This window comes from Lichenostomus cassidix, chromosome 7, assembly GCF_008360975.1.
Source record: "Lichenostomus cassidix isolate B80296 chromosome 7, HeHo_3.0, whole genome shotgun sequence".
In the NCBI taxonomy this organism is placed as follows: domain Eukaryota; kingdom Metazoa; phylum Chordata; class Aves; order Passeriformes; family Meliphagidae; genus Lichenostomus; species Lichenostomus cassidix.
The window spans coordinates 32380937-32599760 of NC_139488.1; the positions used below are offsets into that span (position 1 = coordinate 32380937).

Below are 218824 nucleotides of genomic sequence, written 5' to 3' on the forward strand. Positions count from 1 at the left end.
GTGACAACTTATTGCTTTTAGATTTGTAAATTAAAATGTCTGAAATGAAAGATTATATTAGCTAATTTAATGGGAAAGGTTACTTACGCCATACTCAAAGCTGTGAAAAGAAGATGCATGAAGTGCAAAGTTCCTGCTGCCTTTGTGCTTGGGGTGAGGCAAGTTCAGAGGTTTAGTAAATGCTGAAAACTGGGAATGCTAAAGAGCATAAAAGTTTGGTTGCTCTCTGGGTTGAGCATGCATATGGTCAGCAGTAATTTTTTTTTTTTTTTTTTTTTTTAATGTTATCAGTTACCAAAGAAACAGCCAGGGATGTTAAATAGCTTGAGATGGGAAACAACCATCACCTGAGCTGCCAGCTCATTTACTGAGTGTTTGAGTGAATGTGCTGCAGCACAGAGACAGAATTGTCTGGGGTGCATCCAAAAGGCAGTGCCACCCAAATTTGTGACAGCTAACCATAGAGGGAAAGGAAGATAAACATTTCTGCCTTCCCATTATGGAATTTGCCATCCATCCCTCTTTATAGGTCTTGGATAGGGCCCCAGCACCAGCTGATGGCTTTGGGTCCAGCTGTCCAAGATGCCTGGCTCTGCTCTGGCATGCTGAGCAGGCAGAGGTGACACCATCTGGCTCTGTCACCTTGCTGGGCACTGCTGCAGAACTCTCCAGAACTCCTGGACTGCTCCATGCTGTGTTTGGGGCCATGCTGCCATCCAGGGGCACCTCCTCCCCAGGGAATTTTGTCCACTGAAAACTGCTTTTGGGGTGACTAAAAATAACATTAGGGAATATAAAATTGCCCCCCAGAACCTGTAATGTGTGTGAGAGTCTTGTGGTAATGGATCTGAACAAAAGTGTGTGTTATAGAAATAGGAGTCACATATGGGAAAGATCAGTATTTTTCCTTGACTTTCCACCATGCAGGATGGTCAAGGAGACCTTTACAAGGGGACTAAAGATAATGTTCCAAAAACAAAGAGGTTATTTTGCTCTAGGTAAATGTACTGATATGCATGGGTGGCTTTTCCAGTTCTGGCACATTGCTTCAATCTTTTCTTTCCCACCATATGAACAAATGTTTGTTTGCTTCAAGTTCAAAACAGGCTTTCCAAGGCAAAATCCATCCAGATGGTCACCAGTCTAAGGGGGGGGAGCCTCAGATTCCTCTAAACAAGTTTTTAAACCAAAGAAATTGTTTTCTACAGCATCCTCCACTGATGATGCCTTTTCTGCTGTTGCTCACGACACTGATAGAATAAGCTGCTTTTGTTGATTAAAACTCCAGAATCCCATAGGCAGCCTAAATCCTATCAAAAAGGTTCATCTTCTCAGATGTTCTTTTTAAGTTCTTTAACTATGGTTTCCGAATTCTCCCTCCTATTTCAATCCTCATGGCTAAGCCCCTCATGCCATCTTTATGTAGTTCCTGGGAATGACATGAGCACTGCATGCAGTGCATATTTAGTTCCAATTCCCATCTGTGTTATTGTTGTGAATGTTTCACACACAAAATTCACTCCTCACGTACTGCATGGTGGTGGTAAAGTCAAACTGAGCTGTGATTAGCCAAACACACTGTACAGAGCTGGAGGGTCTTCATCACATCCCAGCCCTCCACATCCTAAGCTGTTGTGCAAAATTCCCTTTATTAGGCAGGGAACTTTATAACCAGAGTGCTGCAGAGCAGCACTGTCCCCCAGAGCACTGGGGGATGCTGAGGAGCTTTGGGACTGCTGGATGCTGCAAGGATGCTGTGGTGCAGCAGAGGAGGGATCTGGTCACCATAAGGCTACTAAAGAGCTTGAAATATCCATCTTCAGTCCTGCTCCATCAGGGTGTGTGACCTTGGGAAGCACAAAAAGTCTTTCTCTGCCTCAGTGAAATGGGGAGAAATGGTTTTCCTCACCTCCTGTAGTCCTCAGGCTAAATTCCTGAAGGCTGCTCAGAGTCTGTGGTAATGGACACAGTGTAAGCACAGTAAATTGATAGTCTTTCCATTAACTTTGGATGAGACCTTATAGGCATTGTGCATTTCTCTCAATGTTCAAAGTAAGCAATTATCCTTATTTCCATCTGTTCCTTCTCTGCCTGTGTCCTTTAAAAGCTATGGCAAGGGCTGAGGAGGTTGAAAGACTGTGTGCCTCAGAAATGAGCAAAGTGAAGCAAAACCTCTCATCAAAATATCTGGAAAAAAAAAAGCAAACCCGAAAACACAAACCTAACCAACCAAACAAAAAACCCCCCCAAAAAAACCCCCAAACCCCACATAGGATCAAGTCTGAAATTTTTGCTAATTATTTTGTGAACAATCACAAAGATTGTTGTTGAGGCTGGGGTGAGTGACACCTTCTCATCAGCCTGTTCCGGGCAATGGCACAGTTGGGTTTTAAATAAGTAATTTTGGAGTATTGGCATGTTTTAGTTACAAAAGACTTTCATTTTACAACTTTTGTTGTAAAATTGGCTCAGAAGTGGGCAGTGTCATTGACCTATTTGAAACCAAAAACACAAAAAAACTTGTTACAGCTAGAGAAATCCAGTTCAATAAAAGGATAATTTCTGCCCAACAAAGCCATGCTCACCCACAGCAATTGCATTTTTTTGTCAGATGTTAGAAGACCTATAAAATCACATGAAACTGGACAGCTGAGTATTGGCTTTGTATAAACCCAACTGCAGGAAAAATTGGAGCAGCCACTCTGAGAAGGGGAAGGCAGAGTGATGATGTGGTACCATACAACCTCTGAAAAAGATAAAAGAGCTGTGGTCTCTTTAAAATTGCTGTCTTAAACCTCACATATACTTTGGCTCTCTCTTAAACTCTGTTTAGCTAGTGCCAAATAGCCTCCTAAAACTTCCCCATAAATCTAAATTCCCAGCTCCTGGGAAAAGTGAAGGTTCTTGCCTGTGTTGGAGATTCTCTGTTAGTCTGCCTGCATGAAGGTTTATGAAATGATGTTGCAGCCTCCTTTAAAAACTGCTCTGTTGGTAAGACCATAGTCAGAGACCTAGAAATAGGATAATTGTTAGGGAAAAATTCAGTTTTATTGCATTTGAACCTACATAACATGTTAGATTTTTTTAAATAATGCATTTTAAGCAAGCTTGAACATCTTTCAGGTATCAGGGAAAAACATGACCTCCAGCAAGAGCCATGGGAAAGCCTTTCAGAGCAGCACTTGGCTCACCTCAGCTGCAGCAGGTTCAAAGTGGTGAAAGAATGGCCAGGGAGTGACTTGCTCTTTCTCACAGGTGTCACAGCTCCTCTGGGGAAGCACAAATCTGCTTTTCCTGCTCTACAGAGCTGGAAATCAGTGTTGGTGTAAAGCCAGACAAGAGCAAAGGGACTCAGGAAAGCTTTGAAAACCTTCTTGCTGGAAACTTTAAAAACGGAACAAAGTAGGTGGGAGTATGGGAAATGGTTCATTTTAATTCCAGGTGAATTTTCAGGTGAATTCAGTGGGATTGTGAGATAGTCCTTCCTCCTCCTAAGTGGGACAGTGTGAGGGATAAAGGTCAGATGCTGAACATTTCCAAAGGACCCTGTTCTGGCATGCTTTGGCTTTCAAACCATTTTTACAGATGTTCAGACCCTGCTCAGAAAAAGACAGCATCACTGACTTCCTTGATAAGCATCAAATGAGGAATAAAGAGAAAGTGGCACCTGGCACTGGGAGGTTGCTCTTAAATTCATACTGCTCCCTTTATTCCATCAGTGTACACAGGACACCTCAGTGCCTGTGGAAGCCTGGATTTCTGACAAAGGCTCTTGGGGGCAACTTCTGCTTCTGTTTAAAAGGCTCAGCTTTTCTTTCCCAAACAAATCAGTTGGCAACAAAGGTGTTAAAATTCTGTTTTCACTACTAGAAAACATGGGTAGAAGCGAAACGTCCATTTGAAAATGTATTTCCCACTATGTGTGGATGGGCCTTTGTGTCTGGAAGTGTTATCAAGGTTAATTAGAAAAATTATCTCATCAGAACAGAAAAAAAAATCAGGTGAGTGGAATCTCTGTGCCTGAGACACACTAATCTTTCCCAGCTCGGTTTCAAGTGCAACTGTGATCCATCAAAGTCACTTCCCTGCACAGTCCCTCGAGGACATCAAAAGTTTAGCACAGTGTGGCAATACTTGAACTGCACCCTCAGTATTAATGAACAGGGTGTTGCCATTGCTTCCTGCAATAAAATGCAATTGAAAAAAAATTTAAAAAGGAAGGCTGACATATCCATGCCATTAAATACTGTTGTCCTTTGAGAAGATGCTCACATGTGGTTTCTCTCTGTGGTTTGGGAATGCTTCCCCTGAGTTAAAAAGAAATCATGGCCATTCTCTGTCTCCTTTGTCATTTGATTGTTCTTGCTTAATATTTACTTCCATGCTCTTTAAATTATTTTGTTTTCTTCTAATAAAATATCATGCCTGGCCAGGCAGAACAGTGAATAGAGTGGCTTTCAAAAGAAGAGTTAATGATATCACTGAGGCTGTACTTGCTCAAGTTCCACCCCACTACATTTCTTCCTTTCTTGAAGTGGACAGTCTTCAGTGGACAGACTGATACCTTGCTGGCTGTTCAGGCCATTGATTTTGAAACATTCATTGTTTCCTTCAGTAAGGTTTTTATGGATCAAAAAGTCTCACCCAGCATTATTCAGTGCTCACCTGTCATGCAAATTGGGTACGAGTTGGGAAAGATTGTAAGAGAAGCCAGGAATTTCTGTTGTCAGCTATAATGATATTTCTCATACTTTCCTTCAGGAGGATTTTGCTGTCTCTAGATCCCAGACTTCTCTCTCATCATTCACAGGACTCACTCCTTTGACTTCAGCTTCAGGAGAGCAAGAATTTAGCCGAGATGTCTCCTCCAAGAAAAAAATAAACTGTTCACTGTTTAGTTTTCACCTTTGCTTTCTTGAGAATCACTCACCCATAGGATGCAGGCCTTGCCCTGATCCCTCTGGCTCAGGCACTCTCCTCACACAGAGTGGAGGACAGAGCTTCAAAGTGCCAGCCTGGGATCAAGAAGGGACAAAATTGCCAGCACTGAGATCTATTTTTACATTTTGCTACACAGCATCACCATAAATAAAATGGAAAATCACTGCCGCAGCTTTCTCCCTTTATCAGTCCTTGTCCTTTCTGCCGTGGCAATACAAAACAAGCAGGAGAGAAAACAAATTAAATTATTCTCTGGTGCATGAAAAAAAATAAAAAGCCATTTAGTCCAGAATTCCCACTGGAACTGCCAGGCTGCAACAGGGAGAAAAATCTTGTAATACCACTGCTGCGATGTGCAGGAGCATTAAGTGCTTGTTGATCTCCTGGCCAAGCACCGTGCATGGGAAGGCACCAATCCCTCTGCAAGGGGTGCAGGGAGCCACAGCACTGTGCTGCAAACTCTCCTGGGTATTAGAAAGTTCCCACAGCCATCAATTCATTAATCACAGCCTTCCTCACAACACCACCCCTGCGGTTTCAAAGTCAGAGCAGCATTTCAAGCACAGCTTGGGCTGCCCTGTACACTCTACAGCAGCAGATCAGAAAGTTTCCAATCTCCAATTTGCCTTGCATATAACACTGACTGACTCTTTAAATGCATTTTTAAAGCTCAGTTTTGATTCCAGAATAATTCACTATTAGAGATCCCCTTCTCTGTTGCAAAGTGTTTGTTTTGCTCTGTGCTGATTTGCAGTGTCCCTGATGAGCAGTTAACAAGATGTCAATTAATCATGCAAATGGGAAGAAATAGGTATACAGATGATTGCTCTACCTGGAGCTAAGATTGGGACTTCATATAGTTAGTTTTCTCTTATTTGGTTCTTTTATTTGTTTTTGTTAATATTTCTGTGACTTTCTGCTTTTGCTGCTACAGATAAATTGATGCTCAATCCTTCCACTGTGTCATTGTCTTACTGGTCCTGAAAAGACACATTTCTGGCAGGTCTTATTTCACATTGAATACAAAAACATGTGTAATGGGTCCCATGCCTTCAGAAAGTGGGTGCCTGCTGCATGGACACTGGCATGGACCTGCTAATCCACCTTTTCTCCAAAACATGGTGTTTCCAGGAAATACACAAAGCAACTTTGCAGTTCAAAAGGGACAAACATGGTTTTGTCACCATGCTGGATATTACACCAACAGGTATCTGGAGTCCCTAAAACCCAACCAGAGCTCTCCTTAGTCACAGAATTAGTTTGGGAATATATTTAAGATTTCAGGAGGAAAGTCACAAATTCACAAGATACACGAGGATGATGTTGCTTGGCAGAAAATGTGGCTGGGCTCAGGAAAGTTCACACACACAGCAGTGTTAGGGCTTCAGCTCAGGTCAGCATCAGAAAAACCACAAACCACATCAAACCTGTTCACCCCAGTGTTTTCTTCATCATGAGACAATGAGATTCAGGGCTTCCATTCTAAACTGTCCTGGAGGATTCATCAAGGACAAATGGCTTCCCTTGCACGACTGCTTAGAAGGATAGACTGAGTAATTGCACAGATGTAGAGGGCTTGGGAGCAGACAGTGCTGCTTGTGGTGCCCAGAAAGTGAACTCACCAGCAGAGAGTCAGTCAAGGGGATTCAGCACTGCTAAATTTCTGCTCAGGACAATTCCTTGGCTGCCAGGCTGCCCAGATCAGCCACTTTGGACTGTGCAGGTGTGGGAATTTCAGGATGCTCTGGCTGCCCAGCTGTGTTCTCACTCAAGGAAACCAGATCAACCTGGGATACATAAGCCTGGGAACAGCTGCAGGGACCAGGAGAACAGCAGGATCCTGGTGGAGCTTCCCAGAGGAGATCCCTCCTGGCCCCAAACCACCCACTGCAGGTGAAGCTCCTCCACCAGCTACAGAAATCCCATGGCGAAGGTGAGGAGGTCCCTAGAGGGACTGAGCAGGGCTTGGGGACAGGACTGAAGGCCACACAGCTCCTCCATAGCTGCTCCCTGCAAAGCCATGTCCTGTGCCACTGTGCTGGGGGACTGTGCAGTCCTCACATGTCTTTTCCTCTTCCATCCATTGGGAATTTGACCTTGTTAATTTGATTTTGCAGTTCTGCGTTTTACTGAGCAGTTTTACTGGTTTTTTCAATTTTTTCCTTTTTCTCTATATGCTTTTTTTTTTCCCTGGCAAAACTTATCCAGTGATTATTTGAAAGGCTGCAAAGGCATCTGGGGAGTTTGTCTTGCGCTGTTATGATTTAGGCTTGAAATTGCTTAATTGCTGTTTCCTATACTTCTCATTTTCAGTTCCCTAATGACTGTATCAATTTGTTGCCTATTATTCCCAATGACAGGGCAGTGTTTTTTGTGAGTGTTTCCACAAGCCATTTTAAAAACTCTTTCCTATGAGCTGCAGAAGGATGTGGCTTTTTGTTCTGGTTTGCTCCTTGCTCCTGGGGCCAGGAGGAATTCCCACATCAAGCACCAAGGGTTGCAGGCAAGATTACATTTGGTTACAATTTCTGAATGCCACAAAGCATGCTCAAAGATGTCCTATCACATATTGCTTTTAATTTAAATTATCTAATGCTGATGGGATTCTATTGAATTTTTGTGAGGAATTACAGTAGCTATAAAATTATAAACATGTGCAGTTTAAAAATGCATAGCAAACAACAAGGACAAGAGATACAGAAAGGTAGGAAAGCAAAATCACAGTGGTGTGAACAAATGAGAACAGTGGAAAATAAAATAGGCATAAATTAAGTCACACTTATACTGGGTTCAATTAGAAATTAGTCCGTGAAACTCACTGCCACAATGTTTGTGAGACAAACAGCCAAACCCAGGAGGTTTTTTTTGCTGTTGAGAACTGTTGCAGCAGTTCTCAACCCTGGGACAAACACCCTGCATTTGCTGCAGCCCCCAGGGTCAAGCAGGAACCCTTTTCAGGTCAAATTTGTGCAAGAGAGAAGATAACTCATAAATCATCTTATATATCACCAATTTTTTTTCTTTTGGATATAAACTTGCTTGTTTTCTCTCTTCATATTCTGTTGCCTTTGCTTTCAAATGTTTGATTCTGTATTTTAGCATTGAAAGGTAGGAATAAAGATATGTTTCAGATCCCTCTTTGCCATCTTGTGTTTCCAAATGTTAATCTTATACATGCAATCTGGTTTTAGGAGGGACTCAGAGTTGTATCTGCTGTGTGTACAACCTCAGGTGTTGGATAAAAAATCCTCATTCTTATTTGCTCTTTTATGTTGATGGGCACTTGAATGTAACATGAGTGGAGCATAAGTTAAACTTTTCCAATTACATCTGTTACAAATGTATTTGCAAACAGGAATAGTGCTAATAATCTATATTTAAATGATTTATCGTACTGATCATTGGGAGTAGTAACATTTAAAAATGGGCTGTGATTAGAAGAAAGCAAGCTTATGAATGGAGCCCCATGTAGTATCAGCCCTCTGAAACCATATGGCTCCGTGCTGGGAGGATGACAGGTGGCAGCCAGTGCTGGGAAGGAAACTCCACTCAGTTCCAAGTGCTAAGGGAGGACACTCAGCATATGTCCCTCCAAGAAATCTGCATGAAGTTGGAAAAGGAAATGCTAATGATGCCTTCAGAAAGCCTCTTCTTTCCTGGCTCTAATGGAGTAATTTCAAGCTTCTGACACCTCAGATTATTAGCTGATCACAGAATCTCACAGAAGCTGCTGGCACTAATGGTCACTGATATTTTTTAACTGCACAATCCAGGATTTATTATCTGCAATGTGTGACAAGCATGGCTTCAGCCAGGAGGTGACACTTTCTCAAGACTGTGACCTCTTGTGGATTTTCAATCAGGCTGACAGAGCTGGGGCTGTTCAACCTGGAAGTGTCCAAAGCCAGGTTGGACAGGGCTTGGAGCAACCTGGGATAGTGGGAGGTGTCCCTGCCATGGCAGGGGTGGAACAAGATGAGCTTTCAGGTCCTTTCCAGCCCAAACCTTTCTGTGATTCTAATTTTTTCTGTTCTGTTTTTAATAAGCATATCATTTGCTAAATTTATGATTTGGCTTAATTTAATTCAACCTTGCTTTCAACAATCATCTGCATGATTCTAGTTTTCAGGATTTAATGTCTGGATCCACAGGGCAAAGTCCCAGTGAGTTGGACCCACAGGGCTCTGAGTTCCTCTCCATCAGGTGCATAATTTCAAAGGTGTCATCCCATATTGGCAATTTCGTTAGCCTGCAAGTTATCTGGAAAGGTCAGATCTCAGTTCCATGACTCAGACCTGAGCACATTGCTCATGGTATATTTTATCTCTCAGCACAGCTCTCACTGGAGCACCTGAATAACTTACAGGTTGCACTGTCATTTCATATATATTCACATACAGAGAAAGTTTAAAACTCAAACAACTGCCAGTCAGTAACATGGCTGGACAAAAGCCAATTTTTGTCCAATTTTATTCAAAGCATTAACAGCTTACTTGGTTACTTTGATGTAGTGCATTGGGTCAAAATACCCACCAAGCACTTTTTTGTGTGTTTGAGGCATGTATTTAGAATTAGCTTAGACAAGGTGCATTACCCTTGAATTATCTGTGTGAACTAAAGCAAAGCAGATGCAGGAAGAATGTGATTATCTTGGTAATGTTTGTGAAACAGATGCAAGGGCTAGCAGTGGAATAAAGCACCCTTCTCTGTTACTAATGTTGCCACCAGGTTAATAATCCACTGCACATGCACCACCTCCTTACTCGGTCTGCTGGCTAGACATGTGGAAAAAATATCACTAGGAAAAGGTCATATCAGAAATATCTATTTAAAATTAGGTTTACCCATTGAAACATTGAACAGAGAGTCTTCTGGCTCCTACAACATCAAATCCCACAGGTCAGTAAAAAACAAGAATCATCCTTCTGTTCCCTTCACTTTCCTTTTCAATTTATTTCCCCTCAAAATGGCATATTATAAAAGCACAAGCACACAATGAGATCAGACATGGTCCAGGCTCCCCTCTGCAATAATTTTTTTTCCTCAGGTGATTGCTGAGCCCAGAGGAGACAAGAAAAGGTGTGTGGCTACACACTCTCCCAGGGAGAACGCTGTGCCCAGCTTGGCCCAGTTTTGTGGATGCAGGGAGGGGTGGTGGCAGCCAAATCACCTGGGCTGGCAGCCAAGGCTGACCTCAGGAGTCCTTGTGGAGCAGTTTGTTCTGCCTGAGGGTGATGGGGTGACAGGCAGGTGCTTTTCAAAGCTGACTGCATTACATACTTTTTTTTTTCGTAAAGGACCTGGAAGAGGCTGGCAGATGCTCAAGTCTGGTGTTATCACATTCACCATCCTTTTGTCCTGAACTGTGCAGCCCATGGGAGAAACTCTTCCAACACCCAGTCTTACTTCCTTCAGCGACTGGTTTGGCTCCTGGGCAAACAGTTTGGGGCTGTGGCCTCCCTCCCTAAGCAGCCACTCCTGCCATCCTGCCTGAAGGTGCACCTTGCTTGATCCACACACAGGTAAAGCAAAAGATAAAAGTCCTTCATCCCTCTCTGTCACTGGAAATAAACAGAAAAGGTGGGGAATCTAGTGCTGTGCAAGGCACTAAGTCATACCTGACACAAAGTTATAATGTGAGATGAACCAGAAATGTAAGGACTTTAACACTCAGCCCACAGCAGGCTGGAATATGTGGAAATTTTTTTAGGCATGAGTCCTTCACAGCTTTCAATCCCTGGTTAGAAAAAAAAGAATCCATAAAGACGTCATGCGTTTGCCTACTAAAGGAAATTGACAAAGGAAAGATAAAAAACTTATATATTTCTATCACCAGCCTCCTAGGGAATAAGTGCAGAGCTCTATCTTACTCTTCAGCACTGCATAAGAAACAGAATGCAAAATTTCCTCCTTGAAATACTTTGGCACAAACAAGTATTCTGCGCTATTTGTTTAGAAATCCAGTGGGGCTTCACTGAATAAAAGCTAGCATCTTCATACTGGTAGTTGAAATAAGAATTAATTTCATGCACAATTGGCAGCGCAGAAGGAACTTCCTTGATATCCAAAGAGCAAAAGATTTTATGAGGCTGTATACGTATTTATGATTATTTAAGGTTCTTGTTATAATGAGGATCCTTTAAGGTTCCTGCCCCCAAGATTCATATCCAAGGAGCTCCAGCCCTCCGACACGCCAGATAAATAACCACTTCTTTGTTTCTCATTACGGCCGTGGTTCAGCGTCCTCACCCGGGAGCTGATGTATCAATATCTCCGCGAGAGATTAAATATTGCCTGCTTAAGTGCTACACGCAGAGATACAAACTCGAGGGGCTGAATGCAGCAGCGGCCAAGTCTGGGGCTGATAAGCCCTTTCTGAAGTTAGCTTACACTTTAAATCAGGAGTTCATGAAAGGCATTAAGAAAAACTATTATATTACTAGAATGGATGGCAGTACAGTTTATATGTTACACCTTGAAGTAAGCAGCAGGATTTTCAATCACTTGATAACCTTGAAACTGCTAAGGTATCAAATTGCTATCATGAATATTGTGCAGGAGCAGAAATAACTCAGAAAGCTGCCTTTGTGAATAATAATGGGGGAAAGAGCAATGTTCTTCTGGGCTAGGCTCACAATAGCACCGACAAGCAAATATACACGAAGGCAAGGCATGTACTTAAACAAGCATATTTGCATTTGACTATATATCAATCAGTTATCAGTGCAGCTACATCTTACCTGGCCCACAGAGAAAATAAAAAGCCAGCTAGATAACTTTGCCATGCAAGAAAAAGAGACTGCAGGGGACTCATTTCTATATATGCACCTGAACCTATTAGGATAAAATACCCTCTGTGTTGAAGGACATTACGTATTGAGTAAGTATTTTAAAAAACCCCACACAGTACAGATCCATCCATGCAGGAATTTAATTTAACCCTCCAAACAACATATCCTCCTGGTTTGCTTGCAAGAGATGTTAACACATCCTGAGCCCTGATTCTAGTTCCATTCACTCTGGATGAAAATGCTGAGATTTCCTGCATAAGAGAAAGCTGAGCCAGCTCTCCAGACTCCCATGTTTATGCCCTGAATCAGTGGAGTTTATACCAAACTCCGTTTTTGTTCTGAAGTACGGCACTGGCTTAGTCTTGTGGCATTTTCAGGTGACACAGCCTACTGAGATCATCTGACAGCCATGTGAAAACTCAATGTCTGGAGTGATTCATCATTGTGTCAGATTGTCCTGCACTTTGTCACAATGACTGACAATAGGGGAAACTTGGAAATAATACAAAGATTCAATGCTGGCTGATAATGCCTGCATTGTGATTAGAGCAGGCGGTGAGCATGTGAGGAGAATGCTAATTTTGTCCCCCACCCCCAATTTCATACTGCCTGTTCTTTCAACAGCTGGGTGTCTGCACTTGCTTGCTTAATCTTCACTCCTGTGGCATTTTTAAGTGCAGAGCCTTTTTTTCTAGCATGTTAAAGAGCCATATTATTACAAATGCAAAAAGAGGTAATTTAGTGCAGAAGGGCAAATCTGCCAGCACTGCTTGGGCAGGACCATCTCTGGTGGATGTGCCTTTCCCTCCCAAATCCTGACTTATTGTGATGCCTCACCAGCATCTTAAATAATGGTAAAAACATGATGGGCAACACTTCCAGGAATGCTATAAACCCCAGCAAGCATGAGTGAATTTACACGTGGTGAGGGATCTTGCAGGAGGGTCTTACAAAAAATAACTATGGAGAAATATTCCCTTTATTTTGCATTGACTCACAATAAAGGTTTAAGGTAATTGCTGATTCAATAGGGTATTGACACTTGAACAGCCAGAAAGAGTGGTTACAGCAAGTTACATGTTCTAAAGCTCTTCAAGTTTTATCAGTGCTCACAGCAACAACATCAGAGACCATGGAATTGCTGTGTAATTAATTTGGAGGAAAAGAGAGGCCTTTCCTGTGGGCTCCAGCTGCCCAGGTTATTTTGTTGGGTAAAGAACAGGGGAAAAAATCCCCAAACAGCAGCAAGGACCAGCAAAACAACCACTGTTGTGTTTACCACAGTAATGAAGGCAGCAGAATTTCTCACATTTCTGAAATGATTCGAGGAGAAAGCGGCACTGGCTTGTGTCCCATGCCCAGGGAGGGGACAGTGGCTTGGCTCCAGGGTGTGCAGGACTGGACAATCTGCCCCAGAGGACTTTCCCTGCAGAGACTGGTGTGGCACATGCTGCATCACCACACAGGTGATTTTTACAAATGGAGGAGTGCAAATTTCTCTGAAGAATCTTCCTTGCTTACAAACTCAGACAATGTTTATAATTTCAGAGCTCATTCTCACAAGCAACCCACTTAATTAGATGTGTGCTATTGTGCTTTTGGAGCTGGGCCCTTGGAAGTAAAAGAAATTTCTGATAGAAGAAGAAGAACAATCCAGTTATCTAATTGGCACTAGCAGTGTATTTTTCTTCAAGCAAATATCAAATTTAAAAGAAGTCAGAAGAAAAAAATGGGCAAACCTCCCGCCACTGGTTCTTGGTGAAAAGAGCTGCATGATGCCAAAAATGGTCCAACACATCAGAGAGAATCCAGGGTCTGACTCTGGTCTTGCTTTTGCTGATATAAAGCTGAAAAAACCACAGCCAAAGTGGAGTCACTCTGGACTGGCAGTGGTGCACCTGAAAGAAAACGAGATCAAATTAAAACCAGCAGTGGAAAGTTAGCTAATTTCCAGTGACCACAGCTTGGCGTGGCTTAGGTTGGAGGGAGCTGGAAGCTGAGGTGACTTAGGTTGGTTATATTGGAGCCCAAAAGGTGTTTTACTGCAATCATTGAGCATTTTTGTCTCTAACAAATATGGGCACACAGCTTGAAAGTGTTTAATGAATTGGTACATTAATTTAGGCTCAATGACACACTTCCATCCCTGACTGTGACACTGCTCAGTGAACACAACTCTCAGGTTTATCTAATTTCAGGGTGCTGAGTGAGGATGCAAGAACAGGGTAGATGCTAAAATACATCTACACAATAAATGATCCATAGATTAGAAAGATGTCAGAAGTTATCTGTTAAATAGAGGTCCAGAAACATTGCAAGCTGAAGGAAAGAGTGATTTTATTGATGTTGAAAAATCTCATCATTCACTTTATTTTCTTTAAAATGAGCAGTAAAAAGCCAGATATATTTTTTCACTCTGTTGCTTTGGCAAGATGAGTTTGAACCATCAGCTTAAGGTCTCTGGACCTTTAACTTGTGACAATGGTGATGGAAGATGCAAGTTTCCTAAAATGTTTTCACAACCAGAACAGTATCTGTCCATGTAGATATTAAAGATATAGTCAGTGAAAGCAATACAAATCCACCAAGAGATTACAATCTAAACATCTGGGAAACAATTGGTATGTTCAATCATTCAGGTGAAATCATGGTTGCCCTTTGGACTATGCATCACTTTTTTCCCCTCAGTTGTTTCCTTCTTATAATTAACATCTAGTATCGAGTACTTGATTTTTTAATTTTTATTTTACAAAAAAAACTCTTCCATGTGGATGGCAATTATCTTTGCAATATTTTAAAATTAAGAAAACAGCAAAAAATAAAGAACAGCTTCATTTTTAATGCTCCAATTTAATTAAAAATTTGTTCAAGTAATTTAAAAATGTAGGCATTAAAATACCAATTAAGCTTAAGGCCATTTTTCCTATTAATTTTGATGACATCAATACAGGGGTGTCACATAAAGGTGACTCGTTAGAGACAGGTTATTTTGAATTTAACATTTGACTGCACTAGAGCCAAGAGAAAATTAATTAATTTATGGAGGAACTACACCGATTTGGCTAATCCCAACAGGCTGAACTTTAAAAACCATGTCACATTCCCCACAACCAGTAACTTAGCAAATGTAGCTTCCTTTCAAGATTTTAATTACCAAATTTTTATTTCTCAGATGTCCAATTTGCGTGGCCACCTTGTTGAAAAGTTAAATTATTTTAGTGTAGTTTTAACTGTGTAGTATGAACAGAACTGGAATTCAGCATTTGAGATAAAAGCTATTCTGAAGCACATCTATTATTTTTAAAACCATTTATTGTTCCAATTCTGTGTTGGTGGTTAAATAGCAATATGGTAAAATTCATTTATTACCTGAACTCTAATACAGGAATACAGCAAGTTTTCATGGGGGCAGTAACACTAAAGAAAGCAGAAATTTCTACATCTAATTTAAGTATTTATAATTAAAATTTTGTGTGTAACTGAACGCCCTAAAAAGCTCAGAATAGATGACCTTGCAGAAACAGTTACTGGGAGTATCCTTATGGACCCAGAGAAACTAATTCTTTAAGCCAGCCTCGTTATGATGGATTTAACTTAAATTGATCTCATTTCATTTGAGATCTTAAATTGGTTAATGAGGCTGAAATATGCTTTATTTCAGGGAAGTCGTCCTGATCTGGACGAGGAACAGAATTTATGCTGACGTTGGAGTCGAGTGCAAATACCACCATCACTTCTTCATTACCACGTTAACTGGTGTGATCTGTTCTGCTCAGCACAACTTGAACAAAATGTCAGGTTCCTAAATGAAGAAGCTCCTGGCTCTCCGTGAGAAACCGGCTGATTGGTTAAAAGTACTTCAACCTTTATTTAATTCATGCCTTATAAGTGCTCTTTGGCAGGAGCTCTTGGGATCTGATCTTATGTCACGCTTACTGAAACTCATTTAATTATTGCAGCTGAGGAGGGCAGGGAGATGGTTATCTCACCAGGAAAATCTAATCCTCTTCTTTATCAGCTTAAACCCCAGCCTGGGGAAGTTGGTTTGGATTCCTGTGCTTCTCTCAGCCCCAGCCCCTGGTAACTGTTTGTCAGTACATGGCCCTTCTTTTTGGTGGTTTTTTTCACAGGGGTGATTTTTTCCAGAGATTTAGAAGGGTTTTACGAGCAGATGTCCACAGTGTCACCTAACACAGACTGTCCTGGAAATCTCTGAGCTGCTGCTCCTTGCCATGCTTAAACCGGCAACAAAGTCATTAAGGGTGGGATTGCAAACATCCCCAGTGGTTGTTTGGGTTGCCAGGTGAAATGAATGGAGCAATTTGGATACTCTGCAACCCCAGGCAGCCACTGCCAAACCAGGGACTGACTGTGCCCCCAAATGCCACTGTGCTGCAAAGGGGTTGCAGCCCCAGAGCCTCTGGAGCACAGGTTAATATCAAATTCTAATAAAGACCAAAGTCCTGCTGTGGGTTTCTAAGTGCTTTTCATGGGTCCTTGGTGACAAACTTTTATGCTTTGTTCTAAAGGGTGGGAAAAAGGTAAAACCACACGTATTCTGCCCTTATGAGCAAAACATGAAATGGTTTTGATGGAAAGCACGTGCAGAATAACGGATTCAGCCTGAGGCTAAGGACTGAGAATAGTGACTTTTATAGCTTTGAAAATTGGCATTATGACCAACATTAAATTAAAGTATCTCTCCTCGTGGGGGATTTTTATTTCATCAGGGGTTGAACACCTCTTAGCACAATTAGTCACCCCCAAAGTGCTGCCATCATAAAACTTAGCCTTTTGGATTGTAACTTAAGAAAATTGGAAAAGACCAACCCATTTTGAACGAGAATGTTCAGCAGCGGCGACTCTTAGGCCAGGATGGGTAGATTTATGACAAATTCTTATCTCTGTGATTCTCTTTTTACACATTCTGACCTGAGCAACATACAAAATAAATGGTATAAATGTTTCCTTTGAAAACTTTTGTATACTTCATGATTACACAGCTTATGAAGTTTAGGAGCCTTGGGCAAGCCAGCGAACGTGTAAGAGGAACGCTTAAGAATTGTTTGTATGCTTGATTTGTTTTACAGTGCATTTGGTCTTTAGTTTTGATTGGATTGTCTTACTGAGACATGAAGGGCATTTAGAAAGTAAGGAAGTGAATAGGATACATTTGCAACTATATGCCCAAAAGCAAGATCTTAATGTCAGGAGTAAATTATAACAACTTAGGTTACTGATGACATACATTATAATTCAAAGCTTGGCAAACCACATCAAGGTTGTTCTTACCATGATCTGACAAAAATATCTTTAAAGCCTTGTGTTTTTCAGAATTTATTTATGCTAGGAACTTCATAAATAAAAAGCAAGTATTACCAAAGGTAAAGCTGTTCTTTCTAAATGCTTCTGAATCTTTCTAAAAATTAAAACATTGAGCCAATCATTGTCAGAGTAAGATGGTCTCAATGGGTAAGACAGGTTTCAGCCATCATCTTTTATTCTGGCATTTTTGGGTGACCTTGAAGTGTTCTCTAGGGAGGATCTGTAAAGGACTTCGATGGTTGAAATGCTCAATGGTTGCAGAAGACCTTCAACATCCCCAGCTTCTTCTGGCAAGGAGCTCCAAAGGCAAATCACAGGTTTGGTGGGGGAAAACATAATTCTCCATTTTTTTGTTTTAAATCTGCTCTTGTTTTGGAAGGGGGACTAGAAAGTCCCTGCTCACCCTCTCACTGCCAGTGGTGATTTTACAGATTTTTGTTGTATCCTCATCACACATTTTCCAAGCTGAATATTTCCAGCTTGCCTGCTTTGTAGAGGAAAGCCTTCCCAGCAGCCTAACTCACCCATTTCACAGGTATCTGGTTCAACGCCTGATCTCTCCAGTGGGATTAAACCACAAATCTCCCATTTTACAGTGACTTGACACCAAGTTTGTCTCCTGGGTGAAGCAAAACTCTTGCCCTGTTTCAGGTTTTGTATAAACAGGAGAAAAGAGAGCAAGCAAGAAGTGGCAGCAGCCACTTTCTGCAGCTCCTTTTGGGGCACTTAGGGGAATGATGGACTTGTGTTTCAGCCCCTGCTCTGCTCAACACTTCACCACGTTGTGCTGATTGCTCAGAGCTCAGACACCTTTTGCTGCAGGGAATGATAGTCTGGTTTAACTGCAGGGTGAATGACGACGAGGAGCAAGGTGATTGCTCCCAATTTACCCTGGTGGAAATGGCTACCACTTTAGAATCAGGCCCACTGGAAACCCAAAAATAAAAATATTCACAGCCCTTAAATATAATAAGCCTGATTTGTCTTCATTTCAGCTGCAATCAGCGAGAGACATCCATGCTGCAGTAAGCCTGAATGAAACATGAAATGGCATATTTAGGTTAACAATGGCTGAATTACTCTGGGCTTAGATCCTAGTGCAGGGATTTAGTAGAAAAGGATCCATGTCATCACTGTGTCCACACACTGGAACTGCAATCTCCTGGCACGAGAGCCACAACATTGTCACACCAGCCCCCAGCAGACAGGGGTTGTGCTGGGGCTGGACAGAGATACAGGGCTGTAGCTGGTTTGAATCTGCCTGGTTCTGGGCATTCCATGACTCCTCAAGTTTCCACCAAGCCCAGATTTCTACCTAGTCTATTAGCAAAACTCCATGGGGTTTTTATTTATTCTGGAAGTGTGCACATACTGAACTAGCTCTATTCTCTCAGCAGAGCACAAGAGATTTTTGGTTTAGGATGCACACAATATTACCATTTGTTTTCTGGAAATCCTAAATATCCCTGAGGAAAGTCCACCAAAATGAAATGAAACACAGTAAATTAAAAATCCCTTAAATCCACACTATTTAGCTTTAAAAATGTTATTATTTTTGTTTGGTATTGTGTGCTAATTATGTTGTCTGTAGCGTTCTGCTTCCACCCTGGTTTGTAAAGACAGAATTCTGTGTGTGTGTGTTTGTAGCTTGTTCACAGCATATGCACAATAACTGCACCGTGCTCTGCTGGCCTGAATGAGAAATTAAAAGGGAGTTGTCATATGGAAAATTAAAAAGTGGAAAAAGCTACAAAAAAAATTCTATTTAATTCATGCTTCTTACAACCCCCTGAAAAGAAACTAATGACAAAGCCTGAGAAATCTTATAAGAGCTCTTGAGTACTCATCAGTGCCAGCATGATTTGCTGTGCTATTTACATGTGCCTCAAATTCCAGAAGAAAAGCCTGGGCACACTATTTCAAGGCACCAAGCTCTTAGTGACTAATGCAAAATGTCATTATCAGCCACGAAATGCTTCTTCTTCTGTTTGTTTTTATTTCTATTTTTATACAGCTTCCCTTGTTAAGACAGGAGCAATGCATTAGTTCTGTGCTCCTTGGACCAGGATCTATAATCTTAAATCTGAGGCCTCAGGGTGCAATTTTGACTCTGAGGACACCAAGATGAAGCACATCCAGCATTTTCCTCAGAATCCTAGACATCACTGACATCATCACATGAGGAAGAAACATTCAGCTGCCAAACTGCTTTACAAGAACATTTAATTCTTAGGATGGGAATGTCTAAGCAATGCCTATTTAAAACAGAGAAACCACAGAAGCCAATGAGGTTGAAAGTAAATGAAATTGCTGTGAGATCAGTTTGGCCAAATGGGATATGTCACCATCTATGCAAGAACACCTGACTGTTCAAGAGAGAATTCCAGTTCAGGCTGGATTGGAGTCTGAGAACCCCCTGGAGCCTTGTCACTTTTATTTCTGCAAGAGTTTTCTATCAATAAATCAGTAGTACAGATATCACAGAATCCCAGGATGGATTCTGTTTGTGCTGGAAGGAATCTTAAAGATAACTCATTCCAACCCCCCTGTCATGGGCAGGGAACCTTCCACCAGACCAGGCTGCTCCAAGCCCCATCCAACCTGGTCTTGAAGACTTCCAGGGATATGTTTAATAAATGTGTTAAAAATCAAGTCATAGCAAAGCTACACACTCTGCCTGCTCTCCCAAAGGCACCCTGATCCCAGGAAAATGGGAAGCCAGGAATTTTAGCTGGATTTGAACAGAGAGAACCAAAACCACACTCACAATTCTGCTGCAGAGGATCAAACCCCACAGGTTAAACTCCTCAAGAGCCCAAACATGTGAGAAGCACTGAGCTCACTAAACCAGACCTGCCAGTCACTTGCTATGTTCTATATTGATTAGATGATGAGCCTCAGGGTTCATTGATCCAGTGCTCCACAGACAGAGTCACTTCCCCTTGCATGTTCACTCAGTCCAGCAGGGTTCTGGCAGGAAAGGAGGATGGAAATGTCTCAACCAGCTCTGCCTCCACTGGCACAGCTTGGGACACACCAAACTGTGCCCCAGAGAGATCAGGCTGGATCTGCCTCACCTGTCTCAGGTGTGATGGTTCCACACCTTGACTTGGAACTCCAAGCAGCCAACACACATTGAAATATCCAACCTGTCTGCCAGACAGCAAAGGTTCTGGAGAAAGAAGTCATTTTCCTGCTCAACATCTGTTGATATTTGAGGAAATTATGAGTTATTTGCCTCTTCCAAATACTCAGAAATACTGCAGTGTTTCAGAATGCTCAGGGGTGGGATCAAGGGCAACTCCAGCTATGTAAACACTACCACTGTGTCCATTGCACAGCTGACAGCATTTATGATCATTGGCTAATTGGGAAAAAGCAAAAAAAAAGTTTTGTGGCTGCTCTAAAGCACCAACGTTTTAATTTCTTTTCTTTTTTCCTCTTTTTTTAATAAGAAATGAAACATATTTCCACATTATGTTAATTCTAAAGTAAATTTCTACTTGCTCTGTGAAAACTGGAAGTCAAATGAAAGGGAACTAATCTGGGTATCTTACTGTGGGAGAGCCTGCAGCATGAACTCAACCAAGCTATTAGACACCAGAGAAACCACATGGGAGGGAGCTGCAGGAAACAAAGCTTCATAAGTTCCACTGGCCAGAGAATGATTCTTTTCTTTCTTAGTTGGGATTAGCCCTTATAGGAGCAAATGGAAAAGCTGTGAGAAACTCCAGCAGGTAACTAATTACACAATGCAAAATCAAACACAGCCCATCAGATATGCTCTTTGCCCCTCTTAGAGTACAAAAGGGTACTCCAGTGCCAGCAAGCAAGACAAAAAAAATTTGAAGAGATCTCCATGTTCCCATAAATTTTCTTAAATTATTCCTTTTAAAAAAATGCAGTGAGACCTGATGTTTTTGTGAAAATATTAATTCTTTCCCTGAACTGCAAATGCCACTTGCACAGGGAGGAAAGGAAGCATGAGCCAGATGCAGAAAATTGCTCCGTTTGCTGGCAGTGTAGCTATTTATATGTTGACAAACAGTTGTGCCAAGAGCAGATGGATATTTTCTAGGACTGAAGAACTGCTAATTGTTTGCTGCTGTTCCTCTCAAGTTCATGGGGGAAAGCCATTGGTGCTCTGCAGAGCAAGGCATGAAGAAAGCAGTTCGAGGCAGGCATTTGGCAAAGTGGCCCAGCAGCTCCTCTGACGGCGTGCAGGATGCCCTGCAGCAAGAAGATGCTCTGCCAGATGTCAGCTCAACATCTCCCAGCAAAGCACAGCCACGAGGAGCAGAACTGCCCAGATCTTGTGCCAGTCCTTCACCAAGCTGTGAAGAGTGCTGAGGTTTTCAGCTCAGCCTGCTGAACATCCTGGGCCTGTGAAGGTTTTACAGAGCCTGTGTCTCACATGGACTTGACTCTTGTGGAAATATAAATGTATTTACACAAGATTTTACTCCCCAAATCTTGTGCCAGTCCTCCACCAAGCTGTGCAGAGTGCTGAGGTTTTCAGCTCAGCCTGTTGAAGATCCTGGGCCTGTAAAGGTTTTACAGAGCCTGTGTCTCACACGGACTTGACTCTCATGGAAATACAAATGTATTTACACTGGAATGCTGCAGTGATATCTGTTTAATCTGACAGGGAAAAGGCATCTTTCCATAAATCTGTGTATGAGTTACCTCACCTCTGCTTGCTCCTATCTGAGGCTGAGGCCTGCACTGCCCCCTGACTGACATATCGGATCACAGTAGAGTGAAGCATGAAACAACTGAAGGCAGATAAAGAGCAGGAAATGTTTTATTTTAGTTTGTTTGGGTTTTTTTTTTTTTTTTTTTAAATGAACTGCTTGCATCCCACTTTGGTAAAAAAAGTCGCTAACATGTGTCTTGATATTCTTATATATATCCGCACCAAAGTACAATTTAGTTAGCTTAAAAAAGTCTCAAATCTGATTTATCTATGAGACACACTTCACAACACAAACCAATTTTGCTGTAGTAATACCATGTCAATATTTCTTGACAGAAGACAAATGTTGTTATTATTTTGCCATTTCTTACCTTTGTAAAAGTTTAGAATTTTATAAAATGACTCTTCTTTACATGTCAAAATGGTAAGTTGTTGGAAAGAAAAAAAAATTGAAGCCATTCTTGTATCTATCAACAGTGATGGATTCTACAGCTAGGTTAAAAATGATTCTGGCACAATATTGATGCGCAAAAAAATAAAAAGTAGACAATATTTTTAATGGATATGTACATTTTTCCTATCCAAACTGAGTAAAATAAAGCAGGAAGAAAACACCAGAGTGATTTTTCTACTGTGTTTTGTGGTACTAAAAAGTATTTATTTGTATGCTGTCTGCTGGACCTAATTGTGCAATATGTGCAGAGATAATTTCCTCTCTGTAGTGGTGATCTCCAGAAGAAGTAGCCTCTCTTACCTTTGTATTCATCCTCTCCTTGCCCCTTCACCACATGAAGAGTGACAAATATAAAATATCATTTCTGATTTACATTGAGTTCAAGAGATTACTTTTAAAAATTTCTAAAACTCCTGAAAGCAAAACATTTAAAGATTTTTCTCTTACATTAAAAAAAATCTCTATAATACTTAATAAATATCATTTTGGGGAACCATGCCTTGCACTTCCATATGGATCTCCCTCATGTGCTGATGTGTTCTTGTTTCTACAATTACATCTTGTGCTAACACAAAAGCTTTAAACTGAGAGAGAAACTTCCAGCATTTAGCTCTTTTTTCAGGAATTACCTGGGTGTTGTTGGCATGGAGGGGAGCAGAGTTGTCCAGCTGATTCCAGATGTGCAGCACTTAGTCCAGCAAAGAACAGGGATCTTGTGCACCTGGGGAAATGTCTGTTTTGATCCAAACTGCTGGGAGAATCCTAAAATTACCCAGAGCATTGGGCTGAGGGTCTCAGATTTTGTTCTGCAGCACCTCTGCATGCTGCTGCTCACCAGAAAATGTCGTAGGGATCACAATTTATATTTTTATCCCCAGGCAAGCCAGGCTTTAAGGACAGGGTAAAGAAACTGTGTGAGCATTAGAGCACTAGGAAAGAGAAACCCAAATGACTATTTGTCCACCAAGTTATCCACCAGTGACTCAGTGCATTAGTCTGTAATAAAACATGGCCAATTCTGACCTTTGCAGAACATGTATGAATCAATTCTATCACTTGTTAGCCCAGCCAGGTTTCAAAGATGTTCTCCCGAAATCCAGGCTGAGCAAGTGGCAGTTCCCAGATTCCTCACGAGAAGCCTGACACTGAGGGTTGATATTTAAGCTGCAGGGGTGCTCAGCCAAGTTACCAGCGAGCTGAATGCTGAGATATGGCTTCAAATATGGGTGTTGAATAGCAAATATAAATATGCAGCTATATGATATCTGTGCTCAAATGAATTATGCAGACCAGCATCAAGAAGCTCTGAGTTTGTAGAACAGAAAGACCTCAAAGGCTATTCTGATCAAATTTAACCAAAGTTACAGTATTTATATAAATATTCACACACTTTTTTCCCCCCTTAGCACTGTCCTGTTTAATTTTTAATTGTAAAAAATCAAAGCTGAGAAAAGCACTGTACATTTCATTTCAAACTAAGGATCCCAGAATGAAAGCCTAAACATTTTCACTTATCTAAGGACTAGCTGCACTGAAATCACTGAAATTACTGCTGTGTTTTTATTTATATTGCAACAGCTATATTGGCCTAAAACTGACACAAAGGGAGAATTAGGCCATATATTTACGTTCAGCACATTCTATGGTTCACTTTCATGCTGATTATTTTGATATGTTTCCCAGCTCCATGCTGTGTAAGTAGTTGTGGATGATTATTTTACATTGCAGCGGCTATATGAATGGTTTATCAATTCTTGTGCAAAAGTAAACATAACCTGTATTCTGAACTTTAAGAACAGCCTCCATTTTGCCTTAATCCTAAGCATTTTATAAGCAGAGCATTGAAAAAATTACCTTAAAAATAAATTACCTGGGCTTTAATCTGAAAATTGTACAATGATCCAATTACCGTATTCCAAAGAATTTAGAATTGTTTTTGTTTGTTTGTTTCCCATCTTTATTTCCTTCCTAGCACTGTCACAATGTCCCACAGAGCACACTGCATACATTCTCAGGTATAAGCTGGGGATACAGCAGGGTCAGTGAACAGCAGAGCGTATTTCAGTGCATATTCCTGTAAAATTACCATGCTTCTCTCCTTCTTTATCTTCCACCAGAGACGCTAAGGAGATGATTTTGCAAAGACTTATGGATTCATTAAGTTTGAACCATGCCACATGTTCCTCCAACTTCAACAGAATTGCTCACATACTGAATTTAAGCACATTCTTAACTGTTTTCTCTGTTAACTCTCTGAATTCTGTATGGAACTCATGGGCAGTTTTCCCTGTATTCTTGTAGGTTTTAAAAACAAGCAGAGAACCAAACCACTCAATTTATTTAAAATAAAATAAAATAAAATAAAATCTGTCAAGGTAGATCTTTTGCTGCTTTAATAAACAAAATATTTAACTTGATTGGATTTTTGGGGAAAGGCAGTGGCAGCCTGTATAGAAGCCCTAAGTATTTTCTTTATCTTTACAACTATTTTCCCATTCTATTCTGAAGCACATAAAGCCATGCTAGAAGGGATTTTTTTTTTCCTCAGTATCTCAGGACTTTTAAAGGGTGTCTAATATCTATTTCCCAAAAACTCTTTATGTACCTACATGTGAAAGTGCTACTTTTTCTGTGAACATAACATGTTATTTGGAATCAATGCTATGTGTTTTATTCCTTTGTTAGACCTGTAAAAATCATACAGAGAAATGAATTTGTACTGCAGCCTCTTTGACTGAAAGTAAAGCTTTGTGCACAGCAAACTATATAGAAATTAAGCACATACATTTACCTGATACCTAATGATTTTAAGTCATTTTTGAGATAAGTATATGCCCCATATGATCATTTTCCTATTGTTACGATTCCTATCAATTTCTCCTCATAAAACAAAACCGTAATTTTCTATTTCACTGTTCTATCTATTTGCAAAATGCTTTTTGAAAAGCTAAGGAAAAAAGGTAATTAAATTTGCATCCTCAGAACAGAAATGTGGTTGTGCCCCCGATTTGTTTCACCAGCAATCATGAACTGCATATACAAAATATAATTTCATTCCTCACCATAAAAATTACACACAATACAGACCTTCCCATATACTTCTAATTTTAGTAAATGAATGCATTTCTAAATCCCTCAAGTTCATGTTCTTTGCTCCCCGCCAGTCTCAGCCTATTGCTACATAGGAACCTGACACAGGGAGCAATTAATCCACACTGCCAAACACAAGAGGAAGGTAATGCTTTTTCAAATATCAAATCAGTCCAATTTCATTTAGACTTAAATGATTTTTCTGGTCCCTCTTCATGTAGATACCTCTGCAGTCAATTAGCATTGTCACTTTTAATCTGTAATACTCAGATATTGGTCATTTCCCATTAGAGTCTTATTAAATAGATTCTTATGGTCAGATAGAACCCTCTGCAGTGTAATATCTGAGGAGAGAAAACTGACAGCCATTATGCAGCTGGCATTTACTAAAAGGTTAGATACTGCAGATAACCTTAATCACAAATTACACTGCATGCCAGTGACCTACCTCACCACTTTACAACTTCTCCTAAACAGCCACATTTCCCACCCAAACATTCTTAGGTTACTACTCAGTTAAACTTAACCATCTACAAGTTTGCTAATTAAAATGTTATTATGCTTTAGAGCATCGGACGTCACGCCAGACATTCATGTTAGACAGATAAACAGTTCAAGGGCTTTGCAGCTCCAGGGATTTTTGCTGCCTGTAAAACCACATTCCCTGGAGCTGTGGACACGTGTTTTCTGCTGGACCCCACTGTGCCCCTCTGGCTTGATCAGAACCTGTCACTGCTCAGGCTGCCCACGCTAAATGATTCATTTGGAGGGACCCCATGAGCAGCTAGGACAGGAGGCTGAAGGGGGACAACTCCTGGCACCAAGAGTTTCACAGGCAGCAGGGCAGTGACTTCAGATACTGTTCTGTCATGGCATGAAGCTCAAACAGAATCAGGATTTCTCAGAGTGATCTTTTCTGTGCACAAAGGTGACAGAACAGGAGTCCAGCTCACCAGGGTTTTGCCAGAAAGGAACCCTCTCTGTCTTGTTAAAAGACACTCCATACAATCTAAACCAAGCAGAAGACAAGGATTGGGGTTTTTTTAATGAAGTTTTGATATTGAATGAATTTTTTTTGGTGACAGATAATTTCTTAAAAAAACAAAACAATTGTAAAGTGGCCAAGAAGTCCTTTGAACATAAAAACCCCAAAGGAAATGATGGGTTGGCTGGGATGTTGGTAGATGCAGAAATCAATACATCAATCACGTGGCCTTAAATAGCAACAGTTAAACCAGGATGAAGTGAAACAGGTGATAAACTGTCTGATTTGTTTATTTGCTGCTCTTCAAACTCAATAGAAACCCACACACTTAATAAACAACAGAGCAGATCAGCGTGACCAAAGTGATCATGGTATGAGATCATGGCAAAGATTTCTACACAGCAATCCAGGCATCATCAGCAATGACTGAGCCATTTCCTGGGGGAACCAGCAAACATTTGCTCCTGTTTTGTTGTGGTGCTCAGGGTTGTGATGGCAAATACAGGCAGGATGGATCAGCTGCAGGGACAGGGAGGCTGCAGTTGGGTTTGGTTTGAGGAGGGATTTGAAGCCTGTTTGGTTAATAAACACCAGGTCTAAACCTGTGGCAAAATAAGGAACTGACTATGGGTCTTCATGTTGTGGTTCTCAGACCTTCCACCCACTGCAACTCTAGAAAATACATCATTTATGCAAAAGCTAACTCACTATTAATTAGTTACTGCCAGTCACTGTATTCACGCATCAGATATTTTCAATATGCAACTTTATCAAAAATCTGTTTCATCCTGAGCAGTGCATGTGCATTTTTTTCCCCTGCTCAGATTTGTTTAAGTGATTGCCTGCCTGATCAATCCTACTGATTGTTTATCTCTGGTGGCACAACAGCACGCACAGAGCTGTGCTGCAAACTGACAGGCATCTCACTGCACAGAATAATTCAATGCCTCATTAAAAACGAGAATTAGACGTGGCTTTGGAGATTAGTGCCAAGAGAGTTTTGCCATTTTACATTCCTGTTGGTGCAAACTGTAGGGATGTGTAGCGTGGATCAGCAGGGTTGGAATCAGAAGGCTCCACAGAGGTCAATGTGAGCAAGCCTGTGTGGGCTTTCTCCTGAAAGAATATTCACAGGGATATGTGTGGGTTTGTTTATTGCTGAAATCCCTTCCAAAGCACCCCTGTTTACACAGCATTAAGGCGACTCAGGAGAGAAAAAAATGGAATAAAAGCCGAAAGCTCAGCATTAATGCTGCTCCTCCTGCTTACACATCAGAAAAATTTCTGTCAAACCCTGAGACATAATAACACCTATAACACAATGCTGTTTGCTGTAGTCTAACTTCTGTATGCTTTACAGATAAGTGTATTACACTTGACTTCTGCTTTGCTTTTATGTTCCTGTGGGATCTACAAAATAAATCAAGGTGAAAAAAATTAAGCAACCTCCAGTTTTCTTCCTCTCTGTCATGTGTTTTTCCTATAATTTCTTATTGGGGATGAATAATAGTCGTTCATTGGCACAATTAAAAGGATTTACATGTTCACATTTTGAGGCTGTCAGGAAAATTTTGTAAGAAAATATTTTCCCTGCATGCTTTTAAAGTCTCTGCTTGGACTTTGAATTGAAAGCTAAAAAAAGCTTAATATCCCAGCAGCTTTCCTGGCTGGACAGACATGGGGTTATACAAGGGTGGGGCTACAGCAAGGATTATCCTAAAGCAGCCTGGGGACTCCCACAAGTTTCTGAGAGGGACCTCCTTCTACTAATCTGTCTGCAGACACAGGACTTGAGGGCAGAGAAGGACTGAGAAGCCCCACTCTGTCCTTGCAGAGCCTGTGGGCAGCAGCCAGTCCCAAACTGTTCAGCACTGCTCAATACTAGAGCTCCTTGGGGCAGGGAAAGGCCACTCGTGCAGCCCTGAACAGCAAACCAGGATTTCTGCTCTGCTGCTGCAGAGGAAAAGGAACATCCCTCCCTGCTCCCTGCAGCCCACATGCTCATGGTAACCAGAAAGCATCTCTTTGTGCACGAGTAATACCAATATTACACAGCTCACCACAGGGAATGAGAGTGAGGGACTAAGTTCTAATACTCATTAACAAATAACCACTGTTTCATTAAGCTGAGCGGTGAGGACTGTGCAGAACGGAAAACCACAGTGATTTAATATAGATTTCTAGCTGGAACATTATGATACCTGTAGAATACTTTACTAAATTACTGATGTCAGTTGTATTTCTCTTTGAGACTAGGGAAATAGGTTATTGGCACAATAAAACATCTAGAGGCATTTAAAATGTCAGTCTAATAGCAAGAACCAGTAAGGCTTTTAATTACCTTCTGTGCCATTTTTTTAATTGCTTCAGTGGCTGCAGTGCTTAGTGAATTCCTGACAGAGCTGCTGCAACTGACTTCATTTAAAACGTTTTTGAAGCTCTTGGAGGAAGTATTAAGAAATACAACAGAAATCCAGGCAACTACAGGGGATATTTTATGTGGTGCATGTGAGGAAATCTTTGGCTGTTTGCAGAATGGGCAAGGATGTTTTGAAGAGCTGGAATGGATGTTCACATCAGCACTCCCCTGGTCTGGGTGGAAAATGGTGTTTTGGCAATTCAAGCCATAGAAAGCAAAACCTATCCCTGGTGGTCCTGGCAGTTGCAGAGGAAAATCAGAGGCTTAAGAGAAAGGCTGAATGCCAGAAAATGTCCTAGGACCCTGGTAGTTCAAATGGAACTTATCTTTATCTGGCAGATGCATTTGCAACTCTTGAGCTCAAACTCTGATTTTTAATTCAAGAGAGAAAGATATTGTATTAGCAGGGGGGAAAATTGTGTGAAAATTTTCCCCTAAAAGAGCTCAATTTGCCAATAACTGGTCCACTGCACCCAAGGATCATCCACAGTGATCACAGAGGTGGACCTGAAAAACACCAAATACCCAAGCCAGCTCACTTTTTTTTCCAGCAGAGAGAGGAAACATCCACCTGCAAAGACTCAAGCTCCCCCAAAGCCATGTGGCTCCTCCAGTGAAGCTCTCCTGACCTCATTCCTCCCAGCCCTGGCTCTCCAGTTTTGGCTCCACTGTCCCACACACTTCCCTGCCAGCAGCCTCAGAGCAACAGCAGAGTTGGGATGTTGGTCCAGTGCTGCTGAAGTTTTTTGGCAGAGGGAGGCTGGGACTAGGAAAATCACAGAGCTCCAACCTATGGCTCTCCGGCAGAGCAAACCCGTATGCTTTCAGGTTTATTTCATACTACACTGCACTCTGTTAATAAATGGACTTTTAATCCATTTGAAAAACCACACGGGGCACAGATCCATCTTGCAAACCTCTCTTTCCCTCCTGGGGTTTATCTCGATTAGGCTGTAAAAAGACATCATTGAAGGGGATTAGCTAACACCTCCTAGCATTGTTTCAAAGGGTGTTTCTACCCTACAAAAGCACAGCAGTATCACATTCTGGCTGGAACACAGTTAAAGGAAACTTTTTTCCTAATAACACTTCAGAGAAGATATTCTACTCCAGCACATGCAAGAAGGTGAGGACCTCAGCCACACAACTGGCACACAAACTAACAGTACCTTCAATAAATGTAGGCAGGACAAATTCTCACAGACTTGATGGTTATGAGAACACATCATGGAAACAGGAGAGAATTAAATATTACCTAATCAAACACATCCTGATTCTGGTAGACATTTAGAGGCATAAAGGAAGACTGTTCATCAAAAATTATTGTATTTCTTGTTGCCAATTCCAAAAGGAAAAGGCTTGCCTTTTCTAGCTATTTATTTTGTCTTACATTGAACCTGGGAGGAAAACATAAGACACTAGGTAGAAATGTACTGGCAACCTTTCTAAACTGACGTTTTAGTTAAATATACAGAGTAGTCCTTGGAGTGAATATTAAATAGCAATTTTGAAGGTCAGCTATAGTCAGTAAACAGTTTATAAATGATGCTGAAAAATTCTTTTGATAAGTCCTTGCAATAAATCCTTTTTGTGTAAACTACAACTTATTCTACTGGGCCCTTTCTAATTTCATTCGTACTCCCATAAATCAACAGAAAATCCATGGAAGTCAATGGAGTTACACTGAATACAATAAAAATTTTTCCTTTGATCTTTCTAGGAAGTGTAAATTCATTGCATCAGCTTTTCAAGATTAGTATAGTTTTAGGAGAACATGTGTTGGTGACAAAATCCACCAGAAGATCTTATGCTCCAGTAGTCTAAAAATTCATGCTTACCAAATACTTGTCATAATTTAAAATAAGGGGGGTGTGTGTTAGATTTTACAGGAGATGGAGGAACTGGATCAGCATCTTTAATTTAAAGTGAGATGGTTCAATTTAAAGAGATTTTTATTGTTATTTTAACTCAACATGTAAAACAGGTTTCGGTTTATGATTCTGTCTTACAGGGCAGACTTTATTCTGCCTGCACACCACGATGCCTTGTTTGCTTGAACATAAAGAGAATGCATATTTTTAGATGTGCATAGATGCAAAGGAAAAGCCAACATAAATCTCTATATGCACAAAATGCATCATTGTCATCAGAAATAAGAAAACCTGGCTGTGTGTGCATTTTTATTTCAGATTTACTCCAAAAATCTTCTTGTATCTGGGACAGATGTATGACCCAGTGCAAGCACTTCAATGTCTTTTCAGAGTGAGTGGGTCTCCCTTCTTTCCTTACCCACCTCTTTTCACAAAGGAACAATCACCGATTTCTTTGTCAGCTTTGGTTGGACAACTCATTCAAAACTCATCAGGTGTGAACTGAAACAGTGGGACTGCACCAGGCTTTGTTTATCCAGAGGATGAAACTAGAAAAAATATGACTTTTGTAACAGGAGACAGGTGGACACTTGAAAAACCACCTAGATGGAGGGAAACACACACTTCCAGCACAGTAACATCCAAGCCTGTCACACAGCTTGACACCCTGGAGTTCACATCAAGGCTGCCCTCAAACATTAAAGAAAATCAGGTGCTGGTTTTACTTGTTTTAAACCACAAACATTCTGGTTTCTTGGTTGCAGTTCTGTTTTCATGAAAACTTGATGCAGTTTAGGCAAGCAAAAGAGTTTGGCAAATCATCCCCCAGAATTAAACACTCCTGTTAACACCTCTTCATTTTATGTGGAATTAAAATATCCTAGGAGGATAGACAGCAAAATCAAATCAGCAAGGTACATGAGAAGAAGTAGAAGAGGACAGTAACACCTTTACAATGATAAATAATATTTAATATGATAATTCCAGTTATGTTGTGTTGCAAAAGTATCCCTGGCATCTTTAATTAAGGTGAGGAAAAATTCACACACTTTGCCCAGATGTATGGTGTGCTGTTTTACTCAGGGGTTTTTCCTCATGACAGGAAAAAAAATGTATAAAACAATTTAATATTTAAGTACTGTGCTCTGAATTTATATGGTAAGAGTTCCAGAGGACCCTTAAAAATAGGATAGGTTAGAATAATTTTTCATACATAAATTCTGAAACTCATTCAAACACCATAAGCAGTGTACTGGAAGGCTACATTTTCTATCAGTTATCACTATCTTCATTCATCTATCAACTTTTATTCATTACTAGGTTCATATTATAGAATTTTATTGGATCATTGACTAATGTTTTCTATTTTACTGCTTCTGATTAATGTGTTTATTGATGCAAAACCAAACAGATATTACTTTCGGGAATAAACAGCAATACGCTGAATTGAGCTTTAATGTTGGTTTCTTTACCAAAATGTCTAAAAATAAAGAATTAAAATATCTGCTTCCATTCATCATTTCACCTACACAAGTTCTAGTATCCTATTACATGAAAGAGGTTTTGCACTTGAGACAAAAGTTTAATTATCAGGCTGCTGCTAGAATTGTGATGTATTCTCAGGTAGCTATATTACCTGTGATCTCCTAGCAGCATTTCAGAGTTTTAATTTGAACCAATGAGACACTTCATTTTACATCTCCAGAACCTTGTTAAATACACTGAACCACAACAAATTTTTTATTGATCTTAATGGAGGTGTTCAATGTTAACTTCCTTTCACCCTGACATCCATTTTAATTCCTTTTATTCCTTGCAGTCTTTGGTTTGGCATAGGACAATACACTTCATCGAGGCTCTAATATGTTTAATTATGCTCAGTGGAAACATGTTTAAAATTCATTCCAGTTCCAACAGACGTATATAAGCCAAATGCTTCCATAAAAAGAAAACTGGAGGCTCTACAAATTTCAGATCATTCCATGCAGCAGGAAGGGAGGGTAATCTCTTTCCCATCTGCATATTTTGATGAGCTTTTTTAGCCTGTGAGTTCCTAAATCTGAGGTTGTAACTTCAAAAAGGCAAACTCAGCAGTCCTGAGGCAAGTTGCAATCAGCAAACTCCACCAGCTCTGCCTCCCTCAGGCACAGAGCTGAACCAGAAAGAAACCCAAACAGAGGATGCCTGGAGACTCTTTTGAGGGAGAGGCCACCTGCCAGTTTAAAGGTAGAAAGGTGAGTGGGTCAGGACGTGCTCAGCACTGCTCCTCACGCAGAGCAGGGGAGAGAGGATCCCTGGAATTATAAACGAGGGGAGCTGCAGCAGGGAGCAGATCCAGCTCAACCACCAATCCAACCAGCTCCAGTTCCCAGGGCTGTGTGAGCACAGGGTGTAAAGTTTGGTACTGCTATGAAGGAACCCAAGAGGCAGAAGTAGAATTTTATATTAGACATAATGAGCATTAACTTCACAAATTACCCTGTTCTAGTTGCATTTATTCATATCTCTTGCAGTGTCACTGCTGGTGACTGAGAGCTGATAACCTCTCTAACAGCACTGGTGTTGGAGTCAACACAATATCTCTCCCTTGCTGGGTACCATCCAGCTCCCTGGCTCATCCAATGAACATCCTCCCCTTTGACATGGTTTGGGCATGCATGAGAACTCCAGGTAATGCTGCTTCCATTAGCTTACCTCTGACTGGAATAACACATATAACTCAATGTGCATTTTTTTGGATGTGGAATTTTGCCTGAACATCCTCTCAGTTTTCCATTCTCCTTCATTTCCAGTCACAAATTTCCTTCACTGACCAGATCCTAGAATTAATTTTATCCTTTTTATATTTTCTTTTGCCTTTGGCTGTTGTGAGCTTGAATGTCATTCCATTTTTCTCAGTTAATGATAAGGTTAACAGTTTTCTTCTTCTGGGTTCTTTTGGATCCACCTTCTCCAGCAATTTTAACTTTCCTGCTTTGATCTGAGCAGTGTTATAAACAGTCCTATAGATATTGTCCAACTCTACCATATGGAGCAATAAAAGTGCTTGGATTTCCTTATGATTTATAGCCCACAGGATGGGTAATTCAATTCACTCCACCACTTGATTTGTTTTTCATTGCCAGTGCACATTGGGATGGATACTTTAGGGATTATTGTAATGCAGAAACACCCAGATTGCTTTATTTGTCTAGATATCAGCACATTTTCCAGTTTATGAATGGCTTTTGTTTTCATTGTTTATTCATTTACCTGGGCTGAATTTCATTTGTCATTGGTAGGTCTCATCACATAGTTGTTTTCCCAAACGAGCTGTGCTGTGCATGTGGGACATTTTCATTTGCATGCTCAGTTAATGTCTGTTGGTGTTACTGCTTGGAAATTCTGTACAGATTAAGGGGATATTCTGCCCCTGCCAGCTCAGCTTTCCCCTGCACAGGACTATCATCTCAATCTGTCACAGTCTGACACTAATGCAACATTTGTGTTTCAGCTCAAGCCTCACCACAACATTCCTCCTGAAGTCTGAGTTTGTGACACACAAGCACTAGAATTACTCCAGCTACATTTAGTTTTCACTTTTGACTTTAAAATCCCTTCTGGACTATTATGAAAAGTCTTCCAAGAACCTAAATGTGATTACCTCTAAGTCTTCCTTTAGGACCAGGAGAGCAACATCTTATTTTTCTTATTGAACAGTTAGACCTTCAGCTGGCCAGGAATATTTCCCTGAGGGAGACATGACTATTTCATGGACATAGGTGTGCTTAAAATTGCATCTAGCTGTCAGCAAGCCTATAAAAGTCATCCAAATGCTGCAAAACATTTTAAATGGAATGTTTTTTAAAATCTATTTTCCAACCAGAACTCTGTCTATATAATACAGTAAGCCCAAACAACAAACCAATTTATTTAGCATCATCTAAAAATGCTTATCATTCCTTCTGGAAATCCTGGTTTCTCAGATAAAGAAGACAGTCTTTAAAGACCATACTTTAATTTTAGTGCTTCCCTGAATCACTGAAAATGAGAATTTTCCTTGATTCAGGTGCACCGTATTTTAAATCCCTCTTATCTTCCAGAAGTGTTTAAGAGAAGAGTCCTGCCATCAAAGCCAAGCCAAACAAATCTATAAGATAAGCAATTCTGTAGCCTTCTAAAGTAATACTTAAATAAATTACTAAAAAAGTAAAAAAGCTAGAGTATAAAAAGGGGGGACAGAAGTAATGTCACACATGAACATTCAAATCTAGTACCACATTATTCAAAGTTGGAAATTCCCTCCAGCAAGTGCAATTGGATACTTCTTTTCCCCTATTAATATTTCTATTTCCCTCCAGACACTACAGAAGATAAATATATGTTAAAGTATTTTTCTTTCTCCCCAGACTTCTGAACAAAAATTTTAAAAATAATTTTGTTTGACAGAGGTTTGATACTACTTCCCTAATTTTATGCTGTATGTCTAAACATATTAGGAAATTTTAAGGATTTAGAGGAGCAAATAACCTCCAAGTTCCAGGGGTGATCCTCTACTATTCATGGATTTCTCTACTGTTGGAAGGCAACAACAGCTTTCACTGCCCATGTTGTGTCCTTTAATGCCTTTGTCTGTGGATTGCTGTTATGTGAATCGTTTCACACAAGAGATGGTTATTTTCACTTAGTAATGCATCTGCCAGTGTTCTGAGCAGCAATGCTTGCTAAGGGAGCTGTGTCTGCATGAGCAAAAAAAGCAGTTTCCACATCCCTTGAAATGCTAGAGTGAGTAAAAGATACTTTTCTAATGGAATTCTATGATATAGGGTGGGATTCTTGAAGGAGGCTATATGGCTGTGTTAAATGAAAATATTAAATAATAAATGCAAGCCAATTCATGCAGATAATTCCATAGACCTGAAGCAAGACGTGTCTACCTAAAACTTTCAGTTTCATGAGCTTCATAACACAAGAAGAATCAAAGCACAAGATAAACCAACAAATTTATTTTGCCACCAATTTACGAACAGAATATTCAGCATGAAAACAGCCAGGATGAAATATGCAAAACATTCAATGAAACACAAATCAAATACATTAAACGGATCACAATGAGCTATGTTGCCTAATTTTTTCACTTTAATTTTCATAGAATCATCCAAGCCTAGGATGGTTTGTGTTGGAAGGAGCCTCACAGATCATCTTGCCCAACCCCCTGCCATGGGCAGGGTCACCTTCCCCTAGGCAAGGTTCCTCAAAGCCCCATCCAAACTGGCCTTGAATTTTAAGAAGTCACTCTCCCTTACATATTTGCTACCTCCTGTGCATTTTTATGCTTATTATTATCATTCCCAGCATGACTTGCAACTTCCAGGAGCTGAGCTTGGAATAGCCACTGAGGCTCTTTCCTGCAGCCAAACAAACTGCACAAAAATCAGCACTGCATTATCTCCACAAACATGTACTCTTCCTTACTCATTTTGCAGTTCTCAATCTAATGGATGTCAGGGTATTTAATATGGCCCATTCTTCATGGAGAGTAGTCATCCCATTTGCTGCTGTGAGATTGATAGTGCTGTGTGCTATCAATCCCAAAAGCTCTGATGCAGGCCATGGACCTCAACCAAGAGATTCCTTTCTGTGCTATCAATCTCGCAGCTCTGTGCTCTCTCCAAGCCTTAAATCAGTCTGGTTGATGTCTTTCCAGTTGCTGTATTCCTGCATCAGCAGTCTGGCTAAACATGGCCATCATTCACTCCCTCTGGTTCAGCAGTGGTTACAAACACAATATCACTTTCTACGTTGCGCTATTATTATTGTCATTGCTATTTATTCTTATTACAAGAACAACACCGAGGTTTTTGTCAAACCTCGGAAAAACCACAGACCCCATCCCCCAAATGTGGCAGAGCCATACAGGGAGATTTTTTACCATAGTAGGACTTTCAAACCTAGACAGCACAGATAAATACAAGCTTCGACTGCTTTGTGTTGAATAACAGGAAAGTACAACATTTGTTCCATTATGGATGTTTCCATCTTTAACTCACTGAGCTCTGAGGCACCACAAAAAGCTGCTTCTGTTGGAGTGGAAAGGCACAAATGGCCCTGCTCTGAGCACTTCTGGTTACTTTGCCTAATGGCCATTAAGTGGCCTCCTGAAATACTTCAAAAGGCCTTACATGCTCTGTGGTCTTGAAAAATATTTTGTGTATATGTGAACGTTAAAATAAATATTAAATCAGGTTTCACTTTTTTTTTTTTTTAATGGTTTTTCAGGCTAAGTTTATCCATAAGGTGTAGTATTTACCAATGGACACCCCATTAAAATACCTTCAAAATCTGCTTCTTGGAAGGTAAGAGAAATCTTCAATTGAAAGCTTATGGCTCAAACAGAGAACAGTGAAATGTCTCTCATATTCAAGTCTTAATATAAGCTGATAATTAAACCCTTTACCATTATTGTTGAATGTGGATTTTAAATCCTTAAAATATGGGAATGTCAAGTCACCTTTCCCACTGAGACAATTTAACAATTGAAATTTATGAACCATATCCTTCATTACGACTTCCATTATGTAAGGGGATCTTAATTTTAAGCCCATTCAAATTTTCAGTGGAAGGATGATGAAATAGTATGAACCACAGCTTTTACAGAGCTGCTTCTGTACAAAAATGATTAGATAATATCCTGCACGAGTAGCTGGGTCTACACAGTAATCTTTTATTCTGCATTTTTGTTCATCCTTCCCTAATTAATATGCACAATAAATATTTCTGCACAGCACCCTGCTTGGCGTGCCAAGATAAGAATCTCTATTGAAAATCAATAATTTAGTGGAGGATCTATTTAATGTTTATTTTTGCTGCCCACAAAGGCTGTCACAGAGACTGGGGCTCCACCATGCTACACACTGGGCAAAACTCCATCTGAAATGTCAGTATCTGTAAGTACAGCTGGCCATGGACAGACAAGGAAAGGGAAAATAAGGCACAGAATCAGCTCAGAAAAAGGGGAAGTGATGCAAGATAAAACAAAGGGTGGGGAGATAAGAAAACAAGAAATGCCAGCTGATGGAGATGGGGAAAAGTAGTGGTGGGCTCATCTGGAGTTCCTGGGACATGGAAAGGGACTCCAGTGTGAAACTGGCTTGCCTTTGCTGGTAGAAGAGCCATAGGTTCGACCATAGGTTCAGCCATAAAAACAGATGAAATTAAATACACAAACCCTCTGCAACATGCAAGGTTCAAATGGGAAGTTTGGCTAAACAAAGTACTCCACCAGAAAATAAAAGTGATCAGTGAAAACCAAGAAAAATGTTCTTTTTATGTGAATTGGTTTTGAAAAGATTTAATAAAAATTTGATCATTTTGTATAAAAACACATGGAGGTGAAATTAAAATGCAGTATTTCAATTGGCCCAAGGAGCTGGATTAAGGAGATGGAGACAGAGATGTTTTTAATTACTAAGGAAAGGTCCTTTATTAGTCTGCAACTTATATATTGATTTTCTCTCATTAATTTACAAATGTGGTCTATGGAGTACTTACACTGCAAGCTTTTATAAGCACTGTCTGCTGTAAATATTCCATTTCTCTCTCATCTTTCAAGGACAGATTTCTTTATTTTAAACTAAATCTCTCTTTAGTCTACAAAACCCCTCATCTAGTCACAACTTCAGTCTGCAGTGAATGCATCTAGTGAACTAATTTATGCCTTTTTTTGAATTATAATTACTCATTTTTTATAGAAACTATGATTCCTGCAAGAAGAGCTGATTGAACTTTCACTGCTTACAGCGCGAGACTATAAAGACGCTTGTATGAATCTTACAGTAATATCTTTACAGAAGACAGAAATGAGGATATAAAAACCTGAAATACAGTTCACTTAGACTGCAGTTTAGTGGAAGTACATGACACTTTATCAGTTGTATAAGTCCTCCTAACTAAATTATGTTACAATGATGATGCCATTAATCACGCCTGCAGTATTCTCCCCATCACAAGAGATATCTCCAATACACTCAGGCTCTCCTAAAGAAAAATACCACAAGCTCATTTATCCTCTATTAAAGAAAAATAATGGAAGCAAGGTAATTACTAGTAACAGTGATGTAAAAACCAAAACATGAGCATATGCCAAAAACAATTGGGAAAAAATGAACAGTAAATTCTATCAGTAAAACTGTCCTGTTGTTCAGCAATACAGCAAACTATAAAGTGACTCCATAAAGCTGTTAATGTAATGTAAATCAAGGCCTCCAGAACCAAGGTCATGCAAAAAATTGAACTTTTGAAAGCCAGGAATGCAAAGTGAAGCGAAAAAAATCATATTCTATGATATATACTATCCCATCTGTTAAATAATGGTAGTCAAGATGAAGTGAGAAAGGACAGAGCAGCATATTGGGTAGGAATGGGACAGAGCACTCATCAGTATGCAAAAAACATCTGTTTAAAGGAAGAATAATTTAAAGGTTATTTCAACAAAAGCAAATTAACTGCAGAGTTCAATATCTGCTTTGTCATTACAATCCACCCTAAACATTAATGCAAAGTGCAAATAGCTAGTAATTCTTCCACATCTACAGCATGTGATGCTGGATCACAGAGAGTTTTTAAGAACCACTTAAAATGAGTTACTAAGCCCCCTATGAAAGAAAAATATTTATCATTGCTTATTGGCTTTCTTTTGGAGGAAGGGTAGCTCTGCTGCATTGCAAAGAACAAACTTTGACGTGGTGTTTTACATCTGAGTCTCCATAGCTATCAAAAAACCCCCTCATTTATCATAAAACTCTGACTATAACTGCAGTGATTCAAACACCTCTACACAAAAAATGGAAATTGCCATGGCAGTGGTCCCAGCAGCTGTGTGTGCACAGCACTGAGTGGGGCAGGGAGCAGCAGCAGCTCCTGCACAGCCCAGGTTCACATATTTATTACATGTGAACATATCACACACCAACACACTCAGTGAAGGTGGCACTGCTGTCACAGGCAGCTCAGCAGAACCAAATTAAAGTTATGCCACCCCAGTTTACAACCAGTTTACATTCCTTCAGTGTTTCCTTAAAATCACCTCTGAACTGAACTCTTTTTTCATTGATTTAAATTGTTTAAGTGTTTTTCAGGTGCCTGTGATTTGTCAATGCAAATCAGTGTTTTTACACATTGTTGCAGAGAACAGCCAGAAATACTTCAGCAAAGAAAATTATTTCAGTTTCCTATATATCATCATTACATTAGGCTGAAAGCTCAACGTGTTTTGCAAAGGAATGGAAATGCCAAGAATGACACACAGAGGCTTCATCTTCCAAACCTGCAGTTATCAAAGGAAACACAATTTTCTGGCTTTTACACAATTAATCCTGCTGCATACACTTAGACTTCAATGCCTGCAAAGTGTTTCTGTGCAAGTGCTGAAATATGGGCATGCAAAAGCTAAATATGTGCAGCAGAAATGCGTCATTAGCTTCTGCATGCATAGTACAGGAAATTCAAACAAAAATGCCCTAAGGAAAAGATCCCATGAATTTACAGTTGAAATGGTCAAAACCCAATGGCTAAAAAAGCAGCATTTAACCATCCAGCAATGCATTGTGCTTGTTGTTTGTTTTAGGCTTTTTATATATGGACTCCAACATATGTGTGGGTGTGTAGGCATCTTGTGGGCAGAATGTGAATGAGATCAGATAAAATACATATCAGCTCAACAGGGTGCCCCAAAACACTCACCAACCAACACATCCATTGCTGCATTTGCCATCTTAAGCAAATTCAATTTCTTTCTTTGTGATAAAATAAGCCAGTTCAAAGCAGATAACATCTCACAATAATGAGTCCCAAAGCTGCAATTTAACACAAACCTAGCAATTCTATTATACAACACATCCAGTTCATTAAAAACAACAAGCCAGCTTGTATATGATCTGTATCACCACAAATCAAACATCAGCAAACGAAGCTGCTGGGAAATGCATGGTCCAGCTGAAAGAAAAAAAAATTAGGCCATGTAATCACCTCAAATAACAGCTAATTTAGATTTAGTGTTCTGATGAATTTATGTGTAAGAGCCATTAATTGTGAGGTAAAAGCTGTTCTCATCCAGTAAACCTTAAATGATCGTAACTCTCCCCTACACGAACATTCACAGTAAATATAGTCTCATTTAATGTATTATTCCAAATACTTGAGTTTATTCAAATGTATGGCTCACAGTATCAGAGGTCTGGTTAGCCAGTGTTAGTTTATTTACTGGAAATCTGTGTGAAGGACAACAGAAACCCATTTACAAGATATCACTGAAATAATTTGGACTCAGTCCTTCATTTCATGAGCTGCTGGACACCTGGCAACTCTCATTATCTTTAATGAGAAGCTTCCAAATCTTTTCAAAATATGAACTGGGCACAATGGGCCCCCAGCTGAAGCATCTTGTATATTTTAGCATTCACACCACTATAATGCTACCAGCAATGTTGCATTATACTTGCTTCACCTTTCTTAATGGAAAGAATCTATCAGGTTTAATGCTAATGAAATATTTTTAAATTCCTCTAGGCTCAATAAAAGGCAAGAGATGTGGCCCACACATAGTGTTCAAGTGGTCAATTCTAGTTTTAAAGCAACAATATACAGCTCTTTCTTACAGGTTTACCATTTTAATTGCTCTCCCTAATCCAATTTTACACCTAATAGACATTCAGGATGCTTTGAAAGTAGTGTACATGTTACTGCAGCAATTTGCTTACTGCCTCACCATCCATCTCCTGAATTACTCAGTGTATTTGCTGCCACAGTGCCTGAATATTCCCAGGACAAGACCTAGGAAGTGCAAAATGAGAGAATGGGAATGGCCCTTCACCCCCAGCCAGGCTCTCTGACTCCACACTGGCAAAAGGGAGATTCCTGGGAGTTAAGATGTGCAGTTCCTATGGCCATTCTCCCATCTCCCACAGAGAAAAAGCAAGAGCTGGGTTATTTTGGTTTCTCACATACAGGAAATACAGGTTCCAATTTATTTCTCTAAATGCTACAGGCTGTGCCTTTCCATCGCAGAGAGTGGAATCTATGACAAGTACAAATCACAAGCACTGACAGAAAAGGCCAAATCTACCCAGCAATGAATCTTGGTCTTAATTGCACCAGAAGGCAAAAGGACATTTCTTGCAATAACCAAGACTACGTTACACCAGCTTAACAGGGAAGTGAAGGGCACAACATTAAAATCACCACAACAAACTGCTGACATGCCAAAGAGAACAAAGCTGTTCTTATTACAAACTTAGCTCATCCCTAGAAGAAAACCTACTTTAAATTGCCTCATTCTGTAGTGCCAGAACAGGGACCAGTGCTTCCACAGGGCAGGCATGGAGACCAGGATGCCTGTGAGAATCTGGCTATCTGGTGGGACTTTTGCTGTTGTGTGCCTCAATGTTTTGGGAGCAAACAGGCCAGAGATGTGTGCCTTGTTCACAGCAGTGGTGACTGAGAAGCTGAACGTTGCTTTTAGGGCTTCTTGGGGTCACTAATCTGGGGTTTATATCTTACATAACAGATTTAGGAGAGCTCTCACAGGGTCTGGTGTGGGCAAATGTGGACTATGGATGCTCAAACACAACATTAATTTCTGCACAAATAATGGCAGCACAGGCAGAAAGGCAGTACATCAATTAAAATCCAAGTGATTTGGGGAAAACATGGTGCTGCAACTTTGGCAAAGCCTGAGGAATGTCTCTGCCCTGACACTGCCTCCAGAGACTCCCTGGGCTCAGGGGGAAGAAGCAGCAACTCACTTAGTGTGAGGAAGAGGACTGAGAGGCGCCACTATACAAGAAATTAAAATTCAGAAATTTCATCTTGCAACCATCAAAACCTCATGTTGTTTCAATGTTTCCAAATGTTTTCAAGAGCACTTAAATTCTCTGAAACCACAGCAGAACCAAACACCGGAAACCAGAACCTCTGAACCAGAAATGTGGGGCTGCCCAAAATACCCCAGGGTTAGGAAATATGTCACTCTTGGGTCAGTCCCCAGTGCCCCAGTCAGAAATTTGCCTGACAGGCTCCAAGGATGCCAAGAAGCCATGAAGCCTGCTTCCTGGAAGTGAAGGGAGGATGGATAGGGAAAAATCTCTGATACATTTTCAGCTAGGATGTTCTAATTTTATGGCAAGTGAATTTTCTCCTGAACAAAATGACTGTGATGGCAATTCCCCAGACTTCAGTCCTGCTCTTATCTGCAATGCTTCCCTGAACAGGATGGACAGTGAGCAAAATCCTGAAGGCTTGGATCACTTAGGCAGATAAGGACACATCCTGCAGCGAGAGATGTGCTCCCATGGACTGGAAAACATCACAAAATACGCTGAAATGTGTCAGCTAAAAGGCACCAAAAATTCATGGACACCTTCCCCTCTAGGAGTGTGCCAGGATTCGAAGATGTGAACAGTGTTTAACAGCCACCAGCTGCTGCCTCCTGTGCTGGGTGCACAAGGCTGCACATCACATCTTGCCTCGCAGGCTGGATCCTGAGATGTTCAGCTTGCAGCAGGGGAGTTTGGGGATTAATGCCTTATTATCACAAAGACACATATAATTCAGCAGTTTGCTCAGTTTTGAGCAGGGTCCCAAGCCTGGCGCTTTGCACAAAATCTCTCTTAAGCCAAAACAATTACAGATTTGCAAGCAAGCTTCCAGTTGCTGGAGGGGGGAAGAGAAGGGCAATGAAAACCTGTTCTAAATAAAATGGGCTTCTAGTGCCAGTGAACAGTACTATCTAGTCTTTGTATCTCAGCCAGTTTCTCAGTTTTCAGGGATGGGATCTAAAAATTGCATTCAATAACAGGATTTTAATCTTTAGATGTACAAACATATATACAGATATTGTTTAGTCAGAAAAGTTTTGCAGTGTTGTTTCCAATTCACAAAGGGCTTTTAGTTAGCAGATCTCCAGGTCAGGCAAGGTTTCAGCACCACTGCATATTCCAGCTGTTCTAAGAAACAGAGCAGTCTTGAAACTTGGTTGATGTTTTTAACCACTTATTTCACAAGTTTAACTGTAAGTTTTACTTCTTAATTATAAAGAAATAAATTCCTACTATGAAGCTTTCCAACCTAACACAGTCCATAACTTGAGCAACACCATTTTATGGCACAGACATGTGCTGCCAATACCATGTGACATATCAGCTACTATTACCAATAACAAATGATAGTTTTAAGTTTGCTGTCAGAAAGCCAAAGGAGTATTTTTGCAGACATTAATTTTAGTGTTCTGTTTCAGTGACTTTAAACCCCCCAAAACTATGGGTTTGCATTGATACCATCTACACTGCTCTGTGCTTACATTTTTATTTTTTGTTCTGGAAAACACTAAGTCATTGCTACTTTGGCAAAGCTACAAAATGAAGAGACCAAGAACTACAGAGTTGGCTCAGAAATGTAAAATGCATTTGCCTTACTTGAGAGAGGACCCAGAAGCAAGGCAAGCCTTTAGATACAAAACATACCACATGCCATTCTCAGCAGAAGCTGTCAGCACACTTCCTCCAGCACCATAAATTATGCTGGAAATTAAATGAGAAATTACTAGTTTTCCAGATTCTATACATTGAGAAGTGATATACAATATGAAATATTGCTTCTCAGATAAAACAGCAGCCCTCGCCTCCAGCTCTATACCACAGCAGTCACCAATGAAATATAATTGCTGGCAAGAGAGAGGTAAAAAATGAATCAGTGGCTTAAGCATGAAACTGCCAGTAGGCAGGCAGACAGGGAACCAAAGGAAGCAATCTTCTCCCATGGATTAGCTTGTTTCTCTCTGCTAACTCACCACAATTAATACTGCATACATCAACAGCTTGAAATGTAAAATGAAGAGAAGATAAATCATTTTGGTAGGCTACTGCTATTGACTTTAACTGGAGCAAGGCATGTAGTATCAATATCAGGTTCATTGAAGTAAACAGTAAGTCCCTCATACTTGTTATGCTTTTAATATCTTTTTTTAATAACTTCACTTTTGAATAAAGTTGAAGCAGTAGAATGCAAGACAGTTATTTTACATCATCATAGTTAACTCCTGACATATGCTTTGTTCTGTTTCCTGAGTAACCTCTTTGTGTTTTCTCATTTTCCAAGACACAAAGAACTCAGAGATTCTGTTAGGTACCTGTGGCTGAAGGCAGATGCTGCTGCTGTGACCTGGGGCATTTTACTAGAAAGTAAAACTAAAATTCTGGCTCTGCCTACATTTGCAGGTGGCTTTAGCCCTACATCCTAGCCTCTGTCATTTCTGCAGCCCCAGGCAGGAGCTGACATTACTCCTATACTCCCAACAAACCTATACAGTCTGAACTCACAGACATAAAAAATCCTTTTCTTGAAAACAATTTTTAGATCCTGTCTCCGAAAGCTAAATGCCAGCTGAAAACCTGGCCAAGATACATAGACTAGACAGCACTGTCCATCTCAAGTCACTTCTCTGAGCATCTCAAAGTGCCCTGTACAATTAGCAAGTCAGTTAATTGCACCTTGTAGGTGGTCTGTGTACGGTTTGGAACAGGTCTGATTGGAAGACAGCAGTTTGCAATTACTTTTTTTTTTGATTCAGAAATATTTTTAGCTCATCTTTTACCTGCAAGCTTACATATTAAACCAAATTAAAAATGCACTTTGTTCTTTAAAAATGAAACTCACTATCAGTCACTTTCCTTTTATCTCTTCAGTGCAGTGGTACTGCTGGAGAGAGAAGTAATTAATGAAGAGAATCAAAAAGTTTCCAAAGTGTTTCCTCTTCACAATATAATCATGATTATATTAATGTAGTGTTTTTATTAAATGAAAATCAAGCCAACCTAGGCCTGTGATCATTGCTTCACAGGCTAAGAGACCTTTATTAGCATTCCCTAGCTGCTGCTGCAATTCTTTCATGGAAGTTTTATTGCTGCAATATATATTCTCAGGCCTGCTACTAGATTTTTGTCTTGTTTATGGAATTTAAATGGTGTATTAGACTAAATTCTTCACTCTGCCTCTTTCCAGAAATGGAGATCCTAGACAGATGAGTTGATGGGAAGAAAACCAAATAGAAATAAATCCCCTAACACTTTCGTATTAGAATTCAGTAAACAGCCACATTTGTATCAGATATCAAATTCTCTGCTGACCTCTGCCGAAGCTGTTGTGGGAGCAAGGGAAACGTGGTCAGGCAGCTGCAAGAGCCATGTGTTACTGTGATCCCAAACTCAGAGCCTGCAGGCTGGGAGGCTGAAGCACCAGACCTGCAGCTCTGAAAACCTCAGAGTGGAATCAGAAGTGTTAATGTTGGAAAAGACCTTTGAGATCACCAAGCCCAGCTGTCAAACCCAGCTCCACCAGCGTGTTCACCATTAAACCATGACCTCAAGAGCCATACCTACACATTTGTTAAACACTTCCAGGGATGGTGACCCCACCATTTCCCAGGGCAGCCTGTTCCAATGCTTTACAACCCATTCCATGGAAAAACTTTTCCTAATATATAAAATCCATGGAGTGACTGCCAGGGTGCCACAGGAAGAAATTCGGTGGACACTTTTATCAAATGGATCCTTCTCCCATGTCCTACATTTCAGAGGGATGGGGCAGGGAGTGCCTGCCTTTCCCCAGGGTTTCTCTCCATCTGGTAGGCAGTTTATGTAAATGTAGTCATGCTGTGGCCCTCCTCTTGTTCAAATGGGAGCAGACAGCCTCTTTCCCTGCAGCATTTTGGGCCCCAGGGCTCAGGTTTAAAGCCAGAATAGTTCTACTGAGTTCAGTGGAGTTACACTAAGATTAAAATGGAGGAGTCTGAATCTTTGCATCCTTAGTACTCCAGTCTTGCTGGTGTTATTTTATTTATTCAGCTCGTCTTTCCAGAAAACATCCAATTTAGATAATAGCTAGTGGGAGAAGCAATCCCCTTTAGGGATCAGCAGTGGTTGTTATATGATTTCTTAACAACAATTTTCTCAGTGGCAAACAAGTCTGCTACTGAAATAGTACTTCTGTAGCATGTGAGAGTAAAACCTCCAGAACTACTTAGGTCTATTAGAGCTCAGAAAAGAAACAATAGATTCAATATGCATAAATCATTCACAAGAAATTCAGAGTTTACTTGACCTCCTTTTCTCCTGGTTAGGCTGTGCCTTTTGGCCTCAAAAGGCCAAGAGACATAGTGCACAGATGTACCCTTAATCCAAAAGTGGGGCTGAGGAAAGTTTTATTTTGATAATTTATTGCTGGCTATGTTGGACTGCTTGGCATGTTGAGGCTGCAGTATTGTTGGTGTGTAACATGTGGAAGGCATTCTAGGTCCTCATATGAAATCAAGAATATGTCGATAAACATACTCAAACCTCAAGCAAATAATGCTTTGCAATTCAAACGCTGTGGAAAAAATTTCCAAACATTTGAGGGCCACTGGAAATGGTTAATAACACCAACCAATGCAACTAATTCTGACTGGATTCTTTAGCCTGCTATTACTTGTAGATCCATGGATGACAAAGACAAAAAGTTGGAGTGGGATCTTTTGGCTTTCCATTTCTCAGTGGTGACAAACTGCCCTGCCTAAAGCACTGCTGAGGTGAGTTGTGTGGGGTGATTGAGGGTTATATCTCCACATACAGAGTTCATGATTCAGTAGGTGGTTCTCTGCTAACAATTCCACCCATGATACACAAAAAGTAGAGCGAATTTAACCAGTCTTCTTTGATTATATGAATTTTCCAATAAAAATCAGAAAAATAAATCAAACTAAACCTCTCTGTTAACATTTATTAGAAACTGTGGCATTTCTCATTAGCTACTTTGTCATTAATTCACTTCTCTTTATTTTGGTGGGCCTAAATTGAAGCTTACTTTTTGACAGCAATCAGGAACGCTGAGAAATGTGCAAAAATCATATTTGTATTCAGCCTCACAAGGTCAGTTTTGAGGGTCTGCCTGAGTCTGCTCTCATATAGACCCAACACTTCTCCAGACCTTTATCAGATGCCCACATTTCAGGCCACAACCTGTAATTTTGGGATGAAATGAAAAATTCTGACAATAATGAATTGATTTCATCTGTAGAATTAGGAAAGTGAAAAGGAAATAGATAAATTAAAAGATGCTGATAGTAACCACAGGGAAAATTCAGAGCATACACAGCAGCACCACCATTCAGGACTAAGTTAAGTCAGAGGAATATGCCAAGAAGAACTTTAGGAGAAGTTTCATCAGGTGACTTCTGCCTGCCCAGAATGAGAATAATGATGATTTTACAAAGACCTTTGGACTCACAGAGATACCATTAACAGTCTTATTAGAATCCTTGGCACTAACACAGCCCAACCTTACTAAAGTTAACTTTCCTACTAGAAGCAAACCCTCCTAAGGCAGACTTGCATTAGTCCTTGTGCCCTCTTTGAAAATCTTTAAAAAGAACTACAGGAATTGCATGCAGATTTTGAAGTTTTCGAATTACTGGAATTGTTGCAGCAGAGAACTGGTTTTGAGCAATGGCAAACACAGGGGGTCCTGGCCAATCTGCCCAGGGGGAGGTTTCGAACTGACCAATCTGGGTGACCTTTGAAAAGTCTATATAAGTTGGAATTAAATAATAAAATACACTCTTTTATGCCAAACGGAGAACCGGGTCTTCTTTCTCTGCTAGCGGCTCAACAGCAACAGGGAGTCAGCCTTATTCTCAGGGACTTTGGGATAAAACAGTCTTTAGGAAACAATTGCTAATTCCCACTGACTTGCATTTTGGGGGCATGAACAGCCTCCAGGGAAACTTACACAATGAGCAAGATTCTCTGTTCCACCTCTCTGTTTGTGGAGGAAATCATTGCTATTTTAGATATTATCCCATTTTTCTGAGTGGGAAGGGTTGAGCTAATTCAAAAAGAGGGCAGGTTTGCTGTTATTCAACAGGCAGAGTCTTTTTTCCCTTGTATCTGTGAAATACTTGTGGCAATCACATTTTCATTTTCAATAAGAAATTCCTGTACCATCACAGAAGCCATCATTAAGCACTGAGCAACTACTCCTTGTTCAGTTTCTGCGTCAGATACACACAAATATCAAATACTATTTGCATGATATCCTTCATTAGCAAAGGTTAGTTACACCTCTTGCACTTGTAAGGCTCTTGGCTCTTATCTCTAATTACGCTCTGGCTTGCCCAGCTGCACAGGGAAATTGCATTGATACAATCTTTAGAACTCACTTAGACCTGCGAGAGCAGGTTTGATTTAAATTACACAGATATCACTGACTCTACCTCAGGAACCCTGAGATCAGAGTTTGCTGTCTATTATTAATAATAAAAGGATTCAGAATGGATTTGTCATGGAATGTGAAGCAGGGCAAGCTGTGCCTCCTGGGACGTGACCTCTGAGAAACAAATTTACTCCAGCATATTCTCTGAATAAAGGCCTCATATGAAACCCACAGATGTCAGTGGGAAGGTGCTCAGGGGACCAGCCTGGCAGATCCAGAAGCAGAGCACTACACACTGCATTAGCTCCCTGACAGCCTCACCAAGCCAGGGGTGTGCAGGGGTGAGGAAATGCTGTGTTGAGTGACATGCTGAGGCTTTGGGGCTGGATTGGGGATGTGAAAGAAGCCTGAGGGCTGGAGAGATGGATATCTCACTCATCAGACTGAGGGATCCTAAAAATAAGTAGTTATGAGGCTCATAAGTTATAGCCAGTTACCCATAGAGCAGCTACTAGTAGTTAGTAGACATACAACGAGTCACAGCTGGTTGTAGTAGGAAGCTGATAGGTTGAAAGAGTTGCATGTGGGACTTTGAGCAGGCAGGAGATAGGTGGGTCAGGATGACAAGGACATCAGCTGCTCCCCGGGAGGGAGAATTCCCCTGGAGCTGGGATAGTGTGGAGGGCAAGGATCAAGCTCTCCTCCACCTTTACTGGACATGGCTCTGATGAAGGAACTGGGGCACCTAGGAAGAAAATCAAAATGCTTCTCCAAATTCTGTGCCCAGCACCTGCCATGCCATCTGCTGCTGCTGCCAGTGCCACCTGGGCAAATCACTGCTCGGATGGAGCACGAGGGACAGCAGCCATGGGAAGGGCAGAGATGACATCCCACAAGCCTGGAGCCACTGTGGTCTCTAGAATCCCCAGGCAGAGCTGTTCCCACTCCAGCCAGGTGTCCCACAGCCATCACACACACTGCAGCCACCAGAAATGACTGCGTGACATTTGACAGCTCTGACCTATGCTGCATCTCTGTGCATAATTGTATTTTTCATAAACCAGCTGAGATTAAATTAGTTCAGATATTGACTTTGATTCTCTGGCTATTAAAAACATCCACATTTGCATGTATTTCATATAACTTGAGAATACTTTTAATTCATCAAGAAATAGTGCAGATGAAAGTTCTCTGAGTTGGTTTGCTTATCTACACTCCATGTTCACTTACATCAAAGACTTCACAAATTTCAGTGCTAACTCTGATATATTTGAACCACAAACAACTGTTAAATACCTGTGTTTTCAAATAAGCTTAGATTACATTTCAAAATTGCTATAATGAATACACTGTTCAATATTGTCTGATGTGTCCAGAACCAACTTAAGTCTCCTCAAAGGGAAATTGATCTATTTGTGGCTTTGATCTGGACATGATTTGTTTGAGTTTGCAGAAGCACAAAATAGAATTATAGTGCTTTCTAACTTCCTAGCACAATTTATGAGGCTAGAAAACAGCTGTTTGCTTTGCAGAAGAAAAGCCAGACCTTAGATTTAGTAGATACAGGTATGGCTAAATGCTTATGCTGTTTGTATGGGTAGAGCAGGTGAGATAGATAGGAAGTTTGACCACAAAATTGCCTTTAACTACCTTTGAGACACCACTCCAAGATCTTGTTTTGATTCACAGAACACACAGCTTGAACAAATAGCAGCTGTGTAGCCTGGTTACTGTGTGTATTTTCAGGTTGCAGTGAAATACCTCACACTTGTGCAGGAGGGAAAAGCCTCTGTCATGGCTCTTTAAAGCTCAAGGAACTCAAGCTCAGAGCAGAAATCTCCTCAAGTGTGTCTTGTTTCCAGGTGATTCACCCAAAGGGATGAGCTCCCTGCTGTATTACATTTTATGGGCTACTAGAGGAAGAAAGGATATTTTGGTTCCAATGTGACAAGGGATCTGATTTATAAACAGGAACCATGAAGAGTAAGCTGCTGCAAAAGATAAAATAGAAGTGGTCTAAATGTCATCAGCAGGGCCGGTGAAGGGTCAAATTTTTGGATTAAGAAACATTTCAGACACTAACCTCAGAAAGAGCCAGACTCCTCTTGACAATATCAAAATCCTCTTGATAGAAAGGAGCAATGTGCTGCTACACAAGAGTTACTGTGCCTTTTTTAACCCAGACTGTGTAATAATCCCTCCTTGACAAACAGCCAAAGCCTCTTGGTGTCCTACAGGCCCAACACTTGTAGACTTGCCAGGTTACCACATGGGAAACCAGTTCATGAAACCCTAAACTGCAAAGGAACCAAGCCAAACGCCATATGGAAGAACTGCCAGTTCGAATGCTTCTGCAAGTCTTGGTGCTCCTTTGGAAGTCTGGGTTGAGTGAATTCTTCCTCCTGCTCAAATACTGTGTCAGACATCCACAAGGTCAAGCTTTGGGAGCACTTCTTGAGTTAATGCATTTATTTTTCAGCACAGAATGTTCACTGATTAGCAGAATTACATCAGACATACTCAGCTATTAAATGTTCCTAACACAGCTGCCTCAGGGGAAGCAAGAAAAAGGTGAATAAGGTAGAGATGTGATGAAATGAAACACAGTCATCCACAGGAGCAGAAGCATGGCGACTTCCACAGCTTGATACCAGGAGGTGCTGCTGGGCATCCTTCCAAGAGAGAGTATTAATTAGCAAGGATATCTAGGCCCTGATTTCACAGTCCTCCAGTAATATTCAGCCTTGCAAGAGACTGCAGCAACCTTGGCAGCTATTATGTAATTCACATTTCACAAAAGAAGCTGTCCACTGTGCTTCCCAGCTGAAAGCTGCAAGAACTTTCTTTTCCTGTCTCATTTCATTAGTTTTGACTCGCAGTGATCACCCCCACAAGACTCCAGCCAGCACTGCACAACAGCTGCATGGAGTCTCCAACCAGTTCTGAGTGACACATCCCTGGCACAGAGTCCAGATCAGAAGGCGTCACATGTATCAAAACTGCTGCATTAACAGTAATTTAATAATAAACTAATAGTAATCTAATTTAACTGGCAATTCTTGCCCTTTTTTATCTTATTAAACAGATCAAGTTGTGTATATATTGAAAGGGCTCTGTTCCATTGTGGTTGCTTTATAAATATGTTCCTATTTCACCGAGGTTACAGAGCACATAAAATTTTCATATAACTGAAATGAGCTGTGTAGGGTAAAAGTAAATGCCAGCAGGCATCTAAATATTGTAGCATCTGTTATATTTTACACTCTGTGATCACAAATCTTATAAAGCTTCACTGCATTTTAGCAGCATTCTTCACAAACTATTGAAGATTGATGGCTAGTGTAATTGCCATATCTGATATGCTATCATTTTTAATATACTGAGCTACTGCAACTGCCCCTTTCTTTGTACTATCAACCTATGTCTATTTTATGTTTCCACAAAGAGCATATTGTGCCAGCAGCCAGTTGTATCACTACCAACTAATATTTTTACACATTGCAGTGTTATCTTAATTTGCACTGCAATACACTGTTATATGTAAGTAAGGACAATAGAGAATCATATGCAGCAAGATAAAAACATGAGCCTTCCTTTCATAAACAGCTACATATTTCAAAGGTATTATATTTTTATTCCTTTTCTTGTTGGTTATTATCTGTACTTTCAAGATAAGACTGGTTCAAAATGGATTAGGCTGATGGACATGGACTTCTAAATATCATACAATTTTGCAGATTATATTATCCAGAAAGAACAGTGGTACCTATGCATATGCAAATTTCTAACCAAATTGAAAGTTGCTTAAGTAAAAAACACAACCTGGAGTTAGAAGGAGACCAAGAATCCTATTAAAATAGAGTTACATGCATAATGAATATCTATTTAGAAGCACAAACAACTACCTCACCATCTTTCCATCCATCCTGCTGACTAATGATGTGCACGATTTGAAGAAGGAATTAGTCTTAAGGAGCAGCACTAGCACCTTCTTGATCAATTCAACAGAAAGCCCGTGAAAAAGAAGCAGATAAAGTACATTTCCTTGGCTAATCAAATAGAGCTCTCATTTGTCATCCCCTGCCAGGCCCAGTACTCCAAACCACATTTGAAGTACATGCAACTGCTTTTGCTTTAAAATCTAAATAAATACAGCATTTCTGCTGGTGATGAGAGCACAGTGTCAGCCAGAATCAGCTGCTGATTTCCCCACTAAGAGAACTCTTTTTATTTACCAACAGCATCCAGTTGCCATTCTGTTAGCTCTGACTACTCCAGGATATCAGAGGTTGAAGCCAAGAAACAAAACCTGCCCTTTCATCAGTTGTTTGCAGACACAGGACATGCTAGCTTTGGTGAACACCTATACTAATTCAAGCTGAAATCTGGTAGTGGGAACTCATGTATGAACCCTTCTTCACACAAAAAGCACAGCTGGCTACAGCTGAATTCCCCATGGGACTCATAATTTCTTGGTTTGTAAGAAGATGCTCTCAGGGCTCTCCCAAGAGCAAAAATTTCTACAGATTGTTTAACTCACTCATCTTACTCTTAGAGGGCTTGTAAATGTGCATTAACACCTATGGGTATAATAAATTCAGAGGAAAGGTGTCAGTCTTTGATTAACAAACCCAACTCTTTTGAGCCTTGGCTCTGTTAACAATATACAAAGTCAAACATTTCTCATTAGCTGAAAAAAATGAGAATGCTTCAGAACAGCAAAAGTAATAAAAAACACTGAACATCTGCAGAGATATGGTTTAATGAACAAAGACTATTGAAGGCACTCACTGTCCTAATTTCCACTAAGTTGACAGACAATGCCCCAAAACTGCCTTTCATATCCAACATTAACTAATAAGCTAATCAGAGCAGAACAAGCCATTTGTGTATGACTTTAAAATAAAGAATGGCAAGTATAGTTCTGTAACATATGTAGCATTTTGTTTTTGTTTTTAAACAAGAGAATGATTTGTTTTGCTAAAAGATGCACACACTTATGCTGAATAGTCTGTTCAGTATAAAAATGCCCAGATTTATCTAAAATTGCTGCACATTTTGTCTGAGCTGCAATAAACACTTCAATTGTGAACTCTGGCCAAAATTCCCTGCAAAGCCTGTAAGATGTAGCTTGCCATAGTTCTGCCATTTGGCACTGAGCTGATTTTCTGTGGTGACCCTCCATGCACCCATCAGTTTAGCATCAATAGGTGCTTGGCAAAAATGTCCTTTTTGAATGCTCCATAGTACCATTTGCTGCAGAGACTAAGCTTTACTCAACAGAAAAACTCTGGTTAAAATGCCTATTGAATGAGTAGAAAGATTTTATTAAAATTAGAAGCCATAATAGAGATGTCAAAGAAAGGAGGTTTACTCCAAACTTATTTTTATCCAGAACTGAGTTTGCAGTCACGACATTTCATGTCCCTTGTGGTTTCAGGATTGGAAACTGATCTGAAAATATGTTTGTGGAGATATTTTGAAGTCTGTCTTCTGTGGTCATTTGCTTGAATCCTGTATGCTTTCCATTTTTCTAAAATGCCAGCTCTTTGGAGCAAAGGCTCCCATCTTCTGACTGCTGTATGGATCCTAAGAGTAGTGCTGGGACTAGTCAGTGTGATTTGGGACTTCAGTGATAGTGTGATTTAGTACAAAGCACACACTGTGTAAGCATAGCCTATTCTAAATTATAATAATTACTGTAGTCATTAATTTTTACTAGGATGAATCCATGAATATACAAGCAGGAATTTAACATTTAGCACATTCAACACAATTTTATCTAGGCTGTGAAACTATAGAGGACTAAAGATAATGAACTCAAAATAAGATTGATGGCAACTGAAACATATCCAAATACATAAAACTAGAGACTGCTCAGATAAAAAAGTTACAGTACTGCTTTTTAAGCACAGAGCTCAGTAATTTAGCTCATTTAATTTCTGAACTGTTCCCAGGTAAGGAGGCTTTAGGCCTTTAAACTGAAGACACCACATTGCCCTTCTCCTCAGTGACCTGGACTGCCCAGATAACACTGGGAACTTGAAAGGTGATCATTTACCTCACACAAAAACTTTTTATTGTAAGAAACAATTCAGAGAGCTCTGCTCATAGAGCATAAACCCACCATTAGGCACTGAATTAAATTACAGTGGATATCTGAATGAGATGTGCAGAAATCTTGGCAGGGCTTTTGTTTGTGGGGGTTTAGAGTTTTGTTTTGTTTTTCTATAACAATTCCCCAGTCCAGTACACTGTGGAGCTGCAAAAACAACCATGCTGAACCAGGGGAAGGGCTGTATTTTTTAGTATCAGTACTGGTCTATGGCAGCTTAAGGTCCCTGTGAAACTACTGCTCCAGACTAAAAAGCCAAATTTGCAGCAGAGAAAAAAAGACACTGAAGTGAAGACTTTACCTCTGAGATTAATTTAAACAAAGGTGTCCAGGTGCAAACTGGTAGTTGAGAAGCCCAGAGGCACAAACACTGTGTTTTATCTTATCAAGCTGTGGCATTTATGGGAGAAATGGAAAGTTCGTATTTGCATTGCTGACTCAGTTACAAGGTATACAAAAACGCTGACCTTTGTGATGTTTGTTTTATGCAGAGGGTATAGAAACACGCCAATGTTCCAGTTACAAATGAATCAATTGTGCAGATAAAAAGTTTGTATTGTACAGCTTATGACCTGTCATTTGTTGTTGTTTGAAAAGACAAAACTGAGTCTCCTGATCTCTGAGGATGGAGAGGAAAAATGTCCCTCTGGCTACTGAAGGATAACTTCTCACCCTGGAGGAAAGGAGCACGAGGAGCTGAACATGAATCTTGTATTCCCGGGTCAGTGTGGGTGCAAATACCTTTAAAACATGAAGGTCACATCTCAGTGTGCCAGAGGACTGAAGCCAAGACTTGTGCCTGGGAAAACTAAGGTCTCAAGTCAAAGATTTAAATTCCCTCTGGTCTCTATCCGCACTTCCTCTCCTGTATCATGGCATGAATAATTTTATTAAGCTTCTTCAGAGTCGAATGATGAGAAATGAATGGAATTAGTGTTTGCAATGTGTTTAAACAAGAAGTGACGTGTGAGTGATAACTGCTCTTGCAGTTATTGATAAGACTGAAAATCTGCACAGGCAGAGGAGTTGGTGCCTCAAGAGCTGGGACTGCTTTTAAAACCACCAAGAACCTGTTAGAATATATTGGGTAAACAAGGCAGAGTGAATAAAGGTCTTATGAGCAGTGCCAAGTCAACAAGGCTTTATTTACACGATCCCATCATTCTGCTGACAGATGCAGCAGCTGCAATGTCTAATGCAAGACTAATATGATTCCCCATGTGTCTGTCAGCAGTGATACTCCATGACCTTGGTGGAAACCGGAGAAGGAAGAGCACTGAGAAATCCTGTTAACAAGAAAAAAACATGGGGGGAAAAAAAAGTGGAGAGGGAGGTTCTTACAAGACACCAGGAGCAGCACTGTGTTAATAGTCCCATTGGGAATGGAGTGTGTCTGACCACTTGATGTCAGACTTGACCCACATTTCACTCAGCCTCCAGGGCAACAGAAGCTTCAGATTAATTTGATACAAACATTACTACACTTGAAAGATGTATTTGGAAAGACATTTCTTTAGAACACGAGCTGTGGAAGGTCAAATATATGAAATAACATGAAAAGCAGTATTTGAATCTTGACCTACTCAAAGGAGCTAATAAAGCTCCTCACGGCAAGAAACTCACATGGTGCTCAGATCTTAATTACACTCAAATCCTTAGATCCAAACATGTCTTCAGAGTGCACAGAAGCTTCCTAAGGCTTCATTTCAGGCGCAGCTTTCCAGAAACCAGACAGAAATCTGGCATCCAGCACTCCATCAGTGCCTTGGAAATACAAAATTCAGATCCACTTTCAGTCCCCAAAGCACTGACAGTATTGATCAGCCAGTATCAAAGCATTTACTGCTCTTTGCAGGGCAGAGCACTCTGAAGTTTTGATCTTACATCTCCTTCCAGGCACAGCTGTGCAGGCTCTGCTGATCCCAGCCTGCACCATCACCTCCCTGTCCCAGGTCATCACCTTCTGAGCTTCTTGCCTGGACATGCCTGAGGTGTTCAAGCAATAACCATTCTTTCTGTTGTTGAAACATGCTTTAGCAAAATGGAAGAAAACTAATCATCAGCTTCTGATCTGGGCAAAATAAGCCAATTCCTCACTGCAAATAGGTACATTTAAACGCCTCAAAAAGCTTTTCTGCCTTTGTTTCCATCAAAGCAAGTGAATTGCCCAGCATTTAAACTGCTTACCAAAGTCAGGTGCCTTGGGCTCAAACTAGGCAGAGAAATGCACCCAACTGCTCCTCTGGCAGATGGATGGTGGTAAACAGAACAGAATGTGCCACCAGAATGTGCCACCAGAAATGGTAAGTGACAGAAGCTACTCCCAGGACACCTTTATCCACCAAATAAATCCCCAGCGCAGGAAAGCATTCACCAACACTGCTTAACTTAACCGTGTGCTTGAAGTTGCACTGTGTTCAATGAGTTGGAAGCATTTAATAAAAATTACACTGGAGCTTAAATGACTTATGAAGGAATGAACTTAAAAGTGTCCTGAAATACCTCCCGGAATGATGTCTAGGTCTTCACAGAGGCTTGGATATCAAGAAAATTAGAGTGGATCATATGAAGAACCTAAATAATAGCACAGAAAGTGCAAAGCAGTGAGAAGGAAATGGACAATTGAGTGTAAATTTAAGCATCTCAAATTTATTCACAAAGTCACCAATCCAAGACATTAGTACAGTGAAGCTAGGCATGAGCTTAGATTTCAGTGGATTTAGTGGGGTTTAAACACTTAATTTTGCTGCTGTCAAGGTTTTAGGGATCTAAACCAATATGGCCCTTAAGATCAGGATTCTCTGTACTTTTCTCAAGCCAATAAAAGAGGAATAAAAAAAGAGAAAAACAACAGCTTCCTTCGTGCCACTGCATGGGAATACATGATGATCTGTGCATCCTGCAGCAGTGATGTTATCTTTATCAGAGCACTCAAACACCAACATTCATTACCACAGCCTCAGCGACTGAAATCACTGGTTTGAAACATGCAGTGCCATTTTCTGCTCTGTACACAGATTTTCAGCAATCATAAAAGACAGACCTTTCTAGTACCCAGTGAAGCAATACAATAATCTATATTCCCTGTGCAGAAGTAGAAAAAACCCCACAATTGAAACAATATAGTATTAGCAGAGCGTAACACAACAAACATTAAAAATAAAGCAGGATGTGAATGATTGTTAGGTAACTAATAATAATCACAGGAGTAATACTGTCTAAGCAATTAGATATCAAATAAAGTGTATTAAAAAAAAATTGGAAGAGGTGACCGAGCATTTAAAATTGATTTGATTTATTTAGTTATTAACTGCTACCTGCAATTTTTATTTCTTCTCTTTTTTCAAAGAAATGTTTTATTTTACTAGAAGTAACAGAAGAAGGTAAATATATAATTTACCAGCTTCTTCACAAAATTTAGCAAGGCAGAAAGCACAATGATTTTGTATCTCCTAAAAGGGGCCATCACATCTCTCTGAATTTAGATGTCCACAGCAGAGAAATGTCCCATACTATTGAAACAGAGTATTTATTCTTGTATCTCTTGGTCCTGCTTCTGGCTAGAATTCTTTTACATTTTAAAGGAAGATGTAAAACTATCGTGCATCTCTTAGTGTTTCATTAAATGATGAGTGAAAGAAAAAGAAGGGTGGGTTTTTGTTTTTTTCCTATCTCTAATAATCCAGGTTTTACTCTGAAGCCTGAAGATGTGAAGGACCCACACCAGGACTGCAGTCCTCTGGAGGTGTTTGGCTGGCAAGTAACAGCCTTAGGAAAATGTTGATAGAAACCATCTAGTGGTAATGGAGGTACACGAGACATGCAAATTCTTTTGATTCCCTCACAAGCTCTTTCCTTGTGCATCCAGCATTAAAGTTCAGCACAATTACAGATCCTGACAGAGGTTTCTTAATAATCAGCACCAACACCACAATAACTGGTGGATCTGCAGGTGTAATTACAACTCCACAGCCATCTGCAGCCCCTCTTCCAGGCACCGGGAAAAAGAGATTTTTCCTGAGTGGTGTTCCAGGCAAACCCTGCACAGAAGGATGTGGAAAGGTGTGGATACCTCCTGTCAGGATTTTCATGCTGGATACTATAAGCTACTCTCTTGAATGCCCAATGTGTAGATGTCAGATGGTACATTTGGCTATGAAAAGAAAAATTATACTTGATCTGAGCTGCTGCCAGAGAGGCTTGGGAGAGTTTTCTGTAGTAGAGAGTGGGAAATCTCACAGTGTCTAAGGACAGTGAGCCAAAGTGCATGTAGCATCTGCATCAGTGCATTTATTTCCTTACCAAGGCTCTAATGTTTTTGGCCTTTGGTCAGTTTATGACTTTTTAGTGCATGAGGCACTACTGCTACATTTCATAATTCCTCTCGTTTTCCAATTTGTCCCTGTGCCTGAGTGGAAAAGTTATGCAGCAGGGAGAGATCAGGTCATAACTTGTTTTGCTTAGATTTGTTCCTCAGAATTTCTGACAATAAATGAAGTGCAGGCTTGCATGAAGGTGGCCTGGGGTCAGTGGGATGGGGAGGGAGGAGATTCTTTCAAGAATACTAACAAATGTTGCTGCCTGGGACAATGAATCATTTGTAGGTCGCATGGGCTCTATGAGGATGAATTTGTAGGTCTTTTATCCAGGTGGCTGAACAGATTGGAAGCAAACTAGCACATGCTTTGGAAAGGTCAGAATGGCCACAAAACTCAATCCCTTCACAGCAAAACAAACCCTCTTTTTCAGCCCAGCCTTCCCATAATAAAAGTAGGGAAAGTAGTTATATAGATAAGATTAATTCAGTCTTGAGAGTTTTCAAATTTGGGGTGGTTCCCAACATTTTTAGAGTTCTGCATGTGCTTAAATTAATTTCTGTATTGAACCCCAGCTAAATCACCTTTGCAGTCAGTATGAATAGGTAGCTTGACACCAAAATCACTTTAGCATCGATGTTGATATGACTTCTTTTCTTGGGAAAATAAGTGGCAAAGTACAAGCACAAAGAAGACTTCAAATACATAATTTTGGAAGGACAAGGCTCTGTGTTGAATATCAGAGATCTTGACGACAGTGTAACAATTTTTGGATCTAGAAATAAATTGGTCCAACATTTTTCTGCAGTATGTGCTCATGCACCAATGAAGAGCAGATGTAAAAGGCATAAAAACTGGTTGTTCATTCCAAACAAAATAAGTTAAAACAACTATATTTTAGCCAAAAAAAATCTTTTATGTAAAAGATCCTTTAGATCTACAACACAAATGGAATATTAGCTATTTTTAGTGGCATGAAATTTTTTCTAACCTTTGACTCAGAACATCCTACTAAAAGCCTCCTTTCAAAAGCATGAAATATCTGTCTAAATGTCTATAGTATTTAAACCAGCAATTAGAACCAGATGTTACTGCATTTTATATTTAGACACCAAATTTCAATATCTTAAACAGAAAGAACACTCTTGAAGGACAGAAGGAGTAATTTTCAAATGTAATTACAGCATATTGTTTTGATTCTCTCTCATTAATTTACCTGATTGCAAAGTAAAATTAAACGGAGTTATATTTAAATTTAAAATTGGACCTGTGAGTAATGTAACATCTTATTATCTTACTGCATGGGAAAAAGTAGTTTTAGTGTATATTTCACATTTCATTAAGCTGTCCATATCCTTCATAAAGCTGTTAAAAACCTGGAGAATATAAAAATATTTATGACTACACAGCATATCCCAGCTCTTTTCTAGCAATTTCCCCCAAACTGTCATAGATTCTTTTTCTAATATAAATCTGTAAATGTACTTAAGAAAAATCAGATGATATAAGTAGTTGTCACTAAGCATTTGATTAATAAACTCACTGAAAAGTTCACTCGACCTGCCCAGTGTCACAAAGACTTTGTATCAGGGCTGAGAACTGAGCATCCATGGCAAGATCCCAATCCCAAGGGAACAGTGAACTCAGTAGCTTTGTCCATGTAAGCCTCAATGGCTTAACTGGCAATCCTTTGGGATCACAAACACACAGGATGTGTGCCCTGCTCTTCAGAGATAGGTCCAGGCAACATTCCTGCCAAGGAGGTGAGGGAGCTTTCCTCAGCAGCAGCAGCTGAACTTGGCTGCTCCTGGAAGCACTTGGCTGGGAAATGCAGCCACTCCAAGCAAACAAAAGATCAGTGTGAATGCTCCCGTTTCTGGCAGTGTCAACAAAGAGGAGACGATTGTGAGGCACTTATTCAGGGCTGAGGTGCAGCCAAATGCTGAAAAGTTGTATTTCACTTGCAAGGAGGCATCTGCAAAAGACTTGAGTCTCTGCAGCTACCAACAGTAGCAAAGGGGGCTTGTGGTTTTCAAAAAAATTAAACATTTTGGGTAGTGCTTCCATGCACTAGAATATGCTACAAAAATATTCAGAGACCTGTAGTTTCATTTAAAGTCCCAACTTTGTGGATGTTTTTGGAAAATCTCCTCACAGCAGTTGCTCTGCTGCTGTTCTGTGGACATTAGAGTCCACATGCCAACAACCAGACAAAAATCCAGACATAAAGCTACTAACACCTACCCAACATTTCTCTTCCATAAGTAGAGATTATCAGTTTGCTTTTTTTAATAATTCATTTAAATGTAATTTTGAATCTTCAGCAACCAACCCTGCTGCCAGAAAAACTGTCTGCCCCTTTAGCAATAAAATAAATCGCAAGAGGTTCCAAGCCTGTGAGACTGCAGTGAAGATTTGTACACAGGCATTCCAAGTATTCCCAAGCAAGTTCACTGTCACCACATCTGTGGAAAACACGGAGAGTGCATGCAGCACAGCCCAATCTTATAATGTCTTATGATATTTGGGGTTGATGGGCAAACACACATTTCACCATAATTCCAATGCATGCACTAAATTCTATTTCCTCTGCTGTATTTAAACCCATGCAGTCAGTGACTCAAACAAAACTTTCACCATCTTGAGAGGAAAAGCTTGAGAGCATTTGAGGAACTGTGTTGGGATGATTCCTGCAGACCTTTCTTCATGAGGCTTCTCTCTCCCATCAAAGTAAATCATCAGCAGGAGTTCACAGAATTAATGTGGGCTCCTCTTGGGTGTATTCACTACAGAGCAACACTTTTGATTTTCTTACATTCACCTGAAATTCACTTAAGCAGATGCAAACCATCCATGTCTAGCCCTTTGATACCAGCTCCTTAAATTAAAATCTAGAATATATTCTTTATATATTCTTCTCTAACTGTCTTTTAAAATCTACTCAATCTCTGTAACACATTTTACTCAAAATGGTCCCGTGTCACTTCTCCTAACATTTTTTCTGGCTTTTCTGTCCTCGCTCATGGTAGGATCAGTAAGTCACTGCTTTGTTACTCTACTCTCCTGGCAGTACCTTTGGCCAGAAGGAAGGAGAGCCAACCATCCCATTGCTGAAGGAATACAGGGAAGTGTGATTGGTTCTATTGGAAACTCTGAGGGGCTACATACCACCTCCAGCACTATCCTGCACCTTTGCAGAACACCTTCCTCTGTCCTCCACTGAATTTACTTAGAAACAAAGTTCAGAGCTGGGCCAGGGGCAGGGTAGAGCAGTGGTATGGATGGCAGTGCACCATTCCTCAGCATGGGAAAGGTGTCCATACATCCAATCTGCTGCCCTTTTGTGTTGCCAGAGGATGTTCAGGTGCACTGTAAATCAATAAAGAAGGTAATCTGAGCAAAGTGCAGTTCTGGGAACAAATAAAATCTAATTCATCTGGTCAGGTGAAGGTATTTGTACAAGCCTACCAGTGAGTATTATCTGAGGGAATAAACTAAAGAAATGACATTTTGATGATCAGAAGTGCCACGTATATTTAAATTTATTCAGGTCCTCAGGTTCTGTATTCTGGACAATTTTCCCTATTACATTTCAAAAGAAGAGCTCCAACCTGATCAATTTTCAAAAGAGCAATCCATACAAAAAAAAAATCCAGGTGCTTATACTGGAACGCATATAGCTATAACAAATTTGGAACCTGATATTTTGTTGTAGATTTTTATGTTACTGTCTCCTTTGAGACATAGGCCAACTATTTTTTTTAGGTAGCTGAGAGCAAAACTGTCTCTATGAAATTGCTGTCTTAAATGCTCAGCTGACAGAGATCTCTTTGTCTCTCTCTATTGCATGGGGGTTTCTTCATCAGTATGTAACAAATATAAGAACTGATACTTGGCTCAGGATTTATTCTTTTAAAAAACAAGAGGAAGAATTTTAATAATCCCTTCTCCACATTTATAGTCAGCTCCTCAAATATTTTTCATGTGACCTGAGATGAAGTTATTTTCTTTTTCCCCATTTACATAAAGCTCTGTCCTCTGTTTGAAAATCTGCTTGTATTTTCTTCCTTAACATTAATCAAAGATCTCTTATTTACCATTTGTGTATCACTCCTGTACTTTAGCACTGATCCTCTCCCATTTGTTCAGGATCTTGCATACTTGCATATGAATTCTCCCTTCCCTTAGGTACAGAGGAGAAATAAGTCAAAACTTTCTTCATAAATCATGCCTTAGTTACTAAATCATCTCAGATTGCCCCTGCAGCACCTTCTCAATATCTCCCTGTAACCAAGTGGCTGAAGCTGAGCTCTGTTTTCTAATGAGACCAGCAGCAGGCCAGAATAATTCCTGCAGCTTTACACACCACACTGCCAGAGTATATTTAAAAAACTCGCTTGCTCTTCTTCATTTCTGTTATTGTTACTAGGAAAGAGTGCTAATGGTTTACTCTATTATCTGCAGTCCATTCTGGGTTCTTTTCTTACAACGAATTCCTTGTTGTGTCCCTATTTAGACTGCAATCTTCATGCTTATTCTGTTAGTAATTGGCTACATTACTTTGCATCATGCTGCACTGAATTTTATGAACCACTTATCCACCCAAAGACCAATATGCTTGTGTTATAAATATTACATTTCTGCTCATTCCAAGCAATGCTGCTATCACCTGTGTTTAAATCCCTAATCTATTCTACTCTCAAAACACCTCAGAGAAGGGTGAGCAGCTGCAGTTAAATGGGCTAACTGCTATGCAGTCACTCATAAAAAAGGAAAATGCCATAGAGGATTGATAAAACAACAAAAACCATCCCATATCATCTGTGAAAGGCCAGAAACTCCCAGGAGAGTCATTTAAGCCTCAAGGGAGTTTCCTGACTTCTTAGCTAATTACAAAGAAAGTTACCCCATTTAATGAAATCTTGCTCCACACCAACATCTCCCATTGTCTTCTGTTCACTCAGGGTGTTCTTTCAAGGGTCCTGCTTCTTGGGACCCCAAAATTTTCAAAGGGCTGCCCAACACCCAGCCTAGGTCCCTTTTCCCTTCTCTTTGGGTACTTAGATGTGTGAGCAAGATTCAAATGATGTCTTCACAGGGACTGCCATCCATGTAGCACAGATATTCACCTCTCCAGCTTGTGCTTGTCTCTAACAGCCCAAAACAGCATCTTGGCCTTTCTCCCTGGCATCTCCTTGCAAATATTTAGCTGTTATGTCACAATAAGGATGACTAAAATGTTGCTGCTAGACCCCTTACTCCACTACATGTGACCCTGCTACTCCTTTCCCTGCCTCTTGTGATATATTTTGCCTGTCACTCAAACACTGAAAAGGGAGCCTAAGATGTGTCAAAGCCTTGATCCTTTCTACACAAGAACTGTGAAAACTGCCTTTTCTTCCTAAAAAGATGCTAAAAAACATACGGACTTACAGCTTTTTTTTTTTAAATTTTGTATTGCTAGTGTAATTTTTGCCTCATTTGTATCCACGCAAAGTCTTCCTGTTGTGACCCTGGTACTCCTCTCTTTTTTGCCCCTTCACAGGTCTCACTTCTCAATAAACTGCTTGTTCTCACTCTCATGCCCTTCACAGCCTACCCCTCCCTGGAAACAGCAACTCTTGCCTCCCCTGGCTGTTAGCAGGGATTCCAGGCAAACTATCCCCTGCTGCCATCTCCACTTGGGATGGTTTTTTCCCTCCAACCATCCACAGAGCTATCCCATTATCCTTCAGAACCATTCTTACCCCGTTCCTTGGCTTGACATCTCTAATGGACAAATGCTAGGCAGCTGGTGTGCTGATACTGTTTGCCTTCATGCTTATCAACTGTTTAGGAGTTGCTTTGCACTTCACCATCTGTCCATCTCCATCTGGTGTCTCCTGTCTTACGGTTTGGATTTAAGCTCTGGTGGTGGTGACTGTCTTCTAATATTTTTTTTCACTTCTGCTAACAGAGCAGTGAGCACAGGGGGTTCTGGTCCACAACCACCATTTGCTAGGTACTGTGTAAAGCTAATTATTCACTCAGCATGCCAGTGGACTATTTGCTCTGCATGGAGCAAGTATGGAGCAGAGGGTGCTCATGGACTTCATATTCCTTCTCTCTCAAGGAGAGAGAAGGTAAACAGAGTCAATATTTGTAAGTAGCCTTATTGCTTTCTTTCCTTGCTTTTTCGGGAATCTCTGGGAAAACAAGCTCAAAAATTATTTCTCCAGGTCTTCTGGAAATAAATGGAGGAGATTAATTGAAACAGAGAGACAGCAATGACCTTGAAGCTCATGGCTGGTATTGATGGAAGATGAGGGAGTTCTGGAAGAAGCTGGGTGGTTGGTGACAGCACAATGGCCAGAGCACCAAGCCAAGAGACATCCAGAGATGAAAGGGCAGGGAGAAAAGCAGGGAAGAAGCATGGTGTTCAGGATGAGTGAGGCTGTGATCTGCAGAGAACAGAACATTGTGTTCCCTCAGGGGCACAGGTGAGAAAAAAGTCAAAAGACCACACCTGAAGAATAAATAGGTCAGGAATATGAAGGGAGGACTCTGAGTTACGAGAGCATGGAAAGAAACATTTTCCTTCCTAGACTGCTGAAATTCCTCCAGAACATCACTACTGTATTTATAGTAAAATTGTCTGTATTTTCTTAACCTCTAACTCAGGTCACAAATAAAAAAAAAACTCTGTTTACAAGGGTGAACACAGCTATTGTTCTGCTCATACAGTGCAGAGACCCTGAGAAATACCAAGCACATACCCTGGGATACTCTGGGAAATCTTTAATGCCTCTGAAACGGGTCAGAGATTTACAGCAGGCCTGAAAAAGTGCTCAGTTCACTGTAGGATGGACCCTTCATCTCTTTTAAACTGAGACGTAGGAAAAAATCCTAAATACAACACCAGATGTGATTCTAGCAGCTCTGTTTTTACCCTCAAATAACTTCTGCCACTTCAGATGAGCATTTTTGGTTGTTTGTTTGTGATTATCATAATAATTACTATTATTAATATTATGTCCAGATACAGATATTATATGAGCAATTGAATGGCAAATGGTAACACAATACCTTTTTAACAAAGTGTTTATCTATGTTTGTCTTTTCCAAGACTTTTTTTACAACTGAGGAACTTGTATGAAAAGCTAAAGAAGATTCAGGATGACTATTTTAAGTCAATGAAGAAATGGAGCTGAGTGGTGTTTAGGAGATATTTATAACATATCTCATCTATTAACCAGCACTGATAATTTAGATGCAATCTAGCTGTTGGTTTAGTATTTCAAAAGACAGATCAAACACAACTATTTGAAACAGCAGTTGCTGGAAATCTTGGAAATAGCCCTGAACCTGTAAAAATCAGCACAGTTCTGGCAATTTCAAGGGATCTACACTGATTCACACAGCAGCAAATCTAGTTCCCCTTTTGCAAAAGCCATTCAAATGCAGGCAGTAGATTGACCGTGGCTTAATGCTGCTAATCCAGCTGCCCTTGGTCTCTCTGTTTTCTCTCCTTAGACTTCAGAGACATTTACTGTGTAGGTAAGCAGCATTAAACTGAGGGTTCTTCAAAGAACTGGACAGTATTGATTGGCAGAGGGTTTAAAGGCATTCCTGTAAGGACTGTGCTCTGCTAGCAGTGGTTTCAGCCTAATGCACACAAGCCCCAGCTCCTGGAGCTCTCGTGACACTGGTGACACTTAGGCTGCACAGCAGCAGAAGGGTGACTTCTGTAAGGCAGGAAGCACTTTTCAGGATTCAGAGCTCAGCCTTTTGTTCAGTTTCTCACGAGATGCTTCACCAGAGGAAGTGTGACATTAAAAAAAGCGTCAAGAATGGCTTTGCTTTGTGGGATTCATTTTGAAAGTAGATGGCACATCTTGTTCATAACTTGGTACCAAGATTCTTCTCTGCATACAATAAAGGGCTGATAGGTCCAGGCTATATTAAAAGCAGAACCTGACGTTCTTTATCTCCCTTTCTTGCTCCAATATTTCCCTTTTTTGCTACCTTTTCATATGAAAAGAAAACATACAGTAGGCTTGCTGGGGTAGGGATTGCTACTTTCTTTACTATCACAGCGCACAATGGGATTTTCTCCAAGCAATAGTTCCTATGGCTTTTAATATATTTATTTTAATATATTTTCAGTCAGAAACCTTGGTGGAGAGAATTCAGAAGTATCTCCCCTATATGACAACTTGTGGCCTTTATATCTGAGACCACATCTCCTGAGACACTTTTTCTGCTTTTTTGCAGGGGCCCCTCCTTGTCCCAGCTCATATCTGCTGAGCAGTCTATGAAAAGAGACCTGAGGGGTGAGAGAAAGATTTTAATGTAACATTTTCTTAAGAATGTGCCAAGAATATCTCTTTTCACCATGTTATAGAGAGAATTTACTGAGGAACAACATATACACTTAAAAAAAAACGTGCACTGGGAGACGTGGGGGATTGATCCCAGCATCCCACTGCTGATTTATCTCCAAGTCTTGGAAAAGTTCCTGTTTTCTTCTAGAGAAAAACAAACTATTGCATTAAAAATATTAGAGCTTGATATTTGTCTCAGCTCTTGATTAGGAAATTAGTGCTGCCCCCTCCCTTCTTCTTCCCAAATTACAGCAATTGTACCTGGGAACAGGTGCTGTCAGAAACCAGCATGCATTAGTGTATTTTCTGGTTTCATGATTAGCTGATACAAAACTGAAGTGTAATCAAGTAAGGATTCATTCGTTTGATTAGCCATTGAAATTATTCTGTGCCTAATCAGATGCCTGGCTAGTTTGTCAGCCTCCTTTATGGAGTCTTCATCTCTAACGGATGGTCCAAATGCACTCACAACAGCAGATCTGATGTAAGTACAGTCAGTGTTCTCTGACTCATCTTGGGGAGTCAAAACAGAAAGATGAGAGAACACATTCGAGGTGAACTTATTTCATTCCTCACCTACAATAATGAAAAAGAGAAGTTTTAAATGGTGAAGTTTTATGTACAACAGAACAGGACTAAAGGTGTTAGCAGAGAGAATAATCTGCTGCAACAAGTTCTCTGGGGGTGCTTAGCTATAAAAACAGATCTGCAACAAAACACAGCCAGGCTTAAAATCTCTGCCCTGAGTCATGGTGAACAGGCTTCTCACTTGTGCATACCAAAGGTTTTGTACTCTCAAATCTTATCTTTGGTGAGTTTCCTGTATAGCATCAAGGAAGGGTTTCCTCAAGACTGAACAATTGTAAAGAATGGGCATTTCTTTGAGCTCCTCAGAACTTGTAACCTGACTGTGAAAACAGTTGAGTCAAGAGGCAGCATGTGCAGTTTGTTTTGGAAAATGGTTGTTCTTGCTCCTCTCTTTCTGGCTGCAGTTGCACAGTGTTTTTCCCCTTTCCTGAATACATCATCCCAGGGCATTGCTGCTGCTGATGGGCTCAGCCTGGGCCAGCAGAGCTCCATCCTGGAGCTGGCAGCATCAGCTCCTCTTCTCACAGAAGCTACCCCTGTAGCCCCCAATTCCAAACCCCTGCCAGGCAAACCCAATGCAAGGAGCTGTCCTTCTACAACTGTTGAGCCAACCCAAGTCAGGCCTACAGCAAAATTCATTTCTGCAGATCAAAGCTGTGATTTTCTTTCTCAGGCAGCTGCCTATGTATGTCCAAAGCCAGACTTGCTCAAATCAATAGTAATTTTTCTAGCTAGCTAATTATTAGGGTTATTTTATGACCATTCCAAGAAATTAATTTCTTGCTTATCTTGCTCCCTCCTCACTTACTCTTGGGTTGTTACACTACAACACGTTTGAAAGAAAACTGTTTCAGAGGCAAGCTTACAGAAGAGTTTTTGCATCTACTTAATACAAAGAGGTCAAAAACTTGCCAAACAGGAACAAGAAACTGCTTGTATTTTTAACATTCCTACAAGACTAAAAAGTCTTTTAAATGCTAAATATCGCAAAGAAGTTTTACCTCATTTCCACAGAAGTTATTAAAGCACAGAGATAATCCTGTTTGCTTCAATATCTTTTTTCCAAATATTAAAAAAAATTCAGTGGGCAATATGACCATATCTCTTAGTTTCTGTTATTTCTATTAAAACAGGTCACAATCACAAGTGATAGCACTCAAATATCACCTTAAATTGAAACGATGCTGATACGTGACAAAATCATTTTTGCTCTTCTGATTTTGGATGTTTTTTCATCAACTGTTCCTATTTAAAACTAAGAAAAAAGACAAAATGCTATTGCAGCATCTCAAATAATATCTGAACTTAGAAGAAATAGAACGATTTGAGATTTCAAGTTCAAAAATGGATAAATACTATAAATACAGCAAATATGATGTATAGATATTAGAAAACACTTTACTGGAGAAGCCTGAGTGCAAAAATTCAATTGTGATTTTCCACCTTTTAAGCACAAACTCAATTTAAAAATTAAACGCTGTTTACACTACAGGCTAAAGGAGTGAACTCCAGTCTTAGTCTGCTGCCACTGAATGCTGTTGGAATTCAAGTTCAGGTGCTAAAGGGAGCGTAACAACTATTTCAGCAGTCCCTCTGTTTATAAAAGAAGTAGTTTCCCAGCCTCTGGGAATTAACAACTGAGTTCTGTACCAGGTGTCAAACTGTTACTGTGATTTCAGGGTGGAACAAAAGAATACAAGAGTGCTCTGGGGGTAAGTAAGTGGTACAGGAAATTGATAACTAGACTTGCTTCTAAAGTGAGATCTACTCAGCTCTACTTGCTTCACTCAAACAGCAGCTTGTACTTCGAATGTATCTCCAGATACACAATTCTTTTTCCTCACCCACCAACAAAATCCAGCTGTCTTGAGTGGTATTTTAGAAAGGTTTAATACAGCTTGCAGTTTAAATTAAGCAGGATTCAAAGTTAAGATATTTCTCAGAAAGGATCCATTATCCAGGATGGAAAGGATAAAAGTCAGGGTTTGTGTATTGACTCTTTTACTATTTTCAGTACAAGGATTAGCTTAGCTTTGTATTAGCATTGCAAGAACTTCTCACTCTCAGAAGCCTTTCCTTCCTTTACCCCTTCACCCACTGGTGAAGGATTCTGCTCTTCATGGTTAGAACAGCCCCATGCAAAGAGCAAGGGACAGGACTTTCTAAAATGGGTCTGAAAAACCAGAAACCTGTCAGAAGCAGATCAGCTGTTGGAGTTTCCCACCTTTATCACTTAAGTTTTGCCTTCCTCTCCCAGTTGTGTCAGATCACACAGCCATCTCGAGTCGAGCAGAATTTGGATTAGAGTCAAGAGTGCTGTTAATTTTTCCCTATTATCAATTACCAATAAAAGTTAAGACAAAGGATCCTAGTTAGAATTCCAATTGACACTTTGTAGTGATGTATTTTACAGCTGATTTAGCATTTTTCCCTCTGCAGGCTTAATACCAGAAAAATTTATTTAGTACTCCTGAAATGAATGAATGATCTAATACTGACATCAGTAATCTCATTCACACTTTAGAAACTGATTAAATGTTAGTGGTGACTTATTTAGTAGTAACCACCATCAAATACCATTTCAAGTCTTCTGGTATTGTGCCTGAGACCAGGTGTAGGTGACACACTGCTGAAGAAGGAGGAGGAGGAGGCCTTCTGGTCTTTTCTAAAAGGGGATGGAACTCCCTCGGCTGCTCTCTGACTTGTAGGTTGCCTCTAATCTATTCCTGCTGCAGTGAAACACAGGATAAAGAATTTGGTGTAACTATGAACCAAGCTGCACTATCATGATATGTAATCTGCAGAGAAAAGTGAGACATCTCAATGCAATACCTGCTTTGGGAACTATTTGGTGTGACTCATCTAAACAGGGCTGCAGAAATGCCAGAGACTTTCTGCTGATGGCCACTTTAGGGACCCCTCTGTCCTCCTTTAAGGTGTCTCAGTTATCCTGGAGAGAAAGGCTTGCATGCAATCAAGGTCTTCCAGCAGTCACTTGGGTTCAGAGGACTGTGAGGACAACCCAACTGCCCACTTCCTGCTGGATGGTTCCAGTGCTGGTCCTGCCACATCCTGAAGGAGTGCAGAGATCATCCTGCTGCTTTGTGCAGACTCTGACCCACCTCCATCCAGCCAGGGGGAGTTGAAGCAATGATCAGATTTTCAGTCACTCATAAGCCACTGATCACATCCAAAGTCATCCAGCCCCTTCAGTCATTTATTTAACAGCCTAGCTCCGAGTACCCTGAATCATAGCACAGGAATTCTCTATCTGGAAGGAGTGAGAGGAGTACAGCCCTTCAATTTTTATGTGGAAAACTGTAAGTTATACTGAAATAGTCAAAGAATGAAGAGACACTTACAAAGAGAAAGCTAGCTGTCAAGATAGTAGGAAAAAAAACCTCTACAAACCTGAAATGAAGTCAGTGACATTTAAAAAGAAAACTAAGAATCTACTCAGCTTGGCTCTGCAGTCCAGCAGCTTGGAAATGATGGCTCGTGAGATGTTCTGTAACAAAAAAATGTTCCCTCTGGGCACAATACATATTATCGATCCTCAGGCAAAAAGAGAGGAGATTGAAAAACACAAATTAGAAAAAAGCTGTACGAAAACCTCAATTTCAACTTCTCTTTCAAGTTTTAAAATAAACGCAATTGCTGATGTATACTTGGGGAAAGTGCTTCATATCTTCTGACACAGCACCTCCATAACTGCTGCAGTTCGACACGACATTGTAATTCACGGGGAATTCTCACAGGCTTCAGCTGATGTGGACAGTAATTGGAAAATTCAGTGAACAATGGGAACTATAAAGAAGTTACATTTCAACACACAAAATCGTGTCCTTAGAAAAAAATAAAAAATACTCCTACGGTGTGATGTAAGCTCCTCAAAACCCTTATTGTCCTGTAAGGAAACTCAGGGGATTCATGTTCAACAGACATGAATGGCTCAAATTCTGAAACAAAATGATTTAAACAGCAGAGCCACCAACCCTCCTGGTGGCTTCTCAGTTAAGAATTTATGGAAACAAATTCTGAAATTATTATCACTAGATTTGGCCCAGATTTCATAATCCTTTATCTAACTAAATTTAATTACAACTCCTCCCAGGATAGTGTGAGAATGAGTTTATACAAACCTTGTCTTTTGTTTAAGTAACAAAAGCAATTCTCCCCACAAACTAACCCACAGTTTTGGATAATTCATTTCTAGCTAAGTACTGCCCTCAGAAGGATGCTTCTTAAATGCTGGGTCAGAAAAGACAGAAAACTTTAGAGGAGGCATGTAAATGTCTGTAATAATCAATAGTTCATGGTTTAAATCTTCCTATGTAACTGAGAAAATTTATATACTAAAAAGCAAAATCTACACATTGCAATTAACTATTAAAGGTTTTAATTAAATTGTTGTCTTAACTGGATATGGCCTGTCCCTTTAAATTTATCTCTGCCCATAGAAACCTGCAGCACAGATCTAGGACTCATTCTCAAAACCAAATTTTTTTAAGAACAAGTCTTCTGTGATCATGGGGAACAGAGGCTAAAAATAGTCTCCTACTCACAATTAACAGCATTCATGACTTTTCCTTGACTTTCCATTAATGATTTCAGAGGTATTCCAACTGGAGTTACATTTAAATTAAAAATTAAATGCACTTAACATATACGATGTAAATTCGTTAAGATCGCTTAGTTACAGAAATGTTTATTTGAGAACATTTTTCACAGTACTGTAAAAACAGGCTACCAAGTTGCAAATGCTAAAGTTATAAATAATTATTGTCAAACAGCACTATGAATTACAAGTTACTACACATCTTACACCATAAAGTTATTGTGCAGTTTATTTGGCTCTGGAAACACTGCCAGAGCTGACACTAACTATAAAATTGATGAGATTTCAGACAAGAGAGTAATAAACAAGATAACAAACCAGACATTTTAAGTAATTGTATGGATAAAGTCCTACTTTTCGAACACAAATGCACGTAAAATTAGACTTTATGTTCATATTTCAGCTAACTGGGAAGCAGCTGATGCAAAAAGGTATCAAAAATGTACTGGTCTAGTGGGAGCTGATATTTTGCAGTATCATCCAGCCCTGGCCTGCTCTGTTTAGGAGCTTATCATTAGCATTTCACATTGCAAAGTCTGAAAACCTGCCGACAGGTTCTTGTGCAGCATCTCTTGCTAGCTTCACTGCCTTTTCACAGAACACGATAATGCTCCCTTTCTTGTTTTTCAAAGCTTCTTTCCTTTATAGTTCTTAGACTGAAGGCATTTCCTGCTTCAAGAAATTTCCTTTTTGTGTTTTCTACACTGACAGCACCCTGTTAAGTCTCCAGAAGTCAGCTGTGTTATTAAATGATTATTTATGTATGAGGTCACGGCAATTACCATTCCTAATGCCTTGCATACCCTAATACCTTCAGGCTGGTAATCTTTAGCATGTCTTCTTCCAGCAAGTGTTAAGAGGCTTATGCCTGAGAATTTCAAACAACTTGGAGAACAAGACAGGGTCCTGTTGCATTCCCAGCCTCACTTTTAACTGACATGCCTTTTCAGCTTCAGTTCTCACATGTGTTATCATTCTTTCAACATCCAGTCTTTATAGCAAGTCCACAGGGCTCCATCAGTTCTCAGACAGTCTTCCCATACTGAGTAATACACCTGTTTAAATTCAAAAACGACCATTTCCCAGCCCTATTTGTTTATTCGTCTCAGCAAGATTGCCTGAAAAGCACAAACATCCCCTTCTGAAGCTGGATACACTTTCCTGCAGCTTGTAAGAGCTGTAAGAGTACCCAGGAGACATATTGATACAGATTTCTGCTCCCCTTTTTGAGCAACAAGAAAATTGCTACTACTTCATTCATCTTTCCTCATTAGATGTACGTTTGATTTGTCTACACTAACTTACTGGCATTGTGCTAAGTAGTGCTATTTCATATATTTTCCATACATGTGATTCCAACTCACATTTCTCACATTTATCACCTCTTCTCTTCTTTAATTCCACATCTTTTCACTAGTCTCTTATTTTCCTACAACAGCTCTTTTTAGCTTATTATAAATACCTACTAGTTCCAGTATCTGCTTCAGCACAGAACCAAACCTGGAGGCTTTGCAGTTTTCCAAATTATCCCAGTAACTTGCTATTCTAAACCACGTGGTGAGAAACAGTCAGTTTGGGCCCAAAAATAGTCAAAAGCCCCATGGATTGTCTCATCTGACTGCTGTTGTCTCAGAGGTATCAGCAGTGTTTTGAGGAAATGTTTGCTCATCACATGCTTGCATGCTAATAAGGGAGCATCTCCATCACACCTTAAGCTCTTTTTTTTTTTTGGCCACAGGAAATTTTAGATGAATCAGCTTCCTGTGCATCACTGATGATGAAAGAAGTAAGGAATATATGGGTGGTAGGGCATGGCCAAGAGCTGATGAGTGCAAGCTGATGTGGATGTTCACCCTTACCCTTTCTTAATGGCAAAACCAGTTTAAAAAGTTCCTGCTGCCCCCAACCCATGCACTCTTTCACCTCTGTTATGTTCTTCCAACTGATTTCTGTGCTCAGAGAAGGATATTAGAGAAGACAGGCATTCTATGAAGATTTCTGTGATATTTTGGAGGAGATATCGCCTCATGAACAAATAAAGAATGCCTGTTTCTTAATACCACATTGGTGTCAAGGAGTTTTTTCAATTTTCACCAAATTTTTGTTAACAGTCCAATCCCTTCTTCCGAAGGTATCAAGGATGTATTAGCTACATAGTTAATAGTTTATCTTCTCCAAAGTGCTGATGCAAACCAATCATTCAATAGGTACAACAATCTGCTGTCAGAAAAGCTAAAGATGACCCTGAGGGCTTTAGACACCTCCACCCTCTGGATTTGGGTTACCATCTTCTTGCTGGAGGTGACAGTGGGGCTGTGTTGTGGAACTGGTAGTCCAAATAGGCTAATTGGATATCCTGACCACAGCAGGGCTGGTACCCTCCCTCTTCCTCCTTCTGCTTCTCACTGTGCCCTCAAGCCACTGAACCCACACTGCTTTGGCCAAAACAATGTTAATTTCCCTTCTGGCTAATGTTTCATCTGTTCACAAAGCCTGGTGGAAGGAAAAGGATGAAACCAAGTAGGACTTCCTCTTGGAGAGCAGCAGGCTCTCAGAAATGCAGTGTCATTCCACAGTCCATGTTCATGCTCTTGAGCTGCTTTAGTGCCAAGTCTCAAAGTTAAAACTGTGAGCAAAAACCAACTCAGAACAAACTCATGACCCTCTGGGCACTGAGACTGGATTTTCTATTGCCAGCAAGAAATGCAGCATCCAGCAGACGGGCAGAATAAACAGCTGGAGGAAAAATGTGGCAACATATTTTGAAATATCATGAGAAGATGAGTTAGAGCTCATGTCATCATGCTGTCATGACACTTGCAGGATTTTTCTGCTCTTACTTCATTAAAAGCTGAACAAATTTCACAACTGAACCTATCAGCTGAAACCAACCACGTCAATCAAATCTGCATAAAACCACCCAAGGAATCAAAACAACACATCACTCTGGGCCAGCACCAAGAGCTTTGGTTGGATTTCACTGTGTCAGCACTGCAGTGTGCTGACTGTGCTGTGAGAACAGGGGCTCTGGGCCAGAGGCAGAGAGGGCTGAGATGAACCCAGCAGCCCATGGAGCTCCTTTCTCAAGGGTTTCTGTCCCCACTGCAGAAGTGTGTGCAGTTTGCAGCCTCCCTGCCTTATGGGGACACAGAATGGGTGCCAAGACTCTTAAAGCACTGGGCTAAACACCACTTAAGCTGCACCCTCTGACTGAGGAATCCCTGCCAAGGTGCCCCTGCACAGAGCAGGAACTCGGCTGTCCCAGTGTGATGCTGTAATTGCACATATTATTCAGGGCAGTATAGGCTGGTGCTGTGTCCATATCCTCCACATTTTTAGCTTTCCTTTTCTGGTTTTACATCTTTTTTGTACGGCATGAGCACTTGTGTGGTCACAAAGCAAAGCAGGTGAGGGACTGAAACAAGCCTTTTAAGTTTCACTCCACCAAATCTGTTTTTTTCAGATACACATTTGCACAAACACTTGTGCTGACACTAGGTGTTTTCTGGAAACCCTTCCTGTTATGCCTCAGTGAGTACCCCATGTCATGTTATCTGCAGCCTGGAGTTTAGTTCCTGTGTTACAAGGTTCATATATAAGAAGTTTTACCTACCAGAAGATTCATTTAGCAACTTGTCTACAAATTTTCAAACAAGAAGCCTAGTTTAAGTTTGAAAGAAATGAAGCAAATTTTATCTGGCTTGGCAATCCTTTTTGAAGGTGTCCCCCTGCCTCTCCATCTCTGAAGAGCAGCTCAAACCAGAAAATAAGGAAAGATGCAAAGACCTCCAGTTCAGAGTCACATTCAAAGCTATTTTTAGACTAAATAGTCCCCCACTTTTAAATAGTCAGATGACAAGCTGTCTTTCAACGTTCAAAATGGCTAAATATTAATTCCTTTTAAATAAGAGGGCATTATAGGTATTTATAATCCCTATTGGTATTTATAATCCTTGACATTAACACGTAACCCTACACAATATGTAATTTTGCAATTCTGTGACTATACTTTCATATTTATGCAAATGAGCTCTTCAGTGTAGTGCAGCTGTTTCCTCAGCCACATGAAGTGTTTGCTTGTTGCAGGAAAACACACGTAATTACGTTAGGTTGGCTGCCAAGAAATAATAGTCCTAGAAGTAAAACCTATGGATCAGACAACTGGTACATCAGTCTGTGTGTCACAGCACAGCTGCTGCCGCTAGGAGCTGTGGGATCAACCCTTTGTAAACTTTCCAGCTTTTCACAGGTTCAAGCCATGCTGCTTTCCCTCCATTCAGCAGGACCTCTTAATGCTGTAAAATCAGCATCCTTTGTTTCTCCTGATAATTCTTTTCAAAGGGCAGATCTTGCAACTCTCTTCTTTATGGACACATTTCTTTCAGGTATATAGCACATGGGCACATGCACTTTCCAGCATCAACTGGATTTTCAGTGGAGACAGCTATGAAGCAGAGAGCCTGAGTATTCAATTTGAGATTCTGGAAACAACTGTAGAAATTTAATGGTGGGGACAGAGAGGTTTTGGACATCAAAAGTTTGGCTGCTCCTCTGGGCACAGGAGCTGTTCCAACTTCTCTGATTCCATCTGCACAGCCTCCAAAAATTTCAGGGAGCAGCTGCCCAGCAGGATATGTAATAGAATAGCAGCCACACTAACAGTTCTACCTACTTGTTGCTGGAAACCATAGAGAATGGTGGTAGCCTGTGAATCATGCAAATGTGATTCCTTAAACTATGAGGGACGTGCTGGAAGCTTTACTGGGTTGTTTGGATCTCCTCTAAGGTCAGCTGGTCAGAACAATGCAGACACAGATAACAACTTGCACTGACCACTTTGCTCCACTGCAGCCACACTGGGCTGGAGTAAAAAGCAAACTGAGACTGTGAGGTTGGTGTTTTCTCTGGGAACAGGCAGAAGCTGCAAGTCAAAGACAAGGGAGAGGAGAAGATAATAGCCCATTATCCACCACAACTCGAGGTGATCTGGGAAGCTCTGAGACATGATTCTAGAGGTTTTACATAAACAGAGCTCTTTTCTCTCCCACAAAATGTCTAGGAAAGTTTGTAAGGATCACCAGAGTCAGAGAAGAAGAAATTATTACTGCCACATCCAACCATGCCTTTTTTTGTACATATGTTTCAGACTGACCCACACTGCAGCGTCCAATTTAATATTTTATACACATCAAATATTTAATCTGCTGTACCATTTTATGGTCTCTGAATTAAGGAAAATAAAATGATCACAGCAACAACCCAGCTGTAAACTACTTGCCTTCACTTGCAACACTCTTTAACCTCCTGCTGGTTCCTGCTTTGGTGTGGCCATGAAGGCTGAGGGTGTAAACACCTTTACTCAGTATCCCAAAACGACTGTCAGACTGTAATAAAACACTTTAAAGAGTCAATGCATAAAGATGTATGTGTTTCTCTAGCTAATTAGGGAATGCCTAACTGCCTCTGTGACATTTAGAATTTAACAATTATTTTAGAAAAATGCTTGCTATCTTTATTATCCTGTTGATTTTCAAGATGAAAGAAAACCACAAAATATGCTTTTTTAAAAGCACTAGCTCTTGACTCTGTGGATATACATGGCAAAGTTGTAGCAGCTGCAGTGATCTGATCTCATGCTGAATATGGCTTGTTACAGATTGAAACTTGTTTATATTTTCAGACGAAATAAGAAAGCTTGGTCAACAATAGCACGTATTTAGTAAAACCACAACCTATATATAAGCCACTTTGCAAATCCCATCTCTCAATTTCTTCTCAAATAAAAGCTCACAAATGGAGAGCAGTGAAGATACATTGTCACAACAATATTTTTTCCTTCTATTTTCTAACACTTCTTACCACATCTCAAAACCCATCCTCCCTGTCCCTTTCCAAAAATGAAGATTCATCCTTTTCTTCTGACAGCCTTGCACTTCCCCTTTCCACATAACCCACAGAATTCTCATAATGAATCAGCAGTGCAGTCACAAGAATCTGGATGTGCCTCACTCTGGAGAGCAGCTGAGATGCAGTGAAATGAGGCACATTTGCCCCAGCTGAGGATGTCACCTTATCAGCCCCCTCAGCCCCTGCCAGGGGCTGAACTTGGTGATTCATTTCTGTACAGCTGAGTTACCAGCTCTGTTCCCACATTGTATTGTTATGCTCTCTCTGCTCTCTGCTGACAAAGGGGCTGCTGGTGCTGGGAGTCCAGAGGTGTGAAACTCACGGAAAATCTGCAGAGCAACCGGTGCTGCCTGAGTGCAGGGAGAGCTGCTCACTCTGACAAGTCCCCACCTGCAAACTCTGCTGAGGCACTCACAGGCACCAGGAGGTGAAATGCAACAAGCTGAGGCGTGTGGATGTTGGTGAAAAAGGCTGCCCTGTCCTGCTGCCCTTCCCCTTTCAGAGCTGGGGATGTTGTGCTGTCAGTGGTGCTGGGCAGAGCCTGTCTGTCACATCACCAGATCACACTCACCTCGAATTAAATTCAATTCGCTGCTTCTAGAGCTAAGGAGAAACATAGCCTACCAGGAATTGCCATTTCTGCTTAAAAGCAAGTCAAAAATCACAAGAAAATGTAGTTTAGCGTATGAAACAAAAAGACAACTGCACAGACACTGCTTTTTTCTTTTAAAGAGAAGCCAATACACAAGTTTAAAGCAATCACCAAGTTAGTGAAACAAAGTTTGATGGGGTGCAGAGGACCAAGTGCGTTGATGTTAAGGATTTCACAATCCCAGGGAGGCATCCCGCAGTGCATTGTAAATGAACTCCCACTCAACCATTGTAGAGGAGACAACAAAACACTCATTTACAACACTGCACAACATCTGCAGGTAAAACCAGTCTCTGTGAGGACTCTGAACCAGGAACAGATGAGTTACAGAAGCTCTTGCGAAAGAGCAAGAGTGTTCTCGTTGAAGCCACCCAGTGCAGGTGAGGCCCAAGGCAATGGCAGTAACACAAGAAAAAGTGGTGACCCAAACCAGTCCATCAGAAATTGGTCATGATCAGTGGTTAGTGCCCATTTCAGAGGAAATAGATTGAGAAGCTGATAATTAATATTCACAAACGAATCATGACAAATCATGACTATAGTAATTGCTGCCATCTGAGTAAAGCTATGGATCTACTAATTTGCCACTTACACAACAATACATTCCTTTGTTAGAGCCTGGACTGGATGAGTCCTGTCAGGCTTAGAAGAAGACTGCATCACTACTCCAAGCAGGAGATCCAATTGCTTTAGAATAATCACAGTAACTGTGTGCTGAGAACTGATTTCTCACACATCTGCAATGGGAAACAATGAGCTTTCAGCTGCTTCTAGAATCAGAAGGCTAAAATACAGGCAAGCCTAGTATCTGTACCTGGAACAAAAGTTCAAGCAGGGCAAAAGAATTAGAGCAAAGGGAAGTGTGTCATATTCATCAGCTTTACCCTAAAGATCCTCTTGTTTTCTCTTAAGGCCTATTCCAGTTTCTAATGTGAGAATTCCAGTGACTTCACTTGGGCTGTGTGTCAGTTTTTTTTCACTTTTAGTGCATGACCCAGATTTTAGATACCATGCTCATTAATCTATTCCAAATACAAGTTAAGCATATGACAAATTATTTCCTCATGTGTATTCTGTTCTAAAATCAGCCCCAAAACAGCTAAGCAATTTGCATTGTTAGCATGCTTGAAAGTTTCTCACTTTTTGTCTTCAGACACTTTCTGCTACTAATAGAATTGTCTCTTCAGTAAATACCCTTATTTAACTAGAAGAGAGAAAATCACTAATAGAGAAAGAAGATTTAATCCTACACATATCCACATAACCAAGAAAAATGAAGTAAGAGCCCAAATATATCAATTTTACTTTGAAGGACTTACAAAAAATCATAGACTAAAGAAGCTTATTTTCTTGGAGATGATTTTTTCGGTACAGCAGTATCTGACATCAATGTAAGGCCAGAGAAATTCCTTAGTATGCAGTGAAGTGCCTGCAGTACTGCAGTAATTACACATTTGGCAGGACGTAAACTCCTCTGCATTTGTGAGCAGCCTGTTAGTCAGTGTGCAGAATGGAAGGGGCACAGATAAAAAAACAGGCTCAGACACCACATGGGAAAAAAAAAAGGAGGGAAGGAATGTATATGACTATAGCATCAATGGTCGACTGATCTGATCCCTCTGCATGTGGCAGAATAAAATCTGCTGAAGCCAAATCCCTTCCCTAAACTCTCATCATTCTTGAAGCCATGAATACTCACCAGTGCTAATGGAAATGTTGTCAGGCACCCAACCATTATTTCAAAAAGTAACATTTCTCTCAGAAGTACATTCCCCAGGTCTCCCAGCACGGTTTGCACTGTCTGTCTGTCGTTACACTGCGCACTCCTTGGGCCACCAAGTGTCATTTGTGCTGCCTCTTACAGCACTAAGCACATTATTGAAGCTTAGCATCCATAACTATGAAAAGCAAAGCAAAATCCCACAAGTTAACTTTGATGTGGTTGCAGATCCCAGTCCTGCTCTGACATCAGGAAATTGGACTCATGAAGGATTTGGGAAGGCTGTTAGAAAACACGGTGAAGATGCTTAGAGCTCACCTACTGAGGGACAAACGGGAAACTTGACACAGTTTACTGCAGTTTATTTAACTTCATGAAATCTCCCTGTGGGAACTTATAATCAGTGACTTTAACTTGCTTAGGGAGGATCTCTCCACATAAAGAACACAGACCTGGGCTACAAATATCTGAATCTCTGATGGCTCTACATTCACTTCCAGGTAATGATGATAGCAGAATCCACTTTTACATGTGGAGAGATATATATATATATATATATATATATATATATATATATATACACACAAGGCATGCCCACCCAGGGAGTTAGCATAAGGAGAAGTAAACAGCATGTCATCAATTCACACTCTGCTGAGCAGCACTCTGAAGTGTCAGATGGCAATGATAACAGTCAGATCTTTGGGGTATGTGTACCTCTCTCATCAAACTGTAATCCAGACATTCTCTGCCGCCCCTGAGCCCTCAGTTATTTCAGATAGCTTTTCTTCCATGTAGCATGGGGAATGTGCAGACTGGCAAAGACTTTTTCATTTCTAGTTTCTGTGGGGTGACAGCACTGTACCATCTAAGAAGAGAATTAAAATGCCATCATGCTGGGTGCATGCATAATGCCACAGTGAGAAATTCTGTCTCATCTCCTACCATTGAATATTTATACAGAAGAAGTGACTGGATTCCCCAATGAAGTTTGGGGTTCTGTTGTCTTTGTGATTTTTTGCATGTCTGTAACAAGTCAATCACAGGCCTAAAATATTTATCTCATTTGGAGATGACAAAACCCCAGGGAACATCTGCCTCGCATGATCCAAAACACACACAGCAGCACATTTTAGCAACACTGGATACGTCTCTTATAAATAGGTTTTAAGGGAAGCCATGATTTTTGTTTCAAATTTAACTCTTCTTAGAGTATCCAAGTCACACTCCTTTCTGCCTGTATCCATTTCCAGTGCAGTGGGGAATGTTTTTACTACAGTAAAAGCTAGGACTTGAAGGACAGCAAACCGTCCTCTGGAATATATTGATAGCTGTGTGCAACCAGTAATAAGGACTCTGGAACTGATCATTGGATCAGGACTTCATCTTGCCTTTCTGAATAGGACATGATGAGCTAAGTCCACACAGCTTTTGTCACCACTGTTTTAAAACAGAAAGCAGAAAACCACACAGTATCAAATGCATTCTTAGATACTTCATTCCTTTGGTGGAAGGAAACACCACTGATTTGTTCCTCAGGAGTTATGTTCACAGTCCTCCTGTTAAAAAGCAGAGAGACTGAGCACTTGTACCAAATTATATTACATATTCAATCATTCTATTGGAAGGAGAATTCTCTGCCAATTCAATCCAATTCTCAAGCAATACTCTCCTTCCTTAGTATTAAGCATCTCAGGCTCCCAGTTTATAATAAATGGAATTGGAATCCTCTGTCTTTTACCACAGCATTTCCCACTGATTTAATCAGTCTATTCATATTTCTTGCTGACCTGATTTTTCTTCCCTTTCACTTCTAAATCCTCTATTGACTTAAATTAATCTTGCAGAAGGCTCATACGACTGGGAACTCATTGAGTTTTGAAAGCAAGCTCTGGTAGCTCACAGAAGGCCTTCTCAGACATCTGTTTTCAAGAGAAAAAGGTTTAATACCTAGTGAGAGAGGTAGCCAGGTGCCATTGAAAAAAAACCACAGCCCAACACACACAAGTAGAGAATGAAAGTGATGGTTAAAGCAAATCTGTTCCCGAGAAACAGTTCAATGCAAGTTAAAACTCATTTGGCTGAAAGAGTACAACTTTGCATAGGAAAAGTAATGACAGCATTGCTACTAAAATTAAGGACCAGACAAGTTTCATGTGTACCACACTTAGGTCCTGCAATAAGCTCTCTCACTTCATAGTGTGCCACAGGCAAAATACAGATAATACACTGCAAACCCCAAGATCTGTGACCAGTTATAGTCCTCGTGCCTTAAATAACAACATGAAGCCATTTAACAGGATTTGATCACAGGTTATACTCATCTCCATTTTGAAACTGAAGAATATTTACACAACAGCTAACTGTACAAACAAGGACACTTCAGTATGATATAGGCTCATGCCGTGCACCTAATACAATCTTCCTAAACTAAAACTTATTAGCTGTGAACAGAGGGCATTTTAAGCTGCTGCAGTTTCATATGAAACACGTTTATTTTCTCAGTCGAATTGCCCCTTCTTAGCTGCACTAAACTGAGGAGACAAAGAGGCTGCAATTTCATGACATAGACTGAACCTTTGCCATATAATAAATAAGCACACTAGGAACATAAATTCAAAAAATATTTTGTAATAGTCAGATACAAGCCCATGTATACTAGGAAAGAACCATTTTTCTGTAGTGGAAAGTGTGGAAACAAATACCAATGGTGCCTAGAGAAATATGAAATGGCTCTTCACCTTTTTTTTTCCTCAGTGTAACAGTCACACTGTGGAGTAAAACAGCTCTTCCAAGTGCAGTGGCTGTACTTGACATTTCTACTACTGTTTTACAGATACGAAAATTCTCTCAAACTGGGATCAAGAAACAGCATGATACTACAGTACTGAACAACATAACACAGCTGTCATAGAAATTCCTACTTCTGTTTGCCTTTCATATCGTTCTTTGGTTTTGGGTAGTGGTTCCTGAAGTGTGGTCTGTGGATCTGTTAGCCAGCTAGGTCATGTCAGGGATCTGCAGAGCTGCATACTCAGTATTTCCAGCAAAGAATTTGACAGAAATGAATGTTTCCCTGAGAAATTTAGAGGCCTAATATTGACCTGTAATTACACATTCAACACTCAACCCCTCCTCTCAGTTATGGGGCAATATTATCAGAAAGCAGCATTCTCCAAATGAAGAACAAGGATTCAGGTTTCATCTGGAAATAGAAAGGTTATAAATGGCCACAAGCTAAACTTCCAACCAGGGGAAGATACTCTTATCCAATTACAAGAAAACTTCTTGTCCCTTCCTGTGATTAAACCATTTGCCTGCACTATTAATACCACCACAGTAGTATTTTTTTATCTACAGAAGCAAAAGCCAGCACATGCAAAAAGAGCAGCCACTTGGCAAGGGAAACAGTGCAAGTTTAAAGGCACAGAAGGCGTCACTTCATAGCAGAAATGCTATTAAAAGGCTTTTATCCCATGTTTTTTGCTATTTTTTTCTCTCCTATGTGTTGTATTCCCGGTTTGTTGTGGTTTTGGGGTTTTTAAAAATAGATTACTAAGGGCTTTATGAGTTTCTGTCATGAAAAATATTGTGCAACTATTGTGCTAAGTCAGAAACAGATGAAAACACATTTTTCCTTAGGTGCTTAGACATAAGGGAAAAGGTAAAGGAGAAAACCATTTCAGCTGGATTGACTATTGCATTTAGCAAGTGTGCATGTAAAGATGCTTATGAAGATGAATTTCATATTACAATAAAAGGTACAGAACCTTTTTTCCTATGTTGACAATTCTCCTCATTACTATACTATTATAATAGCCGTTGATAGCAGTCTTACCAAAGTAGGAATCACAGAAACTGGTACATTACATCTCATTTTCCTCCTTTATGCTATGCTTTGACCTTTGAACGTTAGTGCAGATTCTTGGAGTGATTATATACCTGTAAGTTTATGTGCAGTATCTACTGTAAGTATTTGCAAATTTAAAAGAAATAATTTTCGCCTTTAATTGCAATAGCAAAACAATTACCTTATTACTATTCTTACTCACCTTGAAAGTGCCAAAGCTGCTGTGGGCAAATTGTCCCTCCATAAAAAAACTGCACATGAAGTTGCTGAAATAATAGTGCAGTATGGGCATTTAAAAACGAAGTAAAAATATTATTCACACATTCAGAGGATGGGCAATGAAAAAACTGAACTCTATACCAGCCAAAACCAGGACAAGCAATAATGAGCACTTACTGCTTCTAAAGGTATTCGGTGAATTAAGTCACACCATTTTTTTCTACAAAACTATCTCATTGTTTTAAATGTCCTTGAGAGTTCCATGCCATTAGTTATTTGAGAAAATGAAATGCTGGTTTCCATCAATATGTGCATGACATCCATATCAGATTTTCCTTTGAGAAGCTTATGTCAGTCAATATTGCTCCTGTATACCTCTGTTTTCCGTACTGTACCAAACTAAAATTAAATATCTGGTGAAGAGGAAAAAATATGTGCACATGTTTTCCTGACAAAGAACTGTTTGCTGTGTATCATCACCGTGTTTTCAGCAGTCTCAGGTCATGGGAGCAAGGGGAACAAGGAGGAGAGGACAGCAGAGGTAAGAAGAGGAGAAGGAATACATGTTAAAAAAGGATCCCAACAGGCCTAAGAGCTCTTTAACACCAGTAACAAGACTTCCACCTCACTGGCAAACTGTCTCTTACAGTCCAAATAAGCATTCTCCATGTCCAAGGGTTGGATCCTGAAGAAGCCAAGTCCTTTCCATGAGCCTGAGCAAACCACAAGTCCTCAGAAAATTCTCCCCTCCAGGAGCATCTCTGCATGACCACAGCTTTGCTCAGTTTTATATCAGTGCAACCCTGCTGACTGTCCAACGTGCCAGGTCCAGCTCCTGGCTGCCATGGTCTGCTTTGCCCTTGAGACAAACACCAGTCAGGACCATTAGTCACTCTGTTGATCAGAGGGAAAGCCTGGCTGAATTAATGCAGTGTTAGCATCTAATCCTGTCAGAAGAGTGAAGAGAAATTTCTGGTCAAGCAGATTTGCCACACTGCATGTCTGTGATTAGTTTCAATTTAGCCTGATGTAGTCTAAACAGAAGAGACAGCTAGAAAAAGCTGGAAACTGAACCTAAACGTGAGGGGATGAACCACCTCTTAAATAGTGATTGTCCCACTTTATTAAAGCAATTAATTTAATATTTGCATTGAATGACAGCAATTACAGTTAACTGAAGGGGAGGAGTCCTGTTTTCTGAAGATCCAAGATATAAAGGATATCCTTCATTCTCCTATATAGTTATTACCTGAATTGTCAAGAACTCTTGGATCTGTAAAAGAGATATCATTCCTCCAATTTCTGGTTTTGTTTGAAATGTCTAACTTCTTTGATCCATACTCCATGTCATGCTCAGTGAAAACAGCTTGAAAAGAATTAGAGATAATAAATTTATGCTAAGATTTCAGGTGTTAATTCTCGTTAATCAGTTTCGACTCTATGAAAAAGCACCATGAAGATCTCAGGTCTCTCAGAGTTTCAACCATGATCACAATTTAATGCAGGCTACATACACAGCACAGGTAAAAACCAGATAGTTTATTCTCCTTTAAAGTAGTACAGAAATATAGACTCAAGGACGCAGGTTCAGTATTCCATTTGACTTAGCACAGCTAAACTCTAACTTATTTGCAATTCCAAATCATTAAAATCACTTAGGGGCACTTTGGCACAACATTCTGAGTCTGTACAAGAGTCCTGATCACTGCAGAGATGATACAAGGAAGGAACACTCGCTGTTGTAATGATCATCTCTGGAGGCCATGCCTTTCAGAACCTTACAGCTCCCATCCAGAGCATTTTCTTGCCACTTGTGTTTCAAAGTGAAAACTGAGCTGCTGGAACATTGAAAAGAAGTCAGAAAAGAACCTTGGCTATTTCTCAGTTTTAGATCCCCATAAGCATTCAGATATAATTCACTTTCATATGTTAAATTGGAAAGGGGGAGATTTGAAGTTTCAAAAGCCTATTTATCTTCCTCTTAATCTGCCCTGCTTGTTCCCCTTGCAGTGAAACTCTTCCTGTTATCTGCTCCTGTCTATTATCACATTTTCCAACTCCTCTCTGGTGTTTCTGACCTTCACCTGCATGTGCTGCTTCTCTCATTCCAAGCTCCTCCAGGGGTTGCCAGCTCTGCACTGAAACATGTAGCTGTTATTTTGCAAACTCTTTTTTTTTTGTTTGAAAATCCACATCCACTGTGACACATGGAAACTATGAGGTGACTAATGACAGGTCTGCCAAAGTGAATCTGGGAAATATGTTATAGTACAAAGAGCAATAGCAAAAATTTATTCTTCATTGATGAGCTTTTCAGGGCATTTCTGCACTGTAAAATAGTACAGGACACAAGATGCCTGAGCTACTACTGGATGGACCAGCTCTGAGGGACTAGCTAATTAGCCTGAGCACAGTGCCATGCCAGCAGGGTTAGAGAAGGAGCTTAGTGTGTCTTCATCAGAGTATCCATCAGAGTGTAGAATGTCATTAGCAACTGAGCGAATGCAGTTCCATTAAAGTTAGCAAAACTCACATGATGACTTATTTGTAAAGAGTTTTTTTCTTCAGGTCTCAGGTGCCAGGCAGGCAAATGTTTTTCTAGTAAAAACCCAGCAGTTTTGAACTTCTGTTGGAAAACAGGGGAATGAATTCCTTGACATTTCTTGAAACAACTACAATGCAGCAATTATTCTCTTTTTATGGCCTTCTGACAATACTGAAATTTGAACAACCATAAATTTAATTTTGAGAGGTCTCCCATCAGCAGAACAGAAAACCTCCCAAGCTGAGCTGCTCTGCTCACAGCTATCCCAGGAGCTCTGAAATGCCACTTCCCACCTCGGGAGGCAGAGCAGAGACCTCCCTGTGCACCTCAAGGCACCAACTCACTCCACGGGAAGTGGCCAGGCACAGCACAAACCAGCTTTGGGGATAATGATCCGGGTGTGACTGACTGCCAGCTCTGTCGCAGGGGTCACTCCCACAGGCTCCTGGGCATGGGCAGCTCTGCAGCATCACAGCTATTTTTGAAAATGTAAAACTCCCACACTAATGGGATTACTTGTAATGCTATGTAGTGAAATCAAAACATGAATTTTGATTAAGTCCATGTCCTGATTTTTTTTTAGCTAGCCAGTGCCATAAACTGGATTTTTATGACATCCTCATCCTTGACATTTTGACTTCTATTTTTTCCAGGTGGGTTGCTTAATGACCAATTTCCAACATGCTCCCAGTGACTCAGGCATCATTTCTGCACTAGTCTGATCACCCTGTCACAAGTTCTCGCTCACACAGATCTCTACACCCACCTTCCATCTCAGTTTGGGGGCCATATCTTATTGGCTGAACAGCAGGAAAGCATTAGCAGTAATTACAGAAATGTTTTTCCTCTGCTCTAATTACAGTGACATCAGCATTCTATTAACCTTTAAATTACTGGTATTTTTCCAGAGAGAACTGCAATGAAAAGCAGTTAAGAAAAAAAAGTTCCATGATTTCAGAGCAGAGGAAATAAAGCAGAGGTGCTTTATACTGATGCCAGTGCTCTGGTACTGATAGACACCACTGCCTCTCACAGGCCACAGCCTCAACTTGTGTGTGTTGGAAAAGCCTCACATAATTTTCACTCCTTTGTGATAGTCCAATTTCATCTGTTATAAAGCTGATACTTCTTTTTAGATTCCTTAATTTTTTTGCAAGTGGTCTCGGAATGGAAATATCTTTTTCAGAGAAGCTAAGGAAAGAAGAGGTTGGCAGAAAACCAGGTTTTTTTTGGAGCAAGACAAATGAAGTAACGGATATTTTTGTGTATTCTGAAAATTATGTTTAACATTTTAGGGATGTTTAGTCAGAAGAAATGATCTTTTTCGTCCCTTCAGGCTTTCCAAACACTTCATTCCTTTAAAGGAAGTCTTTGGAAATACTTCCCATGAGAACATGAATATTCAGGAAAAATAGACCATTTATACTGATACATATATTTCACTCAGTTGCCTGTTCCCAGCATCCAGATACACAATGGCAATCACTTCTACAGTGATGTAACAGATTTGTGTTCACAGGAGCATGAACAGAGGAAAACCAGTAATGGAATAAAATAACCTTATTATCTCATGCACAGCTAGAAGGAGCCCAATGCTGATGATTCTTTATGGAAACAAAATTGTTCTCTTCTATCAAAGACAAGGATTGCTTTTGTAGATGCAGTTCTTACTTTAGTGTAGAACTCTGCTGTGTGTCCTTTGTAAATGTGCTTAGAGTTATCCTTTCTGAGTTAAAGCTTGTCTGGTTTTCACCTTGATTTGTGGCTAACATATTTATGCACATATATTGTGAACTTCACACAATCCACTCCTGCAGAATGAGACCTGGATAAAAGAGCTCCAACTCAGATTTTTTATTTTTTTTTAATTAGAAGCCAATCCTTATCTCCTTCTTTTCAGTGTCCTTCCAAAGAACTGTTTTAGTGCATGTAAATATTTTTAAAAGATTGGACGAGGTGGAGGGAGTGTATGACAAAAGATCTTAATTGACACTCAATCCCTTGACCTGAATCAGGCAGGGAAGGGACTTTAGCCAGCTTTCTCCTCTTGCTGTGTGACAGAGCCACCATGCCATGGATCATGCTGGAGTGATTCTCTCCCTTTGTGTTTGAAATTCCAGGCAGAATTTCAGGGGAACCTTCACTGACCAAGAATAACTGGAACTGCCCTTCTCGAAGGAGAAGTTTCAGCCTTTCCACAAAACAGTTTTGTCAACTGAACAAAAAATCATGACCAGTGGACTTGTACCATTTGCTGAAACAGCCAAGAGGCTTCATGACCATGATATTAATTTTCAGAACTTCATACTCTTAGAAACCTTAATCTTACTTCATTTCCTTGAGGGTGAGAACAGTCAGCATGAATTTAGCACAGGTCAGATGAAGATTATAGAAAGTCAAAGGCAGAGGGGATCATGTAAGCACAGTATAACCCTGATGGCATCAGGAATGTGGTGCTTCCTGAGCCTTGGCAGAGGTGACTGACTCCAACACAGGAGCTCTTAAATCAGCACACACATTTATTGAAAATGCATCTGCAACGAATTTCCTCCTAATGAAGCAAGTGAAAAGAAGTGAAATTGCTTAGTATATACCTTTAGAAAATCTTACTCATCTTAATATATTGGCACTGCTACAATTAATAGCCTGTTTGAATTTCCCTTACAGTTTCTATTACAGGAGGCTCATAATTCAGGCATAAAAATGTTACTCTAGGCTGAAACTTGTTATTTAGTGTCTGAGCTCATTTTGTGCACCTTTTCTGCACAACCCAGCTCCCCTCCCACCCCAAACAGTAACAGAAGGTGCTCTGTGGGGTTCCTCAACATAACCTGCTGGTAAGGGGTCAGCAAGCTCAGGTGGAAATATATCAATTTCTTTGAATATTTTTTATAATTTTTTGAATTATGTATGTGTCTATTTCTTGAACTCTCTTCTAATTTCTGAAAATTATAAGAGTCAGAATTAAGACCTGCTTTTTTTTTTTTAATTTTATCCAAAACGCTGCCAGAATATCATCTTTTACTATTCTGCAATAATATTGCATGAAATTGATAAAGGTGACTTAATACATCACTTACCATATTATCTGCAAACCCACAAGGATAATGACTTTAAAAAAGCAAATTATTGAAAAATAGGGAATAGTAGGGAATGGTCTTCATCCACTAGAGTGGATCTGGCAGTAAAGATCTCAAGTTTCTATTCCCAGCCTTGCCACTTACAGTATCACCAAAAAAGTCACTTTCCTTCTCTGTTCCTCAGCTTCCCCTTTTGTAAAACATGAATATCGTGACTGACTTCACAGAAAGTCTTAGTGATTCACTTAATCAAAATGCTTAACTGAAAAACATATGTGAATCTTCCCTGAGGAAAAGAAAATAAAACCTGCAGTTGACATAGTTCCCAACAAGAAGAATCGCAAGAAGAAAATGAGTTGCAAATGATAATTTTTAAGAACTTTACCAAACTGTAAAGGTTCTGACCCATGACATCATGCTAGGATAAAGTTCTATATGAAAGTACAATCCCACAGATGATCGTAGATGAGCACTGAATAAGCAGCCACCAAGGAAGTTGTGTTTATAGGAATCTGTTCCTATAAAATCTGTTCCTATAAAACACAATGTTCTTTTTCAATTTTATGTGCATCATGTCGGAGCATGATGAGATTCTACTGTTTCTAGTGCACTGATGCAGATTTCTCATAAAAAGGAAAATCCCTCAGGTTAAATCCACATATTTTAAGTCAGAGTTTGCTAGGGCTTTCCATTAGCCTACTTGTTGTGTGGGGTCTTACATAAAATCTCTTTCCTCGCATGTGGGACAATAACTTCTCACTTGTACTGTTTTGTTTTTCAGTGAGATCACTGAGCCTGAATTCCAGCTTTAGCCTGGAGTTCCCATTAAAACACTTACTCACTTTGCTCTACATTGACATTTAAATTTTGAAGAAAGAACTACCATTAAAAATACACCAAAAAATCAAAACTCCAACACTTGGTTTGGATTGACACAGATGTTTTGGTAGTTTGTATCTGGATAAGAGTTGGATGGTGTATTTCTGATATACAGAGAAAAAACCCAACTGAACTAGAAAGGTTTATAGATTCTCAGATGAAATGATATATTTTTAATTTGAAGGCATCTCTCTACAGCTCAGAAGCTTTCCTCTACTGTGACAGATTGGAAAACTCCAGTACAATTTGTCTTTTCAAGCTGTCCCTGAAAGAAGATTCTGGGGGAAGCTTTTCAAGTGAAGAAACATGTGCTGTCTGCTTCGCTTTTAGCTTATATCCAAGCCACTGAACTGAGAACATTTTATGTTCTGTCAGTTTTAATGTTTGTTAGTCTACTTCTGTAATTGTGTCACTTGTGAGGCTCTGTTAGAACAAATACTGGGGTTTGTAAAAATGTGAGGTGTGAATATAACACAGTAATTCACAGAGGGCTTTGTATTCACAACATTCCCAAACAGAGGACATGCAAGCTCTCTGGTTCTGGACAGCTTTGTCAACCCAGGCTTTGTCCTGCCACTCATGTGGAAAGTGGAACCAGTTCCTTATTCCAGAGCAGTGAATTCTGCCTGCTACTCAATATCAAGGCACATTTTTTCATTATTGTGGCACATGTTCCTTGATTCCCTTGGCCAAATACTTTCTTATTTGCCAAAATACTGAAGAGAACCCAAGTTATTTGTGATTTGGAGTTATATTTTGTCTCAGTATGTGTAAAAAATGGCAGATAATGAGGGAAAACACATTTTTTTAAGAAATATTCTGTGTCTAGGTTATATAATCATTTCATTTTCGTTTTTCATTAGGCAACATTTTGGAAGTCACTTTAAAGTAAAAGAAAAAAGTAGAAAAAAATTAACTCAATTTGATTTTAGAGTGAAACATTCTAAGGTAGATCAAGTTAATGGATCATCTGAGATTTATTCAGCAATTTTGGGAGGCAGTTTTCTTGGAAGAGAAGGTATATTTTTTTGCCAGTTGTTCCAAGATTCAGACAACAACTTATCATCTTGTGATGAATTTTTTGATAGCCAATCCACTGGTCCTGCAAGGCTGAAGTTCTCTTCTCATGGTCACGTATCAGTTGCTTATCAGTGTTGCTGGATTAAGGTTGCAGCTCTGCTGCTCAGCCAGAACCCAGGGTGTTACTGGCCTTACAGCTAAGTGGCAAAATAACATCCAGGATGTTATTTTCTGGATAAGGAGTGTTTATTTGGAGAATCTTGTCACACAACTTGTGTTTCTTCATAGCCTCTGTGGCTACTTGCACGTGCTTCACTTTGCATTTTCTTTAGGGAACAAACCTGGAGTATTTCCTCTGCCCACATAACACTCAGCAATATTGTAGGCTGAGTGTTTTAGTTCCTGCTTTTTTGTTTTTTCTCTGCCTTAAGACAAATGCCTGCTCTTTCAGACAGTGTCTGCCTACTCTGCTTCCCTGTTCCTTTACCTTGAACTTTTGTAATTGTTCTGCATTAATGGCTATTAAGGTTCTGATCCTTTTCACTCTAAAGCCTCTTTCTGTCTCAGGTCACAGTTCTCATGAGGCACTAATTACTTATTCCAGTATTTCAGGCATTATTCCTAGTAACAGAGTCAGTCATTTTATGTCCTTGCTTCACAATGGCAAAATACAGAAATAAAAGAAAAATGAAGAAGAAAAACAATTTTATCTTCATTTTTTTTCATCACCACTTTCTGTAGGTGTTGCATTTTTGCCTTATTAATTGCACTTCCTGCCATGTTGTGGATGCCATAAATCTGCCCAGTGACATCAAATTTCATCTTGGGAATGCTGAACAGTAACAGCTCGAGCCTTACAATCGAATTGTTCTTTATCTGCTACTTACAGAAATCCCAGAACTGTGGCAAACGTCACAGCCGCGCATTTAGATTTGTACTGTCTGCTCTCCGCTCTTCTGTCTTTCAACTTGCACTCCTCATCTAAGTGCCATCCAATTTATTACTTGCATGAAAGGCTCCTTACAGCACAGGAATTGAAAAACCTTCAAAAGCTGCAGGTTTTCAGCCATAATTGCTGCTCAACTTCAGCCTTATCTTCACGGGTAGCACTAACACCACTCGTAATTTCTTTCTTTCAGGTGAGGCACCACGGTCAGCCATAGTTACACACAGGATCTGCACCTCTCAGGCTGTTTGAGACTCAAAAGAGCCAATTAAGGCTTTTTTAACCAGCAGGCCATACTGTATAACTGCAACTTGGCTATGAATAAAATTTTGTAGTGTTAGGGGCACAAGTTTTTTTCTTTTTCAGCATTGTCCCTATGTGGTCCCAGGACCCATTCTGGCAGTTCCAGACTATGAAGCCCTGGGCCCAAGTCCTCAGAGGCTTCCCTTATCTGCAAAATGAGTTTGCACAAACCCCCTCTCTTCTCCCATTGTTCTGAAAGCCCTGTTTTGTATCTGTACTCTATTATCCAGTGCACGGAGAGAAGAATGAGCAATATTGACCATTCAATAACTAATTCTCTGATAAAGAGGCCAGCTGAATGGAAAAGTTTTTCATTTATTTCAAAGAAAAATATTGACAGGCTTATCTTTTTAAGTAAGAATAGAAACACAAGACTACCATCCACATTTCTCAAAATACTTCTTCAAAAGTAAATATGTTTGCCACTGATGAGGAACTCTCATGAACCAGTTTTTTAAGCTCCTCTTGTGATTGTTCATTTAGGTAGAAAAGAGCCAAATTCTCAAGCTTTGGTATAAACATTTGAGACAAGGTGCACACAGTTTAGAGATAAGAGCTATCCACCTCCTTGCACATGAGCAGCCAAGGAACATGAAGCAAGTGTGAGGTGATATTAACTGAGATCAACAGCTGGAAATTTCCCTCTCTGTTCTGGGCTCTGAGTTAGCCTGTAACTCCAAGGAATTAACATTTGTGAAAGGTCTTCCTCGCATAAAATTTTTGAAATAAAAACTAGAAAAAAATCAATCTCAGTAATGGTTGATGAAGCTTTGTCAATGAAGACTGATCAAAGTACCATAATTAAATCATCCAGATGTTCTGGAATTCAGACTCCTTCTAAAGAAAAATTAGAATCAATTTCTAGAACAACAGAATACCAAAGCTGCAAATAAAAAGTATTTCAAAGGCACTTTGATTAACTGGACTACAGTCATATATTGTGCTAATTGATCTCTCATTTCTTTCTTGCCAAGTATTGTTTCTTGTCTCCAGAATAAACTGAGCATATTCAGGAGTGACCTTAAAATTGCCATTAGGGAGAGATGACTCAGAGAGAAGCCTCAAGCTATCCCATGCTTATGAGATCATGGCTTCCTGTGAATCTCTTCATTTGGAGGAGATGCTGCTGGCACCTTCTCTTCTCTTAAAATTTGCAGGGCCAAACAGGTGTTTGAGATGATAAATCTGACCCTTGTGTTCTTAGAAGACATTTTTTAGAGTTGGGCTTTTAATATATGTTTGGGAAAACTATGGAAACTTCCTTTCTAATGAAGATATACAGAATGAACCCACATGTAAATATGCTGTATTATGATGTAACAATTACTGAAAATACCACACCTTTCCAAATCAAGGTGTCAATAGACTGTTAAAAAAAAAAATTAAATCAGTTACTTTCACCTTTTGATAAAAGTGGGATTTGGACCTAAACATAATGTGCATGAGAGTTTGCTGTATAATGTTCTCCAGTAATTCCCATTTGTCTTATGTACATTTGGTAAAGCAGTTGAAAGCTAAAATCTCAAATGAAGTTTGAATCCAATTACAGCACTGCAAAATGCTTCTAACACTGTTTTACCACTGTATAATCTGACTCAGAAGACCACTAGCTGACTTACTCTACCTTCTCCTGACCAGCAGTTTTAAGCTGCTGATGAGACTCCAGAAGGTCTCCATCACTGAGTAATACATTTGTCATACTACATTATTCATCAGATTTTGCTCTAGGAATAGGATACTGCCATGCTGGTCTCTTGAATCCCAGAGCAAGGGGAAGTTATTCATCTTATGAATCATAGTATGTCTAGAGACATTAAATGCTTGCCAATGAGGAGAAATGCACTGGATGAAAATATCAACAGTGCAAAATCTGTGCTAAGGAGAACTACAGTACTTACAGAACATATTGATATGTAAAAAGGTGTTGAATCTAAATTGATGCTGAAAGAAATGAAAAATAAGTAAGAAACACTTGTATTGCCTTAAAATGAAGAGGTTTGCTTCATCAAAATTTCAAATATCTGGCATAACTCTGTTAGAAATCACCACGGGGCTGCTCTGTGTTCCCAGCTTGGTATTTAGCATTTGCATTGGGATTCTTCCAATCATCCTTAAAGTTGTTTGGTTTTTTTCCTGGTATTTAGAATATGCCATTTGTCCTTACATCTATTCACAAGGAATGGGGAATATCTTATGCAAATCTCCAGTATTTCTTAGAGATGAAATTCAGTGAACCTGTATCCTTACAGCAAAATTCAGGAATCATTCTGCTTAGGAGACTTCCCAATAGAAACTCACATTTATTGCACATGTGTTGTTTTGACTACTAAAGATACTGCTACATACATATACATCTAATATTGCTTATTATCTGGAGTACATGGCCCAGCACACTTTAACAATTCTTTTTTTTGGAGGATAGTAACGGTCTTACACTTTGACTACTTAAATTTTATTAAAACCATCTGACCAGATTAATTATAGGTAGTAGTGGTGAATAAAGCTGTATAAATTATGACTTTTGTGGGGATGGTGAAATTGAAAAATGAAAAAAAAAGAGCCAGTAGAATAATTTGTCAGAAAAAAAAACCCAAACAATTTATGGTCAAACAAAAATGCTGTTTGCTACACAGTAAAAGCATGTTTCATTAGGGATTAATTAACTTTCTCAATTAACAGAGGTCAAGTCACGTGAAAAACATGAAGGCATGAGCTTTCCATTTAATATTTCTCTACCAATCCATTTTTTCCCATATGTATGATTTCCTAACAAAATATTGTGCAATAAGGAAAAAAAAGATTAAGAAAAATATGGGAATTTTAGTGCATTATGCAGAACTGAGCAAAATAGGCAATTTCAAGTGTAACTCATAAATCCATGGGTAAATTATAGTGCAAAAATCAGTAAATATCCAGTTACCTATTTATGCATATTTGGCTGGTGTAAAAAATAGGTAAAATGACAATGCTGTTTTATTTTAGTCATTATTAAAAGTTGTGTACTTAGTGCACTATAAGTGCACAAATACATAACTTTATTAAGTTTCCATGCTAAAAATTTTTGGTTTGCAAAGTATGGCAGAAGAGCTCAGTCCTATAAAATGTCATGTTAGAAGGAATATGTGTTTTTTTACCATGTATACAGACAATTAAGCCAAGTCCTGTCATGAAACTCAGGAGAATTTGGGGAATATTAATAATGAAATATACTCTTGCAAGCAGCGTAATTAAGGATTTTGTTTATCAGCTGGGAAGCAGGAGGTTGTTTCAAGAGGCACCACCACAGAATCTCACAACCAAAAAAGGGTACTGAAGTTCAAAACAACTTGTCTTCCTGTCAGAACTGAACTGAGGTGTGGCTTTTCCTCTGAATGTGCCTTAGCAGTTTGATCTTCATTCAGTGAAGAATCTGTTGATTCTTCTGAGAGTCTGTTCATGGGCTCTCTGAGCCAGCTGAATCATGTTCAGATGTTGGGCATATCTCCATTTATAAATGATGATGTTGGGGGCTTTCAGAAAATTAAGAACTTCATGCTTTCTTCCCTCTATGAAAGTTATGTTTAAAGCCATTTTAAAAGCTACTTGGTATTGAAATGAGGAAAAGACTGTGCTCTTGGCATCATTATCAAATTTATGAGCACAAGCCACAAAGCAAAATTTGCTCTTTATTGTTGCTTTCTGGTATAAAAAGAAGTTTCCACATTCTCTGAAGTCTGAAGAAGGGAAGCCCCTTTGTGTTTCAGTGCTGTTTGGAGAGCAGAAGGAAGCAGAGGAGGAGAAATCTGGCATAACATTTAAAAACACAGGGTTGGATTTTACTTTTTTGGGGGAAAAGGAGAGGAATGCTTATTTGTAAAGAACTTTAAAAGGTTTTCTCATCCTTTAGCAAGATCTGAAAAGAGTCTATTAATTTTACAAAGAAACAAAAAGAAAATCATCTTTCCCTGAGGAAACTATTACAAAAAATGTTAGCACATCCAGTAGTGGCTGTCAGGTTTGTGACTTATTGAGCACATCAAATAATACTCCTGGTTTGCCACCTCACTTGTGACCCTCAGTGATCCCACAATGGCAGTGAAGGGAGAGTAAAGGAGAAAAAACGTGGGACTCAGCACACAGTTACACAGCCATCAAGGTTGTACAGTTCTGGCAAATATGAATAAAGAAAAACTAATTACAGAACCAGAAGGTTTGTTGGGGTGCATGACTGAAAGAAATATGGGGTTTTTTTTGATGAGAAACTGGTGATACCACATTAGAAAATACTGAGGAGGAATTAAACAAAGGTGGTCAGTGATTTGCAGCTCCTCATTCTGCAGAAAAATTACTGTCATGCAGTGCTGCCACCAGTTTTCAGTGGATACATTCTTTGAAGTCTTTACTCTCTATTTTAAGGCATAACAGTGAATCGAGAAAACACAGAAAGGGAAACTGAGGGAAACAACCATGACAACACAAAGCAAATTCTATTTAATAATTCTTTTTTAAAGCTAATAACATATAAGCATCTCTTGAATTAAAATGTGTTGAAAAACTGACTAAAACTATTTGGGAAACATTTGTCTTGTGAAAGTTAGAAAACTCAAATGTTTTCATATTTTGCATGAAAATCTTCTCAGTGTCTATTTATTTGTTTTTAATGGAGGAAGCAAGGGAAGCTCACACCCAGCAGCTGCTGAGCTCAGGCAAAGTTTGGAAGTCCCAAGTTCAAGTCTCTGCTAAAACCAGTGTTTGTTTACACAAAGTATAAACAGAGAAGACTTGGTGGTTACAGTAGCTTGGTGGTTAAGTTTTTATCTGTGGTGAAAGACAGATTAAAACTCACACTGAATCAGGAAAAATAGACTTGACTGTGACTCACTCCCCACTGACAGGCTGTGTGCTGCAGCCACTGGAAGGAACACTTCACTCCTCCAATGTCACCCTCCTCTCTCAGGAAAAACTGCATCTTTGCTAAAACCTTTCTGCTAAACTAGCATATATTTCAGTGAAGAGTGCTGGCTTCAAAACACTGACCTTTTCAAGAGAAAACCCATTCTGTTGAAACATTACTGAATCATTTCAGAGCTGTATCACTATCTTGTAGGAAATTAGATGTTTGTTGTGACTTAACAGTTCTCTTTTTTTTTTTTTTTTTCAGAAAGGAAGTCTAGGAAAACATAAAAAGAATTTAAGGAGGAAAAGTCACTCTAAATTGAGTAATATCTGAATGCCCTGGAACTTTAAATTACAAAAAGCAATTCAAATTCTGAAGCCACTATATTATAAAAAGACTAAAAACTTTCCTGCTGAAATTTTTCACTCTTTTAAAATTGCCCATAAAATTGTGATTCATATCAGCTAGATCTGCCTTTGCATTTACTTAATGCAAAGTCACCCATACATCTTGGCAGTACATTTGCAGTGTTGTCTGCTGGCTCTGTAAAAGTAAATAGGGTTGAATGAAATAAGATGTTACGGATTTATCATGATTCCTCCAGAAAGTGCTCACATTTGGACAGCAGACAGGAAAAGAAAGCAGAAAGCATGTGATATTAGCCCTCTATTTGGTTGTTTTCCATTGATTTTTCTAGAATATGTTAATAAAATAATTACACTGATTAATAAAATAGATTAAATTAATATTCCTGTCTTTAATTTCTTCCAAAAATGTTATTTTACTGAAATAATCCTGTTGTGGGTCTTGAAAACTTATTGCAGCAATCTGCTTACATGCATGTGTATAAATGGCTCCTTTCACCAGAAATATCTCAAAGACTTTCATGATGAATCTCTAATTAGGATATATAATTTCACCATTGAAATGTGACTGCTTATTGGGTGGAGAATGACTTCCACTCATGACTGCACTTTACAAATCATTTCAATTCATGTTTACATATGCAAGTACTTCCCTTAAATCTGTGAGAGTAATACTAAAAACTATCTATTTACAGGCCCTGAGAGTCAACATGGTCATGTGCAGCAGCTGAATTCAGCTCACCTCGTATCACAAAACAAGGCTGAAGAAATCTCATCAATAACCTAGAATAAATTATTTCATATAGAAGCACAGGAAATATGATGTTTAATATTACAGCAGACAGAATTTGTATTTTGAGGGGTTTATCTATGGTGAAAGTCCCAACAGCCTGAAACTTGATCACACTGTATTGCCTGCCCAGACTGGAGCACTTAAAATCTCCAAATATTAATCCTTTTGTAACTGTTTGTTAGTATGTTTCCCTTTCCAGGAATATTCTTAAAAATAATTATTCTGTAAAGAAACCTCTAAGAACTGTTAGGTAAGGTGCTTGAAGAAGTCTCTCAAGAACGGATCCAGACTGACTGTAGTCCAGAAATACCATCAGCAGGAGTAGGTGATCACTGTATGTCCCTGTCAACTGAAATGTCTGTTCTATTCTATTGTGTTCTATTCTATTCTATTCTATTCTACTATATTTCTATTCTATTCCATTCCATTCCATTCCATATATGAGGACTTCATACTGAAGGACTCATAACGCAGTGCAGTGGAAGCTTTGCTGTATCCCAGTGGAACCTGGGAAGAAAGAACTTCTACAACAGTGGATTTCTTCTCTTGATTTTAATTTCTGACAGCTGCTACTACTTCCAGGCTCATGGTCCCTGCTGCAATCATGACATGTTCATAGGTTTTCCACATGAAACAACCCTTCCCACACATGTGTGCAATGAGAGCTTTTTCATAATTAGAAGTGATGGGCAGTCTAAATAGAGGAGTCAGTATTGCTGGCTGTATGTACAATTAAAAACAACTACAACAGCCATTGTGCTTTCTTCAAGTTTCTTTAGAAATAGTTTCCAAGGCTGTTATTTGGAAACTAAATACATTTAGTATTAGGTTTTATTTAGGACAATAAACTAACATGGCATCTTTCTGTGAAAAACCTTGAAAAGTATAAATACCACCAATGTCCTGCCAGAAAATGGTGTATATTGTAAGAGTATATTCCTGTGAGTCCTCCTGCCTGGTCTGAGGAAGCATGACCAGGGTATTCCCTCTGGACCCAGGAAAGTTTTGTCCTCCCTCTGGTCTCTGCCAAAATCTTTTTTCTGGAAGTGTGCTTAACCATTTCACCCTGACTTGTTTTTCTCTACCATTTTCTGTCCTAAATAGATTATAAACTCTGTGTTTTGTAAAACATCTGGCATGAAGGATCACTTGTCTCAATTAACCCACTAAATGCTGCCAAAATGCAAACCACACCAAGGCGCCCTGATGTGACAGTTTCACCTTAATGGTACACAAGAGGCCAACACCACCTGGGGCACTTTAATTTAGCACTGAGAGGGTGCAAAAATGGGAATCTGAGGGGGAATAGCAGGGAATTTGCCTGACCAGTGGGTGAAAAGCACAGGAAAATAAGTTAAACTTCTGCTAAAACCAACTGGAGACTCCAGATCTGGAAGGTGGTAGCTGCTTTGCTTGGTCACCACTTACACACCCTGCTGTGGCATGTGCCCACACCCCCCACAATACTGTATATCTGGGGGTGAGCAAAAGAACTTTTCAGCCCAAGGGATGCATGAGCTGTAATCTCACCTCTTGACTGCTGGCAAATATGCATGTTTTCCACAACTTCTGATAATGATCCATCTCTGCAGACTTTCTCTAGAGTGGGATTTAAGAGAGATGATGGTTACTAGATACAAGGATTCACTCGACACACTGTTTTTCTAAGTTACTCTATTTAAATCCTAAGATTCCCATTGCAGACTCTCCCCTTACAACTAGGAATGCACCCCTGATTTCCAGTAAGAGTGACTGAATTGTGCCCTGTGGAAGAATGGACATCTTTCACTTCCCAGTTGCACCAGTGTCTCCAATCATGGAACTATTCAGCTCACGACACCAAACGTCCTGATACTCTGTGTTCTATTTGTGTTTCACACAAATGACAAATGTTTACTGTGTTTTCTTCTAAGCAATTTGCCACATAAAAGCAGCCTGGTCCACCTGCAAGATCTTGCTCAGTGTATGGAGTACACACTGGCTGTGGATGTAAAGCTATCTCCTGCAAGGGCTGGTATGAAAAAGACTCCAAATAAACAAAAAACGCTGAGACATCTGAAAATACAGTGCAATGCTGAACTGGTTCCTGAAATAGTTCTGAGAGAACTAGTACTACCACAGGCAGCATGGCCCTGTCAGTGCAGTTTTTCTCTGCAGGATGAATTATCCAGGGCTCTGAGCCTCACTAATGCAGTTGTATCGATTTTGAGACCTTGCTAGGCTGGGTATCCTTACACAGCACAATGCTGTGTGTGTGTATTCTTAGTGCTCATTCTCAAGAGAAGCAATTAAGGTGTCACTGGGTCTTAATTGTCTCCACAGAGGATGTTTTCTTTAATGCCGTTTGTTTGAAAAACAAAGCAAAACATATTGCTTAAGTTTTATTTTCAGCCCTCCACAGGGAATTTTGAAGTACTGTGTATGTAACTTCCAAATTATCACACCGTTTATTTTTAGAAGCAACTACTTCAATGATGTAAAGAAATTCACCTGGGTCTAAGGGAAACAGATCTGACCCACAGCTCCCAGAACTGCTGGGTGGTGAACATGTGGAGGGAGCAGAAAAGCCCTGGTCAGGGGCTGTGGACTGAAGGGCTCAAAGCCCGTGTCTGTGTCAGCAAGGAGATTTGTGGGCACGGTGAGAAGCTGAGAGCCCAACACCTGAGAGAAGGGTGAGAAGCCTGAGAGAAGGTTCTCTCAGCAAGGTGAGAAGCTGAGAGCCCAACACCAGCCCTGTACATGGGGAAGCAGCCACTGAGGACTGGGTTCTGCTCCAGACCCAATAGTGGGAAGCAGATGGAGCTCATGAGCGTCAACTCCAGGTCAACTTCATCTGAAAACCTAAATATTAATTAAAAAAAAATAAAATAGGAAGTCCTTAGGGAAGCCCTGCCAATCCATCAGAGCAGAGATCCAGAGAAGGGCAGTGAGGATGACTGGGGGATTGGAACCTTGAGCAGCCTGTTAAGCCTTGAGAAGAGATGGCTGAGAGGGGACCTTGTCAATGTGGATGAATTCTAAAGGGAGGGCGCCAAGATGAAGCCAAGGTCTTCTTGGTGGTGCCAAGCAATAGAACCATAGAATGGTTTGGGTAGGAAAGGACACTAAAGATCATCTCATTCCATTCCCTGCCATGGCAAGGACACCTTCCACTATCCCAGGGTGCTCCAAGCCCTGCCCAGCCTGGCCTTGGACACCTCAGGGATGGCACACCCACAGTTTCTCTGGGCACCCTGGGCCAACCTCACCACCCTCACAGTATTTTTTTTTCCTAATATCTGATCTAAACCTACTCTTTCCATCCGAACCCATTCCCCTTGCCCTGTGACTACGCTCTCTTGTAAACAGTCTTGCCTCATCTTTCCAGTAAGTTCCCTTCTGGGGCTGCAAGGCCGCAATTGGGTCACCCCAGAGCTTCTCTTCCCCAGGCTGCACAATCCCTTTTTCTCAGCCCCTCAGGAGAGCTGCTCCATCCTTCCGCACGGGCAAGAGGACACGGCAAGGCACAGCAAGTTCCACCTGAGCACGAGCAAGAACTTCTTTCTGGAACAGACTACCCGGAGCGGCTGCGGAGTCTCCCTCAGCGGAGACACTCCAGAGCCATCCGGCCGCCATCCTGAGCCTCGTGCCCTGGGGTGGCCCTGCGTGCGCTGAGGGACCGCTGAGGTGCCTCGGTCCCTCAGAGCCAGCAGCTCTCGCCCGGCATCTCTCGCTCACCCCGTGCCCGGGCAGCCCGCCCGCCCCGCCCCGCGCGTTCCCGGATGGAAGCGGCGCGTCCCGCGGCCGCGTGACCGCCGGCTCCCGGAAGTGCGGCGGGAGCGGGAGCGGCGCGGGGCCGTGCGGAGCCGGGAGGTGCCGAGCGCGGGGCGGGCACGGCCGGCAGCAGCGGGACTCGGCGCGGGCAGCGATGCGGCTCCGCCGCCGCCCGGGCTCGCCGCCTTCGCCTCCCGCCGGGCGCCGGTGACCGTCACAGCGTCCCCGCCCCGGCGGAATGAGCCCCGCCGCGCCGCCCCGCCAGCGCCGCGATCCGGTACGTGCCGGGCTGGGGGAGCGGGGTCCGGGGAAAAGCCTTTGTTGCTCCCCGGGCCCGGGGCAGCGCCGGGAGGTGCCGCGGGAGGGCCGGGCCGGGGCGGGCGGTGCGGGCTGTGCGCCGTGCGAGGCTCCGGCGAGCCGGGAAAGCGGCGATCCCCGCCGGGCTGCTGCAGGCCCCGGCGGAGCGCTGCCCGCCGCTCGGCCCCGGAGCCCCGCCAGCAGCGCGGCGTTCCCCGCCGTGCCCTCCGCACCCCCCGGGCGGTGTGTTTGGGGAAGTTCACGGCTTGTGAGAAAGCAAAATAGGGGGGCGTGTGTGGAGTGGGTGGGTTGGCCGGGAGGCTGTTTGCCGTGCTCGGGCTGCGGCAAAGTTTGGGGATGGTGTGGCGGAGAGCTGCCCTGGATCCGCCGGCTGCGCGCTCCATCTTAGCCGCGCTCAGGAAGTGGAGTTGACTCAGGCTGGGTTTCACCTGATGATGTCGTCTGCTGAAATTCCCGGGAGTCCGGGGGAATTTGCATCACACTGAGGCTGTTCGGGGGCAGAAGTAGGTGAGAAAGACCGTAAAGAATGGAAAACAGCAAAACAAAGGGAGCGGCGTGAGCGGTGTCGATGAGCTCTCGGTGTTTTTTGAACTGCAGGATACTGAAATCAGCAATCTGTTTTAAAACGGGGCTTTGCTTTGTGAATGTATTCTTAAGTTCTTTTCTTAAACGGTGTTTTGGGTTATTAAAATAGGATTTGAACAAAAAGGATTGTTTCGAGCCTCCTGCCAGGAAGAACAATCTGTGACAGAGTCAAGCTGGGTCCTTCCTTATTCTTATCAGCTCTGCAGAAAGCATTATTTTGATAGCTATCCCATATGGTTACAGGAATTTTTACCACATTGGTTCTGAGCTAAATCATTTGTATGACTGCCAAAGCATTTTGTTTTAACCATAAGAAAAAAAAGGTTAAAAAAAACCCCAACAAACTTGCCTTTTTCTGTTTTTACTAAAAGCTTTATTATTTCTGGAAATAAATATCCCTTTTTAGAGGGGCACTTAGCAGTTACTGTCACTTCTGAAAGTATTTTACCTGGTTTCTCTCTCTGGGCCTTCTGGGACGTGTGGCCAGGACAACCATAAATGTTTGTGAAGGATTTCCAGTGTGTCTCTATTGCATGGTATTTCCCCCTCACTCTGTAAGGGGATATTTACACAGGAAAGGGAAAATAATTTTTAAACAATATGCCTTTTGTATATAAAGCTGCAAACTTGTCAGCCTTTGGTACATCAGCAGAAGTTGCTTTTAACTCTCTCCTGCAAATCTGAGATTTTAGATATCCAGAAATATCCTTGGTGTTATATTCCCTTGAAACAGCTTTCTGCCAAACTTTTAACTTCGGTACTTTGCAGTCTGCTTTTAAACTGTCAGCGAAAATAAAGAATTACATTCTGTACTTGCATAGGCGGCGCAAGCTACTTGTTGCTATTAAAAACTAGTATATGCTATAGACAAATATAAAATGAATTTGAAAAGCCACCAAGTAGTTTTTTCTGGCCCTAGTCACTGATTTCAACTGTCAGTGCATGCTGTTTACAGTTTTGCATGTTCAATTGAAATCATATATTTTAAAATTATTCTTTTTTCCTCTTTTTTTTTTTCTGTAGGTTGTGTTTCTCTGTTAATTTATGTGCCTTTGAAAGCACCTAAACATAAATATACTGGAGAGAGAATGAAACCAGTTGTCATTATCAACATAAGTTAGAGTGGAGAAGAAATAGCTGAGGACAGCAATAGGTAAACAGTTGACTTGCACATAGATCTGATTAACTTGTCCATTCATTCATTCATTCATTCTTCCCAGGTTTTCTGTCTGCATTTGGTTTTTTTCCCCAGCCTTTCATATACAATCTCTTCACATCTGTTCACTTTTTTCCTCTTTGCATCTCATGCCCTTCTAGAAGTGGTGGTAATTAGAAATTTGTCCTGGTGAATGTTTCCAGGCTCTGTGGTATGCCCAGGCTTGGGCTTCTGTGTGTCTTTCCTTATAAAAAAACTACCTCAGCCTGCTTTTTTCTTTTTTGTTATATTTGCCTGTTGATGACAAGTGGATATTTTTGGTGGTTTTTTTCTCACAGTTTTTGTGACAGGTTCATATGCTCCTTATGGGCATTTCTGTCTCCTTGTCAAAAGCAGTCTGCTTCCTGTGTGATTAGCAAAACCTGGTGGAGACTAAGGAAGTCTAAGTGAGATTGTTACTCTTCCCAGAAGCAGCAGCCTGATGCTTGTAGTCATAAAATCCTGGAATCTTCAAAATACTGTGCTTCTGATCAAAGCATGAAGACTGCATTTTGTTGTGCTTGACCTGGGCCCTGCATTTTTAGGATGACACAGAAGGCACTTGCCTCAGTGCTTGTCTGATGCCAGTGCTCTCCGAGAGGCTCTTGTGCTTTACCTCTTGGCACTGGCACAGGTTGCCCAGAGAAGCTGCCCCATCCCTGGAAGTGTCCAGGGCCAGGCTGGATGGTGCTTGGAGCAGCCTGGGGTAGAGGAATGTATCCATGCCCATGGCGGGGGAGTTGGAGTGAGATGGTTTTCAAGTTTCCTTCCAACCCAAACAGTTCCATTATTCCAGGATTCCCTGTCCCCTCTACAAAATAAGTGCATGTTCACAAGAGACCTTCCTTTCTTTAATTTCCTGAGAAACTTTTCAGTTTATGTTCTTAAAACGTTCTGTTGTTTCTTGTCCCACTCATATCAAAAGGCTTCCTAGTGGAATTGTCCCTTCAAATGGGAGTAGGAAATCTCTCATTCAGGTTGTGCTCGGTACTTAAAGGAGATATGTTGGAACTCTGTGTGAGGTGGAGGCATTTTAGTGGTGGTAATTTAGATGTAACAGTTCTTAACTGAGAGAAGATGGTCGCTTGCTTCAGTTCAGTGAGTTTCCCAAGTAGTGTGTATAACTGTGTTACAGGCTGTGTGTTTTGCATAAATGTGGGATTTTGGTAATGTTTTAGCTATTCAACCTGTGTGGTGGAATTTTGGCAGGAGTGTGTGTTCAGTATTGGAAAGAGCTTAACCTGAACAACCTCAACTATAACTCTGTTGGTTCCATTTTATCCAAGTTTAATAGTTTTCCAATGCGTTTTTTGGTGGCCTGGTTTAAAATTATTCTTTATCAGCTACAAGGTTTTTTATGTTTTGTACAAGAAATCACTTTGCAACCATGCATGTATCTGTCAACGTTGTTGTGATGAGTGTTTGCATATAGCATTTGGGAAATGTAGTGGAAAGTGAGATACTCTTTCAGCTGATTCAGAAAGTCATTGGCATGGAATAATCCAGAGAGCTCACATGTCCAAATTCCCTGAATTAGATTACTTATCCTTTATACTGCCTTGCATCTCCCAGAAGCCATTTATCACTTGATTTTTTGGTGAAAAATATTACACATGCTACTTTTAATTGTAGCAGTCTGCATCAGCTCATCCACCGTGACATTCGTGTGACATTTGCTCCTTGCGCTCTATTGTGACTTGAATTCTTAAATAGTTCAAAGGTGAAGTATCATTTGATGTGTAATTTACCTGGCTGCTTTATAGAAAGAAAAAGCAATTGTGTGCCAGGGAGAAGGCAGCAGAGTAGCTCTTGGCGTAGGCAGTGCTGCTGCTGGTGGAGTAAATGTCTCCGGCAGTTGGGAAACTTCCAAAGTTCATGGGGTGGGAACCTCTTATTGTTGTGCAGTAGAAAGGATCACTGGGTGAAACTCGGGAGCCAAGCTTTCTCTTGGCCTCCTTCCTGGTTGTTCCTTTAATGTCTGTCCCCTCCCAAGAGCTCACTTACCAGTTGGTCAAGTCTTTTGCAAAATCGATTCATGAGTAGGGCCACGAATGGAGATGAAGGAAATGGGGGGAGGCGATGACTTGCACTAGATTTCTTTCAAATGATTTGTTTTCTTGTGTACTGAATGTTCAGCAAATTAATTAGACTTGGGTGTCTCTAAAAGGGTTTGCATCAGCAGTTGTTTCCTGAAAACTGAAATTAGGTGTAGGTGCAGAACTCCTCTGGCCTGAGGAATAGCTGGTATAACTTTCTCCTCCGGTGTCCTACTTTCTAGCTCTCTGTTCCATGTTGACTTTTTCTTTGGAAAACTTCACAAAAGTTTTCATTTTCCTGGCTTTCTTTATTCCTATTCGGTTTCTAATTGATGAATCTGTTTTCTCCATTAGCATGGCCTGTAGCCTGTGAAGGACAGATGATTTCCATACACAGAGTTTAAGTTAAAAATCACTGAGTTGAGTTAAAATAAAATCTAAACACTAGTAATTTGTTGTTTCAAGTGTTTAATATATTAATCTAATTATTCAGATTAGCTATTAATTTCTTTAAATTCTTTAGGGGAGACACATGTTTACTGTCTTCAGCACTGAACACAACAGGGCTCTGAATTACTTAGTCTGTAGACATTATCTCAGCAACAAAACCAGCACTCTTTGGTGGCAGTTTTTCTTAAATTTTAAAACATATATGGATTCCTTGTTAACTGAGATTAATTTCAGAGTTAGTTGTTTGCAATCGAAACTCTAGAAGATAAAACCAGAACTGTTTTGTAATGAGTTTAGATAACAAGTGCTTAAAACCGTTTGCTTCAGCTTCAGGGATGGAGAAATATATATTGAAAATATTAAATTTTAGCTCCTTTTTGTAAGCCTCAGATACACCAATGGGCACACTAATATTTACATGTCAAGTTGAACAAGTGTTCTTGTAACGGGACAAAATATAGTCATTTTAACTAATGCATCTGTGCTGTGTGCAAAGTTAATTGCAGCAATTCTTTGTGTAAATCTGGATTCATACCTATTTTTAGGGGTTTTTTTCGTGCATTTGGAAAGTTATGCATAGAGTCTGTATGAACTTTTATTTAAAGTCCTATTATTTCAGTTCTGAAAATGTTATTCTGGAGATGAAGTTGTCCAAAGTCTGGCTGATGTGTGTGATTGCAGGCTAATGTAATGCATTGCTGTACTGGCTGTCCAAGTGGGTGTGATCTCACTCCTGGGTCTGGCACTGCACTTGGCATATGGTGGTTTCAGAGGAATAAAATGTATGAAAATTATTTTCAGTGGGTTTTTCTGATCTCTGCAGAATATGTCAAGGTAGATTTTTTTTGTTTATTTATGTGCATATAGTGAGCAAATTTAAACTGAAAATGGCAGCAGAATAATATTTCTGTTGCAGTGGGTCATATTGCTTATAAGAAACTGAAACTTCTTATACTGAAGAAGTTTGCATAAATACATTTTTTGCGAATTTTGCAAAATCCTCTAGGCAGGTGGTTGATCTAGGGGAAAAAACATGGTAAATAAATCCGAAAGTTTTGAATTAATGCTGTTGCATCTCATGAGAGGCTTGTGACTAGGGGAGTTCCTGTCTTGCTTATGGTAAAAAAAGCCCCTTTTTTAGTAACATTCCCCTGAAATGTGGGTTTTGCCTTTAAAAAATAAAAAAAGAGGGAGGGAAGAGCGAAGGAAAGCATGATACAAGTAGAAGTGAAAGAAAGCTTCCATAGGGAGTAACCTGTTCAAAAGTTGTGTGTGGTAAACTTTTTATCCAGAGTTAGTTGCTATGATTAGTTATATTAATAAGATTATCAAGCAAAATCTACATTTATTCTGTAGTCTGTGGTTTTGAATATTGTTTTACAGGGCAGGCATCATTTTTAATGATTTAAATAGCAGTTGTGTTTGGAAATGTGCCATCCCCTCCAACAAGTGTGAGATTCTGCTCACTGAGTGCTGAGGGGAAAGATATATGGCAGTAACATCATCAAGTGTTAGTCTGGGTTAGTAATAAATTACAGTGTCTGAGCCTTCAGAGGTTTCCAGAGTCACTTGTAAAGCGAGGCTCGTCACTTAGTGTTAGCTGACTTCTTGATTTCCAGATAGTAAATTGCATTTTTTCCTTCTGTTTGTTTTTCTGCTTTGGGAGAGCACTTTTGTGTGGTGACACTGCAGGCACTGCTGCTCGGTGTGTGACGAGGTGGCCTCGGGATGATTCACAGCAGGGTTGTGGATGGATGAATGGATGGATGGAGGCAGAAAGCAGCAGGTTCACATCTGCTTCTGGTCTGCCTTGTTTGGCAGCACCCGAGATGAAACCAAATCTATTTACCCCACAGCCAGGCCACCCCGACAGGCCTGTGCCAGCCTTTTTGCCTTACTACTTACTTGGGAAATTTTCTTGTCTTGAGCAACTGGGACTGTGCTGTAAGTGGGGAAACTTAGAGGAAACTGCCCAAGTTAGAATTGCTTTGGTGGTGGAAAAAGGGATCTTAACAGATTATATGGGGTTATTAAATCCAAAGGTATAAGCAAAACAGTACCTGGGTGGTTTTTAAACCATAAAATGGTAGAAGTTTTTTACTTGCCTTTGAAATTCAGAAGCCAGTTTCTGTTGGATTAGTTTGGGAGCTGGACTCAATCATCCTTCCAACTCCAAATATTCTGTGAACTTGAAGGATTTTCTGTCTTTATCTCTGTGGGTCTAAGCCAGGTGAGCTGCAGTCCAGTACTGAGATGTCAAGTTTTGCTCGCATTGATGGCTTTTGGAGATTCCTGCTTCACATTCACCAAAGCAAGTGTGTGTGCAGCTCTACCTCTTGACCTGCTTGTCTTTCCTGGGATGTGTCTAATCAGCTGTTGTGGATTAGTTCAATTTCAAGACTGTTGGGGCAAATTAGCATCAAATGCACTTTGGTCCTCTGGCAGAATTGAGTTTTGGGCTTTTTTTCCCTCTGTTTCCTTCCTTAAAAGTATCACCTATTTTTTGCTCAAAGTCTGATACTCAGGCATAGAACAGGCCTGAAATGAACTGTGACTCTCACAATTTCCAAGATGCAGCTGTGTGCACAAATGTGACCCCTGGTTTGGCATGAGAGGGCAACAAATGAATGATCAACCCCCCTCCTGACAACATCTGTGAGTATGAGCTTTTGCCTGCTGAAAGCACTTGTAGCAATTCCATGTGAGCTTTGCAGGTGATGCCAGTCTGCAGAGGTTAATGAGGAGAACATTCTGCTGCTCTGTACAGCTTTTTGCAGCAAATGAAAGCACCTGTCCCCAGAGAGTGTAGGCCAGTGCTTTTCACAAATCTTACACATTTTAAAAGAAAACCAAAACAACCCAAACCACCCCAGACTAGCTGTCGATCTGCTAGAGAAAGATATTTTTTTGTTGCAATTGAAATCAGTTTTCTGTTAGCTAATACAAACTTCTGCTTCAAGTGGAAAGAAGAAAGTTAAGATTAGCATTTTCACTTTAGTGAATTCTTGATTGCGTGTAACTGAAGTATTTAGGGAGAAAATATCTTCATTTACTATACTTTCACATGCCAGTGATTTGTTGGAGTAAGAGTAATGGAGTGAAACTGAGAAGGGGAAAAGATCACTTTGGCTGTATGCCAGGAAATAAACCCCAACAGCAATAGATTATTTGAACAGAATAGTTTCCCAAGAGGAATCGTGGTGGAAATACCCATCTTTGGGGTCCCATAAAACTAGACTGGGCAATGAAAATGAAAAAATGCTGTAAGAAATAATCTTGCATTTCTTCTCCAGGGAGCTGCATAGATGACTGCTGTAGGGAATGGTCTGGGATATCTAATACAGAGCACAGTGGGTTTCCAATATTACAGAATAAAAATGCAAGGCTAATGCTGGGGGATTTTTATCAGTAAGCTTGGCTGATGTAAACTAGACAGTTATAGTTCCAGCTCTGGTGAGCACTTGGGTTTTCTCTCAGCTGAGGTAATATTCAACTTTATTTTTCAAAGGCTTGGGATAGGAAAGAAAATTTAGAGAAAAGCCTGAAAATCGTATGTACTCAACTTTACAATTTTTACAACTAATAGTGTTATCTTACTAATTTTGAGCTGCTGACCTCAGTGTTGTCAGTTAAAGGTACACCACCATCCTCCTGAAAAGTTGGGCATTTCCAGTGTGCTGGGTTTTGCCTTGCTGGGGCTTTTCTGCTGGAATCACCATGAAGATGTGTTTTTAAATTCTGGAGTCTCAGTTGCAACTATTTTGGGATGTCGGTGACCCCAGCTGCCTGCCTTCTCCCTGCTGGAGTTTACTGTCCCCGGGCAGGGCTGACAGGGTGTATGTGTAGTTTCTCAGCTGTCACAGTCCAGTCCATGGTAGTATTTTTTTCTCACTGGAAAAGTGTGGAGAGAGTGATGAATTGGCTCGTGGTGTGGCTGCTGGTTGTGTCTCCTGGCAGGGCAAAGGCTCCCAGCAGAGCTGTGGGATGGCAAGGGTGAGATGTTAACCATGAGGCACACAGGAGCAGCCAGAGCTGATTTAAGCTCCAAAGCCTGGGTTTGTGTAAACTTGGTTGCTATTGTGTGGTTCCAGAGCAAACATATATTTAAATAAGCATTTTTAAATACCATGTTCTGAAAAAGCCTCAAACCCTTTTAAATGTTACAGGCTTCCTCTTCACTAAGTGTCTCAGGGTTTTTTCCTGTGTGTAGTCCAACTGCTGTTTCTCTTTTCTTGCTCTGAAAAGGAGAAATTTTTCATATTAGAAGTACTACAGATAATGTAAAGTGTAGTACATCCTTAAGCTATAGGTTTTCTGACTTAGGGGATATATATAGATATAATTGCAATTGTTTGAGTATGAGTAATTCTGTTCACTGAAATGATGCAGTGATAGATGGGGATTAAAAGCAATAAATGCTAAATGCTGTATTTAAATTTTCTTAGGTATATCTTGAGTCTGTTTTCAGAGAAGATAATAACTGAACAAATTGGAAAACTGCCTGAACTTAATAGACCTTTCAGACGTCTGTTACTGTGTTGTGGATCATCCAGCAGGAAACTTAGTTTAATAGTTAGCTGTTTCGGAAATACAACAGCAATTCTTTCAAAAAGATCAATTGTGAAGAGATGCAAATCCTCCTAATTAAAAATACTATTTTTTGCAAAGTTTATCTTTTTTCTACTTCCTAGTGGAAATCTAGGAATATATGTAAGCATAGTTGGCTTATAAGACAGACTCTTAAAGAGAAAAAAAAAGTTGGAAGCCACAGGCATTTCCTATCACGAGGTAAGGGTGACCCAGGTGGAAGGTGGCTGTTACACAAATCCTTCTGTTATCAATGAGAAAGAGACTTGGCTCTCTTATCTCTTAAATAGTTTGGCCTTTTTAAGCTGGTGCTGCCTAGAACTGTGTGATCCAGCTGGAATGTTGCCTCAGGTGGGTCTGCAGAAATAACTTTGTCTTGGGACTTAAAATGTTGCCCACTTGAGACATAACTTTTGATTGGGTTTGTTTGCTTCCTTCATTTTTATCTTCATGAATGTGTTCTCACTTGCCCAAGAAGTGATAAGATGGTGAACCTTAAAGCAATTCAGTGTTTTTCCCAAGATTTTGCCTTCTTGGTAATTTGAAAAAACTGATTCTGTGATACTGATAGTTTTATATATAACACTTACATATTAATTATATAATACGATGTAGTACTTTATTCGCTGGTGGTCATTTAATGAGCGGAAATTAAAAAAGTTTCTCTGTAACTAGACCATGTTTATTTGGAATGGGTTTTTGGGAGCTGATTTTACTGAATGAGAGATTTACTTCGGGTTTGGTTTTTTTGTGTTTTTTACCCAAAACCTAAAAATTTCACAAACTATAATTGGCTTCTATATTATATATTTACTAGGAATAAAAAGTTGGAGGAATAGATAGTTATTTGCCAATTCAACTTCAGAAGGTGATCTTTATTTCATCCAGTGATGAAATACCAATATTTCCAGAAAGGGGACAAAAAGTTAATTCATAACAGCTTTGCATTTTGTGCAATGTTCAGCCCTGCTCAGAAAAAGACTGTTTCTATCCAAATGGAATATGCAGTACATGCACATGGAATTTGTTGGTGTGACCCAGGAGGGAAACACTTTGATCCTGGCAAGAAGAGGCTCAGCAGGAGCTGATCACCCAGTTCACAGTGTGCTTCTCAGTCTTGAGGAAGGAGGTCACTGAATTGCTTGGAGAGCTATCTGTGGGTTGGGTTGTGGCAGGCTGGCTTTGCCTTTCAGGGTGTGTTGGGTACCCTGCAGAAGACAGTTTGTTCAGCCATTCCTACCAGCAGTTTGCTGGCTGCAATCCCTCACGAAATAGCAAGATAAACCATTGCTGTGGTCAGTGGTTAATGTGCAACACCTCGTGTGCACCTGCTGCAGTGGGACTGCTCTGAGAGCTCCTGGGGTTGCTGGGACACTGACCTGCTCTTCATCAGAGAGCTGCACCAACATCCTCCTAACAGGGCAGCTCTGCAGAAAGGTTTATAAAGTGCTTTGTGGGTTTAGTATTGGGGGTTTAGAAAATTCTTCTTTGTGTGCTCCTATGTATGTGATGCTTTCTTAATGAGCTAATCATTTTTGCAGTGAAAAAGTTGAGATAATTCCAGCACAAGATGTAAGAGACTGGGAATGTGTTCTTGTCTAGCTCTGAGAGGTTGAAAAGTAACTCTGTTTAGAATAATGTTGATAAATACTGAATTTCAGGGGAAACAAGATGATATTATTGAAAGTCATGTTACTGATGTAAGAAGTTGCTTTGAATCTTAAAATCTCTTCTTAAAAGTTAGGAAAATTGAGAGCTGATACAGCTTTCGTTGAAATTCATGGTAAATACGTTTTTTGGAAGGAAGCCCATACTTCCATTACAGTGTGTGTGCAGGTAATTAATTAGCAATAATCAATTTCAGATAGCTTGAAGTTTAGCACAGGTGTTTCACTAGGAAAGCACTTCAGTTAATTCCTAAATAAAATATGCTTTGAGAAATCTTTTTTTCATGTTATTTCTGCCTACTTGCTCACTGTAGGAGGATCAGCTCCTCAAATACCCTGATTTAACAGAATCTGGTCTATTTGCAGAGTGATTATCAGGTGAAGCCAATGCCTTCCTTAACAGACCAGTAGCAGAAGTGATAAACCCATCATGTTTGGGGTCTTGAAGTACAATCAAACAACCTTTGAGCTTTTCTTTTTTTTTTTTTTTTCTTTTTCTTCTTTTTTAAAGTAAAACAATGAGCACAAACTCTGAGTTAAATCAGCACTGACTGCTGTACAACACTGACTGTATCACTTCATTAGAAAAAAACCCCATACAGAGGAACTTGACGCCCTTTAAAAATACATCTCATTTTCCTTTTGCAAACCAGAAACTTCTTTTACCCCCATGCATTAAAGCTTGTTTTGCTGTTCCCAGTGCATGTTTGCCCTGATGGTCAGACATTTCTGCCTGGCCACACGGACTGGTTTGTTGAGCCGTGTCCAGACAGGTACAGCATTGCCTGAACACTCTTGGAGCTATTGTCTGATAATGTTCCATCATTTCTGCTGCTTTGTTCATGATAGCCTGCAGAGTAATAAATGCAGGTTCTAGCATGAAAATTGTACCTCTAAGTTGTTTCATCCTGCAGATAGCAGACCTGTCTTCCTGCCCTTCACTGATTTAATTCCACCCAGTCGTTCTCCAACTGGTTTTGGGAGCTGCAGCTCTCTCTGTTTGCAGCCATTTGGTCTAATAGGCTGTGATGAGGGGTTGGTACTTGGAAAACCATTTTGTCAGAGCTGATGACAGTGGCTAATCAATGATTCATAAACAATTACTCCAGAGTAGCATTTAGTGTCCTCCCCACGCAGAGCACGGTGGAACAAAGGATGAGTGTTTGGCTGCCTGTGCAGGGTCCACTTTGCCCTGGTGACCATTGGTGGCCACTCAGCAAGGTCTGGCTGTCAGCCTGAGGACTGCAAAAGTCCTTCTCCAAACACATCTACCCTTCAGGACAGCATCTTTAAAGCTTATGTTCTCTCTCAGGTTGTAGTTCTGGTAAATATCCCCATGTCCCCACCCAAATGCCAGTTAACTAAGTAGAGTGAGGGGCAGATCTGCAGTACTGCTAAACCATTTCCATCCTTCTCCCTGTCTTTTGGTACATGCTAACTGAGCATCAGATACTCTATTTATTCATCCTCCATTATTCAGTTTATTTTGGTTAGTCCCTTGTTTTTTTAAGTTGTGTGTCCAGGCGTACTAAAAAATACAGACACTCAGCATCAAGTATTTAAAGGTATTGCTTTCTGCCAGTTTTCTCAGTCTAAAAATGGGATTGGAATAGTAAATCCATGCAAAAAAGGTGAGGTGTAAACCTGCTCCTTAGAGATGTATCAGGAGGTCATCAAAATCAGTTTTCTGTTCATGGGAAACTTTACAAAAAGCTGAGGCTATTCACAAGGACCTGGGAAGTGTACTTGGGTAAAACCAGGCCTTCCTTCAGAACCTGAAATAAATAAAGTCTATGCAGCAGGTGGAAGCAGCCTGTGAAGTACAGATGCCCTGGGTAAAGCAGGTACAGAGACAAGGCAACAGATGGACCTGAAAATAATTGCAAATAACTACCTTTGCTTAGAGTTAAATTCTCAGTGAATCAAGCTGATTTAGCTGTGAGACAAGAGTGGGCAGATAACTACTGGTAGCTGGCCCAAGGTCACTGAACACTTTCTTTAAGAGATTGTGTACAGCAGTTATTTTCAGGCTATTCCAATTTAGAAGCCCCTTCAGAACAAATTTGGCTCAGATCTGCTGCTCCTTCATGGTTACTAGGAGCTGACTGGTCTAATGGAGTGAAGAATTGAGGTACAGATGAGAGACGAGACAGTGCTGTGCATCTCATGCAAATGACAGAATAAGGAATGGGCTCTATTTCTTCTTGCAGCAAAAGTGCTAATATTTGCTTTATGAAAGGGGGGTGTTCATATGTATTCTTCCAAGGAATTTTAGTCTGGGTGGTTCTGTACAGACAATCGAAACCAATTGTAAACATGTAAGCAAAAACTATGTAAACACAGCATGCACAATATATGTGTTTCCTGCTTAAAAAAATATGAGGCAAACAAGTTCAGTTACCCTAAATTTAGGGGTGCTGTTTCTTTTTCATTTATGGAAAGCACTAATGAAGTACTGAATGTTGCCATAAATACAAGTTTCATTTTGGGAAAACTCATTTATTAAAGAAAGCTGAATTGTATTTATGATTAGTTTTCAATGTCTCAGTGATCCATATCTTGCAGGAGACCTATTCAATGTTTTGTTTTCATCCTGTCATAGCAGATGTGTTGGTAGAGATTCGTTAAGGGATATGATTAAGGGATATGATTATAATATGATTATTCCTCATCTGGTAAAAACTGAGAATTAGCTTTCTTTTCAAGGTTTTAAACTTCTGTGATTCAGAACAATCCCCTGTCAGCAGGCTTTGATGTGGAAGGGCTACTTCATAGCACGAGTGAGTGAGAAGCAATACCAGAAAAGCAGGTGGGAAAACATCCAATGAGGATCATAGCAATTCATACAACAGAATTCTTCCTGTAGGAAAAATGAGCTCCTTCACATCATGACTGAATTGTACGTGGTCTTGCAGTGTCTTTTTAGCAGTGTTTGCATAAAACCTCCTTGCTCCATCCCTAGAGAGTTCCGTCGTGATTAGTGATGTGCAATCCCATCTTTGGAGGAAGACAATTAATGCTGTTCTATCACGGCTAGAAAGAGCTATACAGCAGAGCAGTCAAATGCTGCAGAAAGATGGTTGCTTTTAAGTGATAGCAGAGTATGTTTAAAAAAACTTTCTGTGCTAAGAGAAAATGTTTCATGGCAGAAATAATTGACTTTCTTCTGGTTTGATTAGGGTTCATTCCACTTCTTAGCAACTCCATGTAGCAACTAAAGTGAGAGGCTGTGCTTGTGACAGGAACCTGTGTACAGCTGACAGCAAAGTCTCCCTTAAAGGAGAGCCAGCTAGGAACCCAAACTCCCGTAAAGGAGAGCCAGCCAGGAGCCCAGAGCTGCCCTCTGATGGGCCCACCTTTCATTAGCCAGCCCCAATTACTGCTCTGTAGCCAGTGTGAGGGATCTGGGCAAGTGACTCAGTTCCTGATGGGCACAAGGAGCTGGATGCTCTCTCAGGTGGTGGTAGTTCATAACAAAATCCCTTTATTTGTTGTTGGAAAGTTCTGCAGGGTTGGGAGGTTGGCTGAAACTGTTTTCCAGCTTTGCCCTTTGGTAGGGAATGAGCATGTGGTTGTGGTGATTTTAGTTCTTCAGCTGTGTCTGTTGGTGTTAAAAGGCAGCTGAAAGAAAGGAAATACTACTTGAAATGCAGGTTTAATTTCTTCCCCTCCATTCAGAAATCTCAGGGTTGTGTGAACCTATTCTACTCCCAGGTGGCTGAGTGTTCTTCTCCATGATGTCTGGGTGGAAAATTAAGGCACTGTACTAATAACTGAGTGCTCACAAGGCTCTGGGTACTCTGCAGATCAAAGCAGAAGAGCCTGAAGAAAGTTATAACACTTCTGGAGTGACCAGAGTGGTAATTTGCAGAGGGGGTGTTGAAATATTGTCATTAGTGGTGGTGTGTGATGCAGAGGTGCTTACTTTTATAAATTACTGTGAGAGGGCTCAGCCTGCAGGTTTTGAGCCCCAGTGGTTGTTAATGTGTGACACCCAGCAGAGCCATTGTCCTCTTTTCAGGTTGAATTTTCAGATGCATCGTTTAGTAAACACAATAATATGAATCTTTGCATTTCCCACACTTTAAAAAGGGTGAGCAAAATGTATGAATTGCTTTTTTTTAGGAGAATTACTGAAGTTTGGATTGCTCTCTTGATACTCTAAGCCTGCAATAAGTGGCAATGTCAAGGGTTCCCACCCCACCTCCTCCTGGGGAGATGTCCAGTGGACCTGTGGCTGAAAGCTGGTGTTACACACAGGTAATTTATATAAATTCCAATGGCTTTATTTTCCATTATTGTCATAATAATTGTTAAAAAAAAAAAAAACAAAACAAAGTTATTTGCATTGAAAAATTATAGCTTATAGTCTAAGTAGTTCTCATAGTTAATGCTTGATATGTAAGTTAAATTTTCTTAACATTTTTTGTTCTTTTGTTCAGGTTAAAGTAGTAAAATTTTCGTACATGTGGACCATTAATAACTTCAGTTTTTGCCGAGAAGAAATGGGTGAAGTTTTAAAGAGTTCTACATTTTCATCAGGGCCAAATGACAAAATGAAGTGGTAAGGTTTTTATCTGAGCAAGTGCTTTGGTTTTGTTCTGGGGTTTTTTACTCACAAAAATTGTCAAGTTAAATTACAAATAAATATTAAAACTTGAACACTTCTTGGAATTTTAGTGTAGGTATGGATTGGTTCTAATCTCAAAGTGTCAGCAATCACAAGGAAACATTTATTTCAGTAGCGTTTATCATTGTGTCTTGTAAAAACATTTCTGAATTTATTCTGGGTACCATTTAAAAATTGCAATTTCTCCATTTTTTTTCAGGTGCCTGAGAGTGAATCCAAAGGGATTAGATGATGAAAGCAAGGACTACTTGTCATTGTATTTGCTTTTAGTCAGTTGTCCAAAAAGTGAAGTCAGAGCAAAATTCAAATTTTCCCTGCTGAATGCTAAAAGAGAAGAAACAAAAGCAATGGGTAAGGGAATATTAATGTGGTTTTGTAAGAACATCAGCAATGTAATTTTTTTCAGTTGAGAGCAGAATTTAATATTGAGATAAACTTTAAAAATACCTTTCTTTAATTTCCTTTTGGGAACTTAATTATAAAATCCTGTTCATGTTTCACACATTTCTGATCACTGAGCTATGTTAATTCTATCCTGAGCAGTATAAATTACAGCACATTGCCAACTGCTGTCACTCCAGGTCCTTGTCACTTAGTTTTTCCAGCAGATTATTCTTGTTTCCTGTTAGTAGAGGTGTATCTGCTTGTTTGTAGCTACAGTGGAAGTGTTTGATTTCCATGGTTAATTAGGATAAGCATGCATGGCTTTTTTTAGACATCCTTCACAATGTTTTGGTCTATTTCAGCTGATTTACACTGTAATCAGTTTAAAAACATGAGCCATGTACCCAAGGAATTAGAAGACTTTGAAATAGCTGGTGATTTGATTTAATTGTAGAGTTGATATAAAAAATGTATGGAAAGCTCTTAGTTTCAAACTTGTGAGCACAGCCTTCATTGGAAATGCTTTTTAGGAAAGCTGTGATTCTTTTGAAAATGAATAATTTAATGCTGATCTGCACTGAATTTGTGCTGCTCCAAGTCCTGTATGTGAAGAGTATCTCTTTATTTTTCTTCCCTTCTTCTACCCCAGGACTTTAGAGATGTTTCAGGTCCTGTTTTGTTGCAAGTTCTTAATTTCTTGCAAAAGGTGAATAATTCTGCAGTGTTTATACCAAAGTTCATGCTATTTCTCCTGAAGTATCTAGGCCCACTTGTAATCTCTAAATTAAATCCACAGAACTGAGTTGGGATTTAAAAATTAAATTATCGGAAAGAAGGTAAACGTATATGTTTCACATATATGTTTCACTCTACTGTCCCTGCAAGATTCCTCAGTCCCTGCAAGATTCCTCCTTCTGGAGCTTATATGAACAAAGCTATACCTGTATACATCTGGTGAATCTTTGTACACATTAGCTGAATACTTTGGCTCACCAGAGGCTTCCAGTCCAGGAGAGGATTGGTGTTTGTAATAAAATGTAAAACTGCAGTGTGTACATCAAAAACTATCTGGGGATAATCATAGAATCAGAGGATTGCAGAGGATGCCCAGGACCTCTGGAGGCTGGCTGGCCCCAAACCCCTAAGGTTTGGAAGCTGAAAGCCTTATGGGTTCACTGTGTGTCCTTGTTCACTTGTTGTCCCTCAGGACCCCAATCTGCAGTGTCCTGTTGGTTCCTGACCAGCAGGTCTGTAGCAAACACCCAAATCCTGACCCATCAGCCCTCTGCTGGTTCATCATCCTCTGCAGTGCTAAAAATCCTCTGAGTAGGAGTGTCTTCAGCTTCTGCAATAGTAGCTGTACCGTGTTTGGCAGCTCAGGAGTTATATTTTCACTTCGGGAAATTACCACCAGAAGTCTTATTTCTTGGACTCTCCAGCCATTTGCCATCTGCTTCTGTAGATGCTGTGTATTTACTGAGACAGGAAAATGATGCCCCACTTCCAATGTCCCTTGTAAATTGATAATTCATGTATAGGCTGCTGCTTCAAGGGGTGAAGCTGTGTATGAAACAGAACAAACTAACATTTTAACTTTATTAGAAGAAAAATACATTCGCACTTCTACACTGCTCTGTTTTTCTTCTCTTGTGTACTTAATTTTGGGGGTTAACACTGCTTGTTGCTGCTAAGAGTAAAATCTAAGCCTGCAAGATGAAGAATTGGGCTGAATTTAGAGGAGACATTTTTGAATCCTTTTGGGAACGTGATTTTCTGAATTTTTTTTTTAAATTCAATTTAATGAGGTTAAAAGTTTTTTAAAGTGTGGAAACATAAATCCAGATGCCAAAAAATCTAGACGATATTTCTTTAAAATGTGCTTTTCCTCTTTTGTGTACAGATTTTAAAATGAGAGCAGTTTTGTCTATTCTGTTGCCCTTCAAGCCCCTCCAGTGCACTTCAGTAAGTGCATTTCCCTCTGCTCTGTGCTCTGCATGGGCAAAGGGAGTTGTTGATCCAGGAGTGTGACTGGGACAGAAACCTCACACCTCCTGCAGTGTCAGCTCCTGGGTGGTTCTTCCTTGTATTCTGAAAATACAATGCAAATCTCTACAGGATATTTGGCTTGATATAATCCTAGTGAAAAACTGTTGTGAAGATCATTTTTCCAGCTCCTGGTGGTGAGGACAGTGTGTGACACGTGTGTGTTTTCTGTGGTACGTGGTTGAGGGTGTTCCAGTGATGCTGCCAAGTTCAATAGTCTAGGGAAGTCTGGCTTTGCTGATGGCTTTATTTTGGAGGTTGTAGAAGGAATGGTATTTTAACAGATTCTGTCATTAAACACACTGTGTTTTTATTGCAAACTTCTGACTCTAAACTTCTGAATTGCTTTCTGGAAGGCTAAAGCATCCCTGCATGCAGCAGATGAGATGGTGATGTGTTTCTTGCCCAGCTTTTTTGGAATGAAAGAAAAGTTCTTTCTTAAAGAGCTCTTAATGAGATCCTCCCCACCCCCCCTCAGGTCTTACTTCAGTATTCTTGCTGTCTTAATTTTGAACAATCATCCTAAATATAATCCTGGATATGCTTTATTCAATTTATCCTCTCAAAGCCATTCCCAAATAACCTCTTCTCCATATTTTAGCGCCCTGTAAAAGTATATGATGAATTTACATGTGTTTGCACTGTGGGAATTCTTTTTTGGCTGTGAACATTAGAACTGGGAAAAAAAAGAGTTGTGTGGTCACAGCAAATCTGATATATTAAAAAAAATCTCATAACTAGGGCTAAAATGTACATATAAATAATAGTTTTTTATGATGAAAACAGTTTACTACTTGAAAGCTTTTATTCCTGTTTTGCTATTTTAATGCTTTTTCTGTATTTCAAACTAATTTCAACCTGTGAAACAAGATTTTCCATTTCAGGAAGAAGTCAAACCAGATTGTTATGACAACTGCAGAGCATTGTCAGGATGGGTTTGTGGTGACAAATTCATTGTAACGGTGCTTCCCTGTGAACAATTCCTGTTTTGACACATTGGCATTCTTAAACACTCACTGAAAACCTCCTTGTGCTGGATGGTGCCTAAGAGATCTAAGGAGATGATGTGGTTTGAATTGCAAATTGTGCTCCACTAAGTTCTATCAAATGTGTTATAACACTATTACAATATTAAACAGGTTTTAATCAGGTCTGTGTTTTCTAGAAACGTGACATGTGATCCAACTGTGTGAAATGGATTCATTTTTTTATGAAAACTTAGCCTTGATGTGGAATTAGGTGTTCTTTGTTAATGTTTTCCTTTAACTTGCTGTTATTTGTACATAATTTTTTATCAGAAAGCCAAAGAGCATATCGATTTGTGCAAGGCAAGGACTGGGGGTTTAAGAAATTTATCCGAAGAGATTTTTTACTAGATGAAGCTAATGGTCTTCTACCAGATGACAAGCTTACATTATTTTGTGAGGTGGGTATAGATTTTTTTAAAGTGGTAAACTTTTAAATAATATTTTCTGCTCTAATAAATTGAAATTTGTGTTGATTTAAACAGTAACATACTCTAAAATTGTCTTCTGTAATCTGTAAGCTTAGTAAAATATACGTTGCTTTGCATTTCATTTTGTTCTCTTTTTTGATGCTTGTACACTGAGGTGTAGAATGTTGAATTGATCACTTGTAAACTGCTGGGCTTCCCCATGAATCTGCCATGGCTCCATCAGAATCAACTGTGGAATTATTTATGTGAAAGGTGGCTGGTGTGTGCTGTGTACAGAAATGCTGTTTTACTGAGGTCACTTTTATTTAAAGGAGCTGTATTTGGAATTAGAGGATTGTTTTTCACTGGATAAGCAGAAGGAAATGTTCACATACTGGTTCATGTTAGAAAAGAAAACCCAACTAATTGTCAGAACCTATATGCCTGTAATATCCTAATTTATGGCTTTAATCAATGTATAGGTCCCATAAATTTTTGTACTAATTGTTAGGTTTTGTTTTCTGATTAAATGCAAGTATTTTGTAGAAGGTGTGCTTGATACTGAAAATTAATACTGAGAGCTGTGGTATAAATTTAACTTCACGGTGTATTGTGGGTCATTTCTTCTATAATATCATTTATGTTCATAACCTAAATTTTCATATTAAATTTCAGTAAAAAGCTTACTCAGTGTTAAAAATGGAAACTGGAGAAAGCAGCAGTGTAAGTGGAATGTATGTTGAATATACATTGGCTGGTTATCTGGGCTGCCATAAAGTGATTAGTGACTTAGGAGGATGATAGATGCTCTAACTGCTAATAAGTTTGCTTTGATCTGTGTATTTACAGGAAATGTGTAAAATTGTCTTGGCAAGATTACAATTTAATTATATGTCATTATGCTGGGTAGGAAGAATAATTGAAATGTGGCCCTTGAGACTAGATATTGCAAATATAGTGCATCTTATTTTCACTTAGACAAGTTAAATTAGCTGCATGATAAATTTGTTATGAATACAATTATTTGGGTGATAAAAGCAGATATAACAAGTGTTTTATGGTTCTGTAAAGATACTATTGAGTATTTTCTCTTCTTTAGTTGTCCTCTTAATGAACACTTTGATGTAAATGAACAGCTCTTAAAAGTGGCATTTGGTTTTGGAATAGATCACTCTCTAATTTCAGAGATCAAGTTTGTTAAAAAAAAAGTAGAAGAAATACTGAGTTTTCCACAGAGAAATACAGTTACTTAAATGCTCATGCTAATCAGTGAATTTAGCTGTGTTTCTCTACAGAACTTGATGTTCTGTTGTGAGTAGGTTTTATGAAGTGTTGGACCTACTCTGATTATAAAATGTGGAAGGAAGTAAAACATTTAGTTGTTCACAGTGAGCATGTTAAAATAACTTCTGGCTTGTTTCAGGGTGAAGGGAAAAATTGGAAATCCAAATATTTTTAAGAATTTCTTTTTGAATGTGTGATACCAACTTTTCAGCTGTCCTTAGAAATGACAGCGTTGTTTGAAGGACCTGGTGCTATAGACAAGCCTGAAGTTTTTGTCCTTTTGAAACTTTACTGTTAAGTTCTAATACCTGTGTGACTTACCACTTCTTAAGACTATATTGCACTTGACATGATAAAACTTGCCAGATGTAGCATGTATTTAGTGAAGGTCAGTGATTACTGACTGTGTTGGTTTGCCCTTCTTCCCTTTGGGTTGCAGGAAGATTATTTGGTCATCTTTGGCAGCAAAGATGCTCATTCTGTGTTGCCAAAGATTCTTAAAATCAGCTTGGATGTGCCCTTTGGATTGGAACCTGAAGGGTTAAGTTTAATACTTTGTAAAGTCTGGTGCTGCCACCACCAAGTGACCTAGTGATTAAATACAGCCTCAGTTTTGGATTTTTTAGGCAAACTATCTCTGTTTTACTCGATTCTCCCTTTCTCCATAATCTGAAAATACTGAAGCCTTGCAAGTGTTCCATTTGCTGACGGGACAGTATATTCTCTGCTTTCACAGATCTCTTACCTGGTTTAGTAGTCCAAGGAATCATTTATATCACCCTTACTATTAGATCATCACAGATTCAAAACCAAGAAAATTACAGACGTTATCTTTGTTAAGTGGCATCACACAGAACTTGTTTAAGTTGACAAATTTTCAGTAGTTATATGGGATTAACTTGTTTGGATTTCATCTTAATTTAAATGAATTATAATAAGAGGATGCACTTGATTTTAGGCATACCATCTGGACAAGTGAGATACAAAATGTCAGCCATCTAAGCCTTTGTATTTAGAATCTTTAAAAGACAATACATGCCAGGCCACTCGGATGGGGGAGACTTGAATTCAAACTTTGTTTGGGTTATATCTTAAAACGATGACCTGTAGCAAATTGTTGTGTTGCACAGCTATCAATACATTTTTAGACACCATTCTGAAATAGAGGTTTGGAAGGTCAGAGATCAGTTTGAGTGCACATAGAGTGTGTAGATGACTTCCCTGAGGCACTGTGTAGCTAACAAGAAGATGCTGTGTGGACAGCTGGGATCATGAACTTTTAAAGCAAGGCTCTGGAAAAGCAGGACTCTCCTCTGGCAACAGAAGATGAGCTTGGCTAAGCTGAAACTTCTTTGTGTGTGTGTATATCTCCTGAAATCACTGTGTATGTGAAAACTGAAATAGCTCTATGGATTTTTTTCTGTGTTGTAAATGTACAGTCTTATTGTGAGAGGGAAATTTTGCTGTGCTTTGGGTTTTTTTTTAAGGTGGAAGAATATAAAGGAATTTCTTGTATTCACAAGGGGGTATGAGATGATACAGGGAATTAGGCAATGATTCAAGTCCCAAAGCTGCTGTCATAATTGGATCATCTTTCTCCTCTTTTGGTCTGGAGTTTGGTTTGCAGTGCTCCAACTTTCTGTGAAGTTTAGCTGTGCTGTTTTTGCTTTATGCCAGATTTATTCCAGATGCTGTGCCTTTGGAAATCAACCAAAGCCCTGATGCTAACAGTATCAGCATTTTCTGTTAACATATAATCCTAATTTTCTGTATTTGGGAGATGGAGTGATCAAGATCTTATAGTGTGGCTCTTTACGGTGGTTTTATTCTCAGGTCTGTGCTCTGAGACAAGAGAAGCAAAACTTGCTTAGCTCTTCTGTTTTCCCAGCACACTGATTAAAAGGACTTAATTTGTGAAGATAAGCAAAAAAGTAAGGAGTGCTGCTGTCCTGTTCACTTCCTATATGAAAGACTTAAACATGGGGAATAATGGCAGAATATTCACTTCAAATGCACATATTTCAGTTTTCTGGACTAGTTCTGTGCAGAAGTTACATCCTGTGAGCATGCATTTCACTGTTGAAGTTACCTACTATATCTTGTACTTTGAAAGTAATGGCTTTTGATCTTGTTTGGAAAAAATTACTTGTGATTTCTGCCTCATCTGGACTAAGTAAAATTAAATAATGCACTGAATTTGCATTATCATACTGCAGGTTGTGTACAGACTTACTGTCAGTACAATAAGAGATATCTTGCTATAAAAAAATTCTGTGGATTATTATGTATGAAACTTTTCTGTGACCATGTGATCCTGATGATATGTATAGAATTTTATATTGTGTATATTTTACTCAGATGTGTGAAGTATTGGATTGTTAATTTAACTCTGAAATAGCACTATTTTTTTTTTTTGTTCCCACTGGTTTTCCAAGAACTGTATTTTTTGTCCTTGACTTATGTACTTTGGCATTTCTCTCAGGTGGCATGTGGCATTGTGCTCTCTTTCTTTTTGTTTTGGTTGGATAAATACACAATATTAGAGTTTCTTGAGTTAAGCCCTATTTGTTTAATGTTATTTAAAAGTAAACTGTAAAACACTAGTTTATGGTTCTGGCCTAATACCAGAAAAATCACTGTTTTTTGCTTTGCTTTGGAATTGTTGGAATTCTAGCAATAGGTACTGTGCTTTAATTATTGTTGGCATTCAGTTATGAAGGAGTTGTCTTGCTGTGATTTTCTGTTAGGTAAGCGTGGTCCAAGACTCAGTAAATATATCAGGACAGTCTAATACAAACACTTTGAAGGTACCTGAATGTCGACTAGCAGAAGATTTAGGGAATCTCTGGGAAACAACAAGATTTACAGATTGCAGTTTTTATGTAGGAGGACAAGAATTCAAAGCTCATAAATCTGTCCTTGCAGGTACTTTCTACTTTTGTATTGCTATTATTTTGTAATTTAAATTGCTCTAAGTTTAAAATTTGATTATATTTAATATTCACTTTTCTTGCTACAGCACGATCTCCAGTTTTTAATGCAATGTTTGAACACGAAATGGAGGAAAGCAAAAAGGTAAGCTGTACTGAAAATGTTACGTGTAAATATTTGTACCTTGTGAAAAAGGAAAACGTTGCAAAAAACTTGAGGTAGTGGAGATTGAGGAGGATGAGGACTCTGGAGGAGCAGGAGGGACAGCTGAACCTCTCCTTGTGAGATCTGAGGGCATTTGTGTAGAAAGAGTGGAGAGGTGCTGGAGGATTTGGCTTATTTCAGGTACTTGTGTCTGTCCTAGATTAAGTTTTTAAACATTAGCTACTGGTGTAATTGACCTGGTAATCTCTGCCCCCTTTGTGCCTCAGTTTATATCTTCACATCAGCTGATTGACTTGACTAAGGCTTTGCTGTAGAGTGTTAAAGTGTTTTTTATGGTATCCAAGAAACAAGAGGTGAATTATGAGAGGAATTAAGCCCTGAGGCAGTGGAACACTTCTTTTCATTCACAGCTTCTGCAGGCACTTGACCTGTGTAAGTGTTTTGGATGGGTGGTTCCTTAATCAGCAGAGTGCTGCTTCTGCTTTTATGCACTTGATGTCTCCCACAGCGAGGAGCTGTTTGTGTCTTTCATGAAGAAGAATTATCAAAAATGGGTTGGTTACAGGCAGAATCCGTGAAGAGGTGAGGAACTGATCACCTCACTAAAGGGTTGTGATAGATGATCCCCATTTGGTCTTGAAAGCTGCAAGATGCCACTTTGTGAGCACAAATCCATCAGGTGAATGTGGTGCTGGGGAGCAGCTGAGGGTCACAAATGGGGCACTTCCCTTCCCAGCACCTCTCCAGTTTGGAAACTTTCACAGCTGGAATTGGAATATTGGGAGCATTTTATTGAGGTTCCTGGACAGCAAGAAATCCAGACATGCCCCAGCTTGAGTTATGTGCCTTGATGTTAGCAGTGAATCTCCAGCATAGCCCTGCTCCTAAATACTGATTGCAAACCAGAGCATCTCCTGTGCCTGGGATTTTTATACTCCATTTAAAAGCCTGGTGCTTGCTTCTACATCTTTGACATCATTTGCTACTTCATTAGTTGCTTGTAGGGGATACTGTTCTAGGATTGGTCAAGCATGCAGTGCCACTGTTGTATTAGGGCAATCTTCAGCTGTGTGATGTCAGCTCAGTGTGCTGCTTTGTTTGCTTTTTGGATTCTCAGAGCAAAAGCTGTGCTGTGTTGACTCAGTTTAAATCGAGCCAAGAATGGCTCAATTTGTTCTGTCTGCTGCTCTGACTTCTGATATTCCAAACACATTGTTGTTGGGTTGGAAACTCAGAAGCATTTTTAAATATTCCTGAAACTGTGACTTGATTTTTATGTACAGTCCATGTGATAGACTCTAGAGTCAGGCATTTCTAGGAAAAAAATTGCAATTACTTTTTATTGCTGAAGCTTTTCCAGCTGATTTCTGCCTAACTTTTAAGAGCTTTTTTTGGTTGCTTTCTGCTTAACATTGTTACCTGAAATTTGTAAGGATTTTGAATGATGGATGATGAACGAAAACTTGTCGTGTGCATGCAGATGATACTTGATATTCACATTAAAATTGTAGCTAAATTCCAAAGACTTTTATTGATTCTTCTTCTTTACCAGAATCGTGTAGAAATAAACGATGTAGACCCTGAAGTTTTCAAAGAAATGATGAGATTCATTTACACAGGAAAAGCACCAAACCTTGAAAAAATGGCTGACAATTTGTTGGCAGCTGCAGACAAAGTAAGTAATTGATTCTGAAGTTCCTAAACCTGGTGTTTGCTTGTAAAAAGTTGGTCTAAATTAAAAAAAAAAATCTTATTTACAGATTGTTAGATATATATTTTGCTTTTTTAAACATGAGAACCATATCTCATTAGAAATTAAGGAAGATGGGAAAGAATAGACTTTTTTTAGCAGTAGAAAACTGATAAATCTTCTTTTAAACAGAAATGTTTCAGATACTTATTTAGTATCAATTTTTTTTACAAATTGGAAACCATTAATATGATTTGGAAAATTTGGTTTTGAATAAAATATGTACTAGAACTTTGTATTCTTCAAGAGGATTTATTCAAGTTCTTGAATTTACTTCCCAAAGGAACTGCTACTTTAAAACTTTCATATTTTTGTATTACCTACAAACGTAATAGTTCTAATCTTTCATCTCTTCTGTTTTGGGATCTTGTCTACTCTTAAAATTGTTGCTCTGTGAAACACTTTGTACTGTGATTTTTGAGATAAAGGGATTTACAGCAGCTCAGCAATTGAGGGTTTTTTTTGAATGCTGGCATTGATTAAGGGCATAATTGGTAAGTGTAGAGACTATTACAAGGTACAGTTATATGATTGTCTGCAATACCAGAAAATAAAATTGAAACTGTTCCGACTGTTACAGCCTTCAAAAAAGAAGCACAGTTTATTCATGCAAAATATTATACAGGAATGGTGTCACTTTACGTCAAATTTCTTGTAGGCTGTATCAAAGACATGAGGGAAATTAAGGGAAATTAGTAAATTTAGAGATGGATTGGGGCTAAATTTAGATCTTGTTTTAAACAATGTAGTTTGATGAAACTCCCTTGTATCACTTCTTGCCCCTCACTTAGAGATGTGAACCTGTTTAATGCTGATTTGTTTCCTTGCTCCTCCTTCCTTACCAAGCAGGAGGGAAATGAAAACTTCTGAATGAGTTATTTTAATAAAAATTCTGTCATCAGAGTCTTTCATTAGTTTATGTCAAGCCTGTGTTAAATTTGAGAACTCTGCAGAGCTGCACATTGTGCTTTGCAGTACCTGCTGGGATTCAGTTTGATATTTAGCACCAAGCCTGACTGGAACTGTCTTAAGAGCTGTAGAGATGAGGATTGAAGGAATGAGTTTGAGGAATGATTAGTGCAGTTTTTCTCTCTCTCCAGTATGCACTGGAACGGCTGAAGGTGATGTGTGAGGAAGCACTCTGTAGTAACCTCTCGGTAGAAAATGTTGCTGACATTCTTATCCTCGCAGATTTGCACAGCGCTGAACAGCTCAAAGCACAAGCAATAGACTTTATTAACAGGCAAGTAATGCTTTTGAGACTCTAAATAGATTTATGTTTATGCTTGGGTACCTTTTCAATAGGAGCACAATTCTCTCTTGCAGGTGCAGTGTTCTTAGACAACTTGGGTGTAAAGATGGGAAAAACTGGAATAGCAAGTAAGTTTCCCTGCCCCATGATGTTCTGTACAAACACTGCTAAGTAGACTGCAGATCTTAAGAACTGTTGCTTCATTTCCACACTACTGAGGCCTGTCACTGACTGTAAGTAAAGTAGGATTCAGCAGATGCTACCCTAGTTATGATTGTGACTCCCCTTTTAAATGATAGGGAATGTTAACTGCCCTCCAGTGTGAGATCCTGCAAATAGCTGGGTTTTATTCCCTCTCCTAGGGGCATGATGCTGTGAGATGGTGGAAGCAGCCTTTATAGGGAAAACCATTGTCTTAAGTACCCAGGTTTGTGCCTGGAGGAGTGATAACCCCAGTGTGGTTCCCAGACTAGCTTGGGTCAGTGTGAGCCTGCAGTGTTTCCACAGAAAGGAGGGCAGTTGCTCCCTTTGCCTTCGGGGACATGTTTGTGCACCTTGCCACATGCCGGCACAAGTGCTCTGGAGGCCACACAACTCGTCAGGCAGGTCCCTCTGACTCCAAGGGCTCCTTCCTGCCTGCAGATAGGTTGAGGCTGTGTGGCTCAGGCTCGGGCACTGATTGCAGCAGCAGCAGCTCGAGTGAATCACAGAGTGGAAGGCAGCCAGTTTCAGAGTAGCTGGTGGCAGGCTCAAACAGTGTAAGGGCAGTGGAGCATTTATTTCTTAGCATCAGAATCTCCAGAGAACTTAAAGGCAGTGTTGTATCACTTGGTTTAAATTATTATTATTTCTCCTTTAAATAAAAGACACTTCACAGGCATAATGATTGAGCATGATGTGGAAAAGAAGTGGGTGATGAAAGGTAAATAGTAAAATACCAGTGATAAAGATAAGTCAGAATCATAACTATGGAACTGCTTGATGTATGTCTTCTCAAGTGATTTGGAAGTTCCTGAGCTGATTTCTGTCTTGAATGTTTGCTGGTTGACATGCTGGCCATCTTTGCTTCAGCTGAAAAACCTGCAGTAATTCAGGGAAATAATCTGAGAGGGCCTGGCTTAATTTACTGACTCTGGGCACCAGGGAGTCTGAACTTTGGTATTGTTTCTCAAGGCCCTTACCTTTACTGACTTGCAGCAGCAGATTAAAGGCTTGCATTAGAAATCTGCCAAAGGTGTTTTGGAGATCATGTGGTGTAGAGGTCAGCTGGTAACTTCATGCTTGAAATATTCCTGAAACAGCGTGAGGGTGCTCAGGAAAGGCTTTTAAAAATGCAGACCAATGGAAATTTGGGATTGATGCATAGGATACTAGTTCCAAATTCCAGATTTATCCTGTGTCAGTGTGGCATGCATCCCAACCAATGTAATACTCCTCATGTGCAAAGTGAATTTTTTGCTGTTTTTTCTTTATTATTTCACCAAAAAGCAAATACATACATTGAGTAAATACATGAGTTTTAATCTCCTGGGTGTCAGTGTGATACTTGCTGAGCTCTGATACTGCTTTTGTATTAGTTAGAAAACAACAGTGGCCATTGAAAGCCATGTTGAATGTGGCCCATCATCTGCACTGAACCAAGAGTGAATATTCTCAGTGTGCTGCACTGGTACTGAGGGTGCAGGCTCCCAGTGAAGGAGTCTGGAGCCAGCCAGCTAATCTGCCTTCATGGCTCTTTCTAGGAGATGAACTGCATCGTTTCTGCTGCACTTTCAGCTGATCCATCTTGTCATCCTTCCCTCTCCCCAAATTGAGCATGCCCTTTTATGTAATGAGATTATCATGTCTCCCCTTGCTTTTCCTCTCTGCTCTAGACCTCATTTTCTTCCAGTTTTCCTCTTTGTTTTATTGTTTTTCCTGAACAATTTCAGGGTGGTTATTCTGACACATTTCCCTAGCTGAGGTCTTGCTGGTACAGAGCAGAGCAGAACAAGTACCTTTTGTCCCACAGCTGATTATATTTCTCTACCCAAATTGCAAACTGCAGCTTCTCTCAGTTGGCATCCTCACTGACATCCACAGTCTGTCGCTCTACACTGTTTGACTGCCCTTCTGCAGCACTCCTGCCTTGCCTGCTCTTCTCCACTGTGCATTTGGTTTGTAAAATTGTGTGACTGTTCTTCATGCTTCTGTTTTCAGCCAAGCAACAGACATAATGGAAACAGCAGGCTGGAAGTCCATGATCCACTCCCACCCTCACTTAGTAGCCGAGGCCTTTCGCGCTCTGGCGTCTGCACAGTGTCCACAGTTTGGCATTCCACGCAAACGGCTAAAACAGTCCTGAAATCTTCCATGGACTCTAGAGAAATTGGACTGACTCCACTCCTCCTTGTCCAGAGGTGTCCTCACAAACCATAACAAGAGTTTTTGTTATCCTTGTCCACAGAACAGAAGCTGAAAAAGCCTATTGTTTGCTTTTCAGATGGATAATTTATGGTTTAATCCTCAGCTTTAAATTAGACTGATTACTCTAATTCACTGAAAGGCCTTAAATTATCTTCAATGACTCTCTAGTCCATATAGTCTAATGTATCTTGATTTTTTTATTATTATTTTTTAATGTGCCTTGTCTTTTTGACTAGGCTCTGCAGGATTGCACTAGCTCCATAATGCAGTAAAGTTGATAACTGAAGATTAATTTTTGAAAGGGATCTTCCATTATTTTCAGAAGAAAAAAAAAAAAGATTATAGTTTGGTCCTGTGCTAACTGGAAGGTTTTGACTGGCCTCTCATTAAAAGCACTTGAACCAGAGGCACATCATGTACCCTGGGCAAGTGCTAAATATAGGGAGAGCCTGTTTACCTTCAGCGAATGCCTACAGGCTATTTATGGCAATATACTGCTTTGAACATAATTTATTTTTCATTGTGGGGGCAAATATGCAATGGTTTGGCCCAAAAACGTATTTTCATTACAGTTTGTAATGCTTATTGTGTGTGTGTCAAAGCTGTCCAAGCGGTGAAAGGAAACACAGAATAAACCTCTTGCTTGTGTTTCTTTACGGTCCATCACTAGTTTACATTTAATGCAGAACTGAACGAGAGGTGAAAGAGTTCAATGTGAAAAGGAACAGTGTTGCATATGGAATAAATACATCCCAGTGTATGGTTGCATAGAAAAGTCAAGGATGCATAGAATGACCAAATGTAAATTGAGGAAATGGGCCAAATGGATTCTGAATATGCACTTTTAATGTGTAACTTTTGTATGTTGTGTGGTACATATATATTTTGCTTTTGATGACTTAATGAGGTACAGGTAATTGTGGCTTAACTTTTTAGATACATTTTAAGATGCCCACAGCCACATGGGATTTAGTTTTGTTAGAAAAGAAAGGCATGTCTTTTTAAGACTCAATTGAAGGTGGCTACTGCGAGCTTTCATATTTAAGTAACAGAATATTTTCGCTTATTTGAAAAAGGCATGTGAATGGTAAAAACTTTGAGGGGATTTTTCCCATCTTGACGTACATGCACAGCTTCCACAAACACCTGGGGAGGCTGTGCACACATGGAGGAGTATTTCCCTGAAATGTCAGATGGTATTTGCAAGCAGAGACTTGCTCAGTCTTGCATTTCAGTTATTGTACTAGCATTGTGGATGGTATTGAAATTCTGCATAATGTGAAAAGGATGAAACGTTTGTAAACTGCTTGTCACGGGCCAGTTCTTTATTATATGAACCTTAGCTTTAATATCAACATCCTCAGTGTTTGATAGCTTTGTTTACAATTGGGAGGAAAAGTCTGCAGTAGTGCACACTCTAAATGTTCCCTGAGTTATTGCATTGAGTTTACTGTAATAGTGATAATATGCTGTATTTCTTTTTTTGGGGAAGACTTGGGTTTTGCAGTGGGGAATGGGAGGAGATCTCACCTAATTTATGAACCTCTTTGCATAAGGGTTTGAGTTTGCCTATTAAAAAAAGTCGTGCAGGGAGGAGAGAGGATGAATTTCAAATTGTTTTTCTATCCTCATTTTGTTGAGATTCATCTGACTTGCTCTGAGTGAATTTTTTAGAGGAAAAAATATATAATTTTATACTTTGGCATCTAGTTAAACCACTTACAAAGGTAAATTGGAAAAAAATGCCCAGTCTAATTTTGAAGAGCAAAACCTCTAAAACATACATTTTCTTCTTACCCTCTAACTAAATCTTTATGATGGCTAGAGTGTAAAATCAGAAATGTTAATTACACACAAGGCATCAAATGATACATTTACAGAGATTTATCAATCTTTAAATCTTTATCTAAGATAGGATCTCAAAAGCATTCTCCACAATAGGAAGTGAAGGTGTTTATTCCAAATTCATGATGTTTTTGCTGCACTGTGTAATGTGTTGAGACTACAGCTCCTCATCCTCATCACTGTAAAATTCGCAGCTCTCACGTGCAAAGTGACTTGAATACTTCATGCTGTAATGGTTGCCCAGGTCAGCCTGTTCTAAAGTAACAACATACAGTAACCACATGGAAAGCTTAAGGATTTATAGAATTTTTTTTTAAAGGCTAATAGCACACTTTGTACCAAAAAAAGTCAGACACTGTGCTGTGATATCATCTGCATCATAGAGTGTCCCCTCCTCAAGGCAGGCAGTGTGAACCATATGTTACACTAACAGGAAAGAGCCCTCTGCTGATGGATCTGTTTAGATTTGACTTTATTTATTTATGTTTTCAAGTTCTGTCAGATCTTGAGAAAAAGGTAAAAGCAGTTGCTGTATTCTTAAGTGAGTGCACTAATTATTCACCTCTTTAATGACCTCCATGCAGTGTTCTCACTGGAGCAGGACAGCTGGTAATGACAACCTTCCCCCTCGGATTCAGTAGCTGGGTTTCCTTCCCCACACCTCAACAACTTGCCCTTCAAAGCCTCACTTGGAAGTGCAGCAGATGGAGAACGATCCCATAATCAATGGTCAGGTTTTTCCAGGCTGAAATCTTGGGGGTTTTTTCCTAGTTTTGCCCCCGGGTTAGGAATTTGCCGTATGAAGGTGCCATGTTTTGGCTTGCCAACACTACTCTCTCAGATAGATGTGAACCACCACTTCCATGCTTTTCTGGGGAGAACCCTGCATGTGTCCTGTGTGTGTGTGACTGTGTGTGTGACTGTGTGGTGTTTTTTTGTCAAGGGTGACTTTCTAAAAATAAGGACTCAATTTGCTGTTAAAATGCTGTTATGTATTATATATATATTTTTTTTTTCTCCATTCAGACCTCTCCTAAGGAGATGCTTTGGGTGGAAGTTGCTTCAATAAATAATCCTTATTTCCTAGTCCATTTACTGCATGCAGAAGTATGAACACATTGTGCCTTTTTAGGAAACTGTTGCAATGAAGGGAAGATTTAACAGGGTGCAAGGTCTTTGTAAAACCTATTTTTAAAGGTGAAGAAGAATGCTCCTCGGTACACAATTGGGATGGAAAGTTACAAGTTGCATTTGACCTCTGTTGCATGTTGATTCTTGCTTCCTAAATTCAATTTCACTGAGGTACAAACTACACAAACAAGCGGAGTAAGTATTACAGATACAAGTTGAGTAATGGTATATTTTTGTGAAATTGTGATAATATTTGCTGTTACAAGATAAGTGTATGTCAAAATGTGATCATCATGGACACAAAGTTACCCTAGTTCTGATGTTTTTCTTAACACTGAGTATTTAGTATAAAATTCACCTTTGCACAGGAGATCAGTAGAAGACCTACATGGAGATTATGTTCCTTTGAAATCCTCACAGCAAGGCTCTCCCTTGGGAGAATAAAAGCCATGTGCAGTATTTGAAACTGTGTTTCATAGGAGGCAGTGAATTGCAGATGTGAAGTACTGCTACCTGAAATGTTGAATTTTGTTAAATTTTAAAGTTGGTTAAATTTTTTTTTTTTTGTAATTGACGAATGGAATGTTACTGTCCTCTTTGTCTGGTGTTGATAGTGTATTTAGTGCAGAGCTTAGCTCCTTAGCCAGCCAAGACACTTAGTCTCATAACTTGGCTTCTGCTTACAGTAAATGGACTATGTTTGTAAAGGGAATTCACTATTTCAAGTGTTTTGCAAGGAACTTCACTGTATTTGTAACCTGGTTTTTGAAGGCTTAAGATCAATGAGTCCTATTTTAGAAGTTAAACCAGTGAAATGACTCGGACCTGTTTTGGGATGGAAATGATAAAGAGAATTCAGATATGTAAACAGTTGTATCAAACCATCCAGCCTTTTTTTATCAGCTGATGTTAATGGTGAAATACTTTTTGTACCTTGTTGCTGAAAATATTTTTGCGTTTCAGCACAGCAAGTTACAATAAAGTTGTTACTTATACAGAATGTGTCTGCTTTATTTGTTGTCTGTATTTGTTCCCAATGGCTACCTTTGCTTTGAGAAAGGTATTTTCAGTCAGCACTGTCAGTCTCGTGTAAAATAGGCTGCTGTGCTTTTTTTGGAGCTCTTTTGGACCTCTTTTGGAGAGGATCATCTTGCAGCCTTGCTCTGATCTCCATTAACATGGTTATTTTTCTACTTTGACACTTAAAAGCTCTGAACAGTTTAACTTAAGAAGTGTCTCCCTTTACTCTGTCAGGACTGGTGGGAAGAAGAGTTGCTGCTGTGGTGATGAAGGTGGGTTTGGTGCGTCTGAGATCTGCTTTCTCCTTCCACCCACCGTCAAAAACTGTCATCCTTTATCCTGCCAAAGAGTTCAGGCTGATAATGAGCACACCCAGCAGGAATGCTGTGGCATTTGTTACAGGAGAAGTGGTATGGAAGAGTGAAATGTATGGGGAGCTCAGGGGGTTTTGTGGTTATAAATACTCAGCAGTAATGTGTGGGACTATTGATAGGCTGCTCTCTGTGGGACTTTGGACATGCTGAACTCTGGGAAATGATGTTGCCAAGGTAAGTTATCTTATCAAAAGTGTGTGTCTGTGTAGGGACATGCAAAGTTCTCCAGGTGAGCTTAAAACATGCATCCTTTAATTGACTCCACAGTGATCCAGTCTGAAGTTCCTTGTGGGGTTTATATCAACAGTGAAATAATTCACACCCTCACAGGCAGTGCAGTAACCTCTGAGGTGAGCAGGACTGGTTACCTCTGTGAGTGGTGTCAGAATTAGTTATGCAGTCCAAATGTTTGATCTGAGCTTCAAATTCCAGGTAAAAAAAGGATTATTCAACTTCATTGTTTCATTTTTTAGAAATACATTTTTATCCTTTCTGGGGATGGTTTTCTTCCAAGTTGTTTATCTTGTTGTCATACAAAAGTTTTCTTTGTTATTCAGCAAAATGGATTCAATGAGCATTGATTTAAAAAAAAAAACAACTATGTTTTGTGTGGAAACCAAGCACATAGAGAAAGCTTTTTCTCTTTTTAGCTGAATATTGTTGAAAGTATTTTATGGTGTCAGTCCAGTCCTGTGTATGTCCTCTTTCTTTAAAAATAGAGACTGATAGGATAAAAACCATCTCCTCTTGTACAGAATTGCCTGTCCTGCCACGTGCTGAAGGGATGGTTTGATGTTGAAGTATTTCAGAGTGCAGCCTGAGCAGTCAGGTGAGAAATTGAAGTTGATTAAAGTGAGTCTTTGTGCCACTACTCCAAACTTCATGGTATTAATGGTTTTCTATGTTTTGGATTACTTCAGTTACAATTACTATTCAAGTTAGAATATTACCCATTCCAATACAAATTTTACTTGCCATGTTTATTAAGCAAATTAGATTAAAAAACCAACTGCTTCCATTACACACAAATAACTGCACTTAACATTGTGATGGTGTGGTAACAGAGGAAATGCTATTAATTGCCACTTTAAATTAGAGTTGTTTTGAACAGTTTATTTTTCTGCAAACTTCTTGGCAATTTTCCCCTAGAAGAACATGTTTTTTGTTGTCAATTTTGAAGATTCCTTCTCTGTACTCTCAGAGAAAGCTGGAAAAAAATACTAGGAGTTGAGTGAAGCATTTCAGGTGTGTGATGCAAAGGACTTTCCTTTTCCATCACAAGCACTGCATCGAGGAAAAAACCCAACCCAGGCTCAGCTGTGAGAATTATTGAGTGCTTTGGAACAGCATTCCAGGGGATGTCAGTTATATTTTAAACAATATGTGAAGTTGGTGCTCTAAGTGTAAAATTGGGCTTCTCATGAGTCAAGTACAAAGAACAGAATTGAGCTTGTGATTTGGAGACTCAGAAGGGAAAAACAACTTTGCAGAGTTTGCTTGGCCTTGGCTTGCAGAGAAAGTACCAAGAGTGTTCTGAGCTCCTGGTTGAAGTGCTCTGAAGGAGCCTCAGAGCTGCAGCAATGCCTGGGGATCACCATCCTGTCAGGCAGGGAGCAGGCTGGGCTGCTTTGGAAATGTTACCTGACACCAGCATTTCTGTCGTGCATTCTTAGCAGTGTGGAGCACAACAATGTTTCTGTGCAGGTGCTGTGCTTCAATCAGGGCTGGGTGGATAATGAGTGGAAATCTCTGCTTTGCCCAACTTTATGCATGTTTCATGCCTTGGCAGTGATAGTCATGCAGAAAATAAATTACACCATGTCAGACTTGGTGCTGCTGATCAGGATGGAGGCAACTGCTGCTGCATTTTAAGCAGTTACAGTTTTTGACTTCCCATGTTTCTCCCTGCACAGCTGACTGAGCCATTTCAGTTAAAAAAGGTGAATTTTGAAGCGTATGCAAAAACATTCTAATTGGGTGAAATCTTTAGGCATAGAAGCTCCAACTGCAGGGTGACCTGTTTTAACCTTAATTGCCACATAAACTATTTATATTTTCCATTTTTAAGTTGGTGACTTTTCCGTAAGCTTTGAAATTAATTTTATGCACTATGTACACAATTTTCTAACCCAGCTGTGTTTATTGAGTCTTGAAATCTTAAAACAAACCACCTACTTGCTACTGAAGTGTACAACTAAAATGTTTACCTTCTGTGGCCAGCAAAGACTTAGTCTTGGTCTGGGTCAAAAGGGTTTGTACCAAACTCAAATGGGGAGGGTTATTCCAGGGCCACAAATAGAGCAACATAAAATATTTGCATATTTATTGGCTTTTCTGGTCAAGATGAATTTGAAGCACAGCTATGGAGCAGGGTGGGTATTTTTTGAATGCAGCTTTTTCTTCAAGTGCCTTGCTGTTATCTGTTATGGATCCTTTGAATGTGTGCTGGCACCTCTCAAATAATATAAATAAATACAAAATGCCTAGTAAATATGGAAATGCTTTATAGTAAAATTTCAGCAAGTTCAGTTTTCCTGATTTAAAGAAATGGAGATGCAGATTTCCTTGTGGCAGTGTCTTTTAGCAAAAAATGTGTGGTGTCAGATGTAGTTAAACTCAGAACAAACTCTTAAAGGGGTTAAATTGTGTATTAGATCAGGAAAATACTCAGTATTTTACCAGTAGTGCTGGAATGCCAGGCATCTACTTCTGACAAGCTGACAGACCAGAGAATTGAAATTTAATGAATCTTAATGCTTTCTGTCATGTACTTCAATTTTCTCAGATTATTTCTCCAATTAGTTCTAGTCTTTGTGAAGGAATGATTAATGATAATTAATACATTCTTATAATTTGCATATTCAATCTCCAGTGTTTCTAAAAAAGTACAGATTTGTGTATGTGGGTGAGGCAGATTTGTCTGTTATTTCTTTGGGGTGCTGAGGTTTTGCAGATTTTCAGTTTTGTATTTCCAGTTGAATAGGGAGAATAAGATGGATGTGTTAGGGAGTTTAATATGCTCTTTCCACATAAATAATTTGGGCACAACCCAAGTCTTCAATCTTTCCTGTAAAAATGTTTTCAGTGGATAGGTAGGGAATGTAGGGATACAAAGTTTTTGTCAGAAGCTCAACTCATCCTTAAGTCTGCATCAGCTTTGGAAAACATTTACATCTGCAATTTGGCAAAACTGGGTAAATCCTGGAGGGCATCTGCTCTGCAGAGGTTGGTTTGGGTTTGTTTAGTTTATTTTATTTTTAGAGTCTTTATATGCCTCCTTTATGTTTTCATTAAGTTTTGTTCTATCCCTGACATGCAAACATGGAGGGATTTATCCAAATATATCATCATATGAATTTTGTGTTTAAAATCAGTAGTGTGAGATTTTGAAAGTCACCTTTTTTTGTCTGCATAGGAGCTCAAGCTTTCCATGCTGCTCTGCAGCTATTCAGCATTTGACTTATTAAAAAAAACCCAAAACCTACCCAGCTCTGGAGCCTGCAGGAGTGGCAGACTGTGTGTCTGAAATTAGCATCTCTTTGTGTAGCTCTAGAAATCCTTCTTTAGATCTGCTTTATCAAAGAAATGAAGTGTTTACAGTTTCAACTACTTTTTAAATCAATAAATACTTCATTCTAGTTGTTTTGCCACTCAGTTAAATATGAGGGGTGTGCTGGGGCAGTGTGCCCCAGTTAGATTCACCTTTGAATATTCTGTTCAAATGGTAATTGAAGTACTTGAGCAGAATAGAAAAACTGGCTTTATGGAAGAATTACCCTGAAAAAAAATAGGATGAGTGTTCAGAATGTGTTGATTTGGTAACCAAGGTACACCTTAGCAAGAAGCTGCAGTTTTCCAATAAATTATTGGAATATTCTGGGCAGTTAGAGAAAGAAGCAGAGGTAAAAAATGCACTTTATCTTAGAAGGAGAAAGGTTTAAAGGACCAGGGTTTTTTTAATAATCAGCTGTTGAGGGTGCTGCACGTGGTATAAAACTAAGAGCATCTTGCTGTAATAAATTTTGTGTAATAAATACATCTACACACTTGGTCATAGTCACACTATGAACAGTTGTGTTTACTCTGTCAGTGTTGTCAAAAGAATCCATAATCTTGTTGCTTGTTTGCAGAGAGCAAATGAAACATTTGTTCCTGATTCCTCTGGATAAAAGTACTTAGGGGAAGGTGCCATTGCACTGAGATTGTCTTTAACAACAAACCTGGTTTGTGTTCTTGCATGAATTACAAAGATGGAAAGAAGTTTTTCCTGGCATGAATATTTTTCTTCATTTTTTAGAAGTGAGACTGAAACCCAGGGCTGCCTCAGCAATGTTCAGTGCTGCTGGGACAGCATCAGTAATAAAAATAAACTTACTTAGCTCTATGTGGAGATTCTTATCACAGAACCATCAATAGTGCTGTCGTAGTTTTGTCATCTTTACTTGTTTCTTGTAGGGCTAAACTTTGTGAGAATTGGCTTCTATTCCTGCAGGCACAGAGGGTTCGGACAGCTGGGAGGGAAATGCCAGAGGAGCTGTCTGGGAGGGTATGGCTGACTGAGGCACCACTGCTCACCTGCCCACAGCTGGTATTGGTGTTTGTGGTTGTCAAATGCTCTTTATTCAGCAGGTTTGGCATAAATAGTGCAGTTGGGGGTGAAGTGAAGGATTCACAGCAGAACCCTCCAGCAGGGCAGGAGGAATGAACAATGGGGCAATTGCAGTTTGCTTATGTTGGGGTTTCTTTTCTTTTGTATCTTTGTCAAATATTTGGAACAGAAGGTTCATCAAATGATCAATAAGCAGAGGGTGATGAGTGCTCTTTTTCCAGTGAATTGGGCTGGGAAGGACTTGGTGCCTTTCCCATGGTAGGCCAAATCTCCATTCCCATCTGCACTGTGCAGAATTTATTTTGTCTCCCTTTCCTGCCTATCACCAGGGAGTAGGTGAAGGGAAATGACAGTAAGGCAGAGATTGTGGCTCTGCTGTGAGTGCTGGGCTCAGTAGGCTGTTTGAGGGGCAGAGCTGCTCTCCCTGCTCCTGGGACACCTGCAGAAATCATTTGGAAGGGAACAGGATCTCCCTTTGGTCCTTGCCCAGAGCTGTGTGCTGGCATTGTGTGTCCTGCAGCCTGGAAAAGGGATTTGAACCAAGCCACAGGGAAGAGCCTGGTGTGATGATGGTACAGTTTGTTTTCTGAAAAGGTTGCTTTAGCAGAGTATTTCCCTTATTATCACTTCCCTAATGCAGAAATGCATTAGCCAAATTCACGTGCATATTTTGAGCTTTAATGTGCTTTTGTATCCTGCAGTAGATTAAAATGTCAGTCATACTCTCCATATTTCACAGTCCCCTGGAATCCCTGGGGAAGGTGCACATGTCTCATGTTACTTATGTCCCACCAATAAAACAACCCTCTAGGAGGAAATCTGTGCAGGCCATACAGCAAGATGTCAAATTAATTGCACCGAAATAATGAGTTAGCACCAAATGCTAATTAAATATTGATGGAAGTCATACTTTCAATTATCTTCATTATGGCACAATGTTCTATGTAGACATGAAGTGCTGGGAATGTGGGCATATATTATCATTAATCTTGTCATATAAAAATATTAGTCATCTCTCAAAAATCCACTGTAAATGCACTGGAGGTCCATGCTTAGCATCTTTTTGACACAGTAGGTCTTTTAATAAAGTTTTTTGTGTTCACCCCATTTTCTTTTGAAGGAGCAGAGCTGGAAGGGCCAGGCTGGAGCTCAGGGAGGACAGAGCTGTAGGGCAGCACAAGAGAGGAGTCCAGAGCAGGAGGAGATGGAGCTGAAGCAGAGAGGACTGGAGGGTGAGAAGTGATCCAGGATATTCTGCTTTTGGGAGAATGGGATGGGCAAGAGCCACTCCCCTCCTCATGTGCTTTAGCACTGAGGGAAAGGCCTTTGAGCCTAAGAAATGAGAGGATTTTTAATAAGAGAAGGCTTTGTTACTCAAAAGTCCAGGAGTATCTAGACTAGAGACTAATTAGATGGTGAATCCCAGGAAGAATCCTGCCCCAAACCAGTTTTATATGCAGTTGTCTTTGGGCAAAATGGACAATCTTGCTGCATAATTCACAGACCAAACAGGCACTGTAGTGTGCAGACTTGTTCCTCTCAAGTCCCTTTGAGCTCTTCTAGAAAAAGAAAAACATTAATTCCAAGACCTCCAAAGTTTTCCAAGAAAATGCTGTCCTAGAAATGATTTTGAATGGAATTTCTTTTTCATCAATAAATAGAAAGGATTAATTTTTTCACCTCCGTTTGTCCTTTCTGCAGACTTTGAGGAAAGGAAATCTCATCCAGGACTGCCTTGGTGGGCCTTCTTTTCCAAGCTGGACTGGAAAAGAGGTCTTCCTGCTACCTCTGCATGAAGCAATGGTAAATTTGTGCTAGTTTGCAGAAAAAAATATTAAAAATAATGCTGTTCTCGTACCTCTTAGCCATAATTGGCAACCTTTGCAGCAGGTGAGCATGAAGGATGCTCACAGCAATGGCTGCATGATGTGCCAGTGTGTGTCACTGGCAAGAAATCCCAATCCCAGGAGTGTGAATCTTTTTTGTCACTTCTGAGAGCACTGGAAGGATGAGAGTTGAGGCAGGTGGGTGACCATAATTAGGGAGGAGGATGCAAAGCCTTTTATTGCAGTGGGTGCAGCCTGACTGCCATTGTCCAAGTGTAAATTGTTCCTGAAAGAGAACTCTGAGAATTATTCACCCTGGAATCCACGTGAATCCAGGGAGAGGCATTTTCAAATTACCAGTGGTGGAGTGTGGCAGAGCAAAAGGAGCACTTGAGCTGAAGAGCAGCTAATGCCCAGCAGAGCAGAACTGCAGCAGCAGCTGCTGAGAAGGTAATTCTGTACTCATAATGATCCCAAATTCTCTCAAAAACTATCACTTTGCAAGTATCCCTCATCTAAAGTACAGAGCTTCCCCAGACCATCAGAATAGAATCTCTCCACCTCCTGAGCATGTGAAATTAATGACTGAATATTATGCTGAGAGCCATTTAATTAAAAACACTTTCATTAATAATGCAGTTGGAGAGTGTATGTGTGTTATGTAATTAAAGATAGTACATCAGTAAATGATACTATGCAAAACCAATTCAAAAAATTCAAATGAGTTGGTGTAGCATAAGGAACTTAATTCAAGTGGGAATAAAGTCAGTGTGAAATAAGCTCAGAGTTTTTTCCTGGAAGCTGCAATTAATCTGCTTCTGGCACCACAATTCAATACTCATATTTTAAATAAGGGGCTGTGCTTGTTTTAAAGATAACTGGGGTGGTGAATCAAAACAGATTTCTCTCTCCCCTCTTTTTGCCAAATATAAATATCCCTTAAAGTCTGGGCACACTGAGGAGCCTGGCTGACCTCGAGGATCTGGGCAGCCTTGCACACTATTCCTCTGTGGTGCTGTTTTTGCTTGGAGCAGTCAGGTTGTGTTTAGCTGTGACAAAAGACTGTATGTAGGCCTGGCATGTGCAATATTTTTACTTTAAAACCAAGTGATGGAAGTGGAAGAGAGAGGTTATTCCCTTGGGGCAGATCAATGTCTCTGTGTGGCATTGCCTTCAAGAAGCTGGGGTGAGCAGGCATCTTGTTTTCCCCGGGTGCTTTGGCTAATCCAAATCTGCCATGATTGAAGTCAGAAACGCCTCAGTTAAATATATCTGACATGAGAAGTGGATTGGAATTAAGTAGCTCTAAGTACTATATAATAAATAGGCTTGCTTATCATCTTCAATGTGGCAACTTGAAATAGTTTTTAATCCTTTAGTTCACCTGCTCAGAAGTCTGTGTTAAATATCCTGTGCTCCCAGGTTAGCAGTGGTGAGCATCACCTGCTTCAGACACACTCTTCCACCACCTCTTGTTTTAAGAAGTGCTGCTGGCTTGGAATAGACTGACAGCTCCTCTCAGAGCAATTCTCCTGTTCTCATGTCCAAGTTAAATGAGCTTGATGTGCTTTGAAAACCTGAACTGATTTTTTAAAGAGATACCTTTGTCATTCTCTAGAACAGCCTGGGGTGAGTTGCATTCATCAATGTGGGTAGAGGGGGTGTAATTGCTGTGCAACAATTTAAAACCTCATCATTGGGATGTTTCTCTCATGGCTGTTCATTTTGATCACAGAATGGTTTGGGTTGGGAGGGACCTTCAAAATCCTCTCATTCCACCCCTGCCATGGTTGCTCCCAGCAGGATCTCTAGCACAAAACCTGCCAAGTCTTATTTCCTGGGAAATTTCCTGACTAGAAGTTCAAAGCAAACACCTTGATAACTTAAGGTGGGGGTTTTTTTTTGGTTTTTTGGTTTTTTTTGACCATTTTTTAACTTCAGGGCTAATTCAAATAACCTCCAAGTCTCATATTTCACTATTCTCTTTCCTGGCAATTTGGAACCAATTATAAAGTATCACCTTTCAGGAAGATCACCAGCTTATTTGGAGCTGCTAAGATAAGGTAGCCAAGGCTTAATTGGCTGTGTAATGATGAAAGAGCCACACACTGTCTGGGAAGGAGGCAAGAGGACAAGGAAATGGGATTTGCATCCAAGGGGGTTGGAATGCAGGGCTGCCAAGGGCAGATGAGCAGGATGAGGACTGAAGGTGAGGAGCTGGTCTGGGATCAGGCTGGAATAAAGCTGCCTTGTTTTCCAAGGATGGTGAACATGAGGGGAGAGCAGGGGGGTGTTGAGGTGTTCCAGGGGCAGCTGTGGCACAATGGCTCTACATCGTGGCTGTGCTCCACTGCTGCCATCAGGCTGTGTCCTGTGGTGTCCCTGCCCTGCTCCAGAGGCTCAGCCCTGGATGGAACTCCCAGTCTGGCCTGCTGACAAGCCAAAAGTGACCATGGTCTCCCCCTGTGCCAGCTCTGCACTTCCCACATCCCTCCTTTCCTGGGACCTGGGAAAGGTGGTTAGTTTTGACTTGACAGAGGAATGCTCGTCACCTCTGAACCCTCAGCTTCTCTTGTCTGGGGGGGAAATCACAGAATCACAGAATGTCCTGAGCTGGAAGGGACCCAGAAGGATCATGGAGTCCATCTCCTGAGGGAAAGGCCCCTGCAGGGGTTGAACCACAACCTTGGTTTTATCAGCACCATGCTCTGACCAGCTGAGCTATCTCAGTGTGCATTTTCCATAAACTGAAGAAAATATATTAAAAAGTCCTTGAAGCAGTGGAATTTTTTTCCTCTGCTCTGACTTGAGGACAAAAGCAGAGAGCAGTGCAAGTGACTCTGTTTGACCTGGTTGGCTGTTCCATTACTGTTGAATAGGAAGGTGCTGATATTTCTTTTGCAGTCTATTCTAGAGTCCCACCGCTGTTTATGCAGGTAGGATTTTTTTCTTCTCTGACTAAACTGTTTTCCCGTGACTGTGATTGCTTTTTAATTGGGCTGCAGCTGGTGCTGGATTTGTGCTGAGCTGAAGACTGAATGACATCTTTAGAAAAAGCATTTTTTTTGTGATTTTTTTTTTTTTTTTTCTTTTCAAAATTCAGTCTAGATGGCTGGGGCTCTTGCTTGAGAGTACCAAGAGCTCTGGACTTGCTTCTGACTGACAGCCCCCAGGTATCTGGGGCTGGATGAGCCTCAGCCATGGCTTTTTTTTGCCGTGATGTTTTCAAAATTGATCTGGGGCTGGAGAGCTGTGTCATGGTGGTGGCAGCAGCCTCAGCTAAGCCCAGCAGACTCTGTTCAGTTCTCATCACTCCTGGCTGCAGATCTGAACAGGTTTTGCAACCCCAAGCTCAACAACCCCCCACGGGAGGTGTGGTTGGACACAAAGTGGGGATGTTTAATATTTCAAGTCCTCTTCTGTAAGCCCACTTTATTTGTTAGTTCTAAAACAAAGAAGGATGCTGCTCCTGATGGATGCATGCAAGAGGTGCTGATGAGGGAGAGATGGGAATGGCAAAGTCTGGTTTTTCAATCTAGACACCCTACAGCTAAAAATCTGCTTGATTGATGTGTGTTTCATTGAGCTACTTAGTGTAGTGCAGCTTGTTATTGTCTTTTTGGCTGTGCAAATTTGAATAGAGACAGTGCTAATGACGAATCATTATTATACTATAAATAAAACATGATCCAGATTATGCTGGTCAACAGAGCATAAAACAAATAGCAAATTCTAATGTCCTTGAATTACAATTTAAAAAGAAAAGCAGCACAGGATGCTGATCTGCATGGAACACCCTTGCTTAGTTGCTGGGAGAGTTTTTCCAGTTGCATCAGGATCATTCAGGGGTTTACTCCTTTGCCACTATTTGGTAAATTCACCCTAAAAAGAAAAGCTCATGGCACACAATGCTCAGCTATCTGCTGTTCTCTGCCTTGCAGTTGAAATGATTAAAAAACATGGATGTGCACAGTTCCTGCAGCTCTGCAGAGTGCTGGCTAAAGAAAAAGCTGATGCTTTATGTGTCATGAATGAGATTTTTATTGGATTTTTTTAATGTATATCCATTGGATGGGGAGAACAACAGGAATTGTATTTAGCAAGAGGTTTATATATTTACTAGGAACTTCCCAGGGAAGTGGTCACAGCCCCAAACCTTCTAGAGCTCAGGAAGTGCTTTGGGCACATGTGTGATTCTTGGGGTGTCCTGAGCAGGGCCAGGAGTTGGACTGGATGATCCCTCTGGGCTCTTCCACCTCAGGATATTCTGTGATTCTATGACATGTGCATTGATATAAATGTGTGCAAAACTGTCCTGTTGAGACTGGGATTAAATAAAGGCTGTATATTAAAAACTTCTAGATTAAGTTGCTGCAGTCATAAGTCATCACTGCCCGCTTGAGAAACTTTTTAAAAATTATAATTAATTCTCCAAGTTTTTGTATTAAAACCCTTTGAATGAGAGCCATCATAGTAACAATTTGAAACTTGTCTGAAATAGTCACCTGTTACACAGGAACATGTTTTTAAAAATACAGCCTGTTCTGTGTGAAGTGAAATCACATTTAGTTCTGTTTACATGGGCAGTGTGGCATTTGACCTAATCAAGTCTGTCATTGCCTTGTATTTTGCTTTACCCTGCTGGGTGCAAATAATTTCTTCTTAATCGGATTTTGACTGCAGTAAGAATACATGTGCTTTTTTTTTTTTTTTTTGCTGCGATATTTTCAAAATTGAGCTGAAAAAGAAAAAAAAAGGAGAACCACCTGCTTTTAAGGTGATTAATAAAGTATGGTGGTTGGAAGAAGTGTGGTGGAGCCTTCTTGGGTGTGATGGAGTTTGGTGTCACAGCTCCCTCCCTCTCCTCCTGCTCCAGCTGCCAGGCTGCCTCCTTGTGCCAGGGCTGGATGGGAGGAGAGTGGGGTAAGTTTCTCCCATGGTTTGTCTTCCTGAGGCCAGGAAAGCTCAGCCTGGGAGGAGAATCCAAGCTCCTCTTTTGCTGAGGAGCTGAGCAAGGGCAGAATCAGCAGCGAGATGCCCTCTCTCCCAGCATGGTCCAATTGTCCAATTTAAACTGACCCCTTCTCTTTTAATGCACCTTTTGCAATTATTGAACAGTTAATGATTGCATCAAAACGAGTGCTTCATTTCTCAAACAGTGGAATGCTGCTGAACCTACTCTGCCTAGGCTTGTACACAGTTCACTGTAGCACATATTTAAATATATCTCTTAGAAAAACAAATTCCAGCTAAGCAAAGATGTTCAGTGACATGTTGCTGAGCCTTAGTTTGACTTTGTGTCTTCATATATGCAACAAAAATCAAATAGGCCACAAGCAAGGGCCAGATTTAATAAACTCTCTTTATTTACATACAAATACATGTACACATATGTTCTGTATATGTACACATATTTAAGTGTATATACATACATGGTTTCCACATACTCTACAATAAATAGCATGTAGGGTTTTCTTTTAATTGCCTACAGTGCTGAGTAAAAATACATGGCAATAAAATCATGGCTTACAGCTAAGTTACAAAAGCACCAACCACTGAACTCGTAGCAATAAATCCAAGCTCATGTACAGCTGGAGCAAGGACACGCTATACAGAATACAAAGTAGACCAACTTGTAGGAATTGACAGGAATAGGCAAACTAAAAAACATCATTAGAGACCAGGAGAGACTGTATGAAATAAGATGAAGGAAAACATTTAGATTATTGATCAAACTAAACCACACATTTAAATTTGTCACCTAAAGAGAAAAACAAATCACCCAGTTACTTGTATATTTTTAACAGAGTAATTTTTTTGTGTGAGTCCTTGCCAAGGAAATCAGAATTAATCTCACAAGTGAGTCCTTCCGAGCTGCCATAGTCACTTGTCTGTGTGCACATCACCAGAGCACTTTAATGGTGCTTTATTTAAGCTGTGTGTAACTTCTTGAACCTTGCATGCAACTCTGATTGGAGGCGATAAAAAGTGCTTCCTCAGCCAGCTCCTTCCCCAGGACCTGTGACAGCCAACTGTCATGAAGGACCAGGAGAGCAAATTGGCAACAGCAGGAGATCAATACCCAGAGAAAGCACAGGGGGTGATGCTGGAAGCTGCATGGCCAGAGCCAAGCACTCGTGCTGAGGTGGGACAACAGCTGGGGAAGCACAACCACAGCTGAATTCCCCCTTGCTGTGGCTGCAGTGGAGGGAGCTGGTTCTGCACTAGGGGAAAGCCTGGCTGAGTATTTTTATTAACAGTTTCAAACCTGCTTTATGAGGTGAAAGTGCATAGATTTTTGTTGTTCTCTGTCTTTGTCATGGCTGGTGCTTTGACTTAAGGTGTGCAGCGCAGTGCTAAGGGAACAAGTGGTGCCAAGAAGGAGAAAGCTGCTTGTTGTTCAGGTATCATCCTCATGCTGTGATGTGTTTTCCTTGCTGCACTTGAATGCTCAGGGGCTAGATAGCAAAATAATTGCTTATTTTGCCTGGAAGCCAGATCCCCTTGCAGTTCAGACTTCACAGAATCACAGACTGGTTTGGGTTGGAAGGGATCTTAGAGATCATCCAATTCCAATCCCCCTGCCATAGGCAGGGACACCTTCCAGTAGACCAGCTTGACTTAAACAGAGATTATCTTTTTCCAAGGTATTTATATATTGTCTATTGCTGTAAAACTAATACTGGGGGGTGTGTGTGAATGTGACAGAAGAATAAAACCCAGTGGTGAGCACAGGAGGAAGGGATGTACACCACGTGCACACCTGTGTGGTCTAATGAACTAAAGCTCATCAAGGTCTAATTACATCATTGCATATCCATGGGTAGGAAGTCTGAAGGAAGAACTACTCACTCTTCACTTCAATGAACACCTACAGCTACTACAACTTATAAAAATGCAGTTTTCTTTCCTTTTTTTCCCCACACAATTAGCACTTCCTCTTAGTATTTGGACTCGACTACTTAAGCCCTCTGTGTCACATTCTTTATGAAATCAGTGGGAGAGCTGTTTATTTGGAGTTTGAATATGACCAACTTTGAGGTTGCCTCATCATTTGATCTTCCTATTGTCACCTAAAGTTCCCAATGAGAAACAGGATCTGCTAAGTGCTGTCCAATTCAAGTAACAGACAACCTCTCTGCCACAGAGTCGTTTAAAAAAGTGATTTTCAAGATCAATGTTCAAATACAGACATAATTTTGTTTGATTTTGTCACGTGCCTGCCTGGCAGTTCCCTTGCGAATGACGAGAGAGCTAAAATGCAACTGTCAAAAAATGAAAACAATTGTTACATAAACAGTTGGATTAGTTACCATACAGCACGAACACAGCTACAGTTTTTAGAGACTTTTTAACCTGATAGGAAAACATATTCTCCTCCAAAAGGTTAATGGGAATGCTCGATCAGCCAGAGGACAGGTAGGGTGTCTCGCTGTGGTAGTTGTAGTCAGGACAGACCTTCTGCACCAGTTTGTAATCTACGCTGTAGAAAGCGATGTAAATGCAGATGACTTTGAAGGGTTTGGAACACAACCAGGACACATGGCTTTGGGTCTGCTCTTGGTAGCAGATCTTGGAAGGGTCAAAGTTGCACAAGGCAGTTTTTTTAGCGCGGTCTGTTTTCTCGTACTCGATGCGGCAGTTGAAGGACTTGGACTCCTTGGTCTCCAGCGTGGACTGCGGCGATGGTTCGAACTCCACCACTTTGGAAGGTGGCACCAGGCTGACAGAAACGTTCCCCAGACCCGTGGAGTTATGTCGGAAATAAACGCTGAAGGTCCCGTTGCCGTGATCGACGATTTTCCCCGTGATCAGGAGGTTCAGCTTTACAGTTTTGATGTTGGAGTGGAAGTCGCCCCATCCAAACATTTTCTTGAATTTCCCAGTTTTTACGATAGGTCTGCGCTTAGTTCGTGCCAGAGATTCCTGAACCTCCGTGATGTTGGACAACCAATCCCAAAAGTTTTCTATGCTGTCTGAGTAGGACACCTGGCCGTGTTTCAGCACTGGAGAAGGTTTAACAAAGAGGCGTAAGGGGTTGATGATCCTGGAATGGACCACGTTGTCAACCAGTGTCTCTGCAGCATCCTTGTCTTCCCAGTCCAGCACATCTGCAGCCTGCACGACCCTGCTGGCATCACAGAACACCTGCTCCAAAACAGAGAGGGAGAGCTGTGTGAAGGGATGAAATAAAACGGCCAAGACACAAAAGGAGTCATTAGTATTTAGTTTTATACCAGTTGGAACTGAATCAGTCACCTGGACCGCTGTAACGAGTAATTTCTACTGCCCTATGAAAGCTCGAGGATTTTACTCAAAATAGCTTATTGGAAGAAGTGAAAATCTCCATAGGAGCCATCCACGGGGGTAAATGGATAAACTTCTGAACAGGCTGATGGCTGTGATGTGCAAGAGCAGGTAGATTCCCCATGCTCTCAGATTTGTTAGATGAAAACATGACTGAGCAAAGTAGAAATCCTGAAGAGCAAAGTGGCCCCTCTGCTAAAAGATGGAGTGAAATAGAACAGCACAATTTTCCAACCCCTTTCTTTTTCTCCCCACTTAACCCTCCAGCTGCTTTAGGCTTATAATCCCATTCTGTTAGTGTAACTGTGTCCTAAACCATTTATTTTACATTCATCTTTTCTGGTGTTGCTTTTCCCATTTGATCCAAACTTAGTCTGCCCATTTGTGCCCTTAGTTTGACACCATGAGCATGGCCCTGTTTTTGGTATGCTGGTTTCGCTGCTAAGCTGCCTGTGCTTAGCAAGGCCCAACTTTCCAGAAGTGCTGAGCACTCCCAGCCACGCAGCACAGCTCAGTTTTAAAATCCAGGCAAGGCCAAGCTGAGGCTGCAATCAGAATGCAAAACCTCCTTCTGGTAGTGATAGAAAGGCCTTCAGATTTCAGAGTCAAACACACAGAGCTCAGTAAAATTCCCAACTCAGTGCAGACACCTATTTCCCGTGTGTGTTCTTCCTGTTCACTCTGGCAGAGAAGTTCTGTTGGAAATGCAGAACCCAAGTGTATGATCCAGAGGTCAGAAGCAAGATCTGTGTTTCACAAGGCTAGAAATGATCATCTGACTTTTTAGGTCCTTTAAAGTTTGAGTAGAAGCTTTGGAGAATGTGTTTTCAGGGTTTGCTCTGTTCAGGACTGCCTCACACCATCATCCTAATGTACAAAAGAAAAACCCTTTCAGCTGCAACTATTCCTACCAAATGTGTGAACAGAACAAAGAGATGCTTAAAATGCAGAGAAAGGACACTGCTGTCCTGCCCATGTCCCCAGTGGCAAACTGCTGCTGGCCCTTCCTCCTGGCAAAATGCTGCTCTTGCTTCATCACCAGTCTGACAGTGCCAGGATCTAGGTGGTGGATCCCATAACTCAGGGATGGGGTTTTCACTCTCCAGCAGCAAGATTATGGGATGGAAGTTTGCCTAAAGCAGCCAAAACACAGAGTGCAGATGCGGAATGCGTGGAGTGGGATTTTGTGCTTCCTGTCTCATGAGGGAAACTGCAGTGCTGGGCTTGCTTTCCCTCTGCTCCTGATCCCAAAGGGTCTCCTATGCTTCTGGTTCCTCATGGTGTTCCATTTTTACAATATCCAGCTGTTATTTCTATAAAATACTATTTTTCATTACCTGGGAAAGATTAGAAGCTCCAAGGCCCTTAATCTTCACTAGTGGCTGTTCTGCTGCAACAAGCTCCAAACCAGAGCCCCAACCCACTACCACACATCCTTCTGATCACCCCTAATGCAGGAATTAAGATGAAATGTGGAACAGCAGCAACATTCACGGCTTGAATGTTGAAAGGTCACTATTGCTACATCATAAAATCACAGAATGGTTTAGGTTGCAAGGGATCTTTAAGATCATCCAGTTCCAAACCCCTTGCCATGGGCAGGGACACCTTCCAACCTGGACCTGAACACTTCCAGGAACCTGTTCCAGTGCCTCACTGCCCTCACAGTAAAGAATTTCTTCCTAATAACTAATCTAAACCTGCCCTCCTTCAGCTTAAGGCCATTGCACTTGTCCTATCACTTATTTTCACTATAAATAAATCCATGGCTGGGTGCAAATGCAGTGGCCAGGTGTCTCTGCAGAAATACCTTATTTCCTCCTTCAGATTAAAAACGGGGGAAGAAAAGACAACAGTGATCACTCTCAGCCCGAGACCTTGTATGTCAACTTTCTGCCTCTATCTTATATTTTTTTTATGGCTGAGCTATGAACCTGGGGAAATAGGAGATTCTAATGGATACAGTGACAAATGCTGATCTGTACCAGCCCAAATAGCTCTGTCATAATGATGCTGGGGGAAACATCACTTCTGCTGTGATGGAAAGCTCCTGGTGAAGCTCTGTCATGTTTATGTGTGGTTCTTCAGCACTCTGAAGCCTGTCAGCAGCCCAGGATCAGCTGTGTGATGCTGAGAGCCCTGGCCATCCCCACTGCCAGGGAAATCACTCCCCTGCTGCTGAGAAGTGACTCTGCTGACATGAAGCAAGAAGTGCTGCACACATTCACCCATCCCAAATCTGACCTGAGGCTTTGAGAGGTACAAAAAAGAGGCTTTTCTGCTGCATTTCTAGATTACAGCTGGGCTCAGGGGCCTGGCAGTGCTAAAATACCAGAAACTTTGCTCTGTGTTTGCATGGCTAAATGGTGTGCTATTTCAAATGCTGATGCCCACTCAAACCATGGGCACCTACAGCTGGTATTGCTCTGAGTAACTGAGTCATAGGGAAAACTGAGTCATAGGGAAAAGTCTATATATTTTAAGGTAAAATATATAGGAAGGAAGCTATTTAGTTCGCAGGAGATTCTGGCTTTGCTGGTGTCTGCACCCAGCTCTGACTGTCCTCTGGCAAGGGCACAGGAACACCCTCAGCTGTCCTGTGGGCTGCTCATCTTCTGCAATGTCTGTTGAAATCCCTGCAATGGCTCTTTGGCTTTTCTCCCTTTGCCTTTTACGAGCAGATCCAGAGCATACAGAGTCCTGTGCTCAGTGTATTTCTCTTCTGGGGGCTCTCACACCAGATGAGATGGCAGAGCACTGCTTTCCCAGAGGTGCTTTGCTGAAGGCTCTGATAGAAAAAGAAGAAATATGTGGGTATAAGGTTGGGGATGGCTGAAGGGTGGGAAACATTAACACCTGCTAAAGCCAGGTGGGTTTGCCACATCAATAACCTATCAGGGCACAAGCATTTCAAGACCATGATGGTGAAATTGCAGAGTTGCACCTTGCTAGACTACTGCTGCTTTTATTTATGTATGTGTTACACCAAATGGGGTTTACTCATGGGACAATGAAATACACCCCTGAAGCTATGGTGACCTGGGCTATTTCATGTGGCAACAAAACAGCTTTCAAAACATGGGAATGTGAAATCATTGATAAGTTGAATTATAAGGATGTAATACTCCTGTTTAAGGCCCAGACAGCAATCCCTAGGCACTGCAGAAAGCTGTACCTTACACTTCAATTGAGTATTTTTTCCACCTCTTTTTTAAAGTGTTTTTCAGGCTGTAGGATTCTCCAGTCTTGCAGAGCCTTAATTCTTGACTCTGCTCCATCCTAGTGCTGTCTTGTTTCACTGATCCTATTACAGAGCTGAGATTCAGGAGCTGACAGAGCTATCAGCTCTGAGGGCTGTGGGGAAGGGACCTTGGGGCTCGGAGTGCTAAATTGGTTGTGTTTTGCAAATATTCAGTAAAAAGGTGTTTAACAAAGAACTGCCTGGTTCTGCTCAGTGCCCACTGCAGCAGCAGGAACGAGGGGGCATTGTTCAGAAATGTGAATAATATTTGTCCTTTTTTAATGTAAAACGTTTGTGGTATGCAGATTTTTTTCCTGTTTTGAATGAAGCTTTCTGCAATATAAGAGAACCCAACTCCAACACTTGGTTTTCCCAAGGCCCTTCCCTTGCTTGCTGCATTTTGCTGTTAGTGAGGAAGGGCTGATGGCATTGTTCAGCTGTTTATTCACATTGGTTAGCAATTTCCGGGCAATAAAAAAATCTGTATTAAAAGAATGCAGCACATGCTGGAAAAAACTACTTCCTCAGCATCTTTCCATTTCACTATAATGCATCTCTATAGTGAAAAATATTGCTGGTAGGGTATTTGAAAAATACCAGCTTAGGGAAGTTAGTATAGCCATTTAAATAGATGGCTATTGCTGGAGTTCTCCTCCGCTGCACTGGTGTTTTCCCATTCCCTCCAAACCATCAATTTCCAGACAGAAATCATCTAATCTTTTCCCCTATTACAGAGGCTGTAAAATGGCACCCAGTTACCCTAAAATTTCCATTAGCCTGTAGATATTTTCCAGTAAGAAACACAATCTTGGTCCCATCCACAGCATGTCTTGCTGTTTTCTTTTGCTGTGTAAACCGCGAGAACAGCTCAAATCAGTGTGGTGTGGTTTATATTTATGGAGTTTTAAACTTCAAACCCTTGGTTCTTCCTGTGCCCTCCTCTAAAAAATTTTTATTACACTTCAAAATCTCTCCCTTCCATGCATGATCCTGACCATGGAGAACAGCACAGGGTTAAATAACATTCCCTGTCAGCTATTTTTGAGAAATGAGCTTACACTGATGAGACACTGGTATCAGTAAATGCTCTATTTTCTCTATTTGCCCAAATTTGGGTTCTTTTGGAGCTCACTCCCATGCCTTTCTCTGTGGACAAGGCACTAAATAAAAGCAGGTGTCTCCATGCAAGAGTTAATAGTTCTGGTGCTTTGGGAATTTTATCCAGGTTATTCATCAATCACCAGCAATCATTCCTTTAGCTTCACCCCTGCCAGGAATCATTTAAAAACTCTCAGCAATTAACTGAAATGAATTGGTCTGTTGGAATAAACAGCTCTGAAGCACCATTCTGCTGCTCACTGGGAGCTTTTTATCCCACTGCTGGAGAGGAGGTGGTACCACCACTCCTCTAGCCCCCAGTTCCACCAGGGAAAAACTCATCCTGGGGGAGGATTCCAGTTATCTCCTCACTCTCTGCAGCAGCACAGGACACCTCTCTGGGTCCCCTGTGCTGATTGTGGAGCCTCACAGGCTGTGAGATAATGTGGCACCATCGAGTGGCTGCACAAAAGCCCCACTTTGAAGGGGGTGTGTGGCGGGGAAGAGAAATAACTCTGCTTTATCTGTTTGAAAATTCAGTGATTTCCACACATTTATCAAATTTTAAATAATTTATGTCTTGACAGGGCTTATCAATTTTGCAAAGCACACACATTAACCAGATACAATGATCTCATATTAGCTTTTTCAGCATCTTACACTGGAGCCCAGAAATATTAATAAAAACTCAGCCCATCATCAATTAAATGGAAAAAAACATAAAATTCTGTTCCATTATAGTCTTTTAGTCTTTTTTTTTTCCCCCAAGAAAATGATGACGAGTTCTAATAATTCATCACAACAAGCTGAGCTTGAACTTTACTGATTATTAAATTTTTTTTTCAAAGACAGAGGCTGTGGAGGGTTTTATAGCTGCAGATATGATTGCTGTCAAGAATGCTGCAAGGAATTTGGGAGTCAAACAACATCTTTCAGCAGGACTGTGTCAGAGTGCTGTGTTTGCTCCATCCTGTCACAGCCTTATTTTTCAGGATGTTGTGGAGTTGCTTTGCAGTGAAGCAAAAAGGCCAAGCTCGATGTAGTTAGGAGCAATCTGGTCTAGTGGAAGGTGTCCCTGCCCATCCATGGCAGGGGGTTGGAATGACAGGAGCTTTAATGTCCTTTCCAACCCAAACCATTCTGTGATTCTGTAATCCACCCAGCACTGAGCTGCCGGTGGGGTGGTGGGATGTGAATATCCAGGAGAGAGGCTGAACCTCGTCACTGAAGGTGCCCTCACATTTCAGGCACCCAAAATGCCTTTCCAGCTTGCACAGCCTCTCCCTTGCTAAACTAAACAAATCAACACCAGCAGGTTGTTGTGCCTTGTTTTCTCCCTCCTGTGGGCAATGATGGAGACTTCAAAGCACTCTGGTGCAAAGACAAAATTAAGTCAGAAATTCAGAGATCACGTGTTTGATTTCTGTCTTGTTTTGAACCGGATGATAAAGAGGGACTGTGGGGTTCAGTGTGCCAAATTCAGCAAACATATATCCATTATGGGGGAACTGCAGAGCAGGGAGTCAGGGGTGCTGATCTCTAGCTGGACAGTGGCAGAGCACTCACTTCTTAAAGTCCCCCACACAAGTTAAGGAGGTTACAATTTGGAAAGTTTTAAAGGCTATTGCAACTTTCACTCAGGGGAGGTGGTCAGAAATCCCCTGTTCAATAACTAACACAATTGGATTATTTTAACGATTTTACCCTGCCTTGTGCAGTTAAAACTACAATGACAAGATACTCCAGCAGGAAAGAAAGCCTTCACGACTGAACCTTGCAGCCCATTGCATTTTCTGCTTGTAACTAGAATAATTGAATCATTAAGGCTGGAAAAGCCCTCTGAGATCATCGAGTCTAAGTCATGACCAAACACCACCTTGTCACCCAGACCATGTCACTGAGTGCCACATCCAGGCTTTCCTTAAACACCTCCAGGGACAGTGACTCCACACCTCCAGGCAGCCAGTTCCAAGGTTTAATCACCATTTCTGTCGAGAAATTCTTTCTAATGTCCAACCTAAACCTCCCCTGGCAGAGCACTGAAAAGGGGCTTTGCCATTCCTCCTCAAACCATCTGAAAGATCTCTCTCTACACCTCCATACACCTAAAGGCCAGGGAAGGTACAGGTAGAAATCTTTAGTTTGATGAGAATATTAGATGGTAACATCCAAATAACCTGCAGACAAAAATACAAATCTAAAAGGGGTACGTTGGGAGAAATTTCCAATTCCAGATAGAACTTCACTGCATGTTTTTTAAACAAAATTGATACTTCGAACTCAGCATCATATTTTACAGGAAAAGAAATCCAGTTTAAAATTCTCCAATTTGTGCAAGCAAGCAAAATAGTATTTTACTAAAATGGCACTCCAGTAAAGAAACAAAATTGGGAGGAAGAAGCAGAAGAAAAGAGTGAAAATTAAAAATAAAGCCTGCAAAGATTTCCTATTTTAAAAACGTGCCTTTTTCACAACCCTGACAAGTAGTTTTAGGTTATCTGAAGTGTTCCCTCCAGCTGCAATTGGATAAATTGCTTAGAGCATAGATAGCTTTTAAATTATATCCATGCATTGAATTGATCTACCTTTCTGCTGAGAGAACAGAAAATTTGTTCTGAGAAATGTTTCTTGCCAAAAAATGTGCACCAATTCTCTTTTTGAAGACTTCAACTCTTTGGGCTTTCTCCCCTCCAATAAATCTAAAATAGAGATTTTGAGATAAAAATTAGGTCTCTTATTTGAATGTTTGTAAGGAAACAACTCTAAAAATGTTTTTCTGATATCATTAATTAGTTTCAGTCCTTCACTATATATGAGGCATACATTCTTGAAGGGTGGGGAAGCAATATAAATGCAAACCTTTCTTGAAAGGGTCTGAAAAAGTCTTGTATAAAAATATCTAATTGATACAGTAGATACAGAAATCTTAGATTATTATTATTGTATTACCAACATATAACGCCATCTGATTCTCAAGTGGTTTTTCAGTCACTCTATGCATTTTCTTGAAATTCAGGCTGAATTCTCACCATCTATTTTGCACTGAGCTTCACTGGTGCTGTGGCCACATGCATTGTCTTCAGGGGCTGAGACCTGTGCTTTTAGGGTGGAGGTCTGGCATTTAGTTATTTTTCACAGGTGTTTAGAAGACAGTCCTATTTACCTGGAAATCCTGTGAGATGTGCCAGGTGTTTTCCATCTACACTGAAGTTGTGCTGCTTTGCAGGTGCAGCTCATAGAATCATTCAGGTTGGAAAAGACTGTAAAGATTGAGTCCAACCACTGACCCAAGCACTGCCAAGTCCCACTAAACCCTGTCCCTAAAAACCATGACAGCTTGCAGGACCAAACCCCAAACCATCCTCTTCTTCCTGCAAAGGAAAGCAGGAACACTCAGCCCCTCTGCCAAGCCAGCACCTGCAGACCAGCCGTCTGCTGAACTTTACAGTTAATAATTTCCCCTCCTGCTTATTTCCTTAATGCCTGGGAGATTTCGCTTTACGTTTGCTGGGATCAGTTCATTAAAATACTAATTTCAAGCGGTAATTATCTGTGTGTGAGCGCTGCCGGTGGAACCGGCGCTAGCGCTGATACGCTCTCAGCTGCTGGAGACTTCACAGATGCTCAGGTCCCTGGAAGCTCTGGGCAGGAGTCACCCTGGTGCTCAGCTGGAGGCTGCCTGGCAAAGATATTTTTGGGGGGAAATGTTTTAAGAATCACAGTTAACCATGAAGGCTATTTTATGCGGCAGGGAAAGCGCGTGAACAGAAAACTGCTGCATCTGTTAGAAATTAACCTGACTTTACTGAAGTTGTCGTGATGTTTTGTATGCCTTGTAAAGTTTAAATTAAAAATCAATTATGGAAGAGCCCTTAATCTCCGCTTTGGAGTTGATTCATGTTTGGATGTGAACTCTGAGACCTCGATGACCTCCCTCAGTGCTAAATGCAACACGGCAAAGGCTGGTTTTTCTCTCCTTCCACTCGTGCCATTATTCAATTTTTTACTGCATTATGAAGAGGAGAGTTTTAATAATCGAGCCAGATTAAAAGAATAAAAGGATGCTTCTGACGAGTTAGAAACAGAGAGAAGCTGTGCATTTCTAGCAGATTTCAAGCTCTGTATTATTACAACGCGTAAGAGATGATTAACAAAGAAAAATATTACAGTTATCTACTCCCTTTGAGAGCCTAACTAATGAACCTCTACCAGCTGCTCTTGAAAAATCAGTAACACTATCACTATCAATTTCAAGACAAAGCACAGCTGACAGATGTTTGAAGTGATAAATCAGGCTGCACAAGGATTAAAATAACAAGCCCCAAATGGCCTTTAAAAGACAAAGGTGCTGCAGTGAACTATTTTCAGCCACTTTGGATCCTGTCAAAAGTTAGATCACTGATACAATTATCTTGCAAAACAGTAATGACCAAAGTAATATGTTATGAAAAATCTAACAATGGTGATACTTGAGCCAGGCTTTTGAAAAGAACAGGTTTGATAGTCATTTGTGCTTTTAATGGCAGAACTGAGAATGCCGAGCTTCCCTGAATACTACTTCTGGGAATGAGCGATGAAAAGTGTGCGCTGGGCTGAAGCATTAAATGTAGCTGAATTGCATTCTTGTACATTTTAATTAATCTTTTTTTAAAGCAAGAAGTTACATTTTAATAGGCAATGAACACCATTATTTAAATCAAGCATAACGTTTTTGTGTTGCTTCACTCCAGGCTGCATTTTCTAACAACCTGCCAGCGATGTGATGGAGATAAAGACCCCATTCCTGGAGAACAGCATGTGTGCTTCCAAACCTGCTGCCTTTAATGGGAGACCACTGTAGCCAGGGGAGAGGAATCAGAAACAAATCTCAAGTTTCTGGACTTTGCCTCAGCTTTCACAGTTTAGTGCATCTTGTCATTGGGATCATTTCCCTCCTAACCCTCAGCTGGGTTAGGGAGGAAATGCTCTGTTTAAAGTATTAAAAGGTATTTCTCTGGCAGCACTCCTGGCTCAGGCAGGGTCACCACAGAGCTCAGCATGGGAAGCTCCCAGGGGAAAAGACCTGCTCCAAGTGCTTTCTGCACTAAACATCTGTGGTCACCCCACATTCCTGGGCAAGCTCTTTCTAAAGGACCACTGGGGTTATCCAGTGACTCTTGGTGATTCCTCTTGATGTATTCAAGAGTCCTTCAGCTGAGCAGGGACAGGGGACATTGACCAATAATCTCAGGATAAAAGCTTCCAGAGAACACTTTTGCTGTTCTCTTCAAGTTTGATGTCTCTTCCTGGAAATCCTGCTGTCCTTATGCACTTTTGTTAATGCACCCTGAGTGGTACAGTCAGACCCAAGCTCTGGGAGCTGCTTGGTGCGTTCTTGGCGTCTCCCTAAGAAAAATATTTCTGCTTAAAGGCTTTGTGACAGAAACACGTGGGAAGTGCAAGAGCAGGCTGGATTGGTGCTGCCACAGAGGCACAGGGAGACATACTGCCACTCAAGGAAAGCCACATGTTACAATCAGGGAGGGCAGGGGGCAACCCAGGGGGCTGAGGCTGCTTTGGAAATGCAGCCCAGGGATGTCAGGGTCACACTGGGGAGAAGCTCCTACTCTTGCATCTTTTCAGTAAGATGGAGGCCCAGGAAGAGCCTGCAGGTCAGCACTGCCCCAGGACTGTGCCAAAACCTGTCCCTTGCCTGGACAAGCCCCTCCTTGCTGCCTTCCCCCACGTGCACCAGATGACAGCACAGGTTTGGGATGAAGGCCAGGCTGAGGGTTGTCCTCCTGACCACGCAGCCAGTGTGGAAGCTGGGGCTGTGCTGGAGCTGCCTGTCCCCATGCCTGCTCACAGCTTGTGTCCTCCCTGCTGAACACATGGAAAGCCACAGCAGTTTTCTAAATTAAATTAAAATTCTTTTTCCTTTTCAAACCACTTAGCATGAGGTAGCACACCGGGGCACTTGGAGGTATTTCATTGCTGCCTACACACATGCATGCATGCTGCTTTCCTAAATGAATTACTCTCTTAAAGAAGAGAAAATCATTGACTGAGGCTGCCCGATTATTAAGTTTTAAGGTGAAACAATATTAGCCTTTGCCTGGCAGCAGCCAGCCACGCCTGCAGCCATTGTGCACTGCATAGTGGGGTACTAACAGTGACTTCATACTGTAAGGTCCTATTGAAACACAATTTTAATCCCTTGTAATTTATTCAGCCATTTTTTATGTCCCCAAGAAGAGGAAAAACAAAATTCCTTTTCAAAAAAACCCCCAAAATGACAGGTTTGAGACGCTTTGAAAATGACAAGGTTCAAATTTGAAATCCAGTCACCATGTAAGTTTTAACTGGGTTTAATTAGAAGTTGGTCAGCCATCTGCCCTGATGTAACAAATCCATGACTTGTGTTTAACAAGGGGAGATGAGTTTGACACCTAGTTCGCCTGGAAGAATGTCACAAGTGCCTGGTTTGTTTCCTTGCAGGAATTTACCAAGACAATTAATATCTAAGATCATTGTATATGCACTATAAGAACAGAAGAAGATCTGAAGACAGAAGGCTTAGATCAGATGGAAATGTTACATTCTAGCACAACAGGAGTTAATACAAATTGCTGTCATTTGCATGTAAAAATATAATTTCAAACCTATTTGCCCCACATCTGTATCAAACAAGAAGGGAGCACACTCAACATATCTTTCCATCGTCCAATCTTTCTTTTACTGTGAATTACAGTGCACATAACCCCAAGTGTTAATTTGGTCTCATTCCACAATGCATTTGATGAATTCCAATTGGCACATAAAGAATAACATTTCCACGGTGTGTAGAAGAACTGTACTAGCAGGGTGCTTGCAGTTGGTGAAACAAATCCTGACAGCAGATAAATCACCCATGGCAGGGCTGGGATGCCACTTTACCATGTTGTTTTTAAGGCACATGTATCTGAAACATGTATTCCAGAAAATGTACAATCCTAGGAACAGGGCAGGAGGAAGTGTTCTCTTCAGAGGCACACTACAGGTGTTTTACAGGAAAGGCTGTATAAAAGCATAACCTGACAAAGTCTTCCCTGTGTTAGCACAAATAATGGAATTGGAATGCAAATATCAGTGGATAAGTGGATCTAGCCAGCTGCATCCCAAAAATCTCTGCAAAATCCCCAAAGGCCTGAACCTGAGGTCAATTTAGATAAGCACTCAGTGACAAATCTCAGCTCTGCTGTTTTGTCTTCACTCACAGCAGACTTTTTCCCCCCGCCAAAAGTTTAGATAATCATAGAATCACAGAATGGTTTGGATTGCAAGCGATCTTAAAGATCATCTTGTTCCAACCCCCCTGCCATGGCCAGGCACACCTTCAGCCAGCAAGGTGCCATGGACACTCCTATCCACATTCCCCTGCTTACAACCCCTTTGACTTTTCCCTGCTCCAGGACCTGACCACACACAAAACCAAAGTGTTCCTTCCACAGCTCGCTGTTCAGATTTATTTTGGGGTTATTCTTTTGCAGTTGACTAAAGTCTTGACCTCTCTGGCAAATAATGAATTTGCTTCCAAAACAGACTTTGCAAATTCAAGATTTACTCTGAAGATTTCGACTCTGCAGTAATCAGTCCTCACTACTATTTAAAAAGCTTAATAAACCAGTTTTGAAGGATCAATAATTGCTAATAAAACTTATAGGCACTGCTTAATTCACACACTGACTGTACAGGACAAAATGAGGTGTTTTTCACCAAACTGTCAAATTCTGAGCCTGTATAAGAAACCTGAGTACTATTTATGAATGGGTTTGGGAATGAGTGTTAACAAATGCCCTGAGTATTCTCAAACCCCAAACATACAGGGTTTAGGAAGAGCGGATTTTTAGAACAAGAGATGCGAGATGTGAGCTGATAAAGAAAAGCTACAAGAACTGGTGATGTGTAAGTGATGCCAGACTTCAAAAGTCACGCAATGCTTCATGTTTCTAATGCATGTTTTCCCACAGATTTTGGAGATCAAAGAAGGAAGCAAATCTAAATGTAACTGCCTAGACCAAAGCTGGTAATAAGCGTATGACAGACATAAAAGCAACTCGGCTGTAAATGTTTTAAACTGTCTCCTGTGGACACAAAAGGTGGTTCTACAGGGACAGGAAGTAATTCCCTGTATTAAAATGTAATGTGTTGCCCTATGTGATCAATTACAAAGCTATAAATATGTATGCGTGTGACTGAATCCGTAATAAAAATGTGGTTTTATAAGCCTCTGAGTCTCCATGATCAGGCCAATAAACTTGTTACATCAAATTACACTGCAGCTCCTGATACCCACAGACGTGCCAGCTCTTGTGATGAACCTTTTCAGGAAGGGCTTTGCCTGTCCTACCTCGCTGCAGTGCTGCAGGGACAAGGATGAAGGGAGCACAGCCCTGTGCCACTTCCCTGTGGTACAAACCTAATCTGGACCAGTCATGACCATCAAATCCACCAGAGTATATGCAAGGTAGTCTGCTGTAGATTTTGGCTCAGAAAGTGGTAAATAAATTTGGTTTGCCTGTTCTTCTTGGCTGGGTATGAAGTAGGGAACCTTCCAGCTCCTGTTGGAGGCACTGCAGCTTCTCCTGTCCATGAGCCATAAGTGGAGGAGAGCAGGATGGCAGCACTCAGTGAGAAACAAGGATTGTTATCACCTGCCTTCAGGGAACAAGGAGCTTGATTATGTTACTTCACTGAATAGAGTTAGTATTTCCAAATCACGCTCCAGAAAAGAAGGATCTTAGCAGATCTCCTTCCAGCCAGCAAAGTGCAACACCTCATTAGTGTAGGTAAATTGCATCTTATAAGATGAGCTCTGGTTCAACTTTGCTCAGGGCTCAGCCGAATTTCAGCAAAAATTCTGATAGCTGAGTATGGATCAAAATGTCCAAAAACTTCTGATGTGCAGTTCATTGCTTCCCAGAACTCAGGAGGAGATGTGTTCTCTGGAGTGCCAACAACATGCTTCACTTGGCTGCTTTTGTCCCTTCATCTTCTTGGTCACTACATGGGATAAACAGACTGGAGGGAGGAGGAAAGGTCACTATGCTGCTGGTTTGCTCCTCTCTCTGGTTTGGGATGCTGCTTCCCTGGCCTCACAGCCAGGCTGTGATGCTCCCACCACTGTGTGTAAGTGCTAAAAGGTCAGATCAGCTCTGATGTTCTACATTTAGAGACATACTTGATTTCCTGTATAGTAAGTCCAAATTTAAATGCACTATCCCTGGGTCAATTTTTGGTAAAAAAGTCTTGCATTTGGCATGACTGTACAAGGAACATATTCCCTACCAGAAGTCAGACCCATGCAGACACCCACAAGTTTCAGTAGGAAGTAACTAGGAAGCACACTGGCTGCAGATTTGACTTCTCCTGTCTGATAGCTAAAGGCTAGAAACAAGCAAGTAATTGAGAGTGTGATTGTGACAAAAGTGAATTGTAGCACCAGGTAGTCCTGAGAGAATATCCTCTGTTGCAGAGAATGGCACTGCCTTTGGCTTTAATGATTTATATTATGTCATAAGTGAATGAATAAGATACTCATTGTTTTCACTGCTCCACCCATGGCTTTAACCGAGCATCTCTGTGGCTAATATTACAGTTTACCTTTAGTATATGGTCTGAGAATTTATAAAAAAACCTTCTCAGCCGTTCTGTATGAAATACTTCTTACAGAACCATTCCTTTCCCGATTTCCTTCATGCCTATATTATTTACAGAGCAAAAAACCAGAGGGAATCAAATCACACAACCTACAAAAAGAGTGAAAAGCAAGGCCTTACTTGCTCCCAGTAGTGAAGAAATGTAGTGTTAAGACTTGAAACTCATTTCCAATTTTCTGTGTTCATACCATGGTCTCTAAACAGTGCATTATCTCACACACCAGATGTGCAGCTGCATCTAGGAACTACAGGGTGCGATAAGTATGGAATTTCAGCCCCATTTCTTCTTTTATGTTTTAAGACAAATCCTTATTCTGATTTTAATTTATGTTTTTGTCTTGTTTTCTGTGTGCTTTGTGAGGTGGGAGAGAAGTGGGGAGTTCAGTGTTCAGTTATAGAAATGGAAAGAGAAATCATGTGGGACTCAGAGTATTTTAACTTAATAACACAAGAGATATCAACATCCACACCTCTAATTTTATTTAAATTGGTGTAAAATTAGACTAGAGAAACAGCTTAAACTGTTGTGCTTAACTCCACTTAAGTGGAATTTGCCCACAAGTCAGCAATCTCTTGGCTGATGCAAGCTGCATCTGGAACTGAAGGAAATGGGAGAGATCTTGAAAGTTATTTAAACCACTGTCAACTGCTATGATGAAAATACTACTTAGATATTAAGTAATTTGAACACATTACAATTAATGTTACTCCTATGGTACTAAGAGGTTTATGCTTATTATATTAATTATTATTATAATAACACAAATAATAACCATAATTATGATGGTAATAAATAATAATAATAATAATAATAATAATAATAATAATAATAATAGTGTTCTGTCTCAGTTGAGAGGTGGTGACCTCATGAAGGAGTCAAATGGTGTTGCAAATGCATGTTCTTCATGTATGATTAGTCATCCTGGAAATAGATGGCATCTATCATCTGGCATGAAACTTTGTACCAGGATAAGTTAATAATAAAAATTATAAGTTAATAATATAAGTTAATAATAGTAAGTTATAAAACCTGGATCCAGCATGCTATTTTTTTGGTATTTAATAATATTTGGGCATTGGAAGGTGGAAAGAGAGGTCCCAGAGGGAGCAAATGAGTTTTATTCTTCAAGGCACATTTTTGCCTTGCTGTTTCTCCAGGAAGGTTCCTGTCCCTGTCAGGAGTCACGGAGTGTTCCTTTGATTCCAAGGAAGGTTTCTGTGGTCTCTGGCAACACCTGAACACCAGTGTGGTGCTGCTGTTCCCTGGGTGTGAGCATGGTTTCCCCAGAAGCTGACAAGGTTTGGCTCCTTGCAGGATCAAATGGCTGCACACCTCCAAAGGAGCCGAGCCTGATGCGCAGTGCTTGCAGTCATCCACAAACAAATGAGCTAATTAAATTTTTTTTTCTGTGCTCTGGTATACTGCACAGTCCAATTAAGTTGCTAAGCCAATCATCTTGAAGTAAATCAAGCATATTGTTACATAATTCTTTTTAACAAACAGAGACATCATTATATGAACTAGGTTCTAAGGGTGCCAGATGCTCCTAAACAGGGAGTCTAATTTATTTTGTTGATTTTAAGAAGCAACCCATTCATGTGTGATAGCTTTTGTCATCCAAAATGCTAATTCTTGTCTGAGTTTAAAGTACATTTCTGTCTTTCTCATACAAAAATAAGAGCACAGAAGAGCTAAATATGGACCCTCTTTAATTCCCTGTCATACAATCACATACAAATCTTGTCCCAAAACACTGAATAAATGTCCTTTTAAACACAGATAATAGGATTGCAATTGAAAAGAGGCCAAGACCGCTTGTCAAAATTATTGTAACCAATATGAAGAAAAAACATCTGATCTCTGAAAACAAAAGTATGCTGAAGAAAGAGCACTTGCTGAAAGGTTAGCACTGTGTAACGGGAAAAATGGGATGGACTGCACTCCTGGGCAGCCTGGGAAACCTCCTTCCCTCTGTAAAAAAAAAGATTATGTGCTTTGGATTTGATTAACGTTTCAAGGATACTACTAAGGGAGATGGGCAGCAGAGATGTTCCCTTCCAACACTGCCAGTGACACAGGCTCCTCCAGAGGAGAGCAGAATGTGCACATCTAACCCAGTAATCAAGCAAGACTCTTGTTATCTTTTTGCCCTTGGTTAATGCTTCTTTTTCCCCCAGAGAGAAGATTATAGAAAACTTTAAAAAAAAAAAAAAAAGTGTTGGTTGGTTTTTCTGATTTAGTCACTGGGGGGTTGAGTGAGTCCCACGGAAGTCAAGGTATGCAAAGCAGCTTTGGTTGGCAGTTCTCTCCTAACTCCCTCCAGGGGTTTCCTGAAGGAATTGCTCTGGACCATTAATAACCTGCACCCTCAGAGAGGCACAGCAGCACCGAGGAGAAAGAAATGGGGATTACTGAGTATTTTCTGTGCACCTGTGCTTACCACTCTGATTTGTTCCTGTTTATTTTGGACCACAGCAAAACAGCCTTGCTTTGTATTTTCACTTGGCCAGTGATGATTGAAAGTGATTTCTCTGGATAAAAGCTGAAGAAAAAACCCCTGTGGTTTCCATTTGGACATTAGAAGGTTGATGTGTTTTGCTGTCACATTCTATTTTTAAATGCATGACACTGCACAGGTGTTCAGACTCCAAATCCTTAGCGAAATCTGTCATCTCTCTGCAGCTTGTCACTACATCAGCTCACAAACTGAGGGGAGAACAAAGTTCCTGTATGGCAGAAAACTGCAAGTGCTCGACTGTGGTTAATGATAATTTCACAACTGAAAAATATCCCTACATTTGATAAATTTTCAGGTGTCTTAATTGCTTTGAGGTTCATTTGCCTATCTAGAATTTCTGCAATTATTTTTCTACAAGCCCTGAATGTGTAGGACACTAACAGGTTAAAAATGTGAATAACTTTCGCAGGAGCAAGTTATTAGTCTGAGTCAAGGAACAGGCTGGAATTTTACCTCTGTGCTTGCTCTCCATAAAACTCTGAATTCAGAAGGATGAGACTCACAATTACAAATCTTCCTGTGTCTGCCTTAAGCATGTATTATTTCTGTATCTGTAGGCATTGCTAAAATGTAACACAACAAAGAATTTAATAATCAGCATTTTAAGAAAACTATTCTTTTTACTCAGTAAAAAAATGGGGCTAACCCACACTAACGCTGTTCTTGAAAAGTTTGTTGAATCTTGTACACTGCTAATGTAGAATTCAGGGAAAAGTATCCCATGTTCAGACTGTAGAGAAAGGTGGGGAATGAAGCACTTCTTATAGGACTGCTCCAGAATCGTCAAGCAAGTGCACATTTCTGCCCCACCCTGGGCATCCTTGTCCAGAAGAAACATTTCCTTCTGTCTCTATGGGGCAATTCGCTGTTGATATCGGAAAACCAAACTCAAGACCTACTCTCCAAGTAAAGCTTAGATCTCCTAAAGAGACTTGAAGTGAACCATCATGTCCTTCTAGCTAAATTAGAGATAAAATTGTGAATGAAAGCTATTCCTTTGCAGATGATTATTTAGGTTTTGGCTAAATGATCATTTAGCATCCATCACTAAACAAAACCAACAGTGCCTGTCTCAGTGATATCATATTGAACTCCAAGGAATCCATTTGGCTCTTGCACAACTAATTCAAGTCCTCTGAAGTTTTATTTTATTTCCTCCACAATCCTCACTACCAGTCAGAGAGAGCAGCGAATTGGGGTCCCCTGAGCAATCTGAACCCAAACATGGTCCAGAGGGATAGGTGGGTGTCATTCAAATGTGCTGAAAGAGCCAGCTGACGTTACTGTGAGGCTGCTTGCTATCAGGTTTGAAAGGTTTTGAAGATTGGGAGAGGGCTCTGACAACCAGGAAAGACCCCAAATATAGCAACTGTTTTCAAAAAGGTTAAATACAATCTGGGAGATTACCAGCTGCTCAGACTCACTTCAGCCCCCTGGGAAATCATGCAGCACATATTTTCTGAAGTCATATGTGGGCATAGGAAGGGGAAGATGATGACTGGGAAAAGACAGCATAGATTTACCCTGGATTTACTGAATTTACCATGATTGACTAAACTGGTTGCCAACTATTGATCAAAAGATGATCTCTGGATGAGGAGAGAGTGGAGGAATGTCACCTACTTCATCTAGGTTTTTGACACTGCCTCCCAAGCATTTCTGCCTCCAAGTTGGGATGGTGCTGCCTTGATGAGGGGATGACAGTGAAAAGCAGCTGGACTGAGGCTCAGAAGGCAATGGCTAATGAGTCACACTCTGTCCAGACATCAGGAGCAAAGGGATCCTGTTCTTCTGTAAGCCTGCAGACTGAATTCACAGATGGGCTTTGAATCACTCTGCTCATAATCACTATCACTACTGAAAAGATTTGACGTAGTTACTGGAAATCACAGTATAACAGAATAACCCTCCCAGAAACTAATCTTCCCTGAGATGATTTAAACAATCTTGTTTGCTTCAGATTTCATTAAAAAGTTATTTTCAAAATATATGGTTGACAGTTGTTGACGTTGGACCAAAGTTGATTATATGAACTATAGGCTTTGATTGGCAATATATAATTGAATTTAGCATTTTTTTTCCTCCTTTCTAATGCACACATTCCTTGAAACAAGTCATATTTGTATTGTGTGGTAAACTTAAAAGACAGCTTTTACCTGCTAACTTCCCAGGATTTTGCCTTACATATACATACTGAATATGTCACAGGATGAAATGTTCTTCCTTGCTTGGCAATACAGCCAAGACTGCTTCCTATTTGAGTTGCCAGGAAGACAGTGCATTCTTGAATAGATAGCTCAAAAGCATTTTGATTAAAACAGATTTTTTTTTTTGCCTGGTAAGTTTCAAAAGATCACAGAGCAGACATACAATTAGCACAATGTGAAAGAAGTTATCAGAAGTTAACTTGTGAGAATTGTATTTATATCTACAAAGATTTAAAAAATGATTCATTGTGATCTCCTGGATTAATCTTTCACCCTACACTTGGCTATAACACCTGCAGACCCCATTGCTCCCAGGATTATGACACACAACAGAGAGGGCTCAACCAGTTGGCCCCGGAATTGAGACCACATCATGAAATTAGCAACCAGAGCAGAAAAAGAGAGACAATTATGGGCTTTTATGAGTTACATCAATCACTTGGATTTATTCATATTGTCTAACAGAAGATTAATAGTTGTATAGAACATTAATATACTTTTACAGCAGTGTAATTTATAAAGGGAAAAAAAAAAAAACTTAGGAAAAGTTGTGATGCAATCTACTATTAACATTTTGCTGAGGGGGATGAGACTGTTAAACTACTCACCTTGCAAACACTACTTAAAATTGACAAAGTACAGCCTAGGAAGGTTATTCTGTAGCTTATCCTCCAGGGTCAATAATTCTATACTTGGAGATTTCTCTGAACTGATTTGTCTATATTTCAGATAGGAACACACTTTGATGTTCCTAAACAAATTGATGCATTTCCTCCACACATTTATTGTTCTTATTTCCAACTGCTGAAAGAATAACTAGCACCTTCCTCTAGCTCTTAATGGAAAGCTTATCTATTAAAGATGATGTCTTGTGTGAGAAAAGGTGGTGGTTCCAGGCAAAATGACTATTTTACAGACTACTCTAAATGTATTTCTTTCAGTAAGAGGAAATTTGAAGCAATATTGGGTTTATAGCAACAGAACATGTGATTCTTTTAATAGCATCGTTCAACAGGAGCTTTTCTTACACAATGACAGCGACAAAGGTGTCACTGCTTGCAAAGAAATGCCTCCCTCGGGAATTCGTGGGGTATTTCTTTAATAGGAAATTAGAGACCGAGCAAAACATTTAGGTGTACAATCTGTTTATCTGTATTTCCTGCTGTTATTTTCCTTTTCAGACACCATCAATTCTACTCAGAGCACTGACACCCCTGAAGAGCTTGCAACGGAAATAATTTATTGGAGAGACTGGTAATGTTTCTGGTAGATACGAGAATGTTCTGCCTGAGCTCTGAGCTGACCAAAACCTCCCAGCTGCATTCATCCTCCTTTTTGGGGCTGTTTTGCTTGTTAGCTCATGCATGGTGCTAACGTAGTCACGTAGTTCACATCTTGAGAATATCCAGAGAGCACACACATTGTCCCATCCTCATGGGCTGGCTGCAGATGTCCAGGAAAAACCCAACCTGTCCACATCACATGCCCATTAAAAAAAAATTGGTAGTGAAAGCATCACAATTTGAAGTAGAAAAAATATTCCAAGAGAATTATTCAGAACACAATGTCTTCCTCCTGAATCTAGCCCATTTTCTTAATCTGCAAAATTGTCAAATTCTCCAAGACTCCTCTGTGTTAGGGTTAAAAGATACTTCCTAAGCAAACTGGGGCAGCATTTATCTTTCCAGGAAGTTGTTCTGTGAAAACCAACAGGAAAGAGGCAAGACAAAAAAAAGATTTTTGAAGTGACTCCAAACACTCAGAATCAGTAGAAAAGATCAGTAAAGAGGCAAAACTTGCTGTGACTCATAGTGCTAATATTGCAGTTCTTTGAGGAAAAGGTCCCCAGGAACAAGCAAATAATGCAGCCTGAACAAAGTGTCTCAAGAGTGATAGAAAAGAAGATAGCTAAGCATAAACGGAAGGAATTAGGAAAAAATTTGTGCATAGTATTAGGAAAAACTAAACAATATGATACCATCAGCTGTGAGAGTTCCTAGGGATTATCATGGGACCTTTTAAAAAAACACCAAGGAAGAATACTGGGAAGTGTTCAGCACGAGCAATCCTGTATCTCAGGAAGATACTGGGTAGCTTTTCCAGGTACCCATCTGATCAGGAGAACAACAAAAGCAGGGAGAGCTTGACAGACAGCAAATGCAGTTTCTCTCCAGTTTCATAACTGGTGCCTGAATCTAACCTCTAAAACCACACAGTAAGACACACAACCCAAGTAGTCCTTCTGTTTTAAGACTGCAAATTCCCTTTAGTTTGTTTAGGGGCACACCTTGCCAAGCACCTGAGCTGCTAATCCACGTATGGACTCTCCCAGGATGCAAACCCAGGCATTCCTTCCTTGATTTCTGCCAAGGGATCCAATCCAGGATGTGGTTTTCACACACCTTTGACTAAGGTTGCAAAAAGAGGAAAAAACCGCTTGCAGCGATGCTTCCACCCCATTTTATTTTCTAGTGTATCTTCCCAGGCACCATATACAAATTGCAGGTGTTTAATTCAAACCTGTGATATCGATAACCTCTGTATAATTTTTTAATGACTTTGACTTTTCCAGGAGTGCAGAAAAATCCTGATCACATTGAGTTAAGATGTTATTCTCAAATTAAAGAAACAAAGAAAATAACCCAAACTAACTCACTTAATTTATGTGGGTTTTCTTGCTGCACTAAAATTGATCACTACTCCTTTTCCAGCTGAGTGTTTCGAGGAGGAGTCTGAACCAAATGAATTATACAATAGCCCATGTTTCCATTACAGCCAAGGGAAGATTAAAAGCTACTCTGCAGCCTCTGTGTGTTTGTCCAAAACCCCAAAATGTGGCCACCCCAGGAAGTCCTGGTGCACTTTTGATTGCGATGCAGGTGTGTTTTGGCATTCAAAACTTGTTTCTGTTTCAAATATTATTTTAGCCCATTTCCTAAGAAAATCAAGCTTCCTGTCATGCTGTTGCCCATCACTGAAATAACTCTTCAATCATTCTGGGCACTTCAGTTGGAGCAGAGCTGGTGATCCCAAGGATAATTAAATTTCTGTTAAATAATTGCCTTGGATGAGACAGAAATAGGGGCATAGGGCACATGTTCATATAAGAACAAGCTTTATTAATACCTTCTCACAGACTGAGTTTATCTCAATGCTCCCTGAAAGTATGGAAGGATATCACTGGTGTGGGACAAGTCAGTCAATGACTACTGAGTTGTGTTATCAGGACTGCAGCTTCAATATCTAAACAGAACAAAGTTCAATCTCCCTCACAGTTACCAGCTTTATTGAAAAAGAATTAAAAATATATCTACTAGTTACTGTGGTCGGTACAAGACAATCCAATCCATCAAAGCACAAGAAAGATACAATAGCCATTATATTTGTATTTGTCCCCATATTCGTCTTGTTATCCACCAAAAATATAACTGTGCTGTTCATTGAAAGAATCCTGCAAACTCACCAGAAGGCAAATTTCTGCAGAATGGTGTCCTTAGTCATCATAAAGACAAAGTTTGCGATTTTAAATTCATTCCTTCCCCCATTGTTCAATGTCAAGTATTAAAAACAGCAACATTAAAACATTCAGTCTAAGCAAGCAGAGTAACAGATCCCATCCAATATCCACAAAAAGGTTTTTTAAATAAAATATGGAGTTTAAATTCCCTGGTTGCTGAAGCATTAGGCTGACCATTGCTGATAACACATAGGTCACACGTGTCTGAATAAAAGGATTATGGGGTGAACACCATAAAATGGATCTGAGTATGAGGTATGTCATGTTTTTTCATTCTTACATTTAGAGGCATTTTATTTAATTTAAATCAAATAGGTCCTAACTCAACAACACATTTCTTCTCCTGTCAGACACTCAACATATTGGTATTATTTTAAGCTAGCTTAGCTTGGTGCCAGGGACAGGACATTGAATTCTAGTGAGAAGAAAAATAAGAAGAGACTTGAAGAGTGAGATGGATGAGAATGGCTTTCCCACTTTTTAAGAACTCTAAGGAAAAGCATTAACTGTGATTTCACCAAAACTGATGTAGAAAAAAAAAAAAAATCTGGGATTTTGGGTTCTAGGGGAAGGAGAAAAAGCATAAAGAAACCAAAATCCTTCTGTGCCCCCAGGATGGTAACATAGTAGAAGTGAAGTTTGCTGCATTTCTTGGTCTGGATGGAAGTTTTACACACCAGAGCTCACTGCCACAAGAAGACCTTCACAGGGAGAGGACATCCCTACACAGAGGGGAAAAACACACCTTTTAGACAAATGCTTTTTAGGGCAGAATCTACACCATCTGCAGTTCTGTAAAACCTGCTCCTTCAAACCCAAATGTATGACAGCCCCCACATCACAGTCCAGTCATGCTTTAAAAGTGGATATCCACTCAGATTTTGACTCATGACAAATAAGTGAAAAAGTGGACAATTTTAAATGGAAACACTCTAGAAGTATATTACACAACCAAGGACTCAAAGCTGATAAACCTTTGGATTGCTCTGCTACCAGAGAGCTTGAACAGAAGCCGTCAGCAAGGGGTGAATGGATAACCCCTAGTAGATTCTGGAAAGGGGACTCTAACTATTTGTTTCCTGCAAAAAAAATTAGGTTTTGTAAAAATTTTTTTAATCTTTAAATAAATAAAAAAAAAAAATTAAGCTAAGTAGTAGAAAGGAAGGCAGTCTTTCTATTTGCTCCTGGGCTGCTGTACTTTGGACCAGGGGGGCATGTCCAGTAGGAAGAGGAAAGCAAGGAAGCTGCTGGTTCTCCCAGAGGAACTGAGCATCCATTGCTTAGAAAAAAACTTTGGGAAGATGAAGCACAGAGGGAGAGAGAAACAGAGGGAGCAAGCAGGCAGCTCACAGCAGAATGCAGCTTAGAAAAGCTCCCTGGAGGGCCAGAAACTTCTTCACAGCAGTGAGCAGACCCAAGCCAGGGGAATGCGAAGAAGACTGATGGATTTGTCATTCAGCACAGAAGACAGTGCAGTTTGACTCAGAATTAACTCAAAAATGGATGTTTCCAGCACTGGAAGACTAATTCGATGCCTGGAAACGACACAGCAGCTCAGCAGCGGGAGGCAGCAGAGCCTGGCACGCAGCAGCAGCTGTACCACAGGATTTGTCTCAGCCCCACAAGTTTAACATCGGTCTTTTCCTTGCCTCCAATGGTGACAGAACTGAAAGTAGTCAACAGGAAAATTGAATTCAAAACAGACTGAGGTGTTTCAATCACCTAATTTCAAGTGGCCCATGCTAACACACCCAGTAAGTCAGTGGTGCCACAGTAACATTATCTACTGCAAATCTTTCCACAAAGCTATGATTAGCATTTTGTTAGTTTAATGAGCGGAAAACAACTCATGCTTTAGCCTTCTCCCTGGCACTGTTTGCTCCAGAAACTGACTGAAGGAATGGGCTTCACTCCTGCCTTGACCCACATTATGTCACTCAGAATTGCCCCTGCTGTCAGTGAGCTAAGATCAGATTCAGCAGATCTTTGCCTTTGTATGGAGTTGGGCCAGTGAAGGAGAAAGTCAATTATGAAGAATATTCTTCTGGTCCACTGGGGTGAGGGTAAGAAATGTGCCTCCAGGCTCGATTTTGTTTCTTTGGTTTCCCAAAATAATGATGACACACATGTAACACATCTTGAGTATAAAGTGCCATGAACTCCAACTACAGTGCATTATAAAATTACTGTTATGTGCCTATTCTTGTACTGCAATTTCAGAAGTTTTCTTCTAGGAACCACCCAACTGCCTGGAGTAAAGAGAAAATTCAACTTGGGAACTCCTTGCCCAGGTTTAGGCTCCCAATGGTGGAGAAACACAATCACTAGTAACAGCTACAGCTAAAGGATTGAGAACAAACCACTGGGCATGAGACCCTCAAATTCCCACTGGGAACAGGAGTTCCAAATTCCCAAACACGTTATAAACAGAATCAACCAGCAGGTGCCTGCAAGGAGAAGAGAGACAGGCAGCATTAAAGGGAAAAAACCTTCAAGGTCCTGTATTTCACCCTCCTGGGTTTCACGCACAGGTAAAACTCTGTTATTGTGGGAATATTCCTGGTTACTGTCAGTCTGCCTGTCCTCTTCCTGCAGCAACTTCTCAGGCTCACTCTGCTGCCCACAGGGCTGTTTTACATCCATTGTCTTTCTCATATTCACCTCTTACTCCCTCAGCAAAGTCCCAGGGCTTTTTCCTCCAGGTTAGCCTCAAGCACAGCCAGCTCCTTCTCCATTAAAACCCCTTAAATCTACTTAATAGCAGAACAAATATAGAAGTACTTCTATGCACAGTGTTTTATTTTCCTAGATAATGGGTAAAGTAAGGTGAAATTAAGGTTGTGTTTATACTGGTGATTGATGATATTAGAAATACTTGGTCATCACCTGAAACAAGTACTATAATGTCAAGAAATTCTGAACTGATTGCACACATAAACCAAACATGCTGGATCTGGAGAAGCAGAATTAGGGCTTTTGGAATAGCCTCAAATCTGCACTGTAATGATACAATAACCATAATTGGCCCCAATGCCCATAAAACCTGATTTTAGAGACATTAGATTCTTCACTTTATTTTTTTATTTCTCCCTATTCTTTCATTTTCACTTCAGCTAATAATAGCTTCTATTACTACCAGTCATTTGGAACAAAGAGAAGACCTATCTCAGGAACTACAGCTCTTACAGCTCTTTAAATCTACCTTAAATTACAGTCAATTGTTCAAATTCTATATTTACAGTAAGCACTGCCATTCCAGGGAAAGCAGAGCATTACATCAGCACTGAAATCCCTGCTGCAAAGACAAAACTACTCAGTCTTAACTGCTGACCCAAGTTCACAGCCCTTCATTTCCTCCCCACTCCTAATCTGTTTCCTTGAACCTCTTTGTTAAATGCAGCTGAGCTTAGAGCCAACACAGAACAGGAGATTCCCTACAGGAAAGGAATTAGCATTGTTTTCCAAGTCCTGACCTGCAGACTGGACTTACTTCATAGCAGTGATGCCCTGCTGGAAGCAAAAACTGCCTAGCAGGTCCACCCCTTATTTTCTTTAACTACCAAAAGAAACAACACAAACTATAGCTACAAACGCAGTGGGAAACTGGCTGAATGGAAATAGAATGGGAATGATGAATGGGGTTGGGGAAATAAACATAAGCATATTTAAGATTAGAAGTGAAAGGCCAAAGCTGCCTTTAAATAGGATGTCTGGAAGTCAACTTCAGGATGAATTTATAACAGCCATGTGACATGTGAATGGGAATTTTCACCATCCTGTTTACCAGTTCTGCTAGATTTGATCCAGCTCTCCAAGATTTGATCCAGCAAAGATTTTACAGCCGGTGTTTGTGCTTTATAACACATTTGGTGAAGTGGTATGTTAAAGTGGGCAAAAATCAGGACAAGATGACAGATTAGCAGAGCAAATGCACTGTCCTCTGAAGTGCATAGCACAAACCCGAAAAACCCCTTTCCTTTTTCCTCGCTGCCTCTGGTTTTGATACACTGACAAGTAGTGTGAAAGATCCAAAGCGACAGGCTTCCCTGAGCACCAGGACAGCTCACTCTGTTTCTCACCAAGATGCAATCCCCACCTATGCAATCCCAGCTTTTGTCTTAAAACCATTCCACACAGAGCAGCACCGATCTTTCCTTACTGCAGTGCTTTACCAGAAGTGCCCAAGAATTACCAGGTCTAATTCAACACTTGGACCAAACCAAGGTCAACACCTCACCCTCAGATCACAGGCAACTTGCTGGCACCCCAGTGCAAATTTCCCAGGTCATGTGGAGCAGCTCTGGCTTCTCCTTGTACAATTTTGTTTGCAAAGCGTTGAATAAGGGCAAAAATTTTAACAGTATAGGAGGAATTTGGTATACCAAGGGCAGAGTTGCACCTCTCTGATGCTCCTAATGTCCAGGTCAGCGAGTGGTTTCTGCTGCTTCAACTCCCATTCCTGAGTTCCCTTCTTGCAGAACCCAAAGCCCAGGAGGAAAATCAGAAAGGTGGGAGTGATGAGAGTATCTCAATTTAGCACTGGGGATTCACCAATCTTTCCATTTCACTTCCCTGTCTGTTACACTTACAGCACAGCTCTGACATCTCTCAAAGTGCTTTACAACGGCAGAAAAATTCCTTGCATGTTACAGATAGAAAGATTGAGACTTGGATTTTACTTTGCTGGGGAAGCCTGGGGTGTCTTGTGGTCTACTGGACATAAGTCAAACAAGACTTTCTGTACAGATTTTAAACAGGATCTATAATCTTTCTGTGCCCCAGTCAATCTACAAATAAACTGAAAAGTATCACCAGTTTCATGGAACTAGGACAAAAGATGTGATATAAGGACAGGTTGTGTTGTGAACCTCCTATGTAAACCAAACCTGGCCACATCCACCTTAAGACACAGTTCCTTGTTCGGGGTAATAATTTCTCAATCTACTGATTCTGATATTGATCTGTCTTCATCTCCAAACTGCCTGCAATTCTTGGGTTACCTATGTTACTTTATTACACGAGAATGAGACATGGGCTTACAGCGCCTACAGCATCAAAAAAAAATTACCAAAAATCCGCCAAATGAAAGGTTGGGTCCAATATATTTTATGACAAAGTTCTCCCTGAAATTAAGGGGGGGATGGAATTTCATCAGTGCACTTCAAGATGACCAGAGGGAAGCATTTACCTTTCTGAAATGGAGCTGAGAGTCTTGCATAGTGCCTATTTCTGATTCTCACTGCAAGAGCATGCTATCTGAACCACATTTGCAAGGCTATGGAGACAAAATTGAAGTAGCCAGAAGGAACATATCTCTGTGTTTCTACACCTCATAGGGTATGCATATTTTAAATGGAAAGGCAGCTTTAGCTCAGCTTTTAAGATATTTCTTCTTACAAAGGTATATCTTGTACTATAGGAAATATTCTTTCAAGCTGTTAAGAACCTTAAATTCTGTTAAAAAAACCCCAGCGCTGTAAAAGTTTTGTTTCATTGTCAAAAACTGTTTTGGTTTTAGTTAATTTCAGCCCTTGAAATTCCAAGACAAACAACCTGTCATTGAATTTCACTCATGTCAAATGTTATACTTCAAACTTGGTGGAGAAAAATCTTAACAGCATTTGACTTTTTTTTTTCCTAATTATTTCTTATCTATACAAACACTACTGGGGAAAAAAATCAGCTGCTTTTAAGGGTTTGTAAAATGACTGATTCCTAGATTTCTAATGCAGCAACAACTCTGCCCAATGATAAAGTTAGAAGCGAGTTTCTTGATATTTATGGAAGCAACTTTTACTACAGGCACTGGAAAACGCTGCTGTGATCCTTTCCTAATTTCAGACCACAGAGATGCAAGAATAAAGAAATAGTTACAGTGCCTGATTACCCTAGAACCACAGGTCCTGCCTGGGAGTGTGTGTGACTCTAACTACACCTTGCCTAGACAAAGGGATAGTGACAGCTTGTTTTTTTTTTTTTTAATTTTTTTTTTCCAACAAGAATTCTTTAAAATGACAAGTAACATTTCCAGGGAAGTAGCAAAAGCCCCTCTTGCTTTGAGGTATTTAAAGCTGACTTAACAAAACATTAGCAGGCATTCTGTAAACTGCATTATCCTAATGCTTCACTCACTTCAATTCTCAACATGTAGAACTCCATTACTTACGAAGAGATAACTAACAGAGCATTCAGCAATTATGTGACAATTGGAAAAGCTTGCTGAAAATTAATAGTAAAGCAAAGTACCTATTAATGATAACACAACACAGCAATTTTTCATCTTCTTATCAATAGCAGCCCAGACATGCAGTGACTGCGCATTGCAAATTGTTGTTTTGCTCCACATTGTCAACAGAAGGCAAACCTGAGTTTTAAAATGAATGTATTCCTACAGGAGCAAGTTAGCACCTTAGCCTGACTCAACAGCAGCCTTCCTTACTGCTTAATATATCCAAATATGCAAAACATTTCAGGAAACATATATGCGCTATTGCTGCAGGCATACTGGTACCCCATCTATTAATCAAAATAATAATCCAGGAACATGCTACAAAAACACATCTACGCTCTATTAAAAGCGCTAAACAAGAACTTCTGACTGAACAATGTTAGATACAGTAGATAAAGAATCACCTAACACTGCTTTCAGAAATTCTGTGAGACACTCTGCCATAATCTCCTCAAATTTGTGAAGTTTCACATGGATTTCATCCTAATTTATGCATCTTTAAGAAGTAGGTAAGTAGACAGCGTACTTGTACTTGAAAGGCAAGACAGAATTTGAAGTTCAATCCATTAAAATAAAAAGTACTTCTCCCTTTTGCAGTGCCAAAATATAATACATTCTTACGCCTCTGATTTCATTAAAAAATCAAGATTGCCCCATCAGGAAGGGTTTGATGGTAGCATTTCTGGCTTACTACATTTCTGGCTGCTGTATTGCAACACTGAAACCCAGGATTTTTTTTTCCTTTTCTTGGCTGAAATGGTGAGTGTTCATTATAGTATTAACACTATCCAGGTTGATTTTTGGTTACAAAAAGAAAGAAAAAGTCAAGAATCAGTAATACCAATGCCTGCCTTCTAAACTTGCTAATCAGATTCCAGGAAGCCTCCAGTCCCTCCAAATTCTGGCCAGAGAACAAAGAATAGCACAGACTTGCATTCAATGCATAACCACCAACATAAAATATTTCTTAATTTATAATAAGCTGTAACTTTAACCAGATTTTGTGGTAAGAGCATGCCAAAAATGCATCTGTTCAACTTTTTAACAGTGGGTTAGCATTAAAAGGTACACCTAAAATGCCTCAAAAATCTCATACATTTTCATTTTGCTTTAATTTATTATTTAAACTAACTTATATAAGCTATAAAACTAACTGACTCCAAAACCTTGTTGGTTGGTATCTAAAGAATGCAGAAAAAATGAATCCTCCTGGGTGAGATGAGTGCTACATCCACCTGAGAACCTGCAGTGGCTATTTATGATTTTTGTTTGATTCAAGGGAGCAACTTTGCTTCTTTTAGTCAGCCTTCACTCACAGCATGTAAAAACCACAGCAAGCAACTTCCCAACATCATCCATAAAACATTGCATAACAAACCCGATCCCTGACAGTACAAGTTTCAATTGATCCCTTTGAGAGCTCTAAAAAAAAAAAAAAGAAAGGAAAGAAAAAAAAGAAGGAAAAAGGAGGGTGCGGGTGAGTGAGAGGTTGTAGGTGTGAGGAAGGGGAGTTTTTATTTAGTTCCCTTCTGCTCAGCAACTTTGTAATCCATTTGCTGCTCTCCTCTCCCATCTCTCACCCCTGCTGTTGTTTCGCTGGAAACTGGGCTGCAAGAATGTGAAGAATGTAAACAGCCTTTTATTGTCCAAAAGGATGGGAGTGTGAAAGAAATGTGTGCCTTATCGCAGGGCTGCAGCTCGCTACTTCATTGCTATGATAAAGTGCTGGAGCAAAAAACATTACACGACAAGCACAATCCAAAACCGGATTAGAATTTGACATAAGCTTCCTCAAAAACTAATCAATCACCTCACGCTGTAATACTAGACTCCAGTTCTTAAGGAGGGTGTTTAATCCCTTCAAGGTTTATTACACACTCCCTGTTGACTACTTCGTGACAAAGTTTCGAGTCCAAGGCAGCTGGCGAAGAGAGGCAGAACTTTTGCAGCAGATGTATTTATGAGAGTAAAACCAAAACTCCCCCCAAAACGGCAAGTGTAGTTACAATGTCATTTCGAAATGAAAGCGAAGATGGCCAAACTCTTTTGCAAATACATATTTTTCTCTTTTTAACCTCTCCCGCCTCACGGACACGAACATCAATCCATCTGTTTGCTACCATCAGTGCCCCAAGGACGAGGCATTGGCTGGCATGGGAGAAGTTGAGCTCCTCGCCCATCTCCAGCCGCGCACCTCGCTTCGCCTCCCTCCCTCTAGAGCTCCCCATTTCGCAGTCTGCATCTCACCTTGCCTCCACGTCAGTCCCCGCATTCCCCCACCGCATTCAGAGGAATATTTAGCATAACACCGCCGAGTCCCACAGTTTCCGACAAAAATTAAGGAAACACCTGGGGTGCGCTGCAGCAAGCCGAAACTAACGGGGGAGCTTCCCGAGCGCAGGTGACTTTATCTGCGCACCCAGCTATGTCTTGCACACGAAAAAAAGCGCTTGAGAGCAGCTGGAAACTTTTGGGGAGCGGGCAGTCTGGGCGATGCTCGGCACACACGCATCCCTCCATCCCTGCCCGCGGTGTTATCCAGCTCCGCGGCTCCCGGAGCAACCCGGGGATGCTGTGCTCGGGAACACCAGCGTCCCGCATCCCAAAAAGGGGCGAGCACCAGCAAACCCGCTCAATAAAAATAAACTAAGAAAGATAAAATTATTTAAAAAAGGAAATGGAAAAAGGAAAAGAAAAGCAGGAATGTGTTAGGGGCTGTGGCAGCAGGTTCGGGGGAGCTGCTCGGAACCGGGCTCCAGAGCGGACCGCGCCCGCCGCTCTCCCCGGCGGAACGCACCGCTGTCCCCCAAGCCCCCCGTGAGAGTCCGGGGCCGCGGGACGGAGACTTACGAGCTGGAGGACGCCCTGGACCACGACGAGGGGCAGGGGCTGCAGGGGCACCATCCTGGCTGCCGGTCTAGGCGGCGACTCCCCCGGCGCGGGTCTCGCTCATCGCCGCTCCGGGAGGAGGACGGGGGGCAGGACCGAGCGCAGGGACACGCCGCCCGCTGTCCCAGCTCACGGGGCGCTGCCAGGCAGCGGCCAGACCCCGGCACTGCCGCGCCGCTCGGCTCGGCGCCGCTCTGCTCCGCGGGCGGCCATGGCGGGCGGGAGGCGGGCTGAGGCTGAGGCGGGCGGGAGGCGGCGGCGCTGCCCGGCTCCCCCCGCGGGGCACGGCGGAGCTCCCTCACAGCCCGCGGCCGGCCCGGGCCCCGCCGTCCTCCGCGCTGCACGGACCCGCCCGGTGAGGGGAGCGGAGCCGGGGGGCGGCGCGTCCCCGCCGGGCGCTGAGCGAACCCCGCTGCCCCGGGCGGGGCGGCCCGGCCCTCACGGCAAGTTTAGAGAGCCGGCGGCCCCTCCTCCGCCCGCGGCCGCCCAGCCCAGCCCAGCCGGGATGCGCCTCTGGGAGCCGCCCTGCAGAGCCCGGCCGCCCCCCGGGAGAAGGAGTGACAGGTGAAGAGACACTCGACGGCCAACCCTCGGTCCCGGCTTTGTGGGGCAGCCCTGTCACCGCTCCTTTCTGAGGGGAATCTGCCCCCTGGTACCCACAGACGGCTGGGCAGCCACGGCCCTTGAGGGGAGACCCGACGTGTTTCTGCTCCCCAGCTGTGGGGAGACACGGCGGGACGGCCTGGGAACATTAACATTGCCCCGGGGACACTGAGCCCGCCCTGGGGACACTCAGCCTGGCCTGGGGACACCACACGTCTGTCACCTGGGGCCGGCGTTCCCTCGAGCGATCATGTTCAAGTGAGCTCCTTGTGCAGGGTAATGGTGACCCAGCTTGCGGGGAGCCCCGAGGGCTGCAGGACCATCTCCAGAGAAGTCACTGAGCTTAGATCCATTTAATAACAGAATTTAATGAATACTCGCCAGATCCATTGGCCATGAGCAGGCTGAAGCACTTGTCCCTGCGCTTTTGAGCTGCAGGAGTGACAACCTTGTAAGGTGACAACCCTGTAAGGTGGTAACCTCGAAAGGGGCAATAAGTTGTGACTGCAGGAGGCTGGGTGGGATGGTGACCCCAGACGGGTTTGGCACATGTTCCACACACACAGCCTGGATTGAAGCAGTGTCCCCACAGCAGCTACACCTGTGTCAGGTCTGGCAGTGCCCGGGTTTGCTCATCAGTAATTCCCTGATGTGATATGTGAGCTCTCTGCCACTGGGCTGAAGTGCAGGTAGTGGTTTCAGTTTCCAAACCCTGCCTGTCAATTGCAGATTACTTTCCGCTTAATTCTCAGCCTCATCTTCTTACTAGGTCTGTGCTCAGGTTACATTTTGACAACCCTTGTATTTTCAACTGCTAAAATCTTTGTCGGTGGAAACAGCTTTGCAATCCCTCCTGTGGCACTTGAGAGCAGCCGTAGTTTTACCAGATAGTGATTTGGTTGTATCCCACTGGTTCCATTCCTAGCTCTGCTGCAAGGTGTCTTGTAAAAAGTATGGGGATGTGGTTGAGTCACAAATCAAAATCACTCATTTGGGTTTAGACAAGATGCTTGATCTATAGCAAAGGAATCTGCTTATAAAGGGAGCAACTTAAAATGGGTTCAGTTGCAGTAGATGCAAAGATTCAGAGAAAACTGAAATACTAATGGTCACTGAGTCAATGCATTGTAATGGAATTCATGTTACTTTTTGTAGCAGTATTCAAAAGTTCTTTTTCATAGAATCATAGCCTCACAGAGCGGTTTAGGTTGGAAGAGACCTTAAAGTTCATCTCATTCCATCCCCTGCCACAGGCAAGGACACATTCCACTATCCCAGGTTGCTCCAAGCCCTATCCAACCTGGCCTTGGACACTTCCAGGGATGAGGAATCCACAATTTTACTGGGCAACCTGTGCCAGGGCCTCTCCAGCCTCACAGGGTAGAATTTCTTCCTAATCTCTAACTCTGCTCTCTGTCAGTTTGAAGCCCTTTGTCCTGTCACTCCAGACCCTTGTCCAAAGTCCCTCTCCAGCTCTCTCAGAGCCCTTTTAGGCACTGAAGGGGCTCTGAAGTCTCCCCAGAGCCTTCTCCAGAATACACACCCCCAGCTCTCCCAGCCTGGCTCCAGAGCAGAGCTGCTCCATTCTCAGAGCATCTTCATGGTCTTCTTTGGCCTTCCTCCAACAGGACTAAGTCCTTTGTGTTTTGGGAGCACAGAGCTGATGTGGTACTGCAGGTGAGATGCCACCCGAGTGACAGGCAGGGGGAGGATCACCTCGCCTGACCTACTGCCCACTCTGCTTTGGATGCAGCCCAGGGCATGGCAGAATTTCTGGGCTGCCAGAGCACTTTGCTGGATCGTGTTAAGCTTTACATCAACCCACACCCCCAAGTCCTTCTCCCTAGGGCTGCATGTGATCCATTCTCCAACCAGCCTGTACTTGTGCTTGGGATTGCCCCGAGGTTTTTTTAGTGGCCTGTTGTGCTACCATTTGATTTCCTGCTTCATATAGCATGATCAGAATAAAATACGTCAGGATTTACCCGTATAGAATTCAAATCCAACATTTGCCTGGATGGAAAACAGTCAAACGCTGCTCTGCGTGTGTTTAATACTGAGAAATGTTACTTTCTGCGGCGCCGAAATTACATTTTTTTGCGCTCGGCCGTGTGGCGCATGGACACATCTCTGGCGCCCTCTGCTGCCCGCCGGCGGTACCGCAGCACCGCTCGTGGCGAATCGCTTTGTGCTCAAAAGGCCTTTAGTCAGAATTGTGAAAGCTGAATGCGGGTGAAGTATTTAGATAGAGCTCTTCTTTAAGAAAAAAGAAAATCTGCGCTCTATAAATTCAGAGAAAGCCGAATTTCTGTAATTGGCTTTTAATGAAACAATAGTGTTTAAACTGAAGTACTGCGGTTCTATCCTATTAAATAGTAACGGAGTCGATTCAAATGACATTAACTTTGTCACACAAGCTACCAGAAGCTGGTCTGAAATCATACTTTTTCCAGATTAAGTAGCAGTAAATAATGGTAAAGCGCTTTGAAGATGAAAAGTACTGTACACAGTAAATGCTAAGTATTATTGTTATTTGCATTACTTGCCAGAAAAGTCATAGTAATGCTGACTAAGAACAGAATGTAAGGCCTGTGCTTTGCATTTCCTACTTTGTCGTGTTAGCATGATCTTCAAACATCATTTAAACGGTGATGGGAAAATTTTCTGGTCTAATTTTAAGGCACAATAACTGATAGTTGGTTCATCTCAGGAAATAATGGTTGTAATACTGCAAGAAGTAATCCTAATCTCTCTAGAAATGGATTGACATGGAAAAAATAAACTAAAAGTTCAGAATCCTGCTAAACCATCTCGGCTGCTACAAAACAGTGAAAAATATGTGATTAACATGTGATCTCTAATGCTCGTGCAAAAAGTCAGTAGTAATTTTTATTCCTTTATCAAGTAATTTGTCTGCACAAACAAGTTAAACCTGCAGTTAGCATCCAACCCATCTGTTTTCAACCACAAATCAAATATCAAATCTCATTCCTCTGAGTTAAGGCATTGACATCAACCTTTACTTCTCTTAGCCTTAAGACTCCTCACTCTGTTCAGCTCCTGGGAACACTGGACTGGAAAGAGCTGCCTGTGTCATTCAGTCCATCTCCCTTAACTGCAGACAGTGGAGTGTGGGGATTTTTGGAAACTCTTCAAGAAAAATCTTTCCATCTTTAAATAAGCTAGTTAAGAGTAGGGGAGTTTTGTGCTCCAAAAAGTCACACCTCTGGCATTTGAAAAACTTTTTCTAACCTCTAGTTTTCAAATTTACTGTATTTCATATTTGGATGCTTTTACAGTGAACTGCTTTATGTTGATGAGCTCCTCTTCTTCCTTATGATAATGTGCAGCCCCAAAAATTTATAAGGTACAGATTCCCTCTTAAATTTTAATAATCATGTAAGCCAGGCAGTCCCTCTTAGGCAACAGCACTTTGTTTCTTGTATTAGTCTAGTAAAACTTTTATTTTGTCTGTACCCATTGGAATAAATCTGGGAATTTTTTTTAATGTGGGTGAGCATCCAAATTTAGATGCTGGAGTCTTGTGGAACATCATTAACACCTAATTTTTCTGTGTTGGAAAGAGAGTCTTTGATACATGGTTTTACTGTATTTTCCTTGTCTAGAATGCAACACAATTATATTTTCTCTCAATTGTTCCAATGTGTTTTCCAGATTCTTCACACTACTGCCTGCCTGCTGCTTCTGTGTGAGCAGCATATTTCTATACCAACGTCCTGCCTTTTATTCTAGAATTGCTAATTAATTTATTGAATAGCAGTGGTCCCAAAGATCAGTCTTTGATGAAGCCTTTTAGTTATTTCCTTTCAGACCTTGAACACAACCTGTTAAACCATGCCTTGCCCTCTTCACAACTTTTTCCTATTCACCCTCTCCAGCCTGTTTCCCTCCATGACATCCAATCATATTTTGATTGAAGTGCTGATAAATGACTATTTCTTTTGTCTATAAAATTAGTAACCTAATCAAAGGCAGGTAATGAAATATTTGTCATCCTGGAATGATCTACCTTCATGAAAAAAAACTCCCTTAATACAAACCCAAAACCAGATGAATTTATCCCATTTTCTATTTATCCAAGCCCTTTTTCTCCTCCTTCAGGTTGCTTTCAACAGCTTTGCCTATTTCTAAAGCTCATATTTGCTGATACTGACTTTCTCTTCATATTCTTAAATATTAGATTTGTATTTGCTGTTCTACATTTATACCATTCCTGATTTTATAGCTTTATTACTGATCTCCTCTCTCTGACTTACATTTTCCCACATTGGTTATTTCAGAGTTCGGGAGAGAGGATTCTTCCCCTTCCCCATCTCTGCCTGTCTGAGCACATCAGCCTTTGGAATTCCATTTGACCCAGGACATTGTAACTTCCATTTTCTCCTGCCCTTTGATTAGTAATATTTACCCTAAGATTGAGAATCTTCATTTGCATTGAAACCTAAAGTAGGAGATTAGTTTGAGCGATATTAATTTCCTTCCAAAGAGAGAATGCCTTTGGTTTTTTCCTTTCTATGTACTTTTGGATGAAGCTGAAGAGCCTTGGCTACTTTTTCAGATGATTTTTTTTTTGACTCTCACATTATTACACTCCCTGACATCTAATAAATCCATTCATTTTGATTGTCAATATTTTGCCTTTTTTTGGTGGTCTGTGCTTATCTTGAAATACGAAGCTATTTTTTATCTAGTTAGGCCCAATGCACTTGGCACTGAGACATTAAAAAGCCAAGTTAAACTTCCAAAGTTTATAAACTATTCTAGAAATGTCAAAACAGGAAAATGGGAAAGATGATGGAAGGTATATTAAAGAGAAAAAGTAATGATGAAAAGTCTGCTTTCAAGGAAAATGGGTTGTCTGTAACTGGTTAAAGAGAGCTATTAAATAAAATTGTTTTTAAAATCATACTAGCTGGAGTTATTGCAGTACTAAATATTCACAGAAAGCAATTGCAGCATTTGAGGGCAGAGTGACTGCATTAACACCCTCGGGGTTTTTTCCTACCTTCAAAATTTTTAATATGTTTTGCTCATCAGAAATTGATACATTATTTAATCAGTTAATTTCTTGCAAAGGAACATTTTCTCATTTCGAATGAACCCTCATGTGAGATTCATTTATGCTGTGGCTATGCTGTTTAATTCATCTCTAAGGTTCTAAGTTCTAAAATTGCTTTAGTTTTGAAGTCTTGTTTTTGTTTTCAGGTTTTTTTCCCCCAGAATTTAATTTTTTAACTATTTCTTTTCCCACAGAATATATATAAACCATAAACCTGAACCATGTGCTTTATGTTTAATCCAATAGATAAATGATGCAAATATGCATTATAACAAAAATATTTGCTGTGTAATTCTATTGAAAAAAGATTTCCAACTTTATATTATGGGAAAAAAAGTCCCAGAGCCATGCTAAAATATTATCTGTGACTTGAGAGATTAAATTTGCTTTTGCATTCATTTAGTTCTGAAAAAAATACTGTTCAGTAGATGCTTCCAAATCCACTTCCCTTTCATTTTCATTACATTTCTAAGTCATAATCTCTATATAAAAAGATGCATTTTTTATTGTCACCTTTCACATAAGGAGTGATAAGAAAATATTTTCATAAAACATTGTACAATTACTAATATCAAGGTGAACTCTGGCTAGTTCTAAAAGACAACTCAAATATAATATTTTTAATAGAGTTTCAGCAAAGTAGGGATATAAATAGCTTAAAGGGATGATAACATGCCAAAGTGAACCTTTTCAAAAATAGAGAAAAACATACCATGCTATGGTTTGAAGAGACCCCATGTAGTTTTGAAACCTGTCATTTTTCTTGTCAAATTAGCCAAAATAGTCTTTATTTACATCATTTCCAACATAAGCAGTGACTTGAATCACTGATGAAGACATTGCTCTCTGCATCTATTTTCACATTGTTTATCAGCAGATGTCAGATTGTGCTACTCTTTTTTTATTGTCCTAAACCTACCCAGGCTAGAGCACAGCACGTGTCCCAGTGGCCTTTGGTGCCTCAAGAGATAAAATTGTTCATAAAGCATCCAGAATGTGCCTTCTGTTATCAGAGCAATTAGAGCAGGTTGGCAAATGCATGAGCTCTTAGGCTAAGTACATAATTGGTTATTTTTGAAAATTAACACAAATTCTTTATTTTCCTTATCATCTTCCACAAAGCCAAAGCAATTATTCACAAGGCATTTTTGTATCCCAGAGAAACAGGGAATTTTTTGAGCTTTCCTCATGTCCTGCCACTTCAAAGGAATTTGTGTTTCCCAGGTCCCACCTGTAAGATTGTCATTAGGCAGCTGAGGTGGAGAGTAAGCACAATTCCTTCCACCTTCCCTTTAAATTGTGGTCAGAGCTGTTGAGGGAGGAGGGAATAACCTTTGGAAGGTTTGTTCAGGGGTAGGGAAACCAATACAAGTCTCTTTTTGTTTAGAATCCAGACCAGAACCATTGAGGAACTTTGGATGAAACCATGTTTTGCCCCTCTGGAGAAGCTGCTTCCTTCTAAGGATGAAGAGGGTAAGAAAGGCAGACTTCAGTTTCTGTCACAGTTGTTTTGGAGAACTGGCAAAGCTGCTGCAAAGGTGCTCTGCTTGTTCAGCATTGGAATAAATCAGAGGGCCTCAGGAGCCTTCCCTGAAACAAGGTAGTTTATGTTGTTGCTTTTTGGTTTTCATTTGCTGACATATTTTTAAAAAAATCTGTGATCTCTGGAGACCAGGTGCTTGAAATTATAAAAAAATGTGGATTTAGAGAAGCCTGGCTTGGAGAAATTGTTTTGGTTTTTTATTTGACCAGAAACTCAGGGCAGGGTCATGGGTTTGTAATAAAATTTGGCATATATTCCAGTTAATGCTGTTGAGCTTTGCCTTTTGCTCTGAAAACACATCTCAATGAGGGCAAGATGTCTCAAAATGGTATAGAAAGAGCAGCTGGGTTATCTAAGGAGAGCAGCAGTGATTTATGAGGGACCTATTGAATTCCTGTTCAAGGTCACACCACAGTTTGTTCTGTGTTGACCTCAGACTTTACCATCCAGCTCAGGGCACAGGTACCTGTATGAAAATTGTAAAACAGCAGGGAAAGTTACATAACCTTTGAGAGAACTGCAGGAGAGTAAGTTTCCCCAGCTCTGGAAAGTGTGATAGAAATCAGCCTGCATTGGCTGATTGCAGGTTGCAGGAGTCCAAAATTGCATCATGGGGCATCATCAATATCATCAGGCCTGATGCTGCTGGGCTGACCAGGAGTCATCCTCCCTCTGCTCATGGGGAGACAAAGCTGTAAACTTGGTGTGCCTGGAGGATGAGGAACAGAGTGTTCCTGCTGGGGACTCTGAAGAGCTTTTCGTTCACTTACAGCAGAAAGAGGCATATATATGTCTCCTTGCATTCATTTTTATCCACTGAGTCTTTGACAAATCTATCATGCTCTCATTTTTCTTGCAGAGATCTGTCAATTTTTTATGGTTGTAAAACTAAGTTGAAAAGACCCATGAAAGCCTCTGCCAATTTTAAAAGTTTCTGAGTTATAGAAAGAAAGATTTGACAGATCAATTTTTCTTTTCTTTTGAGAGTGGAATCAGGAGGGAAGAAGACAAGAAAATATCTAGGTGGATGAGAAAAGTTAGGTTTCTCAAATCAAAAGACATACTTCAGAAGTGTTACCAAAATTAAAACCTTAACAGCCTTCTTTGATCTGATGATTAGTGGAGGCAAGTGCTGCTGTAACTTTTCAGCGTTGTCAATAAAGTAATGAATTTAGGGCATTAAAATTTGTGGGATTAAATAATTTATACAAGGCTGGGATTTCTTGCAATCATGCAATTCCCTCCTTATTCTCAGATCACACACATAAGGCACACTGTAGCCAGATTGAAAATATTTAAGTGTAGCAAGTAGAAATCTTCAGTAGTGTTTTCAAAATTCATTATAGGAGTCAAACCCATTGGTGTAAACAGGTAATGCCTGGCTATTTTTCATCAGTAGTGATGCTCCAGTTGTTTCAGAGCAATAGTGGACATAAATATAGGCAGGTGAAATCTGACATACAGACTTCAGAGTTATGTCAGAAATCTTTGAAATTACCAGGAATCCTTGTTTAGTAATTGCAATTTCTACAAGCTGACAGCATTTGTGACAGTTTTCTAGACACAGTTACTGTAGTTAATTTTCTGTGACGACCAATATTCAGGATAAAATCAATTGATACAAGTGCCTAACAGAATGGGTTTTGCAAGACAAACATTACTGTAAGGAGTTGAAAGATGCTGGGACATGAAAAAGAGAAAAAAAATTGTTACATATGTGTGAATGGGAGTGGTCCAAGCACAATCTGTGCTTATGCCAAGTAGTCTGGTTCAGTGGCTGCTGACCTGTTGTCCAGAGGTTTACGTATTTCTTTTCAGGGGTCAAGAGGAATAACTGGGATAACTTACTATTTACAAGTTGGCTTACATTTACAGTATTGGAGTACTGGAACATTTTAAGGGCCTTCCATCTGAGAAAAGGTGGAAAGCACTTATTTAGCTGTTCAACTGAACAAAGCAGTGGGGTCACGCAGTGAGATGTGATTACATGGTAGGATATGGAAATTTCTTCAGCTCACAAGAGAGACAGAGTGCCACACATAAGGTTATTATATCCATTATGACTTTTTTATTTCCTGTGCCTTTCCTGCAGTGTCACATCTGGCACACATTGTGTAGGCTGTTTGCACACACCAGCCTTTTCTTGCTGATGCATTCCCAGAGTGTGCAAATTCTTTTCTGTGAGGGCTGGCAAGTGGTTTATCCTGCTATTGCTCATCAGGGCAGAGAGAGTCAGCTAGTGCCTCCTTCCCTTCCATTTGTGACTGCCTAATGAGACTCAAAATATGATCAGTCACTCTGTGGTTCGTGTTCAGTATTAAAAGCAAATCACTGACTGTAGGCAGGAGGTCATTCAGCATTGCCACTAACAGCTTTTGATATTTCTGCATTAAAACCCAAGCCAAGCATTATAGGCACTGAACCATCTGCAGGCCTAAGTAGGCTTATTGTTGCTTAACTTCTTAGTGCAAATGAAGAGCTCTGTTATGTACTTCTGTCTGCTTTTGTGTGATCACTGCTCCCAAGCAGTGAATCCTCTATTGCTCTCACGGCTGTGTCAGAGTTGAATGAGATGCAAAGAGGTTCTTTTACTTTATTAAGTGTGTGTTGCTGCTCTCTGCTCCTTCACAGCAACGTGAGCTGACAATAAAAGCGATGGCTCTTCGTAAGAGAATGTCAATAGTTTTCCAGAATAGCCTGTTGTCCCTGTAATCCTCCTCCCAGCAGTTCAGCTGTCTGTGATCCAAGACCCACTGTGCACACAGCAATGTTTGTGCAGCCCCAGCTCAGACTTCTGAGAAACCTGCTGACCGGATGGCAAAAGCTGTAAAAGCTTACACAGAATAGAGCTGTGCAAAGAAACAAGGTGAGAATGCAGAGATAAGGTTGGTGAGAGGGGCATAATTGGCAGCTCAAGGATTCAAAAGAAAAAAAAAAAAAACAATACATGGAAATATATACAATTCTAACAAGAAAACAAGACCTAAAATGGCAGCTGTGGAGCCCCAAAGTTCAACCTGTCCCAAGGACAAATAGAGAAAAGCTTCCTCACATGATCTACCTGGCTGGCAAATTTGTTTGGAGCAGTCATCTGGAGTCACCTTTGGAACAGTGAACTTTTCAAGCATTGGACTGGTAGCTCACTAATCCTAGCAATCATTTTTGTGTATTGGACAATAATGAATTGGTTTGTACTTTTGCATGGTGTGTCCCCTGCTTCCTGAATCTCTTTGTGCCTGTTAGAAGTTGCCTAAAGGGACCCAGAGTGTGAGTGTTATGTACCCAATAATGTGACAGCAGAGCAAACTGCATCAAATCATGCCTTTGGTTTATCTAAGCTGATTATCTCATGCCTCATCTTTTTTTCTCCTTTCTAATTCCTACCTGTCCTTCAGGATGAGGCCAGGTTATTAAAAATCAGCTTCAGACCTTTTTTCTTTTGAAGCTCAGTGCATCACTGCTGGCTTCTGCAAATGCACTCCCTCTGTAATCCAGGCCTGGTTTTTGAGATGTGGCTTCATTTCCAAAGCACTGGTGAATGCAGGGAAAGAATAGGGACAGATGCTGTATTTGAAACTTTTCTGGCAGTGTCAGTACTGAGATGATGTTTCATAAACAGTTAAATGAAATAGTTTTGTAGGTATGAGAACTTGCCTAAGGACTGCCTAATGCAGGCATTGTCAGAAAATACACTGTGAAAGACTGGATGAAATCTGAGATATTTAATTTAAGAATAAAATTATGAAGGCCTAAACAGAAAAATGAAGTATTTTGTTCTTGATGTGGAGCACCTCTAACCTTCTAGCTCTGGTTATGTTGGTTATATAGTGTATGAAGTGTAAAGTGCATTTCCACCTCCAGCACTCTGCCACACAAGCCAGGTTTCCAATAATTTCCCAAAGTTAAATCTTACCTGGGGTTTCTGTGTCTGTAACAGAGACTTCATCAGGGCAGCACTCATTACTGGGTCTGGTTGGATTTTCTGAACTGAAGGTACTGCATTGCCAAAATCTTCCACAGATGGCATCTGGCACAGCTATGGAAGCTCAGTGAAGGTGTGGCACATGGTATGTATTATTAACCTAGCAAATTATATGGACTGTGGAGCTAAAGGATGCTTATCAGTAAGCAGTCATATAATGCCTCTTGGGTGAAAAAAGCCCAATGCCATCTTGTCTGAGTAGAATTTAAGATAATTTTTTATTATATGGAGCTACTTTTGTTGAAGGTCTGAAGGAAAACTGGGAGATACAGGCACAGCAGGCTGCAAGAGCGAATTTTGTCCCAGAAGGTTATCCAAGGCAAGACTAAATCTTTTCCAGACACAGACTTAATCAAGGAAAAAGTTAGATGTAGTAGCCTGAAAAAGCTGATTGCAGACACCAGAAGTCACACATCTATATGAACATTGCCAAAATTAAACATACAGATTTGTTGTATTCACACACTTCTCTAGGCATTCATTCTCTTTCCAATTTGTAGGCCCTATTTTTGCTTCTTAACAGTGAGGTCAGAGAATGAGAATGTGACTTGTCTCAAATTTTGATCTGTTGTTTTCTAGCTGCATTTAGGTTCCAATTAGCCTAAACATTTAAGTCTGTCCAGATCAGATATCATTACCTGCAACTCAATGGCTGTTCTTTTTGCTGAAGGCAGCACAATTATCTTGTTGCCTCTGCTAAATTGTGCCTTAATTTCTTGCCTGGTTCTGAATTTCCTGGTTCAGAATTATTTCCCATGTATTTCCCATTCAAATTTATGCCAAATTGTCTTTGTTTTGATGGTGTCATAGTTAGGCCATACAGAAAATATTATTTATATGAAAGTTTTTTTATATAGATATAGATTTTATTTCTCTATATAAATTACTATTTAGATTATATATACATATAAATATATATAAAGATATATCTTCCATATATAAATAGATATCTGTGAAGAATCTTCTTCTGTTATGCAACTTCAGCCACTCTGCTTTACTATTAAACTTCTGCTGTGTTAATTTTCTGTAGCACTGCGTGTAATCTTTGAATTTCTAACTCTACAGAAAAATGTTGAACCTTTCTGAAAGCAGATAAATTAGACTGGTTCTAGTGAAGGAAGTTTTGCAATCTATTTGTGCTGAGACATGTTCCAGCAGAGGTTAAACTGGGCTATAATGTGAGGAGGCAGAAAGCTGGCTTGTACCTTTAGGGACAGCTGGTGGATTCTGGCATGCCTGCTCATGCACTATTAGCAGTATTTAAATATATAATGACATTAGATCCTGTTGCCCCTTTTTTAACCTTAGCTTTGTTAAATGCTGCTTCAGAGAAGATTCTTCCCTCCCCCCAGTGTTATGATGCATCAAATTTATTAAGACCTGAGGAAACAGGGGAGACAACACTTGGAAAGAGAAGTCAGGGAGGAAATAGAGATTAATGGTAAGCTAATGAGGAAAAAGAGGTCATAAAAAAGAAATCAGAGGAGGGAAAGAATATTTATCAAAGGCATAAAGAATTGTGTTGTCAGTTGCCATGTTGAGTATAAGGTGTACTCAGAAACTGCAAAGCAATGGTTGCAAGTAGGATATATTATGGCAGCATTAGAACCTGGAGAAGTGGAAAATGTCCTGTGTTTCTCTGTGTTTCCAGTAGTAAGTTGTTGCAGACATCTTACTGCCATTCTTTGCTAAAATTGATGCCATTTAAATTGTCATTACCTTGGGATCTTTAAATCCCATCATCATTTTACTCTATTAATACAACTTTAAAAAGGATTTTGCAGCCTTCTTTGTAGTTCATCTGTTACAACTCAAAGCACACTAAATTTCAAAGGCATATTGAAATTTAGACTTTTTGAGGTAGTCTGTGACAATAATTGCCCAGTGATGCTCTCCACGGATGAGCAGCTGGTTTCAACTTCTGTTCCTTGACAGATGGACTTTTGGAGATTAAATAATCCGAGGAGCTGCCAGGGGAAGCTTGGGGCAGCACATGCTCCTCCTGCCAGGCACTGAGAGTCCTGGGGCAGCAGGACTGGGTAGGGAGAGCCTGATCTGGGTGCCCAGAGCTCAGAGGCTGGCAGGACTCTGTGGCTCAAGCACACGAGGCCAGCCAGGAGCACAGGATTCGCAGGCAGTGCTTCCATCAACACTGTGTTCTCCAGCTGTCCTGCCGCTGGCATGGGAGCCATGTCCACTGCCCTCACAAGCTCAAAACAAATGGACTTGCTGCTGTAAAAACATCTATGAGCTCTCTCATGTCAGTAGGCCCTTCTGAGGCCTTGTTTTATTAAGATCAATTGTGCGATATGTTGAAATTTAAAAGCACTCTATTGTTTGACAACAGGGTTTTCTTTCCCCACAGTGCTGAAGCAGCTGCTACTTGCAATGTGGAAAAAGTGGAATTTTAGCTGCTTCTGAGGGACAGAGGAAGGCTAATGAAATCATGTCAGGTAAGAAAAACATACCAGAAACCTAAAACAGATTCTTGTTTCTTTAGCATTTATTTTGAAATGGCCAAGTAATTCTGGCTGTAGAACCAATATGACACAGGGGATGCGTGAGCTGTTTGTTGATTCTTTGCACTTTCATAAAATATCAGTAAAATACACTGTTAAGATTCTATATTGTCAGAAAGAGAAAGGGATATATTCAGGTAGGAGAGAGAAGATTTCCTATCCACTATAAAAACTCTATAATAAATACACCCTAAACTTTGTAACATGAAAGAACCACATCAAATAAATTGAAATAAACCTTGCATACAGACTTACACTTTTGTTATGTTACCCAGAGCATTTCATATAATTACTTACTCAGAAAAGCAAACTGTAGATTGCAAGAGCAAATAGCTGTGTGCATTTTCTCAAGCCCATTTTGGTTCTGGAAATGTAAAGAATTAGGAATTTAGAATGACTGAAATCTGTACTTGGTACTTACTTGAAATTTGTTTCCATTTTAATTATCATATGAAAACCACTCGAGAGAGTAGTGAAATTTTGGAATTCATTATTTTAAATTTTGTTATGTGTTTACTCCTGGATACAGTGCTGCATCCTTTTACACAGGTAGGAAAGAGAGAAAAATATTTTGTATGTGTGTGTATAGTTTGATAACAGGAAAGTACCTTGTGTAGTCAAGAACTTTGAAGAGGCAGGGTTAAAAGAGTTGATTTTGTTGCTAGAACTGATGTCCTGAACTTCAGATGCAGGGCTGAAATTCCAAATTTACAAACCTTTCTGAGTATCTGTACCAAGAGACTTTGTCCAGATTATCTCTGCTTTACAGAAATCTTTTAATTTCTGCAAAGCATTTGTTTGGGGGAAAAAGGTCCTCAACGAAATACCAAATGAAGTATCAAGGAAAACTTCACAGTTTGATTCATCCCCTGAAGGACTTTGTAAGAGACATGACTGCAGTATTTTGCTGTGAAAGACATGTAGGGATAGTGGTTTACAAAGACCAACCGTTTCTGTCTGAAACGTTGCTTCCCCTGTAAGAATTTTGGCAGAGTCTGTGAGCTAAGCAGCCACATGCTGCCATCTACTGACAATAAGCCTCTGCAACAAATACTGTTACAGAACTCCATGACTTCTTTAAATTCATATGCTGTAAGAGGAAAAACAGTAATTGAAATACAAAGTCGAACAAAACAAACAAAAAAAAAATTCAGAGTAAAACTGCAAATAAAGTGGGTGAAACAAGTGCTATAAATCACAATACTACACAACTCCTCCATCTGCAGGATGTAAAAGTTGTATTTCACGTGACAGTAAAAACATGGGAGAGAAGAAACAATTTCTTTATGGGTAAGTTTCATGTCTTTCCCAATGCACTGAAAACCAAAGAAATATTCTGCATTTCCCTCAAGGAAGATACTTGAGATTGAGGTGGTTCTACAATTGTGCAGCCAAAGGGGATGGTTGTGGGAATGTGTGTGGTAAAGAGGACTTAGCGTGAAAGAGATTCAGTGGGAAAAATGACATTTGTAATCCCCTCTGAACATTTTAGCTTCTTGTACTTGGATGAGTAATGTGCCTTCCCACTTTAACTCCCTCTTTGGACCAGGCCTGTAAGGAAGGAGGGCTTGCAGATGTGCAGTCAACACATTGTCTGGGGGGAGAACATGAAAGCAACAAGCACTCTTCAGTGCTTTTAATGAATTGTTCTGAAAACTGTTTTTCTATGCATGACCTGTTTTGTTTCCCAGGCTGCTGTACAAGATGCTAAGGTAGGGAGCAGGGGGCAAGATGCTGTGTTTTTTGACAGTTTTCTGCTAATTTTTCTAAAATATTTTGTATGTGGATGAAGAAATATATGCAAATCTTCCTTCGTTTCAATGAAAAAGGAACCTGTGTAAAAATCCTGACAACTGGATGTTGACCAGAGAGTAAAATCATTCAGTTTATGATCATTCTTGCCATCGACCATTAGAGACCTGATGTACCTGCATTTGCAGAAGAAGAATCCCTTTCCAAACTGGTGAACATGAAACAAGCATTTCCCTAAAACAGCTTAAAACCTTTGTGTTCAGTTGAATTTTGGTCGTCGTTCTGTCTTGTTTCTTGTTTAGGACATACCCATTTTTGGAGCTTCCTATGCACATGAATGTATGAATGCATATAATGGTAGGACGTATTCTCTTATAATTGAAATAGTGAATTTATTTGCTAAAACTTATAATTCTGACCAACAAGGAAAATTGGCAAGCATTTTCATGAGTAACCTTCAGGGTTTTTTTCCTTATCTCATTCAAAATACCATTAGAAACACTAAATGTATTTTAGACAGCAGTAGATAATATCTGTGGTTGGGTAGAGGAGTATATTCTTTCATGCACAAAAAAGACTGGCAATATGACTTGTAGGCTGACTTTCCTTCGATGCATATTGGCTCCCTATAAATTTTTTGGTATTATTTTATCATGCCAATACCTGGATTTTATGACATTACTTTACAACTGGGTGTTCATAGTGCCCAGTGTGTAGCTTGAGACATGGGCAAAGTTGGAGAATTGGAAACTACTCCACGTGCTCAAAGTTTGGTTGAGGAGGGGTTGAGCAGAAAGAAGAATGTGTTCTGTGGTCCTGTGTTTGTAAATATTGCCAGCAAGGTTTGTAACCTTTGTGTAACCAGAATTATTGAAATTCCTGACACTTCTGGCTGCCCACAGACTGCCAAATCCCAGCACTGATCTGGGAAAGGTGTTGGCTATGGAAGGCTCCTCCCTTTTTGGTTTCTTTCTCTTCCACCCTAGTTTGGCTAAAGGAACACAACAATTCATGAATGATACCCAGCTGCTTATCAAACTTTTCCATAGAAACTCAGGACTGCCATGATGGACCAGTTATCCAAGGCTGTGTCCTGATTCAGTTTCAGAGTAGAATTGCACAGGATGTGTGGACTGATCAGCAGGCAAACCTGGCTGCCATCCAAGTGGATTTCTTTCTGAGTATTTGTATCTGTTTGGAGGATAAAGAATTTGGCTCAGAGATGTCTGAATGGTGGCAACCTGCTGCCCTCAGACAGCAGAGGTGCCTGCACTGCTATGGCATAAAAAGACCAAGCAACCAACAGACTCTTCTCCCTGTCCACCCCTTTGGCCCCTTGCTTCTCTTCCTGCTAGAATCTTTCTGTTGGAGTACCCTGTATAAATTTTGTCACTTTATTCAGACTTTCAGGGTGAGGGTGAGGACATATGAGTATTTTCTCTATTCTCTTGATTTTGGGTGAAGTCCAAAATTGGATGGCACCTGTTTTCTAGATCTGGATGGGCTGCAATCCAAGTTGATAGTTGATGGAAATGTCATGAACAGCTGATCTGGAAGCGAGGACTGTCAAAACACTCATGGCTTACAACCTTAAGCTCATTTTTGGCACCAAACAACTAATGTTCTGTTATACTGAGCAGCAGCAAACCTCCTGTTTTCTTTCTGTGATTTAGTCTTGAATTTTTGTTGTGAACTGTATCAAATACTGCTGCTTTCAAATTTCAAATGCATGAACTGGTGTAGTCATAAAATTAAGCCTTGATCTGAACCTGACCTACACCTGAACCCAGGTCTGATTCAGGTTATTTCTAATGAACAAAAATGGTAGTTGGGTTATAAAAAAGGTACAAGCTTGTTCTAAATTAAACTCTTACTGAAGAACATTCTGAAAGAAGTTAAACATAAAATCTTATAAGGTATGCCATGTTTTTTTTAAGTCTTGCCATAAAGGTACAGATCAGCCAGGTACCGAAACATACATGCTTTTACTGCTGTGCCCAGCCCTAAATAATTTCAACAGGACTTTGATCTTTCTTAGAGCCTGTGTTCTCTCATGCTAAGTATTTCCTCAACTTTTGTATGTGGCCTCATGGGAAAAAAGAAAAGTATAAGAGATGCCATTGTGAAGGTTTTAGAGAAGTGCTGCTATCCTGTCTGATTTTTATCAGACCCTTTGGATGCTGTACTGGTGAGCTTTTCTGGTAACAAGGCAAGCTCCTTCTAGCTGCTAATCAGGTTTTAAGCTGAGGGTTTGGTTAAATTTATGGGGCAGAGTATTTTATTGATAGAAGAGCTTGCCAGATCTCTTTGGCAATGCTCTCTTTTCACTTAAAGACCTTGGTGTAAATCTTTTTAATGCTTCAGCTACAAAAAAAAATTTGAAAGACTCTTTCCCCACTTCTTACCATTGCACTATCATCTGTGTAAATCATCTTGCTTACTCATTCTCTTAGCTACTTTAGATTGTTAGTCTTAATGACAGAACTGCAGTAAAAGGGGGGAGAAAAAGTATTTTAAACTGTCATTAGTCCATAAAACTTTGATCATTTATAGTAAGTGGGAATTCATCTTGGACTTTTAATAGAAGGGAGAGGTCGGTCAGATCATTCCTGCTCAGTTGTGCACCTGTGTAATGAAGCACATCTTAAAGGAAAAATAGAAGGTGGAAATATAGTTATTAAATGTTCTAAGACCTGGATACAGTTAGTTTTTAATTTATAAAATATGATGCAAGAATATGAACTGAGGGTTTTTCTCCTTGAACTCTTCCTGTACTTGAAAATTGCCTGTTTAGAGTAAGAATTATTTTAGTGGCCCAAATTTTGCAGTAAATAATTTCAGAGTTGTCATTGTTATCATTCAGCAGTTCCTGAAATGTAAATGCTGTGCTTATTGTAGTAGTGAAAAAGGACTTTTTGTTTTGTATTCATTACTTGCATTTATGTTTAATATATGTGACAATGTACGGGAAACTCTTGCAGGGTGAATGTGGGTGCAGTGCAGAGAAATCTTACAACAGCATTAGCATTTTTCTAGTTAAATCTTTAGAAAAGCTTTTAGTGAGACAGCAAGTCTTTCCTGGGACCTTGTGCTATATTGATATGAACTTCAACCACAGCCTCTATGTTTGCCAAGCTCTTCTGCTATTGATAAACTGCAATGCGTGAGCAGACCAAAGTATTCTAAAAAGAGATTTTTGCTGTAGTTTTTAAGATATATCATTTGACAGATTAAGAGTTGGCCACTTGAAATGCCAATACTTTATGTGTGAATCTCTTTGAACTTTCAGATGAATTTTGGATTACCTGAAAACATTTAAGTACTGCTGAAGTGTGCAGGTCTTGTTCAATTAAAAGACTTTCAGAGTTCAAAGCACTACATAAGTATTTAGGAACTTGTCTCCTAGGCAGAGGTGTATTGTGGTTTATTAATGAATGTAACTTGTTTTATATGCTTAAGTATTGGGCTAGAAGTGTTTATTCTGGTTGGTTTGTTGGTTTATTTTCTTTTTAATGCATATATCTTGTAGCACACCTGTAGATTTTTCCTTACATTCTGTCAAGCATCTTTCCAATTCACTAAGTGACTTCCTCCCATTCTTTCCAAAACCTGTTTAGACTATTTTTATTATGCTTAGTTTCATCAGAAAGAGATAATAGTAATAATATGATAAAAATCTGATTATCCCTTTTCAATGAGTTGGAATACTGCTGGACTTTGTGTAGTTGGTGTATTTGTGAAGCAGTGCAGCATGAATCTTTGGTGTTCTGAACTTTCATTTTGCTGTTCCTCTTACATAAAAATCAATACTGGTTAACAGGAGTAACCATCCACACAAATGAAACAAAATAGCACATGGACTCTCTTCCTTAAACTCATAATTTTTGGGCAAATGCAAGTGTTCTTTTGAGCAGAACAATACATGGTGTGCACTATGCTGAAGAGCTTTGCCATGTTTCTCTTTCCCTGATCATTTATAGGAAGTCAGATTGCACAAAAGAAGAGGTAAGTACTGGGTAAATACCCTTATTGAATCTCAACCTGGATTACGAATAATTATTTTGAAGTATTAGAACTCAGTTTACAATGTATGCATTTCAAAGGTCTTGTTCCTAGCCTGCTTTATTTAGCATCCTCACAAATAGCTTTTTATTATTGATTTGTTGTATTTTCCTACAAGGTTTACTAGATATACTGGAGGTGTCCTTCGTACAATTTCATTTTCTTTTATTGTCTCCCCTAGGACATCATTATCTTTTGAATAAGCACAGAAAACTGTGTTCTCCTTCTCCTCTTTGGATTTATTCCATACTCTTTATATCTATTTGAATGACAAGATTGGTCAGGGAATTAAGAATCAAGACTTTGTTTCACATTCTCTTCTTTGCCTAATTGTGTTGCAACAAATGTTGTCCTCAAGGTATTTAACAAAGTGGGACAGGAAACAGTAAGGCCACCTGTAAGGGGCTGGAATGCATCAGATCACAAATGATGTGAAGATGTTCTTAAACTCAAAAGATATGGTATGAAAAAGTTTGCAGTCAGAATTGCTCTGTGAGGAGCAAGGATGTCAGAATTTGAGTAAGATATCCACAAAACAGGAAAAAACTCTTTTGAAGTTTAGTCTTCTTGTGGATCCCTTATCCTTCTTTGTCCTATCTTTCTATGTAGTCGGAATCCTACTTTACATTTATTAAGAAAACCCCTTTAACATGAAGTTATAATCAATTTCACTTCAGTCATGGGAAAGAGAACAAAAGAAAGTCTTCTTTCAGCTTGTTTATCCCAAAGGGATGGATGGTTTTTGCCGTGGTTTCAGCAAAAAGAGATACTTGAATGGCACATTTACTACTGACCCTAAGATTTCAATGAAAAAAAAAAAAAGAAAGAAAATTAAAGCAGAAAAACCTTTAAATTAAAAAGCTGAGCAAGAAGAACTTTTCATCCTCATTTTATTTGTTCTATAAAGCTTTGACTGCTGGAGAGAGAAAAAAAATCCATATTTCAGATGGAGTAGGAATGAAAGAGAAAATTGTCAGACCTTCCAAAAAAAAAAAAAAACCCCAAAAAAACCCCAAACCCAAAAGCAAGCTGAAAGGCATCCTCTTAGTGCAGGATGTCAGGGATGAACTCTGTTTTAATTGCAAGGATGCAAACAGCAAATTGCCGAGCTGCTTGAAATTGGTGCATCACATAAAAGCAGAGTCAGACTGTGCTATTGCAAAGGGTCTTTTCTTTAGTTTTGTTTTTTTTAATATAAACCAGGTTTATTCAGGTTTAATTGTACACTGCTAGTCCTGCTTTAAGCCATGAACTCTTCACTCTGCTGGAAATATTATGGAAAGGTTCAAGTGAGAAGCACTTTTGGTAAAACTATTGCTGTTCCTCTGCTTTGGTATCACGTCAAACCCGTAATGTTTACTGCTTTATTATGCATTTGTGTTTGGATGAGCAGCTTAGCCAGGCTCCATCTGCTCCCTTCTGGTGGAGTCCAGGAGGATGCAAAGGATTCGGTTACAGTGTTTGAAGAGTGGTAGATGACTCCAGTGCTGTGGCCAACACTGCCTTCCCTCCCTCCATAGCTCTGCAGATTAACTGGCATTAGTGAAGCATTCACAGCTGCACATGGAATATTACAAAAACCACCATGGCTCTGTGCTCCACTTGCATATGCTCATTTGCCTACAAATACGGGTAAAGTCTTGTTCTGCTTTTCATTTTTTCTTAGTTTTCTGTTTTTCCCCCCTTTTTATTTTCTCTGTCGAGAAAGTGCACAAGCAAAAGCTCTTCTGGTCACTGTACAGGACCATCCTTTCTGCCTCCATTTATTTGCCTTACATAAAACCTTTCAAAGTGTGTTCAAAAGACTCACAAACTACCGAGGTCAGACTCATGAATTTGTAGTTCCCAAATGACTCCATTCAACTTTTTAAAACACACACAGTGTATTGTCAGTTTTTAGGTCTGAATTAGATTTATTAGACAAATCATGCTATCAGACTTTATTAATGGTGACTGTTGGACATGTTCAGTTTGAGAACATCAAGCTTTATTTTCCCTTTGGATTCAGGAACATCCATTCCTCCATCGCATTGCAGTTAGATAACTTTACTCAGACCCTGAGTATGATAATCTTGGTGAGTTTCACAGAGATTAACTTGGGTGTCTCCATCTAGAACCCTAAATTGGTGCTCATTTCCTTGTTCTCTTACATATTGCTGAAAAATATTTCTAACTTTTGCTGCAGATTCTTATTCTGTTTAATTTTTTATAGTTTTCACCATTTTTTCTTGGATCTTGTTATCACATTTGATCCTGAGAAGGAAGCAGCTTTCTTTGCTGGAAGAAAGGTCTTTTTTTGTTTTTATTCCCTGTAGCCTCTGCATATTTATAACACCATTCAGGGGTGGGTTTAGCTCAGTGTGAAACTCTTTTTTACCAGCTTTTAATCTTTACTTGAAACAGAAGTGCCAAGTATATTTTGAATTTAAACCCCTCTAAAACCTAAAAGATGGTTTTGGCCCAGTAATAGGTAGTAGTTTCAAAAGGTTAAGCTGCCTGGAAAATGTGACAAGATGTACTTATAAAATTAGTGATGAATCCAGCCTGTATAAGTTCAGGTTTTTGATGTTCATTTTAAATGTACCACATCATGCAATTTTAAATCCGTCTTCTATGCTGGCATCTAGGACTGGCACAGAGTTCAGGCAGCTGCTGAGTCCAGCTCTTGTTTGTATTCCTGCAACCTTTGCAGAAATATGGCTGGGCACAGTGTTTGCTGCATTTGAAAGAACCCTTCTTCCTCTGAAAGGAGGTGTGAAGAATATCTCAAAACAAAGTCAATTTTCCCACTTCAGACCAGATCTGGGCACAACTGTGCTGTGATACTGGCCTGAGTCTTCAGCCAGGCTGAAACATCAGCTCAGTGTTGTGACCTGCATTGCACAAGCCTTGTGACATTGGGATGTCCTGGTTGCTACCAAGCCAGAGATTGTCCACATGCTGCTTTCCTGCTGTCATTTAATTCAGTTTTTCCTCAGTGAGGAGGGATGCAGACCTTTCCTGCCACTGTGCTCATGAAGGAGAGAGATCTGCAGGGATCACTGTCCTTGTACCATCTGCAGGTTGGTCCTAAGGCACTGTGAGTATGCAAGTGCTGGCTTTGAGGAGAAACAGGAATTCAACCAACACTCCCTCATTTCATCCTTTGGCTGCCTTGGCTTTGTCTGAGAACACAAGGAGAGCCAGCAAGTGTAGTTTTGCAGCATGCTGGGACACAATCCAATTTTGGATGGAGTCTGTGTACTGCTGCAGGGAGCTGTGGAATTGTTGTGCCATTGCTGGTTGTACTATTTTGCTTGAGGATGTGCTCAGATTCTGTCTAAACAATAATTAAATTTCATTTGCAGGGGATGGCTGAATGTGTGGAAAGAGAGATAAAATAATCAAGGACACAATTATTCAGCAAATCAATAGAAATTCTAATAGTCTTATAAAGTGCCACTTCATTTCTTTCATAAAGCTGCTGGCTTGTTCATATTTCATATTTTTCTCCTGTCCAGGTCAATTAAATTTTAGGTAATTAAATACACTTTTTCACTCTTACTCGCCTTCAATGGCTACTGTACATCACCAATTTATATAAACTCCACTAGCACAGGCTATTTTTAACTTTCCATACTTGAACAAAGTGCCTGGCTGTTGACCTTAGCAGGGTCACACCTGCTAAGTAATTACTACACTAGTAATGCTGGTGCATTACTAAGTAATAGCCAATTTGTTGCTCTGTTTTGTTATGTGTTCTACACATTTGATTAGATTTACAACCTAATCTGAGTCAATTTTATTTGAAGATACAGAATTATTTTTGCTGGAAGATCAGGAAGGTTTGTGTTAAATCAAAACTTTTTGCTGGGTCTCACTGTGCCTGACAATTTTAAGAGGAATATCACTATTCTCACTATTATTTTGTGACTTTTTTAATACTAAAATTTATTTCAGAATTATACCACCTCCATGTATATGAAAATCTAAACCAGTGAAGCTCTTAATTTAAAATTATTAAACCCCCATAATTTCACTGCATTATAACAGATTAAAATTTATCTTTATGCATGTACTAATGACATCTAATATCAGACAAGCTGATATTGTCTCCATTCACTGAAAGTGAATGTCTAAATGGATTATATAATATATAAATATTTTCTGATCATCTATTCAACTATGAATCCATCTCTTTCCACAGGTCTACTTGCCAGATAGAAACAGGCCCCAAAATAAAAGCATAAAATTCCATTTCTGCATTTTTATTATATATCCAATTATAAAATGCAGAATGATACAAAGATTAACATACAGAAATATATTTTTTTTCATGAGCTATTAAACATCAAGATATTTAATGAAGTGCTGGGGTATGAAGATGGGCAGAACACACAGTCCAACTAAGGCAATAGACTGCAGCACTGCTGTCACTGTCAGTCACAGGTTTAAAATACTCCTCATCACAAGCCTTTCTGTCAGCAACCTTGAATTAAATTCCACAAAGCTCCTAATTAACACAGAAATGTACAGTAGCCTCCTAGAATTGGAGATTTGTTCTTGTACAAGGGACTTGCTAAATCTTGCACTGATTTCATTTAGAGATGAGCACCTAAAGTAAGAGCTGCAAGCTAGTGTGTGTATTATTATTACTCACATTATGCTGCCTGCATTAAAATTATTTATTTTGACAGTGTCAAAGCAAAACAAACAAAACAAGCCCTTACAAAACCAGATGATTTTTTTGCTAGATTACAAACAACTATCCAAGAGCCATCTGCAGAGGGCTCAGGCACCTCAGAATATTGAATGCTTCAATTTCCTCTCTGTTACTACATCACAGTGCTCAAGGCCACTTCAATGCCTATTTGTCATGCTTGTGAGCACCTGAAATCTGATTTTTCTTACTCACCTTGCAGCCTACGCAAACACCAATATAGAAAGATCCATAATGGGATTGGAAAGTTTAGTGAACACGACACTTAATCAGCGCCATGAAATTTGTTTTAGCTATACTTTCATATACAATCAGAACAAGAGGCACTATTTTAATTTTCCAAGGTGACACAGAGTTGTTAGAAACATATCCTTACACATGGAGGCAAACTGGGCTGTAGGCTTCATTTCCACCTAAAATGGGAGCAAGTGGAATACCAAGCCTGAAAAAAATTGGGATTATCTGATGTAATATTCCAATTTTGCTTGGTAGTTGACTTGAGAGGGATTCACAAGGAAGCTCAAACCATATGTCATCAAGTAGCCAAACAGAAGGGTTTTTGTTATTTTCCCTGGTCGGCACTGAGATTTCCTTTTTCCTTCCAGGCTCCTGAGCTCTCCCTTTCTCTCCCAGGCCTGTGTGTGGCTCAGCTGCTCTGCTGACATTTGGTTGTGGAACAGCAGTTGTGTGTTGGGGACCTGCTAGGCAGAAACTGCAGAATGTGCTGCTTTGAGCTAACTTACTGAAACCTGCATTTCAATTCTATGTCTTGGGAGTAGAAAAAGGAACACAAACACACTGAGCAGAGCTTCTTTCCCAGCTTTCTCCCTGTGTGTGGCTGGTCGTGTTCTGCAGGGGTGGATTAGGATACCCTGTCAGTGTTTTTAAGAAAGTAAGCTGGTAGCAAACACATATTCTCTGTTCATCACTTCTTCGCTGATGCTCACCCCTTTCAATTATTCTTCATTAGTCTGATCATTTTCTCAATTTGAAATGCACAAAGATGGTCTCTCTGTTCCTGCTCCTTTCTACACTGGTCAGTTTTTGTGTGGTTCAGGTCATGGTTGATCTGGAAGTACATACACAGAAGGGTGTTCGTGTCTGTGTGTGTAGATGTCGATGTCCCTATGCATTGTCATTTTTATTCAGCATCTAAATCCTAGCAACTTTTTTCCCCCATAAAGCCTTAATTTAATTTTCAAAGACCCAAATCTTGTTGAAAATCAAATGAATTTAGATATTAAGAGGTAAGTTCCAGCAATTCCCAACTGTGCAATTTTCGAAAGGATTATTTTTGCTTGTGGCAGAATAAAGGACCAGCAGAGCTGGCAAAAGGAACCAGAGTCTTAACCACCAGAACCAACTGTCTAATGCATTCTTTGAGACTGCTACTGATATAGTTTAAGCTGTTTGATCAGTCCAGGATCAGGGGGAACCTACAGGATTTCATCTGTTTCTGCTGGTACAGACAGCAACTTTCAGCAGATGGAGGTGGTGAGCAACAATTCTGAATCAATGCTGCAGCAATTGCCCAGCTTTATCTTTTAACAGCCTTGATTTTCTGCATTACTTTGACTCTTAAGCTTTCTTTTCACTTTTAATTTTTTTTTTAGATTTTATTTTTAGCATCTGTTAAACTAGTTGGGAAAAAGAAGCAGATCTTGAGAATAATGGAGTGAATTTATTAGCCTTTTAGAATCAGACCATAGTTAAGCCAACATGAAATCACTAACTATAAATAATGCCAATGAGAATAAATTCGCTAATTCTTATTTACATTATGGAGAATTTTGGACCCCTTTGTACTCTTTGAGGCCATAAGATCTTTAAAGTCCATAATGGAAATGAGACTAGGCCTTTTAAATAGTTTTAATTAAGCAGTTTAACCAGTTTAATAAAAACATTTCAAGAGCAGCGGTGTTTTCCTAATGGTAGTGATTTTTCAAGTAATTTTTCCTGTGCATTTCCCATCCTAGGGAAGGCTGGGTCACTTTAGTATAGGCAAACACACCAAGGTGGCAGAGAGAAACAATTTCTGCAGAGGAGAGGATCTGCTCATTTGCAACACATTGGTGACAGCTGCTGTGTGCCATTGGATTGTCCCGTGTGATGGAAGGCACAGCAAAGCTGCAGCATTTGCTGGAATGCAGAGACACCCCATAATGTATGTTTTATTTCTGCTCCACCTCATTGCAGAGGCTAAAATAAGCACTAACATGTTTTATGTAGCAGAAAAGTGGTCTTTGATTTTTCTCCTGCCTCTGGCTGGACTCAGCTCTGTTTTGTGCGGTGCAGGAGTGTTGTGAGTTGCTGTTGTTGGCTGTTTCTCTTTGGGTCTCTCTTGCTGGCTGCTGCTGTTGCTTCAGTGGGCCTGACCTATGCTTGGCTGCTCCAGGGTTGGTGCTTAACACTGCTCCAGATACTGAGCGTTCCAGAGACTGCCTCTTACATCAGCCAGAAGCTCTCACTTATGCTGTTATCTTTCACAGCACCTGTTATTAAAGCCTGTCTTTTCCACTCAGATTTTCTTTGTGCAGTGTGGCAAATAAAAATAATCGGTTGCAGTGGTTACAAAACAACACACAATAGGACCATGCTCCCTGCAGCCTGACCCCTGTTTCCCATGGATAGCTCTTGAATTACTTTGTTATACCTCTTACCATGATGCTAAAAACTCTCTTGTGCATTTCTGATATTCTAATTGTTGTGTATTCATGTGTTTAGCATATTTTCAGGCTCCAACCATGAGCAGCACCACAGGTTCTTTAAATGTTATCCTTGAAAACTTCAGGGTCTCATAACTTCTTTTTATACAACTGCTGGTGTCTTCAAGAGACATTTATTAGTTAATAAGATACAGATATCCCCTTTCACTGTTACCTAGTTTGGCATTCACAATCTCAAGTCCCACTCCATCATTTCATTTGCACACACAGAGTAGTTAAGACTATGTACTTCTCTACTTCTAGTATTCTTCTATCTTACAACTTATAACAGATTTTCCACCCAGCCAGACATTTCAGATAGAACTTGGGGAAGTTCTAATAATCATAGAAAATATTGACAAAAGGGGTTTGGTGAGATGTGCATTAAGTGTGGGGTTTACATTTTTTTGCAAAATCTTGTCATGTCTGTGATATGCAACACCTCAAAAATAATTTTCTGCTTGTCATTTTCCATCATATGTTTGTGCCATGCATTATTCCTGCCAGGTGTGGCACTACCTGCCTTTCTACATTGAAATGGATCTTTTCAAGAACATATCTCATTTAATTTTTCTATGAGTTAATCCCTGATTCTAATCTGCCCTCCAAAGTTGTCGCCTGTAAATTTAACCATCTTCCAAACAAATATTTAAAACCTCTTTAATTGAAACAAATATTTAAAACCTCTAATTCAGATCTGAGAAGTCCTTCTGACAGAAACAGACCCCTGCCTCTGACTGCTTCTATTTCTGGAAATCCCCTTTTTAGGCCTGTTGAGTTTCTCCTTTCTGCAGGAATCTTTTTTGCTCTCCCATTGATATGCATACCTGGATGCCCCTCATCTCATCTGGAACAACAGATCCTGGCACTGACCAAAAGTACAGATTTTTCCTGTGAAGTCCTTGCATTTTTCAAGTTTTTCTTTTTATTCTGTTCTACAAACTTCCTTTCCAGAGAACCGTGAGCTCATCCTTTCATAAAACCATGGGAAAAATTAGATTGAAAAGGACCTTTTGAGTTATCCAATACATCTTCCATTTTCAAAGCAAGGCTGACTTCAAAGTTGGACCAGACTGCTCAGGGCCTCACTCCATCAGGTTCTGAGACTCTCCAAGGAATAGGCTTCCACAGCCTCCCTGGATGACCTGTTGCAGTGCTTAACCATGCTTGTGGTGAGAAGCATTCTTCCTTAAGTAAAAGAAAGATTGTTTTATTGCAACTTATTATTATTGCTACTCGTGCTTTCATTGTATGTCCCTTGGAAAAGCCTGGCTCTGCCATCCCCTGTAGCTGTGGTGAAACTGTTCTTAAGATTTCCATCTCCTTGGCTTTCTTGTCTCTGTTTCAAGAAAGTCCTGACTGTCCTGTGTTCCAGCCCTCTTACCATCCCAGTGGCTCTCTGTAGTGATTATTGTTGCTAAAGTCACCTTTATTTCTAATATAAAGGATTAATTTGACACCATAGAATGAAATTATCCTCCTGCCCTCTAGTCTTTACTCTTTGGTAAAGGTGTTATCCTCCTCTCATCCTGCATTTTTTTTCACCTGATATAGAGTTGGTATTTTAGATTAAAATGAGCTCTAAGAATTCCTTTTCTCACTACTTGTTTGTTTGGAGACTTCACTGCATTTTGTTGCTTTTCATACTGAAGATGTTATTTCCCTAGGACAACTGAGCTTCATGGCACCCTTTCAGGATAGAGCACAGCTGTCTGATCTTATCTGGGCCTGACAGATGCTTACCCTTCCCACCAAGCTCCACTCTCTTATTGAAAGAATTACCTGTTTCTGCAATCTTTGCAGTTAAAAATGATCTGCATACATATGCTTGGAAAGTAGGTCTTATTTTAATAACGTGAAGGAAAGACAATTGGATGTTAGAGAGAGATGCCATAACAAGTAGAATTACTTTTATCACTTCCTTGTTTCATCACCCATTTCAGTGTAATTGTCTTATTTGTATTGGCTTCTCCTTTGGAAGAACACAAAGCAGTTTCCAAATGTTTAATTAAAACCTCACAACACTACTGTGATGAGAACATAGTAAATGAAAGAGAGTAGATAAGGCCTTTCTGAAGCAACTTGTGTCTTAAGTATTTTTGTTACATGAGCACATTATCTATCACCAAAATGAGGAACACACTTTTTTTGTGCATGATAGTTTACTTGTATCAAAATGTGAAATCCTTGCAAAGAGGGAGATTTCTTGGCATCACAGGGAATATCCTCCATGGTGGGCTACTGGTTATTCTTCTTTATCCAGGCCTTCTCTTTCTCCTTCCTCTCCTGAGGAAGCCTGTGTTCCTTGCTGTACAACTTCCAAAGAGGGATGAATCATCAAGGTTTCTAAAACTCTGTATAATGTTGTAATAGCTAAAAGATTTCACTTGAAAGAAGAACCTCAGCTGCCTGGATATGAATGTAGATTCAAATTTTGAAAAGATTTTTTAAGAAATACGTCCAGAGCAGCCAGTTTAGTTCTTCTTACTATTAAGTAATGGCTTTTTCCCCACCTAAGTTTTCATGAAACTCTATGGTGTTTTTTATCCCAGTAATAATTTTCTCTTCCTCCCCCTCAATACTCATGTTGATTCTTTAGAAACATTTTTCGTCAGCCTTCTGGTGTAAGAGCTCCCAGATTTCTTGCCTTTGTAGCATTCTGTCCATTTTAGCTAATTTTACATAAATTGCTTCTACTCACCTTATATTATCCAGTAGCACTTACTATTAATCAAAACATTACTATGCTCTTTTTCATGGTGTTATTTAGGCAGTCAGTTTAGATTTTATGTAATTTTTGGTGATATTTTGCCAATGTAATGTCTACAGCCTCACAGTGCAACAGGCCAAAGCACAGAAACACAACTGTGATTGCTAACACTATGGACTCTTTGCTTATGGACTGACTCATTAAACCTGATCAGCTTCCATGGATAAATCAACCTCTTCCTTTCTTCTCCCTCTGTTTTTCCTCCATCCTTTCCCTCCTCCTGTATTTAGCACTTAGGATATAGCACAGGCCCTGAGCAGAGAAACTCTCTTTTCATTTTCCGAAGCTTTCCACCCACTTCCCTTCCCTCCTGCCAATGCACACACATGGTACATTCATACACATGTCAATATGCTGCTGAAATCTTGTAGAGGTAGACTTGAAAAGGGTAAAGAAAATGATTAAATACTTGTATCTTGAAATGGCTGAAGAAGAGAACTACCCTCTTTATGTTTGCAGTTTATTGTTTAAATTAGTAACGAAAATACTGTTTATTTTAGCAAATATAATCACATTTAGCAAACAAATACAGATTTTTGTAAAGAAGCAGATTTTCCATGAAAGAAAACTTCTGTTTTGTAGAACAGAAGTGAAAATAGAAGCTAACATATGAAACTACTTGAACTTACATTATGATTAATTCCTAAATAACCAAGAACTATGTTCAAATGCTTCTTTAAACTTAACCAGTAAAATCAAACAACATAATTTATTCACTTTGCTTGGTGCTGTTTTTGTACAGTGATGTAGCAGGCTGAGTACAATGATTTATACAAAATACTATGCTTGGATTATTTTAACAATAATTTAATGGAATCTGAGACCAAATGGTGTATATCTCACTGTTTCTGCTTTATTCATGCATCATGTAAATTGAATAGCCAAGTGTTTACAGGAAAACAAAGCTGGGATTGGCATCAGGCATGCCTCTGTTCATACATACAGAACAGAATGCACTCACAAATAAATCAAAACCCCAATATCTGCAGAACCAGGAGCTGTTTGGCACCTCTGGAAAAACTCACATCATTCCAGTGCCTCACCATCAAATAAGCTACTTGCTCTCAGACACCCTTAAAATTTTGACTTCTAGATTTGCACATGCCATGAATAATGCTGCTCCATGACTGAAAAAATAGGACTGATAAAACACACAAGCTCATATAGTAAAAACTCAATAGAACACCTAATGATGATGAGCTCTTTATATGTGCAATCTGAGCCCTCAATTCATCTGTGTCTCCAGAAATTAAATTCTTTTTCCCTTGATTTATAGAAAACCCATTACAGAGTAACAGCTCAATCCTGTATCTTTTTTTCTTTTTGCTCCTGGGGGGAGAGAAGTTTTACATTATAAATAAATTTCAGCAAAGGTAAGGATTTACCCCCAGTTTTCCTCATTTAAATACAGAGTTACATATATATAAATATTCCTCAGAGGAATCACGGTTATAATTGCTTTGGATAGATATTATCTGTCTATACCATAAATATTTGGGTCACAGTGCTCTGGGGTCTAATTTCTGCCACGATCAATCAGTGTTACTGAAATTCCTGTATTATTTAGTAATTGAAACCCTGAAAAAATCTTCAGGCCCAGTTGAATGCAACAGTTTATCCTGAGTAAAGAGAGAAGAATTAAATGTTACACTGAGCCACATGAAACAGGAGAGAAGGCCAAGTTGCAAGGGCCTGCTTCTGCTTTTGTCATTGAAAAGTGTTTTGTATAAAGACTTTACAAAACTAGGGAGAAAAAATCCCATTTAAAGTGACAACACCAAATTCCTATAGGATTGTAGAAATTATTTATGAGAGTTTCAAGTCATGAGTTTTCAGCTCATACTTTGGTACAAAAGTGGACCTCACATTTTGTACTCATTGCCTTTAATAACTAAGTATAAAGGTATCCTATTAAATCCAAATATACTTCATTTGCCAAGAGCTACACTAAAAACTCTTAAAAGTGTAACAAAATCACAGCATTTTGAAAATCTGAAATAAATAATTTTATTGTCTTACAAATTTCAAAATTCAGAGCATACTCAATGCAAAATTTTCCTAAGATTGTTTGAAACTGCATTATGTTTTGCCATTTTAGAGTATCATATGCAATGATACATCTAAATGAATAAATTAATGTATAATGTCTATAAAGAGGTCAGATGTTTTGGTTTGATATGTTCATAAGAATGTAGGGCCTAAGTGTAAGATTAGCTTTAACTGTAGAGCAAATAACTTTTTAAAAGACAAACTTTTTCAAATTAATTAAAAAAACAATCCAGGCAGACATGTTTGTAGATCTCATATCCACACACACAGGCCGACACAACACAAAAATTTAAAAAGCACTTTGTACAAAGCTGTAAAGAGTTCCAGCTTCACAAATCAGTGCCAAAGCAAACAAAGACCATAAACTGGCAGCAATTTAAAGTTCCCCATTAAAAAAAGATTAGTGATAGAAACCTTCTAAAAACAAAAAAACTCTTCTCAATCCAGGAAAATATAGCCTGTAGCTTTTAATAACTGAAGAGACTGATGTGATGTGGAATCGCTGGGACTTTGCTTGGGTATTTTGTTTTGGTAGAACTCAAAGGAGAAGTTTGTTGCAGGTCCTGTAGTACGGCAGATTTCTTCTCATTGTGCTACAGAACAGGTAGTCAAAGTGTGTTGGGGAGGGAGAAGAGAAACTAAAAATGCGAAGTTGTATGAGCATCATGTAAATTGAATAGCCAAACTTGCTCTTGCCAAGATCTTCATAATGACTGCTAGAATTTGCTTTGCACTTAATCAGGAGAAGAAGAGAAAATTCTATACAGAAAAGAAAGTGAACAACAGTGTTGCCTCTTCAGCCCTCACTTTTAGCTAAAGCAGCAAGGCTGGCCAGGAGCACAGATGGTGTCAGGGGAAGGAAAAGGAGTTTTCTTTGCAGCACTTTTTGGTGGTACTGTTAGCAAGCTTTTAAAAAGTACAGAGTGCCTCCCAAAGTAACAAGTTAAGATTAATTAAAGCCTAATTAATTATATTATAAATAGCTATTAAAAACATGGCAAAAATAAACTATCTCTGTACTTTTTAGAATCCAGCATTAATGGGGTTTACTAATGTCCAAAACTGAAAACATAACATGCTTATTTGCCTTTTAGAGTTACTTCTGAAAAAAAAGATACAAGTTAGTAAACTGAGGGGAGATAAACCACCTCAGTGATGTACAGGCACAATTTGGGAATGACCTGTGTGATGGGTAAAAGCTCTTGGGAAACCCTCCCTACCCCGTGCCTGCCAGCCAGATTTAGGAATATCCCGTGCTATTTAAAGGACTGGCACGACTCGCACTGTTAATAAGAAAAGAGCATCGCTTACACTGCACTTCTCCCCTTTCCACTCCTGTGCTGGCTACGTCCCGTGCCGACGCGCTGCTGTGCCTGTGCACAGCCAACGGTGCTGCCTTCACTGGAAGTTTTCCGACTTTCTGTGAACACCTTAAAATAATCTTCCAGCATCGCTGAGACCTCTCAAGCATGTCAGCTGTCGGCATCAGCCCCTGTCCCCAAGGACTGGCGTGCAGCTGGAGCAGTGGGCGGCAGCGCTGCGTGCAGCCCGGGCTGGGCTGGAGGCGTTGGGCACGGCGTGTTCATGACAGCTTCCCCTGACAGGGGACACTCTGTTTGGAAGTTCAAGTTTCATCATGCGACACAGGTTCGGGAGGCATCAGGATCAGGGCTTGGCTGCTTAGGTTTAACATTTCTCGCGCTAAAATAGCTGCCGCACCAGGTGCAACTGTCTCAACAGCGGCAGAGAATTTCATTTGCAAAACACCCTGAAAAACCTCTCACAATATGAAACAAAGTTCGTAGGCTTAAAAAGTAACTCGTTTAGGACTGTGCTATTTAAATGTAAACATGCAGCATGAGTGAGGCGATGTTACCCAGAGCGGTAGTACAGTCAGAGCAGCAGTGCTGCGAGACCCTCAGCCTGTTCAGAGTCCGCTTACGGCTGGACCAGCTGATGGTTTCTCTCTTTCTCGGTGCTGTTCGAGGGATAAAAACACACGTTAGGAGGCACCAAGGACAGCACCGAACCCTTGGCTGGGTCAATCCCAAACCTGCGGGGGATACCCATAACCACCCGTCCCAACAGAGAGCTCCAAGAGAGGCTTTCGTAAGGCAGCCCTTACCCGCTGGTCGCTGAGGCAGAAGGTGCAGATGGAGCGCGGCGCGGAGGCGCTTGGTGGCGAGCAGGGCTGCGGGGGCTGCGGACAGGGCTGCGGGCAATGCTGCGGGGGCTGCGAACAAGGCTGCGGGCAGGGCTGCGGGCAGGGCTGCTCGGCGGCCGCCGCCTCGTCCTGCCGGCGCTGCTGCAGCAGCAGCACGTTGGCCAGGTGCGAGATGTAGCTGGCCGCCAGGCGCAGCGTCTCCACCTTGGACAAGCGGCGGTCGGCCGGGCGGGTGGGGATGAGCCGGCGGAGGGCGCCGAAGGCCGTGTTGACGCTGTGCGTTCGGTCCCGCTCCCGCGCGTTGGCCGCCGCCCGCCGCCCCCCGCCGCCCCGCGCCCTCCGCCGCCGCCCCGCGCCCGCGGCCCCCCGCGCCGTGCCCGCGCCCGCCGCGCCCCCGCCGCCCCGCATGGCGCCCGCCGCCGCCCCGCCGCTCCATCACTTTTATGCGCGGCAGGTGCCGCATCGCCCCTGCTCGCCCCGTGTCCCGCCGGCCGCGCTTGGCGGCTGCTCTCGGCCGGGGGCCGCCGCCGCACCTGTCGCGGCCCCGGGCTCGGCACCGGCTCCGCGGAAACCCCCCGCTCCTCCTCCTCCCGCTGCCGGGGGGGCGCGGAGTCCGGGCCGGCTCCTCGAGCCTCGTCTGCGGGAACTGTGCTCCCGCATGCAGCGGGGTGACCGATCCTTGGCTCCTCGGGGGATGTACAAACCTCTGCAAGTTTTACCCATTCTGCGTCCCCGTGTTCCACATTGTTCCAGCTGTGCATATGTATGTGTGCGTGTGTATCACGGGATCGTTTAGGCTGGAAAAGATCTCAGGGATCATGGAGTCTCACCTTTGACCGCTCATCACCTTGTCAACAATAACGTTGCACTGAGTGCCACGTCCAGTTTTTTCTTGAATGTCTCCAGCAGTGGTGACTCCAGCACCTCCCTGAGCAGCCCGTTCCAAAGCTTGACAACTCTTCACGTGCAGAAATTCTTCCCGATGTCGAGCCTGAACCTCGAGGTTCTGTCCTCTTGTCCTATCACTGTTGCCTAGGAGAAGAGGCTGACCCCTACCTGGCTACAAACTCCTTTGAGGTTATATTTTGGCTGGAGTAGGCTAATAGATCAAGCACAGAGGTGGATTTCATCACCTTCCCAAGGCAGCACTAGACACACATACAAATCCAATTTCTCATTCTGTTCAGAATGAGTGTCTGCCTCAACCATTTACTTATTAAAAGGTCATCATGAGCACTAATTGATTACACCTCTTTTCTTCATAAAAATTTGACATCCTGTCTGAGCTCAGAGACTCATGAAAGGTCATGGCACAGGTTTTCTCAAATGAATCATCTCTACCTGATTAAGCAGCCTCAACTGACTCTTTTTTTTGTGGTTCTGGAAGCTTATTTGTGGTGGTGCCTAGATATTAATCCTTCTTCCCAAATCAGGGCTGGATTAGCAGACTCATATCTCTCTAATCATGGGTGCACACACTAAGGGAAGGCAGCTGTTTAGACATGTTTGGCTGGGACTCATGCCCTCTCAAAATACAGCTGGTACCAACAAGCAGAGCTACATCTCTGCAGTACATTCTTCTGCTGGCATGGG

At 40.4% G+C, this 218824-nt stretch overlaps 3 protein-coding genes and 1 long non-coding RNA gene across 8 annotated transcripts; 1 reads left to right on the plus strand and 3 right to left on the minus strand.

Annotated features, from left to right (window-relative positions):
* Positions 1–12724: 12724 nt before the first annotated feature.
* LOC146434921 (uncharacterized) lies at positions 12725–103675 on the minus strand. 2 transcript variants are annotated; one of them, XR_014853309.1, is made up of 3 exons: positions 103463–103675; positions 101474–101542; positions 12725–13630 (listed from the first exon to the last, which is right to left on the minus strand). It is a non-coding gene; the product is annotated as an uncharacterized LOC146434921 (long non-coding RNA). The 2 variants fall into 2 exon arrangements; XR_014853310.1 differs by lacking the exon at positions 12725–13630 and adding an exon at positions 80972–81352.
* Positions 103676–103729: 54 nt separating this feature from the next.
* SPOPL (speckle type BTB/POZ protein like) lies at positions 103730–135759 on the plus strand. 3 transcript variants are annotated; one of them, XM_085067133.1, is made up of 12 exons: positions 103730–103973; positions 105623–105752; positions 118660–118794; positions 118977–119098; positions 119364–119515; positions 122890–123017; positions 127058–127235; positions 127330–127385; positions 128959–129081; positions 130257–130399; positions 130483–130536; positions 132608–135759. In XM_085067133.1, exons 3-12 carry the CDS (start codon positions 118717–118719, stop codon positions 132750–132752), a joined length of 1179 nt encoding a protein of 392 aa, XP_084923259.1. In that variant the 5' UTR covers positions 103730–103973; positions 105623–105752; positions 118660–118716; the 3' UTR covers positions 132753–135759. The 3 variants fall into 3 exon arrangements, 2 of the variants coding, with proteins under 2 accessions (XP_084923259.1, XP_084923258.1); XR_014853541.1 differs by lacking the exon at positions 105623–105752 and having other exon boundaries at positions 130483–130641; positions 132608–132748; XM_085067132.1 differs by lacking the exon at positions 105623–105752.
* Positions 135760–148963: 13204 nt separating this feature from the next.
* NXPH2 (neurexophilin 2) lies at positions 148964–183785 on the minus strand. The gene is made up of 2 exons (XM_085067134.1): positions 183265–183785; positions 148964–151767 (listed from the first exon to the last, which is right to left on the minus strand). Exons 1-2 carry the CDS (start codon positions 183316–183318, stop codon positions 151024–151026), a joined length of 798 nt encoding a protein of 265 aa, XP_084923260.1. The 5' UTR covers positions 183319–183785; the 3' UTR covers positions 148964–151023.
* A 27369-nt stretch (positions 183786–211154) lies between these two features.
* Positions 211155–218355, minus strand: LOC146434924 (basic helix-loop-helix transcription factor scleraxis-like). Of its 2 annotated transcripts, XR_014853542.1 has the most exons (3): positions 217193–218355; positions 216379–217045; positions 211155–211436 (listed from the first exon to the last, which is right to left on the minus strand). XR_014853542.1 is itself a non-coding variant. In XM_085067135.1 (2 exons), the coding sequence occupies exons 1-2, from the start codon at positions 217637–217639 to the stop codon at positions 216995–216997; spliced, it is 498 nt and encodes a 165-aa protein (XP_084923261.1). In that variant the 5' UTR covers positions 217640–218355; the 3' UTR covers positions 213428–216994. The 2 variants fall into 2 exon arrangements, 1 of the variants encoding a protein (XP_084923261.1); XM_085067135.1 differs by lacking the exon at positions 211155–211436 and having other exon boundaries at positions 213428–217045.
* Between the last annotated feature and the right edge of the window lie 469 nt (positions 218356–218824).

What these genes read in the sequence shown, in the direction of transcription:
- NXPH2 (XM_085067134.1), bottom strand. Translation starts at nt 183,318, where the DNA reads ATGGTGCCCCTGCAGCCCCTGCCCCTCGTCGTGGTCCAGGGCGTCCTC. An exon ending in TCCAGGGCGTCCTCCAGCTC is followed by an intron (nt 151,768 to 183,264) that starts GTAAGTCTCCGT and finishes GTTTTGGAGCAG; the next exon opens with GTGTTCTGTGATGCCAGCAG.
- SPOPL (XM_085067133.1), top strand. Translation starts at nt 118,717, where the DNA reads ATGTCAAGGGTTCCCACCCCACCTCCTCCTGGGGAGATGTCCAGTGGA. An exon ending in AAAGCTGGTGTTACACACAG is followed by an intron (nt 118,795 to 118,976) that starts GTAATTTATATA and finishes TCTTTTGTTCAG; the next exon opens with GTTAAAGTAGTAAAATTTTC. An exon ending in AGCTTACATTATTTTGTGAG is followed by an intron (nt 123,018 to 127,057) that starts GTGGGTATAGAT and finishes ATTTTCTGTTAG; the next exon opens with GTAAGCGTGGTCCAAGACTC.
- LOC146434924 (XM_085067135.1), bottom strand. Translation starts at nt 217,639, where the DNA reads ATGCGGGGCGGCGGGGGCGCGGCGGGCGCGGGCACGGCGCGGGGGGCC. An exon ending in TCTGCCTCAGCGACCAGCGG is followed by an intron (nt 217,046 to 217,192) that starts GTAAGGGCTGCC and finishes TCCCTCGAACAG; the next exon opens with CACCGAGAAAGAGAGAAACC.